We start from the raw sequence: 283,847 nt of genomic DNA on the forward strand, positions 1-283,847 counted from the left end.
CCTTTAATATGAAACATTATAGTTACTTTTGAGAAAAGTTTGTCTTTATTAGATGATATTTTATTGTTTTATTGGCAGTACGGACTATTTCCTTAATGCTTTCTCTTGCTTTTCGATGGTTTATTATACAATGTGACTAAATAGAAGAAGCTGGGGAGCCAAACTTGAATTAAACTTAATTTCGTACTTGATTTGTAGACTTACAGTTTGCTTGAAGGTAATGTGTTGATATGCATAATAAAAGCCTCACAGTTTATGGTTGCTGTCCCTGCGATTGCTGCTTTTTTTTATTTCTTACACAAGACATGCACTTATTACAGACTTTAATAGCAATTAAGCCCCCATTCAGCTTTTATCATTATGAACGTTTTTTAAGCTGAAGCAAATTTTATGTTAATGGCTCTTAAAACAAATTATCTGTGCAGGTTCTTTTCAAAATGTCATGGTTTCATATGTCAGAAAAAGAGTGCACTCTCTTCAGTCTGGTTGAAAATATTTGGAGTAGTCCGTTGCTGAGAATTTGACACTGGAAGTGGGCTTTGAGTGGCTGTGTTGTCAACTTTCAACTGATGCCAGAGGTTGGAAGAAATACCTAAGAGATGAGGAGCTACTTTTTTTTTTTTTTTTTAGAAAAGCTGTAGGAAGTGATTTCTCGCCGTTTCCTGCATCTTTGCACACAAGCTTGTTAAAAGTTCATCCAAGCTCCTATCAGCAGTCACAGCTGGATATCGACTGAAAGCTTTCCATACACACACATGCATAAACACACACACACACACACACACACACATATACACACTCATACATGCACGCACAAGGGCCAGGGATTCAGGGATTTAGGAGTTGATAGAATAAGGGGGTAGGGGGAGAGGACTTTAAAAGGCATAGTGTGGCGACTCTTGAAGTACACTCAAATGTCAGTGACCAGAGCAATGTTCAGGTCCTGGATGACTCCTGCATGGACTGAAGCTGAGCCACCACCGTACACGTGGGCCTAATGAGAGAAGCTGTGTGAGCCTGCACTGTGGAGAATCATCCCAAAATTGGTCTTCAACTTTGAAAATGTTACACGAGCAAGAGGTAACTGTGGCTGTAAATCAAATTCACACTTTGTCCCACAAAGCCCATGTGTAAAAGAGGGAAGTTTTTCTGTCCAGACACATACATGAATCTCTCTCTCTCTCTCTCTCTCTCTCTCTCACACACACATACATATATATATATACAGACTTTAATCCAGTTTATGGGCATCTTGCCGTGTGTGGGCACCCAAGGCGTTCATGTTTTGAGTTTTATGTCAAAGCTCCCCTTTGGACAATTGTTTCAGAGAAAAATAAAACATGTAATAAAACAGAATAAAAGCTGAAATGGAGAGGTGTGGAATTACAGCAGATCCATGACCTCTGTGAGCAGAAGCTCTCCAGCTGCCCCACATACTCTTCCAGCTGCCCCCCCTTCCCTTTCCTCCCTCTCCACCTCCCCCTCCATCTAATCCTGCCAGAGGAGTTTAATTTACTGCCCAGAGTTCCCTCACACAATTTCTTTAAAAGTGCATTTTATGAGACTGCAATTCCATTTCATAGGGGGCCCTGTACAGTAAATCCTATTTGCAAAGCGTCATATGCGGTCACATTAACATGACAAAAGTGCCCGTCTGCAGTCCTGTGCTTTGCTCTTGCCCATATTATCACCTGCTGAAGCATTTTATAGGATACCAGAGTGCTAACTCGTGTCCATCAGGAAAGTTGTAGTGGTTGCCGCCGAAGCATAAGAGGCGATGGGATTGGAGATAAAAGCGGCTCAGCCCCGCAAACAGCAGCAGACACCTAATATGAATCAATATCACAGCTCTCTCCCTCCTAAAAAATTTGTATCCATCTACAGCTTAAATGTTGTTTTAGCTAAGTTCAATGGGATCAAGGCATCAAAGCACAGAAGAGACTGAAGAGAGTGCACATTTATACTGTGCTTTTGAAGTGAGCAGCCCTAAAAAAAAAATGTGGGCGCAGCAGACGGTTTCCTCCCATTTTCAATCAGATCCAATCTACAAGCTTAGAGCTCCTATAATTCCACACACTTTCGGTGTCAGCTCCATTGTAAGTACAAGTTTTCAAGTTGTAAATCAACACTGACATCTCACACCTGCAGGCATCTGCAAAGACACGGGGCTTTCTTTTGTACTTTCTTCCACTTGGCCAATCAAAACTTGCACACAACACCCGAAGATTTAGCCGTTTAGAATGAGCGAGCAAATTTTAACAAGGTACAAAATGTCTCTGAATCTTTGGATGAACAGAATCTACATGTGATAGAATAAAAACGGAATTTGTGTAGTGGTTAACACAGTAATTTTAAGCTTTGTCTCTGCAACTAACAAGTTTCAATAATTAAAGCACAACAGATGAATACAATTTAAAAGTTAACATAACACACAAAACAACAACAACTATATAGTCTCAATTAGTTAGAGAAAACACAGGCACGGTAGCTTTTTTTTTTTTTTGCAGGTTCCAGACGGGCAGACTGGGAGTTGGGAGCTAGAGAGCCATATGGTCCTGTTTCAGCGGCCCATTTCCTGTCATTAATGAGCTGTGATTGATTGGATCATCAGCACTGCTGTGTGTGGCAGGTACTGTGTGGGAGCTATACAAAAGGTGTTGAAAAGTTTGATGACTTCTGACCTTTTCATTTATGCTTCTTCTTAGTCGGAATCTAAACCCATTCAGGGCCAAGGTTATCCAGTGATATAGGCCATTAATGGCACTTTTCTAAAAAAAAAAAAAAGAAAAGAAAAAGAAAAAGGAACTCACTATATAGCATTTTATCTTCATAGTGTCGGTAGGTCTATACTATCTTTAATCAAACTAAAGCTAGCCATTAAAATAGCTTAGCTTAGCTTAATGGCTGGAAACAAGGGGAAGCAGCATAAGGTAGGCTATTCATACAACAGATACCTGTGAAGATCAGTAATAAATGCATTAGATTTGGGGTTTACTTGGTTGTGTGGTGGAACATCTCCTATGGGGGATTAAAAAACATTACAAATAATGTATGCTAAGCTAGGATAACTGGCTACTGACTCCAGATTCATATTAAAGAGACAAGATGTAAGCAACGTCGACTCTAGGCTAAGTTCCAATTAAGCATACTGCCCAAAGCAATTCCTTTAAAATGTGTATACTATGAGTAGCCTAAGCTTGTTTGAAATTGAGGGTACGAATACAAAGTCTCACTGTTGCACTTCCAAAAACTTTGGCATCTCCAACAATGCTTTTGTTAGACAACACATTTGTTTTATGCTTTTGCTGCAAGGACAGCTCATCCAAAATATCCAATATATTCCCAAAAGATAGTTGTCTACAGGATTCCTGGTCAACAGAAACCATCTGCTTTTGTTGCTGTTCCACAAGTTCTTTCATTCCGCTATAGATAAAATCTATAAAAAGCACTATAGCTTGTAGAAACCTTTGTAATCGTCTGTGCACCCAAATATGATCTGACTTCGACCTACAAACTTCATAGGTTATTCTCTGCCGCCTTGTGTCGTATTACTTTGCAGGATAGTTAAAAAGAATACAGGAGACAAACATGGCACCTTAAGCCGGCAATCAAAAGTTCAAAAACTGCTGTCTATGCAAGTTTACAATGGTAACCTTCCAACGTGTGACAGTATTTACATAAAGGATTCAGGCTTGGTTGGAATATTAATTATTGATGTGAACTGTAATGAATGATTTATAACCAAAGCCAATCAGAAGCTGCTGTCTCCCGGTGCCACCTGAGGGATATTATATATTTATAACTCAAGGACATGCTGTCATTGTTTAGGCCTACCTCCTTACTCCTGGGTTACAATGGTGCAAAGCTTTTGTTTCCCTCTCCATTGTACTTTGCCTTCAAAGACAGTCGCTATTGGCTGTTCAGCAGAAAACGTACTTTCCTTTCAAGTGTGCTTTTGCAGGGTGCACACATACAAACTATAATGTCAAAGCTCCCTTCCCCGGGCTACACTGAATACACACTTTTCCTGAACCTTTTTATTCTGTAAAAAAAAGAAAAGAAAGAAAGTAAAAAGAAAGACTCGATTTACATTCACTCGTGACCTTTTTCTACTGAGAAGAGTGAAAAAAGCTCTCACATAGTTTTATTTTCTCAACTCTCTCAACACGTTTTAATTTGAAATCATTTCTATTTCATCGGACGAGGAGTCAAGGACAAACTTGTTGGTGTTGATTTTCAGTGGAGGACAACATTCCCTTTTCGAGAGAGCCACCGGGGATTAACAACCACATCGGTGGAGGAGGAAAAAAATCAACAGGTAAACACAACACAGAGTAAAGTCATAGTCCATTTGTATTAATCTCAATAAGAACAACGGTGCGCTTGAAAATGCATTCACCACGGTACCATTAACACTGCATTTAGAGGCATAGCAATATGCAAAGTGGTTCTGATGAATGTGCTCTATTAACACAGACAGTAAAACAAGGTAATATGTTGATGTGGGCTGGATTGAAATACATTTGCTTGCGACTCTGATTCAGTCACCCATGGGAGTAGAGCAAAATAATTGGGCCAAATTGATCGTCACTTGGAATTAACCCCACTCTGATTGGTGCTATTGTAATTGGAGGTCAGGCGGGTTACTGTAATACATGACGTACAATTGATAATTAGGAGCCTTCCGATATGCAGAGTAAATGAATTCCTATGAATGAGTTCCCACAATGTGCAGGTTCATAGGTTGTTAATCAGAGTAGCCTCTTCCTGTATGAGGGAAATGGCTGAAGTACACTTTGCACAGATGATTAACTCTAAACATAATTGTATGTAAATTGAGATTTCAAAAGAATCCACATTACTAAACTGCTGCCGTGTATATAAAGATTCCCCGGCTTGCCTGGCAAAAGGTTGGCATTAAATTATTCACCACTGAATATGCATCCTTTCTCTTAGTTTGAAGTTTTGATTTCACATGTAATTACTAGTTAGAGTTGTGCTTTTTGCAGTCCAAAATAATGTCTGCCTTTTAATTTATTCTCTGTAGTTTTTTTATTAAAAGAAAAAAAAAGTAGATCTTTGGGGAAATATAAAAAAAATACCCCCTTTCCTCTCAGCAGCTGGAGGGGCGGAACAGCGTCTATGTGTGACTGACAGCATCTGGGAATGAGAGAAAAAGTAAACAACCTTGCGCTGATGTGTTGTGTTTTGTAAGCGGCAAAGAAAAGTAAAGACCACAGTTAAGCAGAGTTTAGTCTACATGCCTTTTAATGCGCTATAGCTGATATGCTAATTAGCTAACCAGCCTGCAAACAGGGCCTACACTGATCTCTGGTGAATGATTTCAACAAACTGATGAGCATGAAGGCTGCGTTCTGCATTTGCAAGTTAGATATGGAGATTATGTAAGCAGCTAACTGGCTGTTAGCCTGTGATAGAGTGATAGTGTTTATGCTAATGTTATTTTAAGTGAAGTCACTCTATTTTCTCTGCTGCTCTGTTCGCTCCCCCCCTTTTTTTCTTTGACCGTTGTCATTTTATCCAATAAAAGGAATGGAACAAACTTACTATCATTACAAGTAGCCAACACATCAAATAACAGCCTCACAAACTGTCAAGTAAGCTTGTAATCTTATCTTGGTTTCTAACAGGATAATAAAATTCACTCAGTTATTCAGAAGCTGTATTTTATTTTATCAGCATCTCCTGTCCCATAACTGTCTGCAAAGCATTGCTCTATTGTGGAGCAACATCTACAGACCATAAATTACAGTACATTACATGGTGAGTCCCACACAGAACATTTTTTTGGGATTAATAACTCATCTGCTAGTAGAATTAATGGATTTAAATGCACCCCCCCCCCCCCATTTTAAATCTTGTTACATCCCAACATTTGCAATGGATGCCTGCAAAGTTAATATGTATCATTATGTAACCCATAAATATAAAACATTTCATTTTGGTTTTGAATTTTCTGTAAAAAGTAGAACCCAGGACATGTATTCAGAACAGATACTGTATGTATGCCAACAAAACAGCATGTCATTCAATTTCAGTTGGACTGAATATTACAAGCAGTAGCATGGTCCCATACAACATTTACTCTGTGCAAATTTCCTCCCTCGCCTATTCAACAATCTTGAATTTCCTGCGTGGATTTAATGACTGAATGATCTCTACTGCTGCTTTTCCGACAAAGGCATATTGCACTGTATGTTAAACCTATGGTGTGCTGTATGTTGAAAAGATGCCCATTCCACTTTGGCTATTGCACAAAGGCCCACTCATGCACTGCTGCCTGTGTATTATCCTCCTACTCCCTCACACCCACACATGCAGCAGCCTATTGTTGAGTGTCATGCTTTTCTTATTTTTTTTAAAGATCCAGTTCTAAGGAAAGTTCAAGGAGGGAATCAGCACCTTCAGAGAGGAGTGGCATCGCTCCATCCCTGCAATGATGCATAGCCTATTTGGTATATTTTTTTACTCATTGCATCTGTTGCCGTTACTGTACATTAAAGGCTCGTGCAACATCTGTATGCTGCGGCGAGTTGTTCATTGTTCGTTTCATACCAGATGTCTTCGGCTGCCGGTGAGAAGAAAGCATAAGCATCGAGATGACACGTAAAGACATCAGCCCATCAATCTCTTTCAGGAGGCTTCAATCCCATTCATAAATCAATAATTCTCCATCATCCATAGTCACACTGTAAACTGCAACACTGCATGATTTCTCAGGCATACAGTGGAGTTCAAAGGCTTTGCATATTTGTGAGAATTATGCAAGCTACTCCCTCTCATGGCTAAGCCTCAGTCTCATGATGGTGCTCGAACCTATTCTAAAGGATCCTGTCTGAAGTGGGAGGGGGAGTTGTGGAGAGTTGGAGGCGGGGGGGGGGGGGGGGGGGGCATTTGAAGTGGTTTTGGCAGCTGCTACAGGAGCTAGGTACCCACATTGCTGGAGATAGGTGGGCCCCATTGTTGAAAAGCTGGCCAACGGTTCTTGCTCCGTTTGTTTGGACATGCCGTGGACATGATTTGGCCCTTTCCTCCGCATCTCATTTCACTGGGCTAACAGCCTTTATGTCTATGGCAACATGACAAGGCATGAAAGTGGATATGACAAAAAAAAAATGTGTGAATTGCACATGAATAAAGTTTGGGTGGAAATTGGATGGGAAGTAACAGAAATAAGAATGTTACATCAATCATGTATTATTATGGATACTACATATGCCATGTAAGTGATGAGCAGGATCAAAATGGAACTTTAATTGCATGAATTGGACGGTTTTAAATCCAAAAACCACAAGCTACCTTTGATAAAGGCCTATCAGCTTTGGCTATCGAACACCACATGTTCCTGTGAGTAATTGCAGCTAATAACAATGATGATGCTATTGCTGTAGCAAAGTCAGCTCCACAGATTGAGACAAATGATGCGTATGCGTCCAAAAACATCAACCAATATCACAGGGGAAAGAGCACAGGAGCTCTCTCTAGTAAACTTAACTTGTTCATTCAAAATCCTGCTCTTTCATCTAAACATACCCAACAATACATGCTGTATGTGTCTGATGTTCTGCATTAATGTAAAAACTTGTACTACTAGAGATGGCTGCAGTGTAAACAGGCAGAGCTTCACTCATAACAAATTGGGTCAATACAGTATTTAATAAAGTATTATTTATCAGCCACACAGGATCAGGAAAAGAGACTCTGCAGGCCTGTTTAATTTAATACAGTTTCTACCCAAAGCCATCAGTCTGCCCCTCTTCCCAAACTGAAAATCTAAATAGATCACACAGAGCAACAAAGATAAAAACATCTCTAAATACACATGTAGCCTGGACTAAAATATGTGATTTCAGATAAATATATATATTAAATTATGCTAGGCTAACTACCTCAACTCCAAAAAGTGACGGTTAGTGAGTTTCAGTTTCTATCGTTAGCATCATTGTCCAACGTCTGCTGAGATCTGGCGGCTCACACCCACACTCAATGTTGTGTCTTGTCCAAAGGTTCGGAATCTAACTGGCCTCACAGTCCAGTGATAAAGTGATGCAGGGAGTTTGAAAGTCACAGGATATAGAATCGGCTAACAACTCAAGCGCTCCCATGTGATTTGCTAAAGGCGTTTGAACTTAAGCGATATTATGACCTATTTATTGCCCTCCACCAGATATTGCACCAGTCAAACTACCAGTCAGCCAACAGTCTGCATTGTAGTTCAGCCTTTATCTTGCCTGGCAAATTTACCATTTCATTTTTGATCATTATTTTCTTGTTAAATTTCATTTGATGACAGAAAAAAACAAATTACCTTTGAAAAGAAAAAAAACCCATCCAAATCTCTGTTTGGATGGCCATGACAGCAAGATTATTAGGAGGAATTGTCAATTGATGCAATCAGAGAAATGATTTTGGCAGCTGTGTCATTATTGTTGCATGTAAACGCAACAAAATAAACACATTTGCATTGTAATGTGTCCAATACCTCTGATAATGCTCAACTGAAGTACCATTAGGCTTAGTATTGGCCCTCCTTTAAAAACACTGGGTGGATTATCATGCTTTACAGAGCCGCTGTCTGCCCTCTTTCCCTGGCATATGTTATCTGCAGTCGCAGCTGTATGGCACCAAGTACAGAATATCCCCCATCTGCTGATCCAGTCATGCACTCCTTTATTTCCATCCCTCTCATTCTCCAAAGCCCACCTGACGGACCCAGCAGAGGGGCTAACCTGCTATGAACATGGCTGCTCCGCAGTGTTGGCAGGGAACAAACCCTTTCCATTCCTGGAAGGGGCTGCGCTGCACTGATGTGCCATGCAATCTGCGTGGACTGGCTGATGGTTGCACTTAGTTCCACTGGTTTTTGCCAACATGAACAGCCCCCACTGCTTTAGATTGCGTGCCAGTGTTCCCACTATCCCTTGAATGGCCATGAGGGTATTGTGCCAAAATTGCTTGTGCCGCTTTGTAATACGCAAATTAGTTGCTCTATTGTTGAATCTGACGCCCGCTGCAAGTGGATGAGACTTTTTTTTCCCCAACTGCACACTATTGGCTGGATATTTTTTCAGTATTCCACTCTTTACATTAGCAACCAAGTCTGCTGCCACCTCAAACTGATGCAAGATACAGACAGATGGATGGATCGTAGCAGGGGGACTCCTCATCAATCAAAATCCTATGAAAGGCCCACACAAGTACGCTGTATCTGGTGCCGTTTCTGAGCTACTTCTTAATATTTTCTTTTGCATTCAGACACTCATCATCATGCCATAATTGTCTGAATATGCAAAATCCCCTTCATTTACTAATTGGTGAACACACAGTAACTGCTACCAAAGGGGGGATTTTCAGCACAATATTGCTGATTAGCAGGGCTGTGGAGGGTTCACGTTTAGAAAATCACAATTCGCAATTATGCCGTATTGAAAAATTATAGCAGCTGTAAATACACACTCATCAAGTGTAACACTTGAGCCACGGAACATATCAGATTTATTTGTTTGCTTTCATGTACTGTATGTTAAAAATAGAGCGGTTGTTGTGTCCCATTTCTAAGACTTCTTGTTAAAAAATGAACCGTACTGCAAAATGTTACAACTTAAGCAAGATAAAAGAGCTGCTATTCCTGTTTGATTTAGTAACTTTCCTTCCCAGAAATAAATGCACAGCACAGACAAAAAAAAATAAAAAAGAACTTACCGCAAATGAAACCAAAGGGAACACATGGGACCTATGGCAACAAGGAAGTCATTGTGTTTTGGGCTGATTAACCAAGCCCGTATTCAGACTCTGTAACCAGCAGGACATTGTTCTATTAACATTGTTTCATGGAAAATAATGTACTTGGGGAGGATGGGGGCATAAAGGTCAGCAGGGAGAAAGATAGGAACTCTATGAACACTGGGAAAGTGAGGAAGAAGAGCAAGAGGGAAGTTAAAGGAGGAAGGTCCTTGGTGTCTGCAGAGAAGCCAGAGCCTTCGGGGACCCAGTGTATACAAGGCAGCAATTATACTTGATGAAGTGCCTCCCTCCGCAGCCCCCTTCAGCAGTCATTTCCCACTAGTGCGCACCACACCAGAGCCACATACATCTTCCTGTTGCAAAAGATCTCATTAACAACCAGTAGATGGGACGTCACTTATCTTTATCAAACATATGCATAAGTGCCCCCTTATGATTCTCTTCCCCCCACTGCCCTCCTCTATCTCTCTCTTTCTCAGATTTAAGACGCGTTGTCTTAAAGGCAAATCAGCTTCATTTTCGAAAACATAAAGGCAGATGGGAAGTTCGTCCACTGAAATGGAACTACTTTTTTCCATTGCTAAGCAAAAGCAAATGACAGTGTTTTTCTATTTCTTCGGCAAAGACGAGCGGAAGAGGAGGGGGTGGGGGGGGATCAGTGACACTGTAATGGGCATAATTAGCACTATAAAGTCGAAGCAAGAGCCATGAGAATATGGAAATGAATGCTGATTTCAATGTCGTAAATTACTCCTTGAAGCATATTCCTATTACATGTTCCAACAAACCTGTTAAGTAGGTTAAGTGTCCTTTATTTTGGAGACTGGGTTTTAGTAAGATTACTAATTTCCTATAGTGAATGGATTCTGATTTAGAAACTCGAAAATGCCCCATTTCGCCAAACAATGGGAGGTCGATTCACTTTGCCGCTCACCCGCGCTCACATACAAAAAGACCTTCACGAGCGAGTAAAAAATGGTGAAAGTGTAACTGACTGGCAGCCAAATCAAAAGAAGCCCCCTTTTTTCCCCACCCCTCACTAACTACACATGCAGAGAAGTTTTAAGGTGGATGACCTGCTTAAATTCAATTTCCATCCGCAAAAACGATCTACATCCTCATAAAAAGGTCATTCAACACGTTGGAAATGGTAATTAACAGACGGCAAAAAAGAAATGTCTACCCACCCCACCCACCACCCTGCTCGGTCAGAAAGCCAAATGAAACGAGGTGTGATGAGACGAGGGCTCGTCTCTACCTCCGCGCCCTGCAAAGTTCTTCCAACCACCTTTTACACTCTCTCAGATACCATCGTGCTTCTTTCACTCAGACAATAAGGACATTTTCCTCATTTCCAAGTCCCAGGCTGTCTCCTGCGGGCCATTAGTTTCTGCTGCCATTTAAGCAAACTGTAGAATCAGTTGTCCTGGATGATTCGGGTCTGGCCGACTGTGTATCTACAATGGCCATCAAAGTAAACAAAGATCCCTGCTGCTCAAAAGTAATTACACTTTGTCACCTCTGCTCTTATCAAAGCATTATACAGTTGGTTTAACAAGTATTCAACAGAGCAGGGACTGACAGAAATATTTAGAATTCAGGTGGCACAATGAGCACAGCATATAAAACACAAATACACTATTGTAAAAGGAACTGAGTGAGATTATTATTTCTATCAGTAGCTACACTTAAACTGTAGAAAGATAAATGCAAAAAACTAACAAAAACAAAACAAAATACAGAAGGACTGTGGGGATGTCACACTGGTGCTTTGAGCTAATGGCTAATATTAGCAATAGTTTTCATAGTTAACCATATTGGTACATTAGCAGGCCGATGTTTGCTAATTATCACAAAACAAAATCCATGAGGCGGATCAGAACAGCATTGAACAACAGTGATAAAAGCTAAAATTGAAATTTTGACATGATGTTGCTCATGAAATTAATGTACCAATATTTTGGCATGGCATGGAGCGGTGCGGGTCTCGGTGACACAGCTCCGTGACGCTACTAGGCAGACTGCCGGTGAGTGCTTTGAGACGGGGGCGGCTGTTCATTGAAAACTGCAGTGATACGTGCGTTCATGTCGGAGTCTACAAACCAAACGTTTGTAACAACACCGAAAAAAGTCGCTAGATTTGTCGCTAGTTGCTTTTGACAAAAAAAGTCACCAAGAGGGTTCGGAAAGTCGCCAGATTAAACGAGAAAGTCGCCAAGTTGGCAACACTGATCAGAGGCATATGGCTATAGCTAGCTTTTAGGAAAAGATAAAATATATCTGCCCACCAGAACCTCTGACACTCACTAATGTGCCACTTTAATTCTTAGCTACCCACCACCAAAAGGTAGAATTGTTGTTCAACTCCACTTTCTTTTATATTTTTTGAAGCAAATGAGATTAATGTATTCCCTGTTTACAGTTTCCGTGCTTAGCTAAGCAAGCTTGCTTCTTAGTGAAACAAATATTGGCATGAGTAACCCTCAGCAAGAAAGTGAATGATTTCTCAAAAAGCCATAACCTACTATTCCCTTTAGTACCATGAATTAATCATATTGATAAAGAAAACACAGTGGGCCAAAAGGCCAAATAGCCCACCAGTGATCTCATGCAAACAACAAACAATAAAGCTTTTCTCTATAGTACAATATTTTTCATGAACAGTGTGTCACTCTTCGCCTATATTTATATTTTCTGAAATAGGCTCTCAGATGGCTTACAGTTACATGGCACAGGTCTTATGAAATGCTAGCAGGCTGCTTTTTCCCATCTAAAATACCAAACACTTCTATTCCCTGAGCAAAATAATCATACAGCTTTCATCTCCTCCTGTTACTACCCAGACCTCTTCTCCATCTGCCTGTCTCCCTTTCTCTCCAGTTTCCATTCCATCCACCTCTCCTCTCCTCTCTTGTCACTCACATGCTCCTACTACAAAGGTGCCCAGATGCCTCAAATCTCCAGCACTGATCTCCTCCAGCAAAAGGGTGACCCATGTGGGATCCGCCTCACTAATCACTGCCTGAAACCACTCTGGGCTCACAGGCCGAGAGATAAAGACAGCCGCGAGCTTTACTCAGCTTTAGCAGGCCTCGGCGGCTGTCTCTGTCGGGACTGACAAGCAAGACTGTTTCTGAGGTGAAAAATCGCCGCCGGCCAGCCTACTGCGAGCTACCTTTCCATCTCACTCTCTGAAAAGTTCCAACGCAATCTGTGGGACGAGCACAAAGGAATGTCACCTCTAAACTGGCGTGACGCATGCCACATAGCGTAGCACAGGTTAACACGCCGCTTGGTCCGCATGCATAATTATCGTTTCATTGTTTTTTAATGTTTATTATCATTATTATTTTTCTTTTTTTTGTAGCCTCTCAAACTCTCAAGAGGTATTTGTGTGATAAACGATGAACAGCAAGGCCTAGAGAGTGAGCTTCGCATGGCTGCACCGAATCCACAATTAGCCATTTCATTAGCATCCATTAACATTTCATTTTATTGTGTATATGGGAGCAACAGTAGAGGAGGTAAGGGCAGATGCTGCATTTTCCCACTGACCCGTGAATACACATGGATGCACTCTGGTGGCACGCTAATAGCAGCCCCTGTTTATGCATATGATCACTGAACACAGCCAAGTGGGGGCAGTTGACGAAGTTTCAGAACAAGTTGAGAACGTTGGGGCTCATGAATGTGCACAGGGGTAAGTGGATACTTTGTTTAGATTTGTCTGCATTTCAGCTTTCAACATACAGTGTGAGGAGTTTTACTCATTGAAAGAGTTACACACTACCAAGCAGGTATTAAGTTACATCTTTGACAATCTTGAAATAGACATCTTTAAATTTTGGAGATTTTCTAAAGAAAACTGGTGATCATCCAGTTGGTTCATTGGAATAATGTAAAAAAAATTTTATTAAATTAAATAAAAATATATATGTATAAAGGTTATAATTCTACATACTGAAGTCATCCTAGCATGGGATGCATTCATGTCCTGAAGACTCAACAAAACCAACCTTAAACAATATTTGCCTAACCCAAATCTTAAACTGACCCCAAATCAGCTTTTTCTCGACTGGGAACATTGATTTTGTGCACAAGCTATCCTCAACAGTAAGTCTGCACTGTCGCTTCCTCTCCTCTGGCACTTTGCACTTGCAGGCAGTTTAATAACCGTGGAGGAGGAGGAGGCAGGCAGACGAAGGAGGAGGTCCAACCGACTCCGAAAGTCTCAAAACCCAACTAAGTTGTGAGCCGCTAGGTAATGGTAAAAGTTCACTTTTAGAGGTCTTAGATAATTGCCAACCCATAAAAGCTTGGTAGCTCCCTAATATACAGCAGATGAGCTACTCCAACATTTGCTGTGCAGCAGCTGTCTGGACACTGTCAGAAGAGTGACAGTATGTGATGATGTGATGTGGGACATTTGAATTTGGGAGCCTTACTCGATTATATTCCATTATATTTTGAACTGTCACTTGGTGTCTAGATGTTGAGGACATTGTGGCCATTAATTGATGCAGAAAGACAACACAAAATCATGCAAAACATTTTATCCAAATGCAGGAAATTAAATGTTTGATGTTCGATGTATATGTATTCCTTTAGAATACTTCTGAATATATGATAAATGTTACTGCTCACACAATCCTCTCAGGAATGGACAGGCCCTACTGAGAGGATCACTGTGACCACAGTCAGCACTGCACAATTTAGTTTATTTTTTCAACCCAGCATCTTCAATCAAAGTCAATCAAAAGAAAACTGCAGTCGTAGTGGATCTTCATTGACTTACAGAGCGAGGAAGTTGGGATATTTGTGCAGGAATACAAAGATGTAAGTGTGTGTGTGTGTGTGTGTATGTGTGTGTGGTGGTTTCAGGGTCTCTGCCTCTGACAGTTGGAAGACACTCAGCTACAGAGACGGGCTTGAGGATCTATTAATTTCAGTGGAAGCTTGGTCATTACAAAGGTAAACGCTGACATTTCAGGCAGCGTGTTATTTTGACTGACTGCCTATTAGAGGGTGTAATGCAGCGCGCAAATGTATACTTCAAGCCTCAGTGCTTCAGCAATGGACAGGGAGAGCGGATGGCTCAATCTACTGGTCTTTATTTAGCAAGGTCGCCCAGGACATGAGTAGGTTTGGACACGGCCGATGCAACACCCCACACACACACTTGTCGCCCAGACGCAGTCAATGACATTGTTATAAGCCAAACTCTTTTCTTTCTGAAGAGCTAGCACTATTAAGAGCCTGTCTCCATTTACAATATATTGGTGGTGTTTATAGAAGATAGGAGATATAAATCCACGGTTATGGCTTTGTGTCAGCCTCTAACTTAGGGAAAAGCTCTTTGGTAACAATTCCTGATCATTGGCCTGTCTCCGCCACCTGACAGCTACTGCAGACCTCTTGCTTTGATAGTAAAACCACCAATTGCTGAACACCGACCTGTGAAATTCAAAACTTTAAAACTGGCACAGCAGCAGCTCAAGAAATGTAAAAAAAAAAGAAAAAGAAAAGTTTGATACAGGAATCAGTTTGCTTGAAATGGCACATCGCTTGCAGGGAAAGATGACCAACAAACAATTGGACCATTGCCCTCATTGATGTTTTCATAAAAGTTTCCAGTCGTCACTGGTTCCCAAGCAACAGGTTTAAGGGTTTCAAAGCCTTTGAGGTTGAACTTTGTCCCTTTGAGTCACTGCCGCTCGCCAAGCAGACAGTTACTACTTTGTTCCCCAACAAGAGGCGAGGGGCTTTGTTTGTTTCTCACAAGTGTCACCCCTCGGGGCCGTCTTATAATTCTGGCCCCTCCGCCATCTTGTCTTGCTTTTATAGCCACGCTGTTATATCGGTTGGTTGATGGGTCGTGGAGGGCTTGGGCGCACCCCTTATAAAGGTCCCCGTTCAGGAAAAATGGAGGACTTTTTTTTATTTTTTTTTATGGGTCTAATTGGAACTTGGCAGTGCGGCCATGTGGGCTGCTGGTAGGGATTAGACCGGTGGCTCAGTTGGCTGACTCCTGATGGAACACTATGGACCCAACGCAGACGCTTCCCTTGTTACCCCGGAGGGGAGAGGGACGGCGCGTGTATGTGTGTTGAGAGCAATGGGGATGGGGAGGTGGTGGGAGGCTACAGCCTTGCTCTGAAGCGATTTGTCTCGGCCAAAAGGTTCCCTTGTCCTTCACAGATGCACCCCCCCCCCCCCCCCCCCCCCCCCCATTAGTGGTAAGAGAAAGAAGAGCGAAAGGAACACAGAGGCAGAAGAGACACCTGAGTGTGTGTTTAACAAATAAACTCTTACCATGATCTATATACAGTACGCACAAGACTTGTTTTATACGGGATGTAATTTACACTCCATCACAGACAAAAACACATCATGGAATATATCCAATGCAGGATCTGGGGGAGAAAAAGTTACTGAGGCAAGCAGAATCCCATGACTCCTTTGAAAGAATTAGCATTTTTAGCCCATGGGGGGAAAATGACACAGTAAGAAAGACAGGAAAAGGAAGCTGGACAAAGAAGTGAAGATACCATGGAGGGATGTCGGGGGCGATGGGATTTCTGCAGACTGCATACGGCTTTTTCCAAGTTCAATGTTACCGAAGGTTAGTGATGCCTTAAAATCTATTTTTCTCAAACTTAAGGAAAACAAAATGGGGTTTGGCAGATATCAAAGTGTGTTTTTTTCCCCACCCCTCCTTGATGGGGTGAATCATGTCAGCTTGGCACAGTTTCAATGAGGTGTTATTTATTGGGGTGAACAGTTGCTCGTTTTGGGGTAAGGAGTTCAGAGCATGTGAGGGGAGGCTCCAAGCAATTTCATGTGCATCTCACCTCTCACTCACCTGCCTGTGTTTGTTTCAGCTTTGCCCTCAACCCTCTCTGATGGAGGTTTCCCCAACAGCACAGATGCACTGTATTTTCATCAGTGCAGCCACGGTGAGGGCAGATGAAGCAAGCAAGCATGTGACGGAGAGCAAAGCGAAGGGTTAGGTATTTGGTTAAATTCAAGCTCAGAGATAGCTTGAATTTATTGTGTATTTATGCAACTGGTAGCCTACCGCCATCTAGATTAAATAATCATTCTCATATTAAAATCACAATTGTAAGTGCAAATTTCAAATGTCACTTGTCACAATTTAATCTTAGAGCTCTAGTCTGATGACAGGGATTCACTGGCACAGCTAACTAGTCTGTGAAGCTAATGCTAATTATGTCTATGCTAACAGTAATTTAAAGCAGAAGTAAGTGGTCCGGTCGTTTTCGCTAATGCTGCGTTCCAGGCAGGCTTTTGAAATCGTAAATTACAGCTTCAAGTCACAACTTACGACTTTGTAGTGTTCCAGGCAACCCACTCGTGTTTTTCCGACCTGTTTTACCGGTGAAAGTCACTATAACGGCCACTCGTAACTTCCGACCGGTGAACTCGTACCAGATCGAACTGGTACCACTTCACGGTCGGAAAAATACGAGTTTCCTTGAACGCACCATAACAGTCCTCGTCCCTACGTCGCCACATTCACGGCGTTCCTTGGCTGCACACACAGCCCTGCATGCCGTTCTCTCTCCTCATTGGATAAAAACTGTAGGATACGATAAATGTTTTCTCTTCGGCTCAGAGCAGAGCAGAGAGACTGAGAGACCCGTGTTTCGGTCCAAACACTCTATGTAAGTGATTGCTGTCGGAAGATATAACTATTTAAGACTTATATTAACACAAATATATCACTTACTTCTGCTTTAAGCAACTCAAATGCCACACCAAAAGGTATCATTCTGATTTCAGTAGCATACGCTACTTAGTAGTACTTGTTGTTACCATGACTATGCAACTTTTGTCTTTAAATGATGCAGTTTTTGAGGAATATTCACTTTCTAATGCAACATTAATACTTTTTTGTGCTAAATTTCCAATAGAAATGAGATATTAACTAACCCTGTCCTTTACTGATTGATTTCAGTGCAGTGAAAATCAGCTACTATTATATACACAGGTCGTATGGTTAATTTCTGGAAAAAAAATATATTTAAATTTAAATTGCAATATCAAAAAAGCATATTCCCCTCACTTAATTCACCCCTAACACTATCATTTTGTTTCTACTGTATGATTTTACCGCATTTTACTTGCGACTCCATTATAAAAGTGGTAAAGTTGCAGAAGAGAGGCTCCCGCTGCGTCTATATTTTCAATCTAAGAAAAGTGGGCTGGTGAGCATTAACATCCAAATTGAGCATTTTGATGCCCTGATAACCCTAATTCCTACTCCTGGGCTGAGGGAAAGTGTGCAATTTGAAAAACAGGCCATCTTTTCTAAAGATGCCATTCAGGAGTTCACTATATCCAGGGGGAGCAACCAGTGTGTTGACTGGCTGAGAGTTGACAATTCTTGCACCTCAGGAAGTATAATTGGCATGGCACAATGGCAAGAAGACAGCATAATCATCACCATGTTGACCGGGGTAATTTGAGCTGTCTCATCCTTTTAGACACACAGTCTTTGACAGAGCACTTCTCTGTGGCAATAATAATATATGTGTGTCTGTGTGAGGGATCAGTCTCTATCATTTGCTTAAGAGGAAGTCTAAAAAAGGTTGCATGAAGAATCCATGATTATATAGTTCATAATATCACCGGATACCAGTGACAATGAGGATGTACAGTAGCAGGTCAAGTTAAAGTTACATACTCATCCTTATCTGCAGTTATGAGCTGAATAAACATTTAGTTTTCCAAATCAGTGCCAGCTGCTAGTTAATCAGCCATGTAGTAACAAATCATCATCTGTCTACAGTTGTATTTCAAGTTTAGGAAAATTTTCTGAAACAAAACCCAAGTGAAAAGAGATTTTTTTGTGGACTCCAGATGTCAGCATGAAAACATGAATTAAAAATCAGCTGGTGCTATTTTTTTCTTTATGAGAAGATATGGAATTAAGCAGCAGAAGATGTGTGTGTCGATACTGCTGTCCAGACCGCTCACAAACATTATGACTTTAGAGATAGTGGGAAAGGAGGCTTGCTGAGAAAGGACACCGCTGGCTCTTAGGGCCCGCAGCAGCTCCTCTCATTCAACAAGCTGCGTGACATCAGAATCAGGTGGCGAGCAGGACAGATCTCCGATGACCCCACTTTCACATGCAACCACCTGTTCCAGAAACTCCCCTTTGGGAAAATTAGACAGTTTTTATCAGAAACTGCGCCACCCGTCACTTCTGCCTCAAAGTACACCTAACTCGAGCCATCCACTCCAGGTCTCTGCATGAACTGGGAAATAGCACCCGCGTCCGATGGTGAAGCCCAACAGTAAGAAAACAGCACACAGGCAAAAATAAAGTCCCAATCTCATGCTTGACCTTATATCTAAACAACTAATGCAGGTGAAGTGAATGACAGAGAGTCATGGACAGTGATGGTCCTTAAGTAGATGATAATCGAAAGCTCACCAGTGGGGCTTTTAAAGGCCATCAGCACCGAACCATAGAGACCAAAGATGTATAATAGCAAATCATGGTTGACACCTCTTAACTGCACAGGTCAGAGTGGCTAATGGCCTTCCCAGAGAGCACTGCAACCACAAACAACATTTATAGCTAAGTTCAGATTCTATCTTTGGATCGCTTCAGCATGCGAGCATGGTGTGCTTTTTAGAATTGAGTGGGCCATTTCACTATTTACCGGTCAAGTCAAACAAATTTAATTGTGTTCTCTGAGCAAAGTGCTGTGACAGAAAGAGTACAGAGAAGTACTATGTTGTGCAAAGAGAAAGCACAAAAAAAAACATTTGGAGGGGAGGGGGTAAAGGCCAAAACATGCCAGCTTTTAAAAGCCAATTGCAAAGCCATTAGGCATTGACATGGGGAGAAAAGGGTGGTGCAGTAAAAGTTGAGTTGGGGAAGATGAAAGGTGGTGTGCACCTTTTATCCACAATTACTGCGCTTATCATGAAAGAGCCACAGTTGCAGTCGCCCATAGTGGCAGCGACTCGGTCTCAGAAGTGAAGGAGTAAACAAGTGTGTCATTTGAGACGCCGAAGCCGAAATTCCATTTCAGACTCAATTTTCCTTGAAAACAATTAGATTAATTAGCTTCATAACTCAGACAGTGAGCGGAAAAGTAATGGTCACAATGTATCATAATGTCACAGTATCATTACAGCGGCAGTGTTAACTCTTATTATAAGGCGCGGGGTTTCTATCAGACATCAATCCAAACCTTCTGGCAGGTTTATGAACACCGATGTGGTCAAAGGAAAGAGGCCAGAGCAGATGGTGTGTGTATGGTCACTAATTTGGACAATGGTTGTGAGGACAAACCCACTCTAGACAAAAACAACACCAGTTGTAGAAACTGTATTAGCAATCACAATGTGTTCAATTTCCAACTAGAACCTGGCAGTGGTACTGTAGCTGGACTCCGGAAAAGGTTGAACTCCAAAATAAGGCATAGAAAATAAGATATTACGTTTGGTATATCAGAGTAAATCAAATTGTTTGTGAGATGAATGTTAAATATATACAGTATATGTAGCATCAGTAATATCCACAACACACAAAAGCTGAATTTTCTGCTAAAACCAACAACTATGGATGAATCTGATGTCAACAACTCTCAGAAATACGTGCAAATGCATTTAAGTGACTGTATTGTACACCTATACTCATTTCTTTCTGCCACCAGCATCAAGTCCAATAGAACAAGGACCACTCGATGTCCGTTCACACACATACACAGCCCTTGGGGATGAATAAAGTTTTTTGAATTGAATTGAATTGAATACATCCTCATACACATCTGTCTAATGGGGTTAAAGGTCACTCAAGTGCAGAAAGTGTAAGTGCAGAAAACACACTTACAGAGAGGTGAAATGGATGCACGTCCTTGGAATAGAAGATGAGACTCGAACAAACATACAAATACATGATGAGAGTATACAGTACACACAGGTGATAGTAGACTGGAGGCTGAAACCAGATCCTAGAGGGACAAGAAGTCAAGCTGTTTTCCAGTGGAGTCTTTGTCTTTGGACTGTTGTAACAAAGTGTAGCCTACATGTAGAGTACCCTACATGTTCTGTTTCTATGAACGTTGTACATAATTCATATTTTACAAGGTTAAAATAGGAGTTACTTGAATGCCTATGGAGAAAGGAAAATCACTGTACTTACCCTAACAATGCGGTGTGTTTGTGTGGCTGTGGGAAGATTTCACAGTTGTATTGAACTGTGGGTATTTTGCTTTTATAAAGTTGTAGAAATAAAAACAAGCATGTTTTGGGCAGTTTGTTACATATGGATTCTAGCATATGCATCATATAAAATCAGTGTTCGCAAAGAGACACAAGTTTGATCAATTCTGGGCTCAGTAAGCTAGTGTGGCTAAAATCTTAGCAAACATTTACCCATTGACACTTCCCATAGACATTTAGCTACATTAGCATTTACAGTATAGAGTCAAGTCTAAGATTGACTGTCAAAATCAAGGAAAACAAGCTAGCTAGTTGCTAACTTTGTTTGTAGTGGTTGAGCAGAGTGGTTTTTGTAGCTATGAGATCAACTACAGAATGTGATGACAATTTTAAAAAAGCTTTCACATTGTAGGCTACATACAAATTGGAGTAATTGTGTCATATAAATGTTCCAACAGGTGAAGCTTTCACTTAAATGCCTCATTTTTAAAGAGCTGGTTTGATTGACAGTGCTTTTACTACAGCCATGAACCTCAATGTGCTTCTTTTTTTTTAAATTCTATTTAAATTGCAATCTCTGCTCCCTCATGAAAATGTCTCAGTTAATCATTAGCCATTCATGTAATATCTGTAATTACAATTTTCACCGTGACATATGAAATCATATGAAAGTACATACTTGCAACTGCAAGTGTTCACTATTTCCAAGTAGGACAAAAACTACCTGAATCCACTGTTACTTTTAATGACTAACCCAACACATTTTTTTTTTTTTTAAACTTTAGTCCTTCTTCAGAACCCCCCTGCTGGTACTGAGTCCACAGATCATTAAAACACATTTCCAATTCCACCACGACTGGTGTGTGTGAGGGTGTGTGTGTGTCCCTGTGGATTGTTGATGGTTGCACCACTTCTTCCTTTAGAAGTTAATTCAGATTAAAAAGATCTGCACCAAACCGTACAGGCTGTTCAGTTGCTGGAAAAAGGTTCGATAGTTGGAGGGAGAAATATCCCCACTGCAGTGATATAGGCTTTGCAAGAAAACCCTGTATGTCCCTGAGGGTTTATCACACACTGTATTACATACTGCGTTCCTGCTTGTACGGATGTACAGTACTTTTAATCAATTCATTAACTGGGTATGACAAGAAAAAACATCTCCATGTGGCAACTTAATAGCTCATTCTGCTGACATCTATGTATTTAGCACATGCTGGAATTGAGATGCATTCTGCCGTATTTATATTTTAAGACAAACTACAGCATGAATATATTATTAGTAATGATAGCTAATTAATTTCCTTTATCAATTTAATTACTAGCATGTATATTAGTTTGATCTGCATAGCTTTCAATTATCTTTGGTGGTGTGCTTCATTAATGTTACACAGAAATTTAATCTGAATTTATAAGAGCTTTAATGAACTGTCTCCATTTCATTTAGGGTGACTATTATTTGACATGTTTATTTGTAACAAGGACATTGCAGTGGGGACCTCAGATGATAAATTTCTATTTATTTGTGAAGAATTTGCAAATTTCCCAGTTAGGATGACCCAACACACCACCAATAAAGTTAATAGCTTTCTAATGCTCTAATTTTCATGGCATTTCATATTCTCCTCTCAGTCGAACCACAATTAACAACTGCATAAAGTAATAATTGCCATTCTTTTTCATTAATTAAGCTGCTCCTTGGGGCAACGCAGAAGAGCACAATTCATTTGAAACGACTGCAAGCACTGAGTTTTTAAAAAGTTGCCCATATTTTTGTGGTGATAATGATATTTCTCTGAAATAAAACTTCTTGAATGTTGTCTGTGTTGTGATATTGGGTTATTAAAATCCTGTTAAATAAGTTGTATATGTTTTAAGTGTAAGTTTATTCTGTTGGATTTTGTTGCTGTTCATAAGAAGGCCCTGTGATGAAACTTTGAGCCAACTACATGTGCACATTAAGCTGTTTGTAACCAAACTTGAGGCATGCAAGCTGCATTTTCTATAAATGCCAGTATTTGTATTATCTGTGTCTGCATCCACAAGTAGTCTAGGTGTTTTTGAAGCCCATAGTTTTCATTCAGTTTAGAAGGAGCAGTAAATATCAACCCATGCTAACCTAACTTAAATCATTTATCCAATTAGACATTATCATTGAAAGTATGCTGAGATATATAAACCGTTCTCTATTTTACCTTATTAAAATATTCACTGTTCACTTCTTGTAAAATTAAACAGAGAGAGGCAGAGGTGTGTGGAAACTTGCCTGAACCCTGAAGGAAGAAAATATGCAATTTTATGCACAAGAAAATCGAGAGTGTATTGTATTTTTTACACTATTCCTTTGGCATAGATGTTGGGACACACACCCCTTTGGTGTCAGTGAATTCTGAGATGACCAGAAGCCAAGCAAGCCAGGTCAGATTGGCATGAGAATGTGCTGAGAGGCCAGATTACCTTACTGCAATCCAGCGCTTTGAAGAAAGAGCTGCAAAAGCGGACGTGTAGAATCCTGAATAGGCCTGACCTTTACCTGACCTTTAACAGTGAGTAAAGCAGGCCGGGGAAGTGGGGAGGGGAAAAAAAGATGGAGTGACGACTTCAAGGACCAGTTTCGCCGTGTCGCCACCGCACCCCTTGTTGACACACTGTCCTAGAAGAAAGGCCAGAAACGCATAGATCTAATAAAGCTGGCCACCGTACTCGAGTGAGCCTTGCAGGAGGGATTAAAAGGGGTAAACATACAACTGGCCAGCCTCGCCTAGCTGCTCAGCAGACCTGCTACTGACACCCTGGCTCCATCTGTGCTGAGAGAATCAGGGACAGGCTGACTTGCCTCCAGTGTGAATAGCCTGGGCAATTTTGACAGGATCACCTCCAGCATCAACAAAGCTTGCCTTCTTTAACCTCTGAGCATTGCTACTGTAGAGCATGTGGACAGAATGACCAAGTGTGGAAATCCAAGACCAGTCCTTACAGTACATGCTGCATTGAGGTGTTCATTCAATACCTTAAAACAAGGAAAGCTAAATATCAAGTAGCTTAATTCATTCATCCAAATGTGTGCTTTTGTTAGCTTGCCATGTTACGTTCCACTTCCAGGTATTCATTGCGATTCTGCAATCTCTTTAAAACTGCCTCAAGAACTTAAGTAAAACTTCAGTTAATGTTGTACACTGATGTTGGTTTGGATGGTTTTGTGTATGAATGATGGCCAAGAGCAAGTAACGGCTTATGACAGATGAACCCTGCACCCAAATGAGGAGAATGATAAGAACTATACCTCCTTCATGTTTAAATTTAAAGACCACTCCAGGGGATGCAAAGAAAACTGCTAAGGCAGATAATATGTCAAATCTTAAATATACAGAGCAACAGAGTGTTGGGTTGCTACCAAGTTTTAACTACGTTTTTACATATCACCCAAGAAAAACTGCCAGAAAATGGATTCCATGTTCCTCTTCAGGTAGTATCTAATTTGGCAGCCTCAGATGATGATGTAAGCCCCCGGGAGAGGCCAAAGGAATGGGCAAAATGGCATGAAGAGTTTGCGATCCAGAAAGGTAAGAAGAAAAAATGCAGGAAAAGTCCTGGGTGGATACTTAATCCTTTCTGCTGCAAACTGGCTTGAATGCCATGAGATCTGAGGGCATTCACCACATCCTGCAGTTTCCACTCAAGGCTGGAAAGCATGCAGTATAGCACCAGTAACACCTAACAGAGACCTCTTCACGGGGTTACATACAACAGACATGACTAGATTTGAGTCAATGTGTTTCAGAATTATGGCCAGGTTGCTTTGTATGGAGGATTGCAAAATTGTTTACCAATTTTCCAACACTGTTAGCCACCTAGATACATCCATGAAAAATCAAAACAGAGCTGCAAACAGAGCTGTGAACATGACAGCAAGTGTGACAGAGGCTGTTGCAGCTCTATAGTTTGGTGCAATAAATTTACAGAAATGTCAATATTATAATTGGCATTTCTCTTTAAAATGGTGGAAAACTGTATCTACTAATTAATTGTTTTTACTTGGAAAGCACTTTGTAACATTTGTTTTGAAAAGTGCTACATAAATAAAGTTTATTATTATATTATTATTACTAGCAGCTAGCTTCAGTGCTTGCTGAATATAATGTTAGCAGGCCAGATATTATACAACTTGAAGAAAGAAGAAGAAAAAACCTAGCCTAACTGGTAATATATATTTAAAAAAAACTAAAACTTGTGTTTGTTTATGGAAGAGGTGTAAAAATATGAGTGAGTCCTGACTTTATTTTTTATTTTATTTTATTTTTTGTTAGAAGAATATATGAATCCTAGACGGTCTGGAGGATTTCTTTTTCTCCAAAAAAAAAATCTCAGAATTCTGAGTTTAAAGTCATAACTTCACTTTTTCCCCCCACAGTGGCCCTAATCCTCTTCCGTAGTTTGTTGTTGTCTTGCCACTGTAGCATTACTGCTTCATCATCAATACTTCCGCAAATCCCTGCTGCTAGTTTACCTTAAATCTTTCAGTTTTGTTCCAAATTTCTTTTGGCTCAACATTCTTGGACAAAACTTGGCCCCTACTGTATATTTCCACATCTGGACAGACTGCAGCTGTTTTCCTCCTGTATTTACTGAGAGCTGCAATATTTTCTGTGTTTGCAGTGCCAGAATTGGTCCATATGTGACAATAGCACCTGATAATCACGCAGTATATGGGCCAGATATGGGGCGCTGGACTGGACATATGCTGGGCCAGAGGAAAAGTACTGTACAGTCCAAATTAATTTCTTACCCAGGATTTAATTGTGGACTGTACTGTGATTACCATTTCAATTACAACAATTTTTTTACTGAAAAAATTCAAAGCATTTCCTGAGAGTAAAAAAGGAATATTTACGTAAGGCACAAATTCAAGAACGTTTAGTGTGGGATGCAGATCTGTCCTTGGCATTTGGTGAAACTCAGCATTACAGTAGGTTATTCCAAATGAATTGTGAATTGGCAGATCTGCTGTTTTTAAATAAACAAGGGAAATGACACCTAACTGTTATTGCTGTTGCTTTAGGCAGACAAAAAACATCAAACAGCTTTTTGGTATTGCCAACATTTCAGTGCAACACACTTCACACTCTACTGTACGATCACATACGCACTGTACAGGCCCAGTCATTGTTATGCCCATAGTCTCCATACTGGCTTAGCATTTTGAATAATATCCACATTGCAATGAACGGGCCCTCCATTGTAACATATGTGCCATCCTTGAATCAGCACTTGCCTTTGTGAAGACAGACAACTGATGTCTCCTGTAACTTCAGTTTGTCTGAACATAAACACAGACAGGACATGATATTCATATATCTGACGAGAAACGAGAAATTTGCATTTTTTTCTTCCTCTCTTTTTTTTCCCATCCTGATAGAAGCTCTTGCAAACGAGTTCTGTCGACCATGTTTAGTGCAGGAATGTGAATTCTTCTGCCTCACTTCTTTTCAAAAGCAGGAGGCAGAAGCGGCCCGGTTGGTGCCGCACGTCTTGAAAAATCTGAACATGACCGAGAAGATGTCGAGTAATCCAGGGTTAACGTGTGCGGTCACATGGAAATCCTGCTCAGATTGCAAAGCAGCATGGGTGTCCATCCGCCTCCTACACGGCCTGTCTGTAACATGAGACAAGCTGCCAAACACTGTAAGAGCACTGGCATATCAGGTCCATTAAAACAACACAGCGGAGCCTGATTATAGACGACAGCTGAGTACAGGTAAGCACGTACTGTGCTGCACAGCTGCAGCCCTCATCCCCCCTCTTAGCTTGTATTTGTATGAAAATATCACCTGAAAGACCACGCTTACCTCGAGTTCACAGCAGCTACACCTGGTAGGAGGCGTGAGGGATTAAGAAGCCTTTCAAGCTTTTAATAATTCCTAAAGAGTGAGGAAGAAACAGCGACGGTTAATTACAATTAAGGCAATGAGTCTCCTCAATCTTAGCGTTAGCCTCAATCTTATCTTAGCCTCAGGGCACTTCGGTGCAGCGACTCCATCAAAGAGACACAAATGAGGGAATTGGGACAACACAACATCTCACAGAAGGCAGCTGGGTGCCCCCCACCCCGCTTAGCACTGCAGCCTTATACCTGAGCTCTTTGTGATTGTTCACTCTTTGAAATCACTAGTTGTGTAACTGTGTTAACTGTTGAGTGTGACAAATTTGTCACTGGATGTGGTGGTGAGCCCTGTGAAAATGCATTTGTATCTAAGCTATTTACAGTGGCGGAGAGAGAATAGTGTGTGGATATGCATGTCATATCAGTATTAGGCTCCATATCTGCCCTGATAAAACAAACAATGAGCTGAATGAGTGAACTTAATACAGCTTTACTGTATCTGTTAGCAGGGAAACTGCTAACCTGCTAGCACAGGTTAGCAGTTTCCCTGTTCCCGAGTCTTTCCAACAAAGTTAGATCCAGCCGAGAGCCGTGTACCTATATCCATATGATGCGAGTCTACAGGGCAGCGGAATGCAGCCCTTAAAGAACACATTATCTGCTGCGAAACTCGTTCATTTCATCAATATTTTGTTATGATACGCTAATGCTATTCCCCCCTGAGTCCAGGGTTACTTGTTATCAACATCCGGGGTCTGTCGGTTGGGGGGGCGACCCCCATTCCGAAGGACCGCCATTCCGACGGTCTGCCAGTCGGAAAATTCCTTCCGAGGGGCCGCTGTTCCGAATGTGTTTTATTTTGAAAATTTATCAGATTCTCTTGTGGTTTGACTTCCTGCCCGGTTTGACACGATCGCGCCGCGGGGACAGCCCCCCCCGCCCCCCTCCAAAGTTTCACCCAGGTGCGAGTCTGATGCAGCCGCGGCGCTCCTGCTGAAAAATAAATGTCCTTGCTCTGTGCTTTGGTTGGGTTTAGGCAATGTAGAAAGGAGTTGGTTAAGTTTAGTAAAAAGATCAGGTAGAGGCCAAGAAAGTCTCTGCTAATATGCAGCTCCTCCGGGTGTCAAACCCTGATCTCCCGTGCCGGAGGCGGATGCTCTAACCACTGTACTACCAAAGCATTCGCTGCGCTGACTGTACCCAGTGCCTTAAACCTTTTAATGGCTGACTTTTTTCAGGTTCGGAAAGGCACCCCTTTTCCATAAATAATTAAGGGCCGGCATTCCGACACATTAAAGTAAATGTTCGGAATGGCGGCCCTTCGGAATGGCACCCTGGAACCGGTAGGTTGACCTACTAACCTCTGACCTGGATGATGTCATCTCTGAGTGCTGCACGGCTCATTCTGATAATAATGATCCCATATCTTATGATAAAAATTATAGAAATAAGGTCCAGAATAAGGTCCAGATTGTAAAAAAAATGTAATTTCCCATTTAAGCGAAGCTATCATAGCCTTTTAACTAGCACAGAAATGAGTGCAAGTTATTCAAAATTGCTTCACTTGAGTAAAGGTATTCACCTGACATTCTGTTTACACTGAGAAAAAGCACCTCACTGTTTTGTTCAAGGACGCTCAGAGAAAACAAAATCCTCTTGCGGGTCTCAAACCTGTGTGATTTGTCTGGGCGTCTCTGGACAACAGGCCAAAATAACTAACTGGAATATTTTTTTTTTTGCTTAGGTGCTTAATAAATCTTTATGTGCTACTTTTTTTTTCATTCACAGGCATCAAAGCCGGAGAGGAGACAAACCTAAAGGGAATCCGGGCTGCCAAACGGCCTCGGCCCTTCTGCTGGGAATTCCTTAGGTGGCTGAAACTCGCCGGCGGCGTACACCTACATCCGCCGGAGCAAAGTCATAGGGAACACCGGCGAGCGCTTGATGTTCCGAATGACTGGAGAGAACAAGAGCAACACAGAGTCAGCTGTGCCAATACATTCATCATACTCTGGTGCCCCCCCAACCACCCACCCTCCCCACCCCCATGGACCGGGTTCACTGTTTACAACCTCCCTCAGTAGCTGTGGAGTGCACTGATGTGAATTTGAAGCAGAGCTGCAGCCGCTTGTAGCAGAGTGAGCGTATTAACTTGAATCCTTTTTTTTTGTTTTTTGCTGTGGCTGGTTGGTATCACCATCCTTGGCCCTGTGCACACACCACTCTGATTGGTAGAAAATGCAAACAAGGCTTTTATTAATTAACAAATACCCCGCATATTTTATAATGTTGCGTTTCCTGACAGCTGCCCACCCCCCTTTTTCTGTCCCATTGCATATATCCAAGCAGAGATATCACTAGTTAATGAATGTCTATTTTCGTCATACACACTCATATTGCCCCCATTACAGCGGTATTATTTCAAACTGCTCCAGTTGCCTATATGGGGTGTATAAAGAATATCTAAGCCAATTTTCTGTGGAAGAGGCGCCTCAAGAACATGTCTCTGTTAGATAAGTTAATTACCTCATATCCTACGGCTACACACCAGCTCCCCCCTCCTCCCCCTGCTCCATACAGGAGGAATAAAAACAACACTCCTACATGATCGAGATGCACTGTATGCTAATGCTAATTAACTCACCGCTATTATCTCCATCATGTAACATGCACCTGGTAGGCTAATCACAGAAGCATCAAACCATGTATGGCTCACCTTTGCAACACACAACACGGGCCTAATCACTGAATTGAGTACGTGTATGTGTGTTTTTGGTAAGGTGCTGGGTTTTTTCTGTCTTTTTCAGCAGGTGAGTGTGTGTTTGTGTGTGGATTCGCAGCACCGTGTGTTCCGCAAGTCCAAAAATAGAAATTCCAGGTTTCTCGCCGACTTACATGACTTATGATTCCAGCTTTGCACGTGTGCATTGGAAAAAGTGGAGCAATTAGAAGAGAGATTGCATGAATAATTGTCATTTTCAAAATAACAACGTGTCTGTTCTTCGCCGCGCTTAATGAATCGCCCGGGTGCCGTGTCACAAAGCATGTTAATCTGTATGATGTCCTCTTGTGCGTAATGGATTAAAGGAGAATGTTTTGTGTTGTTGTTGTATTATGCGGGTCTAAACACAGCATGCTGTATGTTTTATTTAAAATGATAGATCTCACGTTCAGTGTGCTGCGCCGCATGCAGCGAACAATCAGACTGATGGTCATCTGAATGGCTGCCTCTTGTACGTATAGCATTACAGAAAGTGTTGCTTTTATCTTCATATTCCCTCAGTAAGTGAGTTAATGCTTCGTTCACGTCCTGCATATCACTGTCATCTTGAATAAATGAGTTTAGCTACGTTTTGTATTAGAACAAACACCCTGAGCAGGCTAAGTGGTTCCTGAGCTGCGCTCCAAGGATGCAAAGATTTAATAACTAAAAAGAGGATTATTCGTGTTCTTTTATTAATTGTGGCTAAATATTAAATGACAATGTAGAATATCACATGCCATTGTTATATATACAACCCAACAAGCTGAACCTGCTAACAAGTGCTGCCTTTGACCTGAAACCCGTTCCATTGAGCCATTATTGTCCAAAAAAGCACGCCCATGAGTCACACTGTTGTGCTCCCTTCCTTATTTTAATGAACGTGGGCACTGTAGTTTGTTTTCAGTAAATCCCCACATGCACTGTACATCTGCAGGTTATACTTAATATGAAAACAAATGTTTAATCCGCATCTTAAAATAGGCCCCCAACAAAACCACAGTTCACTGTGGTCTGAGGAACATTTGCCTTTATTTCTTTCTAGCTTGTGGATTTGTTGACAATGGAAATTATAGATAAGTGTGAGGCTTCCTCCTTGTATGAATTACACAGGCTGTACCTTTAGCAACTGATATGACAGGAAAGGAGATGATGTTTTCTGCTGTGATCATTAAGAGTCCATATGGAAACACCTCGGCCATGCTGTGGGAGCCTTTGGCTTGAGCATCTGAGTGTTGGACATAAGTGCAGTGTGCACATTGTGGCCCCTGGTTGTTATGGAAACATGCCTCTTTTTTTTCTCCATCGTGATGAATTGAAGTCCAAGTGGTGTAAAAAAAAAAAGGCCAAAAAAGAAAAAAAATAGCTGAATAACATAAATTAGCCCCCGACATGAAACATTTTTAGCAAACCCAGGTCTGCACTTTTCTCCCCTGTGTCTCTCTATCAGCCTGTTTTATCAGCACAGAGCTCCACAGAACAAGTCTCACACAGAGAGAGTACAGAGACGGACTTAATGTCCGCTGGATACACCTTTTAAAATATAACATAATCCTTCTTCTACATGTGGAGAATTGACATATTTGCAGAGTTACATTGGAACTGTTGTAGTTTTTTAAAGTGTCCCCAGCTCAGTTGTTGATGTGTTTATGGATGCAGCGTGAGCCTGAGCAGCACATAATCCTGCATGTCAGCGCTGCTTTGCTCGAAGCTGTCTGGTATGTTGTCGGTGTTATGCACTCCAGTCGCTCTGCAAATACACTAAGAACCCCCCTCTACACACAAACACACACCTATTCACACAAACAGTCTGCACACACACACACACACACTCACACAGCCTACTGAGGAGAAAGTCAGCGTGAGGGCTCGGCGCAGCCCCTGCATGAGGCGTGTTTTTGACTGGATTATCCCGACTCCACCTCGTCTCTGAAAAGCTTTAAGTTGGGAAAACGCTCCTCCTTCCCTTGATATCTCGCTGGCTTAATGACTAATAAACCCTCTTGTTGGCGCTCAAAGTCAAAGGAGCAGCTAACGCGAGCAAAACAAACAAGTCTAATAAACACGGCTAAATGCAACCTTAAAAGTCACAAGTGCACAGGCTTGAAGAACACAAAGGGCACATGTTTATTTCCCCCCTTAATTCCAAAAAATGCTTTCCCTATGAGGTTTTTTTTTCTTTTTTCTGGGATGAGGCAGCTGTAAAGCAGCAGCAGCAGCAGCAGCAGCAGCCTCTGCCTCTTTTAATGTACCATTACCCCCCTCTGCTGGCGTGTGAGAGCACCTGAGAGATCCACAAAGAAAGGAAGTATATTTAAAACATCTTTACCACCTCGTTGTTATGACCCAACACATTCTGCCTTGGTGTTAAACAAGGGGAAACAGTATAACACTTGCTGTGGATTTTATTAGTCGGGCAGAGTACCGTGACTCATTTCCAAGTCAGCGGCTGGAGGAGTTTGCTTCAGTATGCGATGTGCTGTTCCACACAGGATGACTCTCTCCCTCTCTTTCTCTCTCTCTGTCTCTCGGTCCCCCCCCCCCACCACTCTCGCTCCACCTCTCGTTTTCTTTCAGTCGCCGTTGAATTCATTACCTCCGCTGCCATGTTGCAGACGCGGTGAGGAATGTAAATTACGGCAACGACGGAGCAGATATTGAACAGACGTCTGCTAATAATGTCAGCTGATGATATCAAGGCGGGGAAGTACAATATCCCAAAAACTCTTCAGTCTCTCTTCTTTTCTTTTTTCCCAGACGCCCCCTCGTCTCCCTCTGAGTTATAGCTATTCTCTCCATCCACCATCTTCCCTCCATTGCCCCTTCCCCGTGGCTTCTCTATACCCTGTCACACATGGCCTCCTCCAGCCCATTATGCTTTGTTTTGTGTCATGCCTGTGGACGCCGGGGCGAGCAGGCATATGGATGATTTCAATCCATCTCAGGGACCCCCATCCCTCCTCCTCCTCCTCCTCCTCCTCCTCCACCCTTTCCCTCTGTCTTTCTGTCAGACAGACACGCGCTCTCTGTTTATCTCTATCTCCCCTCAGCCTTCCATTCCCCCACCTGCGCCAGAGCTCCGGTGCTGATGGATGTAAAATAAAAGTTTTTAACCAACTTTTTCCGCAAACCCCCCCCCCCCCTCGCATATAGAGCTTGATTAAAAACACCTGGGGTCAGATACATTAATGATACAGACACATGAAACCACACCACATGTAAATTAGTGTTTAAAAACAGAATGTGCAGAGGCAATTCGTGCTCACCTCACATAGTCCTTTGACCGTGCGCACATGTGATTTTTTCCAAAGTTACTTCAGGTGAAGTGAAAACACAAATGAGGAGCTGCGTTCATTATCCTCATTATAAGTTTTGCTGTTTGCAATAACAGCAATAACACTTTTACACTTAATAAATGGAACTGATTGTGTTTATTTGCTCAGTGTTTCCCTATCCTTAGGTACTATGAGGGATTCTATAAACTCTTTCAGTACTCTCCTAATATCTATTTGTGTCATCACCAGTAAAACACAACTTTACATTATTAAGAATGATGCGACAGTGGCGCAGGAGGTGGAGTGGGTCGGCCAATATCTAGAGGGTTGGCGGTTGGTGGTTCGAATCCATCCCAGTCGTTATCGTTGTGTCCTTGGGCAAGACCTTGCCTCGTCTGAATGGGCATGAATGTGTATGAACATTTGGTGGTGGGCCGCTGTGGCTACAGACATAGTTTACCACCACCTGTGTGAATGTGGTATGAATATTGGTTTGTGTATCATGAAAAGTACAATATAAATCCAAAAATATTCATATTTACTATCATTATTATCATGCCATTTGTGAACAATTGGTGAGATGAGGCTGATGCACATGCTCCCAAGTTCTCAATTGGCTTGGCTTTGTGATTCTGACTAAAAAGTATATAAGTATATTTTTATATTTTTTGTATTCACATGCACTAAACAACTTGAAAGGTCCCCAAACTGGTATTTCAAGTAAGCTAGCTAAAAAACGATGGCACCGTCACCGGTTATGAGAAAAATCAGACAATACCCTGCACAGACCATGTCAGGTCAGCATGCTCTGCTCACCAATACAACACAAAGAAAAGCATCTGATCAGAACTTGGGCACTTTTGATGGACCACGAGTGCTTGTAGAAATGAAGCGAAGACCTCTGATGAAGAGGGAATCACACGTCAATAATACCAGGTCTGAAAGAGTCAGAATCTTATTTCTAAAATCTCTGCCATGCCAAATGGTCTAGCGTTAAAAGGGTTACGCAGGGAAGCAGTAATGGAGCCTGAGCTGGGAGTATGCTCACTTGGAGTCGCCTGGAAGCGTGGTTAAATAATGATTCTGACTAAAAAGTATATTTTTGGTTTTTGTATTCACACAATTTTAGTCATGAATGTGCAAATGTTATGCATCTGGCTCCTGGTGTTTGTTAGCAATCTGTCTCTGCATAACATGTCAGTGAAAGGTGTTAATGTATGTATACAGAGCGCATTACACATCTAAAAGTGGTGGGATGTGATGGAAACTGCCACATTTACACCTGGTATTAACATCTGATCTATATCTGGGTACATTATCTGGAAAACAACATCCATACATTTTATTATGGTATCACATAATTTAAGCATGGCTGACACACATGGTGCATCCCAAGTCAAGGGAAGCAATGCTAGGGATCAGTGTCACCAAAGGCCTGCTGCTTGGCTACAGCTTAATCAGACTGCACACTGATCAGATTGTGAACTCTCCATGTGTTTGCTCTTTTTCATTTACATGTGTTCCCCCTTATCCAGGACGTCCGTATACAGATAACATAACATACATCTACAGTACACAGGGTACAGATGTAGAAAAGTAGTTCTGGCACTTAACAACTTGAAAGGTCCCCAACCTGGTATAGCTAAAAAAACGATGGCACACATTTTTTAAAGGGGAATTGCTGATTTTTACAATTATTATTATTTCTAGCATAAAATACGATAATTTACGCACCCAGATAATTTGGTGTCATTACAGGTCGTTCCGACGAAATTAGATCCAGCCGAGAGCCGCGTATATCCATATAATGTGAGTCTACAGGGCAGCGGAATGCAGCCTCTAAATAATACATTATCTGGCGCGAAACTCGTTCATTTCATCAATATTTTGTTATGATACGCTAGTGCTATTCCCCTCTGAGTCCGGGGTTAACTGTTATCAACATCCGGCGTCTGTAGGTTGACCTACTAACCTCTGAAACTGGATGATGTCATCTCCGAGCACTGCGCAGCTCATTCTAATAATAATCATTCCGCTTCGGCATTCGGGTCCATATTTAGCGCAGCTAGCCGGAGCTTTAGTGAGTCCAGGTTGCGGAGAGGAAGCCTGTGGAAGCTGAACTTCGTCCAGCTGCTCATTTTGTTCTGACAAGTCTGAAGCACACAGAAACAACCCATAGCATTAGCAGTAGCAACAAGCCGCATCGCGTGGCTGATGATATCATCCAGGTCAGAGGTTAGTAAGTAAACCTACAGACCCCGGATGTTGATAACAGCTAACCCTGGACTCAAAGGGAAACAGCACTAGTGTATCATAACAAAATATTGGTGAAATGAACGAGTTTCGTGGCAGATAATGTGTTATTTAGAGGCTGTATTCCACTGCCCTGTAGACTCGCATTATATGTATATATGAGGCTCTCAGCCTGATCCAATTTCATTGGAACGACTTGTAATGACACTTGAGTTATCTGGGTGAGTAAATGATCGTATTTTATGCTAGAAATAAGGTCCAGATTGTAAAAAAAACTGCAATTACCCTTTAACCCTGCATAGACCATGTCAGGCCAGCATGCTCTGCTTACCGATACTGCACAAAGAAAAGCATCTGATCAGAACTCAGGACCACGAGTGCTTGTAGAAATGAAGCGAAGACCTCTGATGAAGAGGGAATCACACGTCAATACCAGGTCTGAAAGAGTCAGAATTTTATTTCTGAATCTCTGTCATGCCAAGTGATCTAGCGTTAAAAGGGTTACGCAGGGAAGCAGTGATGGAGCCCGGGCTGCGAGCCTGCTCACCTGGAGTCGCTGGGAAACGTTGTTAAATAATGAACAAGCTCGTGACTAATGAGTGACTCATGAATCTTCTCTTCGCAGGAACCTCGTGAGCATTCGTCAGCACAATTCACACACATACACACACACCCGCCCTCTTTTTCCCTCTGTATCTTGCTCCCAGTTTTGTCATCGTGCACCGGTTTGCTCTGGCTGCGTGCGTTTTTCGCCATCTCCCAAGGGCTTTAACTTTACCCCTCTCCTCCTCTTTCAGCACCCTCCTTCTCTCACTTCTCTGCCCCTCTTCGCCGCCACCACCCCCATCCCCTCCCCTCAGCCAACCCTCTTTCCCCTCCCTCCACCGTCTCAGGAATCAGACACAGGTTTGCCACTGCTGAGGAAGCAACCATGGTAATCCTCAGGCTCAACTTCAAAAAGAGCCTCTAAAGACTACACTCTATGGCTCTGGCAACTCAGCCTGTTACCTCTGCTGGGGAAGGAGAGGAGAGGAGAGAAAGAAAAAAAAAATACGCACACACCTCCTCTCTCACCTGCCTGTTTCTCCTCTTCCCAGATACTTCACTCAACTTGCTTCTTCTTTATCAGCACTAAATGTTCTTTAGCTCAATTCCTCAACTCCCTCTGCAACAAATGCTCCCTTTCTCCCTTTCCCCCTGCCCTTATCGACACAAATCTCTGCAAGGCAGGGATGAGTGGGAGAGAAATGAAAACTGAAAGCAGGAATGAAGTATCAGGATGGAGAGGAGGAGGGGTTGGAGGACAATGTAAAGCAGAGGGATAGATGAGGGAAAAGGAAAGAGAGAGGGGGGAAGAAGATAGAGCGTTCCCAGTTCTACGGCTTGGTCTCGGAGGGGTAGCTGGCACATTGTCAGCAGATCTTTATACAGCTCTGCTATACGCAGGAGCAGGAGCAGGAGCAGAGAAAAGAGGATGATGGAGTTGCTTACAGCCAGAGTGGTCGTAACCATCCAGTCCTTCCTAATTACACATTTGCTGCCACATCCAGGGAAGTGTGTGTGTGTGTGTGTTTGTGTTCAAACGTGTATTGAGCAAGTGGGTAAAGAAAAACAAGGCTCTCAACCTTCGTAGCTACAGCCTAATAATACAGCAGCATCCAAACATGATCCATTATAACCGGTAAACATGTTTCCTTTGTTACAACTTTAGATTTCAAAATAAAAGCTGGTGATTTCACTTGAATCATGGTGATGACGAGATAATTTAATTATGGGGTAAATACACCGGTGAACTGTGAGACATTATCCCCATTGACCAATAGCAAACCGTTTTCACAACTCAATCTAACCTTTGGAAAAGAGAACCCATCATATCACGTGAGTTAAGTTTCAATTTTGACAAATAAGAAAAGAGTTGCAGTACAAAAAACAGGCTTTCTTTTAAATACAATTTGACTTTCATGTTGTTTAAAGGGAACATATTATGGAAATATCACTTTTTGAAGGATCTTTGGGTGTTTGACTTGCCTGGCCGCCCCCAAAATGTGAGAACTGACAAAAAAATCTGTAATTTTCAGGCTCCCTAGGTTAAAATCTACATGGTTTTACAAGCTGTTCCCTCAGTTGTCTGACAATGATGTAACTAGTTTTTGATTTTGCACAACACCACCCCTACCTGGTACCAATAGAAGGGGCGGGGCAAACAGTGGTTCGTTTGCATTTAAAGGGACAGGCTCTGAAATCAGCCGTTCTGAACAGGGCTGTTTTGAGCGGATGGAAAGAGCTGTGATGTTTGATCCTTGGGGTATTTTGACCAAAACATGTCACCTGGGAACTATTTTAATTAGTGGAAAAGGGGCATAATATGTCTCCTTTAAGTGATGCAAGCCTCTGGAGGTATGTGTGTGTAATGATGCTTTACCAAACTGTTGGATAATAGAAGCTCATCACCAACATGCAATAGGATGAACAAAGACAATCTTCCTTACTACCACTTATTTATGTAGGGAATAGACACACTTTCTAGATAAACAATGACTCTTCCGGACATAATGGCGCCTTTCCCACTTATATAACACATGATATGACCTTTGAACTTATGAACTTATTTGACTATGAAAAACGCTCCAACAGGTGTGTGACTGGTCTCACCACCTGCTGGAGTAGATCATTAGCTCTACAAGTGGTCCCTACATCATCGAGCCCTTTGGTCTAGTTCCCCTATTACACAAGTATGTGAAACTTTCACATCAGCTCCAGGCAAAAGTCCACTCTGGGCAATGAGAATCTTATTATCCTAACTGAATTTTTCACAAGCTGTAAAATGTACAGTTAATAAGCAGGAAGCAATAACCCCCCTCCTGATCTCCAACATGTGATATATGATTTGCTCTTCATCCTTCCATACCACATAGGCTTTGAATCACTTCTTCTTTCTTCTTCTGATTGCTATTCTCTTGTTCTTTGTGCTAATTCTGTGGATTTTACCCAGAGGTGCTGTACTGCTACGCCTCGCTGCCAGGAAGGAAGTGCCACCCCACCCCTCTCCCCCCATTTTACAATCACCCATCGCCTACGTGTCATTAACTTAATCTGTCCCCATAGATGGTATGCTCCAACAGTATGAATTATGAATTATTTATTTCATTACAGCCGTGCTTGCCTTTCTGAATAAAAGAAAAAAAAAGAAAAGAAAAAGCTGTGAATTAAGTTGTTTCATCTTGCTGATGCCACAAAGCAGAGCCGTCTCTGGGTAGCTAGCATAAGTATTTCTGCTCTCATTGGGAAGCGGCAGCGACTTCGCAGGCGGAAGGACTCAGACAGGCGCTACTTAAACATTTAAAAAGGAGGAGGCCACCTTCAAAGGGATGGCCTTGCACAATCAGTGTAGCCCCTTCTATTTCAATTAGGACACAGTGTGCCGGGCCGTCGTGCTCTCACCTAAGGGCTGGACTGAGGCTGTGAAATATCGATGGGGCCCTTTTCTCATGGAGCGAGAGGAACGCTTTATGCTTGGTTCCCCCGGGTAAGTTTATATATTTAAGATTTTTTTTTCTTCTTTTTTTTTTTTTGACGGCAGGCAGCTGAATGGGTGATTTGTTTGTGTGATATGAGTGGGCGCGCGGTAACGCATTAGTAGTGGATTGCACTGAATTCAATCAAAAAAAAAAAAAAAACTAACTCAGCAGCACATTAATCTTCCACAACCATAACACAACAAATAGATTGTTCAATCAAATGAATCCCATGTCTCCCTCTTTCTCTCTCTCCCTTTCTTTCTTCCTCAGCCTGGGAGTTATGCGTAGTTATTTTCTGCATTATTTAACAAAGCCAACCGCAGTGTTTCACCTTTGGCTGGGGCATGTAAACTCATAGAGGGCAACTTTTTGCGGGGAATCAAAGTCTTTCTGCCTGTAACCGCTCGTAAACAAGGCCTCATTATTTTCAACTGTGTGATCCTGCACTCATCAGGGATGTAGAACACACATCTGCATTGGTAATTGCACCAGCTCATCTGTTCAGCAAATGAACAGCACTTACAGTAACACCAGAAAGTGATAAAACCTTATCACTCACACAAAACTTTCAACCTTTATCTCGATTTTTCTCAGCAAGAAGGGCAAAGTGTCTCATTGGTTTGGGGTTGGTTGTGTTTTGGGGGTTTTGTAATTAATTTCAAGATGAAGTTCTGAGTGATTCATTTTTGCACTACTAACAAATGAGTAACGCCGTGTGCTTATTCATCTCGATGACAACCATGGAGCTTTGTCAGAGTGTGAAGGCTTAAAGGAGAGATAGGATGTAAATTAATTAACCAAAAAAAAAAAAAGATACACATGTACATCAGCCAACCACTTTGAATGAAAACACTAAGTTCTCTTTTCTCTCCCAGTCGGTTCACATGTAGATCTACAAATTGGAGGTTTGAAACATGTTCTGTGATCTCTGACATGCACAATGCAGCCATGACATCTCACATGGTTTGCCGGGGTGTGAAGCCAAAGACAGGGAGCGAGGAGAGCAGATTGGATTTGATATTAGTTCGGGCTCAGGCAAGTGGAGAGGTTATATACTTAGTCATACGATGACACAGCCCCTAATGGGGCAGAGAAGCGATGCACTGATATCCTTAATTGATGGATTAGAAGCATATAATTCCCTGCAGAGAGAGGGATGATCAAGAGAACAGTGGAGAGGGCTCGAGTAAGCACGGGGAGCAGGAGCTCGCACATGACCTGAACGGTTAATTGAATAGGGAAATTCTGGGGATATTTTATTTAAATGAGGCCGGAGGAACAAATGAGGAAGAGCAGAGAAGTGGGGGGAGGCGAAGAGAAGAGGCAAGGTGAAGGTTTAGAAAGGCGAAACGAGCAATAAACAAGAGACTGTGTCAACAAATAGTGATGAAATTAAATTTAATGGCACTGTTAATGAGTTTAAAGCAAATCAGGAGCCCAAGAGAGGTGGCTTTTGTCAGCGGACGGCCGTGTTGATGGATGATGGATGGGGTAAAGCAATAAAGAACGGGGGCCTGGGAGCGGATAAATACCGATGCAACGTTTATACATCAAGAGTGAAAGGTAGGTCCACAGCAGAGACGTGGATGGATGGGTGGAGGAGAGAGGAGAGACCTCTAGAGGAAAGCAGCAGATCCCTGTCTAAAACTCCCCTTTCATCTGGCCCACACAGTGCCAGATCAATCCAAACGCCCGCCCATCATTAGGCATCAAAGGGTTGTAGGAGGGGGATCCTGTCTGCACACAGCTAATCCCCTTTAAATGTGCCTTCTCAAGGAACAAAGCCGCCATTACATCCACAATGCATTTCTGGATGATCTACACTTTTTCTTGTGACGCTTGGCGATCATCAAAGGGAATGAGGTGGCGGAAAAGTTACCAAAAAATGGGACGAGACTTTGAAAAAAGAAAAGGACAAGACACGGTTCTCTCCACGGCGACCACTGACGTCTTTCAAACCGCGTTCGTTTACCCTAAATTGTTCGCAAATGTAAGCACGTCCGGAGAGACCGGTTCTGCATTTTGAATGTCTCCATTTTTAGCCCCAGAACTCCGAGCTCACATTGATAAATGTTCTGACAGCGACTTAGGGGACGTGTAAAACAAAGGTCAGCGGCGTAAAATCATTTCCATCGCAACAGATGACAAATGGAGTCGGTTTCTGTTATTGTCAAGAGATTCTCTCCTTGCCTTCAGTCCTTCTTCTCTGTACTATATGTGCGTCTCTTATTGTTCCTGCCTGAAATCCATGAATAAATAATTCAAGCCACAGATTTTTCATTTTATGAGTGAATATGATATTTATCCCTTACCCAATCTTGAAACCTACCCACCCCTCTGAAGGTGCCACATAAAACACTGTATGTCTCTTCACCTGAGACTCAAACAAGACTTTGTAAAAGCCCTCAGAGTTTTTTTTCTCTCTCTCTCCTTTTGACGCATCAGATCATCTTTTGAGCCCCAAAATGTTGTCTCAGCACCACTTGAGTTGCTTTGTTTTCTCTTAAGTCTACATCCACTATTCCCCTCCCTCTTCTCCCTTTTTATCCCACCCTCTCATCCCTGCGTTGCCCTCCTCTCAGCATCGTGCCGTGAATCTGAGACAGTGACAAACTCTGACAAGAAAGCCGGCGATCTTGATACCCCTCTGCATCTCAATAATGGAGCAACTTGATATGAAAGCCTTGTTATCAGGGCCCTCTTGGCTCAGTGTGCGTTGCATCCCATCCGTCAACAGAGAAACAGGGGGAAAGAAGTGGGGAGACACAAAGGGGGGGTAAGGACAGAGGGAGGGGGCTACGGTTCAGTTATCACAGCAATGGGATTAATGGATGTGTGGGGTTTAAATTGGCTCTCGATGACAGCGGAGGCCTCACCGTGTTTCTATCAGTTATCGGCAGGTTTCCCCCCATTACTCAGTCTCTTTCTCTGTCTCTTTCCCGTCCCTTGCTTTTTCTCCCAATCGCTGTAGCTGCAATTTATTTCTAAACCTCTTACCATTTCTGTCTGAACCCCCCACACACCCCCCCACACATCAATCTCCTCCCCCTCCTTCACTCTTTGAATCCAATACTCCAGACAGCATGATGTCCAAATTAAATAATGTGGTTGGAGCCTGTAAAAATATATAGCCTGGTGGAGCAAGTCAACTGCATAAATGGACTAAATGAGAATTTTCAATATTTGATAACATAACATCTGATATTATGCTGCTGAGCAGAGTCAAGGGAAATATACTTGGAGAGCGGCTCCCAACTTTGACTCTGATGTTCCTCCACATCCCTGTCAGATGAGTTCAAATCAAGTACCCAACTTGTTTGTCATATTACAAATGAGTAAAGTATGTAACACTAGAGGGATATTGTTATGGCACAGATGAACTGTCACTGTTTTGGTCGGCATGGCTTAAATGTGCATTTCAACTATTTAACAAATCATCATAGCTATTAATCTGATACTTAAGATATTACAGTTAACTTTAAGATAACTTTAACTGTTTAAGTGCTACTTTTAGCTAGTCATTATAAGCTCACCGTTACATCTGTTTCTGCATGACTTTGTTCATACAAAGCCTAACTTTAAGAAAACCCAAACGGTTGATTGGCAACTTTGGGCTAGCCTACCCATTACAATTATTTACTACTTCTAGGTAGCTATGTTGATTTTTTTTGCATATGACCTTTAGGTAATGATTTCAATTGTTAACATTCTACTTTGAGCTAGCCATTTCAATTACCTACATAACGTTAAGCTCACCATTTCATCTGTTTCTGCATGACTTTTAGCTATATTTCAGTTGTTCATAGGTAACCATCAGAACTGTTAATCCACGTCTTGCAGATAGCTATTGTAATTGTTTACATTACATTTAGCTAACAATTTTAACTGTTACAGCTAGGGTTACTTCACTTGGGCCTGGGCTAGCTGATTAGCATGCTATATTCAGTAGAGGAGAAGACGTGATAGAGACAAGAGTGTTAGCTTCCATCACAAACCTTGGCGAGTAAAGAAAGTTTAATGCTGAACTTGCAACGTCTCTCCTAGGCTGGTGAACAGCTGGTAATGCCAATTCTGGCTATCTTACAAATAGCTCCTTTAAATCAAATCATAATTTCTGTGTTAATGTTGAGCTGCTCCCCAATCTATCCACATATGCCTGCAGAAGTATCCCCCAGGGCATAAGTACCTCTGGTGGGAAATCACTATACTCCGGCATACATGGCCGGCACGACACACACCAGCAGGTGCAGTGCCATATTATTTAATTTGAAACTTTTCTACTAAAGCCAGTCCTACACTTCACAGAGCTCTTGCTGTATCTTTTAGTTAGAAGGACTTTGACAGAGATGTTTATTCACTACTCACTTTGGTTCAAATGGTTTATTCATCTGAAAGAAACTTATGCTCATGGCAGCAGATGGGCTCGGAAGGAAGAAACACCACTATCAAAAAGACCCTTCCAACAGCCTAATTACTTCTCACTCTTGTCACTGTCAGTGTTCTACATTGAGAGAAATGGAGGAAGAAGCATTAACATGGTTAAACCAAACTCCATTTGGGAGAAAATAAAGGCACAAATACATCCATTTTACTGCTACAGACTTGGCTCAGAGTCACAGACACAGCAAACTATAAGACATTTTCAGCCTTCACAGTGGGCCCATAGTGTTGATCAGCACAGTCCCTCTTTTTGTGTGCCGTCTTCTTTATGTCCCACATCCTCTCCATCGCAAAAGTCCCCTGTAGGTCTCCATTATCCCTTGCGAATCCTATCAGTTCCCAAACACGCACGGGGCACTGCAAAGAGGTTTGGATGTGGTTGATTCAATTTGCTTGTTTTTGTAGCAAATAATATGAGCAGGGTATGCCATTCAGGCATCCATGTGGATTCTCAAACATCTGTTGCTGATGGAAAAGATAACCAAAAGATTGACAGAATATGGAGGAAAGATTACCTGGCGTGAGCAATTTGCTGCTGTCAGTTACAGCACTGACTCCCAGGAAAATGGCTGAATTCAAAGAAATTAAAGCCATATTTTTTCCCTTTCTTTTTAATTATACAGGTGTTCATAATTCAAGTCCTTCTCGGAAGAACGATATTGTAGTTTCCCCCGAGGACATTCTTCTGAGGGAAAAACAAAATCAGAGTTGCAAGGCTCCTATCTGACACGATGAATTCCTTGAAACGTGTCATATCTTTATTGAAGAGCGTTTCACGATCGCGGCACAGTCTGACATGTAACAGGGCTGGGTGTATGGCGATGCAACCCGGTGTTTGCTCTTTGTGTTGTGTGTTTTGTTGTGGGGGAAACGGTTGAGCTGCATCTTTACACATGGCTTCCCCTCAGTGAAGGCGAAATGAAGGGGAGCCCTCGGGGCACCCGCAAAGACGGGAGGATCTGGAAGAGTCTTGGATGAGCATAAACACACCAAATACACACAAATAAAAAACAGGCACTTGAGGAAAACAGTAAATTTACATGCGCACAATAATGAACATCCATAGTCATAGCACACGGAAGGCTTTTTACAGCACCATGGACAGCAGCCGCAGAACCGTTTAGTCAATAGAGGCTGTTGGCCCAGTGTCTTCAGCACCATGGACAGCTCCCTTCAAAGTTTGTATTTTCGCTGCAACCTATGTGTTGCTATTGCAAAGACTGCAAGAAATTATAGTAGTCATCTACAATGATAGCAGCAGTTTCCTTCAAGATTATGGAACTATCAATATGTTTTATCACATACCTTATTGTTAACTCATTGAGTGCCAACCACGTAATTTCTCGTTTTTCGTTCCCATGCGTTGAGTGCCAAAAACGAAATTTTTCGTTTTTTGCTTTTTTTTAAAATTATGAAAATAGACACTTTAATACACATTATATGTAAATTTGGGGACTCTACGACGAGGAGAACTGAAATAGATGACGATCAAAGTCACATGACAGCTCATGATCTGGAAGTTTTTATCATAACTCAGCTTCTGCAAACGGAGTTCTGCATGTGGATGCAGCAGCTGCTCCGCTGCTGCTCCGCTCTCACCCGCGAGGCTGCAGCAGCTGGGAGCTGAACCAGGAAGCTCTCAGCCGACTGTCCCGCCCGGTCTTCATCTGGAGCAACACCGTGTCCTCCCCAAAGTCCTCCCGCGGTAAAATCTGATGGTCTCTGGACCAAAGCAGACCGGCACCACCGACCCGTACCACAGAAGGACCGCGACCACCGGCGGGACCGGTGTTCGCGAGCCGCTGTGGCCGGCAGAGCCTCACGTTCCGCGGCGAGAGGCTGTGACACGGCACGGTGCGTCTGTGTTATTGCTGTTTAGTGGCGCCCCCCCCGCCCCCGATGGTGGTTTTGTGAATAGAACAACAATTGTTGTGTATATTTATCTTATACGAGCCCTTTGATCCAGAAATGCGAGTGTCTGAAGAGCGACAGACACAAACAGCGCACCTTTCATAAAAGACGCTCTATCTCCTTTTCTAGAAAAAAAGGAGGGATTTTGGTGAAACCCAGCCATGTTTAGCTTGACTTTTCTCAGGAACGGAGGCACGTAGAAACAAACGGTTTGTGGCCATTTGAAGGATAAAGTTAAACCTTTCAAATGAGCTACAGTATGTGTTGGTGGCAATAATATAGAATACACTATGGCTCTAAAATAAAAAGTCAAATATGGTCTAATTTGCCGGTACACTTGACTAAAACTTTGGAAAGGAGCGCGGCACTCAATGAGTTAAGAATAAAAATGGTTTTAGACACATTGTTTGTTCCAGATTGTGATGAACAAGTCCAAAAGACTGAGCTTTTGTATTGTGATTGTTATAGTGTAGAAATGTTTGCAGTAAACACACTATCTGTTGGGGAATATTTCACTATTAAGATTTGTTTGATTTCAAAATCTAAATGTCAGCCAGTCTGCATATGTCGAGTCAGAGTTGCATCTCGCCATTGTAAAGAAAGAACACAGACAACACCGAATATCTCCAGACACAGAAGAGAGAAGGGGGAGCCCTCTGTTATCTATTTTCCTCTGAGCAAAAAAGTTGCAAGTAAATTATCTAAACTTTCCCCCATAGCAAACGGCAGAAAATGTACTTTATCGCCTCCATCATTATTTTTGTTTGTGGATTTATTTCTCTCTGTCACCCCTTCATCCCCCTCTGCTGATGATTTGCTGCGATTTCAAGAGACAAAACATGGAAATTGCACAGAGGGGATCAGGAATTTACTTCTTGATAGCATCTGTTACTAACTATTCTGCTCAGCATGCAGAATCAGTTTTCCCCGTAGACCCGTTTTCCCCCTTTATCTTATTTATTTGTAGAAAGGCTTATATTGTCTCATACACCACAAGGTGCACCTAGGAACCTTTGTGCATGGCTAAACGGGAACTTTTATAGCGGTCCCTACCCAGAATAGCAATTAGCTGCGGTAGACTGGGGAAAAACACAGAGCGGAGTTGGTATGCAGAGAGCTCTGCAAAGTTAATGGACTTTTAAATCGACACTCTGAGCCAAATTCCCTCATTAATGCCATCCCTGGTCCCTGCTAACGCGACCGTTTGATTTCAAAGGTCAACTCTCAAATGTCAACATAGGAACGGTAAATAGAGTACACTTTTATGATTTCCGCACTGTGTGTTGAATGTATGTCTGTGAAGTGAAGCAGTGATGGAGTGAAGAGGGGCCCCACTGATGTGTTTTCATTTCCTATTTTACCTCTAGCTGTCTTGTTGTGGACAGGCCATGCAAAATGTTATTCAACCCTGAACTGCTTCACATTTGGAGGGTTTACATATAAACACTAATGTTGGCCACTGAGCTACAACAGATGAATTAAGAAGCCTTGCTCAAAGGCACCTTGAAGGTAACTGATGTGTTTACTTGTTGCCTGTTAAAAACCATTTGCAACATTCCTCTCATTAATTTAAGACGGGGGATTGTGTTGCACTAACTATTCTCACATCCATTACTAAAGCAATGCCCTAGATCCATTAAAAACACCATTAGTGAAGTAATCAAGATTTGACCAAATACTAATACATTACTAGTTTTACAAACCGAATAAATGAGTTATGGTGAATTGATTTCTTGGATCCAACTGAATAAGTAGTACAGTAAGATAGTGAGTACTTTATTGTGTGGATGTAAATATCTAATAATGCAAACAACAAATAGGTTTTTAGTGTACGTCATTATAGAAAAAGCACGTTTGAGGTCAAACTAGTCACCATGAACCTTTTAACAATCTAAATGGGTCATAAATTCAAGAAGCTAACATCATTTATATCATTGGTTTTACATATGCAAGAGGTGTCCCTGCTAGTTGGTGGATGGAAAAAGGTTGTAACAACTGAGCTGAGTATGAGAACTATAGCTTGTGTGGTGTTATCTCACTTATGCTACGACTATAATCAGCTTGAACCAATGACAACTTTGTGTAAATGGACCAAAACTAAGACACACCTTTTCCTGACAAGACAAGAAACCATGTTCACTGGCAGAGAAAACTTAGAAATAGCACATTTAATGATTTTTTTTTTCTTAATGAAAGCCCAGCATGGCAATTTTATGTCTGCAGCAACAGTGTTTTGTTGCTTTTCTTAGATACTTATTTGAAAGCTTCATTGAGGGAACTGGGTTCGCCACATGAGTCAGATTTATCAGTCCGTTTATTAGCTTGAAAACTAAGATGTTGCTTCAAGCCATAGTCAAATAAAATACTGGATATATGAACACAAAGTGAACAGAGTGCAGGGATGCTCACAAAAGAGCAGAGAAAGAGTAAGTGGACTGGGGATTGGACTGTACCGAGAGGAAGCATCATCAGTCACGGTGAATTATAGGAATAGAAAGATTTATTTCTGTCTCTTTCTTAATTCAAATCAAAGTGGACTTAAAAAGGGAAAAAGGTGCAGGGCTGGAAAAAAAGGGAGGAAGCCTTCCTGTGGGATCCAGTTCTGGGTCAGTTGAGGCGCTTCAAAGGAAGGAAACGAGCAAGTCACAGAGATCTCATGAACGGTGCTGGACAATATCAGACGAAGGCAAAGGAAAGAGATACAGTGGGGGAAGAAAAAAAAAAGTAGTCATGATGATGGACATCTGGTGATGAAGACTGATAAAATGGCCTGGGTCTGCTCCACTGAGTTTGGAGATGGAAGGAGAGGCATGCCATACTGCAAATCTTTACGTCTAGCCCGAGGCTGAGGGCCGTGAGTTTTGACCTCCTGACTTTGACGGACCGTGGAGCAGATAACGCCACGAGCCACAGCGGCTGGACAAAGACAAGTATGGAATAATGGAAACACCACATCATTTTGGCTGGCGCACAAAAAAAAAAAAAAAAAAAAATCTACACAGACACAGATCCATTAATCTGTTGAAGTGAAGATGTGCTCTGAAAGTGAACCTCGGTATTGATTGCAATGATGTCGCTCGAGGTGCAGCGGGACACAAGAACAGAGTTAACAGAGTAAAAAGAAGAAGGAATAGAAGAAGGGAGGAGGGGAAAGTCAGAATTTAAACATGGCCTCCAGCGAGCAGACTGTATCTGTCTATTTTAATTTGCTTTCATAATTATCTGATTACTGCTTGTGCCTGTGGATTCATTCCCTCCTCTAAATATAGGCCCAGATTGTTCCAAAAGCTCTGCTCACATATTCTCTTTGATTGTTTGGTGGTGAAAACCTTCCACACAGCAAAGGGAGGGGGGGCCCGCTGAAAGAAAAAGACCCCCTCCTCAATAAAAAATGGGCTTTCTCCGAGATGTTTTTTAAAGCATTTGTTAATATGCCCGCAAGGCAGGAGAGTTTTCATCTCCAGTCCCACTTGAAAGGCCCTCATCAGACTCTCCAGATGTTTCCCTCTGCCCTTTCATCCGCGCTTTGTTGTCGACAAAACAGCCAAAGTTTTGTCTCATTAATTATTGTTTTCTCTCCGCCTTTTGTCTTGATGTGTCTCAAATGCCATGTTTGGCACCAGCGTGTTGTGCATTCGCCTGGGCTTCACATGCAGTGTGTTTACATGGACTTGAGTTATCCTGGTTATGTGCAATATGCTGTTTATGATCATATTTGGGATACATGCATTTGCAATACTGTGATGAAACTGGGTTATTAATATCCCTGTTCACATGAGAAATACCAGTATCCTGGTTTCTGATCATTACATTGTATTAGCGCAGGTGCCTGTGGCGCAGTTAAATGCTAAGATTATGTTGCAAATACGGCTCATTCATTTCATAATTAGCAACGGCGGAAGAGAGCAACAACATATGTCCTCACCTCTGACTGAAAACCTTCAGGGCATCCTTAGTCTACTGTTATATGACACAACATGTGTTAGTTTTCATTGCCTGTGCCTGTCTCAACTATTAGGCTACAAGTCTGAATGCTAAATTAGCATTTTCTGCTCAGATCCCATTTTATGTCTGGCTGTTCACATTAGCTTTAAAAAAAATTGCCTAGTATATCAGACTCCAGTGTGAAGTGTTTGCAGGTCTGAATTGACCTGGATGTGCAAAAGAACAATAACAATGACGTAAGGTGCAGCACGTTGTTGTACGCTGTCCACTTTTATTTCAAAGTGTCTGTGTAATGGAAGCTGTTAAAGGGATAGTTCAAGATTTTGGCAAATTGGCCCATTGCCATATACTGTAGTTTTGAGAATGAAACAAATGAAGAAAAAGAGATCCAAACTTTGAATTTTGGCGTTTTGTGGTGCTTTGGCTGCATATTTGGCACAGAGATCTGTGTGGATGCGGAAAAGAAGCCAGGAGTGGGGGGACATTGATGTGAACAGCAAAACCTTAGTTGTTCACATGGGGGTTGCACTGAAAAAGAATCAGCTCTGAGTCTGATTCAGGACCACACATGGAAGTGGTCAAAATCTGATTTGAAAAAACACAGAATAGGGATACTCAAAAACCCGATCATAGCCATGATACTCAAGTCCATGTAAACACACTGATGGAGGGAGATAAAAATGGAGGGAAGGATGTGTCAGGGTGTGGTAGTTTAGAGGGAAATACAAAGAGACAGGGGCAGAAAAAGAGGGATTTTAAGAATGCAACCTGCTGGTTATCGGGTCGAAGGTGATGGGGCGAATGTGTAAGTGGCAGCTGAGAACGCTTGTCGGAGGAAATTTGGGTCAACGCGCAAGACGTCGCGCTCGGACGCAGCAGCAGCAGCCGACGCCGCTTCGATCGCACATGTGTGTCACATTTTCTCCAAATGTTTGGCCTTGCGCATTGATTTCCTGCTCCTCCGCCCTTGATTGATAAGCCGGCCACATTCATCTATTAGTTTTGGTCTTGTGAAGCAACTTCTCAAGATAAAAGGGGACGGAATGCATTTGCAGCCAGACTCTGCATGCATGCGTGTGTGTGTGTGTGTGTGCGTGTGCGTTTGTGCGCTCGGAGGCAGCTGCCTGTCTACCATTGTCTAGACAGAATCATGTGCCTGCATACTGAGAGAGGAGGTGACATGCCGAAAGCTGCCTGTGTTGATAATTCTCCACAACACTCATTTGCTGTGACAGAGACCTAAAAGTTAGTTGCTGCAGAACTTTAAAAAAAACAAACCAACAAAAAAAAAACAACAACATTAAAGCGGTTCAGGGATTTAAAGTGAAGATCAGCTTTTCAGCATAACACACTCAACAAACATAACAGCAATGAGTTAAGGGGATTATGATTATAAGGCTTGCAAAGTATTCAATACAATACTATCAACTGTATGCATACCCCACTGTGTCTTCTTTGGGTGTTTTCCGCCACGCCAGGCAGAACTGATGTCATAAAATGCTCATTATTCACTGTATATAAAAAACACATACAGTAGAAGCTACTTTCAAAGAGTCCGACACACTCTCCATCTTTATGGAATCACCACACACACCAATCACCCCTCGATCATCCCCCGTATCGCCCTCGTCTGTATGCCCTCTGGTTATGGCTTTGCCACGCTATAATGTCCCCCCTCCTCCCCAACCACCACCACCACCACCTCTTTCCCTTATCTGACACACAGTTATGCAAATATTAGGTTCCACCCGAATATCTGGTGACAGGAGTTTCTCTTGCTCTCTCCTCCCCACAACCCCCTCCTGATTATGTAGTGATAGGCTCGCTCGGCCTGGAATAGACTACTCGCGTGTAATCGTGATTAGTCATATCTCGTGTTCGCAGTGATGTAAAAACCCTCCGTCGCTGCCTGGGCTTTATTGTCGACGCGCGTGCGAGACATGCTGATGGATGGTCGGAGACAGATGGAAAAATTCTTTTCATGCCACCGGTTCAGACGCGCTTGTGTAATACACCATCCTCCATGTTTGCTAATGACGACTTGTTGCTGCCAAAGAGATCAACAAGCACTCAGCCGTTTATCCACTCTCTCAGCTGATCTGCTCCTCAACCAGAAAGCTGAGCTCACACCCAGGTAGAGTGATAATTAATTAGCTCCATATGCTATGCTCCAAACACATATTTGGACTGTGAAGACATTTGCCTTTTTATTATTATTATATATATTTATTTTCTTTCCCTGCTTCTCCGCCTCTGCTCTGCTCTGCTGAATGACATTATGTCAAAGTAAAGATACTGATCCAGAGTAAGCCACAAACCCACACAGTCAGAGCTGCAACTCCAGACTGCCACAGCAAAGGAGAACTTAACCATTAGTTTAAACCCCTGGCTCAGTAGGCTTTAACTTCCCTGACAGCAGTCAGCGCTCTGGGTTAAAATGCGTGGTGACACGTCATGTCACGGAGACTGACTGGGAGCCAAATGGAAATTAAAGACAATGGCCAAAAAAAGAAGAAATAATTTGGGGTGCTGCTGTCTCCAGCTCCATGAGGCTACCTGACAGAACATCCACCTCTTAAGTGTGGATGGTAACTACGTATGAGAGATATTTCAATTTTCAATTTTCAATTCACATAATCACATATGTATTTAGGGAGATTCAGGAGATTACCTCATTAAGGCTGTTTCACAGTATAAATCAACATGGACCATGAAGCTGGACCATTTTCAATACTTTCGTGCAGGAGAATAAGCTGAAAAACACAACAATTACTGAGACTGCTGGCAAAAACAGAGCAAAATCATTATTATAATCATCATGTCTAATACCAAATCAATTTTTAGTTCCGTTTTTGGTCTCCACCGACCTTTGATCTGAATGTTTTGGCAGCTAATTCTCCACTATGTTCACCAGCTGCTAACTTTGTTTTCCTGGCATTTGGTGTTTGGACAGCGAGCTTGGTTACAGTTGCTTGCTGTGGCTGGCTGACAATGAAGCCAGAAAAAAAAACTATGCATCATGGGTAATAATTCTCAGTTGCATGTTTCACCTTACAAACAGTTATTTGTCCCATTCACTTTCGTTGGTAGCTTAAAGGGATGGTTAAACATTTTGACAAATTGGCCCTTTGCCATGTAGTTTAAGGAGTAGGTTTGTTTTTGAGGCTGCTTGCCGAAAAACTGCCCAGATGGGAACGTGCAACAGCAGGTTTGCATGAATTTACCTCGAAAACAACTCTGTCTTGTAATGTTCCGTTATTATCTCATTGAGTTTGATGAGGGAAACCAAGAAATTCAATGAGCCTCCGTAGCGTAGCTCTGAACAGCTCGTGGCTCTGCTCCGCCATTCTAAAAATAGCTTGCACCAACAATTAAAAGGTTACTTACCTACTGCTAAAACTATAGGGATTATGGCAATGGGCCATTTGCCAAAATGTTGAACTATCCCTTTAAAACTAAACATCCTACTTAAGTGGTTGTAGTTCACTAATTAATCTTACCTAATGATGATTTACTTGTCACAGGGTTTGGTATAAATGATGTATGGTGAGTCCAGAGCCACCAGCTCCACAAGACTGCATGGATACATACAGTATATGAGCAGTATATGGTAACATGTTCATATTATCAATCTATAACTGGCTCTATACAGTCAGGTAAATGTGATCCTTGACTTCAGTTGGTCAGCTCAAGCGCTCATGTGGCTCGAGTTGGTCAGGTAATAGTGCCAAGGGAGGCCTTTGACAGCAACACTGAAGTTAGTACAGTAGGTGAGAAGTAAAATAACAACCAGACCCTTTCTCTTCCTCTCTCTCGTCCTCTCTCTTTCTCTCTCTCTGACACACACACACACACACACACACACGTACACACAGTCCCTGCTTTCTCTCTCACACACATACTCCATCTCCCCGAGGGGTAGTGATCTGTGACTCCTCAGTGTTCTGTGCACATCTGAGATGACAGCACACACAACACGGCCAGCGCTCCAGTCTGGGGTTCCACGTGATCACCCAGAGCACTGCTGTACAGCAAACAAGATACACAGTGTGTACACACACACACACACACACAAAGGAAAAACGCCAGGACTTCCACTAAATCCAGCAGTGTCACACTCAAGACTGGACCCCACAGTGGGTACACACACACACACACACAGATTGCGATTCGCCTCAACCCTTTTTTTTCCAGATTGCAAACGCATCGGCTTTCGCCTCGCAGCTATTACAAAATAAAGCGCTTGTTAGTTATTCGCATATTTGCAGATGACAGTGAGTTATTCTGGGTGAACTCTCCGTGATCCTTTTGACAAAGATTTGACCCTGCCACTGATGTGCGTTTAATCAAAGGACAAGCAAAGGAGCTCAAGTAACTGAGGAGCTAAATTTATTTTTTGAAACACTTTTTTGATCCCAGAGACAGATTTGCTGCGTCTGTGTCTTATGTGATGATCAAGGGGATTCAGTTAAAAGAACAACATTTTCCCATATCATTATTTTAAAGAATAAACCAAAAATATGAACGCAGCATTTGGGTCTTGGATTAAAAAAAATAACTGTAATTTTTTGACAGGTTGTTTATTTATCAGATAAAAACAGTGTAACCCAAAGATTCTGACATTAACGTCAACTTTTTCCAGCTCATATTTGATAGCGAGCATAAATTTGTGTCAGAATCCCTGTGATACTCATTATAATGTAAGAGAAACACTGTGATGCTGAACGCTTAAGGAGATGTGAATTTACACTTCATTCCGGCTGATTATATTGGAAGCGGTGGGAGAAGTATCCTCCACAGATACGATCAAGTGTTTCATGAAACATGTGCTTCATCTGAGATTTTCACTGCACGGCCCAGATGTAAATGTGTACATTTATATCTCTGCAATTTAAAAAGCCGAGGCGCACCGCCCCACACACACACACACACACACACACACACACACACACACACACACACACATTATTATCAGCTGTGGAAGGGAGCAGGCCAGATTCAATTTGAGGAGAGGTAGTGGATCATGAAGGCATTTCACCATTCGGGAACAAATTTGATATCCGTCTGGAAGTCAGGACCCAGAACGGTGGTGTTGTCAGAAAAAAGTCAAATGTTGCTTTATTTTCTTTCCCAACTCTGATTTCACATCATTGCTCAAACTTTTTTTTTTTGATCTTATCACTTTTTCTGACTTTCTTCCCTATATTTTCACTCCCACCTCATTTTCGCCGCTTACCCATAAATCCTCATGGATCTCCTTACATTTCATCTTATGAAACTCAGGCCCGCTTGCACCTACAGAATCTTTTACAGTGTAGTAGCTTTCCAGCGATGAAGACGAAGGAAAAGGGCAAACTCTCATCGTATTTCATTTTCTCTTTTTTATAAGATCAGGTCTTTGGCATGGCAACAGCCTGAGCAATACTGTCCTGCTGTTATGTATTTTCTTTTTTTTCCCTCCCTTCTTTAGACCAGCTTGCTGCAAGCAGTGTGTGAGTGAAACTGAATGATATCGACAGGGGCCTGTTTCATCTTGGTCATCGTCGATAGCTGAATTGTGTTATTCGATGTCCGGCGTGCATGTGTGATAATAAATGCTGCCGATGTATGCACTGTCTGCAATAAAGACTATTGAATTTCCACTTTTTCTGAATGATTTTTTTCCCCCTCGAAAAGTTAAGGGAATGAAATAAAATTTCCTTTTCTTTTCAGTGCAAGTTTGCTCATTTCTTTGTTTAATCTATTTTTCCTAGCTCTAGCCACAGAGTTGACTTTACTTTTTCTTATCTAGGCTCATGCCTTGTCACTTACTTCCTCCATTTATGAATGAATCAGCTATTACACTGTGGCTTTTATAATTGCTGCCGTCTCTCTGGCTGTGCACTTTTGCCAAAGCTCTTTTGCTAAAAAGCCAACAATTAATAAATCAAAAGCTACCTCTGACCCCTTGGACTGTACAAACAATATGAGCTGCTTTGCGAGGCATAATTTTTTATCAGACAATTGTAATGGTGTAATTACACACCGCAACTTGGAAAGAAAAGAAACAAGGGTTCGCTCCTGTGCTTCAAGACATGCCTTTGTTCTTTTATTCTATTGATATTTGCTCTAAGAGTTTTTTTTTGCTTCCCCATATAATGAACAACTTACCTCCTTCTGGAAGTTTACTGCTTATTCCCTTGTGCAGCTTTTTCTTTATCACACCACATAGAAAAGTCGACAGAAATTTGATTTTTTTTTTACCTCTTTCGTTCTTTTTATTTTTTTGCATAAGGAAAAAAAACAGAGGCAGTTTCTTGTCAAAACAGGATAAAACAACTTGAGACATCTTTATGGGAACTGTGCTAAGGGGACTATATATCTGTGGTTTCTACTGACAGCAGTTACACCTTTAAACGCGCCATTTGTTTCAGCCTATGTACTGTTGCTTTTCTACCATTAATGACAAATAAAGGTGTTAAAACATCTGCCGTTTGTTTTTCAAGTGTTTATTTTTTTTAACACTGACCTGATGTTATGGTTTTACTTGTAAGCAAGGCTAGCAAGATTTGCTAATTAGCCACATGGAAACTCTTTAACAGATGTTTTCAAGGCTTAACACTGTAAAAACTCACAGCTATGAAAACTGCAAATTGTCAGTACTCATTCGTTTAGACCGCAATATACAAAGTACGCAAATTAAAGACTGGACAAAAAGCCAAGGCCAGGCAATATTTGTATAGCCCATTTTTACAAACAGTTTGTCTTTATAGCGTCATCCTCAAGTCATCTGAGGAAAACTCCCAAGAAAACCCTTTAAAAAAATTGGCGCAATGGCAAAGTGTCAGCCTCAAATTTGCTAACAGCTAACTGTGTGACATTTTGAATTAGACTAATACTACAAACTGTTTCCAGTGCTCACCCACACACATAAAACATCAGTAGAATTACAGAATTGAATTGTCAATCCCCTGAGCACTGTGGTTGGTGTTGAAGTTCTTCTTACTACAACAGCAAAAACCAAGGCTCTAATCCAACACTTTGATTTCACTTCAGCTTTCCTATTTGGTCAATGTGACTAATTTTTCCCACTTTTTTTTGCACCAACATCTGGCCTTTACAATCTGCCTTTGTACCTGCCTTCCTGCATTGCTTCCTTCAAAGCCTGAGAAAGCCACGGACGGCGAGAGTCGGAGAGTGAAGCATCAAGTTGGCACGATGCCTGGGGAACCGAAAAGTAGAGGGAAAGACGGAGTGAGAAGAGGCGGCGATGAGTGGAAAAAATGTGATGGCAGCGAAGGTAGCGGTGGGAGCCGGCTGATGCAGAATGAAAAGCCTATAACAACAGGACAGAAAGCGAGGTAAGAAAGAAAGCGCGAGTGAGTAAGATGTGTTTAACTGCGGGAGTTTGTGTAGGAGTGATGGGAGAACCCGCGGGGCTCTGAGGTAATCTGCAGGTTTGTGCGCCTTCTCTCCAGGACCTCGCAGGTGTGCTGCAGCAGAGATGTCACAATAGTTGTTTTCCTTTGCGCGGGCATCAACACGTGAGCGTATAGAGCTCGGCTGCAGACTGTAACCCCGCGGTCAGCTCCTCACCCTGTCATCACAAAATTTACCTGTTTCAATAAAAACAAGGCCACAAAAGCTCCTTCCTCCCCCCCATCTGCGCGTCTCACCATCATCCATATTTTATTTTTTTGTCTCCGGCTGCGCTGACCAGCAATATTAATGAAATATCTCTGTAGCAATGTCATAAGCAGACCTGTAAACACCATCTCTCATAAAGATAAACAATACGTAGTGTACACGCAGCATGTGCCAGCCAAATGTCCTTGGCTGTCTATCTTCACGTGGGTTCGACTGTTTCATCAGGCGGCTGTGTGAACCGTCTGTCTGTCTGTGTTTTTGTTCACCCACCACGTTCACACACACTAACACTTCACTTGCAATCTCTTACAATCGTCTCCGGGAAAAAAAAGACTAACATTTTTATATACATTCCTGCACCGTGATGGGTCCCCGTTCGCTCTTTCTCTTGTCTCTTTCTATTGCTCCGACAGGGATGAAAAACAATGAGATTTAATCATCCCATTCTCCTTTTGCAAACAATTAGATTATGGCTTTGTTTTCTTTCAATTTGATAAGGGAATCTGACACCATTCTTCCCCGCAATCCGCAGTCATACATTATGGAGACGGTGGAGCGTGCTTCTGTTAATAGGAATTGACAGGAGCTACTGCAGAAATAACAAGAGCAGACTTCTCTGGAGTCTCGGGGCCCCACCCAAAACACTGCGCCTGCACACACATGCACACACACACCACCATCAATGCACAACAGCAGTGGGACATCCACAAGACATCCTCATCAATTATGAAGAAGCTCTGAGTACCATCCATTACACCCAATCAGCTGGAGAAATCACTGTTTTACCACGATTAGCATTCCTCTATTCATTAGGAAACCACACACATACACACACATATACACACACATATGCGCACGCATGCAGACAATGCAGCCGATAAGCCAGGATGAATATGGAGGAACTAAACAGTTCTCAGAATGCAAAAGAAACCAGTTCCAGTCCCTAGTTTATTCATGACCTGAATAGCATGCCTGCACAAACAAGCCCCGACTAATGTTAATTAAGCAGAAAAGAGGCTCGTTAGAGAGAGGGAGAGCGAAAATGGATTAATCCAAGGACGGCTGGAAGGAAATATTCGATTGGAGTTGGAAGTTATAAGAAAAACATTGGCGAACTTTCATGCTTCAAAGAAAAGGGGGGTTTTGAGGAAACAAAAGGGGTGAAATCAGCTGACAGGGGGATTCTGTTTCAATGAACCACGGTCAGGAGAAGCAGATGAGCAACATCAGAGGAGCTCGCTACAGTACGTTTAGTAAACCTTTAAACAGAGTTTCAAAGTTAAGGGGCTCAGGAAGCAGAAGATAAACCTGATAAAACGACAGCAGGGAATCAAAACCCTGTTTCTTTTTCATGAGGAAATTAATCGTTTTTCTCTTATCATTCACATTTCTCATGAAACCCTGCACAATTAATGAATCAAAACAATAATTTAACAATTTCAGCTTTGACTAAAGGGGCTTTTTTCTAAATTTCCTCTGCCAACAAAAAGATGGTTTGTTGCCAGGTAGTGGGTGTCGGTGATTATCACCTGACAAGATCTTAAGTTGTTGTTAAATTTCCAAGACAAGAGATCAGAAGCACCCTTCATCATGGCAGTTTGGAGGCTACAGTGACTCGCTATTGGAAAATGGCAAAGTGGCCCGGGGCTAGCTGCTTAGCATGCTAAAGATGTGATAGATTTAGAGTCACCATAGGTGTTGCTACTGTATCTGCTGCCAGAGACGGCTCCTGCCAAGTAAAGTTCGATTCTCACCTTTTCTTCTAAATTAGTAAGTAAAAAGCTGTTAATGCTAAAGCTAACTTAATCACAATAGCACAGTTTACAAAAAGCACCTTTAATCATCACGTTTATCTGCAACATGCTAAAAAATAATTATGCCATAGGAATACAGCAATGAAAATAGTCATGATAGACTCAGTATCTAAGGACTCCAAGGTCTTTACTGGTCATAGGCCTTCCATAAAAAGTAAGCCCAAAGCAGGAAAACCATTGATTGTATTGAATTGTAAAATAATGTGTTTCATTGCTTTTGAATTCAAGTTTTCAGAGGACAACTATGTTTTTGCTCTTTCAAAATTTACAGTGTCGTTTTGAGCAGACAAAGGGCAACAAGGTGAATGGCCTCTTCACTAAAGCATATAGGCCTACGTAATGGCAAGACCGGATCCATTTAGTCTGATAACACGGACACTTGGGTGTCTGCTCTACCACTAACTGTTTTCCACTGTCTAATCCAATTCCCTCTGAGGCATACCTGTCAGATTCTTGCTTGTAACTTGGTTAGAAAGACAGGAGGATCAATTAAAGAGGTGACAACAGCAGAAGGGAGCAAAGATGACGTCGGGGGCGGGGAGTTTATTCTGTTGATGTTCTTAAAGCAGAGCTGAAGGTCCGTCTACAGGTGTGCATCAACTCCTTCAAGCGGGCTGACAGGCTGCATTTTTGATGAGGCGGCATCGCGCTTCATTATGCATGCCATATTGAACCAAACCAACAGGTAATCACGGCGAATCAAATATTCATTGGGACACATTTTGCTGGAGGCCACGCTGATCCGCGGTCAGAGCAACAGAGACACAGCCAAGCCAACAACTCTTGTCAGTGTGCGGGGAAACAAAAGAGAGGCAGAAGATTTAATTTAACCTGGAAAACATGAATTCAGAGGGCGATGGGCTTTTTTCTTTTTCTTTTTTTTTGTGTCTGAGAAACTCATTCCCCTTTTAGCAACTCTTTGCATCACCTAGCAACAGTGTAAATATCGCTTTGTGTGGTTTTGTGTTATGCTATGTTTTTTTTTCTTTCTTACAGTGATGCTGCTGTGAAGTCAGATGTGCTTCTTTTTGCTTTTCCTTCCTCTGCCAGACAAAAGACGTGTGGACACAGATGTCCACTGGTCAGACTGGTCAAGGGAAGTGTCTTTCTGTTAAATCAGTCAGAGCTGGGCTGATAAAAGCAAAAAAAAAAAAAAAATGTTGATGTCCATGAGCTGCAACAACTCTGTCATCATTGCCTCTCTTTATTTCCACCCGTACATTCTGTCTCACTGGTGTCTTACCCCTCACCCTTGGCTGAACTGAATCTTTTATATCCTCGAGTGGTAAATCAACCACATGCACGTAAACAAAGCTAGACACTCACAAACACAGGTGCACTGCACACACACACACAAACCATTTTGCAGCACCACAGGGCTGAGAAACTTCTATCAGCGCAGCTTTGTCTTTCAGGTGGTAATTAGCAGTCATTGTTGTTGTTCTGCTAATCAGAAATCTCACACACCAATGAGGGTCATTATCTCGCCATCAGGAAAAAAAAAAAAAAGAGAGACCAGCCTGGCTCAGGGAAGATGCACAGAGATGTGTGTGTGTGTGTGTGTGTGTGTGTGTCTGTGCTATGTGATATGTATGATGATAGAGTTCACAGCCTTATCAAATAAAATGGTAAGATTGGATCTTTTTCAATCATTTGGATATAGAAGGGCTTAATATCAATTATGAGATTGGATTGTGTGATTGTTTCTTCCTTTGGCTAATTACACCTTCAGACTTATAACGCACATGACTGCAGAAAGGCTTTGAGGCGAGATACAGCCAGAACAAAGACGCACCGGAAATGACGCGGGTCGTTCAAAACCCAAACACAGACATGAGGACATATTCCACTGACCTCCGACAGACAAAGAGAAGAGACACATTTTGAAAAGAGGGAAATAAAGCAAATAAAGCCCAGACAGTAGCAAACTAATAGCAGCCGGTGAAATAGAAAAAAATAGGTTGTTTGGTTTGAAAGATGAAGAGGATGAAAGCAACAACAGTTTTCACCTGGATTGTCCTGTTCATTCCTGCCTTTACAAATAAAACCTGACAAGACGATTTAATAGACAGAGTGCACACTCCAACTAAAATGTAATGTTACAAGTTACATTTGTTAGAATATACACACCACTTCTTGTGTAATTGTTAAACAGCTAAATTTTTAGCTAATTAGCTGCGACTCGAGAGGACGCAGGTCGTACCAAACCATGCAAGGGTGTAGAAGAAATACTGCCAAGTACACTGACCTACCCAAGAGCGTGTTTTATCCCAAACAAGTCCAAATTGTCATCAGAGAGAGGAAAATTGTTTTTCTTTTGTCTCTGAAAAGTTTCAAGGCCTCGCTTTAAAATCCGCAGCCGCTAACAGCTTCTCGACAGATAACGAAATAAAGCCAAATAATTAAGGGTGGTGTTCATATTGACTCTCTAATACCACACAATTACTTTTATGCAATAATGATGAGGTGTCTGAACTCTGGTGTGTACGGCTTGCATCTGGGTTTTCCAGACAGTAAGTCAGATATTAAGTACAGCAAACAGCGGCCAAGGACACCTGAACTTCAGAGGACGACCGCTCTATAGAAACTCTATGCATCTTTAACAAGCAAATGTTTAAATCCCTTCCAGTTTGCCACTTCTGTACCAACCCCCGCGTTGATAACGTAATTTAGAACAAACAATCTTGAGATGAAGGTTACCGCGGATGGACTGGCATTCTAGATTAGAAAGGGATAAATAAATAATGGACTCAGAATGAGGCAACAAATTATGCTAGTCCCCCCAATTCAAATCAATGGCGTCCAATCTATATCTGCGTCCTTGGGGGTGTTGTGGTTTGCAGGGCTGGGGGGCATGATGGTGCACAACAAATTGCTGACTGTCTTATGTGGTGTGCTGCTGGTCACTCCAGGGAGATGGCCGCCTGCTTTAATAGGGTGGTCAAGGTCCAACACATGAACAGAAAGCCAATACCAGGACTCTGGATTCAGGGGTCAGGAGATCATCGAGCATTATCCCTCTCCGGCTAATGCACTTTCTTTCTTTCTTGCTGTGTTAAACGCTCAGGTATGCAATCTTGCCATTTCCATTAGGCACATTTTTCTCACTCATTTCCTTCTACCTTGTTCTTCTTCTGCTGCTTACGCCTGCCCACTCCTGTACTCACCCCCTCACTGGTGGAATAAGGCAGCCCATTGGACGGCGGTATGCAGAGGTCGACTCGGCCTCGCTTCTCATTCCACCTCTGGAGTGGATTACTAAATGGAAATGACCGCAGGGTTCGCAGGTCCACCCTGATCAGCTCACAGCTCCTTCCCTTCCCTCCCTTTCCCCCCTCCCTCTGCCTCTCTCTCTTTCTCTGGCCGTCACAAACTCTGCCTCTCTTTCTCAGAAAGCTGAACCTTCTACCAAATCCCAAAGACCCTCATATACGGCTTTCCAGCCTGTGGTTATCTGCCAGCTATAGTTGTATCAATATTAGAATCATTCTCTTCCACTGCACTGCACAATATTCACAGTGGAGAGACAGCATTTCTGTGTGCGAGATTAAACCTCAGGATTTATTTTTCATCTTAAAGGGGTACTCCAGAGATTTAGTTTTAGACCTGTATAAAGTCAGGGGACTTTCAGGAGACTGAATTTTAATATAAAAATGGTCAAAAGCCGAATAGTAGAGGCTGACATGTCCTGACTTTTAGTGCCTAGACTGAGTCAAGCTCCAGAAATATCTACAATTGCCACTATTCTACTTGACAGTGTGTAATATTATACCGTCTCTGCCTAGTAATCACCTGCGTCTTTCAAAAACACTCTGCATAATGCAGGTTTTAACTGAAAAACTGACATGTCCTCCACATCCAAAAGCCCAGGTAACCCTGTCTGTACTGTTTCTTACAGAGCCTTAAAATGATATTTAACAACTGTAGAGCTGATGTCGTCTTAATTGACAGGTGCTTTCACAATTAGAAAAACATCCAAACCAATCAGACCTCTGTAGGTGGGGTTAAGGGTGTGGATTCAACCAGTGGCCCTTTGCTGCATGGCATTCCCCCTCTCTCTGTCTCCCCACTTTCTGTCTCTCAGGCTTGAAAAACATTGCATCATCTTAAATGTAGCATTAATGCTGTATCAATGATGAATTCATGTTCATCTTATGCTTAATAATGATTATTTATTGTTATTTAAGATGTCAGCCTTTTTTAATTGAATTTGATTAGTATGACAAATGTAAGTTAACTGCTTTCACCAGTATATCAATGTAGCCTATCGGTTATGGGATATTAATATATATTAATATGCATATACAGGAGTTATATGCATATTTTTGGGTCTAGTATTTGTGAGTGACAGCTGCCTTCTGAGGGGCCTCCTCTTATATCCTACTGCTGTGTCTTCTTAGTTGTCAGAGCCACAAGTGATGTGTTACCACTTTAATTTCATGAGCAAGAATTCAGTGGGAAATATGTGTGTCCGTGTGTGTGTCCCTGTGTGTGTGTGTGTGCTTGGCTCACAGTAACTAATAACTCGACACTACGCCCACAGTCATATGCAAATATGCAAAACAATTTGGGAATAGTCCTCAGTTACAGACTGTCAAGATTACCACCTAAACAAACACAGTGTTATCACCGCGGCGACCTCCTCCATCTGGAAACATTCCCATAATTCCAAGACCGGATGGAAAAATATGAAAATGATCCACAGCCTTATTCTTCGGCAGCGTTTAATTGGAATGTTTAACATTCCCTTCTTTATTAGCTCTGCAGTGACTTGTGCCCTCAACCAGGGACGAGGAGGGGGGGTGTGTGTGGAGGGGGGGCGGGTGGGGGCTGATTGAGGTTTTAAAGACTCAATCCCAGTTGAATTGCAATTGCAGAGGCTTTTAATTAGATAAAGCTTGGCTGGTTTGAACATATACTTTACAGCCGTGTCAGGCTAAAAGGGTCCATGTGTCGTAAATATCACCCGAGACATTAATAGAATTGAGATTAGAGGGCAGAATGTGTGGATCAGCGTAAAAAAGGCAGCCAGCGGTGGGACGGGGTTCATGCGGTGAGCTATTTATAGCTCCTAAAATGGACGGCTCCATTAATATAAGGCTTACCCTTTCTGGAAATGTAAATCACCGGGGCCATGGCTCAACGTGCATGTTATACAGCTGCAGTATGTCAGAGTTAACAGTACCGTCTCTCTGATTTACACTGGCTCTGTGATAAAGCAAAGAAGATCGCTTCATTTTTGTGCACAATCCTCACGGACATCTGCTGTGTTTTTCAGTCAATACAGTATCTAAGCAATCTTCTATCTTTTCTCTCCGCCTGAAAAAAAATGACTGAGCATCTAAGATAAGGCATATGGCTGCAAAGGATATATATATTTTAATTGCACGCCTGTTTCAGAGAAGGCAGCACGAGGACAACCGCTTCTCAGCAGACTAGAATATAGATGTCTAAAGCGGTATTAAGAGACATGTTGAGACCTGTCACTCATCTGCTCCGTTTCATTCCTGCCCTTGATGTTTATATTATTCACAGACTGAGACAAAGCGAGTGGGAGACGCGCGAAGGGCGAGGATGGGGGTCAGATGGCTGCCTCAGTGGACACTTCCACAAGGCCGAGGGCTGATCAATAACCCCCACATTTCAAAACGGCATCAGGATCAAGTCCAACACGCCTTGTTTTTAAGAAGCACGGGCTCCGGGTTTAATTGAGAAGCATCTCACGTCGAATCAGAGGGCTCATGTCTGTTCTTTTGAAATAACTTGTCATTTTCTCTCTTTCTCGAGCATATCAGCTCACTCCCTTTTCTCTCTAATCCCCCCCCCCTCCTCTCTCCCTCTCTTTCTCTCTGGCTGTCACCACTCTCTGTGTGAACACTGCATACAGCTCAGGTACTCTGCTACTGTACACCTCTGCATGCATGTACTGTATGACTCAAAGCACACACCTAAAACACTGCTGGAAGGAACACTGTCTTCTTTTCCACACTTGCTTTAAATAGCAAAGCCACGATGTGAAAGACTCTAGTAGGTGAAGGTAATGTGCTGTTAATCAATTCTATCAGCAAATGGTATTTTAAGGACCATGCCTGTGTTGGTGTTGCTTTTAAACAGAAAATCATGCTTTTGTGCATCTTTTACACTTTTGACGACAGTTTTCGGATTGACTTTTCAAATCTGTTGGTGTATTTTTCTTCCATCTTGTTCCCGACAGCTGCTTCTGTACAATATGCAAATCAATTAGCGGCCACTTGAAACTTGTTAAGATCGTTTGTAGTGAAAAGTTGAATTACTGCTGCCTTGTATTTAGTTTTAAAGTACAGATTGAAGTCTGGGCAGAATCACCTCATAATAACAATTGTGTAGCTCACAAAAAAACCCCTGAAAAAAACATATTCAGACTTGAAGATCGAACTGAATTCCACAGCTCAAGGAGTTTCGAGAGTTTGCCACTTCAATTTACTACTATACAAAAATGAATGGAAGCCAAACAGATTCTTAAATAGAGGGAAATTAGACACAGACGCTTAAATAGAAGGTGATTAATGGGGGTAGAAGATAAGAAAAAAAATCATATTCAGTTTATGGACTTCTATCTTTGTGTTTTCTGTGAAATATTGGATAATTTGACCTCTTTGTGCCTTAATTATGAAACTGGAACAAACCAATATTTGCCTGGATAGTGGATACAGATTTTTCATATGGGGTCTCTAGCCAAGGTGTTGAATCTTTAACTATTGTATCTTTAGTATCTACTGTGCTGTTATTATTATACATATATTGGGAAATCAGTGTTTTCTGTATCAAATTTCAATGTGCATCTTTAAACTACTTCAGTGCAGTACTTAACACTGCAGCCATTCGTGCTCAGTGCAGTGACATGGTCAAAGTCAATGCATATAATAACAGTTGTGACTTTGCAGAGCTTCTCACTGAACTCTCTTACACCATATGGTGACCTTCGTCCACTAAAGGCCTCAGAGGGATGGCAAAAAAAAAGCTGGTCTATACAAACACAGAGGACGGCAGAGGTAAATACACACAGATGACAGTCCAAGGAAAGATACAGGGGATGTTAAGAGTGGGTATACTGTAAGTCACTACAGTGGAGGATTTTAAAAGGGTTGTTATCCTCACTGTTCTCAAGGAATAGACATTTAATGCAGTACAAATGATTCAGAGTCAAAGGCTCATATACTGTATCATCACACAAGAGAAACAAGAGGCTATACTGTAAGCCTGTTGCCAGAAGAGGCCAGGCTGCTTGGAATGAGAAAGACTCTCAACAGGCCAATTAAGTAAAAACGTATTCATTTATAAACCAGCAATGAACATAGTCATATAATTATTAAAGACGTGAGAGGAAAATACACATTAGCACAGTGCAAACATAGCCTTAATAAGAAATGCTCAGACCACAAATGCACAAATGTGGCAACTCTCTGATAAGAATATAAGGACATGAAACAAAGGACAAGCAGCTGGCGTATGTGGCGTAATGAAAATAAAATGTTAATATGAATTTTTCATGGAGGAACCTGTGTGACAATTGCCTACGTGTGCATTTTTCCGACTGCCATGCATTATTCAACAGGCGCGTTTGACTCAAGGTGGGGAGTTTATTCTTACATTTCACTTGAGGAAAAAAAAAGAAGCAGAATTTGATGAAACGTACAAATAAAATAATGATATAATTATGTATGAATAAGTCAAAGATAGAGGATGGAGTCTTTTTCAAGTTGAAATCCACAATGGGGCCAAAGATGTTTCCGAGCTTCCAGGACTCCAGCTCTTAAATCTTGCAGATATGTTCACAGAACACAACAGAGCGTACAGACGGGAATCTGTCCAATCGAATCAGAAATTCCTACATATACTGGGAAGATGATATCATATACAGCTGCATGGAGCAGATGCTACATTAAAACGGAAATAAAACACATATAAAAAGCTTCAAGCAATTTAACAGGAAAGAAAAAATAAAAAAAACCTAATCATGATGCATAGTAAACCTGAAAGAGAAGGTGGTAATTATCATTTAACAACAATGATGTTTATCACTTTATGGTTTACCACATTTTATGTCATTATATAAAGGTATCTACAATTTTCATATTAAGGTGCGACCTAACGGTATATATATATATATATACATATTGTTTTCCTGCCAAAGTATAATTAAGTATTATAAACTGGGTGTAGTTAAGAGGGTATAACACAATTGTCTGTGTGTATTTGACTTTATGTTGCACACTCACACATACACTGACCCCATGACCATCTAGAGTGTTTCCACCAGCTGTGTTTGGTGTGGAAGCACAGGATGGGACAGTATTAGCACATTTTCAGGGAATTTAGATGAATTTTAAGTTTCTTCTGAAGTCATCACTGAATTTTAAAGTGAAATTGTACAATTTGGCATCACCAGAGCACAAACATGTCTTTAATATATATATTATCATCAAGAGATGATAATCAACACAGGAAGCTAAATCTTCATCCAATATTTTGAACTGGACCGTCTCTTAACTGGATATTTGATGGTGTTTCTGTGGCGGTCACAGAATCTTAATGACAAATTCCATGCAATATTCAGCTCAACAGAGTCTGAACTAAACTAAATTTAGAGAAGGTATGGGGTGACAGGAGAAGAAATCTAAAGTCTTCTAAAACTCCTCTGAGTCTCCTGCCGATAAGCACGACAGAAATATTTTATATTTGCGGTGTGTATTTTTAACAAGAAGCACAAAAAACAAGCTAGCAAACAGACGAGCTAGCAAAACGCAGTTAACTTTCTTTCTTTTTTTTAGCATGAATTGTTTTGTTATTGTAAGAAAACACTGAACATAAGGGAGTACATACAGTAAAATATAATATTAGCGTTAACAATCATTAAATCTTAAAATGTTCAACTTCACTGCAGTATTTATTAATATATTTATACTGTACATTAAAATTACATTTGGTGTTGGCCAGTGCAATGGGTGAAGTTGTGTGCCACAGGATCATAAGCTAAAAAAAACACTGATAGTAGCCATACAGTAAAAGTTCACAATCTTACCAGCTATATAAAAAATATAATTCTAATAAGTATAAATAAATAATTACATGCTCTTAGTCTTATTTCTACAAAAATGGGTAACTATTTGCCACAGTTAACGGCTAAAGGCCTTAAATTTGCTCCTGTCTTTTGTATTTGATATACTGAAATGTATTTTAATTCTTTGGGAATGCTATTTAATGTGTGCAACTACATTAAACTGCTTTTGCAGCAAAAGTGCTAGAAGAAAGGATAAATGTGTCACTATAGATTATAATAATTAATATTTTTTCCAATGAAGACAAACCAGACTTTTCATAGCAAGTGAAAGTGTAAAAGTGTGAAGCGAGCAGTTATTCCTGGAAAAAATCTGTGAGGTCTGACGTCCGAACGCATTTCTGTAGACATCCTCAGGTTTTGTAGTGCTTGTGTCAGCGCCGTGTCCAGCTGAGGTCTGCACGACCTCCGATGTCTCCCGCACCTGTTCTCCACATCCCTTGTGCATCGGCATCGGCTTTATATACCTGAGTTCAAAAGCAGTCTCCGGGCTATGATCCCCCTCCCCTCATGAAAGCAACTTTATTAGTCTCCCTGTGCGTTGAGTGCTCTCTCTTTGTCAGTCTCCACACTTCAGTCTGTCTTTTTCTCACCCTCACCCTCCTCTGTACCTTTCCTCCTCCTGCTGCTTACTTCTCCTCCTGCCAGTCATTGTTCTTGGCACTGCGACCCGTCTTGCTCAGCACCGAGTTCAGTTCATTCAGCAGATTAGACGGCATCATGCCCTCCCCGCCCAGGACGGGTCTCTTGCTGGCGGTTTTGCAGCCGCCCTTGGGGGGGAGAGGCAGAGCCATGGGCTGACAGTGTCTGGACGCGGCCGGGGAAGGGAGGCGTGGCGGGTGGCCAACGTCCACAGAGGACCTTCTGTGTGGCAGCTCGGGGGCCTTGAGCAGATTGTTGTGTTTGGGGAAGTTGGCCGCTGTGGCGCCGGTCTTGTGCGGACCAGCAGTGGCGGCGAACCCCTGGGTGCCGAGGGAAATCCTCCTGTGGGTCAGCTGCGGGCAAACCTATAGCAGATACAGACGAGTCAGCTACACTGCAAAAGTGCCAGATTTAACATGCTTTTCATATTGGTAGCAATGAATTATAATTATTTTTGGCTCTTTGTTTCAAGTTGCAAGCAAAAGCATTAAAAAGCCTCATCAACTGGGACATTAATAGCAGAAGCCAGAGCGCTGGAAATGTTAGCAAGCTAAAAACAACTTTAAATGTTAATCTGCAGCAATAAATAGTTCAAATCTTTTGCTCAGCCTGTTAACAAATACAAAATGTTACACAAGTAAAAAGAAACTACAACTGGCACCTCACCTCTTTGCTGAAATTGAGGCTCTCAGTCACAGCTGCCCCTCTGGACCATTTGTGATCCGCCGCTTCTTTTGAGTTAACGGTCTTCGGGCAGAGGCTGGAGCCGAACTGAAGACACAGGAACAGCAGGAAGAGCCGAAATGCGTGGTGGTTGTTGAATGTGGAACGAACAACGACATTTCATGTTAGTTTATCTTCTCTTTAAACTCAGGGAAGCTTTGGATGGGTTAGTGTCCACGTACGACACACATGCAGGCAGGCAGGAGGTAAGCGGAACAAGATGTACCCAGCGGATTTTTGTTTTTATTTAAGATTCAAGGAGGAAAAGAAAATAATGAGTAGTGTAGGGTAAAGAAATGGTGGAAAACAGGAGGTGTAAGTATAAGCTGCTGTTTTTTGAGAAAAAACAAGCATCTTTAAAAAGTTAAGGAAAAGTCAGAGGGTGACGAATCTTCGTTCCACTGCAGCTCTCAGACGGAAATTCGGTCTCTGGCTAAAGTTTCTCTTTAACAATGTCGTTCTTTTACATCACTGTGACCCCCGAGACCTATAGAACTGTCTCTTTTTAACAAATCCTCATTTCATCACTGCCACGGCCTGTCCTTAGACCTTTACACCTCCCCACCTCCCCACCCCCAAGCCTCTAACATCCACCACCACCACCACCACCCTTCCATCCACCTTGCTTCAAAATGAGGGGCCCTCCATCTGCACAGTTGCTATGGAAACTGTCGGCAGCACAATGCTCCCTAACAGGTAAGAGAAGGGAAATCAAGAACACCAAAGTGCTCTGTGTCGACTTTTCTCATCTCCACTTTCTCTATGCCCTTCCCACAAGTCCCGTGTCCTTCCCACAAGCCCCGGCGTAGGAAGCTGACAATCCTGATATTTAGCGGATTTGAGGAGGAGAATCCTAATATTTTTAGCCGGCTCCAGCCTGCTATAGATTTAGTCGCTGCAGAGCTAAGGGCTTCTGTAAAGAGCAGAGAAAAGTCACTGAGCCCACTGAAATAAACACCTTGAAACACTTAGAAACAACAGACAAAAATTGGCTTCCCCTTCAGATCAATCTCTCCCTGACAACGTTGCCCTTTTTTCCTTTGCGAAACCCAAACTAAGGCACTAAAAGGCTTTTACAGTAAACACCTGTGATAAACAACGCTGTGCTGCAGACGGGGCTCACATAAAGGAAGCGGAGCAGCCGGCTAATGCTGACGAAATGTGCTGAGCATATAATACAGGGCTGGGAATTCTCCGTTTGATCTTTCAGTTTAGGATGAGCCTGATGTTCAAGTTACAGTCATTTACTTGGAAATGAGCAGAAAATGAGACACATGCACTCGGTCTAATGAGGAAACAAGATGCTATTCGCCGAAAAAGGGATAGCAGCAACGAGTGTGAGAGTGGGAAAAAATAATACAGAGATATGACACATCCGTTGCTGTTCTCCCTGTGTTTGCTTTGTCTTGCATTATTTATGTCGTATGTGCTGTGTCAGCGACTGACAGCGACAACACTTAGCTGTATCTGGGGGCTAAGTACCACAATGCGATTGTTACAGTCGCCTTGACCTTATTCTCACAGCTTTTCCACATAAAATGATTTATGTTATTGCTGAGTGACCTCGAAAAAACTTTACACTTCTTTCCCTGTTTATGTATTTCATCTGCCTAACAGCACAATGGGAAAGGATGATTGCAGGAAATATGATTTATCATATCTCCTTGTTTGGCTTGTAAAAGATTATATATCCCGGCAGTCATCAAGAGGAGTTTTTTTTTTTTTTTTCTTCCCAAATAAGGACGGAGGATGTGTCACTGGTCTTTTTGGTTGGCAAGACAAAAACAGTAAAACAGGTTAGGGGACGCGTGTGTCCTCGACTCATTAAATTAGATCATTAAGCCTCCGGATGAGTGAATTCCCCACTCTTTCCTCTAACATCTCTGTTGCACGTCGTCTTACCTTCATCCTGATTATGTCCGTCACCCAGCCGACCTGCTCCTCCCTCTTCTCGCAACACAAATGCCTGAGGAGGGAAAGCTCACTCACATCAGTCACTGATTTCCACCTTGTTATTTTCATAGTAATTTTAAACAGGCGAGTGGACTCGATGAGTCACTGCCCTGGACAGGGTTTGTTCTGAGGGGACAGTTCATTGATCACCGTAAATAGACTTGACGATAGGTGGGCTGGCAGCCATTAACTATGATTACATGCATCCGCATGGGTAAAGTAGCCCTTTGCAGCAGCGATTAGCGCTGTAAGTAACAATCTACTGTAAGATGATGGTTTAAATAATGCCTGTCACCTGCTCGGGTTCATACAGTATACCGTTTAAATAAAATGGTGATTGCTAATGTCAGTTTGGATTGCAATGTACTGTATGTACATTTTCAATAAAGCCCATTGAGGCTAATTTGTGATTTAGCCTTAAAAGACCAAAACTTAAAGTATACCATGTCCTTTTTTCTTTGACTAAGAAATAAAAGCAGTTGCTATAAGCAATGCATTTTCCTTTTTTAGTTTATTTTTATTTTCTTCTTTGCTTCTCAACATCGTTTTTTAAAAGAATATTTGGTACACTGCTCAAAATAGGACCACATTCAAGCTAACAAGATTAATACAGCTATGCTAGCAGCTGTATTTAGCCACAGCAGTGGTTTTACATGCCAAGATAAAAATGCTTACATGTTTACAATGCTAACACGTGAATGTTTTCACACATTAACAATGGCTCATTAGTAATGACATATTTTAGTCTAGACCAAGCTAATCAAATGAAGCCTTTTTGGTACAGTTGGCTGTGCTAGCAGTTTCAGATATGTTCCCATCCTTTTCAGGATTTGTTGTTAGTTATTTCACGTCCTAACTGGCCAGACAGCAGCCTCTCAACCATGAGACCATCAGCAGTGCTACTTAGCTGGACGGATGTTCCCATTACTAACCCACTCAGATCACGACAACGTGCTTTAACTTCAACTTTTTAACTCTGGGCCACTTGATTCTTTCTGTTTTAGAGATGTTTGGAGTGGAAAGTGTAAAAAGTCACTCTCATCAATGATTGAACAGGAGGACTTCTGCATGGCACTCACCATTGTTGTTTATCAGTGTAGACTGTAAAGCCCCAGCTGCTGAAACGAGAAGGACACGGGTCAGATTTTTGAGATTTCGCTCGGGAGAAGAGACGCTTACTAGTCTACTTGCCAACAATGAGTACCCGGAAATGTTGAGTACCCCAAAGTTTTATTTTAGAAATAGATAGTATGGGTCCCCAGTATTCAGAAATTGCCGGATGCTAACTTGTATATATTGGGCAATTAGCATAATTGACATAATTAGCATAAATTAGCATTATTGCCTATATGGGCAATATTTCAACAAAATTGACTTGGCTGATCTGGGCAATATTGGAGTGGTTTTAGGGGTTATTGATGATGCTGAATCCATTTCTGACGTTTTTAAAATTCAAAATGGCTGTCTAAACCGGAAGTGACCAAGTGAAATCCATCAAAATCGGCCCACTGGCGGTTAAAATCTGGTCACTTCCGGTTTAGACAGCCATTTTGAATTATGACAATGTCAGAAATGGATTCAGCATCATCAATAACCCCTAAAACCACTCCAATATTGCCCAGATCAGCCAAGTCAATTTTGTTGAAATATTGCCCATATAGGCAATTATGCTAATTTATGCTAATTATGCCTGTTATGCTAATTGCCCAATATATATAAGTTAGCATCCGGCAGTTTCTGAATACGGGGGACCCATACTATCTATTTCTAACATAAAACTTTGGGGTACTCAACATTTCCGGGTTCACAATGGGGCCCTATGGGCTGGCAAGTAGACTATACAGTGCACCAGATTCTTCAAAAGGTTATAAACATATTTTTTGGGAAGTATCCGACTCAACAATAAAGAGAAAACTTGGTGAGAAAGTATTGTTAAGATAGCAGCAGGTCAAAACCTTTTCATCAAAATGCAAAGAGGAAAAATAAAAACTGAGTTCACTACAAATGCTTAGTGCTAAACAGTGGAATGACTTAAGTGAATCAGTCCACTTCCAGCCCACATGTTTATGCATGGGAAGCCTCTATATGCTTTGGGCTACACTATACACTACACTGAGCATGTGCTGCTCACCTGTGAAATGTAATTTAAAGATTAAATTAAAGATTTTTGAACATTTAAAATGTATATGTGTGTGTATTTCTCCGAAAATTAGCCGTGGATGGAGGCAGCGTAAGGCGAATAGACCACCTTCCTGGAGAATACCCTTCCCTGAAACCTTTCACAGCTGTGGCTGAACAGGAGCAGAGAAGTGGGGGAAGAACAAAGCAAAAGTGGGGGCAGAGATAGACAGCCCGCAGCCCGGAGCACCACTCCTGTGAGTTAAGGCAGCCAATCCAACCCCGCAGTATGGGCCGCTCACAGATAGACCTCTGCCTAATGAGGTACTGGAGCGCTGCCTCTCCTAACCCTCTCACTATGACTCTCTCCATTCTCCTCAGCACTCTGTCTTTATTTCTTTATTCACCGTATCACTTCTCCCACAGCCCACTCAACAGTATATCTATGATACCACGCTGTATCATTCTTTCCTTCTGTCCCTTCTTCCCTCTCGTGCTTCATCTCCCACTTCTTCTCTCTTATCCACTTTTTCTCCCCTGAAGGACTGCGTAATGCAGACAATCGCTTGCTGGACTCATTTTTCACGCTTCCCCAGACTCGAAATTCCGACATGGGGAAAATTATGAGGAATTGTAATTGGGTAATGTGAAATATAGGGTTTGGCTTCTCAAAAAAAGAAAAAAAAAATCCCCTCTTTGTTTGACCAACAAGAACTGCTGCGGTTTTGGCATGTGTCATAAATTATAATAATAGAAGATCATTAAAATAAAACAGCAGCAGCAATGTTTTCTAGCTGCAGAAGCAGAGTTTGATAATTTGTATTTGTTAAAATGCAATTACATTTAATCAGTTTCATTACAGTGAAAAATAAGATGGGGTCAGCGGTGGCTTTTGGCATCCCCTGGTGTGGCAAAACTTTGAGGGGAAGAGAAAGGGCAATATATCTTTGGGGAAAATAATGGCTCAGACACAAACTGTTACACATGCAAACAAAATACCCTCAAAAAGAAAACAGCAACATAAATAATCACCGGTTCTTCTTATATAGACAATAGGGGTTGATTTGTTAAGAACGTGTAGCAGCTGTTTTGGCCTAATGAGTCATTTCACACCATGTTGTGTTTGTTTATAGAAGAAAAATGTCAAAATATATGTTTAGTTCAATGCAAAATACTTATTTGAGCACAAAATATGCAGGGAGGGACTTATTAGCTTCTTTGAGAGCAATTAACTTTGTCTTACTGTCTCTGCTTGGTTGCCAAGGTGATAGTGGAACAAAAAAAGGCTATTGAATGAACTCTAAAGTTACAACTAAATCAATCTTCTGTTTGCACAAACATATTTCTTCCAGATGTACAAAACCTTTCATGATTAATTTTCCATTATCCAAAGAAGCCCCGTCCTTCAAGTTGATCTGAGAGCATTTATTTTTCATCCTACTTTTTTTCCTCCTTATCATTTTTTCTTCTTGCAGTCAAATGTGTGCAATCATTGAACTTTCCAAATACATAGCATTTATTACTTTTATTCTCCAGTTATTTCCGACCCCAGTATCTGACCTCTATGGTCAGCAGCATGTTTAAGTTGGGTGAAATGTGATTAAAGATAGTTTTACCTGGTTGGAGGTTTGAGCTTTTTCTTCAGGCCGAGGTAACATTTTACAGACTTGAGTTGGATCTCTTTCTCTGGTTTAGTGCTCTACAATACAATAAAACAAGCAGAATATTTTGGATAAATAAATAGTGGGGGAAAATAAGCTAAACAACAAACACATTACACTCAAATAAATAAACTGAGATTTCAAAAATGCCATTAAATGATCGGAACCACTTCACAGCATCAACACGACAATCAATCATCATCTTTCAAGCAACAGAGAACAAAGTAGAAGAGAACAAAGCAAAGCAAATCAAAGTTATAGCTTGACTCTGACACCTACACATCATCACAACACACCACCCAATCCCCCCACCCTCCACCCAACAATCTCTTCCAGCTAATTTGCACTAAGTATAGACCCTGACAATAATTGTAGAATCCAAAGATAACAATTAAATTTCAGTAACACTTCTAATTTCCTTCGCATTCACACAGTAATTAGCTACAATTGTGTGCAACCTGATATTAAAAAAAAAAAAAAAAAAAAAAGCCTTCAGTGAAAGCCCAACCAAGTCGCCCCTCCCTCCTTGCAGAATTACTGCACCTCCATCAATTATTAACACTTCTTCTCACTACTTTTACGAATCCCATGTTTCAACTGCAGAAATGTGCTGAGAAGAAATGCCCTCCAGGGAACACACTGTATTCTTCCTTTTCAAAATGGAGTGGGAAGACCACTGCCATGAGTGTGTTTTATATTCCTCCTTAAGGCCAAGATTTGGAACCAAGAAACGGACATGTCGCCAGGGATATGAAGCACAGAGAGTTTGGGTGGTGTTTCGATCTGTGTGGTTGCAGTCATGCAGGCACAGTTTTTTGACACATTTTGGTTTTCTTAAGCAACTGTATAACCTTTTTTAAATTCCCTCATGATCCAAGGCACAGTCTGCTTGCCAGATACCTTGTGTGTGCATGCAAAAAAAAAAAAAAAGGTGGCAAGCCTTTGCAGAAGATGTGACGGTAGATTATGATGGAAATAAAAGTGTACTCACTTTGATATCTCTGTAGAGCAGCAGCTTCTCTGCACGTAGTACAACATATTTGTCTTGGAATTTGTGCCCGGACAGCAGTTTGGAGGATCCATCGTTGAACTTCAGATAGTTGTCTTTAATGAACTGCCTGTGTTCTGCTGCAGCAACACACAATGAAATCAATTAAAAAAGATGATTTTTTTTATCTGCCCAAAGTAGAAGCTCTATGCTCTCAGCTTGTGCTAAAAACAATCAATCAGTAGAATTAATGCTTTGATCAACATCAATTTTGAATAAATTATATGATTTGATCATAAGATACAAATAATTTGTGAAGAAAAATGTGATGGTTTAGTTAAATATTTTAATTTTACGCTTCTTTTTTTCCTCTCAGTTCTGTTGTATCATTTAAAGACACCACAGTTGGTTCCAGGAGTTTTTCATGGTCCTTTGTGGATAGAAGCTCCATTGGGTTAGCTTAACGTCGCTAAACAACTACAGTACGTCGCTCCAACTATTTAAACTGTTAGCTTAAAGTAATGGAAAAACAGTTAAAATAGATTATCATAGCTAACTCCTTAACTATTTATCCGTTACCTTTAGCTATTGAAGTAGTTGGTAACACTTGTAAACAATGAAAATAGTTAGCTTAAAGGGACAACGAGGAGTTTTGGAAAGCGAAGTGTTCTCATACTACATTTATCATGAGCCTCCGCGCGCACGATGAAATTCTTGGACCGGCGAAAGACGGACGTCTTGCCAAGAATGTTTTCATTCATCAACAATGAAAGTCAGAGGTTCGAAGACGATCACCGACGTAGTTCCGACCATAAACGGCGATTCGGCGGCGTTATTTTCATGACCTGGAACCGTACTTCTGGGCGAGCCGACCAGCGCTGGTCGGCTCGCCCAGCGTTTCCGCCACTAATTAAAATAACGATAGAGACAAAGCGATATATTTATCGAAAATGGAGCCATTAACAAGTGTGGGTAGCGTAGATTCATCCACATTAACGTGAGACTTTTTTATAACCAATTAGAAACTCCTCGTTGTCCCTTTAAATCCACCTGAAAAGTCGCTAAATGTTGCTAGATAATATAATATACCATTTATATTCAATTCAACAGCACAAGGCACTCTCAGTCACAACACATGGTATCAAGGTGTTGATTGAATGTGGTAGTACATAGTTTTTGCCTTTAATCTTCCTACATGGCTGCTCACTGCACCCTTCCCCTCAGGGTAAAAGTTGGTACAGAATAATCAATCATTAAAAAAAAAGTTCTAAAAGACAAATACATAACAGCACAAATGCTGAAGATTCTGTATTAAAAAGGCAACACTTTTAAGGGTGGTGTAGGTACAATCAATAGCATGCTTAACCTTTCCCATCAGTCCCTCTTGCGGCCTCTGCAAACTTCTTTATAACAAGAAAAGCTGAGCTGGGACAGTCCAAGCTGCTCCATTCCAACACCTGCTCAAGAACCTTCTCGCTGTGGTGCAACGGCCGCTCTGTTGAAAAAAGAAAAGAAAAAATTTGATCAAAGGGAAGGAACTGATTAGCAGCAACAGTAAATCTGTGAAGAAACAGCAACGGTCAAACAACAACAGCGGTCAGAAAAGCTAAACCACCCACAACAAAGCCACTTCTGCCTCCGGGTGTTACATGAATTATAAATACACGACACAAAATCACAACCTCGCATCATAAAATCCATGACCAATTCTTGTTAACCAAATAACAAAATTATGTTGTTGTTCTCCTCATTTTCATCACAGAGTAGTTTAAATTATCTCCAGCATATCAGGACCTGATTATAAAAACACACTCATGTGCAAAATAGACCTATTATCTCTTCCTAAATGGTGAACAGGGTACATGCTATCAGCAAAAGAAGAAAAAAAAGAGAAGGCAGATAATTTGTGTACCACCACCCCTGCTCTGATGCCTCCATCTCTACACTCCCCCTGTTTTTCATAACCGAAGGAGGTAAAAAGAGCCACAATGGCATAACTTATTCATAACAGCGAGCTTATCTTCTCTCTGGAATCTCTGCAGACCCAGGCCATGGAATTAGTTCCTCATTTCCCAACAAATATTAGCTCCCCTTTTCTGCCTATTGTCCTCGATAACAGTGTTTATCTGTAGCTATCCCCCCAAAATGGCTAATTAACGCACTTTCCCTCCCTTCTTTATGGTTTTATGAGCAAAACCTGTCACGCTACTGCCTTCAAAATAGCTTGACTGTTTACTCTTCCACAGACATATTGTCTTGGCCATGGAAAATATGCTGAACCGTCAGCAAATATATTCAATATTCAACACACCTTCGTTTTTTAGAGGAGGACAGCGTGCCCTCTGTAACTTTGTGAGGAGAAAAACAAACATGAGAGCGTGGTGTAAACTCTCAGTGAACTGATGAGGAGCGCACGGGGGACCGCCAGCTAAGCAACTCGGCGACAAAGCTCAACTTTGACTTCACCCTTTGCTCGCCGCTTCCTGCGCCACGATCAAATGCGAGCGCGTGAGGTGCCATCAGCGCATATTAATGCAAAATGAGGTGGGTCAGCTCCCTTAGGTTGATCATGCGAGGAAGATTAAGGTAATTTATGACATATGATGCTAAAGATGATTAATTAATGTGCATATCATCAAACTGACGATGCTTGGCTAATTTCCCAGTGTGCTCCCCATGTTCAGAGAGACTGGTTCATTAGAGAGATAGCATAATCTTCTAATCACGAGGTCCTCAGATGAGAGGAAGTTGTGATCTTTGCGTGTGCCCTGCATGAGAATGGCCGTTTCAAATGCTGATGTGACACATCAATCATGAGCCGGATAAACTTGAGATGCCGGCGGAAAGTTCAGAGCAAAGACTTTCAGCTGTAACCACGCAACAGGTGCCTACTAATAAGAAAAATAAGCACACAGACACAGTACATGGTTAAAACTAGCAGGGGGTCTCTCTGACGTGCACTTCATCAGCTGTAAGTTTTTTCCATAATGCATCATTATACAGCTGAAGCCGATTGTGGGCAGTAATTAAAGCAGAGTCTGAATTAAAAACTTAATTTAAATGAGGAAAGAAAAAAGGAAATTACAAATACCTGCCATGATATGTTGGAAAATATGAATTAATTCATTCTACATAAACACAGGGAAATGAAAACAAAACTGCAGATTGCAATGGCTAAGGAAATCGCTTTCATCAAGACGAGCGTAAAGATACATAATCACATTTGTCTGGTCTCTATTAATCTACTGCAGCACTTCAATTAAAGAATAAGAACTCCTTGACTTGAAATATAAAAATGCGGTATTCATTCCTGAAGATGCACTTCTGGTTGATTAAAATAAAACGCTTGTTTAATGTCTCCAAATGGATTCTGGGAAGTGCTAATGAAGTCGCTTCTGCGGATACTATAAGTTAGGAATAAACATTTCTAATGCTGTGTTGATATATAATGTAATCACAGAGGCAGTGAGATTACCCAAAACTTATTTAAATGCTAACCCCTGGCCTTATACAAGAGGAGTGTTACTCTCAAATAGGACAAGTGCCAATTTACAACTTGCTTGCTCCTAATGCAAATTGGCTGCATATGAATGAATGAAAGCCAACCGTCTCCAAACTTTATTTGCTTGTGAACCTTAAGAGAATTGAATTTACCCGAGGTGAACCGAGCAGCACAACCAAAAGAAAAAGAGATGTTTTTTTAAATATAGAATGTATACTGTACGAATCATTATCAATCTTTAATCGGAGAATCCTGAATACCTAACTCTCCGTTCTCAATGACTTCAAAGGTGGTCCAGAGGTCGTCTGCGTCGCGTTCGACGTTCTTCATGCTCAACGCTGTTTCCGCCAGCTCGGCGGACCGCATGCTGGGAGAGACCTATCGCAAAAGCACAGCAGATGGATTAAAAAAAAAGAAGAAAAAAAAGCACCAGCATCAGCAAACAACAGGATGAATGAAAAAGAAAAAACAATCAAACAAACTGAATATAAAAGCTCAGATCATAAAGCTGTCTGTGTCAATACCGGCTGCCTTCAACCAACTCTCTCTCCCTTTGAGCAGCCACTCAATATTTAACATGTAACATTTATTGCACGGATATTTGACTCGCGGCCATGTACTCGCCGCGCTGATTAAATACTTGCTTCTTTGTCGAGTTATTAGTTGTACCTGAAAAGCAAATGTGCTGCTTTACTCCACAGGGGGGCGGGGCGGGGGGAGTGTGTGGAGTATTAAAGTCCAACTGTGCTGCTGAGCGTTCCTCTTTAACCCCATCCCTATTCTGCCGCCGCTGACCTGAAAGGAATCCGTAACCTACGGCGGCCTACGTGCCTTGTAAAATGCAATTACTCACACAATTAAATTGGACGTTTCTTTGATTAGTTCGCTTTTGATTTATTTCAGTGGCGGTAATCCCATCAGGTTAAACCACGAACGTCTCGGCCCTATTCTATCAACCTCTCCACCTCTCAGTCTGCCTACCCTCATCCCTCATCCTTCCTCCTGCTTCACCTGACTTCATCCCACACTCTCTAGTCTCCCCCCTTCCCCTCCCTCCCTCTTTCTCTCTCTTTACACATCACCAGTGAAGGACTTATGGGAAAGAAGGCATACACAGAGACAACATGCCTGTTGAAAGCACACACACACACACACAGACACACACTCTTATACCTTGATTAAACAGCAGCTCTCTGGCTCTCTCTTTTCCAGGTACACCTCGAAGATCAAGTCCCCAGCTGGAGAGAACTGAGGAGCGAGAGAAAAAGGAAGGAGGAGAAAAAAAATAGTGTGAGACAGAGAGATCAGCTGAATTACAAAAGCAATGCAGCTGGATTGATTGGCTTTTCTCCCTAAATTCATCGCTCCAGTGTGGCATGAATGTAAATGGAGAAAAGTGAGAGAAATGGTCGGGAGGATTTGTGGACACAGAGTGGTTGTTTTTTTTTTGTTTTGTTTCTTTTTGGGAGCTGGAGGCAAAGTAAACCCTGTAGTGATAATGGAATGCCAAACCGGGCTAAATAAAGAGAACAAGTGTGAAACAGAGACACTTGCGGAGGAGGAAGTGTAAGGCTGCACGTTTCACCTGCAGTAAAACTAAAATACTTTCCACAGGTGTTAACTTTAAGTGAAAAGTAAGTGTAACAATGCTTTGAAGGCACAATTAGAACAATGCTCAGGGTTTATCATCCACATGGAGGAAAAATTAAAGGTCCCATGTTATGTATCTCAAGTGAGGTGTCCTGTCCGTCTTGATTATGAGGCAGGTTTAGCTCATATTAATATAGCTATATTAGTTTAGTTTATTTAGTTTATAGCAGGACAGCGTGCAGTGACATTAATTATTCAAAGAAATAAAAAGATGGCTGCACCAGATTTAGCAAGAATGCTAATCTTCCATCTGTAGTCCTTGACATAAAGACAGACATCATAAATAGACTGGAAGTACAAGTTAAAATACAACTCAGGGTACATTAATAACAGCAATCATAGAATTAAGAAAAAAGAATTATAGCTCTACTTTAACAATGTCAAAGTATCAAAGCCTCGGTCCACAGAGTGCAATCTGAAACAGCCTCAAAAAGAGCTGTCAGGACTTCCGTAAGTAAACAGTCAGCCAATCCGAAGAGAGGCTCAGAGACTTTCTTCTGATTGGCCAATACCAAGGTGTTGTTACCCGAGCTTGAGAGCGAAGCCTGAAGGAGGAGATGTAAAGCTACACAGATGGTTTTTTTTTCTCAAAACCTGTTTGTGGATATCAAAACTTCCAGACAGCAGAGATGCAAAAACCAAATTATTCTTTTCTAATGTTAAAACTTTTATAAAATGTTGTTTTGGACAGCTACATAAGCATAGGAAGCAACAAGTTAAAATGTCAATACTGCTTTTCTGAGAATTAGATGAGGTTATTTGGCCATTTATTATGATGCTAAACGTGAAAAGCAGTTAACTAAACCTAGAGTAAAAGCAACAGAAACTGAGAGAAAATGTACACTTTGCTCTGGCTCTCTACCCATTAATACATAAACACATTACTGTATGAAAAGGCTCATCATGTTATTCCTGCACAAACAGAAATGCAAAGAAAAAAGAATTTGTGGTTGGTGTTGATTACTTTTTAACACTCACTGACTGCAAACACATCTAGTTTAGAATGAGTTTATTCCTGTGTATGCATTAAAAAAGTAGTTTATCATCTAAATTACATGTGCCAAGCTTTAGCGACGTTAAGCTAGCCCAAATCCTTGAATGTTTCTAAAGTTTTTCCCAGCAGATGAACAAATAGGAGACGACAAGACTAAATATACTGGCATTTTAAAACATAATGTAACCTATGTGAAAATTAAAAGAAAGACTTTTAAAAGTGGCATTTGTTCCTGACATTCAGGTCAACCTCCCTCTAACACATTACATGCATTGGAGCAGCAATTCTCTATGCCTCCAATTCAAATCTTTTTGGTGTGAAAAAGCAGCCAGAGTGAAAATGTAACTTTTTTTGGCTCATTTGATGCACTAAGTCCAAATTTCAGGCCAGTCCGAGGGGAGTGGTAATCCATCTCTAGAAAATGAACAACTAAGTGAGTACGAAAGGTTTCTTTTCCGTTGGCTATCTGGAAATTACAGTTACTTTTCCTTTGTCAATTTAATGTGCAGGTGAACTCAGGTCCATTATTGGCTTGAGCTGGGAGAACTATCGCCTGATAAGAAGGAGGAAGCCACTTCTGACTTCCCGTGGCCCTAAAATGACACAGAAATTACAGTCATTCAATCCAATGGAGCGAAAGCTGTAATTGTGAAAATGTCACATACAGATATGGAACCGCTCTGGTTTCTCTCAGCTCACTCTTCCTCCTCTCCTTCCATTGTTACAGTATGTGACGGGAGGAAGACCAGGCAACACTTCACCAACACAGAGTTGAAAAGAAAGATGCTGACAGCTTTCTTGCACATTAGAGCTGGGAAATGTGGCCTGAAAAATCGCATAGCATAATTATTGTTTATTTTTTTGGTTATATCAACCAAAATATGATTCCTGTACGTATAGAGATGGACACAACATCAGCTGCTTCCCACCGTTCAAGCTCCACACCATCGATGAGGCGATTATCACCAGTGCGTACTGTTAAAACCACACAGTACATCCGCTTAAGTAAATGCATGAAAAATTAAGTGTTACATGGATTTATAGCTACCAAGGTTACTCTATCTCTGCACTCACCACGGCTGTAAATTCAGGTATTAATTTTGGAGTGCCACTTCTAACTTAAAAAGGCATGACATTGCTTTGCCCCTCATTATATCACTGATTTACTCACTCCCTAAGTCCAGCAACACTATCCACTCGCAGGGCCCGGGCCTGCTCTTCGTCCTCTGCCTTTAAAAAAAAAAAAAAAAGGATTAGATCGGACCCTTCACCTGCAGGGGCCGAGCCCTCCGAGACACACTTCCCGCCAATGTCAAAAGCGCATATTGTCTTGGCATCCGAGTGCAGACTCCAGAGCCGTTTGTTCAGCAGAGCCTCCGTCCTGTACCTTATCTCTCTTCCGTTTGGCAACGTCCTCACTTTAAGTCAGAATGGTGCAACGGTTCAATTGTAAATCTCCTCGTGTCAAATGCACCGCGAACAACAAAAATCCATGTGCTTTCAGCCATGCTAACAGTCATGGCTCCGGGGACGGTAGTGTCAATGTAGCTGGCAAAGGCACGAGTCCAAAATACTTTTCCTCCCGAGAGCCAAAGTATTTTTTTTGTCTGTCTAAACTTATTTTCCCTTTCTGTTCAGACAGGTTTGGTTTTATTTCTCCAGGTTTGAGATAAGTGTTTAAAATATTGACACTGACAAGACTGTAAGAGTAAATCTATCCAAGAAAATTCTGATGATCATTATCTGTAAGATGAAAATGTAGAAAATGTAGCCCAGCCTCAACCTTGAATGATTTAAAACAACTCAGTTGGACATAATAATTCTGCATACCGGTAATAAGTGTTTATGAGAGACAGAGCACAAGGGAGGGTAAATGCTTTTTTTTTCTCTCCATTGTACACTTTGTGTTTATTACCAATTAGCATGTCAGCGTGGTAACTGGGCCAACATTAAATGCTACACATCAGCATGCTAGCCTTCCTATGTAAAACTACCGCTGTGCCTAATACAGCCACACTAAGTTGAGAGAATTGCTCTAGACTCTCAGTCTGTTTCTTTAACATCACCAACACAGACATCAGTATGCTTAACTTTGCTGTGATGGGAGGGGAAAAAAAGAAGACATAACTGACCCAGAGCTTGTCGAGTAAAACTTCTCTAAGAGACAGAAATCTACAGGATGAATGTTGATGATCTCAGACATAATTTCTAACATCATCTTCAAGAGTGTCGGAAAAGAAAAATGTATTATTAATCCAAGAACCTGGATCAAAAAGGCTTTGCATCATACCAGCGGTGCACTGAATGAAAAGTTAGTGATGTAGCTTTTTACAAGCTGTCTGATACAGACCTGGATGATGAACCACAGAGAGAAATATAGATATAATGGGCATTTCGCGTAACATTTTTGAACTGTCACTTCATAAATCAGCAGTAACTACCACTGGGTTCAGTTACACCACTGTTTTATAATTATAATTAAAGGGGTTAGCTACAAGTTTAATTCCTCCCGGCCAGTACTGTACAGTAGGTGTCGCCTGCTTGCACTCAACCCTTCAATACTGGTTGCCAGGTAGGGAGCGGCTAGTAGCTAAAGCTAAGCTAACGCTAACCGTATTTAACGAGCAGCAGCTCTGGTGTTGACAGTGGACTGGAAACACATCTGAATCATTTCACACTAACTCACCTACAGACGAACCCGACAAAGCCGCAGCATCACGCCTGCACCAGACAACATACTAATGCTGTTGGCGCAGAGATCATTTCATGCCAACGTAACCAGATGTAAATATTTATATATTTTGGACCCGTCAAAATTTTTAAAAACAATTATTTCTATAGGCTATACTTTTTTTTCAGTAAAATTAATACTTTTATTCTGCACCCTTTTAGATGTTCTGTGGATGTATTATTTTTGAAAAATGTATTGTTTTGATGAAAAAGTTGTAGCTATAACCTTTAATTGCTAATATTTGAAATCATCCCTAAAATAAGTTTACCCAACAGAGAAATCATCCCAACTCTGACTTGCATGATCATTTGAATTAAAAAAAAAAGAACTCCTCTCTCAGCTGACTGTAACTGTGGTTTTCCTTGGAGCAAAGCAATAAAACCTTTAAAATTCATTCAAATTTGTATCTGTAGCCGGAATGCTGCCCCGACGTTCACCTCCGAGTCAGTTTCATAATAGCACTGGCTTTCCACTGCGTAACCCTCGTGGCCCACAGCAGCAGACATGTTCTGAAAAGTCCACGGACAAGGTGGAGAGGAGTGGTGGGGTGACGGGGGTGGGGGTAGGCCGAGCGAGCATAAACAACTTACTTCAGATTTCAACAACAGTAGCTGCATGTGATTTTTTTTTTTCCTCCCTCTCCCGGTTATCCGAACCAAATGTTTTTCTCGGCTGAAGCATCCAGGCATAAAGTACCTGCCGTAAAGGTTAACAGGAACAAAGCCCTTTTTCCTCACCCGCCTGCTCCTGCCCTCCATCCACCCCCCTTCCCTCCCCTACACCTCCAACCCCCCCTTTCATTTTTTTGTTTTTTTGCCAGAAAAAAAGGAAACCTGTTCAAATGAATCCCCCCCTGATTTGAGACCCCCTTACGTATGCGGGCAAATCAATACACGCACACACAACACAACACCCATCGGTGATTTCCATTCGGGGTTCGGCGGGTCGGCTCACCGTGGTGTCCTTCTTGTCGTTCCAGCGCGTGATGAAACTATTCTCTCTCTCCATCTGTTGCACCTGGTCTTCATTGACCTGTTGGAAGCGTCACAAAAACACACACACACATTCAACACACATATACACACTTTAATTCAAACTCAGCCAAGAGAGAAACTTTCGGATCAAGTTACCATAACTGCACTTGAGGGATATTAAATAGCTTCACGGTATCATAAAGTCATTTTCCGACAGTCGTATTAATTTCGGGCACTTAAACACAACACGTGGAAGACAGGATTGAACCGGGGGAAAAAAAGGTATCATCATGAAAACTGTAGAATTGGGTCATTCAAGCTGACACTCCTGAAACTAATTTCAAAGGAGGAAGTTGGCTGCGAGTGTTTGACACAGCTCAGCACCGAGTGAATACTCCTTTCTTTCACAAAACTCTGTGTGGGAAATGACATTTTTTATTCCAACTTTTTTTTTTTTTAACATAATTATCATTTTCAGAGAACAATTTGCTTTGTTAGAGTTATACGAATGGCAGAGAAGATTGTGGGGGGAAGGAAAAAAAAAAACTCACAAACTCATCGTGTGTGTGTTTAGGCCTGATAATGGGCCCCGTCGACGACATCCAGCACAAAACCGGCGCTTTAATTAGCGAGACGTCTCACTCGTTTTGTGTCACAGTGCGTGTGTGTATGTGTGTGTGTATTCACCGCTATTGGGCTCATGATTGGTTGGGCTTAATGGCTATTTGTCATGCGAATGATGGCGTCTCCAACCGATTTTCGCTAGTGAATGCTCCTCCTTTAGCGTCAGAACAAGAGGGATCCAGGCGTTCCGCTGGGAATTAGCCGTCGCACTGTGTTGCCGCGTATATCCCGTAAAGCCAGGCAGCTCTCCAAGGGTAACACTGATCCCACACCCGCACACCCGTCCACACATCAGCAAAGTCAAGCCTATTGTGGAGATTTGGCAACAACAGTTCTGCTCCCCAGATGGTTGAAGTAAGGGAGTGTAAATAAAGTCATGCCTGCAGCTCGCTTTAGATATGCAATATGGTAATATCTGTATGCTTTTGAGTGTTACAGCCGTTTATTTTCTTCCTTCATTGATCATTGATTGGACAGTCTGACAAATCCAGTGGACTGAATGCATGAGAATGGCTATACTATCCCTATTACTCCCTACAGTCTATATAGCCTGTAGGTCGCACCACCTCCTGCTGCTGCAAGGAGGAGCTGGGCAGTATGAATGAGAATATATAAACAATAGATTTTTAATTATGGGCAATTATGGACATGCAGCGGGGAAAATAAGTATTGAATGCGTCAATAGACTTGCATGGTGAGCATGCATACAGTAGAGGCCATGGCGGTTACTGTAAATGCATTACTGTACCTGCTAATTGCAGGTCTCTCTAAAGTGATTGTCAGTGACCATTGGCTCTTGGACAACTCTTCATAGTTTTCTTTTCACTGTCAGAAATCTTGTGAGGACCTGGTCATGGCCAGTTTATGGTAAAATGATGTTCTTTGTATTTGGATAATGCCACAAACGGATAAATTAGTGCATTCAGACACGTCTGTAACCGATGCCATCAGTATGTTCTGCAACATACGTTTCTGAAGGTCTTGAGAAGCTCTTTGCTTTTCCCCATCATGAGACGCCTCTTGTGTGACACCTTGGTGATGAGAAACCTTTTTATAGGCGTCAATTTGGACTAAAGCAGCAGATATTACTTTGCATTGATAGGGGACAGGAATACTTTCTAAATACTGACAGACTCCAGCTGCTTTCTTGGCTTGCCAAACCTGTTTGCACCTCCTTTTCTTCATGTACTCAATACTTATTCCCTGTGTCATTTCACTTGATTACACATTACTTAATCTATGGACATAAATGTTTGGATTTGTGCATGACGTGGGTTGTTGCCGACATCTGGTGAAAATTCTATGTCAATAGCTCGATTAGAAATATATTTTCTGAGAAAAATGTTGTGTTCAATACTCATTTTCACTGCTGTATATGCGTTGCTTTTTTGGGGGGTAGTTTTGGGGCATTTAATGGACATGTCAGCTTGAGAGAGACAGGAAACAGGGAGACAGAGAGAGGGGGAATGACATGCAGCAACGGGCCGCCAGGTGGAATCAAACTGGGGCTGCTGCAGTGTATCAGTGACTTGAAATCACTTCATTAGGCAGATTCATTTTTTTTTTCATATCAAAAGCAGCCTATTTGTCCAGAGGTGCTTTGTTAAGTCAGAACATGGTGCTGACAAGGTCATCCCTGATCACACCTGAGCTCTTTGAACCGAAAGTTACATACAAGGAAACTAGGAAAGAAACGAGGGGGGAAAAAATCCAAAAACTCAGACACAGAGAAGATCTAGTTTTTTTGTACCATTAGATTTTTCTTCCGTCAAAATGGTTCCTAACGTACACAACACAATCATTAGCTCGGCCTCCTTTCGCCTCGAGCGAGAGATGTCCTGAACAAGCTTCCACTGTTATTTTTTTTTGTTCTGGGTGAACTGTGTTTTAATATGATCTCTCCCTGTGTTTGGTGGAGACGCGCGCTGTCTGTGTGTGCAGAGCAAAGTCGGCAAAGACACCTGTTTCCATATTTGGCTGTTAATTCTGTCGGCAATAACCTGAGCGGAGAGGAAACCAAGTATACCAACTGTTCTGTCTTTCTTTTTCTTTTTTTTCCTTTTTTTATGAATTATATAATGTGTGTTTATGCAATAAAAATGGGATGTTATCTAACTTACAGGAAGACGGTATCATGTAACCATATTCAGCTCAGCCTTCCGTCGAACTCAATCGGCTTCGCTTCATTTTCAGCGCCGTCAAATGGCAAAAAAAAAAAAAAAGGAAACAAAAAAACAAAACAAACGGCACTTTTGACTTACACTGAAGAGTGTAATGTAGTTGTTGATGAGGTCATGCACCACGCTAATTTCTTGTGGGGTTTGTCCCTGAGTCTGGAACAAGCAGGAGGAGAAGACGGAGGCCAGTTTTGCGCTTGGCATGTGGTTGATGTGGGAACACTGCTGGATCCTGAATCGTGGGGACAAGACATGTTCAGGAGAAGGAGAGAAAAAAAACTGTCAATCTCTCATGCCCACACATTCTCCACACTCACAGGGTTTTTTGAAATGCGAGGCCTCAGTCCAAATTCAGCAAAGGGGTCAATAAAGTCTTCTCCAAACTACTTCCATCATTATCATAATGCTACTGAATCACAACTATCCACAGCAGGTTTGGGAGTAAATGAGGTGTAATGCCAGCGTCAGTGAGGGACGCATTAAGGCAGCAGTGTTTGGACCTGAATGCAACTGCAGGTACATAGTTGTATGTGCAGATTCCTACTGCACATATAAATGTGTATTCAGGCTTCTACTGACATCCTGTGATGGATAAGTAGACTTTTCTATGCACAACAGTGCAAGTAAATCAGTTGGAACTACTGTATGTGATTTTCAAAATAAAAGTCCATACAGTACAATGAGCATTCACAACTTATGTAATGATTAGGGATGCATTAACTGTTTGTTTTTCCACTGACACCAATAATAGATAACATTTTTAATAGTTTATACTCTACACACACATGAGGTTAAGAAAGGCTAAGATGTAGTGAATAAAGATGAAGTTAACACTATAGCTCTGCCTTAACCAAATAATATAGTCAACATCAACAAAAACAAGAACAGTTATGACTCTTCAAAAATCAACATTTATCATTGTTTCAAATGAACTAGCAATCTGAAAAATATTTAATTATGTGACTTATCTGTGTTTTGCCCGATCATTATTGGCCAATATCGGGCCGATTATTATCTGTACCGGTAGTCATGGTGCATCCCTAGTAATGATATTCAATTATGTGGGAGTTTTTAATAATAGCAAATCTGGTAAATAGGTAGAAATATTATGAAATCCATTCGTCATATTGAACCAGTGGCTGCTGTTGCTTCAGCTCCTTTTCTTCTGCTTTTACTCTGAAGGAGCTGCCTTTCCACATACAGCTACTGTACACTTTCCCTGGTCTAAACTGATCAGAAGATTAAAAACTCACGCACATAACCGAGGGGGTGAATGGGTCATGGGAAAACAAAGTAGTTGAGTGGAGTGGGGAGGGGAGGGGGCACCGGGCTAATCAGCAGGTGACAAACAGCAACCCTAAGGCGACTCAGAGGGGCCAAGACCTCTGAGTAGCTGCGCTTGTTCTGTCTGAGGTGCCACAGAGCTACACCTGTTCCATCAGCTGCAAGCTCAGTCAAAAACATGACAAAGAGACTGCTTCATACTTTTGCTGCTGTTTTCACAGAATTACGAGGCAGAATGTTGCCAAAGAAGGGGTCTGTGTCATAAATAAAGCAAACTGCTGGATCTGTATATCGTCAATTTGTCACAGAAGTGTCCAGGGGCGACGCTGATTAGGTTCATTTTCGGACTCGACCACATCAAAACAAACAGGAAACAGAGACACAGACACAGAAACAGAACAGACAGAAATACATAACAGATAGGAGGGAGGCAGAACTGAAGCTTCATACAACAGGCAAAGTTTTATAATAAAGGAACAGTCATATAGCAGTTAGCTGTAGTATTTATAGTGTTTTTCCTGTTTATTCATAAAAAAAAACAATGTTTAATGTTGTGTCTTCTACTTTCATGTCCTGGTTTTAATGTTTTAACCACACTTCACTGCATCAGGATATTAAAGTTTACACAGACAGAGACCATGACCTTGAAAAACCCCTTTTCTGGCAAAAAGCTTTAAATGTGTTGAAGCCAGTGTGTGTGTGTGTTGGTGTGTGTGTGTACCTGTACAGATGTTGCAGCAGAGCATCCAGGGTCGACCTGTTTATCTTTGGCAAACTCTCTATGAAAGCCGAGTATTTCTTCACTCTCTGCCTCTCGTCCTTTTCGTCTGTAAAAAAAAAACAACCCACACACACACACACACAGAGAGACGAGGGGTGGTTGAAACTACGCCAAATATAACACAACTCCAAACATACACATGACCGCGAACGCACAAAGGAGATGAGGGTCACACTGTACTTTCTACATTATTTATGAAGCGAACATGAACTTTTTAATCTGCGGCGATGAGATCCTGCCTCTGCTGTCCCAAAACGTTGTTCCGCATGACTCAGCAGAAACCATATACCCCCTCACTCTCTCTCTTTTGCTGTGTCACCACATTACCTAGCGCCGACACCCAGTACGGATACAGCTCCTTGGTCAGCAGCGCGTCCTCGGCCTGGGTCAGGAAGCTCTTGAGGGCGTCGGTCACGTCCTCCAGCTGGTGCTCCTTCTCCCTCAGCTTCACGTTGCGGGCGCTGCGGCTGAAATCCTCCAGGAGCAGGGCGACCCGACCGGGGTCCCCGGGCCGCTGGTAGACCCCCTCCTGGCACAAACCTGGTTGCACGGATACAGTAGATTTTATATGGATGACTCATCTGTGTGATTAACAGCCTGAATCTGCAACAACAAGCGACTGTACGTAGTTTCCTATAGGACAACATACAATTGCAGTGCAATAACCGACCTCCTTATAGACACTTTGACTTGCGGGATTTAACAACGTTGCATAAGCGCATTTGAATTTAAATTGCAGGTAGAAGCAAATTGTCGGTGCAAGGTGTATTAACCTTCTGTGCCACTTTATACTTTCCTTTAAAGTTAACTTTGATGCCGGTCCTTCATTACAATGCACTCTACTTGCGTTACAAAGTCTCTTTTTGCATTTATGAGGCATTTTCGAATGCGACAGGCACAATGTGATGGAGATTTTCTGTGGTGTTTATAGATATTTCTCTGAAACAATTCAGTACAGCAGAAAGTTTGACTACATTTCTCAACAAAAAAAAAACAAAAATGGAAATATGGTGCGAGGAGAGATAGGATAATGTCACAGCATTATGCTAGACAACATTAGAAAGCATGAAATTCTCATCACGACACAGCAGACTGGATGAATCAGCTCCTCAAGGGGAAATCATAATAATAGTCCTGCAGAACTTTTTTTCATTTTTTTTTAAAACTTTTCTCTCCCTATAAATCTAATGCATCTTACCATACTGGGTGACAAAATCAATGCAGCTCTCGACTATAATGGGGACTCCATTTTTGGTCAGCTGTTGGTCACTGAGGGCGTTGCCGTCGGTGCCGGCGGCCATCGTGATGGCGGAGTGCCACAAAGCAAAGTCCGTTTTATTGAAGCCATGGATGTAAACCGTCCTGTTAAAAGAAAAAAGAAAGAGAAAAAAAAGACATGTCATAATTAATGAAGAAGCTCATGATATAATTTCCAATAACAATATGGTGATTCATATTTTAAGAGCGTCAGATGAGCAGCAGTGGTAACTCATTACATAAACAACCAACAAGATTAAAGGAATCCAAAAGCGCTTCTACGGAGCGCGCACATCTATAAACAACCACCGGTTTCGCCCCCCGAGAGGGTTTGATCAAAAACACACAAACGAATGGCAATTAACAGAGTAAGCACAAAGTCTTGTTGCATTAGTCTAAAAGGCAGCCTGAAACTGTCGGCGTGTGTGTGTGTGAGGGGCTGCGACGTCTCACCTCTCCGCTCTAACTGAAGCAGGCAGCCCAGCGCGGCCTTAATTACCTCGGATGGTTTACAGTAGGTAAAGTGCATTTGGACTAACAAGACAAAGGCAGAATCAAAGCTAGCGGGCGCTGCATAATGCATAGGCTCGCAGCATCGCAAATATGTGGCCAATTAGCACACCTTTTTTTTTTTTTTTTTTTTTTTAGTGCTTGTTGTTGTTGTTGTTGGTGTTGAAGAATGACATACCTTCCGCCCTCCACCATCAGCAAGACTTGGATCTTGTCCTCGCCCTCGGTATGTGTGGAGACAGCTGAGGGAAAAGGGCAGAGGGGTTGTAGTAAATACAGGCTCCTGTACATTCAAAAGAGCAACATGTTCTGCACTAATGCATTGTAATGCATTGGGGGGAAAAAAAAAAAAAGTTTTAGATTTGACATTTGCAACTGTTCAATCTCTGTCAAAAAGCCCTGGACACTTAGAAGCTTTCGCCATGAAACATTCAAGTGCATTCATTACCTGTCACTGAAAGGTCTCCCCTTTCCGCTAAGTATTCATTTACGTTTTAGGGCAATCATGGCAAATAATACACTGCACAATGTGTCTAGACGCGGCTGAGTGTTTTCTCTCCAATGTGCAGACATACAATGGTAAGAAAGGTGAACAGCACAGTGAGTACAAAATGCTAAATGCTAAATGCATTACATTGAAGTTGATAGCGTTTTCTCGCCATAATGGGAAACATGAATTCACTTTTTGTGCTACTTTCTCACTGAAGGTAAGGTATATGAAAAAGGGGCAAACAACACAACTGTCATTAGTCACCAAGGTTCACGAGAACTTAGTCACTGAGGGTGGCACGTTTAATACACTTTTCTAAAAATCTATTCAGTCAATCTTTCCAAATCCGAGCAACAGTGCAATGATACAGAAAAACTGAGCTATGGGAGTTGAAAGCTCTGCCATAATCTCTTTTGCGGGTTCAAACAGCTGCTTGGATCATGTCAACAATCACACACGCACACATACACACAGAAAGAAAAAAAAAAAGTACAAAACGAGATATGAGGCTCTGCGGTTGAGTCACAAATCTCCTTGAAACGACATCTGGCACTTTCATCATACTCGAGTTTCCACTGGTTGTGCTCAAGTAACGGATGTAAAGCTTAAATGCTGTTGATTTCCGAAGATAGAATGTTCACTAAATCTCTGAGCAGTAGGTTCATATTAAATAATGCATGATTTTATACAGAATTAAAGGTGTAGATGAAGCAAGACTGGCTGTAGTCACATTTGTGCTAAGCTAGGCTAGGCTAGGCTAAGCTAAGCTAACTAGCCACTGGAAGTCGCATCATGAATTTGGCCTCAACACTTAGAATTCAGATAATTTCAATGACTGACAACTTGTCAATTTGTTCTTTTTCCTGTACCAAATACAAATACAACTCTGCCTCTGTCATCAACACAATGATAATCTCCGCTGACAGGAGAAATTAATGTGATTGTTGTTAGAAAGAAGGACACGAGAACTTGCTAAAAACATTACAATACCAGTGTTATTTTGGCTGGCTTTGTACTCAGGCCCTTTGTATGTTGAGCTAAACGGCAAAAAAAATAAAATAATAATAATTCCCCAAAGTCTTTCTTAACAAATAATTTGCTTTTCATTTTCGCTGGCAGATTTTCAAGGGCACGGTATTTCATTCTGATATAAACAACACGAGACGAAAAGCGGGAGAACTTCAGAGATTGATATTGACATGAGAGAGGTTTATTAACGGCGTTATCAGGTAAATGCAAAACACTTGTCATTGTTGTTTGAACAAACACACAACAATCCTCTTTTATCAATCGTGCAGCTCAGTGGGAATTTTTTTTTATTACTTAATATGTTTGTGTGATAAGGAGCTAAGTCTGGAGCCTTGTTCTCTTCATAATTTGTACTAGGCGTCCTGTAAGACGTTTTCATTATGTTTTTTCCCTTCTTAAAAATCAAGGGGATTCAGGTTGCTGTTACTTATTTTTCAGTGCATGCATTAAGTTTGGTGTTTTTTTGTTTGTTTGTTTTTTCTGTGTAGGCCTGGGTGGGAAGCCAGTGAGGGATCCAATAGGATTTTTCTTTAGTGCAACAGCAACATTTTCCGATGTGACACTATCTAAAAGTTAAACACTAAATATTTGAGGTCAATACTGATATTGATAGTTAATGTTGTAATAGCTGATTATAATTGTTTTAAAATAAAAAAATATGCATCATATATGTTGATGATGATGAATCTGTGATATGATCATATCAGCCAGCTGCTCCTGTACACCATATGGACTATGCACTATATTATTCTACAACGTTGCTCTTGTGAAAACCGTGGATCTACTGTACAGAATATCAGTTTTCTTTCCTTTGCAAAGAAAAACAATTGTTTTTTTTTGTTTTTTTTCCATCTCTCAGCTAATCCAGCAGTTTTAAAAATGGTTTATTTAATTTACAGCCCACATAGGAACACTTAATCCCTTTACTTTATCTGGAGGAATTCTTAAATCGTCAAAATTGGAAATAACGTGCTGTTTCACTGCTGTCTCCCAGGGGGACGGGCTGAGAGAAGTGAGGCTACTTGAAAGGAGATGAACACTCAGCAGGGTTATTGTTTGCAATATGCAATAACTATAGGATCCTGTTTAAAGTGCGGCTCGAGCTGTTTGACTGTCAGTCCTAACATATCTCTGCCTGACGACAGCGGATGAGTTTGATTAACTTTAAATGTACTCAGAGTGAGAGTGGGCGCAGCTGCAGGCTAATACAAAAAAGTGGGAACATGTTAATCAGATGTGATTGGACGGTGGCAGGGACGACTCTGGCTTGTCCTCAACATGTTAGCTGTGATATCTGAGTTATATATCACACAAAGAATGGAGGGAAAAAACTAATTTTTTACTTTAAATGAACCTCAGTGTGGACACAGTGAAACTTGACTGCTAAATATGCTGGACTGCAGTCTTACGCTGATGCCTATCTCAATTTTGAGATGATTGAGCACAGAAATGGGATTAACATTTTTTTTTCTCTCTCTCTATTTAGCCACCGCCTTAAGAGAAACCCGCTGAGAGAAATTGCACTAAATGAGATCAAAGTTAACGTGCTTATCTTGTTTGAAAACCTTTTCATTTCAGAAAGTTCTGGGTGGGAAGGCCGTTTTGTGCACTGTGACAGGTTAATGATTACCCGACTGTATGTGTCATTTTCCGCTCGTTTGACTTTGGTTCTAGTTATTTGTGCGGCAGACATCTTGACATCACGACATCACAAAAAGATCAATCCTCTCTCAAGTACACAGCTAAGCCCCCGGGAAGTCGTTCTGAGAGGTAGCGCGCACTCATTCTTTGGAGATGGAGGATTCCTTTTCTTTGGTTTGTGCTTTTATTTATTTTTTATTCCTATTTATATTTATTTACAAAGCACTTTCCCCCCCAAAAAAAACAAAGTCACAAAAAGCTAAAAAGAAAATTAACATAGAACTATTGGCACAGATCAATAATAATTTGAACGATTAGCTTCAAGCTGTAAAAGAAAACGGTCTTAGTCATAGTGTTGAGACAAGAGGCTAAATGACTGACAAGGCAATTAAGGATAAAATGAATAAAAGCCTAAAGATTAGAGCTTTCTCTTTACCTCCAGTAAGAAAAGCCTTTGGCAGGCTTTGAGAAAAGATTTTAAAATGATCAAAACTCTTGCAGCCTAAGGGGCAGAAATAAAAAAGAAAAAAGAAAAGCAGCAAGAACAGACTGCATCGCACTCACAATGAACTCCTGATGCAGTATGAAGTGCTGCATGTTGGAGATGTGTAGCAATTTTAATTGAAAAGTATATTCATTTAATCCCCGGGTGCTACACAGGGCCCACCTTTTCATGTGGTGGTGTCACTGTTAGAGAAAATAACAGTTAATCCCGTGTCACAGACTCTGATTCCTTAAAGGAATCCTTTTCAGGGCTCCAGAAGAAGCTACAGTACCATCCCCCCCCCCGACAAAACACACAGTCCCTCCTGGCGCCAACGGCTCCCTGGCTGTGACAAATATGGTTTGAGAAAAGCCAGGGAATATAAAAAAAAACGAGCGCTGCTGCAGTTCTTCATCCCGCCCGAGGTGGGTAGATGGGGCGGCACATTGCGCAATTTGATCCACGTCGAGGCTGTAAATAGATTAAAAAAGATCCGATGATCCCCCCCACCACCACTTCTCCCCCTTCCTTCTGTTCGCACATTACAACTGGCGCAATCGATTGAAATGTTACCAAAAATCTTTATTATCTGTCAAAGCATGTGTGAACTTCTTGAGCCTTCCATCCTCCCCTTCCAGCTCCTCCCCCACCTTACCTCTCCGCAGACTGGCCTTTAAATAACTCCGAGTTGCCAGCCGCGCCGAGACGCTTATATAAATTCATGTCGGTGGGCAGCGAGACCGCGACACCTGCACACTGTGAATATTCAACACGCCATGCTGGAAAAGATCATGTTTTCATACCCCAGTGAAATCTGAATCCTGTTTTGACTGATGCACACTTACGTAACAACTGACCACTGCTGACTTCATGCAAACACGTCCTTTCACACACATGCACACACACACACTCATGCGGAGGCCCTGTGGCGCCTTTTCAATCTCCGCCAGTCTTTCGCAAAAGCGTGATGTTTATAATGGAAGACTAAGCCAGCCAATTAGCGACCCAACAGAAATGTGTAATGGTGTGAGAAGCCGAAATGTCTTCAGACACCACACAGCCGCTTGCGTGCATCCTCCCGACATCATTAAGCAGTTATAAATGCGAGTGGCGGCGCGGCGTTATGGATTGGTGGAATTTTTTTGGAAATTACAGAGTATAGAGGGGGAAAATGGTGGGAATGAATTTTAAAAAGCCAGAAATTACAGCCCGGTTGAGTGTCAGTGATACCATCAGCCGTAAACAGATACGGCCACTTATTATCCACTACAGGATTTTATGAATCTGATTTATTGCCAATTAAAAGCTCCAGTGGAGAAAAGGACAGTTTGCTCGTGTAAACTGTGGCGACTTGGGACGATAGCAAAGGTAAAAATGTACAAACCAGAAAGGAATTAAAATGAGTTTAACAGATCTTTTCTTTTCATGCATATATTATAGGAAAGGCTTCTCTAGTAAAAAAAAACATGTCTCAATGGATCAGGCACAATGAATAGATTTGCTCACAGAGGCAAAGCACTGTGTTGTGTTTAACATTGTTTTCACTTAGAAGATTAAACCCATGCCATATACATTCAGGACTTGGCTTCGCAACAGAAAATGCTTTATTTCTGTGTTGCGTTATGGGATTTTGTAGCATAAATGTTGCAACACAAGGGAGTTCCTCTGTGTCAAATAGTAGCTTCAGGAAACAGATCTCAGGTCCAATCTCATTTGTTAGCTGTGAGTTTTTACAAACAGTGAAAATATACACTCCGAAACTGTAGGGGGAGTTTAAAGAAAGATTTTTCAGGCCCACACTTCAAACTAAGGGGTACGACAAACTTCCCAGAACACATCAGTGGAAAAACTGTCACCATTAAAAAGGATTGTTACATTGTGGCTGTGAAGTTATGGAATGGTTCACCTGATCTCATTAAGAATTTACAAATTTTTTAAAACATTTTTTAGTATTTGAACTATTTAATTGTAACTGTATGACTGTGATTGAAGGTATGTGTAATATTATCTGTATGAGTTTTGTTTTTGTGTGTATAATGCCATTCATGTGTTGTATGTATGTTTTGATTTGTGTCTGTTCTATATTGTATTGTGTTTCACTTCTACTGTATTCTGTTTGTATTGTATTCTGTCATGTTTTTATGCTACAGTATGGACTCTTGGAAGATTATCCCAACTGGGCTAGAAGAGATCCAAATAAACAAACATGCAATCTTGCATCAACGTATTATGACCTTGTTCTTTGTAGAAAAGTGTTATGTTCTCTAACATCGCATTGTTAATGCATTCTTACATATGTTCATGTCTGATGCAACACATGATGTCTGAAACTTTTAAGTCCAGCTGCCAAGAAATTGTTGAATTGATTTAATGCTCATATGATATCAAAGCATAATGATGCATATGATGACATATTACACTATAGTCTTGTTTTATAGGGGAATATTTCTGGGATCTGGCCTTCCTGTGCTGACAAATGTATCTCTTATGTTCGGAACAATAAAGTTAATTGTATTTTGTTGAGCTTTACCTCAGTAATAAAAGCTGCCGTGACTAAGAGCAGGTGAGAGACGGAGAATAACATTCTTACTGAGCTCCAGCAGCTGTTTGAGTTGGAGGACCTCCTCCTCGCCCTCCTCTTCTCCGGGGCTGAAGTGCAGCGTGGAGCCTTCCAGCATGAACCAGCCCAGCCTCCAGTGGTACAGGTCGTGCCCCTCTTTGTAGTGCAGTCTGCCGATCAGCTCGCTGTCCTTCTGCACCAGGCCCTCCACTTTGGACGGGACGAAGCACTGCGAGTTGAGAATAAAAAAAAGGAATCGACAACTTTTGCAAAATTAAAAAGGCATGAAACTTTTTCACCGGGTTAAAACTTACAGCACGTACACAGAAACACAACAGGTGCAGCTTTTTACTTTCAAAGGGATAAAACCCTTCACACGGCTTGGCTGACTTTTTGTCTTTTTTTGCAAGTGCAAGTATCCCCCTCCCTCCTGCTCGGCGCTGTCTGGCCATTGTTGTGCAATTCAAATTGAAATATGGAGGAGTCGAGGGGCCGGTGGTACAGAAGAAGAGACATATGGACTGATGCAGCTATACCTCCCACTATCTGTGACTGGGTTGCCTGGGATTAAAGAGATAAAAAAAGGGGAATTGTGGACATATTTATGTAGGGTGTTATTACAAGATCCTGTCAGCGTGTGGGGGAAGAGATAGCGAGACCACTTGTCTTGGAGAAAAAAAAAAAAAAAAAGCCCAGGCAGCGAGGGACTCACTGAGGACAATGTGTGTGTTTCTGTGTATGTGTGTGTTGTTGCAAAGTAGCACAGTGGATAAAAAAAAAAAAAGTGTGAGGTGGATGTGTTGTTGCTCTGCAGCACGTTCACACAGTTTCTTCTTTGCAACTTTTAGTGAAAAACAAACTTATAAAAGGAAACATTGGCAATAAGTGTGTGTGCATATGTGTGTGTGTGTGTGTCGTATGCAAAACGTGCTACCGTACCTTTGTCAGTGCCTGGATCCAGTCGTGCTGCGTTTCCTGTGTTTGGGCTCCGACAACCAGCGCTCGCTCCGTCTGCAGGTACAGCTCCACGGTAAACACAGCCCTGCCGCAGACGCACAGCTCACGGTTAGATATCAGGAACGAAGGGAAATGTCCTCACACACACACACACACACACACACCAAGGGCAGGAAACAGGCGAAGGAACATCCACAACTACACACACACGTAGGATTCACTTCAATATGCCCAGCAATCCTGTTTTTGTTGGATGAAAATCAACTTGCACAAAGGAATATGATTCATAATCATGAATATATACAGTACGTATATTCTATATGTGATTCCAGTCCCGCTAAGAGAGATGTTCACACTTGCTTCACTCTACACTCACAGGATTCCCAGTCCATTATCCATTGGTTGTTCAGCTCCTCTAAACTCTTGGGGGTTAAACACATTGCTCAACAGCACTCAGGTTTTAGCACTGATGCTTCTCTGTCACTTTTCCTGCTGTGTTTTTTTTTTATCCTGTTCATCCGGGGATCCAACTTTTCTTTGTTTTGTTTTTTTATGATTAACATTTTTCATTTTCATTATTTCAACAATGCAGCTATTACAGCTACACAAACTGCATCAATGTAGACAAAACATTAAATAACTGTAACAAAAATAGACACAGAAAATGACTCCAAACACATAGTAAGCACTACATTAAAGAGATAATTGGTTAACAAATGAAAAAATAAAAGCATAACAGCTAAATAAAATACAAACAAATAAGAAGCGCTGTTCTGTATTTTTCACAATAACAGAAAACTTGCATCTCTCCACTGTATAACCCCTTTTAGGAGCCCTTAAATATTAGCCCCACTTTGCTTCATATACTGTAGATCCAGTCTACCCAGTTGTTTACATGACATTTTTTCAAATGCTGTGACTCGTGCCATCTCCACGGCCCACTCTTGAAGAGAGGACGCCTCCTCCGTCCATTCCCTAATAAGTATTTGTCTAGTGCTGATCATAATACTGGTTTGGACATAACTTTTGATATGTTTATCCTGTCACTGCCAGAACTGAATGAATGATCACCCAAAATAAATAATCTCCTGTAGGGCTAAATGGCATTTGTATCTCTGTGATCTCACACAAATTATCATAAATATCGGTCCAGTATTGCTGAAACATAAAACATGAACTAAATTACCTCAGATTTGCATCACCAACAATTTGTGAGTAATAACCCTAATCTAAATAATCTGGAAGGAGTCCAATAAAAACGATGTATCATTTTGATTTGAATGGATCCAAATTTTCTTTATGAACATTGGTATAAGCGTGTCTGAAATCTCTCAATGTCACCTATATGGTTATTGCAGTATGACTATATGGTTACTTTCTCTCAGTACAACCATATATTGTTATTATACCCTACTCCTATTATCCCATAATGCCTCCTGCTAGCTCACCTACATGCACTGTGGCTGTGTTATTATTATCTATATTACATATGCCCTGTAACTGTGGGAATGTGATGTGTTAGTTGGTCTGTAGAAACTGAATTTCACTCTGGGAATAAATAAAGTATTCTGAATCTGAATCTGAATCTGATTCATTGGCTGGATGCCGTGATTTACTCACAGAGTCTGTTTCAACTGCAATTTGTTGCATTTTGCTTTTATTGATACATTAACGTTTCCCCTTTAGCCAAGTGTAAAAACTTTATTTTTTCATTTATAGCTTTATTTCCCACCTCTCTCTCTCTATCTTTTTTTTAATGTGCAACTTGACACTGCACATCAAAACCGTGGAGCTGTGGAAACTCTCCTGTGAAGCAGGTGGAGAGGGGACACTGTTTAAATACGGTGCAGGCTGTTCACATTAAAAGAGCCTTGGCTTTAATAGTTGGGTAGCAAATAAAAAAAACAACCTTTAGCTCTTTTCTCACACTTCCACACAGTCGTAGGTATCACCGGCCAGACATCCAACAGGTGTAACGGTGTGGTTTCCAAAACTGTAGCTAGCAGACTATCACTATGTCTTCTAAAAGTGTACCATTAATAGACGCTGTGACCAGGTGCCATCAGTCTAAACATGTCCACCAACAGTTTTCCATTCAACGCTAGCTTACTGACAACTTTTACATGAATTTCAACTTAAAATCTCACTGCTGATTTTATTTTTCCTCCCTCACTTGAGCTCCCAGAGGTAACACACATTATTTTTCATTATCTAGTCGGCACAGAAAAGAACATTTTTGTCTCTCGACTTTTGGGGTATTCATATATAGTCTGAGGTTTGTTTTTTGAAACTTTTTTTTTTACTAAAATCAAGGACTTTGGTAAGTCACAGTTTTGTTTTTGTGTTTGGACAATCATTATATTCTGTACTAAACAGAGTGTAACACAAGTTGAAGATTTTAAATACCTTCTTAATTATTATTAAAGCTTTGTTTAAGCCTCAGTTTTCTTAATGAACATTAAATACAGCAACTTTTTGAATTTCATGCTGGAATCATTAGTAAAAAAAAAAGTAAAAAAAAAAGCTGACTGCCCTTTACACGTAAAAACGTTCACTTATGTTTATAAATCCACAGTAGCTCCGCTCACCCCACATTACAATGTAATGTAGTTCAGATGTGCAGACTTTGCCTTGGAGCGTCATGCATGCAAATCTTAGCAGTGTGTGTGTGTGCGAGTCAGTCAGTGAGGGACGGTCGGTCGGTCTCCCTGCTGGGTTTCTATTTGAACAGAAAATTGTATTCATGCACTTTGTGTGAGGCCGTACACACACACACACACACACACACACACACACACACACACTGTACGCATAATCCCTCAAAAAGAAAAGGATCACGCATCCACGTCTGCACTCATTCGTCTACGCGCACTCGCACACATTCGCGGAGCAAAGCCCTTGCTGTCGGAAGCAAAAAGGCAACTATTAATCTTTGTTGGTCTTTCTCCTCCTGTCGTCTCTGCCTCCAACCTCTCTCTCTCTCTGTCTTTGTCTGTGTGTGTGTCTCTCTCTCTCTCTCGCTCTCAGTGAAGGCACAGAGGTCAGAGTTTCACTATCTTAATGGTTTGAACACAGTGCCAAGCTGTAGCTCCCGTCTCCATCAGTACGCCGCGGCGAGGGAGGCTCTAAATGCTACAGCGGCGGGGTGTTTAAGGTGGCGTGTCACGAGGGGTCACGGCAGTGCTGAGTCGCTCTCTTCTCACGCGTGTCAGGGGAACAGGCGAGACACGGGTGTTTGTGTGACCTGGCGTGACCCCGTCTCCCTCCCTCCCTCCTCCTCCTCCTCTTAGCTCCTCGCCGGCAGGTGTGCAGGCGCTTGTTAGAGGGAGTCCCAGAGGGAGGGAGAAGCCGAGGGGTGAGGCAACATGCTGGGCAAATAGCATCGTGGAGAAAGGGCAGGGAGGAGAGGACAGAGGGAGGAGGGATAAACTGATCAGTGATCGGTTTTCTCCCCCCCACACCTGCCTATTTAACACTGAACCAAAGCAAGGTGTCTCAGTGATGAATATGATGCTACTTCTTTGTTTTTTTGGGTCAGAGCTTTTGTGCTCATTCTGCAGTGAGATAACAGACTCTGTAGAGAGAGAGAGAGAGCAGCGGCTTTTCCTGTGTGTGTGTGTGTTGCGTTCTAAGTTTAGATAACTTTATTAATCCCAAAACAGGGGGAAAAAAACACAACTTAACTGAACAGATGCAATTTAATACATTTTTCAGGGTCATGCAGCCCCAAAGATGGAAAACAAGACAGGACAATATGGTCAAGAATGACTTGTTATTAAATAATTTTCAGTACATCTGAGCAGCATATGGCAACAGCTTTAATAACGGCATTTATCATATAGATTTTTTTTTCTATATTGCTGAAACCCAGACCTGAATAAGCAGGAAGAAACTAGTGGTAGGTTTTTAACTATAAAGTATTTAAGTTTAACTAAAATCAAAACCTTCATGAGACGATGAGACAGTGTTTGACAATAAAGAATTAACTCCACTGTTGCAACAATCACATTTTCCAGTTTATAGATGTGGAATGTAATGTCCCTGGACAAACCACAGTCTGATGTAAAAATGTTTTATGACCAGGATTTACTGCCAACAGCAGGCGAGAGGACATACAGTAGTTAAAACTTTTGTAAATGTGACTTTTTTTAATACTTTTTTCTTTTAGGAAAATGAATTCTGCATAGTTGAGAATACTTAATTTACTGTTGTTTTTTTCACAGCACTGTTTTGGTGAGAATTGACTTTATTGGAGTCATTGTGGGTAAAACAGAGGACCAGATATGCAGTATTAGTCATCTGCAACCAAACAAAACCAGAGTACCCTGCTCTATCAACACCTACACTGTTGACAGTGTTGAAAACACACCATCAGTATCTGTGTTATTATTAAAGTACACAATCTTGTGTGCTAGAAAAATACTTTTTGTTGTTAAGTGTCATCTGACAGACTGTTCCAGTCTCCTTTATGATATTCACCTATGGTTTCAACATGCACAGAGTGTTTATTTCCTCCTTGAGGCTTCTGTGTTGCTCAGAGAGAGTTGTAATTCCCCAGCATCTCTGTATGGATCTACATACATAACCCATCTCTGTAGGCGGCACCTACACGTCTTCAAAAACTTTGCTATTTTTATTTGTGTGTGTGTGTGAGAGAGGAGGAGACGGTGATAAAATGAGCGTCATAGAGAGTGAAACGGTGCAAAAAGCAGCCGAAAAATGACATTAGAAAAGAAAGAGGAACAGGAAAAAAGCAGAAAGATTTGTTTCCAAGGGTTTTTTAGTTGAAATTGAAGGTCAGAATCGACGGTGAAATATTCTTGTCGAAAAAGGAAAATGAGTCAAAAAAAAAAAGGTCCCAACTTATCACCGGCCAACATACTGGCTTCGCATTAATTCCTTAGGAGAGGGTTTGTAATATTCATACGACTTTAGCGAAACGTATGTGTCGGGGCGACGCTATAATTCACGGTGTCCTCTGCCACTGTGAAATTACCCAAATGCTGTGTTTAATGGAAACGACACCTACGGCCTCCTGTAGAGCGGCGATAGGTTGCTGGTGGGAGTGTGTCATCTGCATACGTTAATATTCATGAGCCGGCAGACAGTCAAAAGGTGAGGCGTTCCCCGCTCTTTTTCTTTGGCGCGCAGGCATGCTGGCAAGGCGGGGAGGGAGAGAGGGAGGCGAGAGTTGAATCCAGTGAAACACACGGACATTATGACTGTTAGCGACACAGGAATAATAGCCATTCTAGCCGGCGATGCCACGACCTGTAACTGGGGATGTATATGCGCCGAGCTAAAAATGGTACGTGTCGCTGTTAGTTTATAGAGTTACGGTATTATCGCCGCAGGCTGTCACGGCCGCTGGTTCGTGTCCACTTCATTTCAAAGGTCATAGTTTCATCTGGCCAGATGTGCTCCTAATAGCTGTATAAATAACATTTACAAATAAAAGCATTGTTCCCTCTTCACAACATCTGCTGCTGTCATTAAGGACCTGGCTTCTGCTTTAATCATAAGCCATTATCAGACTCCTCGCTGAGGGACTGGAGTGCAAACACACACACACACACACACACACACACACACACACATATATATAGTAAAGATGCAGAGGGAGAGGTTGAACAGAATTCAAACGTCTTCTGCTTCTTTGTGTGTTTGTAACTCTTCCAGGAGAAATAAAGAAAGTTTGTCGCCTGAAGAACTTTTTTTTTTTTTTTTTTAAACTGAATCATCATCTGAGGGAAGAAGTGAAGAGAGCGAGAGCGAGAGCAGTAGGTGGAAAGGTCCAGTGAATGGAGAGAGGGAACAGGGCGGTTAAAGACGCAACGTTCGCTCGCCTGCATCTCCGTCTAAGTAAACAGGAAATATAGCAGCCATAAAGCCTTGATAGGTTCTGTTAAAGTGAATAATGCCTGAGTTAAGACTATGCTAATGAGACATATGACGAGAAGGAGAAACACCGCAGGGAGAGGGGGGGGGTTGAGTTTGCATACGTGTGTTTATGACCAGAAACCAGACTGAAGCTCTTGTCATACATGAATCATATGTTGCTGTATGTTGTAATTTAACCAAATAAAGGGAAATAAATCATTTAAAAATTGTGCTGGGTTCGGTTGTGTAGGACATGTGTGTCCTTAAAACAGGTTGAGCAATCACATAAATTATGATTTAGTGGAGGGAATGCAAATTAAGCATTTTAAATGTGTGTATATGTGTGTGCGTGTGGCTGCAGAGTGTAAATGAGCGCCCTATAACCTGGCTGAACAGCTGCAAAGTTTGATTTATGTGTAAATTACCATTTAATATACTGGATTTAGATGAATATTAAATGTTAGGTATTAATATTAATACTCTAATAGCTGCACAAAGTCTGATTTTGGCAAATTTAATTCAGATTTGTAATAATTCTATTGTAAACCATTTGATACTTCAAAGTTTATGTGAGGAAAATCCACTCAAATAAAAAGTAAATGTAAAGCACAAGCATGTGCACGTGTCGTGCATTTACACAATATGTGTGTTCATACCCAGCTCCAGTCATGGTCTCTGTGTTGTTGACAGCCAGGCTGACCACCGTGGAGACGTTCACCCGGCCGATGGGCGCCGCGCTCTTCTCGCTCTCATAGTAGCTCAGGAAGCCGCCCTCCAGCGTGCACCAGCGACGCGCCATGTCTGAAATACACACATAAATCACACATGCATTAGACCGGCGTCATGAAGCCCAGCGGCTAGAGTAGGCACCCCACAGACAAAAGGTAGGAGTCCTTGCTGCTGCAGCCCTGGATCGATTCCACTGGTGGCCCTTTGCTGCATGTTCTCTTGCCCCTCTCTCTGTCTCCCCATTTCCTGTCTATCCATAAAAGGCCAGAAAAGCCCCCAAAATATACTTTAAAAAAAAGAAATATACAACGAGACAATGTAAAACACACATTTAACACATTCTTCTATGCTACCGTTTGACAAAAGATGTAAATTATCAGCATATCCCTTGATTATCCATACAAGGTCCAGGTTTTTCTGTCCATCCATCCATCCATCCGTCCACATCAGTCATTCAAGAATTTTTCATGTCATGCTAATTTTGATCTGAGGAAAAGTCTAAAAGATCTGACATGTTAGTCAAGAGGAAGCTACTGGTGGGTGAATGCCGTCACCTTTGGAGAGAGCCAGGGTTGTTGTTTCCTATTCCTTCAATATTGTCATTTAAGCACATGCTAATGATAGCATTTAGCTCGAGGCACAGCTGTGTTTCCGCACAACCTCACACCTCCTCTTCTTCTTCTTCTATGGGCTCTATGCACAGCTCCACTACTTCCTGAACTTAAGGCAGCTCTTTTATTTCCTGTCTTACATTATTGGACAAACTGATTAATCCAGGTGTGTCTGACCATTGTGACTACTCATACACACCTGGATTAATCAGTTTGTCCAATAATGTAAAACAGGAAATAAGGGAGCAGCCTTAAGTTCAGGAAGTAGTGGAGCTGTGCATAGAGCCCATTGGAGCACAAACAGTGACAAATGGTCACACGCCAAGCGACACTATCATAAAAATAGGTAACGAAAACAATGACAGCAATACAGTTGACTAACATTAAGCAAAAGTATGAATTATTGCTCTAATTTTCCATTTCTTAGAAGAGTGCATTTATAGTAACAATACGTCCTACTTTAAGACATGAGTCTCTGGAAAATGTCAATTTGCGAATGCAACTTAATCTGATGCTAACGCCACCGACTTCTCCTTAAGCCTCCATTATGTCTGGTGTCGCTGTAACTAACTGTAGAATCGCACATTTCCATGGTGATAAAAATTGAACAAATTGTCCATTGTTTGCAGAGTCAGAAAAAGAATTTAATTAGAGCCTGCAAAGTAAGTGATTGGTCTGTGAGCAATTAGCACCACTCCAACCCCCATTTAACACAGCTAATGACTCCCTACAAGCTCCGGCAGCACCACCAAGAAACTGTTTAAAAGTCCGGAGATGAAACGCTTTCGCAGGCGGTTTTCACACACGGATGGAGGTGTGAAGTTGTGGCAGTGTCGGGGGTCTTGACTTTTCTTCTCCGTGAGGTCGCAGTTGAGGCAAAAACCGAGTCACTTTTAGGCAAAAGCCAAACCAAGGGAGCGCTAAGGCTAGCATGAAGCTAACATCCTTCCAGAATCAACTCCGCTCATCTCGCCGTCCATTTAGAGAACAACCGAGCCAAGCAAGACGGTATGTGTGGGCACGCACACAGAATTAAAAGAGTTAAGAGACTCCAAGTAAGTGAGCAGATTTCAATCAGCAAACATGATCTCGGTGGAAAAGCTGGAAAACACACAACATTGTCTTTCATGACTGTCTGACTGTGCAATTTACATAGCCAATGAGCATGAAGTTCATGAAAACATACCTAATTTTGGATTTTCAAAGTCACCGTGCCATCTGCTTTTTTTGTTCCGCAACAAACACACACATATACACAAACACACACATACACATACACACACATCCACAAACAGCACCCCCACCCCCTGTCGCTTGCGACTCCAAAGTTTCCACTGTATTCATCTCATGAATATGCTAATTGTGCATTCCTCTGCCAACTGTGTGATGTTTCTGAAGGAACAGATATAGTTCCAATAAAAAAAGGAAGTGTCTACAACTGGCTGTTAAAAGAAAAAAAAGATGTGATAAGCATAGGAAAGGAGGATGTCAGTTTCACTCTATTCACCCTTGAGCTGCCTCTCTGTATGGCTCTCTGACTTTTTCTTTGTCTTTCCTGTCTCGGAAGGAAAGAAAAAAAACAATTTGGACACGATTCTCAAAACAGCTTTAAAAACTGCAAAAACGACTAATATCTGGTTGCTTACTGTGGCATTTAAAAAAAAATAATGTTCTTTTGACCCCACTTCCCTTCAAGAAAAGAATTATTCCAGCAGCTGAAGTTTCATCGTCTCTATCTGAAATGAGCCGTGCATGTAGTGGGTTTGTATGCCTCTGTGTGTGTGTGTGTGTGTGTGTGTGTGTGTGTGTGTGTGTGTGTGTTTGTGTCTTTGTGAGTATGTGAGTATGTGTGAGAGAGAGGGGAAGAGAGAGAGAGAGAGAGAGATTGACTCTGGTATTTAAAGTCATTACCAATCCAATCTATCTGACAGGACGCTGTGTTGTCTAGGTGACAGAATAGATCGTAATGCACTTCGCTTCCGTTGCAAATGTGTCCCCGGATTGTTAAGGTTTTGCAGAAAATGTCATGTCCATCATTTCCCCACCGGAGGATAGTTAAGTCCTTGTTTTGTGCCGTATTTTGCAGTAATTCTGCCTTCCTTCACCATGTCCGACCTCCAGCAGGGTAATAACTGAACAGTGTCATTTGCGCTGACATCCGAAACCCTCACAAAATCATCTTCTTAAGAGGCACACTTAATTTCTGAACTGAAGTCAATTGCTATCATAAGCTGCTAGAAAGCTGTAATGTCACTGATTATCCAGACGTTTTGCTTTATAATGGTTCCTGTGGTTGCCGGGGTTATTAGGGGGTTTTAGCTTATCCAGTGAACACAATGCCAAGTACAAACAGGTATTGTCTGGGGCAACCAGAGCCCACAAGATAAACAGAGAGCAGGTATACTTTTGTTGATTTATATGTTGTCCTTTAAGCTTTTTAAAACCAAGCTGAGGCGCTGCTTTATTGGATGGATTGCAAGGATGTTCATTGTCCCTAGAGGATAAACCAAACTGACCTGTGAGATCCCCAGACTTCTGCTCTAGCACCATCCTATGTTGAGGTTTCTGGGGTCAAGTGAAATTTCCCAACAGGGACTGGATTTACTTCTATTCATGGTGTCCATCATACAGTATTCCCCAGAGGACGACTCCTAATGAATCATATTTATGGTCCATGGTGAAACGTCTTAACAACCATTAAAATTGATAATTTGGATTGGACAAGGGCATTCAAACGTGGTCAATTACCATCATCAGGAGGAAATTTCAGTTTGCAAAATACTTTCATACTTTTTATTTCTAAGCAAAAATGTCAAACTTTCCTTAGCTCCAGCTTCTCTAATTTGAGGATTTGCTACATTTCTTTATGTATGTGATAATGGAATAAAAATGTTTGAATTTTGGAAAACAAAGACTTTTTAGGGCGATAAAGACCTTACCCATAGTCTTGTTTTCTTGCAAATTATTGGATAATTTAACTTCTTTGAGCATCTTATAATGAATAAAAGAAAAATTCATCTTTAATGGTCCATGAAGAGACCAAAATACTTTAGTTTTCTACAGGATTTAAGAGGAATTTTAATGAACTACTGAATAACTTTATCTCTTTTTCCTATCCCTATTAAAATACCATCATATTAAGGATAAAAACAGACTCTTTAGTTGAGCTAGTCAAAGGCAATAGAGATATATAAGCAGTGACAAGGGGTCACAGGAGACATTGTCTCACTCGGGGTGGACACGACGAGTCAGAACTGTTTGGAGCTGCTGGTCAAGGACGTGTGAAGTCCCAAAGGGTGTAGACGTTGAAATATGTATATAAGGGGGACTTATACGTCCTAATACATCAAAAAAATATTAATAGATCTCATTTTGATTTCAGGATATGTGGCATCAGGATCCTGTCTCCTTGAACGAACAGCCCTGACAAGATCTTTCATCTACGGTGTAGAGAAGGGGAAAAATGTTTTTAATTTGCTCTCCCTTCCAAGGACAAAAGACACACACACACAAAAATCCCTCTGTGAATCCAGAAAGCAAATTGCTGCGGGATCCTGGGGTCCAGACAGCATGGACACATGAATGGGCTCAGTACTCGGCCAACCAGTGTCTGAGAAATTATCCTAATAATGGCCAGCCAGGAAACCTAAAGGTATGGTACAGATGTCCACATTGGGCCTTTAGCTCGCCAAGGAGAAGGAGGGTTTCAGAAAGGAGAGAAGGAATTTAACTGGGGCCAAAAGGTGAGCAAATGTTTGACAAATGTAATTTCAGATACAGTTATCTCCTTTGGGTTTGAATTGTGAATGAATATGAGGGATTTAGTAGATTAAGGAGAGGAACAGAAGACGCTACGATGAGAGGAATTAGACGCTTTCATGGAGGCCTGTATGGAGAGGAATATCTGAGACCGGGCTACGAGCAGAACCAATGTGACCCCGGATATCACCACTACCAGTGACAAGGCTGTCATTTCAGTACCATAATGACTGCAGTGTAACTGTGGAATAGCTGAATTGAGTTTTACTCAGATGGATGTAACTATTATCCAGATATCCTGAAGTCTGTGGCACAAGTTTCTTCCAAACACGGCGGCTGAATGCCTCTGGATCCCTTCGAGACATTCCCCCCCAGGAAACTGGCTATATCAGGGGGGGAAGTAAAAAAAAAAAAAAAACCCTGCACATCACCGAAACTGCGAGCATCCTTCTTCCTTCTTTGTTTGTGGTTAAATATTTCCTTAGTGGGTGGGACACCACTTGCTTCTGCACAAGCACCATCGCGATGGGAGGAACAATAGTGCTTGATTTACAATCAAGCAGCTGCGTCCATTGCCAGCTGTTCCACACACACACACATAGACACACACATACACATGTGTGCGCGCAGCATCGGCCCCCGCGGCCCAGCCGTTCGCCGCAGGAGTCCACAACCAGCCGCCAGAGACAACGCTAGCGGAAGCCAACCGTTGTACATGCCTCCACCAGCTAAATTGGGCCAATTAGCTTGTATGCCAAGAGTTCTCCCCGCTTAGCATCTTCCAGAGGAAAAAGAGGCCTCCAAATCTACAATGTGGACTCTATCTCTCTCTTCTCTTTTTTTTTTTACCCCTTTACTCCCTCTCTTATTGCAGTGATTCGTAAAATAAGCTAAAAGCACCAAGCATGGTAGATGAGCCTGTTGATTAGACTAATCAAGTCATCAATGATACGATTAAAGCGTCTTACTGTTCATCAACTTGATGGACAAAAGTTATGGAAACACTATTCACCCAAAAGTTTTCCCTCTGCTGCAACTGCACTCTTTCAGATTTACCCGATGTCCGCTCTAAACTCTTTATCCCTCGTTTCAATGTGCACCGAAACGGCAGGCTGTGCCCCTTTCTCGTCCCCCTCTCCTCCCCTTTTCTGCCGATCTTCCGCCTATCTCGCCATCAGACTAAAATATCTGCGATGAAGACATCTGCTGGACAGCTTGTCAGGGAGGCTGGAAATGGAAATCGAGAAACTGAGGGGATCTGAATGATCCGTCTGTGCCAGAATTACAGCCCACTTCATTACAGGGAGGAATGGACAGATATGGCATACGATAAAGTAAAAAAAAAAAAAAAACACTATCCTGCCATGTATTTTTGGCTTTAGCAACGGAGCTACTCAGGCATTTAGGGCAGCAATATGAACAAAGACATCCTGAAAGGCATATTAGATGAAGACAAATTGGCTAAATAGGCTTTGTGTACTTCTCATCAAATATAAAACAGTGCGGCATAAATGTCACTACTTAGGAACTGCGATCATTTAACATTCTTTGAGAACTAATTCCCGCTATAAACCATGAAGAAGATTTGGTTTATTAACAAAAACTTGACTCCAGCTTTGTAGCTGCAAAGTAATTGAATTGTTCATGTGGGCTCAGATTTGTGTCCTCAATAAAACTGGTAACATAATTCTACTGAATTCTCTCTCTCTCTCTCTCTGTCCTTCCTCTCCAGACATCCCATCCTCCTCCTCCTCCTTCTCTCCCTCACCAGCAGTTATGAGTTACTGTTGCAGGCAAAAAAAACAGAGCGCCACTGATGAGGAAAAGACAAAACTAATCAGAAATTAAGGGGTGCCATTTCCCTGCTGCCACTCACCATCTCAGACGGGAGCTGCCCACTGTCTCCCCCCTTTTTTCCTCCCTCCTCGAGTCTCTTTTGCAGGCGCGTAGAAAACAGCATGAAGACACACAACGCAAGTACACACTCTTTAATGTGAGTGTAGCATGAGTCACTACCCTGAATGTTTCAGAAGGGAGGGGGAGGGAGGGGTTCAATAACGTTGGAATCAATTGTGCAAACCGGAAATGGAGCAGAGCCGCAAATAAAGTGGAGAGTAAACCAGCTCGACCTTGATTTAAGCACAAATAACAACAGTGAGGAATAATGTTTTTTTTAACCCTTACTGTAAATATATAATATATATTCCCAGCATTAGCTAGAATAAGCACAACTAAATACTAAGGAGCGTTATGGTGGACCAAAACGGCAATCCCATGTCAAGGCCACTTGCTAAGGTTGGGCAGTGATATGGTATCAAGGTACAGTATACCGCGATATCTTAAAATAGCAACGGTATCGGTTCCATTACATTTTTAAAACATTGCAGTTGTTATGTGTGTGGTTGAGTTTTCAATTTTACTCCAATAATATAATGTTTTCCTTTCGGGAGATGTTTGATAAAGATGATGGACGTGATGTTGTCAAGGAAAAGATGGCGAGTTGTGCATATAGTGAGTTGGTCCTCAAGAAAAACACAACTTCTGCAAAAACCCTGGCTAGATTTGAAGCACTATGTTGCCATATTATCATGTGTGTCCTGTAGGCTTGTGTCGACATTTTTTTTTTCGTGCCAATGTAATAAAAACACAGAGACGCTGCTACAGCTGTGCAGCGCCACATCCGCTGTGATGAGCTGATCGTGCTCCTATGACGGCTAGATCTTCTAATGTTGAATTCATTTTATTAATACGAAACGCAGCGCTGTCTTTTTTTTCTTAGCAGCGCCATCCAGATTTTGTTATGAGATAATTTGTTGTTAATAAAAGTTGTTAATGTTGGTAATAAACATGTTTTTGTTATTGTTTAAGTATTTTTATGTGGTGTTTGCATGTTATTCCCTACATTTTGGTGACTTGCCTAAGTCGTACTTATGATTTTTAATTGGCCACGGTAATACAGTGGAACATGTGGAAGAGGTTTAACGGTATCAATATTTGGATACCGCCCAACCCTACCGCTTGCCAAATTAATTTGCGTCATATTCAGAATCAGTGGAAGTACAAAAGCCTATTGGAGTTGTCTCCAGATGAAGGAGAAAAAAAAAGACTAAGTTTAAGACACTGTGCCAGAGTGCTTTTATTAAGCCCTGAGCACAACCTATGAATTATTAAGAACTTGGGTGTATCTATAGACCATCAAACCATTAGCCTGGGAGCGAAAGGCATCCTGGAGTACATTCAAAAATACCTCATCCCTCCGTGCTCACTAAGTCCTGACAGCGCTTCTTCGTGATTGAAGAAGTTGGAGTGCATCGAGTTTTTAAACCCAACCCCTCTGAATTTTTCAACAGCTGCAGCTGCAGTTAAGGCGCCATTAAAAGCACAAAAGCCAAACTGGTACGTCTCTCCATAATAGATGAAATAACAAGGTATTTATCGGCCGAAATATTACGAGCACTTATCTGGAGGGGGAGGGGAGAGACAGCTTTGGAATGGTGTGGTGTCTGTGAGTGGTACAATATGTACAACACCGACCAAAGTGGACCCCGGGAAGAAAAAAAAAGAAAACAGACACCTGTAGTTTTGGCTCCGTCTGAAGCAGGAACTCGCTGCGCTCTCCAAGGAACAAAACATACACATTGTCATATCAACGGGGGTTTTGGAAGAACAGCTGAGGTGCCTTTTTTTTCCCCGCAATTACTGCCACATGGGGAATCGCTCCGGAAAGAGAAGCTACAAATGGTTACCAATGGTTCAAATCACTACATATGTGATGTACAGTCCCTATGGAGCAGTTTAGCATCTTTCGGCTTATTGTTTTGGTTTTATTGTTTTCATTCCCTCGCACCAAGATTACCATCATTTCCAGATGCAGGCAGCTGTTTCTGGCAGTTCTTACTACACCCAGTTGGCCGACACAAACCTTAGCCAAGTTTATGAAAGAGAAAAAAATAGTGAACATTACAATTTATCAAAAAGCACTCATTTTCAGCTGGTTTAGATAAAAATGGCTGATTTTAAACACAATTGATTGTGTTACTGCCTGACCCAACAGACTTTATTGTAGCTACTATATTCCACGGACCTCAGCAATTACTTTGGTGAACAGAAAATTGATAAAGAAAAAGACATTATGGCCAGAGACTATGCAATGGCCACCCATGTTGAAAGATATTGGAATTATCTTTTAACTAATGAAATTAAAATCGCTTCCATTTGCACAGATAATGAGGATTTCAACAGAAATCTGTATAAATCTCACGCCCCAATCTCCTTTAAGGGCCACTTTCCCAGACCTCAGCCCATGTTCATTAGCAAGCATGTACTGCCGCCAATTAGAGCAGAGCATGTGTGGGGGTGATGGAGATGGAGATGGATGTCTTACCCAAGAATCAGCTTGTTCAAGTGGCAGGTAGCTACAAGCTGTCAACCCTCCTCCACCCTCCCCCCACTTCCATTCCTCCACCAACCCCCCCCCCCCATCCTCCAGCCAACTCCTCCACCTTCCCAATAACCCCGTTCCCCAGGGGAAGCATCTAGAGCCAGCTCCATCTCCTAATTACCCATGGGCCCCCGAAACGCTCCAGCTGTTTGGAGAAGTGGGACCGTTGCAGAGCAGGAGGTGCAGCAGCAGCAGCTGAGGAGTTTGAGTGTGAAATAGAGCTTGATTAAAAGTGTGTCCCTGTGCCCTGGAAGACAAAAGAAGTGGAGGGGGGGGGGGGGGGGGGGTTTGGTGGTTGAAGCTTCTCTCAGGTAGATTGAGAGAAGATTTGTACCAAAATCTAAATATCTATTTTTATTTTTATTTTTTTTAAATCCTGGTTTCAGTTCCCCCGTTCTTCCGGGGCACATTCACCGCTGGGTCATCTAGGAACATATTGCTGTCTGACAAGTAGTCCCAGGGGACCGATGCTGAATGAATTTGAAAGACAGATTCATTGATCGTTTTGACTGGACTGTTTGGTGTACGGATTAAATGATTGGCAGTTTGACAACTGACAAACTGGCACTGATTGATCGATCAGTGCTTAACTGGAGCAGACCTCTGACAAACACGCAGTTTAAATTGCTTACAAATGGATTGATGGATTGATTGGCCTTGCCGGGTTTTTTTTTTTTTTCTTTGCAAAACGGCATTTAAACTCACCGTCTCTTCTGCGGCGCTCCAGCGTGGACTTGCCGGGGCCGGAGGAGATGTAGAGGAAGCCATCCATGAAGAGGGAAACGTCAGACAGGGAGGGATTCTCCGACCACTGCTCCAGTCTGGGGAAATCTACCAAGGGAGGGGGGACAGAGACACAGGGGATGAGCAAGGGAATGGTTTTCCCCAAAGAATGTAACAGTGGCGGTGCACCGTCCTGATCCTCCACTTACACCTTCTGTAAAATCATTCCACCTCCACCTGCATAATATTTCTTTAGAACTCACTGGGGATCAAGGATAGTCAACACTGTATTTTAGTGAACTGCTATCCAATGACAACCACTTGGCAATGAAGCCAATTTCTTATAAACTGACAGATTCTATGTATTCCTCTCAACGGTGCTTTGGAGGTACATGGGAAGCTGAGTTATAAAAGTTCAAAGAAGAGAGCAAGAGTAGAGCAACAGGGATAGACCGATTGTTGGGATGACCGATAATATTGGCCAATATTCAGCATTATTTGATAATCGTATCATAATCGTTGAATGAAGATTTGTGTTGTGAGTTGGTTTTATTCTATGAAAATGTAAAGGCCTTTTGATAACAGATTATCACAATGTACAAAAAAGAAACAAACACTATACTGTATTCAGTCTAATCCCAGGTATGTTATTTTAAATTTTGAAACCAAAATTTTCATTTTGAATATCGGTTCTAAATATTGGTTTCCTTGATAACTAACTAACTAACTAACTAACTAACTAACTAACTAACTAACTAACTAACTAACTAACTAACTAACTAACTAAGTAACTAAAATAATCGGTATTGGCCCTGAAAAATCCATATCGGTCAATCCCTACAGTAGTTTCTAATGTCAATACACTCTAATAACTCTTTAATAGTAACACACATAAAACTTAAGTTGTATTATATCTAAATGGAAAATAATAATAAAATAATTTCTTGTTCACACATATATAAGAAAGACCGCTCTGTCCAAAAGCCCCACAAACTGCAACCTCCAAAATGATCTTAATCCAAAACATCTTGAAAAAAAAAAGTTTCAGTTTTCCTGGACACAGCATTATACTTGTGTTTACTGCAGCCGCTGCATATACAGTATTACCCAGATGTTATCTGTCAAATTGTCTGGTTCCCATCACACGGCAATCATCGCCGATATCCTATATATATATATTTTTTTTTTTTAAAGTTTGGATTGTATAATGTGTGAACAGTCCCAGATTAAGATAGCACTAATCCCAGATGTGATTCTAGTGTATCGTTGTGTCCTAACACATATTCACATCATAAAAATAAAAAAAAACTCTAGAGAGATTGTCCTTCAGTCTGAACACATGGACGCTGTATCCCCACCACCTTCACCACTGCTGTTCTTCAACCTGCACTCTAACCTCCTGCAGATTATTTCCCAGCGGGCATCAATAAAGAGCCACATTAGTATCCACTTTTGTCCACAAGGAGCATAAAACGTGATTATACAAACTGTTTATTTAGTCCTGACTTTGTCACATGGTCATTGTTCCTAGAAAGTCAAAGATAAGGTGATCTGAGATTATTGAAGTCACCTTCATGTACTGTATCTATTGAAAATGAGCTTTACACTCTCTTTGTCCTCTCTTCATCATTGTCCATTTAAATGAGAAGATTTCCTCGTTCATTTTCCCCCTTTTTTCCCTCTTAACTCCCTCAACTCGTCCTTTCTTGCTAGCTTTAAGAGATCCCCACATTCAACCTTATCGTTCTCAAATTCAATTAGCCTCAATTCTGGGGTTCAATTTTCTGCCAGAGCCTCGGCAATATCTCGGAGATTTTATCTTCGTTACCTCTGGCTCTCTCATCAGGCAAGGTAAAATAACTTTAATTGAAAGCACTTTTAATTGAAGCGACATTTCCACCCTTTACTGACACCACCGACGCTCCATCTCAAGGCCGCGTATCAATCCACACAGAGAAAAACAATCTTGTTAATTTTTACAGGACAACTTATTCCTAATATGAGTTCTTTGTACAGACTCATTGTGTCAAACTAATTAATTGCGCTCATCTGCACGTTCGTAATCTTTGACTTAGAGTGAAATATTATTTATTACCAATACGTTTGCATTGTATTTGAAAGAAATAAAAAGAAAATGAATATCCTGTATCAGATGGAAGCACGTTAATGAAATGTTGAAACAAGAAAAGCTCCTTATATTTATTTTTGCACTAGAATAAGAGTCAGCTTTGTGTGGCTTCTCTCTTCAATAAAAATTTATATAGAAATGCATTTAAAAAATGTGAATGACATGAATATGAAATATGAATAACAGAAGAAAATCAGATTCACTAAAGATAAGCTAAAAAAAATTAGAACAGAAGATTAAAAGGTCTTGTGTACAAATGTGGAAAAAGTAGCAAGAACTCAAAGAGTCATTTTGCTTCTGTAAAGTATAAACCAACAGCAATGGTAGTGATGGACAATATGACAATACTATAATATCATGTACATTTCTCAGCCATAAAATGTTTTTGCCCTTTACCCAACCAGTGGTTGCCTCTCCAGGACAGAGCTGATTTTAAGATTCTTCTTTGAACTTTTAATGATGCAATGGCTTTGCCCCATCTTACCTATCTAAATCCTCTTCACTCCCTGAAAGCAAACCTTCTGGTCATTCCCTCGGTCAATAAAAAGTCAATTGGTTGCAGGGCCTTCTCCTATCGCGCTCCTGGAATAGCCTCCCGTTACATATTAAAGAATCCGCCTCCACTGCAATATTCAAACCACTTCTAAAAACGCACCTTTCTCCCCACTGTTTTGGTGTAATTTGAGTTTCTAATTGTTCTACTCTATCATGGTCCGTTTTTTCCCCTGTTTTTTTTCTGTTCTTTTGCTTATTTGCCCCGTCTACTTTTTCCCTTGATTGATTTTATTGTAATTGATTAAAGTAAAGTGTATTTGTGTGATGTGTCTTACACTCTAAATAAACTGAACTAACTAACTAACTTTACCTATCCCTTAAATGTCTGTAAGAGAACAATATAAATAACCATGCATTTTTACCTGTCAGTTTTAATCCTTGTGTTTTATATAGACCAAGCTGAGTTTTATCATGATGGCTGGTTTAGTTCCTAATGCTATCTTTAAACTCAGGAAGTCTGGTTCCAGTACTTTTATACGCATGTTTCTTCTGTACTGAGCTGCAAACAAACTCAGGTTATGGACACCAACTCTAAGTGGCTTTGATGTTTTTCATACTGACACTTTCAGTGGTACTAATAATGTTTCAATTAGCAATTCTCTGTGTACTATGACTGCACTGTGCGCCTGCCTGGCCTTGTTGTGATGTGATGCTGGACTGGTAATTTATTTTCAGGTCTCTCGTGTAAAATAGATTTGGATCTCAATGAGGCTCACAAGATGAAAAACAAGCTCACAAAAGCACCACCATCATCATCACCATCATCATCACTGGTCCATTAGCGGCCAAGCTAGTAGCATGTAGCTATAAAAAAAACAGCCACAACAGCATCATCAGCATCACAACTGGCGTGATACAGACATTTTTATGCACTGTAGCTATTGCTATCAAATGCAATATATTGTTGATGTGATGCCAAGGATGCAGAGCCAATGGGATGCAAGGTGACACAAAGCCTGGGTGACGCCGGGAAGCAACATCTGTAATCCAGCCTTGAATCTAACGTGGAGAATGTGCCTGCCAATAGCCGCATCATAAATACAAGGAATTTGACATAGAATTTAATCAGCAAACTGCAGGGAGGCAAGTGCAACACACACACCAAACGCACGCACATACATTTACACACACAATTGTCCAAGCACTCAGGTTGAGAGAATGTAAATAAGCCAGTGGCTTGATGCTGTATCAGTTGAAACAAGGCTCTCTCTGTGAGCCTTGTTACAACAGTCCCTCTGGGCCCTTAAAGCTGGACTCTGTTAAGATGGGACTGTGATGTCTGTGGAGGCGGCAGTTGAGAAGTCTGGTCTGTGCTGATTGGCTCAGTCCCCAGTGAAGGGAGGTGACATGACAGAGTGCTCAATTAGCCATCTGGTCGCCCACGGCAACGGTCACAAAGTGGTGCCCGACAAGCAGTGGACAGTGGGGTAATCAGAGGCGCTCGCACACATGCACACGTCGTACACACATAGTCATGTAGCGACATAGTGAATGATAACACAAAGGGACTAAGATATACACAACAAGGAGAGATAACATGTACAAGACGGTTAAAGATAAAAGAGGCCAGAAGGCTAAATTACAAAGTGTAAAAAAACACACACACAAAATTCACACGACTACAGTAATGAAGCCAGTGTATTTACCGAGTTAAGTAGCCAGAGGGCTTTTTTTTTTTTTTTTTTTTTTTAGCCAGTGACGCTTTAAAGTAAGTCTTCAAAATTAAAGCCATCCACATAATGTAGATGCTCCATCAGGGGGAAAACCTTGAATTTTTCCCAAACTCTCAGCAGCAGCTTGTGGCCTCCTGACCCTTTAACAGTCCCGTGAACAGCCCTGTGTGTTGGTTAAAAAAAACAACAACAAGCACTGGGGAAAAAAAAACGACAGAGCCGCACAATGTTGCTAACAACGGGGTGGAACGGAGAGCCGAGATGAAACAGGCCCTCTGATTTAGTGTTTGTGTATATGTGTAAGTGTGTGTGCGTGTGCGCTGGTGCTCATCTTTTTTTATTATCCACACACAAAGCCCGCTGGATAAATTTTTAATGTGCCGCGAGATTCAGAGATTCCAGGCGTCGGGGATGCTGGGGTGGCAGGAATAAAACTTCTTCTTTTGCCTTCCAAATCCGTGGTGTGTCATTTGAGAAGAAGCGGGATGATGTCAACAGTATGAGGCATTGCTGTTTAGCTTGGTTTTACAGTACAACTGCCCCCTGGGTGGAGTGAGGAGGCGCCGTAAAACGCAATTTACATGTTTATATGCTCTGTTTACAGTTCAGGCATTAGCTGATACTTTCGCCAAGAGATTTACAGTGGAATCGCTGGTAAGGCTTCAGCGTCCTGCTATGAGACACACAATCTGTTAAGGGCAGCGATCAAAACTGGCATCCTTGAAGTCACTACTTGTAGAATTTACTGAGTTTGACATCTTAAAAATTGTTTTATTTCTTATTGGTAGAAAAATAAAAGATTAGAATCTGATGTGCGAAGTTGGGAATTCTACAGTACACACTGCTTCTTTAAAGCTGCACTTTTTTTTATTATCTTATATTAAGAAAGGACGAGAGGCTGTGCACTATGCAAAAACATCAAATTGTGACTCTATGGGCAGATGTTGTGTTTGTAATTTCAGTGAAAATTCACTTTTGCGTTTCATTATCACCAATATTGATGGTGTGATGTTTATTGGGTTGGTACTTCTTTGCCGTCAAGCCAAAACATAGACCTGAACATTACAGCAGTGCTACTGAAGAAATTCAAAATACTTACAATTCCACTTAGAAAATAGTCTCTCTCATCACTGTCATTAAGATTTAGCATTAAACAAGTGATATCAACAAAGATCAAAGTAGAGTATCATCAAAATTTGGTGTCTGGTATTATATCATCACAATCTGAACACTGATGAGCAACAGGACAAACGCTGGTACTAACACAAGTGCTGCCAAAACAGATTAACTCTTAAGAAAATATTTGACGTTGATGATTTGTTCTGCTTCTTTTTATTCTTCCATTTAAAAAAAAAAGTGTAAACTGCAAAAATTGTTGTCCTTGACGATGTCTGTTGACACCAAATAGAAAATCCTTGAAACAGTTCTGTGATCTCCAAAGTTTTAAACCCTTTTTTTTTGTGCCAGTGATGAAAACAAAACTTGGCAAAAGACCTTTTACTATACGTACATGTGCTTTTGATGGTTACTTTTATTTATGCAGTATGTGCGGCCTCCTGAGTGTTAACGTATGGGAATATGGTGCACATAGAAAATGAAACGGGAACCTAAAATTATACAAGAAGCCACTGTGGTGGCAGCCTTTGACAATAAGGGATAGAGCCATCATTGAAGCCGTCCACTGGGGTTCCTAAAGTACGAAGAAACACCGCCTTGGAGAGCTGTCCTTGGCTTCTTTTTTAATGGAATCTAGGATGGGGATATGCAAATGAACAAGCTCCTACGGTATCCCAGGGTGCTTTGGGGGCGAGCAGGTGTGTGAGAGAGAACAAGGTCCATCGAGGCCCGCCCCCCCTCGCCCTGCGCCCCCCGCCATGTGCTTGCAAGGTAGGAGCAAATGAAGTGGCGATGCTCTGCCGTCGTCAGTGGATGTCCTAACACCGGAGCTACAAATGAGCTGCTGTGGTGGGTTGGGACAGTGGAGAGGATGCAGGGGAGGGAGGGGAGGGGGGGCGCAGGCTGACAGCTTTGTTTTCATTCGCTATAACCAGGGGAAGTGAAGGGTTTTCCTATCTTTTTTTTTTTTTAAACAAACTGGGAGCATCATTCACTCCAAGAGCCGCTCCAATTAAAAGACTTCGGTCCAGATCTGTTTGGGTCGGCAACTGTTTATCTGCTGGTTTGTTCCAGCCTCACACCGGGGGGACGACGCTGAATTTGGTAAAGAACCACGTTTATCATCATTTTAATTTAGCGGAACGTCTGGCTTTAACAACAACCACACGGCGAGGACTGAAGGAGAGGGCCTGAAGTACACCCTTGTCGTGGATGCTCGGTTTATTAGGCAAACAAAAGAAGCAGACAGCAGGTACACGGCGTGGCGGCACAAATGGCATCCCCAACTCCTGTATCCGTCATTGTGTTTTCCTCACACCGTGTGCAGCCGCTGTCCTGTCTGAGCTTCAGCTGTAACTCAAGGCTGAGGTCTTTTTAAAAGTCTACAACAAGCCTCAGCTCTGTTTTGCCCTTGTTACTGGGCTGCTATGTGGCTCCTTTTATTCTCCCCCTCTATCTTCCCTCTGTCAACAGCACACGATACAGTGGGGACGGTGTCATGCGGGCATTGAATTGTTCCCGGTTTCTGCCAGACATAGCAGTGCAGAGCACAACAACTGCAAAAGTTCAATTTCTGTTTAATCAGAATTTTCACAAGTTTTGGGATATTTTTTTTGCTGTTGTTGTTTTGTTTTTTTGGCTTCAAACTCAGGGGGGCGCATGCTCAGGAAAAAAAAACCAAACAAACAATGCAGACGGCACTTTCCAGAGCTTTGTGTGATGTGACAATGCGGCCGGCGGAAGCGAAATGTCAAAGAGGGAATTTGGACAGTAATTTGTCTGGAGCCTTAATCTTCTCCACAAACCATAGCAGCTCATTCCTTCACTGCAGTCTCACATATTATTTATAGAAACATGGTTTTTACACCATTTCTGTTCTTCTAACTTCACCACATTCAGACACATTATCACCTATGCATTAGCATTGACATCTTCTATTGTGCTGTAAATTTATATACAGTATGTTTGGGATCTGTAAATACACAATCGTGCTTCACAACATCATGTGGCTGATACAAAGCTGTTACAAAATCCTGCCAATTTAAGTGAATTAATTAAATGTTTGCACATGTAACTGAAAATATAAAAAGGACACAGAATGTTTTGATATAAGATTATTTTGCAACATCCCACATCTGATGTTAAACCACTGAATTTATATAATGACTTCTTTTATGGTGGCTGCACACGGCAATTTAAGCATAGATATAGTTACTGTAGGGAATAAACACAGTTACGGCAACTATACTGTGCTTAAAGGGGAAAAAAAGGTAGTTGATATTATATATCTTGTATTTTATTTGTTTTAAATGCTGAATTAAGACCAAATTTAATCTGGGCACGATGGAGTATTCACAACATCTTGACAGTTTGTGTGGGATCCAGTCAAAACAAGAACCCAAAGTGCCAATGTTCATCACAATCAAGGAACATTTCACCCAGAGCAACAGTGTGGCTCAGTGATAATGTTTTGTATAGGTTTTTTTGAACAACAATGGGGGTGTATGATGGAAAGGGATGCGTCATCAAGTTTTGGATACACAGTATCCAGTAGTATTTTTGGTCTTTTTATAATGGGACAATTCTCCAGAATAACAAACACCAGCTATAAACTTCAGTCCCTGTCCTTTACATCCCACTAAATTAAATGAATATCGCTCCATGTACATAGCTGCTGGATGTTGGTGCTTGACGGGGAACTATGCTTTTTCTCTGTTTTGGTCGCTTTTTCTCTCAACGGAGCTCCCCCTACAGTTTTGGAGTGCATATTTTCACTGTCGTAAAAACTCACAGCTCTCCTCTCTCTCTCTCTCTCTCTCTCTTTTCAACAAAGCCAGCGAGAAGGCAATCCGTGGAACGATGTCTACCGAGGTGAGTAAAGCTAACAAGAGATTACGGATTACCGGGTGTGTTTGTGTCATTGTGCCATAAAAAAATCAGTATTTCACATATTTAACAAGTCGTTTAATCCCAATTACTCCAAACCTATTTAATTAAGGTCAAAATCTGCATATTTCCCCCTAAATAAATCATGTGCTGCAGAAGTTAAAAAAAGACGTAGTGTGTCGAGATCTTTAGTCTTGACTGGACATTGCGTCACTTTTAGAAACAACCTCCTCCTTCCACTCAACACTGGCTGTTGTCCCTCAGGAAACATCTGTAAATGAGTCAGTATCATTGGGTCCTTCTTGCCTGCAGTAGTTGGTCAGTTTAGCTGGACCCTCATCACTACAGGAGGACTCTGGATAGCTCCATGTTTGTCTGTTAGTTAATGATGAAGCCCTCCAACTTCCACACACATAATGAGCGTGCACAGAGAGCATGTATTGCAACACATTTTCTGATGGACAATGCCACACACGCGTCTGTCAGTCTGTCTGTCTGTATTCCAGACCGCTAGCACAACTCAAAGTAATGGCCATCACCATGGCGACCAGGTGACCCATGCTAGCAATTAGGAGTCCCTAACAGGCTCGGTGCCGGCGAATGTGCACAGATGCAGTGCATACATTATGTAAAATACAGTCCCTGAGAAAGGCTCCCCCGGCCCCAGCCAATGGCCTCTCTCGCTCCTTTAATTTAATACATTCTTATCATCAGCCCTGTGTGGAACAACGCAAACAATACACACCCATCACGGGGGGAAGCCACACGCCACAGCACATCTGTGCCGTGCCTCCGGTGCCGGTGACATGAAATGTGTAATACAAAGACGGAACTTATAACACTCTGGCTTCAAATTTGTGGGTTTTTCTACCTTCATTTCCTATTCATGGCAGTGGAGAGAAAGAAGAGAAAAAAAAAACCTCCCACTGTGCTTTTATAAATGTGGCGGTGCAGCAGAGAGTGAGGGTTTTAAACATGATTGGCTTGTTAAAGTATAAAGACAATGGGCTGAATATATGTGGCGCCGATGGTTGTAAAAGTCCAACTCTCACACCTAGTTTAAAGACCTTTTCAAAGATTTATATGAATGTCAGCCTTTTTTTCTTCTTCTTTAGGTCTGACCAGGAAAATGTAAGAGTTATTGTGCTTCATAGCAGCTCTGTGGGATCCAGTACCTCACCTGGGCAGAACAATAGCCACAGAAAAGTTTACTAGATTCAAACTGCACCTCCCTTTTCCATTGTTTTTGAACTAAAGAGGAGATTATGGAGTAATTATACTAATGACATACTTTTTAAATCACCTCTTTAAAACCAAAAACGCATGATTTAGCCTAACAGTGCATTTTTCTGGTTTAATGTAAGCAACATAGCCAGCTGCTGAGCTTAGCAGTATACCTCCAAAACAAAGGAGCATCTCACTAGCTACTTTAGATTAAGTTGTGGTTAAGGTATAATGGTTGAAACCGAATAACAATGATACTGTTTATGAGTCCCAAACTCATCAGTTTCCTCGTCTTTTAATGCATTTCCTCTCCTCTTAAATTAAGCACCTGCTTTGCTTCTTTTAATAACACAAAATAAGCTACTTAGGTATTTAGCCTGAGCTAAATTACTATGGCTAAATAGTTCTTCCTTACAGAAGAAAATTATGATGGTCTGTGTCTTCTATGTGGACAATCAATTCATAAGGAGGCTAAAGTGACTAGCCTAGCTTAGTCTAGCCTGCTAGCTATCGGTAATGCCATGTGTAGCTATCAAGTGCAATTCTAAAATGGTTTTCCAGTATTTCTAGATAGATGAAGTTTTACACCAACTTGCAGAGTTAGCTCAATGGGCTTTATGCACAGCTCCACTACTTCCTGAAATAAGCCAGCTCCTTTATTTCCTGTGTTACATTATTGGACCAACTGATTAATCCAGGTGTGTCTGAGTAGTCACAATGGTCAGACACACCTGGAACAATAATGTAACACAGGAAATAAAGGAGCTGGCTTATTCCAGGAAGTAGTGGAGCTGTGCATAAAGCCTATAGCCAGCAAGCTAGTAGCTTCAGCTAAAAAAAAGAAATACACCAAAAACCCCTAAGCAACATCCACAGTCATGGTGAAGATGAGAGGCTTTTGCCCACATTTAGATGACCTTTTTGAAAACTTAACATGGGTTTTCAGTTCATGTGTGTCAGTTGTGTGTGCTTGTGCAGCAGCAATGGCCAGCTGAGCGGGAGGGGCGGCCGAAGTTGCTTACCAGATAGTTTGTTCTGGTGCAGGAACTCCATCTGTAGCTTCTGTCCAGCGCGTTGGGCCAAGAGGTAGGGGGTGGAGTAGGTTGGATCTCCAGTGGCACACATAACATCTGCCCCGCTGAAGACCAGCGCCATGGTTTGCAGCACGTCGGGCGTCACCACAGCTGCACACAGCCCCTGCACACACACACAAAACCCAGATAAAAGAGAGCACGATGACTTCCCTCTGGACTGTCCCTCCTCTCGGCCCACTACACGTCCCATGCGGGCTCATCACTATTAATAAAACTCTTCAATAATGTATGTGTGGGTAATACTGCATTTGTGATTTTGACATGTTGGTAAATCAGATTCTTCAGGCTGAATTTCAGCGGTCACAAATCTTATTTATGTGAGTCCACCTGTCACTTGACGTTTCCTGGTGTGCTAGCATAATAAAAGGCCTGAATAAGTGCAGTCGCGGCTCACTGCATTCTTAAGTATGGATTAATACCTTTAAAAATATTTCACATCCCAGACAATGAGGCAGTGAAAATCCCTGAAAACGTGAGTACGGTCCCACTTCCCTGTGTAGGAGGAGCAGTCTGGAGTCGCCCTGTGTGCCTGTGTGTGTGTGTGTGTATGTATGCCAGGTTGATAGAGGACAAAGAGTCTATAAAGTGGCGTCAGAAAACCATATAAAGTTTAGAATTGAGTTCCGCCCGTTGATCTCAAAAGAGAAGTTAAAATAAGATCAAACTTTAATACTCCCTGCGGGAATCATTAAATCTCTAATCCCTGTGAAAAAAAAGGAATATAGCAAATAAGAACAGGACAAATGGGCCATATTAAATATAATGAAACTAACAATTTCCAAGAAGAGAAATGTAGGAATAAAGACATGAAAAACAATGGAGTGAGCAAAATGAAAGGAAAGGAAGTGCATATAATGAGTAATGCTGTGAGGAAACAAAGCAAGTAGCTATACAAGACACATAATATAGACACACAGGACAAAAAAAACTACATAGAACATAACATGACATATGCAAAAATCTTTATGGCCCGGGACTTAGTTTTAAATATCAATAAAGTATGAGTTTACTTGTGTATTTTGCCTCATATGCATTCATGCAACATACACTAAAAGTGTATAGAATCACACAGTATATCACTGCCAATTTTTAAACAAACGACTTGTACATGAACTTAGTCTCACAGTCTTATTTTCCTCTCGAGGGGCGCTTTCATTAAGTCGAGAGAGAGAGAGATTTTAAAAAAAAGAAACGATCAAAAAATCAGCGTTGCAGAGCCGAGATATCTCAACTTCTTGTCCCTAAAAATGAGTCAAGCTGGGAGCCGGCAAATTCCATAATGCAACTTAACAGAAACTTTCATCAGACCGTCTCTGCTTGTGAAATATCCTCATCTTTCAAACTCCATGCCAGCCACTTTATAACTCAGGTTCTCTCTCTCTCTCTCTCACTCAAATATTTAAAATCTCCAGATAGATTTTTTTATTTTTCCCCACCCGTTAGACCTCAGAGAGCTCCCCCGGAGTGACAGAAAACATTTTTTTTGCATCTCTTCTCACAAGCTCGGCAGCACGACGTAGACCGTGATAGCCCCAGACACCTGTCAATCAAACCTTACTATCAGGAAACAGGGTAGAAAAGAAGAACCCCCGTTCATTGCTAAGCATCTATTCTTCTCTCTCTGTCAAATCTGTTCCCTCTGTGCTGTGAGTCCCTTAACAAAAGCACTTTAGCCTCAGACTGAATCTTATTTAGTGCCAGCATCCAGTGGCCATTAAAGGAACTGCCTCTTTTAAAGCTCCTCTGCACCGACTTCATCATTCCAGTGATAGAGAGGGAGACGCTGGCTCTCCGGGGTCTGCTTTTGCTTCTATAAATACATGATGTTAAATCCCTTCTTTAACAGGGCCAGAGAACCTATATACTTAATGTTTAGCCATGCAGGCGTTGTTTGGTTAAAACTATTCACCCATTTCGCTCGGTGATTCCCGGGGAAGATATAGGAGGGCCGGATGAATACAGTCTGACCGAGGAAAAACATTTTCTCTCTCCCCGCGTACGTCTCTTCCCATCAGTCCAGTCAATTGATGTGACATTGTGCACGATGACCCGCAACAAAAAGGATCAACAAAGGAGTCAAGTGGCAAATAGCGGAATTTCAACGAGCAACCTCTCCTTTCATCTGACTTGCGCCGAGTCAGTAAGCTGCATTGATCTGCCACAAACAAGCAAGATCAGTGTGAAAGTGAGGCACGGCGAGGCTGCACACACACACACACACACACACACACACACACACACACCAATAGAGTAACTGTCAATATAACCTGCCCACCCACACAAAGGGCCTGCACTGAGATAAAGATGTTTAAGTATTTGTGTGCGCCGAGCTCATAGACGCATGATTGCTACACAAAAGGAAAAAAAAAAAAAGGGAAAATCAATTAATCTCCAACAGAAAACAGCAGAAAATGAATTTATGGAAGGATGCGATTAGTTTATTCAGTTTATTCGTTATCTTTGTCTTTTTTAACTCGCACACAAGAAGAGATGGGTGCGTGAGGAGGGAGAGAGGGGGGGTCAGATTATGGCAAAACAGTCCCATGCAACCTGGCCTTATTCTGTATCGTCTCTGGAAATGACCTTCCGTGTCATAGCAATTACCGCAGCCACTGGAGGGTTTATGTGTGTTAGTGTGTGAATGTGTGTAATGATATAAGAGGGTCCTTTGACACCCCCCCCTTCTCTAGGTCATGTGGCCTGCGGAGACTCGGTGGAGGTCACTGGGATATGAGCTTCTAATGGGGAACATGGGAGCGGGGAAGAGAAAGAGAAAGAGAGAGAGAGAGACGGATGGAGCGGCGAAAATGAAGCGGGCGGATGTGGAAGGAAAACATCTCAACAGAATAAGCACACTCGGCGGAGATTATGTAAGGAGACACATTGACGCAATCAGGTATAAATCACTTCAGCACCTTTTTTATCCCTGTTTCATTACTTGAATTGACACTTAAAAGGCTGATTTACTGTACGTGTCGGGTGAGTTTCGTGACCCCGGGGCCCATAAAACCTGTTAAAATGCCATTGCATGATTTAAAAAAAAAAGAAATCGCATGAATGTCAATGAGGAAATTGCTTTTGCTTTTATTATTGTCTCTGTTCAAGAGAAGCTTCCCAAAGGAATAGGTTTTATATAGCTTTTTTTGTTGATTTTTTTTGTCCTGTTCATACCCGTGTTACAGTAAGTAAATGTGACACAGAACTGGAACAACGTGTCCAATGAGATTAGGCTCAGTGTCCTTGTTTATGTTAAAAATACTTTTTTTTTCGTATTGTTTTTATAGGTTGCTGTGATTTATTACTTTTGCGCAGCTGCTTTTTAAGAGTTTATCATTTCAGAAAAAAAAAACCCTATGTGGAGCCGGTCTGTGTATATTAACTCTATGACACATTGATCCCTATCAAGTCTGTTGAGCCCGTCTATAAAGGCAGACTAGACGGAGCGACAGCAAACACAACCACCCACCTCTGGTTCTATTCCTATCTTCCTCTCTCTCGCACATTCAAACACACAAGACACAACACACACGACACACACACACACACACACATATCTCCACTGGGCAAAGCCTTTTAGGCAGCTACAGGCTGAATCCAAATGTGCGGACGTCACCGCCACACTTGCAGACGTGTGAACTTCACAAGACTCGTTCCGAAATCCTGCAGGACTTTCAGAGCGTCAGTGGACTTTGCATAGATAATTACCCATACTCTGTGTTATAACAATAAAGTTTCAACAAAGTTAAATTAATGCATACAACAGTTTTGTGACTTTTTCTTCTACTTTTTTGTTATATAAGCTTATTTGTGTCATAAAGTTTCATATTGCACATACAGAATACAGTCATTTTTATATAATGTTGTGTTTGGCACCTCATTCTGACCATATGCTGCTTATAATGACTCCTATGTGATTAAAACGACCACACACCGCACACAAGTTGTCAATCAATATCAATTGAGGCACCAATATATCAATATAGTATATCAATACTATTAAGATCCAGTTAGAATTAAATCATTTGCACCGAGGTACAGGGTGAGAAATATCAGTTAAATCTCCATGGAAACACACAAGGTTTTTAACCCTTCGCCGACCAGATCTCGCCGATGGGCGGCGGTGGCGAAGACGTCACCGTCGTGCGTTACGGCAGAAGTGTCTGCGACATTTGGATCCTGCAGCGTTCTCTCAGTCTGTGTCACACCTCCTCCTCCTTCTCCTCCTTCCTCCCGACGGAAAAAAAAGAAAAAAGAACTCCCCACTCTAACAGCAAGTTCACACATCTCTGGCAGAGCAGCCCACATGTTCACACGCATGTACACACACACACACACTCAAAAGCCAGCAAAGCCGCAATAAAACCAACCCAAGCGTTTCTGTTGTGGATCCTAATCCACTTTTCCACTTAGCTAGCCAGTATATCTCTTCCTTACTTTTCCTCCTCATTCCCTCTCCCTCTCTCTCTTTACATCTCCATTCCTCCCTTTCTCCTCACGAAAACAAAACAAGGGGGCTGATCTGCGTAAATGCTGATGCAGGTGGAAACTTCCAGGCTCCATGTGCAGTGCTTTTAAGACTCTTTTTAGAGCCTGTTTTTTTTTCCTTTCTCCTTTTTGCCGCAGCAATAAAGCCTAAACCACAAACTGCCAAAGAAAGGCCTTAGTGCCAACTTACTTATACTTAAGATCGATAAGACGCCGCTTTTGGCATCTTTAGACTTACAGTGCAGTTTTACTGGCAGTTAAAAAGGTCAGGGAAATACGGTCTATTTCAGGTTTGAAGGATTTAGCTTAATGGAGTGTGACGTCGAGCGTGTTTTTAGATGCAGCTTTTGTTGGTGGCCACTCCCGACTGCATGCCTGCTGAACTTCAGCTGCACTTTGGTCTCTTCATAACAAACACAGTGAGGTAACACTGCGATAGAAACAGCGAAAGAACAACAAAAGTCTTTAGATGTTTAATCTGTTGGAGCGTAACACTGCTAATGCTAGCTCTTTCTCAAGATAGCATTGTCTAAATCAGTGTTTCTCAACCAGGTGTAAGGGATACTTAAAATTATAAACTACCATTTAATTGAGTAAACTTTACATACATTCATCATTTTACTTAGAAAGCGACCAGAGCCATCAAGCCAAGCTAAGCTAAGGCATTTTTCCCCAATCCCATTTGTTTTAATGGGAAATAGCTCATATTTTCATAAGAAGCCACATTTTGTGTTTTGATTCATTCTCGTTTATCTTTTAAAGACAAACTCAACCCCCTAGTGTTTCAGTGGACAGTCTTAGTTTCTTAATTGGGTTTTTATTTTTGAAATATCGTACAGGAAAATGGTGTAATGTGCAATCTTTTGAAATCTCATATTTGACCTCAGAATTGTCAATATGATCCAAATAAAAAGGCTTTTTTCTATTTATGTCAAATTGGTTTTGGATACCCCCCCCCCAAACCTCATGCCTGGTAGTGGTGAGGGGCAAGGTGGATCATCAGAGTTGCAAAAAAAAAAAATGCAGGGGGTCCAGTGCCCAGAAAGTGTTGAGAACCACTGGTCTAAATGACAGCACAGCTGTGACTGCCAAGTAAAGAGTGCAGCACTTCCAAAATCAATGGAAGCTAAAGCACAAGTTAACAGAAAGGTGCAATACTCAATGGCCCAACACTTGGACCTCCAGAGGATTAAACAACCATGGTAGCAAAACACCTCAAAACATCATTCCTATAACTTCTGTGACTTCTTCTTCTCATACCTGGTTGAGCTGCTCCAGGTCATGAAAGCCCTCCAGGACTCGACGGTACTTCCTCTCCCTGTACTTCCTGCGAACGAACGTGGCCCGCTGCTCCGCCGAGGCCCCGCGGTGCAGATCCTCCTCCAAGGGAAGATTAGCAGCCCAGAAACCGTTAGCGTTCTTGTTCCCCACTGCCAGGAAGAGCTGTCGGGTTGGAAAACACACACAGAAACCTAGGTGAGAACCATTTGTAGACGCATTAGTGGTGTTTGTATTAACACCCAACACACAGCAGATAAAAATGAATCTGTGATACATCACAAACACTTTTTCTTGATAAATCTGGAACATTTTTCTCAGGCAAAACACCTGGTGCAACAGATAAACGGCTGGAGTGAAGTGTAACTTTGTCAAAAATTTTCATTGGCAGATATTAACACAGTTTTCTTTTATGGTGCATCATACATACCTCTACAAGCTCGTTGCTCCAGATACTGCTGTCCAACTTCAAGCTCCGCACTTTGGATATACTCGTGCCAAGGGAGCGGTGTTGTCCTGGTGCACGGGAACACATAGCTGTTTAGTGCGATCGCACAGATACACAAACGCAACTCAGGAATTCATACAAAGCCTGGTGTGTTCATGCACCCTTTCTTAATTAGATGTGGCTGGCTGTCGGGCTTTAAGTTCTTCAGAAGTTAAAAAATTAAGATGTACATATATGCACAGAAATCTCCGCCGCGTGCACAAACACACACCAAATGTCGGCGACGGGAGGAAGAAAAAAAACAAAACAATAAACAGGCAGTAACAAGATGGAGAAACAGAGCATGACTGCAAGCTCATTCTCTCACTCACAACAGACATATTTAGTCCCCTCAGCACTCCTAATTGGAAATGAAAGCACAGAACGAGGGCCATTAATTGCTAATGAGTCATGAGTAATTCATTGTGTTTGTTGGTCGGCCTGTTTATTTGGGTGAACGAGGGGCTTCTGGGGTTGCTTATGGCCAAAGACAGAGCATACATGCATAATACATTAGGCAGAAACACGCTGTATATGTGAATGTGAATTATTGTCCTGTGTGTAACGGCGGATAATTTTAGATTTCGATTTTGGCATGATCTCATTACTGTCTTCTATGCTCAAGTAGAGCAGCTGTGAATGAAAATGCGGGGCCATGAGCTGTGAACGGCCATCTCCACACAAATCGAGAGAGGGCACAGATGCCAGAAATCTCCGAATTATTTTCAGCCATTATCAGATGTTTCAAAAGAGAAACTAACTAGGAAGTTATTTTGGATAACAAAGGATCAGTATTCGCCCTCCTTACTTTAGGAATGCCGGCGTTTTTCTCGTCGTGTCTATACTGAGCAGAACAAACCATAAAATTAGGGTCTTAGATTATGAGGATTAAGCACCGCGTACTGCGTAATCGGTGTAAAAGCAAATTGGGTACAGAGACTTCATGCAGTATAATACATTTTCACAAATTTGCTTTTAGTATAAATTTGGAGCTCCTCACAAACAGCCTGTGCCTTTTTTGAAATGTGACACTACAGTAGGATGCAATAACTGACAGGACTAATTGCTGCCTGATTGGATTTTGAATCTGGTATGCCGAGTCATGCCCCATTGTGATTAGGAGTGATGTGAACAGATGATAAATGAAGGGGCAAATGGTGGATGCAGTTTTCTTGCCAGAAGCTGAACCAACACTTTTGAAGTGCTTCAAAAGTCAGTTTTGTATTTTAAAACCTTAGGAATTGTTGAAAGTAAACATTTACGCTGTGTTGCTGAGTGGGAGTAGCCTGACAAGCCAGACTATATCATTAAAATGTATAGTCCAGGGGGCTGGATGAAGGCTGTCTTTCAAACTGCCTCTGCACACAATAGGGTAGCGATAAGACTAATCAGTCCCATTTTTTTTGCTACCAGCGGAGCAAGCTCGTAGATTAAACTTTTCCCATATCCCGTTGGCAAAACACCAAATACATCCTTCTTCGAAATGAATGACTTCAGTGCAGTTTCTTGCTCAACTTTTAAAGAAAATGACAAGTTTAATTCTTTCAAAGTTGATGCCAACGCCGATTCAAACGATTCCTTTGCCAAAGCCATCTTGTCATGTTTTTCACCGTCGCAAGTATGTCGTCATCGCGTTAAGCCCGCCCAACGACTCTCTAAACAGATAGAGCGCTGTGATTGGTGAACACAAACGGTGTTCGAGACTCAAAAAGTTCCTATGGCTCGTTTCTAGACGGACCTGCTGAGCAAATATATTTGCTGCCGCTAGGGTGCGTCTAGATTTCTAGGCTAGAGTGGAAGTGCATTTCATGAAAAAAATGCAGTGGACCGAGTACTAAACCCTGAGGAACTAGGGTTCCTCACACACACAACACAGTGTATCTACAGTATTGTATCAAATATTCCCTCTCCTGACTGATGAGCCATCATCGATCTGCACTTCATCTGAAGCTGGTTGAGACTATTAGTTGCACAGTGCAACACGAGCCATGTGATGCACATCTCCTTCAACATCTATGCTGAAATGGGACCAAGGCAGCAGCTGAAGGATTTTAATTACATTTTTTCAATAAGCTTTGAACATCTATAATCTAGTTTGTTAAAAAATATTAAATGTCTGTCTCAGGAGAGAAACTGTACCCTTGTACTCCAGATGCTTCGCCTGATCATGAAAGATTTCAGGAAACTCAGGAGAGACCCAGGAACTAAATCAGCTTTTTGTTTTGATTCAGTAATTGATCAATCCTTGTAAAAAAAAAAAAATACTGGGGTTATTGAAATATTTTGTTTATAGCAACCTGAGCTTTATAAAAAAAGAACCCCCTTCTCTCTCTATCAAGGTTAAATCAATTGTTTTCCTGATTAAGTTCATATTTTAGTGCCAGGTGTGGACCTATTAGTGTGGTCAGATGTGTTTAAATATGGTTTCTACAACCCCGAAAGTCACGTCGTAAAGAAAGGAATAATCACCGCCATCAACGCCACATGAGTCCGGCGTGACAAATTAAGGCCAAAGAGCCAGACTCTCCTGTGAAGGAGTGAAAATATTTCACTCTGGGTGCCTGCTGTAGCGCTGCAGCCAGGCTCCAGCCACTGAGCCATATAACACCACAGGACCATTTTCACTTGTGTAAGGGTAATGAAGCTGAAAAAGAGAGAGAGAGAGAGAAAAAAAGTGTGCATGTGCACGTGCCACTGGGGTACGTGGCGAGATCTTACCATATAAATAGCCTGTTGTAAATGTCTTTATCTATCCTGTGCAACCACAACAACATCCCAGACACAGCAGCAGCAGCAGCGTTCACGATAAAAACCTAACCCAACCCGACGAGGACTTCGCCTCCCATCCAAAAAAGTTTCCCCATTGACTCCAGCAACAGGTCATTGAGCACATTTCCAGTCCTCTGCACTTACTGGAATCCCCCGCCCCTCCAGCACTCAGCGACGAGTCAGAGGGAAACAAAGCATTGAGCGGCTGCATTTTTGTGTCACCATGGCAACTGTTGCCGGCGGATGTGCCTAGTTACATCCTGGTTTAAAAAGGAGTTTATTGCAATTACTCTGTATGTGTGTGGACCTTCCAGTCTTTGGAGTAATGTCATTTCCTCTAAAGGGTTCTGCCAGACAGACGGAGAAAGGGCAAAGAGTGGGAACAAAAAGGAAAGTGTAGACGGAGGAACAGCTTCTATTATTAGGGAGCTGACATCACTGAGGAATGAAAGTTTTTTTTTTTTTTGAAAGTGTTTACAGCTCGAGTCTGCAGTCACAGAGAAACGCCGGCTGTCAACACGGGCTGAGCCTTGCCTAAAAATATCTAAATTAATCTTTGAAGCGCGGCTCTGATCAATATCTGTAGATTAATAATGCATCAGATAACAACACGCAAAAGGTGAGAAGCAAAGGTGAAACCCTCTGTAGGCCACTTCCTCAGCTCCAACGTGCACAAACACCATGTGTGCAAGTTGCTAAATAACCACTGCAGAAATAATAAAGCATTACTAATAGGCAATGAGCGCAGGAGCTGGTGGAGACCAAAACTGAGCTAAAAAGAGAACAAGTATTGGAGTGGTTGACCAGAGACATGAGTTGTGAGTCAGTTTTTACACACTTTACGTATTTACACTCCCAAATGACAAAAAATCCACAAAAAATAATTAATGCAGATTCAATTAGACACCACATGTATTTATTTTATAATAGTTCCCAGGATATTTCTGAGAGAACTGTATTATCTGTAGAATCGGCTCCTGCTGCAAGATGACATTGGAGTTTGTGTAAATAAAAAAAACCTCCTGTGGCAAAAACAAACAAATCTTTCTGTTTTCTTACTTTCTAATAAAAACGTCTCTTAAAGTAATTAGAAAAGCCACAAGAGTGGGCAGAGTGCTTGTGCTACATATAGTATCTCAAAGAAACATTTTCATGTATTATTGAGTGTTTTGATCAGATTTACCTGTTTTTTCTTTTTAATGATGAAGATAAAAAACTGTTGTGTTTTTTTTGTGCGTGATAAAACTGACTGGCAGCACTTGAGGTCAGCACAAACACAGAAAAAATATTACAGTAAGGAAGCAGCTCCACATCAGAGAGTGAAGCTATAGACTATTAAAATTCATTCTGTCTTGGCAAGAAGAGAGGAAAGCCAGTCTGGGATCATTTTTACCATTAGCCTTCTCATTACTTCTTTCCTCTTCCTCTTGTTCAGCATTTCTCTTTATTGTCCATGACATGAGAGCACTAATTAAAAGTGTGAGCAGTCATTGGTATTCCAAATGGACCACCGCCTAATTTAAGGGAGAGCACAGTGTGAGGACAGCTTCCTCGTTGCAGATATTCACCCCCCCCTCTCTCCCAGCGCGTCGACAAAATGTAATATTAAACACCCCAGCAAATGAAATCATTTAAGGGTGTTTGAAAAGGGATGTTGGATATCTGATGCGTACCAATTACACAGGCTTTGCAGAGGTGAGGTGAAGAATTGCATTAAAACTTATGACTCTGGGAGGAATCTCAAGATAGGGAGAAGATCCAGAGGGAGAGGGAGGGGAGGGGGGAGTACAGGAGCATGCAGGAGGAGGAGAAAAAAAAATAGACAGAGCCCCACCCACACCCACATCCACCCCCCATATCGAGCATCATGGCTGCTGTGTCTCTCTAATCACGTTTAGCAGGTCAAGAAGCAGTTTGGGATTCCCCAAAGTTCTCGCCCTGGGCTTAATCTTTGTTGTCATTTCATCTGAGCCATCCAGCGTTGCCAAATAGATTAGACGGCAAGAGTCCAGAGGGCGGGCGCCAAACTCCCGTGAGTGGCTTATCACCTGAGATCGTATTCCAAAAGAGCCCTCTGGGTCAGAGCACACGCTCACAGACAAACATCAGGCCACACACATACACACATTAACAACCGAGCGCCGACATGTTTTTTTCAACTTCAGCATGTTTTTGAGTCTCACACCTTCTCATTTTCACCGCAGTCTCTTTCCTTCTCTCTCTACTTTAACAATAAGTAAAGAATATAATAAAACATCTCTCACAGCTTGATTCTGATTTGCTACATCTATGATATAATTCAGCTCTGATGGAAGTCCAGTGCCTTTGCCCATGCTCTCTGGATTCAAGCTGTTTTTAAACTATATCAAACCTGAAAAAGTCAGACAGCCAGCCACTCAAAGGCTCAACAGCTGAAGTCTCTGTAATGAGCTCCTTCTTCTCCAGAACCACACACGATCCCATGTTTTTAAGAGCTCTGGTCTGTGTTAACACCTTTGCCTGGTGGATAGAAAATTGTTAAAGCCTGTATTTTTGATCTAGTCGACCTGTTTATTACTGACTTAAATGTTTTTTGGGGTTTCTTTTCTATTTTTGTGTTATCATTTTAAGTATTATTTTATTGTGTTGCCTCTGTTACTGTATCTTCTTGGCTTTGATCTTGCCTCTCTGTATGCAAGTGTACATTGTTGTTGTTCGGGGGATACTTTCTATATCTTCACCTCATAATTTACCAGTACAGCAATTCTGGAAATGGCTCTCTTGAAAATCCAATTAACAATAAGTTAAAAGAGAGAAAAAAGTAAATAATGCCACTTAATATGAGCGGGAGGATGGTGTGTGTTGGTTTTTCCAACTATGACCCTTTAATGCCAGACCGTACTTATTTATGAATCCCTGTCAACAGTTCCATCTGGATGCGTGTGTGAGCCGTGTAAGACATTTTTTAGAAGTAGGATTTAAGGATTTAAGTGGAGTTTAACATAATTTTGAGCATTTATCTTTCAGCGAGGCATCGCTTTATGGGTCTGTAGCTTACTAATAATGTCCGATAATTAATTCCAATTAGTTGCCAACATAATATCGTGGGTGTTTTAAGGAGTCAGTGAAAAACAAGTCCGCTGAACATTCATTTGAAATTTCTCAACGGGGAAACTATTAACTTTGAATTTAAACTCAAAAAAAAACCTTAATAACAGTCTCAAACCTTTGTCTCTATTCTGCCTGTAATTACGATAAATAACATTGTGTTTTTTTTTGCTTTTGTTTTTCAGGAAACTTCTTATGAAATCATTTTTAAAAATTACAGACCCGTGACATAAAGTGTGACAGTTTTGCTTTTGCTTTTTCTGTCTCTTATTCATTATCAAGCAACTTCTCAGATTTGTCTTGAGGGTCTTCACTTGTAGGTGGGAAACCGCTGGTTTAGGAGGGATTCAATGAAGCGTGTTGTGACAGGCTGCTTGTTGCTATATTCATACAACAATGTGTGCGTATCTCAGTGTATATACAATATATCGTTTATGGGTGTGTATTTCTGTATCAGACATTACTGTAAAGCAGTGTGTGTGTATGTGTGTGTTACCTGCACATTTCTTACAGATGACCACACCCAGATTGACGGACGCCCACTCCGGCCGCGGGGCGCGACAGTCGGCGCAGCTCCTGTTGGCCTCGTCGAACCAGATCTTCTCTGCCACTTCATAGTCGGAGAGTGTCTCAGCGATCGATTCTTGGACCGCTTCAATCCACTCCTCCTTCTCCCGTTCTGACTCGGCCGTGAAGCTGCAACAATTGATTTTTTTTTTTTTTTTTTTTTGCACGCACACACACACACACAGAGACACGCACGCACACGCACAAACACCCCCCATCCCCAACACATGACTCACTGTTATTGATTTGATTTGAGAGAGCAATTAAACAGCATAGTATCGCTTGGCAGGGTTACAGGGGTGTGCAGTATTTGGAGTAGTTTTGAAGGGGGGGGGGGGGTCGTTGCTGAGCGTGTATGCCTATTGCCTAGGTGTGATTGCAATACATTTAGTGGAACTCATAGTGGTGGTGGTGGTGGGGGGGGGTTGATGAGAGCAGCAATGGGGCAGGTAAATCAATCTGTCTCACCTTGCACCACTCAGGTCTATAAAGCGCTAATGCAGGATTTTTTTTTTTTTTCTTCCCCAGGATATTATTTCTATATCAGACTCAGGAAAGTTGAGAAATGGTAATGGAAAAAAAGAAAGAAGAAGGTGTAAAAACATTTACATTAACGAAAAATCGTGTATAACACAGTTGTTTCATAAAGAGCCCTGTCGATTCCAAGTGAGAAAATGTAAGAAGAAAAAAAAAAGCTATTGGCTGCAGTTACTGAAGTTATAGATTGGGATTACTGTATGAAATAGATAGTGAGCGTGAGACTTATTATTTTACCTTATCAGTGATAGAATATTGTGTTTAGAAACATATATAAATAAATAAGCATAGATGCACATACATTTCTCTGAAATAAGTTTCGAGAGTGTGTCTAAGTCGCCATGGTTTCTCAGCTCGCTGGACAAAGACATCTGTAATCTGGCTCAAGCACTTCCACAAACAGACAGCGATAGTTAATGATAACCGACTGATATCGCTCCAGAGACGGATCTTTTCCATTTCAACTTGACAGCGCTTCTGTCCACATAGAGCAATGAGTCAGGGTTCGGTGTGCAGAGGAGAAAAAAAAAAACCCCATCCGACTCCTTTGGGATGAACTGGAACAATGGCTGCGAGCCAGAAACCCCCTTATCGCTCCGACATCGAGTACCCTTCCTCACTAATGCTCCTGCGGCTGGACGGGAACAAATCCCTGCAGCCGGCCTCCAAATTATTTGTGGTGAAGCCTTTGAGAGGAGTGGAGGCGGTAACATCTGGCTGTCCACATACTGGTGAATTGTTTGGTTTTTTTACATACAGTGTGTATGGGAAGAGAAATGAATCATATACTGTAAAATAATAGCAACAGAGATCTCAGCCTGTATGTATGTGTGGGGCGCCTTTCACATGTTCAGTCATTCACCTGTCATTCAATCCATCTGTCTCACTCATTAGTTTTCCTGAGTGAAGAGACTGAAGGGATCTTTTGAAACACACACAAACACAGAGGAGTGACTGGATATTATTTGTACATCTCATAGAGATAGACAGCACAAGATTCTGACAGGGAATGTGGTACATACGTGTGTGAGTGTGTGAGTGTGTGTGTGTGTACTTTCAGCAAAGTCACTTAATACACTAAAGGACTGGAAATTTGCTGAATGTAAAGACGAAGCGTTCAGAGTCTGTGACGAGCAATCTGTGCGCGAGTGTGAGCTTAAGTGAGAGCACGCGAGAGACAAGAAGACAGACGGCCAGGACAACACGGATCAACAGATATATGAAACTGAGAGGAGAGAGAGACAGAGAGAGGGAGAGAAAGTCCTAGCTTGACTGAAAGAAGCACTTAGAAAGGAGAAATGGGACCGCTGGTTTCCATGGCAACCTGGCGACCGGCGCAAAGTAAGTAAGACAGAAGACGAAGGAGGGGTGGGGGGGGAGAAAACGGAGGGGGCAGAGGATGTGCACCAGGCCGGCTGCACCCAAGTAACCCAGCCGGGATCGATAGGTTGATTGGACTCAGCCGTTCTGTGCCTACCGGTCTCCCCCCCCCGACACACACACACACACACACACACCTCCTCCACCTCACACCGGTCTAAAAAGATGACTGCGCACATCGGCTGCTGGACTGCCACATGGCCTCCACAAACCACAGAGGGCCAGAGGGAGGCTGGAGGCTGGAGGTTTCCCCCTGAGCTGCAGAGTTGTGGACACCAGAGTGAAGACCTGTGTCAGCAGAGGACCAGCAAATAAACTGCAGCTTTAAAGGGCCAACAGGTGGTGGAGGAGGAAAAAACATACACCACAACCGCTGTGTTTTACAGCAAAATAATACTTGTAGCGCTGCCTTTGCAATTAATATAAATTTCCTCATGACTGAGCTTTTAGCGCATGAATATTACAACTTTCAATCAGTCCTGTACTTGTTGAAAAATGTCAATCATTCCAGTAAACACGGGCTTCAAAGCTACCACTATCTCCCTCCCCGCCACTAACCACAGTCATAGAGTATGCATGGCAGTCCACATTGTTTCCATGTAATTATCTGGGATGTTAGTAAAAGTGAAAGGAAGCTAGGAGTACAATGAATAGACTAATCCACAGATAGGAGGGAATACTTTGCAAGGCACAATAAACACTACTCACAATAAGTTCGGGAGGATTGAATTTAGGGGGAAATGTATGTAAAAATCTAACAGTGATGCATACAACAAAAAATGTGTCAATAAGTTGTCGTGTGGTCAAAGGATGTCCACTTCTCTGCTTTTGATGGACTCTTAGGTGTCGTCTTGATCTCATGATGTCAAAATGTGAACAAAATGATGAAGAGGACTGTTTCAATACAAACTTTCTTGGAGCAGAACATTTAGTGGTGGATTCATGGATCAGACACTTTTTTGCGGTTAACCCTAACCCTCCCTAACCTTGTTAGAGAACAGCGTGTACTGAAACACTGAACTATGCATTCAAAAGTTTAGAGAAGGTCAAATCAAGTTCACCTCTAAAGGTTATAGTGCATTTTCCTGAACATCCCTAACTCTTTGTGAGTATAGTGTATATAATATATAAACCTGGATTACCTTATGGACAGGGCTAGGTTTGCTGTTTTCCCCCCCGTTTCCAGTCTTTATGCTACGCTTAGCTACTCATCTCCGAGTTCTAGCTGAATATTTAACCTACAGACATGAGAGTGGTATCAATCTTCTCATCTGACTCAGCAAGTGGCCAAAATATTCAAAAAGCCATTTTTTTTTTGGAAAAAGGCATATCTAACATCCCATTTCAATTGTGCCTGGACGACCTTCATGGTCACGGAGTTGGAGAAACTGCTCTTTAAAGTCAGCTTCAGGCTTTCCCATTCACCCAAGGACCCAGTATCAGTCCCTACTCATGAAAATGTATTTTTCATAAATGTAAAAATGACAGTCGAATGTGGTAATCCAATTTTGATGTGAAGTATCTTGACACTCTGTTGAAATTCAGAGTTATGGTGAACATTAAATCTCAGGTTTACTTCTATTGGCGTCTTTTATCCTGTTTGATGTGTGAGGCTTTTATGCTCCGCTACTCCACGCACCACACGCAAGTGAGAGAATCTATGTAATTCTTCTTCATGAATGATGAATGGCCGTACGGCTCTTTTTACATGCATAATGTATCTAATAGGAAGAAAGTCAAATGTAAGAGAGTGGTACTGCTAAATAGAACTTTTTGTTAAATACAACACTTTAGTTAAACAGGTCCAACAGAAGAGCATTAATGTTTCCTTCACGACACCCAGTCATTCCTAACAGCGTTCATTAAAGAGAGAATGAAAGGCTTGCATATGAGAATAATCAATGCGTTTCTATATTGACCTTGATGTGAAACAGTGCAGTGCATTTCTAAAAGCCGCAACACACCATCATCTAAAAGAAGAGTCACATTAAGCTGATGTAAGATGGCTAGCTGTGACACGAGTGACAACCGCAGAATAAAAAATAAAAGGATTAGTTATTCTTATTCAGGGTTTTAAAAAAGGATATCAGTCATTACGACGAAAAATGGATGATAAGATGAAAACCTGTTTAAAGTGGATTTCAGACAGGTTTGAGAAAGCTACAGGAGTGTGTTAAGACCTGGCACGTTTGGAGTAGTTGTTTCGAAACAGGGAGCGTTTAACCCCAAAGATCGGTTCGTTTGGGCAGATTTGTTTTTCCCAGGTAACCTCCTCCTCTTTCTGGGTTATGTTTATGCCCAATAAGAGAACAGTTGGCTCGTGCATGGCATTTGTTTACAACTTTGGAGCGCTTGGGGCTGTTACCTTCTGAACACAAACAACCCAAAAGAAAAATGCAACAATTGAATCATTTTAGCCCCTGAATCAGAATACGAGCCACAGACAGGATGTCTATCCACACTAAAGACGAGTAGGTGGGGGAAGAATAGTGGCAAAACATTCAAAATAAACTTCAAATAAAGTGTCAGAAATATACAAATAACAACCTCCAGTTGACACTTTCATAAGAAAACCACAATGGAAATAGGATACAGATGGTGATTCAGATCTAGTGATCGTCTGGCCTGATCGTCAAACCCTACTTAGGACTAAATACCAACGTCTCTTAACCTCTGCTGCTCTGACATTGACCTTTTTCTCCCCAGTCGACCTCAGGGAGTCTGTGAAGTGAGAAACTGAACAGCTGAACAGCTTCTTTTTCTGGATATGTATAAAAGTTAGTGGTTACTTTAAATAATCCTCCTATCTATAGTGGCTATAATGAAATCAGATCCATACTGACTTCATGAAGTAAGCCTTCAATGTTCAAATGAGTATATGAGTAGTATTTTAAGACAGATTTAGTAAAAACAGAATGTAGAAGGATAATATCCTTACAGACTGAGTAGCTTTAGGGTTTTTGTATATTTGTATTTTTCTTCTATCCACCTTTGAGATTTTCACAGTGAATCCGTGTTTGTGCCGCTCACAGCTTTGGAAAATTAAATCTGAGATAACGACAGAAAACAGGCCCTTCCAAAACCAGCGCTCTGGATAATCCAAAGACCTCGTGTCACACTCTTTCATTAGAAAAGATTTTCAGTCGAGGGTTAAAAAAAAAAGAAAGAACGATTCCAAGTTTCAATAAACAGACCAGACAAATATAGATTTTCTCCAATATGCCCTTGAGCTAGGCATTTATCTGCAGCTTTACTTTAGTAAAAGTGCTTTCTGATCAAGAGAAAAAAGTTTTTTTTTTTGTTTCGTACTAACTTAAGTGTCTTTGCCCGGTAATATCTCCTCTCCTCTTCTGCCTCATTGTCATTCTCTCTACTCATAAAAGTCTGCGATTGTATCAACCACAGTGGACTCAACGCTCTGTCCATTTAACGGCAGCAAAACAATGGAAAAGCCAAAGTGAGTCTCCACAGCTTAAAGTGATTAGATGAGTTTCTCACTAATCCCCACCTTGAGCAGGTAGGAGAACGCTCCCAGGGCTACCAATCGATTTGACACACGCACAAAACCACACACCACACACACACATACACACACAATAAAACTCTTTCAGCAATCACCTCATCAAAACAATTCGGGAGACCTGAACTCATTTTAATTCCACCTCTTTGTTTTTTTTTTGTTGCACACAAAATGGCAATTACGTCCACCGTATTAACGAAGCTGCCAAACGATGGGACCATTAAGGCGGCTGACACAAACAGATCGATCGGACATACAACAGACAGGTAGAGGAATGAGAGAGGGGGGAAAAAAAGTCTTTACACAAGGCGAACGGGCAAAAAAAAAAGAAAGAAAAAAGAAGGGGTAAAAAAAAGAAAGAAAAAAAAAGAGAGAAGATAGCAAACAAGCGCATACAAACAAACAAGCCACGCTTTGTCCAGGCAGCTGTGACGGTTTTATTCTAAATGGGCCATTACAGCACAAACAAGCAGCGCGCTCATTGATTGTGGGCCCTCAGGGGACCGGAGTCGCCTGAAAGGCTTTGTGCCCTACAGGGGCACAGATACCTGCACAAAGCTCCCGAGGGGGAGGCAGGCTTCACAATAATAATAATAAAAAAAGAAAAGTCCTGATCGATAATTAGTGATTTTTGTACAGAAGTTTGTTCACATGTAGCGCGAGTGCAGCGATGGCCCATAAGTCTGTGAGGCGTGTCTGTGTGTCTGTCTGTGTGTGTATGGGAGTGTTGTTTGTGAGAGAAATTTGACACAAATGAAGGAGAGTGCGACTAAAATGCGGCGAAAACAAACAAAACGGCGAAAACAAACTCTGTCTCATTACAGCCGAATCTTAAACTGCATGTCATGGCTGCTCATTAGCTTCACAACTTACAGAAGAAAAACATACACTTACTTTGTATCACAAAGGGGGGCAGGCATACGCATTGGGTTAGATTATCTCACAAGAAAAAAGTGAAATGCACTCTCTATACAGTAAGTGGCTTTCAGTGACATTACTGTTGTTGCTCTATGGTTCACACCAACAAACAAATTGCCCACAAACTTTGAGAATTCTCAGTTTTAAACTTATTTTTTATAAACAATTTACAAATTATCAAAGAAGATGTATAGATCATTGTTTTATTGATAAATTCATCCAGGGTTTACGATTATGCTCAGTAGTAGTGGACAATATGTGTCGAGTGAGGACCTATTACTTCCTTAAAACTGTTCAAGTGTCCGGCTGGAACCGCTTTCCTGGTCCGAACTAGAGCTCTGTGATAGGTCATTCATCAAGTTGTAGGGTTGATAATGTTCCCAGCATCAGTGTTATTAAGGTGGAATTGTTATCTCTATTGTTATGTTGTGAAATCCACCAGAAACAACCTCCCCTCCCAGAACACACACACTGGATTTAGGAGTGACACTGGAAAAAGCAATAATAAAAAAAAAAAAAGCCATTAAACTTTACAGGAATTTTGGGAGATATTCGGCAAAACAAGCCCATGGAAGTGGTTGTGAGTAAGTTTTATAATGTATAACATTAAAAGCCAAAGAATTACTTCGGTTTTATTTGCTCCCATTAAAAAACGGAAAACATTTATCCTTCTGTTGACATTTTTCTTGCTCACCAGATATTTTGTTTTAATAACGGCATATTTCCCTTTTAAGACATATGAAGGTTTTATATTTACACATGTCATAACAATGAAAGGGAAAATAACTTGTGGATACAGTAAATACATCAATAAATATGTCTTAGAACCATTCTTATTTGAATTAATCCTCTCCAGGTAAGAAGAAAAAAGGGCCATGGTGATGAAAAAGACAAAAAGGGCAAATCTGATATGACTGATAGGACTACAGTACAGTTTGTGAATATTCTTTCACTATACGAGAACCTAAACTCTTATCACACAATGAGACTCTTAATATCTTTACGTGTATAAGAGCAGATTAACTACAGTGTCTGCAGTCGCCTTTTAGCTGTGAATTTGGATGCTTTATGAGATATGATTATTGAGATTAAAGTACAATGAAGTAAGAGGCTTAAGCGCATGTGAAGGACATTTCATAAACTATATGGTTGGATGAGACGATAATACAGCGGGGTTTGTTTTAGGAAAAGGAATATGTATGAAGCCTTTACTCCATGCTGCTTCATGCAGTAGGACTTTAAACTAACGCAGAGGTGTAGCCTACTACACTGTCAACCTGTTGAATACATCACTCTGAGGGGCCTGTATTCAAGGAGAGATTCCTTCACTTAACATTCATCCTTTAGATGATGAAAAAAACAATAAGAGATGGAGTGTGTGTTAAGGAAAAAGCTGCGAGATCAATCGCACACACCGCTTTTCTCTCTCACGCACAAACATAAAAAGACACATCATACATCACATTTCCGCAGAAACCTCTCCTTGTTGTGGGAGAACAGGTAGGCTACAGACACACACACACACTGATACATATGCATATACACACAGATGTGGTGCACACGTACCAGAAGTTCTTGAAGGGTGTGTTGATTTCAAAGCCCCTGCGGTCCGTGTCTTTAATATTGGCAGCAGTCAGTTCCACTTCAGCGATAGCAAGTCCCGCTTTATAGTCCTGGAAAAACACAAACAAAGAGATAGAGGTCCATACATGGAAGTATAATGAAGTGTGAGCATAGTAACTTCAAAATCAACAACATTTTATCACCTACTTTTATTCCCTGAAGAAAAAAGCTTACTTGCTTTCTTACTCTTTTATGTATGGAGGTAGCTACAGCAGAGCCATGAGGTGATTAGCCTAGCGTAGCATGAAGCCTGGAAGCTAGGTTTCTCTGAAAACTTCTGCCATTGTTTGCCAGGAAATACCAAGAAAAAAGGAATATGTACATTATGGAACACAGTTTGTGTAATTTGTTAAAGGGATAGTTCAACATTTTGGCAAATTGGCCCATTGCCATAATCGCTATAGTCATAGCAGTAGGTTCGTTACCTTTAATTGTAGGTGTAAGCTATTTTTAGTACAGCGGAGCGCAGCAGCTGGCTGCTCAGAGCTACGCTATGGAGGCTAAGGGAATTTCTTGGTTTCCCTCATTAAACTCATCAAATTCAACATCCCAAAACTCCACAGCGCTTTTGTAGACAAGTTGTGAGCTGCACAACCACCACGCTATGAGATAATGACGGAACGATACGAAACGGAGCCGTTTTCGAGGTAAATTCATACAAAACCGCTGATGCGCGTTGCGTTCAGGGACAGTTTTTCAGCAAGCAGGCTCTGTATTTACCCTGTATTTACCTCGAAAACGGCTCCGTTTCGTATCGTTCCGTCATTATCTCATAGCGTGGTGGTTGTGCAGGTCACAACTTGTCTACAAAAGCGCTGTGGAGTTTTGGGATGTTGAATTTGATGAGTTTAATGAGGGAAACCAAGAAATTCCCTTAGCCTCCATAGCGTAGCTCTGAGCAGCCAGCTGCTGCGCTCCGCCGTACTGAAAATAGCTTACACCTACAATTAAAGGTAATGAACCTACTGCTATGACTATAGCGATTATGGCAATGGGCCAATTTGCCAAAATGTTGAACTATCCCTTTAACAGTGAGCTTTAGCAGTGTGTATTCTGAATTTCGGACAGAGGCGGACTAGCTTAATTCCTCATGCTAAACTAAGATAATCCCATCCAGACATGAGCGTGGTAAAAATCCTCTCACGCTAGTCTTGGCAAGAAAGCAAATAAAGGTGAGCAAGACTCTGGAACAGGAAATAGTGGGCGGGTAGTGACCAGAAAAAAGAACATCTAGGCTAAATGTATTTCTTTCACTTTGGGTTTAATTTTAGTGACAAGCTAATGAGGTCTGGAGGACTTGGACATTTTGGGAATTAGGCTTATTGAGGAATTAAATTAGAGGTTTGATACAACTGTATCGTAAAATGCTGCAGTGCTAGCGGCTAATTATCTCAGCTTAGCATAGAGGGATAGGAGATGGGGGGACCCTAACCCTAGTCCTGCTATATGAAGTTTGTTAATCAGCACAAACATAAAAAACAAAGAAAGAGAACTAAAATAAACTAAAATAACAGTTTGTCGATTTACAATGGGTTCACACAGAAAACAGGAGATGGGAGACTGAAGTGCGAATGGACAGCTGAGAAACAAACAACTGAGTTTTCTTCTTTATCTTTTCATCATGTTCACATCTTAAAGAGATTCACAAAATGTGCAAATAGAGTCTACAAACAAATCAATATACTCCAATAAGAGACAGCGTATTCCCAAAACACCATGCAAATGTTAGAGGGGCTTTCACACAACGCCATTTCTGTTCAAATTAGGGTGGGATCAACAGGTGGCTGTTTCCCACAGGGGGTTTGAATGTCATTTGATGTGATAAAAACTAACAAACCGACAGACCAACAATCACTGCAGGGACATTCGCAGTCTCGGGTCCTTCCTGTTGACTGTTGTTTTTGTTTTGTTGGTTTAGGAAATGGAGCTGACATGTCAGAGAGGCCTCCTGAAAATAGTCCGTGACAGACCAGTCACACGCCCAACTGTCATCGGCTTTCTCTCCTTCTCACCAGTGACGCACAAACCTTTTCGGTGCGTGACGTGGGTATGCGAGCGTTAAAGAGAGACAGAAAGAGATAGAGAGGCTATAGTGTGTTGTACTGAGTGCCTTTGTGTGTGTCTCTTTGTGTGTGTGTGTGTGTGTGTGTATCTGCGTGAATCAGCAAAGCTCTGCAAAAGGCAAAAGGTGCATCTGGGGAATCCAAGCCAACCCAAGCTTTCAGCCTCAATGTTTTCACAGGCCCATTTCAGAAATAGGGGTTAGATGCAGAGGCACAGTTTCCATAAGCCCCACTGTAACTCAGCATCGCACCGCGCCCCTCCCTCCCTTCTCCACTTCAGCCTCAACACTCAGCACAGCAGTATAGACCATTTTCCGTAGCATAAAGCTCTGGGCATCCGACATTACAATACAGAAAAAAAAAATGCACACTCTACTCTGTTCCTGAGGCACTTAGACAAAACCAAAAACACAAGGCAAAAGATGTGGGGGAGCAGCAAGAACACAAAGGAAGGGAGAAGGTATAGGAGTGGGGAGGTTTCGGTAATCCTCACCGAGAGTGGGTGAGACAGGTGAGGGGTCGGCGGAGCAGTTCACAGAAAGAAAAGTGTGTGTTTGTGTGTCTGTGTGCGGAAAGAGCCAGGACAAAGCAGGATCTGCGCCAGTGCTCCACGGCAAATCACAAAAAACACAGCCTTTCGCGAGGAACGCTTAAATGCTGCCAGGCCGCGCCAGCTATAAAGCCATGTGTGTTTTCTGTGCTAGCTGTAAAACAATTTAACACTAATTACACCAAACAAAGAGAAAAGGACTGAAAGCGACACCATCTTTGTTGATTGGGCCCCTTTTTTTTCTTTTTCTTTTTTTTGGGAATGCATGGCCCATTGTAGCAGCGCAAACAAGTGTGTTTATGTATGAGGGGGAAGCGTGTTGCCAGATCTCTTGCAGAATTCCTCTAATTAGCAACAAACTTGTCAGATCAGCCAAATTTCTTTCTTTTTTTTTGCAGATTACAACACAAGGGGGTAAAGTCACCTAAATATTTGCGTGCTGCAGGATTTCCAGCCCGATCTTTTGGTCTTGTGTGGGTTGGTTCAATTGGGGCTAATGTTGTCAAAATCATCATTTGACCATCATTAGCCCCAATTAGGCTACTTCAGACAAATTTAGAGGACCGTGGTAAGAGACGCAATTATTCTCCTTTCCTCACAGTTCTGCACAATGATACTGAGGCAGAGTGAGCGGAGGAGAGATCCGACGAAGCGTCATGAGTAATTAAGACACTCCGAGCAAAAAGGGACTACATAAGAGATACAGAGATGAAGAAAAGAAAAAAGAGCAAGGCGGTGTGAGGGAGACAATTGAATTCACTGTACGGCCACGTCCTAATTGAGCAAAGGGTTTTGATGTGGGGGCATTCAGCGCGGCAGGAACTCGCCTCTTATATCCTATCAATTATAAGTACGTGCAGTCATGGCTCTTTTAGGTTCTGTATGTTCTGAGGTTTGAAGACGGATGACGCGATAACGAGAGTAGGGGGTGTAAGTAGTGAACCTACTTCGTTTGGAGCTCGTTCTCGCCAACCCAGCCAAAGATCTCAAGGCCGTAATTCAAACACAGAAGGACAAACGGTTTCCGTGTGTTATTGTTTAATTGTTTGGTTCCAAACTGGGAAGATGTACAGTATGGTGGGGGAAGGAAAGAGTCGGCGCATGCATGAGCCTTCCCTCCATTCCTGTCTGAATGTATGGGCATACGAGAGTGCGACTGTGCTGAGAGGGCAAAGCAGTCACCTATACCTAATGACCCTCATCCCTCTCAGGCAGCCAATTAGAGCGCTGGGTGTTAGCGGCTGTCCAGCCCTCGCCACTCGTTACCTACCCAATATGTGCCGTGGCCTCCTGCCCTCTCCAATTAATTCACCAAGGATGGAGGGAAGGAAGGATGGAAAGAGGAAGGAAAAGGCATTAGAGGTAAAAATAACTCGCCCAATTACAACAGCCGAGGGGTAGGTGGCAATAAAGGTGCTTACAGGGGGAGTGGCGGGTCCGTCGGTGAATCTACGTACTGTACGCATGCGTGTTTTTTTGTTTTTTTGGCATAAACTGCATTTCATAAAGCATCTTGAAGAATTTCAACTCAAACTCAAGTAATGGAGGAAAAGAAATAACAACTCAAATCAAGTAAACACCAAATTCTTACAAGGTGAGAGAGAAAGCACTTTCTCACACCTATAATGAATAACCTTAACCTTATAAGTGCTCAGCAAAGGCTTACTCTGAATATTCTAGTCATGCATCCAATTATAATTTCTTTCAAAGCTTTCCAACCTCTTATTGTGTGAGTCAGTCACTCGGCGGCGCTGAGCCGCTCTAAAAGAAGCCAGACAAGTAGAGGCGGCTTCGTCTTCTAACTCCAATTCCATGTCCACTCAACCACTTAAACTGCTCTAAAAGCATACCAGGGTAAGACCGTCTTACAAAGGGCTAGGTGTTTAAAAAGAGCACACATTCAATGGGTACAAAAGACTTTTATTTTAAACATCAGACAGGCCGAGGAGAGTGACGAGCTATACGGGCGACGATGGTGGATAAAACAGACGCAGGAATGGGCAAATAAACGTCTGGAGACAAAAGAGAGAGACGCTCCGCCGGTCAGTCGCATCCGGTCAAAAATATTTCATAAAACTTTACTGTGCACGCGGAACACAGCTATAAAAGCTTTACGAGCGTGACTGCCTGCTTCAGTATCTGCGTTAAGCTGAGCTGGTGAAGAGTAAAGTTTGGCAGAATAAAAAGGTCCTGAGGTTGAGTTTCGAATCCCAAATGAGTCAATTTATTCAAAAATGCAGTAATAAATATTTTTTTCTCGCCATGCTGCTAATGATAGCCCCAGGGAAAGTCAGCGCCAGGTAGTCAGTCCACCACTTTAGTCCAGACTGAAATACCTTAACAAGTTTTTGGGGTGGGTTGCCATGAATTTCTGTTCAGTCTCTAATCATCACCCGAGGACAAATCCCTTTGATTTTGGTCATTCCTTAGCGTTAAATCTGTTAGCATTTTAACTAGCTGCTGTATAAACTGGTGGAACATGGTTATTCTGCCAAAATATGACCAAGTAAGCATGTACAGCTTGTCATGCTGCTGCCAACCAGCCAAAAAGTCAAAATTAAAACTGTGCTCACAGTCACCGCATTTGGAATTACGGCCAGAGTGTTTTAACTTTGTGCTTTGAGCTGTATTAGGTGTGTGAAAAGAAACAAAACTCATTACAAGAGGGGAGCCTCGGTGGAAGCAAAGCCACTCTTGTGTCACAAATTCTACAAAACGGCCTGGCCGTCTTGGGATGTTGTTAATTGTTACAAAGAAGATCTTGAGAAGAGCAAATGAGAAAGAGATTTAATTAGAGCAGAGATTAATTAAATCCTCTGTCTCACTGTTATTGTATACTCAGAATACCTTTCCCACCAGAGAAGGCTCCACTATATGTGTGACTTTTGCTAAGTAGGCATTAAAGCAGGAGGAAAAAGATATCTGACAAGGGTTTCATTGTTCAAAAAAATAAAAAATAAATAAATAAATGAATGAAAACCTGGGCTCAGGTGCACTTGTACGAAGCGGTTTACATACAAGATGGCAGCAAGAAATATGATCATCCAACAAACAATCAATCAGCTACTGGAGTGAAGATAAACCAGATAACACTTGTGATGTATGGGATGATAAGATGTGAAACAAGTTGCTGTGGTTGTAACGATCTGCCTATGCAGCCCCATGGCGGGGGGAGAGATCACTCTCAGGGTAAATGTGTGTGTGTGTGTGTGTGTGAGACACACTTTGTGCACCGTCTGACTTTCTTTTACCTTAGTGTTTAAATGACCTTAAACACAGCTCCATCACGGGGCTTACGGTCCGTGAGAAATGGGGTAGGGGTGGTGAAGGAGGAGCTGGGAGGATGATGTTTCCAATAGCTCGTTCATCATGTTAGATTAAATACTCCACTCCACTGAACTTGAACGGGGCAACGGTCTACCTCCCTCTCGCTCTCCATCACTCTCTCCTTTTCTTATAGCCCACCAACGCTCGTTTCTCACTCGTGCGACCCCCCCCCACTCCTCTCCTCTTGCACCAAAGTGTTCCCTCCATCCCTCTCACTTCATCTCCCCACTTCTGTCTCTTTGTTTCTGTCTCTTCCTCTTTTGTCAAAGCGCGCTGCCGTCGCTGCTGCATTTATGCCGGGGATTTAGCTTGTAAGCTGAAATAATACAATTAATTTGTTCACTCTCAGATTCTCTCTTTCCCTCCGTTACTCTCGCTGTCTCAGATCAAGGAAGTGGAAATGTGCTGACATGGAGTGATACCCAAAAGAGAATTCTAACAAAGATGTTTGTTCACCTTAATGAAGAAAATAATGAAAGGCAAACAACAAAACTACAAGAGCGAGCGAAACGAAATGAGAGCCAAGGAGGGATGGAAATGAGTTGAATGCGTGCAGCATTATCAAATATGCACACCAATACGTGTAAGGCACTTTAAGAAATAGTAGCTATCACTGCTCTGAGGTATCTTTCCATCTCAGATAAGATATCTCGCTACCGGGACAGGAGTAGGCTGAGATCAGTCTCTGAACGTGAGCAGGGACGATCAGGGCTTAATTGGACTGGCATCAAAAAAAGAAAAAAACTCAAGAGAAACTATGACTAAGAGAACGTATCTCTCCTTTATTCCACAGCTAAAAGGAGATGCAACTTGTGAAAAAGTCTATTAGAATATATTCCAAGCACACAATAATACAAAGGAGGCTACTTAGAGGACTCCACTGACTTTCTACGCCCTTTGTTCATTTCACAAGTGCCTTTAAAGTAAAATGGCCTACAACTAAGCATGCTATGTGTTAGCTGTATGCTAAAAAAAAAAAAAAGTACAACTCAGCTAGAGGAAATTACTCAGAGAAAATTACTTCAAAAAGAAACAGCTGGACATTATGCCAGAAGTGGCAGTGAGAAGATTGATATCTGGAGCTAAAGTCAGGAGGTCACATGCTAGCATAAAGAGTGGAAAAGTTCCAAAGTAATAATAATAAAAACAACACCATTTTGGGTTTGTTTTTTTTTCTATACAAACAGGGAAGTATAAATCAACAAATCTGTGTCAGCTGCTTGCTGTTTGTTAGCTAACATCGGCCATTTTACTTTTGCATACAGGGAGAAAGCAGGTAGCAACACTATCTGCAGCAGTTACTGTATCTTACTTAATACATATGCAAACAGCAACATTGTAGTTCACACTAAAATCACTGTTCATGGTTTGAAACTACATGAGATACAATATGTCAATTTGAAACCTTTAGAGGTATTGCAGACAGTTTTTAAATTGTGGACATAAGTTTCACTGTTTTCCTATTATGTCTTTACGATAAGAATGATAAACTAAGCTAATGGCCTTCTGCTTCTAGCTACCACACTCAACACGCAGACGTGAGCGTGGTCTCAATCCTGAGCTTTTTTGTGTTACAAAGCAGGGTCACAGAGACGCTCCGGCCTTTTCAGGCAGGCATGGTTAATAAGATAAATGCAGAACCCAGGGTTTTTTGAGACTGATCAATACCAGGTAATAAAACTTGGAAAATAACTTAACCCTCAACTTTATCGATACTAACCACTCTTGTTTGTTTTTTTATCCATCTCTCTGAAGTTGACCAATTTTTTAAAAGTGAAATATTAAGTTAGTTTAAAGGCTGTAAATATTCATCTGAAATACTGCATTCAACTTCCAAGGTTTCAAGCTGGCAGACTCCAGGTTTTTCCAGGTAACTTTTAAAACTCAACACATAAGCTGTTGGTTTAGGAACTGCAAAAACAAGGACAAGAGTATACCATAAAATAAATACTGCACAGAGATTATTAAGTATACATGAAGTCAGGGCTAATGGGAATAAAGTATAGAAAGCTTTAAATGCAGGTGCTGTACTTTCAACATTTGCTAGAGGAGAAGCTAAGGATTTTAACCCATAGGTTTAACAGGAGGTTAAGAACAAAAGAACCTTTTCAGGACCACATGTAGAAAGTTTTTTACTTTTTTCTTGTTCCAGGTTAGTACTGTAGCTACTCGCCATCTAAAGCAGATGGTCACTTAATTACTACTTCAGGAGGTCAACGGGAGTTCAGCTTACGGGCCTTGTTTTTGAATTAAACAGGAACTTGATTATTAATCAGAAAAGTTACCACATAAATATTCACTGAAACCACTGGGGATAAATAATATTTGTGAATACTTGATACATTTTTTTTTTTTAATCAGTGGATAATTGCAAATTTAACAGAGGGGGGAATATGCTAAAATATAATTAAATGCAGAAAACACTGAAAAAGATCTCAAAAGGAGGGAAAAGAACAACAAAGTGCACATTTTTAGTTGTCCCAAAACAAGCTGGTTCTCTCCTCCAATAATGTATTCACTCATTATTGCGTGTAAATGCTTTCAATATCCAAGATTCAACTGTACATGAAAAAACGCTGTTGTTTGTTAAGGGTCGCATTGGAAGCATGCTGGTCCAACTTCCAGTCTCTCATTTGGGTGAGAAATTGTAGTAAATATGTTTGTCCTTGCAATATTTTGGACCTTGACAAACTGATGTCAGTGCAGCTGTCATCTCTGCACAGTGTGAACTTCTCTTATTTTGAAACAAACTTGCTACTTGCTACTTCTCCCTGCCCGTCTCGCTGCTCTGCACCGAGCATTTGCATAAAGATGCGAACGGACCGGGCGCTGCAGTTGGAGGATCCTCGCATACTAATAACATTGTGACACCTGTCTGCTTCTGACAGCTCGCATTCACTCGGATGAAACCGCAGTAGCGCGGGAGACAAGTGTGGGTTTTCGGCTCGCATCCACAAAGTAGCGCGACGCTGACAGACATCGATAGTTGCCACACCTGTGTATGGGCAGATGGTCAATACTCTTAACAACTTTATGAATTTCGCCAGGCAGGCCTACAGTCTTAGTGCAACTCTCTTTTATCCCTTTCACATCAATCTCTTTCTTCGGCTTGTTCTTTAAAGGTTTTGTGGAAATCATCTGCAATCATTGCCAAAGTGTCAATCAAAAGTAATTACTGTAAACAAAGCAAATCATACTTATAAAAGAAAGAGAATTATAGCATTACCTATGTTATTACAATATGGCAAAAAAAGAAAACTTGCCTTTGATTTCTCTATCCCCCAGATATTCACTATCCTTTCACTAATGTCTGTTTATGAGGAAAGCTACACACGCTCAAAATTAAAATAGAGACGATCAAACTCATCTCAGTACAAACAACCCACTGAACACATTCAACCAACTGCAAACCAAAGCTGTTTGCCACAGTGAATCCAGCACAACAGTCTAAAACACCACAACTTTATTATTCTGAGAAAGACACACATAGCGCTTGCTCTGGGAAATTAGCCTTAGGGTTCATTTTCACCCTCTGTGTTACTTTAGAGCAATGATCTAAGTACGAGGGACATCCGGCACATCAGGGGATCACTTGAACTCACCAGACTTTATTGTGCATTTACTGGGCAACAATGGAAGTTTTTAAGTGCCTCTTCAGAGTAATTCAGCTCAAACAGCAAAAAGAAGTCTGTGTTGCTTTGAGCACCACTGCTGCCAGTGCCGGACTACTTGTGAAGTTGATGAGAGGAGCTCGGCAAAGCAAGAAAGCGCTGCAGGGTTCAAAACCTTCAAGAGCAGGGGTCGGCAAAGGAACCATCATCAGAGGTCACATAGTATAGGAGTGGGCCATCTGGTTAAAAAGATCACGTGACAATCGTTTTTGTGTAGAATCACAATGTAAGATCTTAATCATCTGCATTCTTACCCTACTCAGATTTTGTTCTGAAAGTCCTGACCTGCTGACCCGCAGGCCTCCAGAGGCCAATTACTGCTGGGTATTTAAAGGCTCCGTATTCACGTGTGTCAGCTGGTAAGTAGTAATTTTGCACATCATAAATGACACTGGGGATGTTCAGCACTTAAGATACAACGTCAAATTAAGAAATGAAAGCTTCATGATTGATGCTACAGCTTGTCTGAGGAGAACCTGATTTGTTTAGACGCTGAGATTTGTCCCAATTGCTATTCTGGCTACAAAGGCAATATACAGTATCTGCATTTTTTATTTTTTATTTTTTTTTGACCAATCAAAAGAGTTTTTGGGCATTTTATTTTGCTGTCCATCCAAAAAAAACACTGTGAAACCAAGGCAAAGTGCAGTATCTGCAAAGAGTACTGTACTCCCTACATTCTAGAATTCATAATTCCATTGGAGTAAAACCAAGGCAAAAGTGCCGTATCTGTAGCTAATACCAAGCCAAAGTGCAGTATCTGCACCAAAACCAAGGCAAAAGTGCAGTATCTGCCATAGAACTGTCAAAATTGGTCAGAAAGACAAAATACATTTAATTCAGTCCACCTTTATCTAATCAATTATAGACTTGGTAGTTATTCATAATTTGATGTTTAAACCTGACAATGAAAAACACAAAAAGTTGTTTTCTCAGTTTGGCATTTTTACAGATACTGCACTTTGCCTTTGTAGGGCAGTATTCTGGACCTCCATGTCTGTCCTTGCATGTCTGGACGATAAACATAAAGTTGCATAGATGAGTTGGTTATATCAGTGCGCTACCATGTGATTGTACTCATCAAATATAGAGGACAAACTATTGTACCTCAGTAAACCCTGAAGCATTTTCACACATATATATTTACTTTTTTCCATTACACATTCATGAACATCTCCGGCTCTTTCATGAGCCTCTCCATCTCCGCCTCATCTGCTTCAAATAGGCTGTGATTATTATCTTCCTTTTTTTCAAACAGGAAGCTGTCATCCTGTAGAGAGGAAGTCCCAGTGGTGTTCGAAGTACCTGTTCTGTTTTGCAGAGCCTGACTTTACTCCCCGCCAGGGACACCAGCACTCTGCCTTTGTAACCGCGGAGCTCCAGCAAGCCTCGTTTGTTTGTGGAGGAGGGGTGGGAGAGGCTTCTGTCGGGGGGCTTCTGGGAGCCGCAGGCGGGGGGGCGTGTGGCCGTCTGAAGAGTTTCCATCCACTCCTGGCGCTCCCCTGTGGACACGTGCGTGAGTGAAAGACAGAAACAGAAAAGAAGATAGGTAGACGGTGAATGAGGATTCAAGTGTTAGTGTGCAAAAGAGAGTAAAAAAAAAATAACAACCAAGACAAGCCAGGAAGAAAACTAGACAAAAAGAGATCAGGGCATTTTAACATCTTTGAATTATAGTGTTAATTCATCATTTTTCCATCCCGTCAGCGAGTTACACTGGCTTGTTGGCTGTTAAACCTTCCCCGCATAGTGATGCAGGCAATTCCAGTCTGAAACAAAAGTAATTGAATCACAGGATGAGCTGCGATTGGTGAAAATTAACTTAGCCCCTGGAATAAGAATATCCTGCAAAGCTGAAAAGTGCAAAGTCTGGCACTAGAGATATAGATAGCTGCTTCTCTGAAATTTGCATGCCTCAAGCAAGAGGCAGCAGGGGTAATTTTAGTCAAAGACAACACCTAATTAAAATACACAATGAAATATATATATGTATATGCTCATAATGAGACACAGCCACAGTTCTATGAATCCACTAATTTGTCTCAACCTGGAAACTAACACAGCAAAGTCACTGAAAGGTGTAAATACACTTCACAAAGCAGTTTATTTCAGTTTGAGAGACTATTGCTTTGATTCAATGTGATATAAATGTGTCTTGTTTTGCAATTTGAGCAATTGACTGCTAGCAAAGCCCTGTGCGCCTTACCTAATGCTGCCTAGCTGTTGGTTCTCAAACAGCACAGATACGGTTAACAATGATACTTTTGTCAGATTTATTACAAGAAATGAAATTCTTAGCACATATTTAAACAATAAGACCCCAATTTCCTTCTGAATTGAAATGAGAAGTCTCTACAGAGGTCATGAACATGCACCTGATGGCAACATACAGGATATCACGCTAACAGGTTAAAGATGAAGGTCATAGACAAAAGCACAACTGATGGGTTGCCTTTGACGAGGAAAAGAGTAGGTACAGTACTGTACACACAGTATTCAATTATTTGCACACTCATCTTCAAACTGGAGCAAAGAAAAGGATTTTAGCGTGAGTGCTAACACTTGAGTCAAAGATAGTAATAGAGTATCTTTGCGAGAGTTTGCTTAGCACAGGTAATGATCTGGCTGAGGCAAATGGCAGTTCTTAAAGCAGAAGTAAGCGGTCGGGTCGTTTTGGCTAACTTCCTGTCAGCCGATGGAGTTAGCAGTCCCCGCCCTCGTCCCTACGTCACCACATGCACGCGCATCCCTTGGCTGCACACACAGAGAGGACCGCCCCTTTATGCCGTTCTCTCTCCTCATTGGATAAAGGTTGTAGGATACAAGGAAAGTTTTCTCCTCGGCTTACAGCAGAGCAGAGTGACTGACAGACCCGTGTTTCAGACCAAACACTATATAAGTGATTGCCGTCGGAAGATATAACTACTTAAGACTTATATTAACACAAACATTCTGCTTACTTCTGCTTTAAGTTTCCCCCAACTCTGAAAAAGTCCAGAATTGGCTTGCACTAGTTGCAAATAGTGCCATTTACTTTATGTAACCTATAACCTCAGGAACTAATTTAGTTATTGAATAGCATACCATTGCTAGCAGCTATCTTGTCAGACATGCTACCGATGCAATCAATTTCTAAATTAAGAGTAAAAATTAATTTACCAACACCCTTTAACTTTTTATATAGCCGACTATACTCAGGCTAACTACTGATCAATTATCCTCTCAATGAATTTTGATAGATCTAACCCTTGCTTTGATCAAACGACAATCCAAAACAAAAGACAAATCACACTAAGATGTAGAAAAGCAGCAAATTGCTACCTATGAGACCAGTAAATATTTGCCATTTTTGCTTGGAGAAGTGGTTCAAAAACTAACCAACTAATCAAGAGTTGCAAATTATCTTTATTTCTAAGTAACCAAATCACATTGGTCAATCTCATTAGACAATCTCTGCTCCGGCGAGAGGTTTGGGAAACCGTCCTTCAACTGGCACCTCAAACATGTGGTGCCTCCACAAGCAATTTGTCCTTGAAGGTCACCGAATCTTGACATTGTTGTAAATCACCCTGGATTAGCACACGACTAAATGGCTCAATTGTAGTGCACCATGTTCCCAGTAGGGTTAACATTCAAACGACGTACACTCAAACGGCCTCTCAGATATCTTCCCTCTACAACTTTTCAGACTGACATAAAAGAAGACTTGAAGCCGGTAGCTGTAAAGCCCATTCCCTTACCGCCCAAGACATTGCGATATCAAAGCCAGCAAAGTGGAAACACAAGAGATACCAAAAGATTGTAAACACACAAGTTCACACACATCACAGATTCACAGCATTAACCACTGTGGTGTCTGAACCATACAAGACGGGAAAATAATTTTTAAAAAAAGAAGAAATCTTTAAACTGATATGAAAAGTAAGCCATCAGAGTGGATGGACATGTAAATTTGAAAAAACCAAAAACATTTAAAAAAAAAAAAAGAGAAAAAAGGAAAGTCTTTGAAAAGTAAATGCACTTCAATTCGAAACCTGGCTATCAACTCATCACTCAAAAACAAGAAAGCAATTCTCTGAAAGATTGACACACAACACCCTCTTCCCTCCCCCTTACTTCAGGAAATGTATTTTTAGATAACCATGAATATGAGCATGATGTCAGATATTACGAATGGTCACCAAAAACAGTATGATGTCTCCATTTCAAAATAGCAAGAAACACCTGCAGAGAAATCCTCCTTCATGAATATTAAAGTGTTGATTTTTTTTTGTTTTTGTTAAAACTGTTTTAAAGAGGTGTTGATTAATTTTTCTGATCATGGGATGCCATCTGTGGTGTCGATGAATTAAACTAAGACGTGCTTTTGATATCAAACCTACCTTTGTAAATATATTTATGTATCTAGGGTGGACAAATGATAAAAGACAAACATACTTAGTAATTACTGATGAACAAAAAGATACTGATCATTAAATACTTGGAAGATTGTGGTGATTTTCAGTGTCATACATGAACCCATTCATTTGAATTGTGGACGTCAAAGGCCTAACATTTGTTCCTCTTCTTGACCACAGGTGCTTGTTAATTGGCTGCTCAGCGTGCTGCTTCCAGCGTTGGTGTTATCTCTCTGTAAAGGTCTGTTATTGTTGTTTTTTTTGTTGACCAGACATTGTGTAATTATCCTCAGTTTTTTTTGGAATCAGGTTAGACTGTCAGGTTTTTTTTTTTTTTTTTTTAAAGGGTTCAGACAAGTTGACCCGGGTCATCTCAGGATGAAAATGTTGCACCTTAACTTGTCATGAATGCACAAATATATAGACAAACTGTTTTGTTTTTTTCCCCTCCTCAGTCCTCACTCACTCCTGGCTTCACAGAGCCAACAGTGTTACCCTCTGAGTGACCTACTCGGTGCGTCCTCAACACACTCTCCCTCTGTAGAGTGACAGAGCAAGGGGGTGGGGTGAGGTGGGGGGCTTCTGAGTGACCTGTCAATCACTTTGCAGACGCTGTCAGCCTCGCACTGTCGCCAAATTGACCTTAATTAGCCTCTTGACTGTGACCCTGTAACCCTTTTGCAGCCTTTTTGCAGACGGGCTCCTCTCTTTCTGACCTTGCACACAAACATATCCACCGTCATCTCCACTTCTGAGGAAAAAAGTTCCTCCTCCCTGGGCATCCTAGACCTCCACTCTACCTTCTCATCCCTTCCCAAAAAAAAACAAACTCCTGCATCCGCTGCCTGGTCCAAAACTGAGCTCTGGTCAGGCTGCCCCCCTCCCAAAGATTCTTATGAATTCACAAAGAGCTGTTATCAATAATGAATAGCCTATTCAATTATTGACTGCTCTTTACATCACAAGGCTTTACTGTTCCGTTCCCGCCCTGCTCTCTGAGTTCCATTACCTGTCCTGCACTCACTTATTTGTCTGTTCATTTATTCAGGGCCTCCTTCCTCTCTCTCCCTCCACTCTCTCCTTTTTCGCCCCAGCTGTCAATCCCAGTGCGGGAGGTGGGAGGTAGGAGGGAGGGAGGGAGGGAGGGCTGGAGTGAGGAAGGAGGTGGGAGGACTGAGAGAAAACTTGAGAGAAAGAAAAGGAGACAGTGATATGCCCATGCCCGTACGTATACGCCTGCGTGGTAGCATGTGGGCATCTGACGCGCGTGTGCCGAGTTTGTCTTGCATATATTTCAGTGTATGTTTTTGTTTGTTTGTGCACACACACAGCCTCGCACATGAACCTCCAAGCGTGCTTGCCAAAATTATTTATTTTCAAGTGTGCAAACATGCAAACATGCTCTCACCTCTGCATGCATATAAAAAGAAGCTATATAGGAGTTATTCCGAGCCGCTGAAGCCCGACAGCCACATCGGGACTCATCGTTTATTACGTGATGTATGTATGGCCATGTATTTGAACGACCATCCCACTTTACATGAAGGGAGATGAAGAGAGAGAGGCAGATAGTCCTCATTGAAAGTGGATGAGATGAGAGCCAGGTCCACTCAGCGCTCAACAGAGATCTTAGAAGCCACCCACGCAGTCTCCATCAACAGGAATAAAAAAAGAAATAGAAAAAAAACACTCACACATACACACATCACAAAGCAGAGGGATTGTGGCCATTTGCTCTGTTTTCTCCCATTTCAGTCGTCTCATGCCAACATAATGTACATACGCAACATCAGACTAAATGTTTACTCTTCCGTGCTCAGTCTCCATGTGTCACTTTGCCCCGGTGCCTATGGACAACATTATCAGCAAATTATACCAGATACAAGCAGCTGCAATGTACAATTCAGTCCAGCACAGCAACAGCAGAAAGAGACTGGACTATAGGGAATGGGCGCCGTGCTGCATTCTGGGAGGTGTCGGTCATTGTTGATGGCTACGCGAATGGTAACCAAAGGTAACGAGGAGTAGTTGATAGCACAGTCCAGTGGAGAAAGCGCTAGTGAGTGGAGAAGTGAGAATAAAAATGTTGAGATGGCAGAAAGGAAAGGGAATTTACCGGGATACATTAAACCACGAAGCAAGGGACCGGTATGTGGAGATACCACATACGTATATATCTTACCCGAGAGAAAACGCGCTATTCCCGTGGAGCTCTTGTGGAGGACCCACTGAATAAACCGGGCGGGATCTCTGGGTCTAGAGCTACTGTGACTAGTTCTCATGTGATAAATAGGGATAAGATAAAAGTGACGTTGTCATGTTATGGTCGGTGTGTTCTTATATACAGCCTATGAATCTGAAACGTGCAATAAGACGGGTGTGGTAATTGATTTTGTGCATCTCTCAGGCTGGCTATATGATCATGGGAAGAATAAAAGTAGTCTTAGAAATGCGGTGAAACGTTTATTTATTTATTTTGAGGGCAACTGCGTGTCTTTCTGTAAAGGCTTTACAGTTAGTGTGTAATGAGTCAACGTCTAAGCAGTGGTCTGAGCAGATCTGGGATCAGATATTCGCTCTGACCCCCAACAACATGGCGGCAAGTTCCTGGGATGACGTCACGGCGCCCATTCCAAATTAACAGCTCTGATGTTGAACAGATGTGAGACTGATGTCATTATGCAGCATTGGCTAATTGATATTGTGATATAGAGCAGCAGTTGGATTTTGCTTACTGTATTTCAGGAACGTCAATGTTACCCACGTCAGGTGTTGACGTGAGACATTTGGAATCAGTTGAATTTTGGTTACTGAACAAGCACAAACTTGAAAACCAACAATGCCGCTGACAGCTAGCTGACATTAGCAATAGCAAGCTAACAGAGTTAATAGTCAAGTCACAAAGTAGAATCACAAAGTAGCTTTCTTTGCAGATGATGTACTGTAGTGTGTCTGTAAAACAATTCAACACCTCTACTCCTCGATTATTAGATCTGATAATAAATTGGACACTTTTAAATTGGCGCCCATTGTGGCTTGATGAAAACGGGAGTGGAAATCCAGGCCAACAATTTTACATTTACCAGCTTCATTTATTCGTGCCGTCATCAGTATTCTACGTAAAATGAATGTTCCCAAATGACACTGTCTTCTTTTGATATGACCAATTATCAATGTACAGTTAGAATGGCATGTTTAAGGTTAATTAGAAACAGTGCCATGTTCAGTTCAGTAGAGATTATAGACATCTGTCTTTTGTACTGTAAAATGTATTTTTGTCACTTCACTTGTGCAAACCTGCTCAAAAATGTTGGTGAAGTTAAGTTACAAGTTAGTTTTCTATCAATTGCCAATACGGAGAAGTCAAAATACTGCATTATGGGCTGTACGAAATCATGATTTTGAAGCACACAAAGTAATGACATTGTGTTTGTCAGTCATGGTCATAAACTCACATAGATCTACAGTTCCTCTCAGCTCAGGAGCGTTTCAAGTGCCTTTCAGTTCACCGTTTTGGTTTTACAGGCCCCAACTTTAATGTTTTAGTTCTGTCTCAACACTTCTGTTTCCTGGCAACTGGGTTTAGCAAAAAAAAGTCCTCAAAACTTTAATCTGCACATAAACACAGTGGTGGTACAGGCTGAAGCAGAGATTTTTTTTTTTTAAAAAAGGGGGGGGGGGGGAGTGATAGAGCTCAATTAAGCCATTTGCTAACATGTAGCCATTAAAACGCCTCATGGTGCTAATAAGAGCTTGTTCCACTGCCCCCATGTGGCCAAAAAAAAGTCCATTCATGCACATTTAATGAAATGTGGGGAGGCTAAAAAACACACCACTAGGTAGTAAAATGTGAAATGATACCGAGTGAAGTATGTGGTACAGTTACTCCCATCCTGTGTCCGCCCGACTTTATATATTTGCCATCATTTTCTCCTTGGCCTGTTCCCAACCATCTTGTTTTTCTTCCTTACGTCTTCTCTCTCTAACTCTCCTCCCTGTCATCTCAAACAAACCTAACATGTGTTACGAGCAGGCTTGTGGAAAGGCAATTGCAAAACGCATCAGAATACAAATCATCAACTTTTTTTTTTCTTCTTCCCCCGCTCACAATAAATCCCATCTCGTCTCTCGTCGTCGCGTGTTTATCTGCATCCTCCTCCGATACACACTCCCTCCTTGTCCTGACCGGTCTGCATCACTCTCCGCTGTGTCTCTTCCTGCCAAACTCTCCTTCCCTCTCACTTTTTTTTCCTCCCCCCTCCATACTGGTGCCACTAGTCGCTGCATCACTCCCTCCTTCTCCTTTCTTCTCTCGCTCCCTCTCTCCCCGCCTGCCTTCCTTCCTCCTTCCATCTCTCCTCTCTCAAGCTGACAGTACCTGAGGGAAGAGGCCACCTGCGGACCAAGTGGAGAATCAGCCGACAGCTGTGTGCACACTCTCTCCAGTGGCCTTCAATTATTCACTCACTTCTCCCTCCTCCTCCCCCTTCTCCCTCTCCCCATCTTTACTGTGCCCTTTTCATCTCTCCCCGCCGTCTCTGCCTTTACCTCTCTGTTGCTTTTTCACAGCGAGCTTGCGTGTCTGCCTGTCTCGCTCTATCATTCCTCTTATTCCCTCGCTTAATCCCTTCCTTCCCCTGTTGCTCCTCTCCCCATCTCTTCTAACCTTCCTGGGTGCCTTTTAACACTCTCCCACACTCTTCTGACCATCACTCCATCATTTTCTCCCCCCTCCTCACCCCTATACTGCATCGGCCCAGCAGCTCCTTAACTCCACTTCACTAACCTACTCCTTTCTCTTTGCCTCTGTCTCCTCATGTCTCCCTCTTTCTCGTGTGTTTCCCAAAAGATTGATGACTCTCCGCCACAAGGCGAGTGGGCCTGTTTAAAGATGCATGAGGTGATGAGGCCAAGTTTTCTCCTCCCTCTCTCCCTCTCTTTCTCTTCTCTTTCCCCTCCCAACCCTTTCTTCTGACGGCAGCAGCCGCCACCGAGAGAGGCTTCCCACTGATCCCAGCCGGTCAGAGGCCACCTCCAAATCAGACAGCCCTCCCAGCTCTTGTCAAGATGGCTGAGTGTGACGTATGACGATCAACCGGCAGACAGCGTGATAAATGATGCCGCTGAGGACTGCGACTCATAAATGGACAAAAAAAAAAAAAAAAGCTGGCAGTCATCGATATGATGATGCACTGAATCGACAGGGAGAGGAGGGAGAACCGCTGGTGCTCAGTGTGGTAAAAATAAATGAAAAAAGCTTGAAGTTTGAAGGGCAAGTTGTTGGTGATATTGCTTTTTTTATGAAGCAGAGCTGATACATAAGTGTATAAAAGAGTTTGAATGCAGTTTTTGAACTGAATAAGCGATCATAATAAATGCATATTTCATCAAGAAATGCCATAAATAGAACACAAGAAGAAAACAAGGCCTTTAATTTGTGTATAAATAACTGCCTCGGGCGTTACACCGTCTGTATTTAGTGTCGGTAGGTAGAATAACTGTGTCGCAGAACAGTTGGTTGAAGACAGCTGACTAAAAAGAAGTGTGTATATGAAGCTAGTTAGCACTACAGAGAGAAAGATCATCACTGGTGTATAGACCCACCTGTATCAGGACACCTGTGCACCTGCCTATCCATATAGTTATCCAATTAGCCAATCTTGTGGCAGCAGAGCAGAGCAGTGACTTTGACTGTGGAATCTTTTTTGGCGCCAGGCGGGGGTTGGTTTGAGGTTGTTTTTTTTTTTTCCCATTTCCTGAAACTGCTGATCTCCTGGGATTCTTGTGCACAACAGAGTTGAAACTTTTCCAACATCTTGTTGAATCTGTGCCACGAAGAACAGTGGCTGTTCGGAGAGCAAAAAGGGAGGCCCTGCCTGGTATCGGTGCTGCATTCCTAAGTGCTCAGTGAGAGTCGAAAAAAAAAATCAGCTCCACAGAACAGCAATTATATCCACTACTGTCTACAGTGGCTGCCGTGGTGCAAACACTCAATACTCACTTAAAAAAACTAGAGAACTAAATTCGAGTTCAGCGTTAATATTGTCAATTTTAAAGGGCCTATGAGTTGATTTTTTATGTTAATCAAAACCAGCATCACTGGCAACCAAAGTCATAAATTCTGTCCAATCAGAAACCAGACATAACAGTCACATTTCACTGGCCACAAGTTTCGAGTCTATTGAAGATCTACTCAAATGTGTAAATTAGTTTATTTCGGTGATGTTACCTTTACGTAAGGCGCGTTTCCATTTTTACCTAACAACTGGCACAATCACGTATATGGCTGACACCTCTCTATACTGCTGTTAACCTCAAATGGCTGAGTGCTTCTTTAGATCAATAATTACTCATGAAAGCCTTTATGAATTACCATAAATGAGGAGCTGAACAAAGCATAATCAGAGTGCTTTTCATAGCATTGACCACTGAGCTTCGATATAAAAGTAGCTATAGAGCTCAGGGCCATTAAGAGCCTTATACATGAGATGTTTAACTCTACTTATACATGTGTATGTATTGTATTTGTCGGCTCACAGTGTTGCCTCAATAACCACTTCACTGCTGGATTACAGGACACTGACTGATGGAGAGGTATGCCTTAAATCCAGCTTGATGTATTACAGTCTTTAGTGTCTTGGCTAATTCAAACTGAGCCCTGAGAACTAAACGACCGGTTGCATTCATCAAGAGCAATAAGCTGATGCTCAATACCAGTGATGAGCAGGTCAAATATTGATGATTCTATTCCTGGCTCAACAGATGTCAATATGTCAATAACTTGCATTGAGGTCTCAATGATCACGTCGATAAAGATCTTTCAGTTCAATCTGTGCTCACATATTCACACTGTACCGCACAAGGGAGTCAAAGGTACTGAACGCAATAACCATGCTAAACTCAATTTCCCCCCGATCTCACTTATTCACATGAATCAAAGGGCGGCCGGTATCTGACCCCAGAAACAGACCCTCGATTAGTAAATGAGCAGTGTGACCTGAGCTGCCTAATAGACTGCCATCAAGCAGACAGGAGGTACCGAGTGGAAGGTGTCGCTTTCCCCTCTCATTAAGGCCGACACGGACAGAGCTTCCAGCCGGAAGAGGATAAGCAGAGACAACTCTTTACTCCATTTTGTCTGACACAGGGATAAAGAGAGGAAGGTGGACGGAGGTCTATTAAAAGGGCAGTTCCTGGAAGATTGGAGATTGTGTTCATTTATTCCAACCTCTTACCTCGACTTCATATCATAGGCTCATGCTGGGACATTAAGCCACAGACATCTACCTGGGCAGCGTGGGGGCCTGCACACTCAGTCATACAGCATCATTATTGGCTAAGTATCCATATTGTGATGTCTAAACAATACTGAGTAAATGTGATTGGCAGGAATAGATTGCCTTGAAGACAACATTTGTGCTGCCATTAGAGTTTTGGTTGTTTTTTCACCTTGACAGTAAAATGGGACTATCAATATCAATTTTATGTCAGTGTTAAGTTTTTAGCTTTGGTTAGCATAAATAACTAATTGGCTGTTTCCACATCGTAGCTTCAACTTTTAACCACTACACAAACAAAAATGTGAGATCACCAATTTGTGGTTTTAAGAGTCAAGAGAGTCAAGAGGGAGAGGTTGTAAGTGTCAATTTGGATTTTCTAACAAAGAAGACATTACCTATTCATTTAGTACTTCTATGCAGCATCAAGGACTGTAGCACTAGATAAATAGTCAGTGAATTCAGGTTTTGGTTTTGGTTTCTGTAAAGACATAATGGCACCAAACAACTGCAGGTTGTAGTGCACAGTCATAGTAAACCACCTGGTGCTGGTGTTTGATACGAGCTCAGGACAAAGCTCCTGCACCACATGTGGTTGTGTGGTTGTTTTTGTTTCTTTTTGTACATGCTAAACTAACAAGCTAGAAAATTTAATTTCAGAAGTGTTGCAAGGTGGATTTAATTTTTCTTGACTGGTTTCAGTCCAGGGTTAAACATGTCCTGAAGGCATATTAGATTCAAATAAGTGTGACTGTAGATAGAGTTTTAAATGTTTATTATAGAGCTATAGAGATGCTAACAGGCTAACCAGCAGCTTTACCTATGTAAGAGCGACAGTGACAGAAAAAAAGTATTTTTTTTTCCAAAAATGCTAAATTATTCCTTTTAAAAATACAGCACAGTCACAAGCCAGGTGTCCCCCCTACCTCCAGTCTTTATGTTAGGCTCGGCTCCATACAGAAAGGAGATTGATATTGATATTTTCATAAACGCTTTGAAAGAAAGCAAAGAAGGACACACTTCTATGCAAAAAGATACTTTGCAAAAGTGATTTTTAGCAATAATGACTCATAATGTCCTCTAAAGGGAGAGAAGCAAGAAAAATAAATGGCTGTGATAAAAAAAAAAACTGCAAGAGGAAAGAAAGAGACCAAAAGAAAAAAAACAGAGAAAGAGGTGGGACAGATGATTACCACAGAGGCATTTACAGTAGAGAGTGAGGTAAGAAATGAGGGAGACAAAAGAGAGGGAGGGGAGGGGAGAGGGAAAGGACAGAGAGAGAGGCGGGGAACCGGAGGAGAGCGAGAGAGAAAAACAAGGCCAGACAGAGAATCAGACAGCCAGAGTGACTGAGGCAGACTGACAAGCAGAAAGAGCAGAATGAGTCGCTGATAGATGACAGACAAACACTGCATGAGAGAAGAAAAAAAAAAAAGGATGCACTTGTTGTACGTACCTTCTCTTTCAGCCCGGAATATGAAGGTCCGGAGGGAGGTGACTACCTCAAACTTGTTATCTCCCAGTCCTCGTACCTGTCTGACAGCGCTGGCCAGGATCATACCTTTAGAGTACATCTCCTATACAGGGAGAGAGAGAGAAAACGGATAGAGATAAGAGCGCTATAAAAACACACAAGTTCACAAACACAAACAGCTTCATGCATGCTTGTAACGTTATTGAATTCTTGGTTATTCCTATTATCTGCATCCGTGGACCCACAATCACTATTTTCCAGCGCACTGTTTGCATCAATAGATGTGTAATTCCGAGCTGTATTACCGTCGGCTATGATCGCTCTCAATTTGAAACACCACTGACAGACATCCTCAAACTAGCGCCATAACCCATCAATACAGCGTCAGAAATAGCCCCCCCCGCCTCCCAACTCTGTTCCCTTTCAAACAATAACTTTGATAAACGGTACAGAGCTCTCGGAAAAAGCTGCGTTTGAATCAAGAAACTGAAAAATAAGCACACGGTATCTTTTCACACGAGTTGCGTACTGGCTACCAAGCCAGCGCTCGTTGCTTTGATTTGATCTTTGCATCAATTACTTTGGCTTTGAAACATAAAAGAAAACTCAAATTACGAGCTTGAAACATGCAGAAATTGAAATGGACGTACAAGAAATGAACCTGTGTTAAACCAAGGAAGCACAGAAAACAAGAATAACACACACGCTCGCTCGCTGCTGCCATTTGGGCATTAGGAGACATCGTAAAAAACAAATCTACAAGCTGAAAACAAACTTCTCAAATATTTAAAAAGAGGCATGCACGCCGTACTGGGGGATTTGGGGAAAGCACAGGAAGTGCTTGTTGGGTAAAGTGGGATTTGGCTGTGTGTGTATTGTCTCATTACCCCCGTGTTTTCCCCTAGCAGCTCTGGTGGAGGCATCCAAATAAGGAGGAATTTGCACTGGAGGCTCCATGACCCTCTTTACGGTCTCCCCTGACAATGGCAATTAAAGTACTGGGTCGTCGACAATGTGGAAAAAGAGACAGAAGGGGGCGAAAAAAGTAAAATACCGGTAATCAAAAGCTCAATACTATCACTAGGGCGAAAGGAGGCGCCATATGATCGGTATTCAAACCGTAATGTGGCAAATATGTCAGAAAAATGTCCTTAAAGTAGTCGGGAAAAGCCGAGAAGATCTCAGACTCTAATGTTCTTGCAGCAGAGTGAACTGGGGGACAGTACATTATGCTTCTCTAGCAGTGTGAAAATCACTGGGTTATAAAAAAAGGGGGGAAAAGGGGTCGTTGCAGACGCTGCATTATTCATGTCGATAATGTCATTATCATTGCAAAGTATGAAAAAAAAAACAGACATGTCTCTCTTTTTTCTTCCTCTCTGTTGCTCTTCAACTGGCTTGACCTGAATTTTGATTTCCTGAGGTCCTGAGCGACACGTCACGCGTTTCCTCTGCCGCCGCCGTCGTCGTCATATACCGGCGCGAAACAGTGGGAAGTGAGCAAAGGAAGGATGAATGGAGGGAGAAGAAGGAGAAGAAATAACCAAGTGAACTTCTGACTCCTCTCTCACCATTGTTAATTAAGCCCGTGACCTTGCCATCTACAAAAAGCCTATTTCTAGAGACCATACAGCCAAAAATATACCAGCCTGCATAGTCAGTTAGAGAGAGGGAGAGAGCGTGGGTGGAGGGGAGGAGCGAGTGGATGGATGGATGGATGGATGGATGGAGCGTGAATTGAAAAAAAAACAGAAATTAGGTTTGTGTGAAAGGCCAAGGAGAGGCTGCAGTGGGGAGTAAAAAAGAAACACAAAATGAAAAAGCAAGAGTGAAGATCTCTAATCATGACGAGAAAGAGATGCAGAAGAGGGGCGGGGTGGGGGAAAGGGAGGCGTGTGTGTGTATTGTGTGTGTGTGTGTGGGAAAGGAGAGAGACATCATGTAGAAATGAAGACGCCTAAGAGGGTCAGGGAGGGGTCCTTCTCATATTAAAGCAGGATGTTAACAATGGAAAGAAGTGGCTCAACCTAATTACCGACAGCCAGCCTCGTACATTTCTCTCCCCAGGAGTCTCGCACCAATATCTCCCCTCTTTCTCTCTCTAAATTTAGACAGAAGTTAAAGGAAGGTGAGGAAAGGAGGAACTCAGCATGTGTGTGTGTGTGTATGTGTGTTGGATGAATTAGCTTGGTGGCTGGCTGCGTTGCTGATAATTATACCCCCAGTATGGGTTAACGGTAATTAATTGTTTTAATTCTAGTTTTGGGGTCATGACGGAAGAGAGTTGCTTAATTGTGAGTTGTGCATCTGTAAATACTCTGACGGCAGGAAGTCAGCCGAGAGAGAGGCGATGAAAGGAAGCGGTCAGCGGATTCAGACAAACAACAAGCGTGCACTTGGGGCCCGCCTGCCCACACACACACACACACACACACACACACACACACACACACACACAGAAACACACACACACACACGTAATGTTTATAGACTAATCTCAAGAGGACGGACTGCCAAGGAAGCAATGAGGCCTAACTATCTCTCTTTCTCCAATAACAGACACACCTGACTCACCTCCCCCTGCCACAGATCTCTCCCCCGCTTCACTCTTTCTTCCTCCCTCCCTCCCACTCTCCACTCTCTCACTCCCACATCCTTTCGTTCGAGCCTCTCCCGTATCGCTACCTCTCGTTCTACCCTCCCAGCGTTTGTCCTCTTCCACCACCCCCCCCCCCCACCACTCCTCTCCCCCTCCGCCCCCTTGTCATTTCGCCATTTCGCAATTTCTGGAGCTGCCTCTCTCCTGCGTGGATGGCTACGTCTCTTCTTTTTTCTTTAAAAAAAAAAAGAAAAACAACAAACAAACTGGTAAACTTCAGGAAACAATTAAAGCCGAGCAGTGGAGCTAAAGCCTACAATAATGGAGGTGTGGAGAGAGAGGCGAGGGAGGCGAGGGAGGAGGGTAAAGAGGGTGGAGAGCTGTACCACCAGGATGGAGTTAAGGCTCTGGCGGCAAGTTTTCAGTAGAGGCACGAGGACACCAACTGGATGCAGCGGGAAACTGCATTAAAAAAAGAAAATGCTTGTGGGCAAATAATGCAGCCTTGATCAGTGTTTCAATGAGCGGGATTTGCTTAAGGATCTTTGGAGGATGATGCTCTCTGGGCGAGTCCAAGTCTCAAGTCTCGTCAAAAGGAACTTCTAACTCTTGGAGGCCTTGAGGGGAAGAGCCAGTTAATTAGAAGCAAGTGAGCTGCAAAATCTTCCAATCTGCCTCTCTGAACGCTGACCATAAACATCACCACTTTTTTTTCAAACGTGTGCTAATAAAGCAATTTCAGTTCAATTGCACATGTCTACTAACTGAATATTAAAAGTCTATCACAGTCTCTAGACATTAAGGGAGTCGGCTCTTAAAGCGCTTAAGTCTCAGTTCTGGATTTAAGAGCGCTACAATCCCAAGGGTCGGAGGTTTTTGCTTAAAGCTGCTGTCACCAAGTAGTTTTTGGTTGTTTCAGAGCAGCAGAAACAAGCTGTAAACAAAAGTTTTATAGCTAATATACTAACAGCAAAGGTTAACATCTGAGACTGAAGCCAAAAGAGAAGTGCTAAAATCACTTCACTTCTTTAAATGGCTGCTTGAGTCAATCTCCATAGACTCCCATGTTAAACTGCCCAACTTTACAGAGGAAATAATATAACAGGTTTACAGTCTAGTGCAATAACAGTTCGGATTTCCTCCTATTACTGTATATTATTATTTTTACACAAGTCACATGTTTAAATGTTATCAGAATGTAATGTATAATTGGAGATGTGGTCACTTTGAGTGAGTGTAGGCTTCCCACAAGCTGGCAATCTAGGCTCAACGCGCGCCCCTACTGTTTGACCATTTATGGATTCACCGTGAGATTAGAGGAGTCAGATATATGGCAACCGTGAAACAGCCCCACTCTGAGCTTCAAGACTGCGCTTCAGAAAGCCATAGGTTGCCTCCATCCTTATTTAGAGTCTAGGGCTTAGTTCCACATCTATAAACAGAGGGGGGTTCAACATAAACCTTTATTGTAAAGTCATATATGCGTCCGCTCCTGAATATCTGGCCACTGAGCTGCTGAATGCTCCTCTGTGTTCATAACTGTGTTCGATGTGCACTGCTGCTGCCTGCTGGAGCTGCAAGCGAAGCTGAGGAGAGTGAATCAAAAAAATATTATCACATAGTTTGCGCCCTGTTGTAGTGATCACAATGAAAAGGAAGCACGAATAAAAGAAAGTAAAAAAAAAAAAAGAGAGAGTGAGAGAGAGGCATTTTGGGTGTTGCGGAGAGCGCAGGCATCTTGGGAAGACACAGGAGGGAGTAAGCAGAGGAGCTTTCAGGCTCGGCAAGAGAGAGCTTTGCAGCGTCAGATAGACAGACAATCAGGCACACCGAGTCACTCAAAGACTGATCCCCGATCCTAAAGCCTCATCTCCCCTTTGGCCTCCTCTCCAGCCTCACCCCCCCATCCCCCCCTGTCCTCTCATCCCTTCATCCCTCGCAGCCATCCGCCTCACTTCCTCCCCTCACTACCCTGAAGCCAGGCTTTGGACTGTTTTCACAAACACACATCATGCACACGCTCACACTATCACACACACACACACACACACTAAGAGACGCACACATGACACCACATCAGGACCCTGTAGACTACATCCCATCCCAGTCCCAAAGCGTTCTCCCAAGTCAATCCTGGTGTTGACGAAATCAGGCGAAAGGGGTGATTGATGAGACGGATTGGATACACCGCTGTAGAGGGAAAGTGAGACTGAGGATCTCGCAACTCTCCCACGCCACCTCCGCTACCCCGATGATGACATCACCGCGGCCAGAGACCTTCAAGCTGCGACTGTGATTAAGTGCGATTAGTTCTGTCTGGGGTTGACAGATCCCACCGGATTTCAAACTAGAAGAGAGTTTTCTGGCTGTTGAAAGTAAAAAAAAAAAATAAAGAGAGAGAGAGAGAGAACAAGTATGGGAATGTTTCAGTGTGGAGGCATTTTTGTTTTCGTGTAAACCTACAAAAGACCGAACAACGTTTTCTCCAGTAGAAGCAAGATGTTAGCTAACGTTATCCACCATGAGCTACAGTACCAGACAGACAGACCAGAGCAGGCAGGACTGAGGTTCTAGCTGCACATTCTGAGCATACTGAAAAGAACAAGGTTGTTTTTTTATTGCTCAACTGAACTTCTCATGTGTAAGTAGAAAAAAAAATGGAAATGGAAAAAATGTCCACAGGTAGTGGAGTGGAGGTATTTATTATGATCTTGACATCAAGGTAAAAATGATGAGCAGCACAATGCAGTGGTGAAACTGAGCAACGCGGCATGTGGTGACTTTCACAGATAGGCAAAACCCCACCGCACAACCAGAAATCACAAACTCAGTGTGTGATTAAGTTGTTTAATAAAGAACCACACTAAAAGACACGATTGTGTGCTGCCTGTTTTTCCTCCTAAGCTCAAAGTCTCTCTCCTGCATCTTGCTGCCCTCTACCTGGACACCTTCAGCTTTACTGCATTGAAAACATCTATAAATATGTGAAGTGTGCAAAACTGTATCAAGATGCTAAAAAATATATATGTTAAATGGTGACTGGAAATATGTAAACTGAATAAATTAAGTCTTTACCAAAATCAGAACTTGCATGAGCAGTGAGACAGACCAGTGTTTAACCCTGACCCAGTGGAGGCCATTAAAAGCTGCTCCACCTTGACTGCACCGTGGTCAGTCTAGGTGAGAAATGATTCATTTGTTCATTTACTTGTTTTTGCTTTGCCTTCGCTCTGAGCTAACGTGCTGCTAACCGCTAACTGCTAAGAGTAAAAGACCGGCATTGAAGGAGGAAAACAACACAACAAGCACAGTTTCCAGAACTGGAAAAAGACACGTGGTATGTTCACGCTACTCCTGACTGTAAAAATGAAACTCTGAGAAGAAATGCTAAACTTTAACAATGGAGACACACACGACGTCATGCAGTACACAAGTACTTGGGTTATTTGTAGCGCTGGTCATTTCCTTTTATCATTTGTATTTACAACTCTCTGCAAGTAACAGATTTTGAAAATGAAGCGTAGCTGCGGTAGAAAACTACGAGAGCCTTTTTAGCTAAAACTTGTGGCATATACTAGGGCCTAGGCCAAGGTTTTTCAACCTTGGGGTCGGGACCCCATGTAGGGTCGCCCGAAATTAAAGTAGGGTCGCCTGAAATGTCTAGTATTTGATTTTAAAAAAAGTTACGGATAAAAATACTTTTTTAACTAATGATTATTCTTCTTAAAATTATGATTAAAAACACCACACACAATCTTAAACAACAGCATTCTATACTTTCACGTTCTCAAATATAAATTGAGTTCAAATAAATTGCAGCAAATATCTGAGCTGGTGCATCTTGATTGACGGCGCGGGGTCACTAGAAATTTATGATGTCAAAATGGGGTCACGAGCCAAAAAAGGTTGGGAACCACTGGCCTAGGCAGTTGGTGTGGACTGAGGTGTGGTCCCATTCACATAACAAACGCGAAAGCACGCCTCAGTATGGCCTCTCTGTGTCACTAACATTAACAACCTATATAATATAGTTAGAGTCAGCTGAGATTAGTTGACATTTACTCATGTGGCCAATGTTTTTTATCCGAAGCGACCTACAAGTGAAGGATACCAGTACGCCTCAGTGTAGTAGGAAACCTCAGTGTAATATTAAGTACTACATCGAATTAGTACGCACAAGGAGGCTGCATTACACAAGTGCAGCAAAAGCCCACAGTGAGCGCTCAGTGCTGGTTAGACATGTTAAAGTTTTAGGAGAGGAGGTGCGAGACGAGTTTTCAAGAGATCCTTGACGATAGCTCTGATGGGATTCACTCTCTCCACCATCAGGAAACCACAGATGAGAACAGTGAGGACTGAGATTGCCTTGTGTGCAGGGGATGATGGGATCACCAGACGAGGAACATGGTGGTGGTGGTGGAGGAGGAGACGGAGCAGCGGGTTGTTTTCAGGAGAAGACGAGAGCAGATCCAGAAGTTCCTCTTTTTTCACTTTTAATCTTGATACATGTAAATCAGTATGTAATGATATACTAAATATGCAAATGAGTGCACAAACATTATCGAGCAGCAGCATCTACTGACTGTTTTTAAGGCAGTTTTACTGTAGCTGCTTTCCATTGAAAATTGTTGGCAAAATTGCTCGTAGCTGGAGCACCTGAGAGATGAGACGGAGACAGTATCCATTTAAAGCGCAACAAGATATGTGGGCTGGGGAAGGAGGGAGGTGGTGTATTCACACTCAAACACACACACACACACACACAGTCGGTGCTTGCTTGTTTTTGTTGAATATCACAGTAATTTGCTCCAGTTGCAGATCACTCCCGTGGAATAATGTTGTAATCACTACAACTCCTCCGAGATCAGCTGTGTAGATTCCGATCCCCCGTGTCAACATGACAAAATAGGAGACACAAAAAGGTGATGTAGTGTAAGCGGCAATTTTTCTAGTCATACAAACACAAAAACACACCACACACATGTCTGCGCTGTGAGTGAAAGCGAGCCACCGACTCATATTTCAATTTCCGACACAAAGCGCCGGTGAGAGACTTCCTCGCAATCTTCCTCTGCCCTACCGCCGGCGCTCGCCCTGCGGAGGTGGCACCGGGTGGCACGCGGGGTGGCAACGAGGCCTCAGCTGGCCACATAAACCAGGGGAGATGACAGAGAGATTGTGTTCGACCTCTTCGTTCACCCGAAACATGATGAAGCCCTCTGAGGGGAGAGTCACATTGGCAAGGATGACTTTAAAAAGTCTAAACAACAATCCCCAGCAAAGCAAACTTTCATCTTTCCAAAAAAGTGTCGTGCCTACGCCAACAGTGACACGGACTATAAAGTGCTGACTCGCTGGCCTCCCTGCCGATTGCCGCTCTGCTGGCAACCGAGCGTGTCCTGATAAATAAAGCAACAAATACAATGGAAAGAGAAAACGAGGTGGGGGGAAGGGAAGGGAGGGAGAGAGAGACAGACAGAGCGAGCAGGAGAGCATGGAGGGCTATAATTAGTATGTGATTAACGAGCAGGCTTCAGACAGGTCCCACATCATTGATTGTGATGTTGTGCAATGCTGCTGCAGCGAAAACAAGCCGGCCCTGGGAGGGGGGCGCCGAGGTCACAGCTCACACACACAAACACACAAACACGCCGAAAAATGTGTTTTGTTCAGAGCGCGAGATACATCCAACGGTCATTAACGAGAAGATGAAGGTAAAGCACATTATGTCGGCTAGGTTGCGGCCTCATAAGATTCGCAGGAAAACAAAAGATCCAAGCATTAAATGTTGTCTTTTAATAGAAACTGTGCAGACTTTATAATTCTGCTCATCCTGTTTTCTAGGATTTAATCTATTTTGTGGAAGCTACTTACTTCTGTTTAGGGAAAATTCAATAAAGAGTTGTGACACATACTTGAGTTGTGTAATTGATCATAATAAATGATCTGCTTCTACTACTGTGCCTATTTCTGTCAGTGTTACAGCATTGTTGAGTAACACTGTAGTGCCGTTTAAGAGGAACCTGACTGAAGTCTGCAGAAGACCTTGATATTTGTCGACTATCAAAAGTTGGCATTTTCATTTTACCTTCTCTGTAATTAGATATTTCCTCATCCAAGTCGGAAAAAACATTAAGATATATCTTTTCAGTTTAGCGGTTTCCTTGCACCACATTATTGCAGTGAGGATACTGAGTGAAAATTATTTAAAACACTTTGCACTGGACATTAAAAAAGACAGAAATCTATGCAATCAGTGGGTACTGTCTCATTAACTGAAAAACGCAAAGTTGCAAAAGAATTCATACATTCAAATGAGGTGGGGTTTTTTCCAGACTGTTCGACAAAAAATTGAAACGGAAACTCTTCTTTCGCATTCAAGCTGTGGCACCTGCCGTATCGCGCCCCAGGGAGCCGGTTCCAACCAAGAGGCAGACTGCCGGAAATCCATTGTCACATTTAATTGGAATGATAACGCGAGTCGCAAGACATTGCATTGGCACTAAATTTGAAAGATGTCAGACCCCTACCTCACAGCAATAACATAATATTGGAGGAAAAAAGAACGGTGCAGACTTGATATGTGCTGTAATGGATTACACGACTCATTAACGGAGGCGTCAATTAAAAAAAGTTTTTAAAAAACGGCTCGGTGGTTCAAAAAAGGACAGAACGTGGTCACACAAAGAATTTCTTTTAGTGAAATTTCAAAAAATATTCAGTCAGTTTTTGTTTGATTGGCTCAGTTGATGAGCACTGTTTTCTTTTTTTTCTCCCGGACCAGTTTATAAGTGTCGGTGCAGATCAAAAGAAGGTCCCCGACTTGAAAACAACAGATGGGAACAAGTGAAGGTTAAACTGCCATCTTGCTCGCATCTCCCTCTCCAGTTTCTGCTCTTTCAGCCCCCGTACTCTCAGTCCTGCCCCAACTCCTTCTCCCTCTCATCCCTCCCTCCCTCCCTCCGCTCGCTCTGATGATGAGGCGGGCGATGCTAAGCGAAATTTCAAGCTCGACTGTCAAGACAGAGGGAGTATGAAGAGAGGTACGGGGAGGGAGAAATGCTGAGGGAGGCAAAAGCAGAGAGGAGGGTGCGCTCTCTCGCCCCATCTCTTTCTTTCTTTCTCTCTCTGATATCTGGTCAGGTGCCAACATCAATGTACTTTACTGTATGGCTGGGCGGGCACAGAGAGCGCTGGCCCGTCATGCGTGGCGTAATGTCGCTCTGTCCTTGCTCCCATTCTTTAGCCTGCCAAGCTAATGATGATGATGATGACAATGAGAGGGGAGGAGGAGGAGGAGGAAAGAGGAGAGAGAGAAGGGAACACTTAGGAAACTTGGCTCGGCTGCTCGTGGTGTAGATTTCTGTGACGGAGGGATGAGATTGGCGCGCGGAGGCTGAGAGTGTGTCAGCACCGAAAGGGGGAGGGTGAAGTGCGAACATTTGTGCGTTAAAAAAAAGGCTTCTGGGAGTATTCGCAAGTATGTGCTGTTTTGTGTTTTTTTTGGTACCCACCTTGTCATTGTTGTAGTAGGCCAAACTCTCACCGTCGAATCGCACCCACCTCCTTTGGAAAACACATTTTCTGAAGAAAAAAAAAATGGTGAAAAGTTGATGTGAAAATGTGACATGAACCCCCAAGTTGAAACCATCTGGCTCAAAACAAAGTCAGATTTCAGAGCAATAAGTTACGGAACTGTAAAAAAAAAAAAAAAAAGAAAGAAGAAAAAGAGGGGAAAAAAAGGATATAAGAACAGATCAAGTGTCAACACAGTAGGCCAGTAACCAAATCTGCTCTGAACAGGTACTCATATTTCATTAAGAGTGCCACTGATTCATTAATGTCAAGAGTTGTATCAACAGCTGCCAATTAGCATAATCAAAACAAATGGATACTTTCAGATTGAATATTCAACAGCCCTAGGGCAGTTTGCCAAACCTATGCAAATGAAGAGGCGAAGGAGAATATGAAAAAGGAAGCTGGTGATTGATAGCTCTGGCTTCAAGCTACGGTGAAACACACAGCACCTAGAGACTCTGGCCTTCCTGGCAAAACTATATTTTCTTTCCCAACTACAGCGAAATAATGAACAATATAGCGCCGTGCATCTCAGCTGCACAGTGTTATTTCTCTGCTTCCTTTTTTTCCCCACGATCTTTCCGATACTGCTGTTCGCTATAGAAAGATCCTCCTCCGGGCTTCTGCATCTAATACCATTTATCAGTTTTAAATAATCAAAAGATAGATCAGAAGACACACAGGGGAGGTGAGGTGACAAGGGGTGGGAGTGTGCAGAATGGAAACCGTCTGCGTGGAAACAGGAAGCAGTGGTTGTAGCGCTGTGGTTCTCAGCCACTTAACAGGCAGTGGTAAGAAGTGTATTTTAAGCTGTTTGGAGCGAGAGGTTGTACACTAAACCCGAGTGAGAACATGCACTGATATTAATAGAAAATTAATATTTTATGATCGTCAATCTCTACGCAAGTGTGGAGCTGCATTAAAACTGGCAGTCGTGAGGATTTCATGCAGGCCTGCGTAGCGTTACATCAGATAAAGAAGGAATTTCTAACGTCTCATAATCTGAGCTGAATCTTGAATCACATTTCCCGATCCGAGGCAGCGCTGGAACTCACCCTTGAGGCGACAGTTTGTCCAGCCAGCCCACTTTGAGCACCTGGTGTTTGGGGGCTCCATAGAAGCATGCGTATGGAGAAATATCGGGCAATGCGTTCCCGCTCCCGCCCCCCAGGGCTTCTGCAGGCTCCGAGTAGAGGTCACACTCCACCATGATCAAGGATCCATCCTTAGGGCCGGAGGCAGCTGGACCGACAGCAAGAGTTTCAGGGGCCGGGGTGAAACTTTGGTCCGTTATGGCTCGCGGCAAATTGCTGACGCACTCGTCCACTGTCGAGTACTCGTCTTTGTAGGGGTCTGGGAGAGATGGAACCGGTGGGGGATCTTTTTCCTTTGACTCTTTCTGCTTTGGTAACTTTTTTCTGTACGAGAACAGATGACATAACGTGTTAGATGACGAAAAACATACATCTACTCATGTAAAACTGATGAACCGTTAGGATTTATGAATAGATGGCAGGAAGAAGAAGAGTTGGGGGATTTAAGTAGTGTCACTGGGAGGTGTGGCTGGATGCTTACTCATTATTTACTATTAGGTACTCATTAGAACTCATTACATCCTCTAAAGCAGTGGTTCCCAACCTTTTTGGCCCGGGACCCCATTTTGACATCACAAATTTCTGGCGAATCACGTGACTGCAGCTGTCAATCAAGATGTGCCAGCTCAGATATTTCTATATGCTGCATTTTATTTGAACTCGATTTATATTTGAGAAAATGAAAGTATAGAATACAGTCGTTTAAGATTGTGGTGTTTTTAATCGTAACAATAATTAATTTAAAACGTTTTTCATCAGTAATTTATTTTATTTTTATCAATTACTAGACATGTCAGGCGACCCCATTTGAATTTCAGGCGACCCCACATGGGGTCCCGACCCCAAGGTTGAAAAACACTACTCTAAAGACAAATACTAAAGATTATGAACGTCATTACAGAAGTTCTTCGATGTTCGTTTTGGTTAACTGTATTCTTATGTAATCTCTGCCCATTGCAGTACAGTTACCATTACTTACTGTAGTTCCACATTCTGCTGAAATACACTTCTACGAAGCAGCTGAGCAGCTCAATACCACAGAGAACAACTGCTGTGTGGTTATTTGTTGCAGTTCATAATGTAACCACACATTTTCTCTTGTGCCCATATTTAACAATCAAGATGCAACATGTAAATTATTATTTAAGTCAGTGTAATTTTGAACTGAGTTTCCGCTAAGCTATTAAGAGTGTAAGGAAGTGAGAGTCCTGCTAATCTTCACACCTAACACTCTCCTCTCACCTAAATATCACACTTCTAAAGGCAGTATCATGAATACTCCCCTCAGATCACCTCCACTGCTTTTACTTGTATTATGTTCAGTGGAGCTCAAGGCTTGACCCATCTTTGTGCTGCAAAGACCACATCTGAATATTGACCGTTAAAGGCATCAAACTAAACTGCGTGCAGATGAAACGATTCAGCGGTTGGAGATTCAACAGTCGCGAAAACCAAAAGCACATTGCTGATTGTTGTCCTACTTTCAGAACGCATGTGCACACTACTAAACAGTCCTAAAATTTTATTGTATGCAATGTTACACTGAAAGTACAACACTTAACACCATCAATATTGGTCAGTAGTTCTCTTTTTTGAACATGTGAATTTCTGTTTTTTCCCAGTGCGTAGGATGGGACAGTCCATTAAAACACCATACCTGTGCTTCTTCTGCTTTATTATGTCCTTAAACCCCTTCTGTAAACCTTCTTTACCACCTTGGTCCTATAGAACACAGAAAAGAGAGAGATTAGCATCAGATGGAGGTAAAAAAAAAAGTGTCCATCTTTCAGTCAGACACTGTTATCTTGTTGCTGCACTCAGCTATGTTAACTTTAGTGTCTTGGTGACATTTCTATTAACCTCAGGGGGGGCAAAGTGAAACCAGTACATTTTCCACTCTGTTTTTTGCGTGACAATATTAACAGTGAGAGGGAAGTCTGCTGTTACGTGCAGGCTGTGGCTGAAACACGGCTGATAAGTGTTGAAGATCTGAGAAATGTCCTGTTCCTCTTTTGCTACGCGCTGTCCACTAGTGGGAGTATGTGTGGTGTCTTACCGCGCCGCATTCAGGGCTGTGGAACAGGAACGTTTCCCCGTAGGGAGCGATGGGCGTTTGAGGTGGACCTAGAAAAAGGACACAGAGACAGACAACAATGGTGGTTATTGTGATGAACCTTGTGGAGGCCTGAATGTGATGCTTGAAGAGTAAGGAGCTTAACAGCATTGTTCCGGTTGAATCTGAAATCACTCAGTTGCTATACTGCCCTTTGGTCATTGATCTAAATAAATGTGTCAACCTTCGATCCATGCATGCAGTAAACCAATTAAATTTTGTTTTAGCATGCCCTATCTCTCTTCACTTGGCCCTTTTCCACGCCACAACTGGGAGTGCGATTCTCCGCAAGTCTGTCTTAAAGGGATAGTTCAACATTTTGGCAAATTGGCCCATTGCCATAATCGCTAGTACAGTAGGTTTGTTACCTTTATTTGTTGGCGCAAGCTATTTTTAGAACGGCGTGCTGCTCAGAGCTACGCTACAGAGGCCAGTGTTTCCCGCAGCGCTTTCCTGTTAAGGCGGCCGCCTTAACAACAAAGAGCTGCCACCTAAACTAACGTCTTTAAAAAAAAAAAAAAGGAGCAATATTCGGCACCCCCCCCCCCCCCGTCGGACGATCGCCTTCATTCATCTCCGCATCACCACAGAGAAGCGCGGCGAAAGTGAAACTACGGCACGCCCACCCCCCCCCCCCGGACGATCGATCGATCGACCCGCTCCCCCCGCCGACAGGACAGACACCACCTTAACTAACAAATTTTCTGGGGGAAACACTGAGAGGCTAATGGGATTTCTTGGTTTCCCTCATCAAACTCATCAAATACACAATCCAACAACTCCAAAACGCTCTGGTGGACAAGTTGTGACCTGCACATTCACAACGCTATGATAATAACGGAACGTTACAAGACAGAGTTGCTTTAGAGGTGAATTCATGCAAAACCACTGATGCGCGTTGCCTTCAGGGACAGTTCTTTGGCAAGCAGTGTATTTACCTCGAAAACAACTCCGTCTTGTAACGTTCTGTTATTATCTCATAGCTTGGTGATTGTGCAGGTCACAACTTGTCCACCAGAGTGTTTTGGAGTTGTTGGATTGTGTACAGTATTTGATGAGTTTGATGAGGGGAAACCAAGAAATCCCATGAGCCTCCGTAGCGTAGCTCTGAGTAGCTCGCAGTTCTGCTCCGCCGTTCTAAAAATAGCTTGCACCGACAAATAAAGTTAACAAACCTACTGCTATGACTATAGGGATTATGGCAATGGGCCAATTTGCCAAAATGTTGAACTATCCCTTTAAAAACCAACTGAGTCTCTTCCAAGGCCAGTTCTCTGTCTTGGCTCCTGGACGAGGGGAAGACGCAAAGAAGAAGAAGATGACGAAGAAGAAGCGACAGAGCGGAGAGAGAGAGACTTTGGCCAGACACTATTAGTCTGGAGACCCGGGGCCACCCTGCGTGGGCTCCTGCCTGTCTCGGTGAAAAATGACACCACCCTCTCCTGAGGTTTGTGAGGGCCAGAAGACACCGCCACGGGGGCCAGACACACACAACATAGACACCGGCGAGAGGAGGGGGGGGGGGGGGGGGGGGCAGACAGCGGTGCACAAAGATCGAAATATACCTCAGACACATGAAGATGCCTTGAGAGAAACCGAGACATAAAAAAAGGATGGCCGGTCAGATGAGCCGGAGTCTCACACTCGCACCTTTACCGTGGTGAATGTACTGCTTTTTAAAGCTTTATAGACACACAATCACACAACAATGCGGGGCCATTACAGAAGGGCACGAAGGGCATATACCAGACTTGGTACACTTTATGAAGGGGTCAGTTTATTTGATGATAGAATCCGCCGCAACACAGAGGCCGCTCCCTCTCGCTGCAGACGGGGCTCGCCGGGCAGATGGCAACCATCAATCATCATCTATCAGCTGACCTTCGGGCCGCTCGCGATTCTCTCCTAGGGCCACAGGACGCCACTGTACTCAATTCCTGTCTGATTCTCTTCTATTCTTCCCTCACCGACTCCATCTCCGGAGTCCGCCTTTGTTTCTTCTCGGTCGAACCACGCCGCTTTGCTTCCTTTATCTGCTCACGACCCCGGCTCGCTCTGGTGTCGCGGTCTGCGGAACGACCTAAATGTAACCATCAGCCCCGGAGTTGCAGAGGAGAGATTGATTTTGTTCTGAATGAGGCATCCCTTGCTTTTAAGTCCGGGAGTCACAGGTCAGTTTGTTTCTAATCACTGATCTGTGTCTCTCCCACTGTGAGCATGGAGAACACAAAGCTGCCACCGACTGAATTCAAATTAGAAAAAATGTGCAATTTCTGAAATCTAACAGTGAAAAGTTCAAGTAAAATGTATTTTCAAATGATGATAATAATGATGTTGACAGTAATTGTTGTTATTATCATATTTTTCATGTCGCTTAACTACTTTTTTCACTAGTATATCAGGTTTTCAGCTGAACAAATGTAGTTTATACACAGATTTTGAGCTATTGTACTGTAGTTAGCCAGCCCACTCTGTCATATAGAAACCTGTTGGCTACGGATAAAACGTACAGTAAGACTGCGATTAATGTTGGAGGTAATGAGACTTTATTACGCCAACTGGAGGTCAGTGTGTGTTTATTTGCAAAGACAATGCTGGAGTTTTCTCTGCCGCTCCCCTGGCTAATCTGATAAGCACTGGCATGTACTGTAAAACTGCATGTTACCATGATTTTCAGTCAGTTTCTGTATCAATGCTAATGTACAACTGAAAAAATATGAAAAATACTCACATCAGTGAAGGTAAAAGGGCTACATTTGGTCTTTTTTTGTCATACCATTCATCATTAAAGGTACATTGTGTAGGAATTACTCCCATCTAGCGTTGCGGTTGTAGATCGCAAGCAACTCAATCGTATTTTTCATGCTGCATTCACGTGAAATTGGGCAGACAGCAGACGGACGACAGCCGCTGCACGTAACAGCATAAACAAGCCTCTATGTAAGCAAGTGGTCCGTCACACGTGACAATATGTTGTCATGGCAATGTCATATTGTTTACCTGACCCACGTTTTACCGGCTTTCTCTTGACTTCTGTGACTAAAACGACATCTGGTTTGTTACCGACGGCCGTCTGCCTGACTGCACGTGAATGCAGCATCAGTGTAACGCTCCATTCCTCCTCACTGCGTTACCGCGGTGACTTTTCACAGACGCCACCTCGACCTGAGCCGACAGCTCCGGTGTCTCCGGTGAGTTTCCGTGGTTTCCTACCGTCACGCTGCCACTGAACGTAAAAACATGGCGACAGGACATGGCAGCCAGCACTGAGCTTGCCCGCTCCATGTATCTATGAATGATATGAACGGCAAATTCAGAGCTTATCGGAACACTTCAGTTTGTTGATGGGGGTGATTACTGATTAATGAAAAACATACTTTTGAACGAAATAATCGATTTTCGTGAATAGATAACAGGAGAGGTTACACAATGTCCCTTTAAGGACATATTGGACTAAAACAGACAGTATGGCTTCGAATGACGTGTACGTTTAAAAAAAGAACATTTCGTTTCACAACTGAGACTTGTATTTTCCTCTGGCTACTGAGGTTGGCACTTTAAGTTCCGCTGCCCACGTGGTGTGAGTGTGTGTGTGTGTGTGTGTGTGTGTGTGTGTGTGTGTGTGTGTGTGTGTGTGTGTGTGTGTGTGTGTGTGAGACAAAGGTCATGCCAGCCATCATTGCATAAACGACACAGAAACAACCACACCACACATACATTTCTAACTTTAGTGTACACTGTAGTGTACCTACGAAGTGTGTCACTTAATAAATGTATGCCACTATGATCAAAGGCACTGCGAGGTAAAAGTGCTTTAATAATTGAATATTCTACCAGGCCCGCTGCGTTGCTAAAGCTGCTGAAGAAGCAATACACTGAAACCTGTTTCTGCAATGAGATTTTTCTTGTGAAAGAAACTTATTTATGAGAGGATGTGTGAGGGTGTTAATTAAAATTCTGCCAGCCGCCAGTAGCAGGTTTTTTGATTGAATACAACAATCATTGTGCGAGACTATAGTGCACATTTTCTTAAAGTTGTGGATCTCATCTTGGAAATAAACTCTTCAAATATGCTCGGGTAAAAATGCTAGACCTCGCTGTGAAGGGAGATTTAACTTGCGAGTCGAGCTCCCCGTCTCCCTGCTCTGGGACCGCCTCGCCTCCCTCTCTTCCTCCGTCTCTCAGCCTGTTTTGCATCCATCTCCTCTTCCTTCCTCCCAACCTACTTCACTTGCCTTGCCTTTTTCTCTCTATAGTCTCACTCCCTGTCTTGTTCCGTACAGAGAAAAAGTCGGCAAAACAAGGCCTGCCGAGAGACCGCGGCGGTGAAGGAACTCGGAACAAGAACGAAAAGGGGAGGCCCAAAAAAAAAAGTGTGAGGGGAGATGAATCTGTTGAATCCACAGCATGAGATAATGTCACAACATGGTCAGATATCATCTGTAAGAGACTGACATGTTTACCACACATCCATAAAGACTATGGTGGTCACAGAATGGCGTTGCGTAATCCTTGGAGAACGCGTCTACCTCGGCACAGCACGCAGCTCACGTAGTATCTCATCAGATGAGGCACAAGGGTCGACTAAGCCCGGTAAATACAACTGGGGAAGAGGCAAAATTCAAAACATATTTGTTCTAGTTGTACTACAAGAGCGTGTGTTTGTTAGCAAAGTTAAACAACTTCTGAAAAACTTTTGGCGAGCCGGGCGACAGGAATACACACTAGGGTCTTGCTGAGGGACAAGATGTGAGGAGGCATATTCCCTGTGAGATGGAACGCTTGAAACAAGGGCAGCGCCACTTTCCCACGACACCCCCTCCACCCCCCACCTACGCACTACCCTCATCTTTTCTCCCCTCTTTCATCCGGGCAAACAACAGCACTGCTGACTCTACTGCTGAATGAAATATTCATGGCAGAGATGAAGCGGGCGCAGCTGAAAAGACTGTGTACCTTTCTGTATGCCGTTTGCACCGGTGGGACCTTCGGAGCCAGTTAGGTGTTCAGGGCTGGCTGTTTGCGCCGGTGGTGTGCTCCTGTGGAGGAAGGAGAAATCAGTGAGTTGGAACCAGTACAGCACATGGGTGGGGGTGGAGGAGGGGGGAGGTACTGTAATACCGGCTCACACGTTAGAGGCCTTCACAATAGAGACCTCACAGTTAGTTCAAAAGCACAACAATGTATAGTAATGTATGTGGGATGGAGGAACTGAATATAACATTAGTTGCCTTGGGTTCTCCATCGTGTAAATCTGAATACAAAGAAAAAATATAAAATCATGCGTGCCAATGGCAGCATACAAGTGGATTTCTACAGGTGCTCTTCACCTTGCTGTGCTAACCTGTGTGATAGGCTCTCATTGAGAGAAGAGATATGCTTATTCACTTTCTTGCTGAATGAGATAGAGAAAATCAACCATCACCAGGAATATCACTTCATATCATATCTTACAATACATTTGAGGCTAAAGCTGGAAGTTAAAACTGCTTACAATAAGGACTGGAAACAGGAAGGAACAGACTGTGTCCAAAGGTAATTGCCCTCATGTCCACACAGTGAGAAATGTGGGGCTGAACAATAGGGGCAGATATTGTCATGCTACTGGGATTGCAGTGTCAATGCTTATTTTTGCTTGATCATGTTATTTTTGTTGGACCTTTATCAAACATGTCCCTTCTCATTTTAGAAATATGATTGGTTGGACAGGGCTTCTCTATAAGAACACAATATTTGACTTGTATCAAAAAATATTGCAGCTGCTGCAATTTGAAAGCTGCACATACAGTAGGAATATTGTGATGTTGATTACATTGCAATTAAAGGGACTACGAGGAGTTTCGGAAAGCAAAGTGTTTTCACACTACATTTCCCATGAGCCTCCAAGAATTGCTCCAACAGAAAGGCAACAGCTATTTTGACTCTTTTTTTTGTTTGTTTCCATTTCTAAAACCTCTTTTCTTCTACTAAAGTTAGCATGCTAACCTGCTAGCCCAAGCCCAGCCAATCCCATCTCACAGTGGCCTGCTGCTGGCTGCTGTGGCATCCACACCGGATAAGGATATGAAGTAGCACCTGTCAACTAGTATAGGCTACTAACCTCATCTTGTTCTGGGTTTATTTTAGTATAATTTGGGGGGTTGCCTTTAATTGATAGGATAGTTGAGAGAGACAGGAAATGGAGAGGCAGAGAGAGGGGGAATGACATGTAGCAAAGTGCTACCTGATTCGGAATCGGGATTCAAACCGGGGCCGGCTGCAGTGAGGTCTGGAGGCACCTCCTCAACCCACTGGGCTACAGCACCCAACTTTAATGTCTTGTAAACACAACACGTCATGGGTCCAGACTAACCTTTTTTTTTAAGCACAACTGCAGAAAATGCTGCACACTGTAGGCTAATTGGACTTGCAAAGCAAATATTCATTTCACATTGTTACTGATAAATACTTTGATGATGATCCTCATGGTCCTCTAAATCAGGATTTGCCTCTGGTACTTAGGGTTACCAGGGAGAAAGTATGCATCCATTGTTCGCTTAGCCAAGGTCAAAATTACTGGTTGCACACACAGAATAGATGAAAAATTTACTTGCACCGTCTCAGTAGTGATGTGCAGTGCTCCAGACTGCCCATAAAATTATCACCTACTCTTAACAACAAAAAAGACACATTTGGCAGGAGACAAACTTCGTATCACACCATGGTCACCACATCCTTTTTACCTGTGATGTTTTGTATGAACACTTCTAAATTGTGCTGTGGTTCAGAGATACTAGAATATGTGGTCTCTTGTCCTCTCAAACGCAGCACAAAAAGACAACACATCGAGACTTACTGCCAAAATAATATACACAGATGTTTTTATGTATAGCACCGAGAGACCACAAAGAGGGGAAGCAGCTAAACTGACACGTACTGTCATTATTCATTTGCTGTATCCCTCTTTTATGCTTTTATGCAATTTTGCCTGCCTTCTGTTATAACACCAACCTGCCCGGGGACTGCAAATGAATTTGCACTTCTTTTAATCACGTTGATATTAATTAATGTAGTCCCAGATAAATAAATTAATAATGTGAAGCAATTGTGTTTCTTTTTGTGCAGATGAAATTAACATGTAAATTAGTGAGCATTAGAGCTGCTGGTCATGGACTTTTTTGGACAGAGACAAACTAGGAGCTAGTAGTAGTTTCATGTTTACCATTACAGACATGAGTGGTATCAGTTTCTCATTGAAAAGCTTTTTTTTTTTTCTCAAACTATGTCCCCTAACTAAACCTCAGGAGGAATTGTGATAAGCAAATCATTTTAATTAACTTAAACAGGTCTTTACCTGTCCTGAAATGGTAACATGTTCTGTTGTGGGATTTCAGGAACGGGCCGGTGCCTCAGCCTGTAGGAGCGTGTGAGCCGTGGACCTGCAGGAACCTTAAAGCTGCCGGCCTCATAGATCGAGTTTTCCACCATTTCACCCACAAAACTTCCATGGTCCTCGTTCGGCGCCGGGTTGGGGAGCTCAGCAGAGCAGGGGGCGGAGTCTGTGCTAGACAGCGAGGGGTCCTCCGAGCCGATTTCCCAGTCGGAAGGCATCTCTGAAATGCAGATGGACTCGCTGCTGCTACTGGAGGACACAGACGGAGGGATGCTTGCGTGTGAAGAAACGGAAGTTTGGATGTTCTGGGGATTACGCGGGGCTGGTAGAGGAGGGCGGATGTACCCCTCCTCCATTTCTGTTCCCAGTCCCGCCCCGGGAGGCAAAGTCTGACTCCCCTCCGGTTCGTAATCCATCCTCTCCTTCGGCTGATGATGATGCTGACATGAATTCCCCCTCTTTTTGTACTTAAATATATGCCTCGGATGTGGCACCGGCTTCCCATTCTCCCCTTCCTGTTCCTCCCCCTCGTCCTCTCCGCCGCTGTGATGCTTCACTCCCAGCGCTTCCAAACTGCGGAGGATGCGCCTCCGATGGCCCGTCGGAAACACTCTAAGCCCCAGGAGGCCTTCCTCTGAGAGGTCCTTGCAGTCTCCCAGTGTTTGGTATCCTCCCTGCTGGAAACATAGGTGATACTGGGACAGGCGGAGGGTGGACAGCCACTCCGCAATCTCCTGGCTGGGCTCTGGAGGCTCCAACATGGTGCTTTAATTCCACATCTGCCACAGCAGGGAGACCTTTAGAAGATCTAGTGGTCCAGCCTGAAACCCAACACACACACACACACACAAAAAAGATGAAAATAAGTGATGGTTAAAGAGAAAAGCTGTAAGTTAGGCAGCTGCATGCACCATCAAACAGAATGTAATCTTTAACTTAAGATGACTCCACTCTTGTACCATAGACAGGATTATTAACCTTTGAAAGATCCATTAACTCAGGCAGGAATAATTTAAAATGTGTGTTAGGCTCCAATGATATTCATTTTCCTACAAGCCCAAATTATCCAAAGTGGATATTGATTTTGTCTTCGGGGGAAGTCTCGCAGGTGAAAATTTAAGGGTTGAATTTCAGCTCTAAATATCACATTGATGGCATTTATCATCTGTAGCTGTGGAAATATGACCTCATTAACGGAGCAGTTTGACATTTTGGGAAATACATTTATTCACTTTCTCACCAAGAGTTAGATGAGAGCAGTGATACGACTGTCCCAGCTCTCCGTTAAATAAGGCTGAAGAATCTTTGCTTAGCTTAGCTTAGCATCGGGATTGAAAACAGGAAGATAATGTTAGCCTGGCTCTGTTTAAAAAACAAACAATCTGCCTACCTGCACTTCCAAAGCTTTCTAATTTACATGTTGTGTTTATTTTGGTGAATACATACAAAAATCGAATCACAAGGTCAACAACTTGAAGCTGTGTTCATGACTATTTGAACAAATGAGAAACAGCATGTTAATTAGGACGCTTTAAAATGTGCCGATTTTATTTTGAACCGGGCCAGCTGTTTGCTCCTGTTTTTGGTCATTATGCAAAGCTAAGCTTACCATCTGCTGGCTATATCTCAAGATCTACCACACTGACATGGGAGTAGTATTGATATTCTCATGCACCTTTGGCAATGTGGTAAACAAGGTTATTTCCCCACAGTGCCTATTCATTTTAAGCTTACCCTGGAAAGATTAGGATGTAGCATGTAGCAAACACACACAAGCACATTAACTAGACCTATATTTGCAACACCACTCCTGGCTGAAACGGCAGGAAACAGCAATAGCTATGAGGAAATAGCATGCCATTTTGTTAAGAGACTAAAGTGAAGGTCTGAGAAAAAAGGACTGCAAGGCCAGTATCTCACATATTTGTTAAAACCCTTTTTTTCTGCAACATTTACCAGACCAGAGTTTTAACACTCGCACTACACACTTCAGCACAGCAACATATAATAATAACCCTGCTAATGGAAAGCTGTTGTTGAAAGTCTGTTTGTTGCCAGCGCTTCAAAGTCGAGCTCTTTTTATATATTTATATCTATCACTATCTATCTCTCCCACGCAGCCTCCACATACACACTTGAAACTCACAGGAAGATACATCATCATCAACATCTTGTCATGTCCACTTCTCCTCTTTTGAGTACAGTACACAGGGGACGTGAAGTGTTACTTCTGCTTTCAAGTCAATACAATCTTGTGGCATGTGTTTTACTATGCGTGTGTGCGTGTTACCGACTGCTTTACAAGCACTTCACAGAATTAACATGAACAGAAAAAGCTCTGGTTCCTGTAGCAAATTCACATATGTAGATAGTACAGTATACATTCTCTTCCTCTATATGTGTTATTTTACAATCTAGTGTGCAAACCACAGCAGTGGTGGAGTCAAATGTGTGTTCATGTTCATATTTGGACACATACATTCATCACAATTTGGCGGCGGCATTCCTTTGCATTATTATTACCAAGCATGCAGGGACATAAATAAAACCTCTGGTCAACACATGACTGTATTAAGTCCTCATAATAGAGGCCTGCCCTGTACAATCTATCAGACCGGCCCAGCTGTGTATTGCAGTGTTAAAGGGATAGTAGCATTTTTTTTAAAGTGGGGTTGTATGATCTACAAATAGCCCCTAAGTACTTTAATTGCAGTAGCAGACTCTCTACACTCCTCCTGTTAGCAACGCCAGCCCATAGCCCTGCCCAGAGATTTACAACATGCATTGTTGTGAATGGACCCAAAGAAACTGCCTATTTTCGTGGCCTAAAAGAGGTTTTACCTGAAAAAAAAATACACAGTTCCATTGTTCGCTATAATATAATTTTTTCCAACTCCTCAAAGTGCAGGAAAAACACAGTTTTTATTTGGACTTAACCAACTGCTGATTGGCGGGCGCTAACCCTGGGCCGGAGGGATACGTAAATTGGTTAGGTCCAAATAAAAACTGTGTTTTTCCTGCACTTTGAAGGGCTGGGAAAAATTATATTATAGCGAACAATGGAACTGTGTATTTTTTTTTCACATAAAACCTCTTTTAGGCCACAAAAATAGGCCGTTTCTTTGGGTCCATTCATAACAATGTATGTTGTAAATCTCTGGGCAGGGCTATGAGCTGGCGTTGCTAACGGGAGGAGTGCAGAGAGTCTTCTACTGCAATTAAAGTACTTAGGGGCTATTTGTAGATCATACAACCCCACTTTAAAAAAATGCTACTATCCCTTTAACATGCAGGGACCTGTGTTGGCCAACAGCCAGCACAAGCACACGCCGAAGCTTTCTCGCGCATTTGACCTGGCCTGCTCCACATCTCTTGCCTTTTAGCGCTTCTACACCCACTCACACAAAACTGCATGCCAACACAAGCTACACACTTTCAACAAACATTATTAAGGGCTGGATATAGGACTTTTTGATCCAAAGTGTCAAAGCCCCGCAGAGTGTGTATAGATCAATAGCAGAGAGCAGAAAGAGAATTTCATAAGATAAACAGCTTGCACACACATGCCACACGTGCATGGGAACATATGAAGTGGTGAGCGTGAGGACACCATGAGATACCACTGGAGGAAACACAAACACACACACACACAAATAGATGTGCACAACTCTCTCACACACAATATGACAGCATTTATATTAGAGGAAAACAAAAACTATACTCGAGAACGTGGCCCCCAGCACAGGTGTGTAGTGTGTGAGTGTGTAGCCTACACCCGTCTTCTGCAGAAGCTCAGGTATGTTTCATACAGGAGTGAGTCACAGCAAGCACGCCCATGCATGCACACAGACACACACATTTACTGTACCTAACACTTCTGCACATCCTTCTCCCAATCAAGGCTGGGCAAAGTCCAACATGTGCATTCCCTTCCTGGTTTGAGATACAAAAATAATATAATAATAAAATAAACACCCACATTATAAAACTTTTTCCAAAGTTTAAATATTATATTATTTATAAACTTAATTGATAAATTGTTTTGAGGAAAACCATCCGCATACACATTCATTTAAGCATTAAATTGAAAAAAATGTAAGTAACAGTTTGTCTTTTTGACAGGAGACTGCCCATAGTAACCTGGCAGCAGCATCTGAAGCTCCCACCTGTGTCTTGTAGTAAACTAGTCCGTGTGTTTACATCAGCGTAGATAAACCTCAGGCAATGCAACGCAACAGACGCTACTTACAACACTTCCACACTATCTTTTTTATCTAACTTAAGCTGGCGTTAAATCCAGCTTGTGACGAAAAGAAAAAACGCAACCGGTCCGGCGGCTGCTGCTGACGTAACACGCCACCGTACGTCCGTTACTTTTCCCTAAACTTACCTACCGGTTAAAAAACCACTGCTTCATCCGCGGTGCCGTGTGCAGCTCCGTGTCCGTCACATTACACCTGCGCGTGTTGTGTTTTGTGTTGTGTCCGTCCTCGAGCAGCGTGCTCTCTCTCACACACACACACACACCGCCTGTTTCCGTCCTCCTGTCTGGGCTTTTAGAGAACAACTCCACGCCCACTTCAGCGCCAGCTACAGGGCCCTGAACTCAGCAGCAGCAGCACCAGCACGGGCATGAATTTGCAGAAGTTACATTACAATCCTCACCTTGCCAACATTGTTCTTCTGTCGAGTGCGGCCTAACCACCACAGGCTATGACAGTGTTAATGCGCCGCTGGACCTCGTTGCAACACCCACACTATTAATCTGTTTTGAGCTGTGATTGTACTCAATGAGCCTGTTTCCTCAGTGAAGACAGTGTGCAGGCTTGTGTGAGGCACTGGAGGGCAGCTCAGTGGAGCCACTTGTGATGTTTTTGCTGGGTATACATGCATGTCCCGGCTTGATCCGGAGGCCCCAGGCTATGTATTCAGCACAGACAGGAATGCATGAGGCATTGGTGGAAAGAGACTAGTACTTGTGCAATTCTCTTTTTACAATTTTTTCTTTTTTTTTGTTTGTTTGTTTGTGCTTCCTACTCCATCACAGATTTAGTTACCTAGAAATTTTAAACAATGAATAATAAAAAGCTTGTAAAATACTGCACTTTGATCAAATGTTCAACTTTTTAAAAAGTCATTGTGTCATGAAATAGAAAGACAAATGCATATAAATAAATACCTGAAACCTATGCATATTCAAATATAATAATGAAGAATAAAAATAAAATCACTATTCAAAATATATAAAAATGTCCTGTCAATAATAAATATAGAAGACACTGACCAAGCTTGAACCTGTATTTATGATTATCATTGAGTGTTCTTGTTTTTTCTGACCTCTTACAAAAAGCAGTGTGTATGGTCACTTTGCAGATGTTGGTGTAATCAAATAATTATGTTTTTGTCACCACTTTAATTGAAATTGTTAAAGTAAGTCCAGTGTTTGAAATACAGACACATTTTTCCACTGTAGCTCCTGATCAAGTTGAAATGGTAAAAGAAAAAACAATTACATAATGGGGGAAAAAAGAGAAAGCATCAAAATAAAAAATAAAAAAAAACACTTGAAGTACGTGTCTCCATCAAAACATAACTAAACCTTTGGTTCAGCCCCGCCATCTGTAATACACCACTAAGAAATTGTGTACCACATTTTTCACATGGATATTTGTTCTTAACAATGAATAAAATAGCAGAGTGTGGTTTTCAGAATCAGCCACATGATGGTGACAGAGAGCTACGGGATTGTGGCTTCCATGCAACAACAGCAAGGCCTTTTTCATTGAAGATATTTTATGAATAATATGAAGGGAGGAAATTACTTTCAGGTAGTTAAAGCATGACCTTTTGTAAATCTGTCATAAACTGTTAACATATACAATATAGAGCTTGTATTCTTTGTGAACAACTCATTTTTACCTTAATTTATCAGCTTTGGAGTAATTGTGATGGTTTAATAAATAACATGTAACCTGTTATGAGGGAGAATGGAGGCTCTCTGCCTTCCATTTAGCATCTCTTGGCTGAAAACTAACTTTGCAAGATCAGAGCTGCAACCCTGGTGTCCCAGCTCTCATCTCTGCGCACCGCGACACCAACGCGCCCTGTAACCCGTAAGACCACACAAATCGTCAAACAAACACACACATGCCTCAATGAGTCTTGGGTGGCCATGACTCCAGTTCATCTTTGCCGTCTTTGATTTGAAATCAGATATCTAAAACCAGCAAGGCACTTTCACATATTATAAATGAAAAATATTATTTGCTTTTTGGTTCTATCTATCTGGTTTAAAAGAATGGCTGATCCTCCCTATGACTATGAAAAAGGAAAAAAAAAACTGGTTAGGTGGGTCATCTCACACTGATTAGCCTACAGTCTGTAGTATCAGCCACATGGTGGTGACAGAGAGCTGCAGTACTGTGGCTTGCATGCAACAAGTACATTTATGTTACAGCAAGCCATAATATCTTTACCTGCTTCTGTTTGAGATTCCCTCTGTTGTGCATGCTGTCTCATTGCCACAGGGGTTCCAGGTACTGTCACTTACATTTCTCTGTTAAATTATAATAAATTCAATAGCAAGAATTTAAACCCGAGTTTCCTTTGCACACCTTTTGTAAACCCATCCATCCTCTAATATACCACACCACCACATACTGTATACTACGATATGTGAAGACTTCATTACAAATCAAAGATTTTGATGAAAAAAACGGATCTTATAATAGTGTTAATTGCTTTACTCATAAGCAATCAAGTAGTCTATGAAGTACAAAAAGTTGGCTCCATCTTGACCCACTACATCATAAACAATGAAATGAATTTTGCACATGAAGGGGCATTTTCTGTGTTATGTGTACTTTAACTTAATATTCAGACAATTTTGTGTATGTTATGTTTGTACTTCAAATATGACATTTTAACTGCAGCTTTTACAACTTGAATAGAGTACTTTTAGATGGTGGTATACTTCAGTGCAGGATCTTCATGCTTCCTCTCTGAACTGTAAAATCAGGAATTAGACTGAAAACACATCAAACGGAGCTACACACAGCGTTTATGCTCCTCTGTATTTCAGTACAACCCTCTAAAGCCAAAGTTTAATTCTGCCATCTTGCTCAACGTGATATTTCTGGTATTTAGAATATTAATGGTATGCAAAATCCCTTGTTGAATCACATTTTTGGACGATTCAGGAAGGAGTGGGCGAAGTTAAAGAGCTGACGTATTTTACTGTCTGGACTTACAAGCAGTAAAATGAGTGACAGAAGAATAGAGGAGAGGGATGAGATGTCTGAAAGACAGCAGTCTGTCTTCCTGTGAATCTTTTGCTGTGTGGCTCCTCTTTTGTCTCTCCCTGCCCCGCCTCCAGGGGTCGCCTTGGCAACATGTTTTACTGCTGGCAGCCATATAAATACAGCATTGGCTCCTGTAAACTGGGATAGCTGTGCACAGCAACACTCAATGCCAAGGACACAGTGAACTAGCAAGATTCAGCTTCAAATCTAAAAGGAGGTATACAAGAGAATACAATGGACTTTAAGCATTTATTATAAACATTATTCGCCAATATTTTGTTAAAGGAGTAAATTACCTTTGCTAACTTGAACATGATTTGAAGAGGGGGCAGGAAACAGGCCAGATTAAACACTCGTGACTCTTAACATGTTGTATTTTTCAGCTCGGCGTGGATGAGAATCTGCATGTGAATAAACAGATGGATGACACTGAGTCTCTTCACGGCTGGACGGAGGAGGACAGTCTCCCTTACATGACAATGGAAACTACTGAGAGAGGATCCACCAATCAGCACAAGCAAACGACGGGTGGGCCGTGGTACGCTGGAGAAATACAGGGAGTTAGTGAAGGAAGGATGCTCGGTCCAGCAGAGGAGGATGAAAGAAGAGGAATGAGTGCAGATGGAAGGCAGGTGGAGAGAGATTGCAAGCAAAAAGTTTTGCGAGTGCTGAAGGAGATGGGTGTTTTTCACTCAGAGAGAGTGTCAGCGTGGAGAGAAGCTCTCAGAGAGTGTGCCTCCATGTTCAACAAGTGTCCACCAGGGGGCAGTGATCAGCAGTACGCATCTGCAACAGGTATGGAAGATGATCCCACTAATAGATTTCTTCCACAGAAGTTAGACCATTTAAAAAAAACACAGATTTTTAGAAGTCTTTGAAATGCCTTTGTATGGAAATGATGAAAAGATTTTAATTAGTAAGTGGGAAGGAATGGTGTTGTAGAAACTGAAAGAAATGTCAGTGGATGTTTACATATGAGCATGAAAGGGAACTTACAAATGCATTTGTGGAGTGGGTTCATTACTTTTAATTATCAGTGCATGTTGTTTTGAGATCAGCGGGGCAGAGACGTGAGCTGCTCAGTGAACACAACGGAGGTGAACAGTACTCGTCCCCTGTCCCTCATCAAACTCATCAAATACACAATCCAACAACTCAAAAACACTTTTGTGGAGAAGTTGTGACCTGCACAGTTGCCACGCTATGAAATAATCATATATGTAACATTACAACACAAGAAGCAATAACTACTTGTGCTTTTGAAATCACTCTGCCCCGTAGTTGTGTCTGGAATGTAGTTCCGGCTGCATTTGCCTCGAAAACAACTCTCGTAATGTTAAATTATTATTTCATAACGTGGTGAATGTGCAAGTCACAACTTCTCCACCAGAGCGTTTTGGAGTTGTTGGATTGTGTTTTTTATGAGTTTGATGAGGGACAGGGGACCTGTACCATTCACCTCCATTGTGTTATCTGAGCAGCTTGCATCTCTGATCTCAAAACAACATGCACCAATAATTAAAGGTAATGAACCTATTCCTATGGCAATAGGCAAATTTGCCAAAATGTTGAACGATCCCTTTAAATGAAAAGTGTACATCCTCTAAGTAGTTTTGTGACTCAGTGAAACATAATTTGTTATATAGCATGTGTGTTTGTTTGTTTCAGAGCCAGAATGTAAAGCCATGCTTTGTTCAGACTCCCTCAGTGATAGTTTTCACAGTGTAGTGGAGGATACGGAGAAAATTATGCAGAAACTTAGCACAATCATCACCAAACTGGATGAAAAGATTCTCCATCTATCTGAAAAAGAAGCCACGAGTGTGGACTCAGCAGCACCTCAGGAAACCAGAGAGCCAGAGACCTCAGCACAACCTGATAACACAGGGCCGACGACAGACACTGAACAAACACCAGACTCCAGACCGCAGAAAGACACTGAGAAAGAACTGGAGGTCAAAGGTCAAGTGAGTGATAATGAGGAGTGTGTTTCTCCAGTGAGTCAAACTGATTTACAGAGGGAGACAGAAAATAATGAAGAAAGAATAAATGTCAAGGGCAAAGAAGAAACAAGGAGTGAATGGATCACAGTGGGGTAAGTTAACAAAGTCATTTAGATTCAGTTTTCGTCTTTTGTTTTCCACTTAGGCTGGTAATTAATCTTATTGTCAATTCTCATTAACATTGTTTATGTCCTGTGCTTCCTTTTATTCAAATGTAGTCAAACTTAAGCCAGTATACTTTGCTATACTACCTCTTATGCATTAGAATATAGCATTATTGCAGTTTCCTGTAAAATATGCACTAATGCAGATTCCTGTAGATGAGTAATTTTGGCAACTACCAGCGATTTCTAAGACATGTCAAGTCCTCTTGCTTATAAAAACAGCTGTTCACCACTGGGGCCAGCTTATGAGTCTGGACATGATTTGATTGGGTTTCAGTCATGTGACATTTTTTGTTGTGCGCACCATCTTGAGGACCTACTGGGGACCTAGGCGCAGCTACGATGAAGGATGTCTCAGTCGAAAATAGCTCACCTAACTGCTCACAAAAAGCAACAGTGTCTACAAAAAAATGTATACTTCAAGTTTCGATCCGTATTTACTGTGTGGGCCCCTAAAGCTACTAAAACTAAGTTTTGCGGGTGATCAACCAAGATTAACTGCCTAAATGACAGCTAATTATAAGGCTTATGAGTGAAAAAATTAACTTGAGATGTAATGTTGATCAAAATACGACTTTTATCGATTCATAAATTGAATCATTTAGTGCATCTGCAGTCTGGTTACTTCTCCACTGTTTTGCTAACCCTCCTCTCGGTCGTGTGCAGAAATTACAGACCGTAATTAATCAGAATGTAATCAGAATGCAACATTCAAGTAGAGCCTTGTAATTAAAAAAGTTAATCCACTCTTTTTTTTGAGACTTGTTGTCACACTCATGGCATGACAGATAAACATCCTGTTGCAAGACGGTCCTAAAGATGGTGCTGCGACCGCTGCGTGACATCACATGAAATCTATGAATAGAAGCAAACTCTTTCTCTCAGTGCTTTATCACAAGTTGCACACATTTTGACCTCTTGGTCTCTTCATAGCTGCCTGTTTCCTACAGTTCACTGTCAGGTCATTTGTCCAAATGCCAAACAAATCCTGAAAATTCAGATCAGAGGGACGGGCCAAGTCTGGGAGAAGCTGATATGGAAAATTTGTGTTCTACAGATATTTGTTCTATGTCAGAAATGTTGCTTGAAGATAATATTTCTGCTACAAAATCTACTACTCACATCATTAAAAAACAAATGAAATACTGTAAAAGAATCAGTGCACATGTGTGTTTTGAAATAACATCTAGGCTCACTGGGAAAATGGAGGACAGCCAGTCAAACGTACCTGATGCGTGCTTCATCAGAGCACCCGTGGGTGCGGCCGAGGCGTTGAGGTGTGAAGCGGCCGACGCCTCCAGCTGCCTCATGGTGACCGGCTCAGAGGAGCTGATCAGCAGAGTGATCAGGGTCAAAGTTCAAGGCAGCGCCAACCTCCACTTCCCCGTGACCGTGGCTGTGCCTTTCTGCGCACGTTACCGTGGCAACTACAGGGACGTCGCTGTCAAGATAGTGGACGGGGAGAGGAGGGCCAGCTACATGACTCCTGTCACAACAGAGGGCACATATGGAGGACTTAGGGTAAAGTTTCACATCACATATACCTACTATTGTTGGAAAATCCATTAACAACACTGTCATTTTTGATTTTATTGATTTCTTGACTTCCCATTTTCATGACAAACTTAATGAAACAACAAACAAACCTATAAAGCAGTCACATAAAAATACAGCACAGCATATTACAGTAATACAGGACCTGAGTGGCATAAATAAAACTTGACTAGTCACATACTTCCTGTTTTGACTGTGGTGCTGAGGGAGCGCAATGACGCCATTGTTTCCAAATTTGTTGTCAATTATTTCAAGCTTGGAGCGTGCAGGCTCTGGGGATCCATATCCATCCTGTTGGGTCTCATGCCTGTTTGAAACAAATATAAACACAGTGATGAGTTTGCAATGGAAAACATTTTTCTGACCTGCTTTTCATTGGTTTTTATTTTGAATGTTTGAATGTTTCAAAATAAAAACCAATGAAAAGAAGGTCAGAAAAATATGTACCTCAAAAGTCCCTGGGAAGACTTTATTTTAACTCTGCCCTGTCTTTTATACAAATTTAATTGGAAAAGTGCAGCGGTTTTAGATGACAAGGTCAGCTGTATAGAAACATGTTATTGTAACATGTAATTTATAACTGGAAACTCTTCCCTTGAATTCACAGTTATCAACACAAACACTTGGAAATCTTTCCCCTAACAACTTTGTGATATCAAAACCATCTTAAAATCCATTCTTATGAATGGAAGCAATTGCAAGCTTGAACTAAAGCCAGACTAAAAATCGGTGTAACATTGTTGTCTCCCAGAAACAGAGTCTATAATTGAATCATGCTTCAGCTGAAAATGATTGTAACATTTGTGTCTTCATCAGGGCTCATTTGCAGAAGTGAGGGTGTACTCCCTGGGTGTCTTTGCAGTTGTTTCCTGTCTAAAAAGGGAAAATTACACCGTTCCCAGACGGGGTTTGTCACTCAAGCTCCCCATGGACCCCCGCATTTGTCTCAACTACCTCCCAGGAGCCTTCACTGCTCCAATAATGGCACAAACCATGGTATGGAGTAGGTTTAAAGTGATCTTATCAATCTTTCTCCCATTTGACTCTGAATACAAGCATGGTTTATAAGAAACAATTGATCTACACAACATAATTGTTAAGGAATGGGACATAAAAAGCAAGAGAGAGAAGGTGAGAAAAAAACACACAGCTGCGTGCTTATTTGAATTGACTTCTGAGTCCAATCATCTCTTAACTAACTACACCACAGCAGATTGTTGTTTGATCTCGTTTGACGTCTCCTACTCAGACAAAAACAGCCTGATTTCAGTGGGGTGAGGAATATATTTTCATATCACAGAGCGTCTTTGTCTAAACTGCTGCCTAAATAATGCAGAACAGCTGTTTCTTCATCTGCCTCAGATCCAGCCGTTAGACACCATCCTCCTGGCCGCCGTCAAGTCCAGGAGCGACGTCTATTATTCGGTGGTGTCTACGAGCCCACTCCTCTACCTCACCCACCCAACCTCACAGCCCCTGAGACGACCCCTCACCGTCACCCTGCCCTGTCCCCCCAACCCTGAGAGAAAGAGGAAGATAAGGGGACAGGGGGAGGAGACAGAGCATCACCACACCTGCTCTGTCTCCTCAGCATCCGATCAACCTGCTTATCACACAATGAGGTGAGATGTGTTCGTCTTAATTAAACCATCTGTGGTTTAAAGTAGGAGGCTACAGATACTGGTGAAATTTCCATTTTCCTCCGTGTTTTGATTTTACTTATTTACCTTCCTGAGGGTTTTTCATTTTCAGCACTAACAACCAGAGCCGTTGTATAGGGGAGAAAGGTGATGCTAATTCTAGGGGCCCAGCGCCAAGTGGGGCCCACAAAAAACCCAGTAGTCTAATCTTTGTATGACTGAATTATTCTGCATAAGACCCTGACTAATACTCAGTAACGCTGCATTAGCATCAAAACAAAGTAGGCTAAATAAAAAATGATAATACATATGTAGTCTATGAAAAAAAGTGGAAAAGTCAGGGGCCCACTTTAGTACTCTTTCAGGGGGCCCAGAATTCCTAGCAACAGCCCTGCTAACAACGCAATGCATTATTACATTCTCCTATTGAAAGGAAACAAAGGCTCTTACACTGGTTTTGACATCTCTGTCAGGACTCTGGGAGACTGTTTGAAGTCCCGAAAGGAGACGTCCAGCGAGCAGCTGATTGTTCTGGGATCAAGGGACAAACAGTGGAGCGTCCTGGAGAAAGTCACAGTCAGAAACCAACAGAACGGACTGGCTTCATTTGAGCTGACAGAGAATTTTGACAGGTTTGTAACATCATGTTTTCCCATTGCAAAATAATCACCTGATACAATTAGTGTAAATAGTCTTGATAATAAACAATCCACACATTTTCAAGAATCAAAATGAAATACATGACATACATCAAGAGGACTGCAAAGACACAACACAGCATTTGCCTACAGACACACTGTGCACAGAATCAGAGTAGGAGGTTGGATCCATTAAAAAGCCGATAACCATTTAATTATGTCCTTGATCAAAGGACAGGTAATAGCTTAGGAGCTGAGTTTTGACTCCAGTGTAATGGCAACAAGACATCAGATATATGACATTATTTAAACCAAATACCACATATTAAATATTGGAATTACACAATCAATTGTAATGCTAACAAGGAGCTGTGGTGAGGCGGGGGCAAGGTCGTATTAGAAACACTAATGAAGAGCGATGCTCTGATCCAGCTGGAGGCTGCAGAGATACTTGGTTACACTAAATTAGATATAAAAGCCCGAATGATTCTCTCCAGATTGGAAATTATTCAGAACCTGTTCTCATCAAGCATGAATTTAGTTTATTTTGGTTGTATTATCGCTCTGGGAATTGCATATGATTTGACTTTTGTCAAGTTTTATGAAACAACTGAGCCAGGGCTAGCTGGTTAACATGCTATCTGGACTGTTGGTGAGTAAAGGAGTTAAGTTTGATGTTGAACTATAGCATCACTTTTTTCATCATTTTTTGGAGAGCTGTTAAAGGGGAAGTATGCAAGATTTAAGACTATGCAAGAACAGCTTTGGAGTAATTGTGATGTAGGCTATAGTTGACATGACAGTGAAAATATGCACTCCAAAATTGTAGGGTGAGCTCCTTGGAGAAAAAAGCAACCAAAACAGCAAAAAAGAAAGCAACTGGACTTGCATAACAAAACTTACAAAGCTCCTCTGAACTGTTTATTTTGATATGTACTACTTAGTGGTTGTGTTGTTTCAACTTCCAACTGAACAAGACAACAGCACAAAGTGCGATGTGTGGCAGAAACATCCAAAGAAGAACGACAGACAGCGCAGACAACCCCAGGGTCAGTTGAGTCGGGCGACGCTCATTTTTAGCAGAATCTGTCTCAGGTGTAGTGCCGATTTGATTGATTTGTCCATCCACAAGAAGTACAATCTGAAAAACATACAGCAAAATATTTTTAAAAATGTTACAAAGAGGTGTCCCAGATAACATGCGGGGATGCCGAACTTATCATTTTCTTACTACGTCTCCTTGTTCCTGAGCTGTAGTGCTGAAGTCCACCAGCCACTGCAGCAGATTTGCAGGACTGTAGTTTGTTATTTTCCTCCTTTTGTCTCCCATACACAGCGTCACTATGGGCTGGCTGCTCACACCCCAGATCAGGATGTAGTATATCCTGCGTATGACCACAGAACAGAAATATACTTTTATACACACTGCATATTAATAGAATAGGTTTCATTTCCTGTTTGTACTGTACCTTTTTGCTGACTTGCAGTTGACAGACATTGACTCCAGGTTCACACGTCTCTCAGGGGAACTTGGAAACTGCATTAATCTCATGAATTCATGTTGCATTGCTACAAGGAGATCGTTGAGACTGAAACACAAACGGAACAGTAAACACTTTTTCTGATTGTTAAATATACAAAAGATGATGATAATATGTGAATACGAGTAACCTCTCAGTGAAGTACAGCCTCCTTCGTTTTCGTTTAGTCAAAGAGTTTGCCTGCAAAATACAGAAAGTCTAAAAAATTGTATCTAATTTTGAGTAGTTTTGTATTTTAGCAAAAAAATGTGGGAAATTAAATTATATTTTTAGCTCGTTTCTCACAACATGTACTCGTTGTGTGAGGCCCATGAGTCCGATGAGTGTGTTTGACAAACGCAGCAGCTTAGCAGGGTCCTGGGCCGTTCTCACAGCAACGTCCACACACAGGCTACCAGCAGTGACTGTCATCAGGACCCCCCCAACCACATAGAGGAGGTAGAAGACATTGCCCCTGCTAAAAGAGAAAGAGAGAGGAAGAGAGGGAGGGAGAGGGGAGGAGAAACAAACATTTATGGAGTATTACTAAACAGCTCTTTGTCAAGTCTTTGGAAACTCATGCTTACCTGTGGACTATCAGCTCTGGTGGAAGTTTTAACATGGAGAGGTTTGTGCTGGAACAACTCTGCTGCTGATGATGCTAGAACAAGAAGTAGACTTAAATGTAAAAAAAAATAACATTTTTCTGTGTACAATAAGTATTCATTTCCTAATCTTATCAAGTATTTATTGAAAAGACATTAGAGTGAAACCATATGACTACCCCTCACTGTAGAAAAAGACAATAATGTACATATAAGATACGTCCAGTTCCTCGAAGAAAAATGGGTTCTCATTGCGTTTTACGGGTCCAAAAATATGGAGCATTGCTGTCATGTGACGTTTAGCTAAAAGGTAATTAAATAAAAGTCTGTTTGCTTCTCTACAATGAAAAAGAAACAATAATTGAATATTTTGTTCTATTAAATCTTCAACCTTATGTTAGTTTGCTTCACTACCCCTGACCATACATACTGTATCGAGGCAAATGTAGCCTACCCTTTACCATTCCCATGACAAACATAAAAAAAACAAAAAAACAACAAATGTAATCTACAAAGATAAGATGTGATTTTATTGAATCCTATCATATGTTAGGAACATGAACTCACCACTCATACGACTCCTGTCCCTCCTCTCTTGTGTTTGAATGTCAGAGGTATGTTCCTGTAGGACAGCATGAAGAGAGAATGAAATGTGAAGTGCTACAACAGACTTAGAACAAGCTTTTCTTTACATAAGGGGTTTAAGAGAAAGGCAGTATGGATAAAGGGGGGGAAATGCTTTGAATTCCAGACTTTAGGATTTCTGTCAGAACATAATCAAGCTTTTATGGTTAAAGAGTTAATACATCTCTCAGGAAATAGGCAATGAAATAGCAATAGAATAAATTGTGAACTCTTCCTTTAATGAGTAAAGACCCTCATTATTTCCCTTCTGAGTTATAATTCTTATCTAAAACAGCTCTCCTTAGGGATAATATGTGCAGTAAGTAATATAGATTCTTTATTCTGCCTTAAGTGCATTAAGTCTCTATTCATCCCAGTGATAACAGACTCATTTCTCTTCCCTCTTATTCAACCACAATCTAATCTTCTCACTGAGCTCCACTTCTTAACTTTAACCACCGCTCTGTTTCAGACTGCTGCTGGTTCGCCTCCTCTCCCCGCTGCAGCCTTGTCATCTCACCTGCCTGGCGGAGGAGCTGGAGGAGTCGGTCGGCTGCCACGCGGTCACCGTCGTCCTCCAGCACAGGCCAGGTGAGCCCCACGCCGTCCTGCTGGCCGTCCTGCCCAGCCGAGACCTCAGCTGGGAGCTGAGCAAGCTGCGAGCTCAGGGCTACAGCGGCCTCATGGAGACCTCATCAGACATCTCCATGTGTGAAGGAGACCAGCTTCTGCTGCGCTTCAGTGGCAACATCACCTCTGCAGGTGGGATATGAAGCTGAGGTACCACAGGCCTATGACAGAAATATCCACATTTGATTCTCCTTTGTGTCTGAAGAGATTTGGTGTCTGTTTTTCTCTTTCAGTCCAGACTTAAAACTATTAGGTAGTTTCTAATAGGGATGCAATGCAAGATATTGATACAGATAATTATTGGCCTGATATTTGCTGATAATTATCGGCCAAAATACACAGAGAAGATAAAGACATTAGTAGGCTAAAGCCAATTTTTAGCCGACATCGTCTTGATTTTGCCAATTTTCCGTCCGTTTGCCCCCTAAGTTGATTTAAAACAACAAGTGTTGATTTTGTAGAGTCATTAACTGTTCTTGTTTTTTTTGTGATGTCAGTTATATTGTTTGTTTAAGTCAAAGACAGAGCTCTTCATCTTTACTCACTAGATCTTATGTTATCGGTTATCGCCATTGGTTATGAAAAGCAGGAAGTTATCGATTATTATTGGTGGAAAAAAGACTTATCTTGCACCCCTAGTTTCTAAGCCACCCACGGTCCTAATAAACCTCTGACACATCATCTAGCTCCAAACACAAAACAGATAAATTAGCATTATTTTAGAGATTATCTGATATTACATCCAACACCAGCATCAGATCAAAATTTAACTAATTTAATATAAAAGTTTGTAAAGTGAATCCTGTAAAACTATCAAGATCCTCATCAGCATTGTTCACAGCTAACATTCAAGCTAATCTCAAATGTTAGCGTGATAGCTAGACTCACCTGCTATGACTCATAATAAAAGCAGAACCACCACATAACTCAGCACAGACAAAACAGGAGTTATAGTTTGCTACAATGTTAAGCAAACAGTGCCATTTGAAACTACTTAAATTTTACCTAAATATTGTTGGATGAACACATAATAGTAACACACATACGGTAATAGTGTTGGGGGCACAATAAAACCTACACGATATGCTAGGTATTAAAGTAAATTCAACTGTAAAACGTAAATAAGACATTACAATAGTGAATGATACCCTACCTTCTTCATATTAAGCATGTTTGTTTTGGCACATTAGTGTTTAGCTCAGAACACAGTCTCATTGAACAGCTGTTACATCTTCTCTGACACTCTGTCGCCTTTTATGGTAGATTCTTTATTACCACTTTATTCATCCAATAAGGCTACCTTTCTCTAGTCTGTACAAAGGCTATATTTCCTATGGGACCATTTACCCTTAAACCCCTTGACAAGACTCATGCAATAAGTTTTTGTATTATTTTGGACATATCATCCATATAAAAGTTTTGCTGTTGAATTTACAGCATCACCTGGAGAGAAAAACTAATGATTCACAAAAGACTTAGGCTACACATCAGACTCTGATAGATAGGCTATAGCCTACAGATCTCAAAAATCAACAAAACTTTCTAAAAAAGTGAAGTTAAAACCTGTAGTTTGTAAATTTGCTCATGCATGCAGCCGAAGCCACAGTGAGTCATAAAACAGTTCTTTCTATTGTTGGGGAAGCCAGACAGTTACAAATACCTGACTCAGGTCTAAACAGGTTTGTGTTCCTGCTGCTTGTTGCCACATAACTGAATACAACAGACTGTATAATGAAGATAGTGAATTATGTGTTTGAACAGGCAGCTATCAGTGTGTTCGTACCATATCAGTGTGTTCCCTTCCACCTTAAATGTTTTTTTAATTTATATACTGGACCTGGGTTTGGTTTAGTAGGTTTTTTTTAGGGTGCACATTTAAATTAAATTTGGATTGAATTGGATTTTAACTGTAAATATTCTTCTTTTGCAATAGGAAGTCAAAACAAGCAAAATGACTTCCCACACGAGCGAATCACCTTCCACAGCCAGCGCGTGAATCACCTCCTAGTGCACCTAACTGAGGTGGACCCATTTGGGAACTACAGCTCCCCTCACTACAAGGGGACGGCCGTGTTTTACAAGGTGAGCAGAGGTGAGCTGGAGTGGCGAGGGGACGCTGCCGTCCCGAGGGACGCAAAGCTCCTGGCGGATCCCGTGTGTAAGCTGTCTCTGACTTTACCCAAGGTGAGGAAGCACTCACAGAGAAACTCAACATTATACTAGAAGTGAAAACTTCGACCTTCACAATGAAAGAATGTTCTTGCATATTTCATTGTGTTTCATCTCAGAAGGTGAGAAGCATTGGTCGTCCCATCACAGCCAGAGTGAAGTTATGTGCAGAGACAGGTGGGCGAAGTGTCTTTTATCAATCACACATGCATGCATACTTCATTTTATCTACTAGAGAGCTATATCTGTCATTACTGTTCTCACAGTCTTTTTCTGCACATTTCATTTTATTTTGAAATCTTAACTGCAGATTTTAATAGCCGTGATCCTGCCTATTGCTTTAACACTAATCAATAATTAGCAAGAGTTCATTTTCAGTTATGTCCTGTTAATAATTTTGTGTATTCATTTTCTTGTCTTTTTTTCCTCTTTGTTGGGAATTGTCCTTGGCTAGCAATATCTTTCTTCTTGTTGTTTCGATTTAAATTAAAAATGCAAAATATGGTTATAAAAATTTTAAATATCTGTAAAACTGGAGATTTTTGCAGATTAAACTGCACATTTCATATTTTTCAATTTTTAAAGACCTCACAACAATAACAAAAAGGCTTTTTCAGCCAACTCATTGCATCAATTTGATTATTTTTGCATACATTTGCCATATTTTGATAAATAACATTAAGTATCATTGATGTTGTGAACATTATTTCAACCACATTGCTCATTCCTCCATCATTCATCTCTTGCCCACCCACCAGATTCCCTGCCAGACTCTCTTCTCCTCTGGCTGGCTGGGGAGCTCTCAGAGGAGGAAGTGGCCCTGCTGGCTCTCTCCCTGCGTCTCCGGCGCAGCGCTGCTCAACTGGTGAAGCTCCGGGCCGGTGACAGCCTGTCCGCCCAGGCCTTCCACATCCTGGCCGTGTGGAGGAGGGCGCTGCCGGCCGCCCCGCACCAACCCAGGGCCTCTCAGCTGGCTCACTGCTTGGCCAAGAGCGGCAGGCCGGATCTGGCCAGGGAGCTGCTCCTGCGACAGGCTGCAGCCACCAGACAGAGCTCCCTGAAATAAAGAAAGTTGAAGAAAAGAAATCGACACTGAATTTTATATGGGTGCTAAATGTAGTTGTAGTGGTCTGTTTGAGCCACAAGGGGTCAGCATTGACCTGTGCTCTCCCTGTGAAGTTACTGGTTCTTGACAGGTGACCCTTTAAAAAAAGATGCTATATATTTACTTGCCATCATAGTTGATTATGTTCATGAATTATAGTAAGATGAACTAAAAAACATGTCATTTCACTAAGTTTTACCTCAAACTATGCTTTGCAATGCAATAAATGTGATCAATCTAAATAGTCTATACACAAACACAGATACATGTCAACAACACAGTTGAATTCATGCTTCTATAAAACTAAATAAAATAGATACAAACCAGTTTTTTATCTGGCTTGAGTAGATACGTAAATTGTAGTTTTTATATCTAAACACTGTGCAGGGCCGTTGCTAGGAATCCTGGGGCCCCTGAAAGAATACTAAAGTGGGCCCCTGACTTTTCCACTTTTTTTTCTTAGACTACATATGTATTATCATTTTTTATTTAGCCTACTTTGTTTTGTTGCTAATGCAGCACTAGTCAGGGTCTTATGCAGAACAATTCAGTCATACAAAGATAGGGTGTTTTGCGGGTCCTACTGGGCGCTGGGCCCCTAGAATTATCATCACCTTTCTCCCCTATACAACGGCCCTGACACTGTGTGTGTGTTGTGATTTACAATATATGGATATTCTCAGGTTATTTTCACATTTAAAGTCGGCATTAATCTCTGTCAGGACTTTCACATTCTCACTTTATTTTGTAGTTTGTCTCCACAGACAGGTAAGAGATTTACCCGACCAGTCAGCCGTCTCTTCTCTCTGTGTAAACAAACGCTGACACTGAGCTGTGACCTCTTTTCAGCTCCCTGACACCGACTCATCTTTTAGACTTGACAGCGTCTGTTGATGATAACTGATTAGATAACAAAGGCTTTTCTCTCGGCGTGCTGATGTGTATTCTGCTTTTGATGTAAGTTGGAAAAACTTGGAACAGAAATGTATGAACTGTGTCTTTTTTGATATGATCCCTTTGTACGTGCGCCTTTTACAGTGAAAATACACAAAACACTGCCTTTGTTGCCTATGTGAATAAATTCTTCTTACATCCACCCAACATTTGTTGTTCCTCATCTCAGAAGCTTTTTCGTATTAATATTTAATCTAGAGCTGAAATAAACAGTTCCTTTCATATTTTCTCAATTAATCCGATAATCATTTGGTCCCCAACATTCAAATGAAAAATGTGAAAAATGAATCCTCTTAACCTCTCTAGATGTTGTTTTCTCTGACAACAGTCCACTTAAAAAAAGTAATAATGAGAAAATCAATCGTCAAGAGTATTTTTTTTGTCAAACAAAGCAGCATCTTTCTGTCTTGTATACACACATCATCAGCTGGAGACAATGGAGAGTTTCTTCTTTAAGAATCATATTTGCTGGAACTGTCACTATATTCTGATACAGTACAGTACATGAAATGGGTAATTTAGAACCAAACACAACTCCTCCGGGGGCTTGGAAGAGGTTCGTTGTATGGTCTTGAAATTTCCGACCAAGTTGCAGACTTTACTTTCACTTTCGTCAACTTACCAACTGTAGCTTTAACCTATAGCATGTCATACAGTAGGCTATGTCAAGTAATCAAGTGCATATCTAGGAGCAGTCTGATCCCCATTTTAAAACAAAAAAAAACTGTTGAAGTTATAGGTCAGCTTAATTTTCCGTGGGACAAATTTTCAGCCCTATTGTCACTCTTGGTGTAAAAGCTGAGATATCAACTCTGTTCCAGAGATGTTAGCCTACTAAATGAACCATGGAGGAAAGCTGTTGTTCGAAACTGCTGTTTCTATAAGACCAAGAATGGATTTTGAATTGAAATGCCAATATGCAAGTGGTCTGAAATAAAAAATGTAAATTTGAACATGTGACACCTGGGAGGATCGTCTCAACTATTATGTTCCATATGAAAAACCTGAGATGACATTTGTTACAGCGCTGCAATGAATCCCCCCTCTTATAACTAAATTACCAACAGCAGAAGCATGCTCTGTGTATTCAATAACGTTCAACAGGGTTTTTTGTATTTCATCTCGTCTTCAGAGCCACCCGCTCCAGCTGTGTGACATTCTACAGGCCCTGAGCTGAAGCAGGGGGGGTAATGATAGATGCCATGTGTCCAGGTGGGGGGTGGGTGACACCCCGTGGAGACGCAGGAGACCACCCAGTGCTGCAAATGGGGGGAACAGTTAATGAAGTATGAAATGGTAACAGGTGGAGCTGATGGATTAAAAGAGGATGATCTCTCCTGTTCATTCCGTGTCGCTTGCTGACAAAAGCGCTCTCCTCTGTTCATTAACCTTTTTCTCTTCCCTTTATTTCCTGCCACTCAATTGTTCCCCGGCTTCACACTTAGGTGAGAGCATTGCTCCCATATTTCCCTTTCAAACTCTTTTCCCTCCTCCTTGCTGTTATATCCACCACACTTTCCTTCCCTCTTTCCATTCAATGCACCTCTAAAGGACATGTGTGGCATCAACAGTAAGAGTTTTGTGCCCTGAGAGAGTGTGCCAGAGGGGGGTATCATTAGTCTGGCATAGGGCCATCAGACACACACACACACACACACACACACACACATCGAGGGCTACGCTAGAGGTAAATGTCACAGAGGGGGCTCCCATGGTGCCAGGAAATCGTTTCCTCTCTTATTTTTATCTCCCTTCTCTCCCCCCCACCTCTACATTATTGAAAAGGCCACGCAGCAAGGCACTCTGGGAGGTTGCCCGTCGACGTCGTCCGGCGGGGGGGGGATACCGAGGGGCTGATGAGGTGAAGAATTCCCACAGAGCGCCAGCGTAAAGAGATTCTGATTAAAACCTCATCCGTTTCATCATTCATTTCATCATCTGCCTCGTCTTCGTTCGGAGTGCTCCGGCTTTATTAGTCCAAGCTTTCACACCTTTAGTTGTCAAGGTAAAACCGTCAGATGTGATTGAGATGCAGAAACGGCTGTGACTTAATACATGCACAGTCACAGCTCATACTGAGAGTTATGAAGGAAATACAGACTTCCTTTCTTCCACTTAAAACAACACTGACTTGTTACGAAAATTGCCTTTTATCATTAAAATGGAGGATGTGCAAAATTATGTATACAAGCCAATCCATCAGCTGTATGGTTGATTGTTTTTGATTTAATGCTGCTTTAATTACCCTGTTTACTCATCAGACAATCATACACATTGTAGCTTACTGCCTCACTGTAATTTAACTCAAGCACAGCTGAATCCTCATCAAAATTAAACATTTAAATGCTGGGGGGAAAATGATCTGAATGTCTTTGGGTTGTCACAGCCAAAGTTATGCCCCAGACATGAAATTAAAATTTAATAAAAACTGATGTTAAATCAACAAGCTCTGTTAAGTAGCCTAAACTTATCCCAACATACTGTAGCTGTCCTTGACATAAAAGGGATGTTACGAAATGAGATTACCATGAGAAAATGTGAGTCATGATAAATCTTGTAAAAAACCAGAGCCAGCAGGGAGTTAGCATGACTAAGCTACAGCCATTTTCTCTTAAAAGAAACATAGTCAGTGTGTCACACAACAACTGTAAAATAAAATTCACTGAACAATTATCAATTTTATTTGTTTAATTGGTCAAAGCAAAGGAGTAAATCATAAATTCAAAACAGTTTGCAGTCTTTTTGCCATGCTAAGCTTGAAGCAAACCCTAAAAAGCACAGCCTACATTTCCCAAAATGTCATAGGCCTACTGTCACCTTGAGTGTGTTTTATTCTAATTGTGTGTCTCATTGTATATCTAAAGTCATTCAGGTTTAAGAAAAAACATAATGCATTTGCCATGTATTGGCTACTGTACCATTTGGCATTTCGGGGCACTGCTGGGGCTAGCAGGTGACACTAGCTGAGGCGTTACACCACGGACTGGTTGTTTATCACGGGGCTCATAAACTGTCATGGAATAAAAAAAAGAACATGTACAGAAGGTTAAAAAACATATGTTGCCAACTAGCTGGATGTATCAACAATCTGTTTTAAATCTGAGTTCAGAGGCTATATTTAGCACTCGGCTGCGACGGGTGAGTCGGGTCACTGTGCCGTGGTGAACCCTGTGATGAATGAAAAATGGAGACAGCTCCTGTGTGGCTGTCCATTCATATAAAAACAAGGATGGATCAAATCTCAGGGGTGATTCTCTGACTCACACGCTGGCCCTGACTACAGCCCATTGTGTGTTAGTGTTAGTGTGTGTGTGCGTGTGGGAGTGAAAGTGAAAGAGACCTCTCAGGTGTACTGTTCACTGGTCCATGACAAACTCTTCATTTGTCCCTCATTTCAGTGGCAGACAGGGCAGCTGGGTCTGTAATGGCTTGAGTTTCCAATGCAAATGGCAGGCCATGATTCTTAATCAGGGAATATAATCAATTTTTCTGTGTGGATTATAACTGCCTACATGATCCCACAGTGACAGCTCTCAGCCTCACAGTTCCCCTCGGGTTAAAGGAGCTAGTAAGTAATTTTTGCTGATGCTACAGTTAATTACAGTTTACGTACCAAACTACAGTAGAGGAAACGTTGAAAGTTCAGCATCAAACTTCATGCCATAAGTCACCAAGAGCAGCAGTGGTAGGTAAAACCAATGTTAGTTATCGTTTATGGAGTTTGTACGCTAACTAGCTAGCTCTCGCCTGTTGGATAATTTTCCGATAGCGAGTCACTGCAGCCACCAGTCAGTATTCGTATAGTGGCTGGCTAAAGCTCATGTAATGCAACAATCTCCACCACCTAGCCGAATCGTAAAACCTCTTATCTGCAGGATTTTCTGAAGTGTGGATTTCAAAGAAAAGGGAAGATTCAGTCTGTCTGCAAAAAAATGAAAACATCTACAGATAGGAGGTTTTGCATTTTGCAAGTAGTCTTAAGATATTTTACGTAGGTTTGAGGTAAGTGTTTTGCTTATACTGTAGCCACAGTTTGATGGCTTGATTGGCTCACAGAAACCCCAAATGGATGATTACAATTCTGCGTGTCTGTCTGCAGTGTGATTTAATTTATGCATAATAACTGTTTGCTTTGCCATATCAACTTCAAAGGTGATAATGAGCTTGTTTCTGCTGAAGTGAAAAATAAGCCAGTAAAAGCACCAACATACTCACTGAGTGTTTTCAAAATGACCTGTGTTCATTTCATGCCTCTGTAATCTAGAGTGCAGTTGATAGGGGGGTATATTATGGTCTATGAGAGAAGAGCAGCTGAAGCTAAGATTGTAGGAAAGTCACATCAACTCACACCTAAAACTGATTTCGACTCCACCATTGGTGATTTTTTGATTTTATTAACTAACATCACAGCTCTATGTAGCTAGTTTGTTAGTTATCTCTCTCATTTCTGCCTATTGCAGATGAGTTTTTCCCATGACGTCCAACCACAGACAAACTGACACCTGTGTGTCACATCAACAACAGCACAACAATCCCTTTCCAAATCATAACTAATGAAAAACTCTCTCATGCAGCAGTGAGGCACAAAGAATGGGCTGAGCTCAAGAGCCTGGGATCAAGATACAAAGGGACATTGCTGGGAATTTTATACAATGCCAATGTTTTTCAAGATAAGCCAGTGCTTCTCCGAGGGGATTTGGGATTTCAGGTTGGCCACTGCGCCAACCTGTTCCAGCCAAAGTCTATGCTGGGATGACGCCAACTTTGTTTTTTGATAAGATGCTGGCAAAGCTGGTAAACCCATTAATAAAAGCGTAATACAGTATGTGCTGAGAGTTGAAAGTTCTGCAGCACCGTGCAGCGTTGTGACCGATGCTTTGTTCTCTCTTTCTGTGCGTGTGTCTGCATGGGAAGTCAAAATGTAATTGATTTCAAAGGCATGTGTGCATGTGCATGAACACATGACACTCAGACTCAATCAGACAGATGCAGTTCCAGCTGTGTCCGTGTCCATTGTGTTGACCATTTTCTGATGGAATTAAATTGGTTATTGTTTACTCTGGAAATCCTCCAAGATTGTGTGAGATATTGCGAGACAGAGCAGGAAGGGGGGAGGGGGGAAAAAAGGTGAAAAAAGGTTAGGATGATGGAGAGAGAAATGGAGGGAGTGGCAGGTCGGGTGAAGAGGTGTTAGAGGATTGATGGAGGAGCGAATAAACAGGGGAGAAGGGATGAAAAGGAGGGAGGAGGGGGGTGAAACACAAGGGAGAGAAGGTGTAGCTACAGTGTGTCCACTGGTGTGTGAAACCGGCTTGACATCTGGAGTGTGTGTATGCAAGCATGATCACAAGGCGGGGAGAGCCATGGAGAGCGGCTGGATCTCTCCTTCACACACACAAAAAAACACAAACACTTGCGGCTGGGCTGAAAGGATCTTCCTCTAGGTCACAGGGCCAAAACAAGTGCATAGCTCGGCCTTATGTGTCACACATAAACACTGCTGTGGCTGCATCCATCCATCCAAATACAGACACACGCTACACAACGCCTGCAAGCCTTGAATTAACACAAACCACTTGATCTTATCTTGGGCCAGTTTGTGACAGAAACCAGTCGCGGCTGGTTTCATTGTCTTTCTTATTGTCTGTCTCAGGCCTCTGTGAAAATATGCACCTCATAACCCTGTCAGTGTGTCTTTCCGACTCACCAAAGCAAGTCATCTGGATCTGTCACATCCAGTGTCAGTGGCGGCTCTGAGCTAACAAACCCTGCAGCTCCAGACGCTTTGGTTTAATTTCGGAGCAGGACTCAATACCCCAATTGATATATCTGTCAAGACTGTTTGGAAATGTGACATTTCTTTAACAGTTTACATAAAATTCCCACATTTCTAAGAGTTGCCTGCACCTTACTGGCATTACTAACTGATCTGCAACTCATTGTCTCAAGTAATCATCTCATTAAATACAAAGATGTCTAAGTCACAGTCGACAACTCTACACAAACAAAGCTGTTTCAGATCACTCCAACCTCTCATTTCATGACATTATTTCCCTGCTATTCATTCATGTTGAGATGAATAATTAAACCAAGGTCTGCTAGTCATGGACTGGTGTTCACAGGACCTTCACTACAGTGTTTATAGGTTGTAATAATTCATGCCTTTGGATTTTAAGAGTTGACAGGCCACGGTCTCGAGGGTGATGATAAGACTGTCAAAAACAAGTTGGAGAAAAAAAAACTCAGTAAATAAAAATTAAAATGTTCCAAAATTGTGCTTCTCACATTTTCACAGAGTGTGTACACCTGTAATAAACTGTCACAACTTGTCCACGAGAGCGTTTTGGAATTGTTGGATTGTGTATTTGATGAGTTTGATGAGGGAAACCAAGAAATCCCATTAGCCTCCGTAGCGTAGATCTGAGCAGCTTGCTGCTCTGCTCCGCCGTTCAAAAATAGCTTGCACCGACAATTAAAGGTAATGAACCTACTGCTATGACTATAGGGATTATGGCAATGGGCCAAGTTGCCAAAATGTTGAACTATCCCTTTAATAATTAAGCGTGAGCTTGTCAGCATGAGCAGCCCACTTTCAAATTACAGTCATTCCATTCACTGTTAATGTCACAATATTGATATAGCAGCTTTAAACCATCCATTGTGATCAGTTTTGTGTCCACACATGAAAATCCTTTGGTCCTTTTTCAAAAAAGTAGCGGTTAGAGACAGCGATGGAGAGACAGAAAGAATATAAGAAGGCTGTTGGCATGGCAATGAAGACATTTTTTCTGAAATTCATACTGTCTGATGCCCTCTGATCTCCCCTTTCCATGTCTCTGTCTCTTTCACCTGTCCGTCATTGACAGATGCCTTGGTTATGTCCCATGAGCCAGGGGAGCAGTGTGTGTGCATGCTGAGAGGCTCTGATCACACACCTGCCCACTATCCACACCACAGAATTACTCCCATAATAAGTAGCTTAACTGCATTTTCAGTCTTTTATTCTGCATTATTATTGAATGTAAAAATGATGGTGACACCAGAGAGAGTCCATTGAAGCAAATTCTTGAAAACTGATGTCTCTTTTTATGCAACAACACTGCACAGCATCAAAATAAAACTTGAGGCCATAGAGCTATAAATGACTGACAATATCTTTTTTTTTCTGCTGTGTGAAGGTCTCACAAGTCTCACTCCCTCTTTAACAACCAGCTGTCTACTCTCTGTACTAATTCCACCAGTCCTCATTAGATGCTGCTCTGCACACGACCTTGCAGTCGAATGGTCTCATTTCCTTCAAAATGTCCCCAGTAGTAGAGATAATAGTTAAGTTTGCTAAATATTGGATTTATAAAAAGCTTCTCTGTTGTGATCATAAAGTTCCTCATTAATGATGACACATGGTCATAATATCTGTTTCTTAACATTAAAGATCTTGATCGTTTTTACAGCCTAAATAGTGCAATCTTGCTTTCCCCAGTTGTAGATACTCACACTCTACACTTTTGAGCCAATACTTTCAGCCCTGTTTACAGTTTCTCCTGTGCAGCACACACACCGTGATGCACATCCTGCCACGACAGGAGAGAAAATAACAAAAGATGAGAACACAATCACAATGTGAGACAAACATGTCACACTCCTCCCAGGAGACAATGATTCACCGTTTTTCCATTTTTTTCCCCCTCAAACAACTGGAGGCAATAATGTGGCTTCCTGGTCACAGCGCAATATATCCAAACACCAACATGGGTTTGACCACATTTACAAAAGCAATATTCTCATTGTACAGCGAACTGGGACTGCAGTGTTTGAATACAGAAGCAATAGTTATGCATTTTGGTCCATTTGAGCCTTTGGTTATTAAACTGAATGCAACATATCCATTTAAAAATCCTGGGTTCACTTTGCCCAGGGCACCGGTTTCATGTAGGCATTTACATTACATGGGCATCTTGTTAGTCTGTGCGCTGAAAGCCAACAGTCTGTGTGGTTGGCTGACCTCTGCATGGCCTCTGATCTTTACCCCTCGCACAGAGTTTGTAGAGAGAGATGAAACAAGCCTGCAAATATTCACAGTCTGTGCTGCTGATAGTCAAAAGGCCATGAAGTGTTGGAAACTACTATACTGTCTGCATTAGAACTACAATATATTCTCTGTTGTACAGAAGCTACCAATTGAACATTTCTGACTCCTCTCGACAATATACAAAGGATGAAAACAAGACATGGTTCTACTATCCCAAAGGTTCAGAGGTGAAATGTCTATGAACTTAAGGCTAGTTCAGTTCCTTTCATATATTCTTTAGAGATACCATGACTTGGATGCTCACATAGATATGAGGCAGACACATCTTCTATAAGTAAAAACAACAAAAACCAAACACCCATCACAGGAAAACCAGTGTTTATGCATCAGTCAAACATCTTCACCCATAACTTTATCATTATATTAGCTACATTTCCTGTGCTAATAAATTAGCGGTTCATTGGCAAATAAATCAGATAGCCTAACTATACTGTAACTGTAGTTAGAAGCAGTTGTTCGTGATTTTGAACTATATGATAGTGACAGTTTGAAAGATTTTGGTATGTCTACTTTGTAAACTTTGGACAGCACGCTAGCTGTTTATTCCAGTTTCCTGACTTTAAGATAATCTACGCTAAGATAATCCACATTTAGCCCCAAAATCAATACCTAAATATGAGAGTGGTCTTCTCATCTCATTCTTGTTAAGATATAAAATATACATCTTGAAATGAGTTTCTGGTGTAAACTTTTTAAACTCATGCTAAAGCCCTGTTAGCAAGCAGGAAAACAAAGAGTTTTATGTAGCTCTATGAATAAAAAATCTTTTCAAACAGCAATTTCTTGTCTGTTCACCTCCTCTGCTTAGTGGAGTTTCTTGGGATGAATGTGGCATCTTGGGTAGAAACAAAAAGTATCCATAATGGTGATTGTAATTGGCTACACGCTCACAACAGGAGGGGGAGTAAAAGTCGTGCTCTATTACTCTGCTTGCATTTGTATGGGGGAGCATGTACACTGATGTGCATTATGTTTGTTCAACGATGTGTTGAGTGTGTGTGTGTGTTTGTGGGACTAAATGCCACAGTTGAGATGTTAATAGCTGCAGGCGATCACACAGCAAGCATAGTAGTAGTAACAGGAGAACAACAGTAAATATTCACATCATAATCATCTTAATGAGCAGCAGCACCAGAGTAGTTTGGAGGTGCTGTAAGGTCTCCCCCTCCTTCTGTCTGATTATCCAGCACTTTTCACTTTCTCGTGCAGTTTTTTTCATTTCTGCTCCTGTTCCCTTCATGTGCTCTCAGCTGTCATTTTTCCTCCCATAAGAGCATCAAAGAGGCCTTTAAATCAGTGGAAACGGCAGTGAGAATAGCCATGGATGGACAGAAATGGAAAAAATCTCTCAACAAACACATATACTGAATACACACACATCTAGCCTGATGATCATGAGCAAACATGAAAGGAAATGAAGCATGCTGTGCAATCACAGGGTCAAGGCTACCACATTATCATAATCTTGAGCCCCTGTGTATTTGCTTGTTTGCATGCATGTGTTTACAGTACATACTCTGTACAGATAAGGAGATTTCATTAATTTCATAATCTCAACAACAGTCCAATAACAGTACTACCTACATTATTATGCAAGCATGATTACGATGATGATGTATTGGTGATGTGGCACCACATCATTATGATGGCATTATGACACAAATTGGTTTATCGGCACGCAGCAGATAAATATTGATTTACTTACTGTTGTATTTAATCTATACTAACTATTGTTTTCTGTCTTCCATCCCAGTTCAGATTAGAGAACCACAATGGTTTTTGACAGCAACAATTTCCAGGACACCCATGGTCTCAAATTCATCCAGCTCCAGCTGTTTGAGCTGGCCAGGAATTGCGACCGCGAGGTCAACAAAGGCGTGGTCAGCCCCCACTTCTTCTTGGGATTGAAAATAGATTGCAAAAGCTTCTTTACGAGACCTGTGCAGTTTGCTGTCCATGTTCAACCAGACATGAGCGACTTTGACAGAATTAAACAGATCAGCAGTGGTGAACAGTAAACCTTGTGCTGATCAAGTCTTTGCCTTGAAGCAAATCAAGAGGAATGGTTTGACCAGCAGAGAAGCTTTAGAAAATGTTTTGAAAGAGCATGACAACCTCACTTACACTGAGCACACCTTTGTGGACTTCAAGAAACTCTTGAACCAGACACCACAATTTGTCCGTCAGCTCGACAATGAAGAGGACACCCACTATTTTGGTACCCAGACAATCCTCTCCTCTGAATACAATTATGACGACGACTCATCTATAGCGCTGCCATACTGTACTTCTGCTCTGTGGCCTACCGCTTCAGATGGGTGTACAGCAGCCCAATGCCCCCAGCTTCCTACAGACCCTTCAGACAGAGGCTGCAGGCCGAAAAGAGAAAACACAGGTCTGGGAGGGAGGAGCGGGAGCAACAGGAGGCTGATGTAAGGTTCAAGAACGAAGATGCCAAAGATAGGCGATCCTCATCCTGAAAAGCTAGAAAATGCTAAGGTCCCACAAGACCCAAGGACCCTAGGATCCCAATGACGCACAGGAGCCTGAAGACCAGAGAGACCCCCAGGGACCTCAGGATGCCCAGGACACTGAGGACACCAGGGATTCAGATGATCCCCAAGACACTGAGGGATCCCAGGACATTATGAATCCCAAGGCATGGTGGACTCCCACGACACTGTGGACCAGGGCACCAAGGAACTCCAGGACATGGAGAATGCTGTGGTCCCCATGGATTTGGAAGACAAACACAGACCCCAGGACCTCCAGGACACCATGGACTCCCAGGTGGACATTATGAAGCCCCAGGACATTGTGGACTACCATAACACCGCAGACCAGGGTACTGAGGAACCCCAGGGCACGGGGAATACCGTGGGCCCCATGGATTTGGAATATAGAGTGGGAACCGAAGACATCCAGGACACTGAGGACCCCAAGGTTTCAGACGACCACCAAGACACTGAGGGACCTGAGGATGTCCAGGACATCATGGAGTCCCAGGACATCATTAATACCCAAGACACAGAGGGCCCCAGGACAGTGATGACTTCAATATACCCCAGAACCCCAGCTACCGCCTGCGCAGGGTTAATTATGTCTTCATGGGCAAACGGGCTATACAAATAAAATTCTCTTGTCTTGACTTCATTGCAAAAATATCAAAAATAAACAATAATATAATTAAAAAAACATAGAATCTTGATCATGTAGTGTCACTCATTTTCCCAAAATCCCAAATTAAATATTAGAAAATACTCAGATCCATCTTTGACTGACTGAGTCATCTCATCAGTGAACAGCAAACACTACAGCAGCACAAGTTGACACAGAGTGATGAATATTAATTTCCTTACCAGTTTCTTTCATTCACTGCAGCTGCAGGTTGGGATTTCAGGTGCCTGTTTCTCCAGATTTACAATATGCAAATTGTGATTTGCGACTGATTGTTTCTTCCCCTGTTAATTCTGACACATTTCACAAATCAAAACAAACCCCAGTCTTGCATAAATATGCCAGAGCAAACAACACTCGTTCATTTGTAAAAATGTGTTGCCGCAATGATATGCGATTAAGCAGTACTACTCAGACTAGAGAGGGTTTATTTTTCAAAATAAAAAGTAAAAGGCTAGTAATTTGTAATTTTTTTTTGGTGTTCAAACATTGTTGAGTGTTATAGGACACCCTCTGTGCAGCACCATGATCTTCAGAGAAGATTGGACACCACAGGCTAGCTGGTTAGCATGCTAGCTTCATTTGAAGAAAAGACTAAACTGAGACATGAGTTACCTTGGGAATTGCTAATAGAGTATTGCATTTACTTTTCTTCATCCAGCTGTTGGAGGAGAATGAGTAGCCTTGTTTTATAAATCATTGGCTTTAGTTTTTCGACAATTTTAAAACCTAGGTAGGTTAATTCATATAATTTTAATTAAGTTCCTTTCATTGCTTATCAGTGAGATCATAAAGAAGTGATGGCCTTGTGGTTGTCTGCTGTCTTATGGCAAAATTGTATTTTTTCTACACTTAGATGCCACAGTTTATAATTCATTTTCATTTTCGACCTTGGCAGTTCTAAACTATATATTTTAACTGAATGAAAGACTTTGGTCATTGGACCTCTGGCTCCCAAGTGTCAGGTTTTACCTGAAACCATGAAATTTTCTTTTCCCCTCAAACAATTCAATCTCCTTGTGGAGAAATACAGGCCATTTCCATGAAGCTATGATGAAATCACTTTCACAGACATTCATAGAAATGTATTTGAACTTAACAGCTTTGTATCAGTACTAGGTCTGAACAGGTAAAACTGCCTGGATTTTTCTAAGAAAATGGACCCAGCAGCCTTTAGCTCTGTCCCCATTACAACCCAGCGTGTACTCAGTAACCCCAGAATCTCTCCATTAAATACTCTCTCGCTGTCCAAGTCTCTCAGTTGTAAATGGAACCGATCCAACAAACGTCTCATATCATTTCCCTGCAATGTGTTTAATCAACGTGGGGGGAAAAAAATAAAAAAAATAAATGAATAAAGCAACCCTGGTACAGAACTGATGCTGATTAAATGAGAAATACAGTATCTGTGGATTACAGCTGTAAAGCCGTGTGGTCCTGAGAATGAAAGAGTTAATAGGATTTTTTCCTGAAGTCAGCCAGACGGATGATCAAGTTAGCCGGCTTGATTGAGAAAAGTCATGTCTGCTCACTGTCTCATATAAGCACAAGCATATGCTACTTCATTTGCAATTGGCAGTGCCTACTTCGCTCTGTATTTGTGAATGTGTGTCTGTGTCTATCTACATGTATTGGGGGTGTTTAATAAGCTTGTTCATGCGCCCTTAACAGTACACTTGCAAATATTGCATTTGTAATCACGCTGACTGTACTTGTGCATATTTGAATGTGATCTGGGGTATTTGGGAGTTTGTACGTGCATCCGAGAGATGGATAGAAAGCAGATGTGTGTTCCTATGTGTGTGTGCTTGTGTACTGCCAGCACCATTTGGCATTCCTCAAACAGCTGTCAGCTTCAGCCAAAGTGTTTCAGCTGACTGATCCTTAAACTGGGCCAATAAGTTCCCACACAAAACCCCACATCCCCTACGTGTGGACACTTTGGGCATATTGCTGCATCTATCTCAACACATCATTCTCCATCCTGTCATCCATTACTCTCTCTAACCATCTCCCCCTTTCCCCACTCACTTCCCTATCCTTTCTCTTTTCTTGCCTGTCTTTCCTCCCTCTCTTTCTATTTTGCTGTCAGACCGTGAGGTTATGTGATTTATCTCTTGTGAAATCATCCTGTATATCTCCCATTCACAGTCTATTAAATCAGACCATGTGTTTACTATTCATGGTCATTGTTGTTTCTGCAACAGGCTTTGCAGGCATTGCAGTGAGAACTTACTTGTTGATGTTAGCTTCACTCAGAGCCGGCCCTCCCTATAAGCGAACTAAGCAGCTGCTTAGGGCCCCGCAGCCACTAGGGGGCCCCCAAACTTTGCTCAATCATTTGTCTAACCGTCTCTGACAAAAGTGTAACCCTTGACCCAACTGGCAACAATGACCGTGACACGCATACGTAAACGTAACGCAGACTGTGGCCGTTGTCCGGTAACGAGCGCACCACCCCTTCCCCTTCTCTCCCCCCTGGCCCCCTCCCTCCCTCACTCACTGAGATCGCGATTTGCGAGGAGGTGATTAGCTTTTGGACAGCGACGATGTCCAAAAGGATATATCTGCAGGGTTGCCAACTCTCACGCATCTGGCGTGTGTCACACGCTTTTAGGTCCTGTCTCACGCTCTCACGCCACTCAAACAATTCTCACGCCAAAATCAAGCGATTTGGCACAAAAAAAAAAAAAAAATTAAAGCAAGCTTTGGCACTCATCAATAGGCTCTCTGATTGGTGTGCGTGATGCTTATCTGCGTGTCGATTGGACGGCTGCTCAAGCCTGTGATCACAGCACAGTAGGACGGGGAGTTGTCGATCCGCGACCCCCCCACCCCTCCACCAACAGCGGCACGATGCTGAAGCCTGGACCCGACTTGGTCCGAATTCGATGGCCAAAAAAAAGAGGGAGAGAGCGAAGCCCGAGACACAACCTGACCTGACCGAGTTATGTTTTCAGACTGAACGCGGCTCGAACTGACGCCTGCGGTCGGGCTGGTGGGCCAGTCCGTTGAAAACTATAAAATCAAGATGCAGACTGGGTAGCACAAAAGTACAGCCAGGCAGCTCAGTCCAGAGAGCAGAGGAGAGAGAGACAGCGCAGCAACAGGTGTGTGTGTGTGTGTGTGTGTGTGTGTGTGTGTGTGTGTGTGTGTGTGTGTGTGTACGTCTGTGTGTGTACGTCTGTGTGTGCGCAACTGCGCATGCATGCACGTGTGCCATACCTGCAAACTCAGAATGGGTGTTTATTATAATGTTTATTACAGAAGAGAAACACACATTTCAGGACCTGACTTGTATCATCAGGCTGTAGAAGACTGAACAGGACATGTCTGTTCTGTCCTTTCATATATTAATAGGCTCAATAGGCTGGTCCAGGCCAAAAGCCACAGCTCCCCACTAGACCAGTTTCATACACTCCAGCCATACAATGATAGGAACCACAGATCTGCTTTTTTCCCTCTTATCTGAAGCAAATGTTGTGTTTTCCCTTTATTTTCTTCTCAGAGTACACCAGAATGCTTCAAATACATGTTAAAATCACAATTTTTTTCCTGGGGGGGTGCCCCCAGACCCCCCTAGAGGGATATATTTTGTCACCTATTACACCTCTAGCCTACTCAGTTTGCAGGTATAATGTGTGTGTGTGTGTGTGTGTGTGTGTGTGTGTGTGTGTGTGTGTGTGTGTGAGAGAGAGAGAGAGAGAGAAAGAGAGAAAAACTACAATAAACATAACTATTATTATTATTATTATAGACAGCCCCCCCCCTCCGCTAACAGACCAACAGAATCTCACTCCAGCCCAGGACCAAAAGTTGGCAACCCTGATATCTGTCAGGTGCGGAAAATAGGAAAAAGAAGGTCAAGGATGAAAAAAAAAACAAGGACAAGGTAAGGCTAATTAATGTTATGTTTACTAGATGTACGTTTAGCCGAAAAACATGTCGGTGCTTGTGTTAGCTCACTTAGCTGGCTAGCTGCTACATACCAGCCTGCTGCAGTTCACATGTCCTGGCTGATTTTAAGGTCTGCTTACAGTGAAAAGATAACAGCTGTTTTCCTGTGAGGGGATAAAGGATCAATCACCCATTTATTAATGGCTGTCATGTTGCCACATCCTCATCCCCTGTGGCTGGTTCCAGTCATACAGTTGGTAAGTTTCTTGTTTGTTGCCACAATATGTTTATCTCTGTTGGAAAATTAAATTGTGTGTAAAGTGGCTAAAAAATTCTACTAATCTTCTCCACAGCTCCAATGGTTACTGCTGATGATGCTGCTGACCAACCAACATCCTCTATCTTCTTCTCAACTGAAGTTTTGTTTTAAGGGTTCTAGAATTTAGCTGTACAGATAATTTAAAGAAAATAAATCTGTTCAAACTGTAATCTTTTGTAGAATCTTTTATATTTCTGCTACATCAAAAGTACTGCCGGTTTGGAGCCACCTATTGCCATTCACAATATTAACATTAACATTCAGACAAAAACAAAGTAGAAGAAAAAATGACAAGTGCAATTAGACAGCTTTAAGTGTTTAGACTCTAATTAGTAATGAAATATCTGCTCGCCATCATGTTGATAGAGGTACAATAAAATATGCAAGGGTTGCATACGGTAGCTGGTTTTATGAATATGTGATGATACACTGTGAGGCAGGGCCCCCAATTTTATCCTGCTTAGGGCCCCCAGATGTACAGGGCCGGCCCTGGCTTCACTACTTAGCATCAGAACTGTCATAAAAAAGACTGTCCTATCATCATGTGAACTCAGAGGTATTCTAACATTGACAAAGTATTTATTTAAACCCAAACCATAACTATCTGTGCACAAGGAAAGTTGTTTTTGTACCTAATCATATTCATGTGTTATAAACATTCACATTGTTTGCCATTTAATTTATGCAGAGCTTGTTAATATTAAGCTATTGCTAATGCAAACTAAAACATTTCCCACTGCTGCTGCCTACAGTAATGTTAAAACCATCAAATGGCTTAAAAAACCTGGCGAGGGTGCTTTTACTTTGAAGTGCAGGTGCAGGCGACAAAATATATTTATAATCACAGTTAATTCCAACCACTAATAATCATCATCAAAATGCATCCACAAAAACTCCACACACACACTTTTACTTGGATGCATTTGTGTTGAAAATTACTATTTTGATTGACCCTGACAAAACACTGAGGCATTTTACCACCAAGTCAACTGATTAAAATCCTTCAACTTTTAAAATCTAAATAAACAAGGGTTTGTTTTGGGGTTGTTGTCCTCCATGGAGGAGTATGCCAGTGTGACGTGTTTGTATTGAGTGTGTGCAGTATTGGAGTGTACAGTACTGTACATATGACCATGCATTTGAGTCTTGGAGTGTGAGCGTGAGTGAGTGCTGGAGGCGAGAAGCATGACTGAGCTGAACCATACAGCATCTCCTCTGGTCCCACCCCCCTGCCCTCCAACTACCCCCCAAGGACGGCCAGCCCATTACAGTAATTAACTAGAGAGCTGGTTGATGGGATGGAGAGAAAGAAAGAAAGAAATAAAGAAGGAAGGAAAGAGGGTTAGGAGAGAGAGGGGGAGGTATGAGAGATAGAGAAAGTGGTTTTGAGTGAGAGAGGAAAGAGAGATGGATAGGAGGTTAGGTTTGGAGAGGGAGGGAGGGAGGGATACGAGGAGGGAGGGAAGGGGAGGGGGGGGGTCTTTTTCTGCCGAGGCAGCAAGTGGGTGGGGGCCGTTGCCTTCCTGCCTGCCGTTAATCCCTGAGTGACTTTCACTGCGTACAGTAAGCAGTGCAGCGCAGGCCAGAGCCCCCGCAAATTAATCTAGCAAAAAGCCTGGGATGTGGCCGCGCTGAACCCCCCGCTTTACAACTCCCCCCCTCCTCACCCTCTTGCTAAAAGACTTGGGAGAGAGAAAGAAAGAAAGAGAGAGGGAGACAAATAGTGGGGGGAGAGAGAGAGAGAGAGAGAGGCAGAGATAAGCTGCTGCTGTATTGTCCAGTGAGTGGAGGAGAAATGAGGAGGAGAGAAGGCAAAAGGAGGCAAACGATGGGGGAGAGGAGGGAATGACAGGAGGAGGAGGAGGAGGTGAGGGAGATAAGGAAGACAATGGACTATTTAAAGCGCAGCAAGGGATGACCGCGTGCCCTCGCACCGCTGACATCACTCGGGGACGAGATGACGCCACTGACTGCGGGGTCCTTTTCGGCCTCTCCACCATGATGATGTCATCCCCCACCCCCCTTATAAAGTGGCCCTGTGTGATTCACTGTCCATGAGGTTTTATCATACAGATCAAGTTCCTATTTTTATTTCTATGAAGGATAATCGTGTATACATATCTACCTAGATATACATTTTATGCTAATATCATATCAATATTTAAAGGGATATTTCAACATTTTGGAAAATTCATTTAGCAGTAGGTTCATTACCTTTAATTGTCGGTGCATGTTGTCTTGAGATTGGCGGGGGAGAGATGGATGCTATGAAATAATAATGGAACTTTTCAAGATGGAGTTGTTTTCAAGGCAAATGCATAAGCGAAACATTTCAGACACGGCTGCTGGGCGGAGTTTCTAAAGCAAGTAGTTCTGAGTATTTGCTTCATGTGTCGTAATCTTACATAATTAAACATTATTAATATTATTTAATAGCGTGGTGAATGTGCAGGTCACAACTTGTCCACAAGAGTGTTTTGGAGTTGTTGGATTGTGTATTTAGTCTGATGAGGGAAATGTGGAAATACCGCGCAGTTCGCATCTCTGCCCCGCTGATCTTAAAACAGCTTGCACCGACAATTAAAGGTAATGAACCTACTCCTAAAACTATAGGGATTGTGGTAATGGACCAATTTGCATCATAAAGGCAAACTACCGTTATCTTAATTTAAAGGTTCTAGCTGCTAGTTTGGATGTTTGATGTTGTTTCTGCCATTTACGGGATGTAAACACAGAATTAGCCCTTAACGCTAACACAGTGTGCTCGTGTTTTGTTTACAAACTCTACTCTCGGAAATATCTGCTCCTTAGCCAATTGGTTGCTGCTTTTTTATGTCTAAGTCTAGAAAAACAGCTTATATGAACTTATGTGTGTCAAAGTGTGAGGTATTCTTGGTCATTGATTTGTAGGCATAATCAGCATCTCTAGTTAAAGTAATGAGGGAAAAGCCCTTCACTTATAGCAGAAATAACCATTTGATCATTTAGTTAACTGCAGAGTATTTCACATAAATCATACACTTGAAACAGAGTGAGTCTGAATCTGGCCGGTGACCTTTATCATATGCCATCCTCTCACTCTCAGCTCCTCTCACGTCTTTTTCTCCTTTCCTTTCACAAGGTGCGTTTCCATCAGCTGTTTAGATGCGCATCTAGATGTATCGCATCGGAAAATGATGATGGAAACGCTGTGATTCGCATTAAAATCCCCTGATTCGCACAAAATGAAATACGCTCGCTATGGCCGGGTTTTGGTTGATTCGAATGGGATGGAAACAGCTGTATGCGAATCAAGTGTGACGTAGCGCACTTTCACCCCATCTGCTCCCGTGTTTGCAGTTCACTCACAAGACAACATCAGGGTTTCCGCTGTCACACAACAATTAATTAATTGTGGCGCATCGCCACGGCAAAATAAAAGCCCCCACACACCTTCATATGTGATTACTGCACAGTTCTTCATAGTTCCTCCTCAGTAAAAACCAAACTTATCAACCAGCGAATCCAGCGTTTATCATTAATAAAGTCTGGGGCGGCGCAACTCTCTCTCTCTCTCTCTCTCTCTCTCTCTCTCTCTCCCCCCCCCCCCCACACACACACACACACGGGTCGCGTTATTACGGTAATAAACATATGCGCTAAATCGCGCTAATGTGTTCAAATCAGACCGTCAGTCCGTCCGGCCGGGAGGGGGGGGGATGCAAAGTCCGTAGATGGAAACACACATGATTCGAATTTCTTTTAATGCGCATTTCCCAGTAATTCGAATCACTTTGGATGGAAACATGACTACTGTTTAACAGAGCAAATCGCATGGAATAAGCTACACCAAAAAGAAAGAAAAAAAAAAAAGCTTGATGATTACATCTTGATCGTGACTGCTGTTAGCCTAGAAGATGAAACTAAAAGCTTTGTACGATCGCAGTTGCCACGAGGTTGCAATCTTTTAAGGAACGAGGCAGCGGCTGCGGTGCTTTGTAGCTGCATCAGCTCACTGAAGAGAGGGTGGGTGGTGCTGTTGAAGATGGAGTTTTACTTTAATCCTCATCCTCTCTTGTGCTGCTGCTGCTGCTGCTGCTGCTGCTGCTGCCTTCGGGGTGTCCAGGCAGAACCAGCCCATTTTTTCCCCCCTCGCCATCAGTTTGTTTACCTGCAGCCCGCATTTTAGTGCTGCCTTGCCAGCAAAGAACAGCCACTACTAATTGATTGGAGCCACACTGAGTAGAGATAGTGTGATAGCAACACAAGATGACCCCTCTGCCCTCACATTCATTCCTCTCCTCGCTTCATATTATTTTTTTCCCCTCCTCTGTTCCTAATCCCCCTCCTCTTCACTCACAAATCTGCCAAGTCCCATTCACTATATTCTTCCATAACCAACCACAATTTTTGTCTCCCTCCAATCTCCTCCAATCAGCTCATACATCTTTATCAGTGGCAGCTGCTAGTCTTCCTCAGGGGGAGCGCAATAACCAAGCACCATATTGTTACAGCCAACTGAGGAACGATGATGAACGATGATAATACTAAACAATCTCCCCAATATCCTCTTTCATTTAGTAAGCTGCCCCCGAGGCCAACAGGCGCTTATTGAGCTCCGTACTACAGCGTTTAGCCCCGAGGGCCCCGCTCGCCTCGCCCACAGTGAGCTTGATTGACCTGATACCTCATGAGGATGCCAGGCAGTCCTCTCATTTGCGACCGCCACTCCTTTTTTTTCTTTTTTTTCCACAATGTCTGTGCTGATTGCCGGACCAGCGCGCAGCAGGGTGAGTGAGGGGGCGGCATTTGTTTTAGGCGACAAATGCGAGTGCTATGAGCCAGGCAAATCAGTTGAAAAATCACAGCGACGAATCACGCGCCCCCCACATCTCGACTTTAAAACCGAGCACACACACAGGCAGGCGCACAGCTCGTGGCCGCCTGTAGGCTCATGTTATCAGGCATTTAACTGTGAACATGTAAGAGATAGCCTGACCCAGAGCGAGGAGTGCACTGACCGAAAGAAAATAGGCCCGGCGTCACCATCACACCCATGTCAAAATGTATTTCCTCTGCTGCTACCTCTTGGTTTGCCTCCTCTGTTCCCGTCTATATCCTTATGTTGGAATCCCACCAATTTCAAAACATTAGTCTTGTTGTTATAATTTAATGTGATACTCAAATTTTATGAGAAGCAAACAGTTTTTCCCCAAAATTAGCCACAGATAAGCTAAAACAGTTTCCATGCAAATTAGAAAAATGGTTTGATGATCAGGTTTTTTTTGAGGAATTAAAAAACCAAAAACCTAATGTCTTTTGGAAATCTAGGTGTCATTCTAAAATTGTCTAAATATTCATCCACTGTGTAGAAGCCATGTTGGCATTTATGTTTGGTGTTTATTTTGTTGAACTTCCTCTGAAGCAGGAAGTGACGCAATTCTGTGCCGTGTTGTGTTTCGGTGATATGGGAAGTAGACGTTTTTTGTTTTGCAAAGAATTTTAGTTTTGAATGAACAGAAATAAATCTTTGTTTATCAATGGAACATCGTTTGGACACTAATTTCATTGCACTAATGCACTTGTCAACATCATGATCAGCTACCGTGACTCTTTCTTTTATTTGGGTGTAGGAAGAGAAAAGTTTTCTGGGGTACATCTTCCTCTTCATAATAAATGTTTGTGTAAATGAATAACTATACAAGGTTAGTAAAAGGAAGAATGCACAGCCACTTCACTTTTAATGCCACTCAAGCAGAAACCTTTTACTTTTCCACTTTGTACTAATGTTCCTTACATATTTATAAATTGCACTTACCACTCACTCACCAAGTAAAGTAAATGACAATAAAGATTTCTACCGACCTTCCACTAGTTTCACTTTCCTTCATTGTTTTCAGATATCTCTACGCTTCCATAAAGTTACATTTCAAAAAAGCTAAAATTCATGCACTCATTAAGCAGACAAACAGCATAACCCAAGGACACAGGGGAATTATTCACATATTGGCCTAAATGAATATGTAATTCTCAGTTTGTTTGTTCTTTATCTCCAGGACCGTTGAGTCAAAACAGGTCAAAACTGAATACATTTTTACAACTGAACAGGATATTTTGCTTATTTTTCTCTTCGCCATTTGAAGGCAAAATGCACTTCAGAGCCACAAGGTCTAGGAAATTACTTGTAGAGGCAGCTACTCAAATGCAAATATTGTCTTTTGAAAGGCATACGTTTTCATCTTCTTTCCTTCTGCCGACAGTCACACATGACTGAGTATCAAAGCACTTGGGTTTACAGGACAGTCAATTTGACATTGCTCTATCGAGTTTTATATTCAAATTTGACATTTTGGGAAACATTTGTTTTCTTATTTTTTCTTGTTGAGCATTAGATGATAAGACTTGCATGCCTTAGCATTAGAATTGCTGTTTGGCAGATTGTATTAGTTTCTTTGGTTGGCCGGCAATACCAGTCGCTGACTGACTGAGTGATGAAGTTACTGCTGAGTATTGCTGTTGCCTCATTGGTCATTGGCATCTAAAAATGAATCGGTAGAAATAGTCCCTTCATCTTTTAATATCAACCAATGTCATTATCAACTCTGCATTGTTGACCTTTCCAGACTCCTTCCACAAAAAAACATCTACCAATGGATGGGACAAACCTTAGGGTGGCCTACTCTCCACTGCCCTCAGAGTGTGAGGTCAGGGCTACTCGCCGGCGCCGCTAGGTACATTCATCTGACCTCACCGCAGCTGTGTGAATGAATGAACCAACTTTGGAGGATTAGCAGTTGCTCACTTTATCGGGACTTACGTATATGTGAGCACACAGAATAGCAGACAAGCAAACTGAAGAGGACTGATAAGGGCTGAAACTAGGCAGAATGCAAATACAATGTGATTATGAATATGGTAACTATCATTTAGCTTTCCATTGAAAGCAATTGTTTACAGTGATTCCACAACATCGTTCATTTTCCACGGAGTCCAGCCTTGATTGTGCTAAGCTAAGCTAACTAGCTGGTGGCTCAAGGTTCACATTGAACTGACAGAGTGGTATCAATCATCTCATCCTACGACGAAGAAGGTCAGTGTATTTCCCAGGATCAAGTTGATTTTGACACCTGTAGACGACTCCATGAGTGGCATTACACAATAGTGGACCAGGTGTCAACAGTTCCAACCAGGCTTTTCACAGCAAGCACTCAGGACTAATTACACCCGAAAATCGCCTCCACTGAACCAATTAGCCACCACTGACACCACCTGAAGTGTCCTGTGTTGCTGGGTCGAAAGGTTTCAAGTGCCTGGGAATTGATATTATGATGAACGATTGGTCGAACGAAAAAAAGAAGAAGAAACGAATCCTGAGCACAACATTTAAATATATAACAAAATATAACCCTGAGGTCTTCTGAATGTTTTCAGCTATAGTTGAAATAGTGGAGGTGCTGAGTTGGGGGAGCTAGAGGTATGGACGGTGTGGATAAAATGAAAAGAAAGGGGCCCTGGATGGTTGTGTGCGCTCTAATTGGCTCCTCTGGCTTTCACCTTCACAGGTCATCGAGTCCAAGCAGAGACAGAGTATAGTGGTGTGGATGGCTGAGGCCAAAAGGTGATATGGTACTCTGTATGCTCTGTGCCTTTGTGTCTGTTCATATCTTCGAATATGTCTGAGTGAGAACGTGTGTGCGTGTATGTGTGAAAAGAGGGGAGTGTGTGCGTGCGTGCTTGCATATGTGCGATTTTTCTTTTTATTTAACTCCACTTTTTGGCTTTCACTGTTGTGCGAAAAAAAAAAAGTCTGTGCATGAGGAAAACAAAACAAATGGAAGCGAGAAGGAAGGGGAAAAAAAGCTCTGTAATTTGCTGGCTGCTTTACTAATTGAGCTACCACAGCACTTCTCAAGAGGCGGGTTGGCTAGGAGATTGGATGGATTGATACGGATGCACACACAAACACACACACACTCACACACAGAGAGAGAGAGAGAGAGAGAGAGAGAGAGAGGAGAAGCACAGCTCCGCACACACAGATAGGAAATGCCTCAGACGAGCTTTCATCTGTTGTTTTCTTCGACAAATTCGATTAAGTTCTGCACAGGCAAAACAGAAGAGATGGTGGCCTCCTCTTAAAAGCTCCAAGAAATCCTGTACTGCCTCGCCGAGTGCTATTTTATTAGTCCACAAGGATGAATCTCAATGAGATTCCTTTCGCTGTCGGAAAAGATGTTTATTTCACGTGTTTGACAGATTTTTCCTGTGCAAATTCTAATGCAGCATATTTTGCACACAACACCCTGACATCAAAGGACCTTGAGGCAAAGAATGACTTCAAACAGGTTACAACATGCATGCACTTAATATCTCCTGCCTCTGCCTGAACACAGCGGTAGGAGCGCGAGAAACGCTCAAATATTAAAACCACTAAAGAGAGCATGGGAGCGAGGGAGAGCGAGAGAAACCTCAAGCTTTACGCAAGCAAATAAATCTCCGTATTGTTGTTATTAATCCTGTGTCAAACAGGAAAGCTCTGGCGTCATCCAGAGAGGCAAATAGGCGCTTTCCATCGAAGCTTTGCATCTCAATGTGGACGATCCCTACACACACACACGGCCCCTCAGATTAGCACATCATTTAGGATTTTTAATGACACCCCAAAAGGCGCTACTATACTTTTTCTTATGATGACAAGGCACATGTTTTATTTCTGGCCATGTGTGCACACATGAAATAACTTATGTTTTTGTGCTGTGGTTGTGCGTTTTGTCTGCTTGTAATGTTCTGTAGGCTGACCATGTGTTTGAACCGTCCAAATCAGATATAGCTAGGCTACATGTTAAAGCAGGTGGCAGTGGCAATTTCATCAGGATCCATGGACACCGTGAATCTTCCATGATTAATTGAAAGCAGCAATGAAATGTGATGAAAAATAGGAAATTTGTCGGGACAGGAACGCCCGGCTTGAAACCAGGATAATTAAAAACAGGATGCCTGGTCACTATAGGGTGACTAGACATCCATTTGGTTGCTGTGATACAATGTGGTTTGTTTGAATAAATCATATCAGTATCATTCAAACATTACTAACTCACTACTAAATCATCAAAGTTATAATTTCCCATTCTTGGGAAAATTTAGCTTTCAGTTCCTAGCATGAAGCTTTAGCCTAATGCTAATAAACAGCCCAACACTTGACCATTGAAATCTAAAATTTGAGTTTGTCTAAATTATTTCTCCCTCTCCTGTCATGTTTAGCTCAGTATTTCGACTAAACAAACTGAGCTAAATCTCACTTTGAAATCATTTAAGCCACAACATTCATCTTTGTAAAAAACTTTTTTGGGGGGAACATTTATGGTCATAATTCAACCACTTATCAATCTCTTTTCCTACAAGTATATTGGCTAAATTACACAATATAAAACACACATTCACAATAAATTATTGTTTCACGTTCTTAAACTATCTTAGCTTTTAGCCTGGGATGCTAACTCTGGATGGGGAGGCTCAGTTGGAGGCCTGAGAAAGCAGCCTCCCACACATTTGCAGCGCTTAATCTTTGACTTAATTCCTCCAGTTGAACAAATTGCTTGTCCAATGGTTTCTCATAAGAGCAGATTAGCAAACAGTCAATGAGGCATTGCGTTATTAGCCACAACAATGTATTGTGTGTTGCATGATTGGAGAACATTAAGTTGGCTGGAAAACAGTTCAAGAAGTAATTAACACAAGTACTGGGCTGCAATTCATTTCTGAATTAGCTGAACTGAAAGTGAGCTTGTCAAACATTCAATAACACTCAGTACATGGAAATATTACAGCTCGGCAAAATAACCGAGTTGACCTTCAATCTAGCATCCCCCACATGATTATCCTGCCTCATAAATGGCCTGTTCTCTCCTTCTGTCTCCATCATACATCATTACATTGTACCCAAGATGATGATGCTACATGCAGTGCAGTAGGCTAATGATATGAGCACAGAAAAAACAAACACTAACTATGCTCATGCCAATAGCTTTTTATTCATTATTTAAACATGTTTGGGCTATGACACACTATTACCTTCCCCCCCTGGCTTGTGAATGACATTTTATACAGTCTGAGCATCATTTGGCGAAAATAATGTAAGTTTTACTAAGCCCAGGGGCCTTCTCAGACTATATTTGTGATGACAGCTGGACCCCTAGGCTCACAGTACAAGTATTTCCCCAGAGGACTCTGGCAAGCAGAAATGCTAACAAGCCAGGCCGGCACCAAGTCATGAAACCTCCCACTAACTGTATTGTTCTGTTCACTTGATTTTCAAACCAGATTCCAACATTAAATAGTGCCTTTAATGAGTAATGTTGCTGCACCGACAAAGTAATAAAGAATAATATTGTTGCTATTCATCAGAGACATTGTTTTCGGCCTTGCTTGGCTTGACAGACATGCATGGACATCCCGTCTTTAACATGCATGCCTGTGGTTTAGGGGCAAATGTCCATTGTTTGAATCCACAAACAGGCATAATTAGCCAGCTCTGCCCTGCCTTGTTCTCTGTCTGAACTGTGTGTTTTCTCCAGCAGCACAAACAAGGGCCATCTAATCATAGTCTCCTGTTGCCACGATGGGAGCGCCGCGTCTGGAGGAAGTGCCTTTAAGCAATTAACAAGTGTAAACAAGTCAGATTGGCACATGTCAGAGGCAGCGCCCTGCTGCGTGGTGACTGCATCAAGCAACCGGAATCACTGGCACAGAGATGCACTGTATACTACGTCTGTGCTAATTTGCATATTTATATGGGACTCATGTTTCCAGTGAGATTTCCCGCATCTTCACAGCATTTACATTACAAGGGTCTACAACTACGAAATGAGTTATGCATTTATAAAACGTATTGAGCTAATAACTAATAATGGTAGAGACACATCATAGTATACATTTCACAGATATTCATAAGTAAGGAGTGTCCATCTTTAATAATCTTCACATTGGTTTATTTTAACCTACAAGAAACAGACTAGTAAGGGTTAAATCATCAAATAAGTTGAACCAAGTAATATGGAAATAGCTTTTGACAATCTAGCCTGGCCACTTAAGCACTAGTCAAAGTTTATATGAAATGTGAGCTTAGAATTTAAATAACTAGCTGTGCTTACACATCGGAGATTGTGCTGTCTGTAAGAGTCTTGTCTTCTTCATTTTGAAACAGAGCTTTTCATCATTCCTCCTCCACCACATGCGGGAAATCTATGCAACAAGATTCCTATTAAAATTGTATCACTTTCCATTCCCGGACACAAGGAATTTGTCAAGATGGCTGCCGTAACGAGCCCCTGGGAGCCATTTAGGGGCTTGTGTTCAAAGTCGAAGTGATTAAAGGATGCTTTGTTGGACACATAAAAGGGAGAGCGGGAGAGCGAGAGAGAATTAGAAAGAATGAGGTATCATCTCCGTATGTCGTGCTCATCAACAACACGCTGTCTTCAGAGCTCCCCGCGTTCCTCGGTTGGGCAGCGAGGCTGTTTGGGTTGCTGTTTGAAGCTGCACTGTCAGCTGACTGCTGATTGATTCATGACACTTATCAAGGTGATGCAGCTAATAGATGTTTCAAAAAAATAAAAATTTCACCATAGAAACAACAATTTATGTCTGCGTATGTTTATTTCACAGGGGCAGACACTGTGCTTTCCTATGACCAGTGTAAAATAATTTGCATTTTTAGGGATATAGAGATGCCAAGCTACATAGATTAGCATGAACTGGTGTCCAGAGCATGAATCCAAATTACTTTGACCCAACTTTTCATGTTGTGCTGCCACCAAATACAACTTTTAATTTGTCCAAGGCCATTAATCATGAGTTTAGGTCCAGAAATAAGACACAATGAGAAATTTGGCATGCTTCGGGGTAGCACAAGATAATTGCTGAGATAATTATGCACAGTAAATCCTTGAAGTCGAGAGAGTAGCTAGAGAATATATTTTTTTTCTTCTTCTAATTTTTCATCCATCTCCATTTTGCATATGTTAATGCATCAGAATGAGAGTGTAATTCACTAGGGCTTAGTTAACTTTTTTTTCCTTTCTTTTTTTTTAAAGCTTGAAAATGACATTAGATTATACAAGCAACACTTGAGGGTGGTGTGAACAGTCTTGGTGCCCATTCATTTACATAGCACTGCCAGTGGTAGGTAACCACATCATGGAGTTCCTCAGATGTTGTAGCAAGCAAGAAAACATTACAGTACACCGTTTCCTGTTAATGGAAACAGTGCGAAAGAGTTGAAAGGTTATAGGTTCATCAAAAACACACAGGGCCGTTGTATAGGGGAGAAAGGTGATGATAATTCTAGGGGCCCAGCGCCCAGTGGGGCCCACAAAAAACCCCAGTAGTCTAATCTTTGTATGACTTAATTATTCTGCAGACCCTGACTAATACTCATAGTAATGCTGCATTAGCATCAAAACAAAGTAGGCTAAAAAAAAAATGATAATACATACGTCGTCTAAGAAAAAAAGTGGAAAAGTCAGGGGGCCACTTTAGTATTCTTTCTGGGGCCCCAGAATTCCAACGGCCCTGAAAACACAAGCAGAAAACTTGGATGCCAGTTGGTGGTGACATATTGCACCAAATGAAAGCAGCACACACATTCTTGTCTCTGCTCAGTAAGCAGAGATGTAGTATGGAGCTCTGCAGGGCTAATTCGGAGCCCAGTTGGGTCCCTTACCCACGCATCTTCTCAATATCCTCGGGTTGATAATCACACTGTGCTGAGTTCAAGGTGGAAACCAAATGCGCAGGCTGTGCAGTGATGTGTGTGCGATAATGCGTTAAATGCATGTGGGAACTGTACATACATCCACATGTGATCATCCTCTGAACACACGACTGCGATTGTTTGCGCACTATATATAGAGGAAAGTCACATTGCAGCGTCTCCCGTTATATTGGCTTTGCCAAAAAAATCCCCAGTGATCAAGTCCAATTCAGCAGCCGTGCCCTAATAAGCTCTGCACATCAAGGCTTTTCTCCCCTCTTTCTCTCAGCCTGGCTCCCTCACTCGTATCCTTCCTCCTGCTTTCCCTTTTGACTGCCACCCATTAGCCAACCCAGACCACACAATAGAACTCAGTCACATCTGGCAAGTTAAATTAGTCCCATTTTCTCTGTCTCTTGCGCTTTAAAACACCTCTCAACAGAACGGCCCCCGTGCTTCAGCTGCACCCAGATTATTTGGCTCCCATTTATCTGTGTGGACACGTGTGTGTGTGTGTGTGTCATTATTTCTGAATGCTATGCATTAAAAAAGGGGGGGGTAAGGGGGGGCAAAAGAGACTGAAGCCCAGTAATGACAGAGCCACACTCATAACGCTTCCTATAGATATTATGAAGAGGATTCCAGCACTATTCTGTCTTGGGCAATTAGCTTTTGCATATTCGCTTTATGCGTTGGTGACGACGGTGGTGTGCATATACATGAAGACAGGATGAATTAGACATCTTGTCAATTAGAAAGTCCCTCACCATCTCTTTCATTGCTCATTCCTTTTGAGTTGCTGGCGGGGGAAGCAGGCTTAAACACACACACACGTATACACACACATGCACACAAAGCCTAATTAAGAGATAAATGCCACACTGATGCATTTTTCCTGCAGTTCGAATGCATAATGTGCGAGGGGTTGTGTATGTTATGCCAATGTTTGGAATTATCTGCCGTGCAGCCTACTGGGGTCTCTGTCCCACCATGCATTTGGGTTTGCGTGATGTAGGCTCTCTGGCAAAAGCGCTTTGAGATAAACACATTAGTCTTAACAAGCTGGTCGCTCAGCGATGGAGAGAAAAACGGTTTCAATAATAAAGGAAGTTGCAGCGACGCTCCACTGTGTGTATTACTGTTCACGCGTGCATGCACAACACACACACACTACATAGCATGTAATCAAACATTGTCTATATTCCTCATTTGCACATGCACACACAAACAGATGTACACAACCTGCACAAGGCCTTTTCTTAGCAGAGAGCTTGGCAGACAGCTGAGAGCCTTGGACCTCGCTGTGACTGATTGGGAGTGTATACGACTCTGAAGGCAGTGACGCCTCTAACCCAGGGACAAATAAATCACCATGGTGAAGAGAAAGAGAAGCAGGGGAATAAGATAAAGAAGTCTCCCTGTGAGGAACACAGCGGCTCCGCGCGCCAAAAGAAATCAATTAGTCTAATGTGTTGCACACATTAAAGGCTGCTTTAAAGTAGCAAACTGCGTAACAGGTTTCTGTACAGTACACTGCAGTGTGTTCTGTACATATAGATCCATGAAGAAATCAAAGTAAACCATAATCTCTTAATTAAAAGCTCTGTCATTTTTGATCACATAAAGAAAACTGGTAAATTTGCATGTCAAAATATCAGTGTACACATGAAAAATCATGTTTGATCATGATGAAACATGATGTGACCAAGCGTTTATACCCAGATTAACTTTTGGGTGCTTTATAGGTGCAGCAGAGAGACTGTATACAATGATATAGCATGATTATACAAAGCTAATATAGCTGACATTAGCAAACAGTTGCCTGCAGAGTCCAATGTTCATTCTTCTGTTAGCTCCTTTTTGGTCTCAAGCATCTCCGGAGGGAAACATCCAATCAATACAATCTAGTTGCTAGCCTGTTGTCTGATGGTGGGCAGCTAGTATGGGTGGGTGAAGGACTACTGTAAGGAGCTTGAGCTTCGTGACTCAGAGTTAACAGTTGAAGATGGCTGCTCTGTGCATCAACTGCATAAAAACGGTATATTACAGTGTGTTAGCCTGCTTAGGCTTGTTTTGTCTAATTAAATTAGTTTGCACTGACAGTAGCCTGTTGTAAAACTACTAGTAGATATTGTTCTGTTGTTTTCCACACAAATTACTGTTATGTTGTTGAATGGAATGCTAACAACAACAGCAGCAAACAACAACACTTTTTCAAGGGATAGTTCAACATTTTGGCAAATTTGCCTATTGCCATAATCCCTGTAGTCATAGGCACAGGTTCATTATCTTTAATTATCGGTGCATGTTGTTTTGAGATCAGCAGGGCAGAGACGTGAGCTGCTCAGTGAACACAACAGAGGTGAACAGTACAGGTCCCCTGTCCCTCATCAAACACACAATCCAACAACTCCAAAATCCCTCATGGAGAAGTTGTGACCTGCACATTCACCACGCTATAATAATCATGTATAATTATGTAACATTGCGATACACAAAGCAAATACTCGGAAGTACTTGCGCTTTTGAAATCACTCCGCCCAGCAGCCGTGTCTGGAATGTAGTTCTGGCTGCATTTGCCTCGAAAACAACTCTGTCTCCTAATGTTACATTATTATTTCATAGTGTGGTGAATGTGCAGGTCATAACATGTCCACGGGAGCGTTTTGGAGTTGTTGGATTGTGTATTTGATGAGTTTGATGAGGGACAGGGGACCTGTACCATTCACCTCCACCTGTTCATTGAGCAGCTCACGTCTCTGCCCCGCTGATCTCAAAACAACATGCACCGATAATTAAAGGTAATGAACCTACTGTACACCTATGACTATAGGGATTATGGCAATAGGTGAATTTGCCAAAATGTTGAACTATCCCTTTAACAACTTGTTGCTTGTCAACTTGCTAAATAGTGTTGCTAAATCTCTTTTTCACAGCTTAACATTACTCATTAAAATCATGTCAACCATCTATTACAGTAAGTTATAGCAGTGTTTTTAGTCTTAAAGGGCAGGCTATGGTTTTATTTACACTTGAATCACATCACTCAATACAACAAACTGAAGATGTAAAGACTGACTCAGAAAATGTGATGGCTTAAGATGAAGAACTTCATGTCGCTTTAGTAAGTGGTAGTTTGACTGACATGTTTTTTTTTTTAAACCTGTCTCCCGCCCACACTTTTTTCCCCCTCTGCCTGCCTTTCCATCTCATTTGGTCAGTCAATCAACGACTCTGTGATAATTTGTCTCCATTTCCCCACGGCCTATGTATATCCACGTGTCAAAGAAGCAGGCTCCTGTCTGAAACGCGCGGCCTAAAATAATCCAGTCCTCCCACTCCTCTGCCGCCAATTAATTCAGCAAGCGACTGCTGGCTAGCGCTAATTAGTTTTGCTGCTAATGCTACCAGTGTGAGGCAGCGCGACTTACGGGTTTAAGGTGGTGCACTAATTCACTTATTTCTCAGAAGTTAACATAACTCCTCATATCTGCCATTGAGGTTTCAGCGTGATATACCGTTTTGTGAATTTGCCCGACATGTTGTTTACAATCTCCGTTACGGCTAATGAGCCTACTGATGGCTAATTACATTCGTGTTTATTTTGAGGTGGAAGCAGCGGTGTCTTTCATCAAATAAACCCCCACCACGCCTTATTTCACGCACATATACACACACACAAGCTATTGTTTTACCGTCCGCAGCTCTTTTTTTCTCTTTGCTTTGTCACGTCTGCGTTGATTAAGCGGCGCGGCGAGCAGCTGGGGAGCGGCAGCGTTCGGGAGTGATAAAATCCCTTCAGGTGGAACTCTGTCAACACCTGCCATCTCCGCTCTGCTCTCAGCAGCAGTCGCGAGGCAGACACACCAGGCCGAGGCGGGCAGGGAGAGGAACAGCGAGCACAGCGGCGCCACTTCTACCGTCTGTTGCACCCCGGACAGCTGAGTATCAAGGACGGGTCAAGTTTGCTTTTAGATGTATGTGTGTGTGTGTGTGTGTGGGGAGGTGTATTGTATTGTCTTTGCAGAGGAAAGGATAAAGCGAGCGTGCAGCCATCGATTGAGGCGAAACTTTTCCTCCAGAGCAGATGTGTTTCCGCTCGACACTTCAGTCTGAATCCGACATTTTTTGGCCCTTGGACGACGCTGTTAGCTCCAGCATCCTCCTCTCACATCTCTCTTCCCTTTCACTCAGTCTGTTTGGAGAGCAAGTCATTTCCTGTCTTCTTTTTGTGGCATCCTACTTTCACCCCCTTTTCCTTCAATAAATGATGGACCATTTCTCCCTGACAGACACTAACAGCTGCATATATATGGATCCAAATGAAGCTGGGCGAGCTTTTTATGGCTCTTTATGATATATTAATATTTATACCCCTGCCAACCAAGATAACGATAGCGTTTTGAATTTAGCGCTCGCAATTAACAAGTTCCAGCAGCCGTGCTTGGGGTTTGTGTGTGTGTGAGCTTGTGCATGTGTGTGCATAAGTGCTCAAATGAGAGAGCATGAAGAGGGGGAGTTAAATGTTCCATTTAAATGTTATGTCACGAACTAAAGGGCAGATTGAATCAATCTTGTTGAAACACAATTAGGATTTTCCTGCCATAAACATGATGCTGCTTCTTACACACACACAACAGAGACAATTATCTCAGTCAAAGGAGCAGATATATGGGTTTATGATCCTCCTATTAATAATGCGTTATCAGGAAGCAGCAGGCTGGTAGTTAGACTTAGTTAAATGCAGATTTAATCATTGTTCATCTCAGGAATTTACTGCACCCACCTTTTTCCATATTCCAATTTCCCTTCCCTCCTGATAAAGCAATTATGCTCCGCCAATTCAGGGGTGAGATCTAAAAATAGACACACAAAATTGAATAAAGGTGTTATTTATATCCTCCTGTCAAGAGCCAAGAGCACACCCCGTTTGATATCATGGGGCTTTCCTCTCTCTGAAATAGCTCTGAAGCGTACGTGAATGTGTGTGTGTGTGTGTGTCAAATTCTCAGCAACATCCACAGAGTTGATTGGTCTTACTCATCCCTGCCAGACATAGTGGGGACAAAAAGGACGGCGCATGACAGCAGCCATGACTCACTCCCACATATCTACTCGGCGGCAACTTGGAACATACAGACATGAGTGATGACATGGGTGGTGGAAGCCCATGGCGGGTACAAATATGCATCTGCTACCTGTTAGCGAGTCTGTGTGTGTGTTATTGATCTTTACTAAAATCAACATCTTTGTTTTGTACCAACAGGAACTGATGAAATGATGGCAGCTAATGTTTTTTTTTTTTTAAAGTTCTATAGTTATTTTTCTGTTCTCTAGTATGTCTAATGGCCTCCCACAATTATTTATTTACTTTTCAGCTTTGAGCAGTCGTGTTTTTTTCCCTTTTCTTTATGTTTAAAGCTGCAGGTTTCTCCTGTTTCAGCTCATGCTAGGCTAGGCTAAGCTAGCCATCTGTTGTTGGTTGCCCTATACATTACCACAGGGGTTCCCAAAGTGGAGGTCAGGAGGGTCATGAGGCACGAGAGTGGGGTCGTGAGAAATCAAATAACATTTGAAAATTATTAGAAATACCACATTTTAGCTGTAATTGTAAAAAAGATAATGATAAAAGTAGTAGCCTACTGTAAAACTTGGTTGGTAAATTGCACTTTCCCCCCCTTTTTTTCCCCATCTAAAAAGTTGGGTGCAGACCGGTGAGACCTATAGACCATAGTCAGCCCCTCCTCTTGCTGGACTGTTTTTCTTTTTTTAATTTAAAATAACAAGAACACTGCAGCACAGAAACTTCACATTGTAGACTTGTGGAATAACTTGTTTAACGTTTTTATTAAAAAAATAGGAATAGCAAACCTTGTCTTCCCAGTTTGAGACCCTCAAAAATAGACTGCGATTTTATATTCTGAATTTTACGGTAGTTAAAATTAAAAATAGAACCATGCAAATACATTTTCCTCCTCATCTTTAGATGCATACAGATTGTGTCTAAATGTGGAAGATGATTTCCAAGTGGCCGTCTCCAAAATTAAACCATCTCATTAGGAGAGATTAACGCTGAAACAAAGTAATTCCCAAAATGCAAATTTGCACAGAAACAATGTTCACATGCTCAGTACTATGGTTTATGGATATTACTTTGACTGAGATATTCTTCTTCTAAAGTAATGTGTCAAATTTAAGTTTGCACATGACAGCAACCCATAGCTATGTTAAATCATATCCTTGTTGTAAGGCTGTTCTGTTCTTTTGGGTCATCGTTATGCCTGCGTTTGGATACACCTATTAGTGCATGTGCTATGTGTGCACATCACCTCCAGGGATAGTGGAGATCACAGTCTATGGCACCGATATTTGGGGGTCACGGGCTGAAAGGTCTGGGAACCCCTGCATTACCATACATACAGTATGTGAAAGTGTCAATAGATTTACTCCTCTAACTTTATGCAAGCAGAAACTTTGCACAAGCTAATGAATGATATGAATTATGTATTAATAGCTAATTTGATAGGCAATGACCGCGCCCACTCAGGAGACAGGAAGTTTGTATCACTTCATACCACTGGTGCAGCTGGTATAACGGGTGATCTGTGTTATATGTGTCTCAGTTTTTCCTCAGTCCTCTGTCAGAAGGCATTTTCCAAATGTGAAATCAGCCACCGCAATAAATATCTCTGGGAGCGAGTGAGGAGATATAACGGACAGATCGATAGTGACAGGTCAGACTGACTGACAGCATGCAGTTAAATTTATCCCAAAGCAGAGACCGTCACAACACAGATGGACGGACCACAGAGGCATAAATCCTGCCATGAGTCATAACATTAGCATAATCAATCCAAACCCCCATTCAAAACACAAAAGCCAATAGATATCCATGAGAATGCTTTAAAGTCAATTCTCGGCTGGCAGCTCCAACAACAAGTAATGAAGCCGTTTCTGGTCGCACGCACATAAAAATGTACAAAGCGCTTTGACGGACAGTCACATGCTTTGTAATTCTTATCCAACTTCGCCACCTTCGATTTCTTGTTGAATTCTGCCTGGCCGACTTTTACAGCACTAATAAGGTATCCAATGTTCTCTGGAGCCCGAGCCTGACATCTCTTTGTGATTGCCGGGCTATTCTTATAAATACCTGAGCATAATAAGAGCCCAGGCTGCGGGCGAGTGAAGACATCCAGTCAGCCGGCGGTGGAGACGGATGTAGCTGACTGGGCCCAGCCGCTCATTAGTGAACAGGTCCAGTTATCCTTCTTGACAAGTCAGAGATGCCCAACCTCACCCTAGCACGGCATAACTCGAGACATTTCTCAACCAGTCAGGCACAGCAGAGAACCACCGGAGCCACTGAGATTCATGAATATTTCACACAAACATCCCTGCGACGATTGCATTATTATTTTCCGGTACTCTATGTGTGGTCTGGCTTTTTTTTTTTTAGTTAACTCTAAGCAAAGTGGTCCACAGAAAAGATTTCACTTCAGCAAATGAAGCAGAAATGGATTTTGTTAGTGGTCAGAGTAACTGTGCCAAAGTCCAACAGCCAAGAAGTAAAACATACAAGCAGGACAATCTAGAAAATGCCTGTCTCCTTCTATACGTACGTCAACAACCTCATGTTGATGTCCCAGCTCCCTGTCCTCCCACGGCCGTCTCGCACCTGTTTGGTACATATTCTCTGCACACATCACCTTGGCAGTGTAATGCAATTTACAAGCCAAAGAGAGGAAGGGCTTGGCATTCAGGTAAACTCTTTTTTCTTTTTTACCCTTACAACAAATTAGGTGAGACAAGGGTTTGACTTTTTCAGGTTGAGGACCAAGCACCACCTTCAAAAGTGACAGTCAGTGAATGTCACATCGTAGTAATTGGTTTGCTGTAGTTCAGTTGATTGGTGTGACTTCAGCTACACTTTTTTTTTTTTTTTTACATTGTTTTTTTCAGGCTGCTCGGGCAACAGCGCTGGGGAATGTGCATTATTGTGGGATAGACAGAGAGAGTGGGCGACTTTCAGCTCGGCAACTCGGTTTCTCCCAATGATTCTTTGAAACTGGAAAATAAAACCGAGAGATTCCCTGAAATTCCTAAAAGCAGCATCCCCTTCGTTGCGTTTGTAGGCACCTGCGAAAAAATATCTTCATCTTTTATTACTTTGTCATACCAAATCAAATAAACTACCCTTCTCTCTCTCTCTCTCTCTTGCTCATTTCAGCAGAAATCACAAACCAGACTTTCAGCTGCAATTTTGAACCATCAGGGAGAAATAAAACATGATGAACGCGCACATTCTGGCACTGAGGTATAAGTGCAGCTTTCAAAGCACTTTCCCTTGGCACTACTACATTTTTTTCAGCCGCTGAACTACTGTGTTCCTATGCACAAGCACTCCCACTGTTATTACGCTGCCTTCTGATTCGCCAGGCTGACTCGTGTAAAAACAGTGACAATAAACCCGTTTAAATGAGTACTGGATAGTTTATCCTACTTTGTTATATTTATGTCTTTGTATTTACCCCTTTTATTTGAATATGCATACAGTAGGCTATATTAAAGGGATAGTTCAACATTTTGGCAAATTGGCCCATTGCCATAATCGCTATAGTCATAGCAGTAGGTTTGTTACCTTTATTTGTCGGTGTAAGCTATTTTTAGAACGGTGGAGCAGAGCCGTGAGCTGCTCAGAGCTACGCTACGGAGGCTCATGGGATTTCTTGGGCAATGGGCCAATTTGCCAAAATGTTGAACTATCCCTTTAATTTAGATTTTATTTAATCATATCTTTACTCTCTTCATACTCTTTATTCCTGGAGCAAGTGTAATGCAACATAACCTCCCCCTGGTAATCAATAATGTATTCTGGTTTGGTGGGCATTTCCAAAAGTGTTCGTCCTGTAGAATTAGGACATCAAGATGTGATTGGGAGCAGCTAATGGTGTGATGAAGTCCCTGTATGTGTATATATTTGCAAAAAATGAAGCTTGAAAAGACATTACATGGTCACTGTGGGAAATTCAAACCTGGATTTTCTTTTACCGAGTCTGTGTTGATGTTAACCTGGAGACCTCTTTATTATTTGACAACATGATATCTCAAGCAGGACACGTTCCAGTGGAAAGCCTTCAGTTGTATTTAAGTGAGCATTTTTCTAAAACTGTCCACAGGGAGTTCATTGTCTGGCGCTGGGAGAGGACCTATTGATGGGTGCATTTCTCCCACTCAGTCAGGAACAGCCTCAACAGACAACTCATTATTTATTTTTCACTCAGAGGCTGCTCGTCTGACACTGATGTATGAGCATCTCATTGGGGGGAAAATCCACTCTGCTGATCCCCTCAATCTAAACCCGGGCTAAGAATCTAATCGAAAGTGATTAAAACCATAATGAATAAAACCAAGAGAGGGGGGAGAAAAACAAAACACACTGGCCTAGCGCTACGTAAGCGCTAACTCAGGACGGAGATGTCAGGGAAGGATGGGTAACAAGGAAAAGGCAGCAGTTTTCACTCTCATTTGCTAATTGGGGAGATAATGTAAATCATTCTCAGAGTCGGTGGAATAAACGGCGACTTACCGAGCACCTACTACAACGGAGGAGTGAATCAGCATATCTGAGAGACGGATCTCGTCCTGGGATTTGCTTTGCTTTGCCTCTGGCCTGGTAAGACTGAATATTTTAATTGTGCTAAAGGTTAATAAATCAGCAAGGAAGCGGAGGGACCGGGGGTCATGTAGAGCATCAGTTGGCGACTGTATCCCATCATTAGCAGACACAGGCAACAGAGTACAGCTTAACCAGGATAGTTTGTTTGCAGCAAAACTTTATTTTGAGGATTTTCTTAAGCAGTTGTACTAGTTAACATGGACGTTACCTTCATGGTATGTTAAGAGCTTGACCAACAAATCATTCGGGCCTATATGAACTGGTCAATATAAGATTATTTCATGTTTATTGGTATTGGCACATATCAGCTAAGTTACAATATTTAAAGTAGTTTAGAAACAGTAATACCTTTACATTAGAGATGTAAGTCTCTTGATTACTGTGCATCTTGGCCACTTATCTTTTCTGGAGTTCATTAAAAAAAAGAAAATAGGGAATATTGAACATTTTCTATTTAATTCCTTACAATCCTCTTATATGAAAATGTCTAGTATTTCTTTTTCCTATGGAAGTGGATGACCAAGCAGGTTCTACTCGTCAATTTTAAATAGCAGGACCCTTAAACCTTGCAGAAGTCCTTGTCAGTTTTGTCAATTCTTGAATGACTCGCCATTCTTAGAAAGTGCCGTCTTGTTCCCTTTTCACTGTGGGTTTCAAAAGCGGTCAATAGAAAATCCCGGTCTAATGTTGTAGTCAAAAGGTCCTTGGTGTGATTGTATTGGAAAGGAGGAGGAGAAGGAAAGGCTGCAGAGATCATTTAATCATTGTTCCTTATACATCCACTTATCATGCCACTGCAAAAACTAGCCTTAATGGCTTTGCTGTGCTAGGCAGGATATTATTTCATACATGAGGGAATTAAATGAATGCACGGCAGAGTTCAGTCTCTGGGAGAAAAATAATGGGAATCCGCTCAGCTTAAAATATTGGATTTGTTAATGAATGGGAGCAGTTAATCTAAAGCTCGACTCTGAATTGTCACAAGAGAAAAAAAAAATCAGGAGTTGAAAACAAGGGGAGAAGAAAAGGAGTACAAACAGGCAATGGAGCAGAAAAGGGAAACACGGTTTGTGATTTCCTTCACAACACAACCAATGTCCATCAGCGCTGACACACAACCATGAAATACCATGAAGGAATACACAGCGGCTGTCAGACTCTCCCCAGTGGAGGGTTTAGATGAAGGTCACCCGTTGTTTCTCTAGCACTGTCATTATCTGACAGGGAGGGAGAGATAAGAGGTCGCCGATAATAAATGCTCCGGCATGATTGGAAATAATCTTGACAAGAGCCTCTCCAACAGTCCAGAAAACTCTGTCAATGAAACAGGATTGAGTTTGACATGTTTTTGTCCGTGCCGGCCTCATACAATACGAACATGCTGAAATTTCAAATAAAAATCTGCGAGCGACGCCGCTGACGAGGGATGATTTATGCAAGTGCTTTGACCGCTAATGCTTCTCACTGGGCATTACACTTGTGCAACCTTTACCTCGGTGAAGACATGAAAGCGATGATGCGTGGCTGTTTCTGCTTTTAAGGAAGGCTTTGAAGCCACAGTCAGATGGGAGAGACGGACCGGCTATAAGTTGAAGAAACTGACTAAGCCAGTTTAGTTAGCTTTTACAGCACCGCATAAAATTACATCGGATTTCTCAGGATGAGGTTTCTTCATTCGCAATTATCTGACTACCTCCCTTTAGATTTGTTGCTATGTCTTTTTCATGTTCATGATTTTTCACAACTTAAAGGGATAGTTCAACATTTTGGCAAATTGGCCCATTGCCATAATCGCTATAGTCATAACAGTAGGTTCATTACCTTTAATTGTAGGTGTAAGCTATTTTCAGTACGGCGGAGCGCAGCAGCTGGCTGCTCAGAGCTACGCTATGGAGGCTAACGGAATTTCTTGGTTTCCCTCATTAAACTCATCAAATTCAACATCCCAAAACTCCACAGCGCTTTTCTAGACAAGTTGTGACCTGCACAACCACCACGCTATGAGATAATGACGGAACGATACGAAACGGAGCCGTTTTCGAGGTAAATTCATACAAAACCGCTGATGCGCGTTGCGTTCAGGGACAGTTTTTCAGCAAGCAGTCTCCGTATTTACCCTGTATTTACCTCGAAAAAGGCTCCGTTTCGTATCGTTCCGTCATGTTGAATTTGATGAGTTTAATGAGGGAAACCAAGAAATTCCGTTAGCCTCCATAGCGTAGCTCTGAGCAGCCAGCTGCTGCGCTCCGCCGTACTGAAAATAGCTTACACCTACAATTAAAGGTAATGAACCTACTGCTATGACTATAGCGATTATGGCAATGGGCCAATTTGCCAAAATGTTGAACTATCCCTTTAACTTTCAACTTTAAACAATATGTCTTTTATTTTGACACAGAAACAAAGGTAGGTTCCTCTTTTCTAGCTGAGAGCAGCAGATTTTAGCGCCCAAAATGGAACCAAGTGATTTATGTTTGATGTATCCGTGTGGTTTGTTTTAATCATTTTCAGCTGACAATTTGAATTCACAACAGTCCTACCACAGTCCAAAAGTTACATGTTCCAGGCAAAAAGTCAGAATCCCCAACAATATGGACATAAGGGAGCAGTATTATTCTTGCATTCCATCGTAAAGTGCTAATAATAAACAATTTAAAATTAAATGTATCATGACAGTGTTATTTACTCTGTCTCATAAAGATTAATAAGACCATTAAGTCAATTTATGTCAATGTCAAACACATAGTTGGACAGGAAACACATTATGTTTGTGCTTTAACGTTCAGATTTTTAGCAAAGCTTCACTTTTACAAGAGAATTGCCATTTAGTGTGAGAATGTCCATACGTCGTCTTATGTACAGCTTATTATCGCGACCCACGCTCAGATTTTGTCATTGAACTTATATTAGAAAGTTGGGGTGCATGGATAGACCTTGGAGACCAATAGTGGTTTATTTTAATCATGATCATCCACAGTCTTAAGGACATTTTTATCGTGACTATGAAGGTCCTCCGACCCTATAAGGAAGTACTTATTCTAACTGAAACCACAGTCTTTGTTACTTCATACCATGATAACCAGAATCCAGTGCTGTTCAATGAGAAAATTACTTATCTTAAAATGAGGGAGCAAACTTCCCCAAATAAAAAAATATCTGATATTATTGCATCTTAGTTCACTCTTCTGAACATTTAAGCGTTTTTCTAATCTAACCTAACATTGTTTTGATTTATTTTTGGTATTGGAAACACTTTGAATCTTTAAAAGCGTATTATCATTCTTATTAGAGCCCCATGATTGCAACTTAAACGTGTTAAGCACTTCATAGGTTCAGGCCTATTATGCCAATTTACAGTAACAGGCTCTATATTCATCTACATTACCTCAAACACCCTTAAAGCTGAAAGTCAGCATTTTAACCTCAGGCATTGTTTAATTTTTGAATGCAATTGTTCTTGAACACAAAGCCAAATCAATAGAAAATTCCTCACTGTCCAAAACCGTCTGAGTGTGCACTTTATCTTGTGGTGTGGTTCAATGAGCAAAAAGTTTGTTGTGGGAGCCACCCAGAAGTTTATGTGTGTTTGCGACTGTTCAGGATTCAGGAAGTGGCTGTAGGACTAAAGGAACTGGAGGAGACTGTGCAGCATGCATCATTGTCTCCATTTATCTAGTTCGGGCGTGTTCTGTAAATCTAATCTGACGCTTTGTTTGCACGCCATGAATTTTGGCGACACTGGAAATCAATTTTCTCCCAGGTATTCATATCAAACATAACAAACATGACAGGGCAATTAGATGGCAAAAGTGGAAATCAACTGTCCGTCAATGTCAACTGGTAGCTTTTCATTTTCTTTGTCATTATTTTTTTTGATAAGTTGATACATACAGCATTGCCCAGAGCATTAATACGCTATACATGAGTAATGAGTTATCATTTAGACCTGTCAGAATACTGGGCTGACGCAATTTTACATCTGAAGCCTTCACTAACAACAGTAGACATGAGTCAGCCCACACTGAATCAAGACAGAATTAAGTACCCTCAAAAAGTAAGTATGCATATTAAATAGTGTACTTGGGTAATTAGCATAGCACATGCTGGATACTTTTGGTTTGAAGTATGAACTGGGACATAAAATTTGTTCTGACATAGTCGATGAGTCATTATTTGATATCATCAAACCTGCCTCCTCTTATCATGGGGAAATCTGCATAATGAAGTCTTTATCAACAGCAATGTGATTGAAAGACAAGTTGTATAGGGAAAAAGTGCTTACAAGCTGTCAGATATAGCACCGTAATCAAGATTTTGTAGAGTTTGGCAGTGGTTTCTGAAGTGTTTGCACAAGTTTATACATCTTATGTGAAGTGCAGGTCAAAGTTTTGTGATTTCAGATACACAGTTAAGTTTTAGTCTGCAGGCAAACAGAAGGAGGGGTCATTAATCTGTGTTTTCACCATTCAAAACTAAAGCTCATAATAAATGATTTTTATCTCAGAGTGGCAAACTGCATGGGTGTTAAGGCTTGCTGCAAACAATAATCCATTTTTACTGGACTTTTATTAACTATATGGAAACAAAGTGGGAAACTAAGTTAAGAAAAAAAAGAAGAGGAGAAAGTCTTGCCTTGGAGATCCAATACATCAGGACAAGGGACAATACAGGGGCTCAAAGTTGATGGCTGGGACTTGAGGGTGACACAATCACCTTGCCAGGCTTTATATGTCCTCCAGGGAGAATTTTGCAGAGATACGAAAATGAGTAGTGCAAGCTGGATGGCCCCGGCTTCACAGATGCTCACCTTTGACTGTCCCTTAAGTCTTTTTTGTACGACAACTGCTGATGAGCAGCAGCAGCTGTGCAGAATGGCACACAGGCATGAGTCATTAGAGGTGATTATCAAATCCCTGAATTCCTGCTCATGACTGGTGAAATTGTCTTTTAGAAACAGAACACTTGGCACAACTACAAGATGTCTTCATAATTCATGTTAAGTTTGGGTCTTTGAACCTAATCTATGTAAGGTTGGGTTGCTGACTGCATTGGCTACAACTGTTGCATGGAGCTAACAAACATTTTAGTGTCGTCCACTCATCATCTTAAAGGGTTACTTCACCAATTTTCTACTCACCGTCATGCCAAGGAAGGGTTTAGAGAACTTTCGGACTCATTAAAACGCTTTTGGAGTTCCAGGGGGGGTCTGGCTGGCAACGGATTTTCATATAATGGCACCGAATAGTGCTCACTTTTGAATCATCCAAAACAAACACTATGAAACATCCAAATACTTCCATACTGCTTGTCTGTACTGATCCAAGTGTCCTGAAGCCGCAACATGAAAAGTTGTTTGGAAAAAAGTAGCTCCCAGTGGCTCTGTTGAGATTTGCTATGAGATGTTCGTTTGTTGTTGTAAACCATTGGATGTACGATGTAAACACGGAAGAATATCTCCAAAAACTAAACTACAGGTCAGAAATTTGGGTATCAGTGACAGCAACGAAACATGGCAGCCGTCATCGTTAAAGGTAACCGACAATTAAAGGTAACGAACCTACTGCTATGACTATAGTGATTATGGCAATGGGCCAATTTGCCAAAATGTTGAACTATCCCTTTACCTGTAGCATGAAAGCTATGATCTCGGAAATCTCCTTTTTTCTGACTTCTCAGTTACTTCTGAGTTGTCCTGAATGCAACATAACCTCTTGTCATTTGAACGCCATGGTGGCTGAAGCTTGTGTCAGGTGACAGTCGCCATGTTTGATCGATACAAAATAAACTATTCTGATTTGTATTAAATAACAAAACGAATAGATACCTTATAATCCTCCATTGTTATTTTTTGCATGTTTAGGGTACTCTTGCATATTATAGCCTACATTACCTAGGCTACATTATCTATTATATATACATTCCAGAAGCTAAACTATAGACACTTTACACCTTTAGTGATTGATGGTGCTTTGCATGAGCATGCTAAGTGCCTGTGTCCTTGCTCTTTCACTATCATTCATTTTGTTTTAGAATCACTCATGGGCTGTTACATATTAAATTGAATCTCATGCATTATGAAAGATCTATTAATGCAGAAAAACACATAATAAAAGAGGCTTAACCATGTGTCTCTTTCTGGTTGTCGCTGGCCTTGGTGCTGAACCCTGTGCCATTGTCAGCATCTGCTGGTAAACAACTGACAACCCCAACGTAGATTAATGTCAAACCTGAGCGAGCCCCGAGCTGCACTTTGCATGTAAAGCAAGTCTAAGTAGAAGAGCAGCAAGTTCAAGTGGGAGTAAGATGAATATCCAGGATGACCAATCCCATTCTCCTTGTCCTAACAGCGTATCACCATCCTCCCTGCATCCTCCTTTAGATTCAGCCTCAACTCGCATATCGGCCTCACCGCCTCATTAGACAAACACAGAGTGACATAACGCGGGGCATTTCAGATGTTTACTCAAACACGTGACCAACCCGCACACCAGAAATAAAACCCCCGTCATCTGCACATGCATTTAAATGTGCAATGTGTGTAAATGTTTTGTTTTAAACATGAGCACACATGCTGCTTCATACTTTACTTTAAATCCAATTAAAATGTGTGATGCGGGAGAGAGGCCTCAGACACACACACACACACACACACACACACACACGGAAAGTGCACATGGTTAATGAGCCGCCGTGCAACCAGCCAGAGTTTGTCGCTGCGTCGTCGTGTTCTTCTCTTCTCCCGAGCATTAATGTATTTCTCGCTCTCCTGCTCTGTGCGTCAAAGGATTACAGTCTCATTTGGAGTTAGCGTCCTCCTTGTGTGCCACTGTCAGGGGACAGGCTGTCTAAGCCACGCTGCAATAAAATGTTAAGCTTAAGTTTTTCCTTTTTCACATTTTGGTTTTTAAAGGCTGCAGCCCCCCCATCGTACCCTCCTTATGATATGTTAAACATTTTCACACTGGGATGAGATAATTACGCCTCTTTCAGACGTAGCTTTGGAGAAGCTTTTTACTTTAAGAGTAAATTTATGATACCAGTGGCATCATAGTGAGCATCTTTTCTTCTGTTTAAGAAATAGAGAGATTTGAATGCATAAAACTTTGTCAGAGGAACATATTCTGTACAGGGTACACAAACAGCATAAAAAAAAATCCTCCTTCCATCATTCCTGTCAACTTGAACGCGCTAATCTCTCTCTAGTTTCCTTCTCTCTTGACTCTCTTTCACACCCGCGGTTATTATCGTCTCTTTGATGTCTGATTCTTCTCGCCACCGTTTAAAATAAAATGGGATGGTTTTGGTCTAAAAAGTGCGGGGGGAAATTATTGGCAGAGAGGAACTCTGCATCATCACGTGTTACGTTCTTTTAGTAAACACACACGACACCAGCCTCCTAAACAAGTTGTAGAGAGCAAAACTGAGAGCAAAGTGCGGCTGTGATGGAGGCAATGAGCCGAGGGAACGGAGGGGGTGGGTGTGAAAAGATGTGAAAGATGAAAGCCTGAACGTGACGGTGGAAAGAAAAGAGACGAGGTGACATATTAACAAGGAGCCAAAAAGCACTTGTTATATTTTTTAAGGGGGCTGAATTTTTACTCTTCGTGTTTGCTGTCTCTTTCTACAGTTCACCTCCTTTCATCAGCAATCTCTCCATCTCCCTCTCTCCCCCTCTTTCCTCCTCATATTGCTGCCTAGTCACTGGAATTCATTCATTTGCCCTGACAGCCTTGGTAGATACAGCACTTAGTCCTTATTTGGGCGGTAATTCATCTTTAATTCTCGCAGCCACAGCGCGGCTACTGTCGCACATAAGTGGACTTTTTTGAACAGACAAGTCAGAACAACCGCATTTCCACACATGACAGAGACGATAATTGGTTTTTATATATTGACATTCCCACGTTGTTACCGCATAAAGTTTCTCAGACTTTACAGCCACTTATCTTTGCACTCAGAAATTTGCATGTGCTCACTCAGCCAAAAAAAAGTCAGAGGATGAATCATGAAGGGGGGAAAAAATATTATTTAGTTATGTGGACCTTTATTTTCTTTTGAAAGAAAAAAGCAGAGGAAATAAGAGGACGAACAAAATAACATCAGGATTTTGAATTTATGGTGAGTTCAAGTATTTGACCATTTAATTTAGTTTATAGTGGTTCACTCAGCCGCAGTGGCATTATGGATGTGTTTGATGGCAGCTGGTCACTTGAATGACAGACTATACTACTATACTATATACACTATATATTTTTTGCTGCTGTAGGCTACCATGCTCTTCTAGTATTAAAAATACACTGCGATTGACTGACTGCAAAATGTCCTGTCCCTGTTACGATTTTACATGGACCTACATTTCACATGTGAAAAGTACCAAAAACCATATGTGAAACATCCAAAACCCATGTGACTGAAAATCCCTGGATGTTTCACAAATTAAATCGACATGACGTGACAATCACAAGTTGTGTCTTTGTGTGTGCGCACCAAAACCTCAATGATTCACCTTTGAGTGTCCTTTGACCTGTAGCTAAAGTTCTGGTCACAGTTAAAGGGGAACTATGCAAGTCCGCTCGCTTTTTCGCTGTTTTGGTTACGCTGCTCTCAGCCATGTGCATTTGTTTACCGGCAAAAAATCAATAAATGGGGTGGATAAAGTTACATATACGATGTTCTGATGTGTGTGTTTAGTCTTAACCGTCATAAAAGATTACGGGTTACAGAGTGCGTTTGTGTCGTGGTGCTGCAGAGACGAGAGCTGGGACACCAGGGCGGCGATCGAATAACTACACTGATGTTGCAAGGTTGATTTTCAGCTGTGAGATGCCAGGTGAAGACAGAGAGCCTCCGTTCTCACTCGTAATAAGTACCATAAAACTTCAAATAATGGCCGAGTCCCAAATTGCCGCCGGTCCCAATTAACCGCCGGGTGTAGCAAAATATTTTTTATATTAAACGCCCATCCCAAATAAACGCCGGGTCAAACATTGTTTTTCTGGTTGCCAAAAAATATTCTATGCAAATATAGCGGGTGTCTCTAGACATTAAAGACGGCCGAGGACTGACGAGACGTCAGCTGCATGGTTGCTCCTGCCCGGTCTGTCCACTCCTCTCATCCGCACTTCAGCACCTGTCCTGGGCTGCACAGTGTCGGCTCGGCTCGGCTCGGCTCAGCTCGCTCCTCGTTTTAAATGACTTTACTCCTTTTAAAAGTAGCGTAAACAGCCTACTGTTCTCTGATTACTCATGCGCGTATTTAGTTAGGCTATACGTTGCATTATTATTAGTTATAGACCTACTTCATTCAATCAACAAAAAACAAAAAAAAGGACGGTGGTGCGAGCCAACACAGGTGCTGAAGTGTGGGAGAGGAGTGGAGAGACTGGGCGTCGGCAGGGTTTTTGCAACTTACGGCGGATCAGAGAGGGCGGAGGACCGACATGACGGGGGGTCTCGGTCTGTGGTAGGCCTACCTGTGGTGGTCAGCGAGACCGAGAACGAGTCCGCCCTGGCCGTATTTACAGTAATGCCTTGAGAAACGCACGTATCATTCCACCGCCGCCTGCCGCCACAGAGTGAAGCCTCTTTCCCCAGAAGGAGGTCCAGGTTGAACACTATTAATAAACGCAGGTCCCAAATAAACGCGGGTCCCTAATAAACGCCTGTTGATTTGAGCGATTTAAGCAAATAAACGCCCGGGCCTTTATTTGGTGTTTTACGGTATCACAATTACTCCGGAGCTTTTTAATTAAGGCAAAAATGTAGCATAACCATGGGAGAAATCCTGCTTAGTTCCTCTTTAAATGTAGGCCTACCTCAGTGCTAACTGTGGCGCTAGCTTCACCTTTAGCATGCAGCCATGCAGGTAGCCTCCCGCACGGCTCTGCCTGCTTTCAACCTGAGGGTGTGAGGGGCCTTTTAATACACAATGATTAAAATGCATGCACACATCTCAGGCACACAGACAGTGGCTCCCTCAGTCTGGGTCTCAAACAACAAACAAACACAAAGAATTGCTGCAAACACAACAAATCATGGAAGCAAACACCACAGCCAGCGATAAATAATCTATACTAATTTGTTAGCATGGATGTCCACTGAGTGTTTTATGCCATTCGCAAACAATGCAAGACTTCATGCTGATGTAAACAAATGCACACACACACACAAGCCATGGCGAGACAGAATTAGCTGTACTGACTCCCCAGGCCGCTTCACCGAAATGCAACCAGACAAAGTCCTCGCTGCACAAACACACACACACACACGGCTAATGCAGCACACACACGCACCGAGAGAGGGATTCCCCCAGACACACAACTGTGGACAGGCATGTGCCAACACAAATACATACAGCCTACAATCATTGCATAAGCCATTTGTTACACATGCATTTGCACACATTGAACAAATGGCACGCACAAACTCGCATGCACACACACACACACACAAACAACTGTGCACAACATGCAAGCATCCGAGGAGATTTATTAACAGAAGCGGACAGGAGGGAAGAAATCTGCCTTGCTAAAGGGCCTAATGACCTCATCTGTGGCCAGCAGCCGACATGACTGATAACATCCAAGAACACGCACGCTCACACAGACACAGACACACACACACAGCTGGAGGCTCGTCCTTTCCTGCCCTCTCCAACACTGTTCTCGCTGTGTTGTAGGGGTTTAATTTTACACCATGCTACATTGCACCCTGATTAGCAGTGAGCTGCACCTTTGTCAGATTAATAATAATAATAAAAAGGCAAGTGTGCGCTGTCTGTTTCGGTACTGAGCTGAACTGGGAACAGTGCAGTGCAGATTCATTTTCTTGAAATAACTTACAATTAGGGATGTCACGATTACTTGTTTTCACAATTAATCGTGGTATTAAACGCCACAATTAATTAATCGTAAAGATTCCTAAATACCGTTACTTCCCAAAAAAGATTATGTCGGAACCATATCGGCAGATGTGTGCCAAAATAAAGGTAAATGCTCAGATACTGGTCCACTTAACTAACGTAACATTGAATTGGTAGGAATTTAAATGTTAGCGTGTCCTTTGTATTTAAAAAAACAAACAAATAAAACAAAAAACGATTAAAATAAACGTGAACATTTGCAGTTAACAATTTATGACCTGAATATTTCAAACGCTTCCCCTGGGTGGTTAATAATTGGTCAAATATAAATAGATACTTGAAATGTATCTAGTAATGTAATTAGATTTTACACATTCATAGTGTTGTGAAATTAATTAATGCATAATCGTGATAATTGTAACACCATGACTATTTCTCTGGCAACAATCGTACCAAGAAAATTTGTAATCGTGACATCACTATTACAATACAACAACACACGAAGCTACATGTTTTTTTTTTGGTTCATATTTCACAAACACACACACACACATGCGGAATCTCCACAAGACAAGAACAGTCCGGGAGAGACACAGGGATATAAGAAACAGATCAAAAGATGGATTGAGATTTCCAGAGAGAGAGATGAAAAACAGATTACCTCTCCTCCGACTGGTGTTTTTTTTTCCCCCTTTAATTTACCTGTTCTTTCTCTCTCTCTCTCCCTCTCTCTCTCTCTCCTCCTCCCTTATTTTTCTCTCTCTCCTGGCTGGTCTGCACGTTGTGTTAGGAAGGGTGTGTTTGTGCAAGTGTGTGTTTGCAAGCATTTGGTCGTCTGACATAAAACCTTGTGACAGGTCTGAGCATAGCTGCCAACTGATGATGATACCAACCATACACACACACACACACCCACACACATACATATATAGTAAACACCCTACATCCTTTTTGGAGACTGATTTTATCTCCGCCCTCTCATATTGCCCTCACAACCCTGTTAAAATTCAGTTTCCTTTTTTTAACTCTTCTATATTCATTTTGGTTTGCATCATTTCTCCCCCTCCGAGAACAGACCTTTCAGATATGGTGGCGATACGGTCGACAAGTTGTGTGTGTTTTTGTGCGATCCTTTATCCAGAAACACCATTAAATAGGCCAGATAAGGCAGATATGTGTTGCTGTCTACCTGCCTCCAAGGCCACTCTGTGTGGTGTGTGTGGTATGTGTGTGTGTGCATGTGTGAAGGCGTGTGTCTGCAGCGCGCCACCTCTTAAAGTGGATTTTCAACTAATACCCTTCAACTTACTTCTCTCCATCCTCTGGCTATTTTATTTTCTCTCCAATTTCCAGTGGTGCAGCGAAACAGCACGCTGTCCGGCCTCATGCTGTTTCCTGGATATTTCTCCATGTTATTTTTTTCCCTCCCTTCATTTCTTTTGCCTGATCCATTAGCAAGCCCTATAGCACAGAAGCTCCACCCGCTCAGCTCTCTAGGATTGGGTGGAGGAGATATCCATTTCTAGATGTAAATAAATCTGTTACTTCCCTGACAGCACAATTCATTAGCTATCGCAGCAATCTGCCTGTTCACGCAGAGTGCTTTGACGCAGCGGCAAGTGTGTGTGTGCAGCAAAAGAGAGAAAGGGGGTGGTCGGTGGTCGGTTGTGTATTTGTGTGTGTTGGGTTGGGGAAATGTGTCAGCTTTCTCTTCGGAGGTTTGGGTGTGATAACAGGAGGGGAAGTGCTTTCAGAAGACAGACCAGCATGTGTACAGGGGGTTAACAGTGACTAACTGCTTTATTGCCCGCTCTGTTACCTCATCGCTGGCTCTGTTTTGTTTATTATTAATTAAATGGGAATTTTCTTTTCCTCTGAAACTGGTGCTGCTTTCGGATGAGATTACATAACATGTGTGAAACATATGTGGGATACGATTGTAGATATCATTTATATGCTCATTTTTTTCTTGCCATCTGTATTTGTACCACATTTCCACCACACAGAAAAGCCACTGTTGTTGCCTAATAATAATTGTCTTATCTAATGCTGCATTCAAGACAACTCGGATCTTTCCGACCTCCAACTTGAAGAAGTGCAATCGAACGCCACCTGATGTCGGAGCTCTGACTTGGTGAAGTCGGAGAAAAAAAATCTACCCCGACTTCGCCAAGCATCAGTTGTCTGACGTCACACAACAATCTGCACCCGGGCAGAACCACACAGTCAATGGTAAAATATCAATTAAATGCATTTAAATGCCAAAATACATTAAAATGTTCTTTTTAAAATTGTTTTTGTGCCCTTCGTAATGTTTTTATGCCTGACATGAAGCACTTTGAATGCAAAGTTTGTTCCAGTCCGCCATGTTTTTGGTTATTTTGACCTGGTGCATCTCGAACGCTTTGAAGTGGAACTCACTCCCAGTTTTCAACTGGGAAAGCTCAGGGTTCCGACTTGTCTCGAACACAGCATAATGGCGTGTTCCATTTGTCGGATTTTCCAAGTTGGAATTTTCAACTGGAACGCTAACGCAACTAATTATTTAATTTAATAAAAGGGTTTTACTGAGGATGTTGAGAAAAAAAATGTCTTCAAAATCTTGCTAACTGCTTCTTAACTGCCAGAGCTCAGTCACTTACGAGATAACAACTTAAACTTATTCTGTTTGGTGTCTGAAAATCATACACTGACACACAGTTGATGTTTGGCCATGCCAAGAAAGTACAAAACTGCCTCAAAGTTCACTTCAGTTCAAGTTAACATGAAAAAATGAACTGAATTAGCCTGAATATTTACTGAAGTCTGATCTCATCAATTAATTGCAAAGTAGCTCTAGCAAATAGAAACTAAGATAAAAGGAACATCTTGATAAAGCATAGACTATGGAGTGGACTTACTAAATAAAACTATAAAAGCTTCCACTAAGTGCATCACTAAAACTTGCAGATAAGATAGAAAAGTAAAGTACTTTTCAGTTATCAATTGTTTTCATCTGTTATTATATATTTTTCCATTGTTATTAAGAGCAGAGCAATGTGTGTGAACAGTTAAGTTAACGAGACACTGAACTGTAAGTAGGCTATGGCTTCATAATGAGTTTAGAGGCATTATTTTTATATTGCTCTTTGTATTACTTTTTTATGATGTTTTGATACGATATTCATTTACTCTTCTCTGTGTCTCTGGCTTCACTCTCAGCTGTAGTGATCGGTGAGTTGAAGCCACACAGTGAGAAAAACACTTCTACCCCGATAAAATCCACCCTGTCACCATTTCCCTCTGAGAATCCAGCCACCTCGTCAAAGCCAACACTTTGCCACAGAGCTACAGTACAGTAGGCCTAACATCGCCATCAATATGGGCGATATGGACTAAAAAATGTATCATGATAATTTCTGGCATTTACGATAAAAGTGACGATAAAAAAATACCACCTGTAATGCAAAACTGTAATGACTCAAATCAAACAAGTTTGAAATGTGAGAACAGACTCAACATTTATTCAAATGCTGGAGTCTTGTTTAGCAACGAGCTACTCACTCTCAGCTCCACCTTCCGCCATGCTTGTTATTGTTCTTCACGTTAGCCTGCAGGTCTGCACCCGTCCATTCTTTTTACAGTCTATGGTCTGCACGCAGGTGCCTGTCACGTGAGCTGGGCTGCGAGTGCGTGGTTGCACACAACGTCATCAAACGGGAGTAAATCTGAATACAATAAAGTAAAAAAAAAAAAAATTATCGTTATTACTGCCAAATGACTAATGACAAATTCTTACCTTGAGGAAATTTTTTGACGGTATATCACAAACAGTAAAATATCGCCCATTCCTAATATGAAACTCAGCTTCCCTTTAATTTTAAGCTAAGCTAATTGTGTCAACTATCATCTAACTCTTGGTAAGATGGTGGACAATCAACAATAATGAACTCCTTCTGGCCCACTATTTGTCATCATTTTATTTACATATCAGAATAACATGTCCACAATGTTTCACTTCGTCCAACCCCATTCATACAATCTGTAACAGATGCCGTACATTCATTAACAGCTCTGAATGCTCCATAAGCTGCTGCAGCCCGTAGCATCTCTGCTAACAAGGTTCGCAGGGCACACATTGACTGACAGCCAGCTCTCAAAAGTGAGACTGAACATTTCCCAGTGTAGGACTGTAGCTGATGGCAACAGAGAAAAATGATAGTGAGGATCGTTCCTGAAATACCACTTCCCAGCTTCTATAAACGCTCACAATATTCAGCGAGGGTTCATGTTGTGTTGCATATTTGCTAACAATGCTCCTAACAACTAACAGCTCATGGTAACGGCGCTATTTATTTAACTGTGGGTTGGTGCCGAGCCCAGATTCTCACTGTTTGTGGAGAGCATTACAGTCTGTTTTTAGCTTTGCTGCAGACTTGGTGTATTTGACAAAAACATGTCTCTTAGTTTACATTGATCTGACTGAACCAGCTTCACGCATGTTTTGTTAGTGCATCAAAATGCAGATGGGAACAGGGAGCTTTAACCTGCTGTTATCAGACAAAGACCACAGCGAATGAACAATTTGGGTCGATGGGGATCGATAATGAGTGTAGGCCCGGAAAGTGTCATGGCGAGGAACCCAGGAAGTGATACTCAGGATGGGGGCAACATTTCAATGAGGCATCGCAGCTTCATTGTCCCTCCTGCAGTTCTTGTAATGAGAGGGTAGGAGGAAACGAAGTGGAGGATGGGGTTCGGGAGGGAAAGATGTGAGAACTGAGACGAAAAACAAATGGTTTCTAGATGCCTATGTCATTTGATGCAGGAAATTCAACGTGAACAATACACAGTCTTTGTCCCTAGCCCCAAATTATTATAAACTGATGTATAATTTTCAAATAAACTGATGTTGCTTGAGTGCACCCATCTTTAAAGCCTCCATAATACAGTAGATATTTTATATCAAAGAGGGATCAAATAACTACATGTAACGTGAATGGAGCCATTTGTAGCTATGAAGCCACAAAACTCTATTGCCCCCTTCAACTCTGTGCAGCATTTTTAGCATCTTTCAGCTCATTGTTTTGGTTTTACAGCTCACCGATTCGCTTTCACAACAGGTTTGTGCAGCAGGTTTATGGTAAATGGACTCGCATTTACAGTATATAGTGCTTTTCCTATCTCCACAACCACTTAAAGTGCTTTACACTACTACTCCCATTCAGCCATTCACACATACATTCATACAGCGCATTTATAAGAAAAAAAAAAAAATACACTATTGTTATTCTGTTCGGCCATTTTCTTTTCTTCCACTCTTTTTCTGCATCTAAGTAGTCCTTCATACTTTGTGCTATTTCAACAATTCATATATCAAAACGTGCAGCTTTTTCTGGACAATTCTGCTATGACTTTTCTCTTTCATACTATTTATACTTTTTAAATTATTTAACTTTTTCTTGTCTCTTTGTCCCATAGGAAATAAATTGAAACAGTTTTCAAACTCTTCAAATCCTCTGCTTCTTTAAACCTCTATAAATTCAGCATACTTTCTCCTACAGACTTCATTCAACTTCTAAAATGTTCACAAACGTAAAAGTATTCCTCTATTAGTCAGCTTATCGATATATTCAACAGTTTAAGATTTTTGGCAGTTTTAAAATCATTAAAATTTTTGACAAAATCCAACTTTATAATGGGTGTGTATTGCGTCTAACGAGCAGAGATTAGAGTGCATGACATCATCGTTAGAGTGGGAGAGAACCAAAAAACATTCTGGATTTTTTCTGGCTAAACTGTCACCACGGCCACAAATTAAGATGTTCCTGAGGAGGAACTAGAGAACTCAGCTGTAGTGGAAAAGCACCTTTACCGAGCCGTGGCGTGCTGTGAGTGTGTAGTGGAAAAGTGCCATTAGATATGTTTACACATGATATCGTGAACATGGCATGTGTGAGATAATATATGAGTCCACTAAAGCACATAACTGCTGACCAAATTGGGGCCAATAGCAGGTTCATACTGGCTTTAGCTTCTTTCTGTCTTCTTTTTTTTAAACTCGACTCCCCTTCCAACAAGTACTGCGGCCTGTCATATGCTATCTCGTTGTGTCATTCTGCTGTGCTAGCCTCTGCCCCCACTGCTGCCTTCATGTGCTGCTTAGGCAAATATAGAAAGAGACATTGCTTGTGTGACATGCAAAGCCACGCACAGAAAAAACCCTTGAGAAGGTGCATCCGCACTTTCCACACACACGTTACATAATGGATAGACTATGGCAAAGGAACAAGGCAGCACAAAAAAGGACGAGAGAGACTATTGTAATGTGTGTCTGTGAGAGGGAGAAAGAGAGCAAGAGAGAGAGAGAGAATGTGTGTGCTGGGTGGAGGGAGGGACAGAGAGAAAACTAATTAGCACAGCACTTTAAGCATCACGGGCCACAGAATGCTGCAAGTGGGGACTGCCATAGACAATCCCAGTCAATTTTCCCACTCAGCGGAGAGAGCTGAGGCATGCTCTGACATTGTGTTTTATCTCAGCGGGCCTCTTCACTCATGTCAAGAGCTGGGGAGAGAAGGAGGAAAGAAGAGAGAGAGAGGGAGAGAGAGACAAGGTTGTTGGTCAGGAAGTGAAAAAGGGATGGTGAATTAAAAAAGAGAAAGAGCAGTAAGAGCAAAATAGAGTAATGGCGTGGTGGGGAGGAGGCGGTGTGGGGGAAGATTAGGAGTGAAATCCGGGAAGACAAAGACACAAGCTGAGAGGAAGAGAAAGACAGAGACAAAGAGAGGAGAAGAGCTGCAGCACTTGGGCAGCAATGTTTGCACAATTGCATTTATTAAGCGTTTTTCCTCAGCTGTCATGAGGTAAATGGGATTTCAAAAGGCAGCATCTGAAAAAAAAAAAAAATCCTGGTGGTCTGCTGACAATACATCACCACATCCAATCAATGGCATTTGCAGAAATGTCAGTGGACTGTAGCTTATTCATACCAAACAGGGCTGCGCAACCTGGAAGCAACTCCACGGTTGTGTGGGGGCGATCCAGACAATTGAAAATAACGACTGCCCTTAGTGGGAGTCTCTTATTTTTTTCAAAATGCAGCAACACACAGTTTGATTCACAGCATGGCTCCTGTGTGTGTCTTTTTGAAGGCTGTCCTGAAGCTCCTGCACACTGTGCGGAAAACAAACAAATGCAGTGTGTAGGTATTCAGCACACAGCCAGAGTCCAGTTACGTACAGCTTCATCCTGCGAGTGTCCGTGCGGCTGCTGCACATGTTCCTGTATCTAATCTGAATAAATCATTGTGTAAGACAGCCGGTGCACTTTAACAGCTCTATTTTTATGGTCTCCCTAACATTACCATCAAGCCACAATTGCATTTAAACTCCCCACACACCCATATGCTGCAATATGCATTGTGCCAAACTGTTGGTCCACTGGTGAGCCTGAAGAATATCTGAGGTGGAATATCACTGTATTCAAATTGACAATATCAGGGTGTTGAGAGACTAAATGTGCATTACAATAGACCTTGCTGGCACACGTGACTTTGACGGGAGAAAGCGCAACGCATGCTGGGTAGATACGGCACTTGACAACAACACTAACGGCACGAGATCAGGGCCGTTGCTAGGAATTCTGGGGCCCCCAGAAAGAGTACTAAAGTGGGCACCTGACTTTTCCACTTTTTTTCTTAGACTACGTATGTATTATCATTTTTTATTTAGCCTACTTTGTTTTGATGCTAATGCAGCATTACTATGAGTATTAGTCGGGGTCTTATGCAGAATAATTCAGTCATACAAAGATTAGACTACTGGGGTTTTTTGTGGGCCCTATGGGCGCTGGGCCCCTAGAGTTATCATCACCTTTCTCCCCTATGCAACGGCCCTGCACGAGATACAGCACTTAGCAACAAGAACACCAACCAACATGTGCTAGGCGTATACCCCAGTGTTTGAGAAAGAGAATGGTAATATTAGCTACATTGCTGTTTTTCATGTCAGACAGAGGTAGAGTTGCAACCCGTCCCCTTTTTCCCGGAATTGTTCTCTTTTTTCCATCAGCTGTCCCAGGAAAAATTGTATCTCCCGAGATACAATATATGTCACGTTTTTTGGGGAAAATGTGAAAAACTTCATTTGGTTTATCATGTTACCATGAAACTCCTCCAAAGCAGAGAGATCGTAGTATGATGTCTCTGTATGACCTACAACAGCAAATGAGGCCATCGGTGGGAAGATGAGCTATTTCTAAATAGTGTAACTCTATACCTTCGGGAGGCAGTGGTCGGGTCGGTCCACTGGACGAAACGATTTACAGAACTCAGACCGGAGGAGATGGCACACCTGACAAGGCTATAATTTAGCATTGAGTTATTGCTACGCTAGCCAGAAAACGGGCTCAATTTCATCACTATATTTGAATCATGGCTGATACTGGGATAGGATCCACAAAGAGAAACCTATCGCTTTTGTCCATAGGGGTCGCCAAAATCAACACAAAATTAACGTTCTTTTTAGTTGCTTTATTTGTCCATAGTGTTTTCTGTAACAATGCAATTACAAAGGCAGTCGTAGGGTTTTAACCGCACAATGTCTGCTAGCAATGAAGAGAAGGTCAGTAAGGATTATCATTTACCCATGTTCCATTCAGCACTGTTTAATGCATTCAATAAGACCAATCATGGAGGGTGAATGAGCGTGTCTATGTCTTTGTTTCCAAATGTCTCTACAACCTTGGGGTTTTCAAACTAAAATAGGGTCAGCATAATTTCAAAAAGTCTTTTAGGAGCTTCAAGTCCAGAGTGATGCGGATACCAGGTGTAAACATAGCAAAATAGATACAAAGTCAGGATAATAAGTTTTTTACATAATATGTACAGTATTTACTAATTTATGGTCGGTAAGAACAGCTTTATAACAAGGAAATGAATGGGGAATAATGGATTTCTCTTCATGGATGATTCACCCCATTGCTGTGCTTCATGAATCACCTGAACAGGTAAGACAGACCTTCATGTCTCTAACATTCTGTACAGTGTTAATCCTGAAGTCCTGTGGTTTTACTTAAAGTAAATGTTCTGTGAGATTGTTCATTCTCTTACATTTAAATGATTCCATTAAATATCGAATGCTTTCTCCAACGTGCAGTAATCCAAATAAAATCCATTCATCGTTTAATTATCTCTGTTTCACGGACTATATCCCCCCTGTCTCCTTGCTCCTCGTTCATTCTCTTATTTCCAGACACTAATTGTTGCACACAGCCGGCGCAGCCATCGCTCAGTCATTCCCTGCCACTCGCCATGTGGGGGCGAGCACAATAAGTGAAAATACAGACTGAGTCCTGGAGATTTCAGCAAAAACAAGAGTGCTTTCTCCGTTTCTACCACCCCACTCTCTTTCTGTCTTTTCACACGCACACAGAAAATCTGTGGGAATTCATTAGCTGGCTGCTGATTTATGCCGCACAGTTGTCAGCGCATAATTAGCAGTTGAGGATTGTTTATGATGGCTTTGCAAGAAGAGTGGAAAACGCGTGGCGAGGAGCGTGCTCCAAGGTCAAGACAGGCTGAAAGCAAATATAGATTTAGCCTTTTTTTAAAAAAGGCGAAGTCAACATTATTAGCTGAAAAAAAAAACTTTAACGGATAAAAAAAAAAGTTCTCATTTCCCAATGTCAACATGATAAGTCAGACAATAAATATTTTATAGCCATTTGGTTTAAATATATCTTTTCTTGCGCTTACAGGAATATTGTTGTGTGAAGGCTTGTTATGTGAGTTCAAGAGATAATTATATTGTGCTCACAAGGAAACAAAACAAGTGGTAATTATCCCCAGTGGTCTCCATAATATCCTGTTATGTGCACCAAGTTGCATAATTGCAGCCCAAACACAGCTAAGCATACAAGCCATTACGAAACAGACCATTACTGTACACACAAATCAAAAAGTTTGGTGCTAAACTGCAGCCTTTTCTGTTTTGGTCAAGGGCAAAAAACGGAAGTAGCAAAATCTCTGTGCGTTCAGATCGTTGTTTGTCAACGCCCTTAAAGCTACAGTTGGTAAGTTGACGAAAGTGAAAGTAAAGTCCGCAAATTTCAAGACGATACACTGTCAGGTCCCTCTATGAACCTCTTCCAAGTTGTTTTCGCCATGGTAGCACCGGCAGTTTTTCATTTTTCGGCTGCTCCACCATTGCGACAAGCAAGGGGCGGGAGGGGTATTATAGTTTCAGTCAAAATACATATTCAACAACATCCTCCTCCATCACTGTTCCAGCATTATAGTTGGCATTGTTACTATATAAACAGCTTTGGCTTGATTAGCTTCAGACACTGTACTTGGTTATCAAATATCAAATATCAAATATCATGATTTTGGATAAGATCAGTGCTTCCTCCACATTTGAAGATCTTTGTTGTCATTAATACTATAACATTGATGTGGTTCAGTTTGGTTAACATTCCTGGATAAAACATAGGAACCGAACACCACTCTACTGCGTCCATCCACCTGACCGCTTGAAAGAACATGAATCATGTTGATGTGCTGTGAATTGAAGCAATCATGTTTCACAAGGGAAAAAAGAACAGAAACTGAAGGAATAATAACAGCATGAATTATTCCTGCGGCTCAGCTGTCATGCGACCACATGCATATATATAGCTAACAATATTTTTTATAGCTGGTACATTCTGTTTGTGGCAAATAAACAATGAACAATCACAAAGGAGATTAGGCTGGATAGATGTATAGATCAACAAAGCGTGAGACTTTCACACAAAAGTCTGCCGTTCACAGCCAACAAGCAACACTGGTTCCTTTTAACTAGAACAAGAAAGAGAAAACAAAGCCAAAGCACAGAAATGGGAGATCAGTCACATGGATGTTTTCATTTCAGAGGTAATTTGCAGTGGTTTTGCCACACACGCCCACACACACACACATACAGACTACAAACGACAAATATATTTAAGCGTTTTGAACCGTTTCCGTTCTTCATCAGATCAGAATATTCACAAATGGTCACCACGCCAGTATTTTCCAAAAGGCTCCATGATGAATTGAGTGGTTAAACATCCAACCTGTCCAGGCTGATAAGTCTCTAATTAATCACCAAAAAGTAAACAACAAACGCAAATGTCAGATGCAGTTTTCATCAATCTGACTTTTCCAATGGCCTGTGCATTTTAAATGTGATGTGTGTATTTCTCCACTCCTTTTTGATAGCAATGACAAACATGTTTTCTGTCATTCGGTTTTGGAGAGCTCGTGTTTTTCTTTGCTCCCATATTTGAATTGGAGAAGCTGTGTCCTTATGCTAACTTTGTGTGATATTTGCCCCAAACTTCATTTTGATTGGACAAATTATTTTTCTTTCTTTCTTTTTTTTTCTCACATTCCCCAATTAACTGTGACCATGGTATCAGGCAGCAGACTGGAGCAGCAGATTTTACAGTGGCTGTATTGGCTGGTGGTGTGTTCAATATTGCTATAGACTACCATGTTTGGTAAGAAAGGTCAGTAGATTGATATTTCTCCATGCTGGACACACACACAGGCACACACACACACACACATCTGAGACTCAGAGCCTCAAAGCCAACAGCCACCATTATCTCTCTCTGTCCCTTTAACCTATGTGCACACCATAGTAGGCGCACACCTCCACACAAACACACACACACACACACACAGCATGGTATATCTAAGGCGTGTTCATCTCAGAGGGCGGCTGCATCAGTGTCTGATCTGATCTCTGGTCAGCTGGCCTCCCTTCAGCAAACCATGGCTTACAGTTTCTGTGTGTGTGTGAGAGAGAGATCAATACCTAGTTACAGACAGACGGCCCCGCCCTGCTTCAGTGCCTGGACTCCTGAGGGAACACACACACACACACACACACAGAAAAAAGAAAACAAAAGGTTTGACAGTCGGAGCATTTAACCACCATATACAAGTTTATCTTTGCTGGTGCACACGGAGAGAAACCAGAGGAAGGTGTGGAGGCAGTGGACAGTATGCCCCGTGGGAAACCAGTGATGTCATGATGTGACCATGTACACAAGTGAGAGAGAAGAGAACGTAGCGCATGTGAGATTAGAAATGACAGATAAGGAATCTAAGCGACAAGGACAAAGAGACAGAGAGAGAGCAGGAAAAACAGGAAAAATATGCCAACTGTGGAAAAAAAATAAAGTCCCAGCAAAAAATGTGAATTGATGTTCTTTGATTTTTTTTTTTTTTTTGCGCTGTCCTTTCTCCTGCTTTAACATAAATGACAATGTGTCACATAAGCCCAGCTGTGATTTACCAAATCCCCCTTCACGTTGTGACAGCGTACTGTATGTGTGGAAGTCGGGCCTCCTCCTGCTAGAGGAGTTCCCTGTACCTGATAGCAGCTTTCCTTCCCCTCCATTTGTGCTTTTTACGAGCCTCTTTTATTAGTAACTGTCTGAAAGTGAGGGGGTTAGCACAAGATCAAGAGACAGAGAGGGAGTGTGTGTGGTGGTGGTGGTGGTGGTGGTGGGGTGAGTGAGAAAGGGAGAACCCTTCAGGCATCTGCTGTGCTCGACACGTCTCGGAAAAGGTGTAAATTGAAATGAAAATGTGGTTTGACTTTGATTAAAAATCTTCTGCATCTCAATAGTTTTCACATCGTCCTCAGCCTGTGTGGGGGCAAAGCCAGAGAGGGTGAAAACTAAAGGAAAACATGAACATCAGCAGGAAAGCTGGAGACTGATCCCACTGTCACGTCTGTACAGTAAACATGAAACCGTCAGTTTGCTTGCTTTGCTTTCTTTGCCACGTCGTTATGCTCCTTAATTAAGTGATTCCCTGGTGCTTATAGAGAAGAGGTGCCATCTCTGGAAATGCTATTAAAAGCAGTAAAGTTCTAGTGATGAACCTGACATGTTACTTTGTTCTGTCACTTCCAAGCACTGACAAAGTATGATTTGAACAACACAAATCATTTTAGAATTTGAAACTTGGTAATTCTGGTTAAGAAAATACAGTATAGCTCCAAAGGTAAAAGCTTGTTTGATTGCGTAATGAAGCAGTGCAAAATATTCAAACTGATACTTCAACTGGCTCTTACTTCTTGTTTTGATAGTAAGTAGCTAAAACATATGTTTTCTGCCAGTCCTCCTGCTAGTTTCTCTTGACCAGGACCAAAAAAGTCATCCAACATCATGAACCGTATGGGTTTCAAGCTTCTGATACAAACAATAGCAGTGTCTCCTGAAATAGTACACCTACAGCACCATGGAAACCATAATAAACATGTAGCAACAATGGCATACCAAACATCGCTGTGGGAACGGACATGGTTTCATTAGGTTTAGGGGTCGAGGTTACTTGGTAAGATTAAGGAAAAATATCATGGTTTGGGAATTACCCGGAGTAGATCCTAATCTGTGTGCTCCTAGAAGATCGAGCCTATAGCACACAGGTCATAGCACACAGGTCATTATGAACCGAAGTAAAATTTTGTTATTAGGTGACATCTAGTGGCTGTCGTGAGTATGACAGCCACAAGATATGATAACAGTACCAAAGTCTGCATAAAGAAGAAGTTTAGGTGGATGGATGGGTCAATAAAAGACACAATTTGGACACAGTAGAGTGGTGTTTGATTCCCAAAATACCAAAAAAAGGGTCAAGCCATCAACAAAGTTAACCTTGTAATTAATTACAGCAACAATGATCGTCAAATGTAGAGGAAGGACTGATTTCAAAATCATGATCTTTTCCTGAACCAAACCAAGTTGTTTTGTTACCGTCAGTTGTGCTGGTACTGTAGCTGGACTGTGTTACATTTGTCCAGAGCCGAACAGTTTCACTTAAGCTAACAAGCTGCTATCATGTAGCCTCATGTTAAAACAGGCAGATAGGAGTGTTTTCTTTTAATCTAAGTCAAAAGTGTTGTTCCTAAAATGCTGAAGTATTACTTTCAGCGGTTTGTACGTGACAGTAAAGTATAAAGCACACACATACATCTTGCACACAACACCGCCTCGACAATCGAACCCATTTTCTGTTCAGGTTCCATCCATTTCTGAGGAAACAAATGAGCTCTTAAATGATTATTGATTGGATCCGCCCCCCTTCCCCTTTATCCTGCTCTTTCTGGAATATTCCCAGAAAACATAAAAAGAAATTTCAGAAATTTCATCCACCAACAAATACCCTTGATTCCACCCATGGTCTTCACAGCCCTGCCTAATCAAAGCACAAACCACAGACGGACGAGGAGAAAATGGATAAGAAAAGTCAGTTTCTTTGACGCTGTGTTCAGAATTTATTGATTGCCTTCCCTTTCTGTCTCCGCCCGTTTCTTCCCTTCTCTCTCTCCTCCACTGAATTTTGTGAAACTGCTGTAATCACCGGCAATTTGCAGGGTGCCTCGCAGCTGGACTCTAGCCCACTGCTGACAGAGTGGAAGCATGTCGGTGTGTAAAGATGTGTGTGTGTATGTGTGTGATAACGAGTGTGTGTGCGGGGGCAAATACATCTGTGTACTGTGCATCTAAAAAAGGTCTATTTGGGGAAATCGGGGACCATCTCTGTATTGCGTTTGGTATATAGACTAAGGTCCACAGAGAGAGTGAGAGATATAGCTACTGTATATATTTTTTTGATTTCCTGAGGGGGGTCCCTTGACTTAGATTAGTTTGCGGGGCAGACAAACTTACATAAATACAGAGATGAACAGAACTCTATTCTTTTGTAAGGCTAAAAACATTTCGACTGGAATTTATGTTGCAGAAACAACGGGACAGCAAGGAAACATGGAGGAAACACAAAGGAAATATAGAGGAAACAAGGGGGAAACATGGAGGAAACACAAAGGAAACATGAAGGAAACATTGAGAAAACATGGAGGAAACATAAGGGAACATGGAGGAAATGTGGAGGGAACATGAAGGAAACATGGAGGAAACATGCGGGAAACATGGATGAAACATGAAGGAAACATGGAGGACACATGGGGGAAACATGGAGGACACATGGAGGAAGCATGGAGGACACATGGAGGAAACATGGAGGACACATGGAGGAAAAATGAAGGAAACATGGAGGACACATGGAGGAAGCATGGAGGAAGCATGGAGGACACATGGAGGAAACATGGAGGACACATGGAGGAAACATGGAGGACACATGGAGGAAACATGAAGGAAACATGGAGGACACATGGAGGAAACATGGAGGACACATGGAGGACACATGGAGGACACATGGAGGAAACATGGAGGAAACATGGAGGACACATGGAGGACACATGGAGGACACATGGAGGAAACATGGAGGACACATGGAGGAAACATGGAGGACACATGGAGGAAAAATGAAGGAAACATGGAGGACACATGGAGGAAACATGGAGGACACATGGAGGACACATGGAGGACACATGGAGGAAACATGGAGGACACATGGAGGAAACATGGAGGACACATGGAGGACACATGGAGGACACATGGAGGAAACATGGAGGAAACATGGAGGAAACATGGAGGAAACATGGAGGAAACATGGAGGAAACATGGAGGAAACATGGAGGAAACATGGAGGAAACATGGAGGAAACATGGAGGAAACATAGAGGAAACATGGAGGAAACATGGAGGAAACATGGAGGGAACATTGAGGGAACATGGAGGAAACATAGAGGAAACATGGAGGAAACATGGAGGAAACATGAAGGACACATGGAGGAAATAAAGAGGAAACATGAAGGAAATATAGAGGAAACATTGAGGGAACATGAAGGAAACATGAAGAAAAAAATGTGCTTAGCTTTTATTCAGCTGAACACATTTTTTAATGTGTCTTTATTCACATCTATTCTACCTTTGTGTTAATCAGTGTAGATTGTCCAGTCAGGCAAAATGAAGGAACTCCACCATGTCTGTTTTTCACTGCAGCACCTTCATAAATGTCCTCGGCACACCTGAGAAAAAACTGTGGGCGCTGCCACTTGATTTCCTGCCCTGTGAGACTGCAGCTGTCAGCATGGAGACTTTCAAAAAAGAAAAAAAAAGAAAAAAGAAAACCACTCCGTCCTCAACAGTGGCTAGAAATCCCGCTGACATTACTGTAAATGTGAGAGCTGGAGCCCAAAACGCAGCTCCGGTTAAATTTTATATGAGACTGAGAATAGCTGTGGTGAAGAAGTACATCCGTGTCTTACAATTTCCTGCTTTGCCGTTTCCATTTGGCCGGACAAATTGAGAATGAAATCGACAAGAATTTCCACACTGTAGCATGTAATATCATGTAATTATGTAATAATCATTGAGAGGCCGCGGATTAGTAGGGCTTTTTATTGTCACGGATGTTGTTAGGCCCATTGCCAAACATGATTGCTTCCCATTAATTTTCAGTTGGGCCTGTATCATGTAATAACCATAACTGGAGAGGTTTGTTTCCCTTAGAGCGCTTCAGCCCTTCTATTATTATTTCTTATACATCGGCACAGAATCATATCTTCACTTTCGCTTGGTGCTTTATTGATAGTCATTACAGAATAGGCAGGACCTTCTACGGAGAGTCTATTCATTCATTCACACACAGTTTATCACCATATACAAAGATACAACTTCCTTCTGTGCCGCATTGAAAGTCACCGTGATAGCGATCCCGCCTTTTCTCCGCCAGGACCCTGAACTCTCCACAATAAAAAGCTCATACACACTTCTACACGCAATCTGTTCCGCGGAAACGTCAATAGCTGCGACAGCTGATAGGTGTGGTAATAATAATATGAAGACAGCTTGGTGCTATTTGTGATGGACTTAGCCATCACAACAATGAGTATTACACTCCTGCACATTTGTCATCATACTTTCACAGCCAAGCCGCCGCTCCGTCCCACAAGGGGAAGAGGTGACTACACAGCACAGGGAACGGGAGGAACGCAAGGAATAACAGTACATCCACAACCCTCTCATTCATCCTTAACAATCACAATGAAGCTCCCCTCCCAACCCCCCCTCCATGAGATGACAAGGGCATACTGTATGGGCACTGCCTCTGTGAAAGCCAGTGGAGGAGATAGTATAATTGCCGGCGGCGTGTGAGTCATTAAGACAAACTGCAGAGAAATACCTCGGGGAAGGGGAGGACACAATCGGCTAAGAGACCGGGCTCTGGTGTGTAGTAGTGGATGGATATGACATGTCCATGTGTGTGTGTGTGTGTGTGTGTCTGCTTTTCATGAAAAACATTTTCAAAGTAAACAGCGCAATCGCTGATTATCCTTAAATCCTGCCAGCCCTCATGTCGCCACTCAGAGCCACTCTGTCTGGTCCCAGCAGGACCGGATGCTTTCTGGACGGCTGATATCAGGTTCTGTCTGTGGTGTCACTTAGTTTTAAAAGTGAAACAGCTTTTCACACCATTCTGTGGCTTTCACTGAGTTAAATGTGGGTTGACATGAGTCGTGTTTTAGTTGATGCGAAGAGGAGTAGCAGGAGGGCAACTTACCGCTTTCAAAGCATTTCACTGCTGCTGCTGTCATGTAATCTTGTGATTTTTTATTTTATTTAACAGATCTTAATATAAGTATAAAGTATTCATCGGGGCTGTCAAATTTAATGCAACAATAATGCATTAATGCAAATTAACATTAACAGCAAAAAAAAAAGTGATTAACACATGTTACCACCTGACTGCAGGCTAAACCATCTCAGCTAACAGTTACTGTAGCATTCACATGTTGCTGTTGTGTTATTATTTGAACTTTTTTTTTTTTCATGCCAAATGCAGTGAAGCCTTTGATGGTTTGCTGGCATTATTTGTCACTGTTTTGGTTCATGCAATAAAGTTAGCAGCATTCTTGTCCATTATCAAACACTTAAAAAATATCCATTTACAGTAACAAATACATCATTCTGACATCCCACCATTCCGACATGCCATCATCCCACCATCCGGACAAGGCTTTCAATATAAGGAAATGTGCATTACTCAACAGGTGACTCCCTCCTACTTATCTGGACTCTCTTTACCTATCTGGCCTGTCTAGCCTCTGCCTGGTCTTTTTACTAAACTTAACCAACTCCTTTCATAATTGCCTAAGCCCAACCAGTGCAAAATCTTTGGGGGAAAAATACACTAAGGATTTGTCGGAAAGGCAGGATGTTTAAAAAAAGAAACAAAAATACCGTCATTCCGACCATAGGAGGCAAGAATTGTCAGAATGATGGGACATTTGATAGAAAATTAAGTGTTGTCATTTAGACAATTAGAGGCCTATGTCGAACTGGTGGGATGTCGGAATGGCAGTTTCCCCCCAATGGGTGCTATTGGGGGCAATGACTTTCCTATAGGGAGATTTTATAAGGTGGATTGGAGAAGCCAGAAATCAAACCACCAACACTAAAATCAGCATGGCCACAGCTGTTCCATCTATACAAATGTGTGCACATTTATTGTGTCTGAGTTTGCATCGATTTGTGTGCAGTTCTACGTTTTCCCACGGTAGAGATGTAATCTGTGTATCTAATTCTACAAACACTAAACTTTATGCAGCAACAACAACAAAAACACAACACACTGTACCAATAGATCCAAAACACACTGTACTGTATGTCATCAAGTAGAAGCTTTCACTCACTTCACGTACTTATTCGCGGGGTCTTGAGCTTCTTGTAATGGCTTTTATCAGATACCGGAAACCTCACTGAACACACACACACACACACACACACAATCGTGATTTATTGCAACGCTATTTTTAGATGCCCACAGATCTTCATTTAGTATCAGCCATGAGCTCAGATGAGCCTCAAGAAGGAGCCATTTTTATAGAGATGATGAATAATTACAATGCATCCGTCTGGTAACATGAGAGGGATCAGTTGCTAATTTTAGCTCATTTACTACGCCATGTTTATGATACGCGTGCAAATGCATCTTTGAATAGAATCTGTGTCTGGCTCAGTTTGAAAATGGACATTATTGTTGGTCATACATCACGGCGCTAACAGCCTGAGTACATACATGTAGCCACACTCTGTAACCAGCAATATTCTATGATAGTCCCATCCATCAAAAACAGACAGACTGCTGTTAGCTGGGGCTGTACTTTCACCTCATGCGAGTGTGTGTGTGTGTATGCGTGTGTGTGTGTGTAGAAGTGTCTATTAAGAGTGACAGGGTTCTCAACACAGCACAACGTTTAAGGGGGGGTGGGGAAAGCGAGGAGGAGGGCCCGTGACAGGTTGCAGTGGTCATGGTTTATTTGACAGGCGCTCCCTCTCGCCACCTCGTCAGATGACTGAGTGCCGGGAATGACGGCTGACATCGCGGCGGAAAAACTAAAGCAACAGCGCAGCACCCCTGCCATTTCAGGAAGATTTCAACGGCACGGCAGCGGGGTCACCTGCCCCACTGATTGGTGAGTTACACTTTGTTGGGAGAGCTACAGTATGAAATACACACACTTTTGTGCTGCTGTCATAAAGCATGTGTCCATTTGTGCTATTCTGTCTGCGTGCAATGCTGAATACAGCAGGTGGCATGAGGGAAAACTAAAATAACGCATTTCAGACCAAATCGCATTCTTTCAACTGAAATGCAACTAATTCAACAGAACTGTAGAATTATGAAGCATTCAGCGAATGAGCATTTCCAGACGTCTGAAAATCCTATTGAGACTTATCAAGGCTCTGTAAGTTTAAAGGTAGAGTGTGGAAATGTCTTGTGGCCAGAAGCATCCTTGTTAACATTCACCCACATGTATTGTGTTCACCCTCAAGGCTCATTTTGAATGAATTTCTTTGTTTTTTTCATAAAATAATGTGCGAACACCTGCTCTGCTTCCCTTAGGCCTTTTAACAGCGTGAGATACAAAGGAAGTGATAGTTGATGACTCCACCAGTGGTCAACAGCTCCACATGGGTCCTTAAAATAGCTCTTACATCAAATTAATATGAAGAAATAATCTGTAAAAACAAAAACTTACTTCAACAGCCTCCCTGTGGAAACCATTCCCTGTATAAACCTGTGTGTTTAACCTCCCCTTCCTCATTAAAAACATTTGCAATACGCATTTTAATATTTAGAACCCAACATTGTTTCACTACTGAATGCTTGTTTGTTCATGTCACTTATTCCCCTGCTCTTTGCCGGAGAGCAGTTGTCGTACTTTGTCACATTACCGCCCTCAAATCTCACTCCCGCGTGCTTTGTGCATCCTCATGTGTGTCAGTCACATTAAGCGATACAAACAAAATGGACGCCCACTCACCGAAACACTGCTTGGGAGCTCCGCCAGTGATCAAAAACTCAACAGGACACCTTTAATTAAATGGCGCGTCAATGATAAGAGCTAATCTAATGACTCTAATCCACCTTTGTTTTCTAATGTACAAGGTAGGTAGGCACACAAACACACAACAGGTGCTCTCTCAAAACACTACAATGAACTGTTAAAGTAATGTGTTTTTCCAGACAAATAAGACCAGATCCCGAATAAATGATGATTTGTACCAGGTGTGACACCATCGCATGGAGGGAAATATGTGTAATTTGTGTAATGTGCTCATGTTTTTACAAACTGAATCGTGTCTTGATTGTGTTTCAGGGAAAAGCAGCTTTGAAGTCTTGCTGGTAAGTCTTGCATAATTAGAAAAAAATGAATGATTGTACAGTAGTATGCAGTGTGTGTTAACATCTGTGGTGACTTTGTTAAAATGTTTTTCAGTAATAGTGCAAATATAATGGAACAAAAAGGAACAAATTGCTGCACTGCAATCTGTGTACTACACCGTACAGCTGAGTGAAATGAGGCTCATTTAGGTGCTCATATACAGAGGCATCCTGTACCGAGATAATTAGATCATTCAAGCTGAAGACAAATGTCAATTTGTTTCTGTGTTTATTGAACTCATTGGTTTAAACCTTCCCGCACTTAAATGCAAGCTGAACTAGTACAGTACTGTAGTATAATCTACTGTATATTATATTGTGCTTTTCCTAGTGCTCAGCCTGAAGACATGTTAAGCAGCTGACTATTGAATTTGAATATTTAACCAGCTTCCATTAAAACGCTGATTAATTTGAGGGCACTCCAGAAGTTACCAGAGCATGAAAGAGAAAATGAGGAGGGAGGGAGGAGACAAGTGTGTGTATGTGCGTATGTGTGTGTCTGTGTGTGTGTGTGTGTGTGTGTGTGTGTGTGTGTGTGTGTGGGATGTAGTACACATATGTTGGTCAGTTAACGTTGAAGACCCCCACTTTAGACTGTGGACAAAAAGTGTTGTGAATCCGAATCCGACCGTTAACTAAACTTGGTCCCAAGTTATGTTTTTCAAACTTCCCATTCCTTAAAATGACAACTGTTTCTAGCTAGCTAATCAGGCTAAAGGTGCGTTCACACCGGGCCTTTTATTTTCTTCGCTGTCGCTCGTATCGCCCCCTTGTTATCGCTGTATCGCCCAGCTGCAGTCGCTCGTCAGTTTGGCACAATTCAACAGACTCAGACGTCACAAGAACTGAGTTTGTCGGTGTCCACTGCCATGTCTCTCAGTAGCTACACACCGGCACCACCAGGATTACAGCAGCCAATCAGCGTTGAGCGGCAAGCGACTGACAACCAGTGAAATGACATTGACTTGGGATTTCTCATCTCGAGCGATAAGCAAATTTTCACTCTATCACTCGGTGCCCCAGTGATTTTTCATGAATATTCACTCAATCACCCATTTGCATTGACTTAATGTAAACTCGTTGCCAGCGAAAAAAATAAAAGGCCCGGTGTGAACGCACCTTAACCATAATTCCACAAGTTGGCTGAAAACGGCTGTCGGTATTTAATGTTCATGTCCATTTAATGACATGTTCAAAAAAGTAGCTATCCTCATGATATTGTGTTAAAGGGGACCTATTATGCTCCTTTTTGCACAAACTAAAATAGTTCCTGGGTGTCTTAAAGACATGTCTGTGACGTGCTTCGGTCAAAATACCCCAAAGATCAAACATCACAGCATTCTCAAAAACAGGGCTGTGCAAAACGGTCTGTTTCAGTGGCCCCTCCCTTTAAACGCAAATGAACCACTCCCTCAGCATTGCGTTACCATGACGATGTCTACTACTAGTACCTATACTGATTTGGCCAAAATGTAGTATGCAAACAAAAGCTAAATCTGCAGTAGGCAAATTGCCAGATCTCCAGTATGTATCTGACCAGTCTACATTGTGTAATGAAATGTGCCCATGACCTAGTCTCACCTATAACCAAAGATGGTATAGAGTAGTATTTGCCATGTAGGCTACTATAACCATGTAACATGTAATATAACTTAATAAAATAAATTAAAAATATATGCAGACTGGTCAGTTCATTGTAAAACAGTTATTTATTGATGTAAATGTGGTGATTTGTGCACATAGACTACAGAGCTCCGCAGCACTGCGCCTCCTCTCCTCCTCCTTTTCACAGCTTCACTTTTCATTCAAAATAATCCAACTGCCACAATTGTAAGATTTCATCAATGAGACCAACATTTATCTCCTAAAAACAATAACCACACGGTGGTAAACGTCTAAAAAAAACCTGCGGGTATGTTTATTAGCGATGGTTTTCTCTACCGCGATGAGCACGGACGCCTGCCCGGCCAAGGAGGCCTGCAGACGGGCTCTGCCTGTGTGAGGAGCCGCTGCAGCTCCGGAGCTCCGGTGCTCCGTCGGTACAGCGTTACGTCAGTCCGACGAACAACGTCGCCCCGGCGGTACGTCGCTGCTCACACAGGTACAGCTTCACTTACATGAAATGTTGGCGTAAACTTCTAAATAAAACTCCGTAAAGTGACTCTACAGCGCTACAACAGCTGGAGCAGAGACCTCGGCATGACCATGTAGGGGAGTCCGGCACGCCATGACGTCAACGCGACCTCATGTCAAAAAAAAGTCAGCGCAACTGAGTGTAACACGGTGTGCAGAGAAATCCCAATAATCTAGCAGGGTTTACCTCCAAATGCATTAACCTCAGGATATGACACTTCCACGGCCTCTAGAACCATTATCCAACATTTTAAACATATAAAAGTCTGAAAAGCTGGAAAAGCATAATAGGTCCCCTTTAAAGTTTAAAGCTGCATAGCCTATCTGAGGAAAAAAGAGTCAGCATTATCACCAAATTAGGATCAACGTAAATTAAGGATGTGAAGAAACTATCCTGTGAGGAAATGTATATCATTATAAATTCTTAATTAAAGCAGAAGTAAGTGATATATTTGTGTTAATATAAGTCTTAAATAGTTATATCTTCCGACAGCAATCACTTACATAGAGTGTTTGGACTGAAACACGGGTCTGTCAGTCACTCTGCTCTGCTCTGAGCCGAAGAGAAAACATTTATCGTATCCTACAGTTTTTATCCAATGAGGAGAGAGAACGGCATGCAGGGCTGTGTGTGCAGCCAAGGAACGCCGTGAATGTGGTGACGTAGGGACGAGGACTGTAATGGTGCGTTCAAGGAAACTCGTATTTTCCCGACCGTGAAGTGGTACCAGTTCGATCTGGTACGAGTTCACCGGTCGGAAGTTACGAGTGGCCGTTATAGTGACTTTCACCGGTAAAACAGGTCGGAAAAACACGAGTGGGTTGCCTGAAACGCTACAAAGTCGTAAGTTGTGACTTGAAGCTGTAATTTACGATTTCAAAAGCCTGCCTGGAACGCAGCATTAGCGAAAACGACCGGACCACTTACTTCTGCTTTAATACACACTTTAGATTTAACATTGACCATTTTTGCCTTTCAACCTGCTAAGAGCTAACCTGTGTGGTGCAACCAGCTTGCTTCACACATTAGAACAATCAGGGAAAAAGAAAAATGCAGTGTTGAGGGGGTTTTAACCTGTTACACCACAATAATAACAGAACAAAAGGCCACTAGGCCATTGTCTATAACCTAGCTGTAGCAGAAATGCTAATAAGATTGTATTTTTTTAAGTCAATGCATTACAGCTCTGCTCTTGTATT

General features: G+C 41.9%; 3 protein-coding genes across 11 annotated transcripts; 1 reads left to right on the forward strand and 2 right to left on the reverse strand.

Moving 5' to 3' along the window:
- Window positions 1-67,129: 67,129 nt before the first annotated feature.
- On the reverse strand, window positions 67,130-195,128 carry arap2 (ArfGAP with RhoGAP domain, ankyrin repeat and PH domain 2). 8 transcript variants are annotated; one of them, XM_085806276.1, is made up of 34 exons: window positions 194,594-194,608; window positions 194,072-194,136; window positions 190,165-191,024; window positions 187,788-187,870; window positions 182,775-182,842; window positions 182,376-182,440; window positions 180,680-181,042; window positions 179,561-179,630; window positions 169,430-169,550; window positions 157,605-157,801; window positions 146,632-146,738; window positions 138,640-138,839; window positions 132,231-132,316; window positions 131,783-131,965; window positions 125,966-126,140; window positions 115,344-115,469; window positions 105,755-105,899; window positions 99,201-99,303; window positions 98,292-98,490; window positions 92,236-92,299; window positions 91,489-91,652; window positions 90,618-90,830; window positions 90,231-90,336; window positions 88,310-88,457; window positions 85,405-85,482; window positions 80,249-80,323; window positions 79,336-79,453; window positions 76,940-77,068; window positions 75,577-75,713; window positions 74,541-74,623; window positions 71,886-71,924; window positions 70,756-70,819; window positions 68,797-68,901; window positions 67,309-68,495 (listed from the first exon to the last, which is right to left on the reverse strand). In XM_085806276.1, exons 3-34 carry the CDS (start codon window positions 190,962-190,964, stop codon window positions 68,118-68,120), a joined length of 4,992 nt encoding a protein of 1,663 aa, XP_085662402.1. In that variant the 5' UTR covers window positions 190,965-191,024; window positions 194,072-194,136; window positions 194,594-194,608; the 3' UTR covers window positions 67,309-68,117. The 8 variants fall into 8 exon arrangements, with proteins under 8 accessions (XP_085662405.1, XP_085662406.1, XP_085662402.1 ...); XM_085806279.1 differs by lacking the exon at window positions 194,072-194,136 and having other exon boundaries at window positions 67,130-68,495; window positions 71,886-71,921; window positions 75,577-75,710; window positions 194,594-195,128; XM_085806280.1 differs by lacking the exon at window positions 194,594-194,608 and having other exon boundaries at window positions 67,130-68,495; window positions 71,886-71,921; window positions 75,577-75,710.
- A 2,996-nt stretch (window positions 195,129-198,124) lies between these two features.
- dthd1 (death domain containing 1) lies at window positions 198,125-210,205 on the forward strand. Of its 2 annotated transcripts, none has more exons than XM_085758920.1 (10): window positions 198,125-198,299; window positions 199,173-199,599; window positions 200,862-201,192; window positions 202,042-202,221; window positions 202,588-202,847; window positions 203,339-203,497; window positions 206,725-207,014; window positions 208,816-209,066; window positions 209,171-209,228; window positions 209,810-210,205. In XM_085758920.1, the coding sequence occupies exons 1-10, from the start codon at window positions 198,182-198,184 to the stop codon at window positions 210,115-210,117; spliced, it is 2,382 nt and encodes a 793-aa protein (XP_085615046.1). In that variant the 5' UTR covers window positions 198,125-198,181; the 3' UTR covers window positions 210,118-210,205. The 2 variants fall into 2 exon arrangements, with proteins under 2 accessions (XP_085615046.1, XP_085615047.1); XM_085758921.1 differs by having other exon boundaries at window positions 209,174-209,228.
- Window positions 204,444-205,645, reverse strand: LOC146969241 (uncharacterized). Its single transcript, XM_085760453.1, has 6 exons — window positions 205,611-205,645; window positions 205,330-205,498; window positions 205,175-205,224; window positions 204,971-205,092; window positions 204,735-204,892; window positions 204,444-204,644 (listed from the first exon to the last, which is right to left on the reverse strand). The coding sequence occupies exons 1-6, from the start codon at window positions 205,643-205,645 to the stop codon at window positions 204,444-204,446; spliced, it is 735 nt and encodes a 244-aa protein (XP_085616579.1).
- Window positions 210,206-283,847: the final 73,642 nt, after the last annotated feature.

Source organism: Trachurus japonicus, chromosome 18 (assembly GCF_045865225.1).
Source record: "Trachurus japonicus isolate A0001 chromosome 18, Traja_1.0".
NCBI classification, from domain to species: Eukaryota; Metazoa; Chordata; class Actinopteri; order Carangiformes; family Carangidae; genus Trachurus; species Trachurus japonicus.

Bases quoted from the DNA above. Each gene is read 5' to 3' on its own strand.
- dthd1 (XM_085758920.1), top strand. From the start codon at position 198,182: ATGGGTGTTTTTCACTCAGAGAGAGTGTCAGCGTGGAGAGAAGCTCTC. The intron at 207,015-208,815 runs GTGGGATATGAA...CTTTTGCAATAG, and splicing joins TGGCAACATCACCTCTGCAG to GAAGTCAAAACAAGCAAAAT. The intron at 209,229-209,809 runs GTGGGCGAAGTG...CCCACCCACCAG, and splicing joins GAAGTTATGTGCAGAGACAG to ATTCCCTGCCAGACTCTCTT.
- arap2 (XM_085806275.1), bottom strand. From the start codon at position 190,964: ATGTTGGAGCCTCCAGAGCCCAGCCAGGAGATTGCGGAGTGGCTGTCC. The intron at 131,966-132,230 runs GTATGTATGATG...CCAACCCGACAG, and splicing joins GGAGCAACGAGCTTGTAGAG to CTCTTCCTGGCAGTGGGGAA. The intron at 85,483-88,309 runs GTAAGTCAAAAG...CGCTTCCAACAG, and splicing joins ACTACATTACACTCTTCAGT to GTCAATGAAGACCAGGTGCA.
- LOC146969241 (XM_085760453.1), bottom strand. From the start codon at position 205,645: ATGTTAAAACTTCCACCAGAGCTGATAGTCCACAG. The intron at 205,499-205,610 runs GTAAGCATGAGT...CTCTTTTAGCAG, and splicing joins CCAGAGCTGATAGTCCACAG to GGGCAATGTCTTCTACCTCC. The intron at 204,893-204,970 runs ACAGTACAAACA...CTGTGGTCATAC, and splicing joins CTGCAAGTCAGCAAAAAGGT to GCAGGATATACTACATCCTG.